Source organism: Vitis riparia, chromosome 16 (genome assembly GCF_004353265.1).
Source record: "Vitis riparia cultivar Riparia Gloire de Montpellier isolate 1030 chromosome 16, EGFV_Vit.rip_1.0, whole genome shotgun sequence".
In the NCBI taxonomy this organism is placed as follows: Eukaryota; Viridiplantae; Streptophyta; class Magnoliopsida; order Vitales; family Vitaceae; genus Vitis; species Vitis riparia.
This window is the reverse complement of record NC_048446.1, coordinates 17,746,816-18,035,173: the sequence shown is the minus strand read 5'-3', so window position 1 is coordinate 18,035,173 and position 288,358 is coordinate 17,746,816. Positions and strand designations below refer to the sequence as shown.

The 288,358-nt window shown below is 32.9% G+C and overlaps 26 protein-coding genes, 3 long non-coding RNA genes and 2 pseudogenes across 52 annotated transcripts in view; 13 read left to right on the top strand and 18 right to left on the bottom strand.

Annotated features, from left to right (window-relative positions):
* The window catches only part of LOC117933989, a 1,261-nt gene extending 391 nt beyond the window's left edge, over positions 1–870 (top strand). The window contains exons 2-3 of the mRNA XM_034855576.1: positions 1–257; positions 353–870. The exon at positions 1–257 is cut by the window's left edge and continues 70 nt beyond it. Coding sequence (XP_034711467.1) covers positions 1–257; positions 353–510 — 415 coding nt within the window. The 3' untranslated portion in view covers positions 511–870. The remainder of the gene's footprint in view (positions 258–352) is intronic.
* Positions 871–4,880: 4,010 nt separating this feature from the next.
* Positions 4,881–8,410, top strand: LOC117933910 (oxalate--CoA ligase-like). Its single transcript, XM_034855492.1, has 4 exons — positions 4,881–5,160; positions 5,451–6,510; positions 7,339–7,442; positions 7,997–8,410. The coding sequence occupies exons 1-4, from the start codon at positions 4,957–4,959 to the stop codon at positions 8,213–8,215; spliced, it is 1,587 nt and encodes a 528-aa protein (XP_034711383.1). The 5' UTR covers positions 4,881–4,956; the 3' UTR covers positions 8,216–8,410.
* A 496-nt stretch (positions 8,411–8,906) lies between these two features.
* On the bottom strand, positions 8,907–11,013 carry LOC117933718 (tubulin beta-1 chain). Its single transcript, XM_034855221.1, has 3 exons — positions 10,518–11,013; positions 9,878–10,147; positions 8,907–9,793 (listed from the first exon to the last, which is right to left on the bottom strand). Exons 1-3 carry the CDS (start codon positions 10,909–10,911, stop codon positions 9,108–9,110), a joined length of 1,350 nt encoding a protein of 449 aa, XP_034711112.1. The 5' UTR covers positions 10,912–11,013; the 3' UTR covers positions 8,907–9,107.
* Positions 11,014–16,445: 5,432 nt separating this feature from the next.
* Positions 16,446–19,463, top strand: LOC117933037 (receptor-like protein EIX2). The gene is made up of 2 exons (XM_034854383.1): positions 16,446–19,129; positions 19,237–19,463. The coding sequence occupies exons 1-2, from the start codon at positions 17,437–17,439 to the stop codon at positions 19,239–19,241; spliced, it is 1,698 nt and encodes a 565-aa protein (XP_034710274.1). The 5' UTR covers positions 16,446–17,436; the 3' UTR covers positions 19,242–19,463.
* An 854-nt stretch (positions 19,464–20,317) lies between these two features.
* LOC117933998 lies at positions 20,318–21,521 on the bottom strand (annotated as a pseudogene).
* A 15,306-nt stretch (positions 21,522–36,827) lies between these two features.
* LOC117933352 (anthocyanidin 5,3-O-glucosyltransferase-like) lies at positions 36,828–38,234 on the bottom strand. The gene has a single exon (XM_034854714.1). The coding sequence runs from the start codon at positions 38,232–38,234 to the stop codon at positions 36,828–36,830; it is 1,407 nt and encodes a 468-aa protein (XP_034710605.1).
* Positions 38,235–40,654: 2,420 nt separating this feature from the next.
* Positions 40,655–47,671, top strand: LOC117933351 (annotated as a pseudogene).
* A 13,001-nt stretch (positions 47,672–60,672) lies between these two features.
* LOC117933510 lies at positions 60,673–62,844 on the bottom strand. Of its 9 annotated transcripts, none has more exons than XM_034854895.1 (8): positions 62,768–62,844; positions 62,515–62,662; positions 62,122–62,368; positions 61,827–62,030; positions 61,575–61,667; positions 61,385–61,492; positions 61,182–61,270; positions 60,673–61,151 (listed from the first exon to the last, which is right to left on the bottom strand). In XM_034854895.1, exons 3-8 carry the CDS (start codon positions 62,221–62,223, stop codon positions 60,743–60,745), a joined length of 1,005 nt encoding a protein of 334 aa, XP_034710786.1. In that variant the 5' UTR covers positions 62,224–62,368; positions 62,515–62,662; positions 62,768–62,844; the 3' UTR covers positions 60,673–60,742. The 9 variants fall into 9 exon arrangements, with proteins under 9 accessions (XP_034710786.1, XP_034710788.1, XP_034710784.1 ...); XM_034854897.1 differs by having other exon boundaries at positions 60,673–61,147; positions 61,193–61,270; XM_034854893.1 differs by having other exon boundaries at positions 60,673–61,166; positions 61,197–61,270.
* A 519-nt stretch (positions 62,845–63,363) lies between these two features.
* LOC117933512 lies at positions 63,364–64,035 on the bottom strand. Its single transcript, XR_004654296.1, has 3 exons — positions 63,774–64,035; positions 63,579–63,675; positions 63,364–63,497 (listed from the first exon to the last, which is right to left on the bottom strand). It is a non-coding gene; the product is annotated as an uncharacterized LOC117933512 (long non-coding RNA).
* An 11,202-nt stretch (positions 64,036–75,237) lies between these two features.
* Positions 75,238–79,210, bottom strand: LOC117933350 (receptor-like protein EIX2). Its single transcript, XM_034854713.1, has 4 exons — positions 78,560–79,210; positions 75,610–76,256; positions 75,441–75,556; positions 75,238–75,302 (listed from the first exon to the last, which is right to left on the bottom strand). Exons 1-4 carry the CDS (start codon positions 79,208–79,210, stop codon positions 75,238–75,240), a joined length of 1,479 nt encoding a protein of 492 aa, XP_034710604.1.
* An 8,200-nt stretch (positions 79,211–87,410) lies between these two features.
* On the bottom strand, positions 87,411–90,799 carry LOC117932997 (receptor-like protein EIX2). The gene is made up of 3 exons (XM_034854344.1): positions 88,088–90,799; positions 87,826–87,910; positions 87,411–87,638 (listed from the first exon to the last, which is right to left on the bottom strand). The coding sequence occupies exons 1-2, from the start codon at positions 90,723–90,725 to the stop codon at positions 87,849–87,851; spliced, it is 2,700 nt and encodes an 899-aa protein (XP_034710235.1). The 5' UTR covers positions 90,726–90,799; the 3' UTR covers positions 87,411–87,638; positions 87,826–87,848.
* Positions 90,800–92,786: 1,987 nt separating this feature from the next.
* Positions 92,787–95,862, bottom strand: LOC117932927 (O-glucosyltransferase rumi homolog). The gene is made up of 6 exons (XM_034854249.1): positions 95,395–95,862; positions 94,142–94,713; positions 93,820–94,012; positions 93,651–93,715; positions 93,372–93,582; positions 92,787–93,274 (listed from the first exon to the last, which is right to left on the bottom strand). The coding sequence occupies exons 1-6, from the start codon at positions 95,566–95,568 to the stop codon at positions 92,918–92,920; spliced, it is 1,572 nt and encodes a 523-aa protein (XP_034710140.1). The 5' UTR covers positions 95,569–95,862; the 3' UTR covers positions 92,787–92,917.
* A 6,765-nt stretch (positions 95,863–102,627) lies between these two features.
* LOC117934108 (heavy metal-associated isoprenylated plant protein 31) lies at positions 102,628–104,857 on the top strand. The gene is made up of 3 exons (XM_034855724.1): positions 102,628–102,939; positions 103,020–103,098; positions 104,445–104,857. The coding sequence occupies exons 1-3, from the start codon at positions 102,934–102,936 to the stop codon at positions 104,771–104,773; spliced, it is 414 nt and encodes a 137-aa protein (XP_034711615.1). The 5' UTR covers positions 102,628–102,933; the 3' UTR covers positions 104,774–104,857.
* Positions 104,858–122,678: 17,821 nt separating this feature from the next.
* On the top strand, positions 122,679–123,417 carry LOC117933127 (heavy metal-associated isoprenylated plant protein 39; the record flags this gene model as incomplete). Its single annotated transcript, XM_034854520.1, has 3 exons — positions 122,679–122,787; positions 122,870–122,951; positions 123,197–123,417. Coding segments are annotated over exons 1-3 (312 nt in total), but the record flags the coding sequence as incomplete, so codon positions are not given.
* Positions 123,418–124,661: 1,244 nt separating this feature from the next.
* On the bottom strand, positions 124,662–128,967 carry LOC117934184 (pentatricopeptide repeat-containing protein At1g55630-like). 4 transcript variants are annotated; one of them, XM_034855817.1, is made up of 3 exons: positions 128,878–128,967; positions 126,907–128,747; positions 124,662–125,610 (listed from the first exon to the last, which is right to left on the bottom strand). In XM_034855817.1, the coding sequence occupies exon 2, from the start codon at positions 128,565–128,567 to the stop codon at positions 127,011–127,013; it is 1,557 nt and encodes a 518-aa protein (XP_034711708.1). In that variant the 5' UTR covers positions 128,568–128,747; positions 128,878–128,967; the 3' UTR covers positions 124,662–125,610; positions 126,907–127,010. The 4 variants fall into 4 exon arrangements, with proteins under 4 accessions (XP_034711708.1, XP_034711710.1, XP_034711712.1 ...); XM_034855819.1 differs by having other exon boundaries at positions 124,662–125,097; positions 125,522–125,610; positions 126,907–128,957; XM_034855821.1 differs by having other exon boundaries at positions 126,907–127,638; positions 127,819–128,957.
* A 5,833-nt stretch (positions 128,968–134,800) lies between these two features.
* On the bottom strand, positions 134,801–137,626 carry LOC117933493 (low-temperature-induced 65 kDa protein-like). Of its 4 annotated transcripts, none has more exons than XM_034854871.1 (5): positions 137,501–137,626; positions 137,209–137,400; positions 136,197–136,634; positions 135,255–136,106; positions 134,801–135,142 (listed from the first exon to the last, which is right to left on the bottom strand). In XM_034854871.1, exons 1-5 carry the CDS (start codon positions 137,574–137,576, stop codon positions 135,063–135,065), a joined length of 1,638 nt encoding a protein of 545 aa, XP_034710762.1. In that variant the 5' UTR covers positions 137,577–137,626; the 3' UTR covers positions 134,801–135,062. The 4 variants fall into 4 exon arrangements, with proteins under 4 accessions (XP_034710762.1, XP_034710763.1, XP_034710764.1 ...); XM_034854872.1 differs by having other exon boundaries at positions 134,801–135,139; XM_034854873.1 differs by having other exon boundaries at positions 136,197–136,589.
* A 2,777-nt stretch (positions 137,627–140,403) lies between these two features.
* On the top strand, positions 140,404–154,449 carry LOC117933537 (protein SHORTAGE IN CHIASMATA 1). Of its 6 annotated transcripts, none has more exons than XM_034854941.1 (10): positions 140,404–140,737; positions 141,921–142,007; positions 142,117–142,188; positions 143,049–145,057; positions 145,451–145,658; positions 146,844–147,329; positions 148,026–149,702; positions 149,784–149,939; positions 150,019–150,096; positions 154,357–154,449. In XM_034854941.1, exons 1-8 carry the CDS (start codon positions 140,405–140,407, stop codon positions 149,871–149,873), a joined length of 4,962 nt encoding a protein of 1,653 aa, XP_034710832.1. In that variant the 5' UTR covers position 140,404; the 3' UTR covers positions 149,874–149,939; positions 150,019–150,096; positions 154,357–154,449. The 6 variants fall into 6 exon arrangements, with proteins under 6 accessions (XP_034710832.1, XP_034710831.1, XP_034710830.1 ...); XM_034854940.1 differs by lacking the exon at positions 154,357–154,449 and adding an exon at positions 154,029–154,113; XM_034854939.1 differs by lacking the exon at positions 154,357–154,449 and having other exon boundaries at positions 150,019–150,346.
* On the bottom strand, positions 150,751–155,751 carry LOC117933539 (myosin-3-like). 3 transcript variants are annotated; one of them, XM_034854947.1, is made up of 9 exons: positions 155,736–155,751; positions 155,294–155,496; positions 154,891–155,091; positions 154,682–154,804; positions 154,529–154,566; positions 154,320–154,425; positions 152,002–154,218; positions 151,406–151,551; positions 150,751–151,292 (listed from the first exon to the last, which is right to left on the bottom strand). In XM_034854947.1, the coding sequence occupies exons 2-9, from the start codon at positions 155,369–155,371 to the stop codon at positions 151,046–151,048; spliced, it is 3,156 nt and encodes a 1,051-aa protein (XP_034710838.1). In that variant the 5' UTR covers positions 155,372–155,496; positions 155,736–155,751; the 3' UTR covers positions 150,751–151,045. The 3 variants fall into 3 exon arrangements, with proteins under 3 accessions (XP_034710838.1, XP_034710837.1, XP_034710836.1); XM_034854946.1 differs by lacking the exon at positions 155,736–155,751 and adding an exon at positions 155,593–155,722; XM_034854945.1 differs by lacking the exon at positions 155,736–155,751 and having other exon boundaries at positions 155,294–155,722.
* On the top strand, positions 154,456–157,928 carry LOC117933540. The gene is made up of 4 exons (XR_004654307.1): positions 154,456–154,603; positions 154,699–154,908; positions 154,991–155,127; positions 157,635–157,928. It is a non-coding gene; the product is annotated as an uncharacterized LOC117933540 (long non-coding RNA).
* A 2,282-nt stretch (positions 157,929–160,210) lies between these two features.
* LOC117934134 lies at positions 160,211–160,975 on the bottom strand. Its single transcript, XR_004654424.1, has 2 exons — positions 160,916–160,975; positions 160,211–160,449 (listed from the first exon to the last, which is right to left on the bottom strand). It is a non-coding gene; the product is annotated as an uncharacterized LOC117934134 (long non-coding RNA).
* An 80-nt stretch (positions 160,976–161,055) lies between these two features.
* LOC117934133 (transmembrane ascorbate ferrireductase 1) lies at positions 161,056–163,997 on the top strand. The gene is made up of 4 exons (XM_034855769.1): positions 161,056–161,281; positions 163,054–163,102; positions 163,186–163,385; positions 163,467–163,997. The coding sequence occupies exons 1-4, from the start codon at positions 161,138–161,140 to the stop codon at positions 163,764–163,766; spliced, it is 693 nt and encodes a 230-aa protein (XP_034711660.1). The 5' UTR covers positions 161,056–161,137; the 3' UTR covers positions 163,767–163,997.
* A 10,288-nt stretch (positions 163,998–174,285) lies between these two features.
* LOC117933830 (remorin-like) lies at positions 174,286–186,068 on the top strand. The gene is made up of 5 exons (XM_034855381.1): positions 174,286–174,551; positions 175,961–176,014; positions 176,125–176,212; positions 184,864–184,945; positions 185,624–186,068. Exons 1-5 carry the CDS (start codon positions 174,380–174,382, stop codon positions 185,816–185,818), a joined length of 591 nt encoding a protein of 196 aa, XP_034711272.1. The 5' UTR covers positions 174,286–174,379; the 3' UTR covers positions 185,819–186,068.
* A 96-nt stretch (positions 186,069–186,164) lies between these two features.
* On the bottom strand, positions 186,165–189,058 carry LOC117933829 (transcription factor MYB17-like). The gene is made up of 3 exons (XM_034855380.1): positions 188,379–189,058; positions 187,422–187,551; positions 186,165–187,135 (listed from the first exon to the last, which is right to left on the bottom strand). Exons 1-3 carry the CDS (start codon positions 188,509–188,511, stop codon positions 186,508–186,510), a joined length of 891 nt encoding a protein of 296 aa, XP_034711271.1. The 5' UTR covers positions 188,512–189,058; the 3' UTR covers positions 186,165–186,507.
* A 7,486-nt stretch (positions 189,059–196,544) lies between these two features.
* LOC117934197 (25.3 kDa vesicle transport protein) lies at positions 196,545–198,127 on the top strand. Of its 2 annotated transcripts, XM_034855837.1 has the most exons (5): positions 196,545–196,889; positions 197,029–197,189; positions 197,378–197,521; positions 197,620–197,687; positions 197,777–198,127. In XM_034855837.1, exons 1-5 carry the CDS (start codon positions 196,693–196,695, stop codon positions 197,885–197,887), a joined length of 681 nt encoding a protein of 226 aa, XP_034711728.1. In that variant the 5' UTR covers positions 196,545–196,692; the 3' UTR covers positions 197,888–198,127. The 2 variants fall into 2 exon arrangements, with proteins under 2 accessions (XP_034711728.1, XP_034711729.1); XM_034855838.1 differs by lacking the exon at positions 197,620–197,687.
* A 268-nt stretch (positions 198,128–198,395) lies between these two features.
* On the bottom strand, positions 198,396–200,374 carry LOC117934123 (transcription factor LAF1-like). Its single transcript, XM_034855744.1, has 3 exons — positions 200,053–200,374; positions 199,491–199,620; positions 198,396–199,114 (listed from the first exon to the last, which is right to left on the bottom strand). The coding sequence occupies exons 1-3, from the start codon at positions 200,192–200,194 to the stop codon at positions 198,490–198,492; spliced, it is 897 nt and encodes a 298-aa protein (XP_034711635.1). The 5' UTR covers positions 200,195–200,374; the 3' UTR covers positions 198,396–198,489.
* A 9,331-nt stretch (positions 200,375–209,705) lies between these two features.
* Positions 209,706–211,827, top strand: LOC117933584 (pentatricopeptide repeat-containing protein At3g29230-like). The gene has a single exon (XM_034855014.1). The coding sequence runs from the start codon at positions 209,866–209,868 to the stop codon at positions 211,549–211,551; it is 1,686 nt and encodes a 561-aa protein (XP_034710905.1). The 5' UTR covers positions 209,706–209,865; the 3' UTR covers positions 211,552–211,827.
* A 653-nt stretch (positions 211,828–212,480) lies between these two features.
* LOC117933585 (pre-mRNA cleavage factor Im 25 kDa subunit 2-like) lies at positions 212,481–225,394 on the bottom strand. Of its 2 annotated transcripts, XM_034855016.1 has the most exons (9): positions 225,141–225,232; positions 224,828–224,920; positions 224,087–224,132; positions 214,426–214,519; positions 214,214–214,287; positions 213,789–213,875; positions 213,555–213,665; positions 212,757–212,972; positions 212,481–212,643 (listed from the first exon to the last, which is right to left on the bottom strand). In XM_034855016.1, exons 2-8 carry the CDS (start codon positions 224,833–224,835, stop codon positions 212,901–212,903), a joined length of 492 nt encoding a protein of 163 aa, XP_034710907.1. In that variant the 5' UTR covers positions 224,836–224,920; positions 225,141–225,232; the 3' UTR covers positions 212,481–212,643; positions 212,757–212,900. The 2 variants fall into 2 exon arrangements, with proteins under 2 accessions (XP_034710907.1, XP_034710906.1); XM_034855015.1 differs by lacking the exon at positions 224,828–224,920 and having other exon boundaries at positions 225,141–225,394.
* Positions 225,395–231,166: 5,772 nt separating this feature from the next.
* LOC117933148 (WD repeat-containing protein RUP2-like) lies at positions 231,167–232,718 on the bottom strand. Its single transcript, XM_034854544.1, has one exon. It carries the CDS (start codon positions 232,571–232,573, stop codon positions 231,422–231,424), a length of 1,152 nt encoding a protein of 383 aa, XP_034710435.1. The 5' UTR covers positions 232,574–232,718; the 3' UTR covers positions 231,167–231,421.
* A 4,919-nt stretch (positions 232,719–237,637) lies between these two features.
* Positions 237,638–239,069, bottom strand: LOC117933142 (WD repeat-containing protein RUP2-like). The gene has a single exon (XM_034854539.1). The coding sequence runs from the start codon at positions 238,993–238,995 to the stop codon at positions 237,847–237,849; it is 1,149 nt and encodes a 382-aa protein (XP_034710430.1). The 5' UTR covers positions 238,996–239,069; the 3' UTR covers positions 237,638–237,846.
* A 19,138-nt stretch (positions 239,070–258,207) lies between these two features.
* LOC117933464 (rust resistance kinase Lr10-like) lies at positions 258,208–262,051 on the bottom strand. The gene is made up of 3 exons (XM_034854838.1): positions 261,294–262,051; positions 259,509–259,538; positions 258,208–259,419 (listed from the first exon to the last, which is right to left on the bottom strand). The coding sequence occupies exons 1-3, from the start codon at positions 261,988–261,990 to the stop codon at positions 258,329–258,331; spliced, it is 1,818 nt and encodes a 605-aa protein (XP_034710729.1). The 5' UTR covers positions 261,991–262,051; the 3' UTR covers positions 258,208–258,328.
* Positions 262,052–266,984: 4,933 nt separating this feature from the next.
* On the top strand, positions 266,985–270,409 carry LOC117933698 (PR5-like receptor kinase). Its single transcript, XM_034855189.1, has 6 exons — positions 266,985–267,800; positions 267,945–267,983; positions 268,117–268,152; positions 268,321–268,374; positions 268,520–268,543; positions 269,082–270,409. Exons 1-6 carry the CDS (start codon positions 267,005–267,007, stop codon positions 270,215–270,217), a joined length of 2,085 nt encoding a protein of 694 aa, XP_034711080.1. The 5' UTR covers positions 266,985–267,004; the 3' UTR covers positions 270,218–270,409.
* Positions 270,410–288,358: the final 17,949 nt, after the last annotated feature.

Here is a 288,358-nt window from a genome sequence, read left to right as displayed (position 1 = left end):
TGTGCTTGAGAAGCATGTGAGGAGGAGCGGAGAGGAAGCATATGTGTGCAGGACGTCGGAGATTGAGGCTGACAAGGTGAAGGACTGGGTGGAGAGCGACCAGTGCATTGAAGCCTGTGGGGTTGATAGGAAATCGCTCGGGATTTCATCGGATTCTCTCCTGGAGTGTGGGTTCACCCATAAGCTTTGCTCTTCTCAATGCTATAACAGCTGCCCCAACATTGTTGATCTCTACTTCAATCTCGCTGCCGGTGAAGGTAACCTACAAACCAACCCTAAACGCCCGGAGACTAACATGCATGCCTTATTCTTTTCTCACGTAAAGATAGCTAACATTTGTGATAAATTGCAGGTGTATTTCTTCCAACACTGTGTGAAGCACAAAGGAGAGATGCGAGGAGAGAAATGGCAGAGATCCGAAGTTCTGGTTTTGTGGCACCAGGGCCAGTATCAGGGGTCAATCCTGTGAAGTTCGGGGTTGCCCCTGCAGTGGCCCCTGCTTCATCATAGATTTTTATATGAAGTATACAGTTAGAAACTTAATACACATGAAGGATTGGAAGTCAGTTAGTTGCTGCCATAATAAAAGGTTTGAATCAAAGTATTAGATGCCGGGCTTGAAGGGGGCTATATATCACTTTGGTGTGTTCAACTCTCAAGTCATGTACTGAGTGCGCGTAGAACAGGATAGGTATACATTTCACGAAACCATTCTAGTCAATAAGGTGATCCTCGTACTTCATTCACCATGATTGAAACATGTTTTGTTATTCACACAAGGTTATTACTTATGGTTGGTACACTCTATGGATTGTAATGGTTTCGAGAGATGAAATAAAAATAAGTACTTGGATTGCATTTGTCACTCAATTCAGAACCTCTTTGATGTATCATAATCTTACTACAATTTAAGGACAACTGCAAGAAAGGAAACACGACAAGAGAGGATGATGGTGTCTTCACTTTCTCCTCTCTTTCTCATACGTGGGAAGTCAAAAACTTACTTCCATTGCCCAAAGAATCTACAGAGGATTGTCATCATCATATTACAATTCAAGGACAACTGCAAAAATGGAAAAACGACAGGAGGGGATGATGGTTTCTTCACTTTCTCTTATGTAAGAAGTCAAAGACTTACTTCCATTGCCCATAACATCTACAAAGGATTGTCATGATCATATTACAACTCAAGGGAAACTGCAAGAAATTAAGGAAAAACGACAGGAGGGGATGATGATCTCTTCACTTTCTCTCCTCTTTTCTCATACGTGGGATGTGTGTCTCTCTTTATATATATGAGGCCTTGACCCAATGGGCTACAGGCCCGGTCAAGGTTTAAAAGACGAAGCGTACGCACAAAATTCAACACAATATATGTTGACCCACAGTATTGAACGAAAGAACTCCATTCTAAATTCAATTGCCAAATAGGACTCACATGTTGAATCATACAAAGAAATTATATCAGACCCTTTTATAGGAAGGAACAAACCTGAGTCCATTTTTCGTATTGAATAGAATATGGATCTTCTAAGGTTATAGAGGGGAAATCACATTTTCTGTAATCTCTCTGGCGATAGGAAGCGGGAGAGAACGCGTTCTGTCTATTAAAAAATTATTCAAATTATTATGAATAAACACCAATCTTATGAATCCCTTATATATATGAATTCTTTATATCTTCTATGTATTAGGGACCATTCCCTTTGAATATTGGGTTATATGTGTCTTAGACCCATCATCTGAGACACATGGTATTGGGCTCTACACATGAGGTGGTCTATACTTTAAAATAAATAGGAATTAAATATGTATATGCCAATAGCTTAATTATAAACTATGCTTCATATGTGAGTACATAGTTATTCTAATATGAAAGACCTAATACTTCTTGACATCATATTCAAAATAGGTGTCTGTCGAACTTGTTTGGAAAATTTTGATTTTGGTAGCTTCTAGAGGTGAAGTTAATAACAGGGCCAAAAGGCAACTAATTAAAATAAGTAAATGTTTGATAAAAGAAGACAGGAGTCAGAAGTGCTGGTTAATCCCAAGTTTCCGGGAAAATCCCTGGATGGTTCGTGAGAAAACGTAAGCGCTTACGTGAAGCAGCGAGGTCTATGTCATGGTCCAACCAAGTCTCTAGACCCAGTTTTTTATGGGGTTTCTCAAATTATTTCATATTTAATGGTGGAGGTTTCTGTAATTAATTGAACTGACAAGAATTGTAACAGTCTATTTGACCGACAATGATGTGATCAACCAGCTAATTTAAAGAGAATCGGGAGTATTGTCTACTTCTTGGAGTTCTGTTTGGTCGTCAAGAAATTGAGAAGGAAAAGGAAAAGATAAGTCTCTTGTCTAGAGAAACAAAGTGAATAAATAAATGGTCCACAGGGCCATAGCCAATATGATGAATTCTTTAACCAAATCGCAAGGTTCCCCTGCTGGGCTGGGCTGTATTGCAGATGACAGGGAGGGTTTCCAGGGTCAATGTCGGCCCAAAGGCCTAAGAATATTGCCAATTGGAGTCCTAGAAGGGGTTGTCCACAAATTTAGAACCAGCAAAATACTAATCATCTGGCTGATTAATTGGTTTTTCGAGCTTAAATTAGACTGTCTTTGCTTCATCTCGAAGGCAAATTTTGGTGTAAGTTACAGGTTTATGGGATGAACTTGAGTGGTATTTGTTTTTTGGCTGAATAGAAAAAGGTAAAATATTTGGTTTTTTCTATTCAGTTAAACGTACTTTGTTCATATTAACCAACATAACTAAAATAAACTTGTTATTAAGTTTAGTTTAATTATGTTGATTGATGTCAATGAATTACTTTTAGCTGAATAGAAAAAATCAAATATTTTTGTTTTTTCTATTCAGCCAACAAACAAACACCACACTTGGTCTCTCCTCCATTTGTGGTGTCAGAGGTCTATTTATATAACTATTTACTTAATAAAACTACTTACCGTTGATTCGAAAACAATACGTTTCACATAAAGGAAATAAAGAATGTTTGAAAACAATTTTTAAAATAGTTTTTAAAAAGCATATTTTGAGCACAAATTTTAAAAATAATTTTACAACGTTTTCTAGAATTAAAGTTACAGAATTTTAAATATTCTCCGACATTTTTTTAAGCTTTAAAAATAAAATTTATTTGTAATTCTTTATTTTTTTAATTATTATTTATATTTGTACAATTATTTTTTAATCTAAAAAAATAAAAATAACTCAAATGTTTTTTTTTATTTTTAAAATGTCATTTTCAAAACAAAGTTTTTAAAATATGTTTTTTTAATTAAAAAACTATCAATTTCTAAGTCTAGAAAATGATTTTTCTGTTTTTAAACAACTAGGTTTTGAATCCAAATGTTTGTCCATTCTTCCTAAGTCTAAACCTAATTTTTCTACATTTTTACAAGTAGGGTGCATTCATTATTGACCCAAATTAATAATTATGTTACCTGTAGAGTTGAATGATAGGTTTGAAATTTTGAAATATTCTAATAAATCTTCTACAACACCGGAGCAATTCAAGGAAAACAAAATTTTCACAACAATCCCAACTAACTAAGTTTTCTATCTCAATCTCAACAAATTACCATAAAATTTGTGGTTGACGGTGTAAATAAAAAATCTAAAAGTTACATGATTCTCTCTTATAAGGAGAGATGTAGACACCGTCAACCTCTTACATCATCGTTATTATTTTATCTTTGTGTTGTAAAATTAATATTTTTTTATATTAAAGTTTTTTACTCACACAACAAACTCTGGTATAAGAACTTTCCCGGACATAATAAATATTTCATAACTTAACAATACTACTTTTACCATTTTTTTACACACTCAAATGTTATAAAAAGTGTTAAGAGTAAATACAATTCCGTTAAAATTGATATATAAGTTATTAAAAACTCTTTTTTTCTTTTCTAAATAGCATCAAATCCATAAAAGTTTTGATTGAATTTACTTTTGAGAAATCAAACTCTTCTTTTAAGCTCAATAAAATTATCATATAATCAATGTCTTCAACAAAAAGGCAAAAAAAAGAAATCGAAAGACATAAACATCTTAAGAAAAGGATTCCCTAAGATAATTCATATAAAACAAATTTATTCTCAATCATGGATTAAGGAATTTGATTTTGCTTTAAATATTATTATATTTTTAAAATCGCCAACTTTTGATTAACACGAGACCATGCTCTTTCTATTCAACAAATGTTCTAAGAACATATAGAAGAAGATTTCAAAATCAAAATTGAACTTTTCTGTCTCTTTTTAGTTAGGTTAGACCAAAGTTAGATTTGGTCAATAAATAGTTAGCTCACCATTCCTGTCCTGAAATGTCATATTAAATTACTTCAAGTTGTGACTCAAATCCTAATAATAATAATAATTAATTAATGAGTTATATTCAAAAATTCAATAAAGTATATGATAAAGCATATTAAATTACCATTCAAACCAAAAATTGTAACACTATAGAGAAACCTTACGGTCTCGAGATGGGTAATTTTGTTACCCAACCAACACGTGCCACGTAATCGACTGCCATCTACGTTGGCAAACGTAACCGAGTTCGCTTTCACCGGTCCTCACCACCGGTGGAGGGCAAGCATTCGCCCACGTCACGGCGTAACTAACAGCTAAACATACACGCGTCAGAAAAGCCAAACGGAGAAGTTCAGGATTTTCTGGAAGGAGCAGTCCCCGAGGATGGCACACTCATCACTGACCCTATATTTTAGCCACGTGGCATCCCTCCCTGATCTTGCCAGGTGGCCAGCCTTACCCACCTCTCGCCTCCACCGAAGCCACCGCTTATTTGTTCCTCTTTTTCTGCCCCCTTATATATAGAGAGATATTCATCACCTTATTCATCCTCATCTTTCTCTCTCTAAAATCTGCGTTTTGTGGTTTTATTGAAAAGCGATAAGATTCTTGTGTGGAATGATGGAAAGTCTAACTCTCACCGGATTGTTGAAACAGGTCGCCGGAGAATTCCCTTCCCGTCGAGCACTCTCCGTTTCCGGCAAGTTCGATCTCACCTACGCTCGCCTTCACCAACTTGTTGAAGGAGCGGCCTCTCTGATCCTCGCCGGTGGCATTAAGGCCGGAGACGTCGTCGCTCTCACCTTCCCAAACACCGTTGAGGTATCTTTATATGTTTTGTCTTGTTTGGTATCTCAGAAAATATTGGAATTCTATCTGTGTTTTGTCTTGTTTGGCTGCTCGGAAAATTACGGAAAGAAAATGAACTCGTGTTTTATAGTTTAATTTTAGAAAAGGGTGAACGTCCAGTGCCATCTGAACCACACTCAAGTCAGCTGGGACCCAGCATCTGTTATTACAATGCTGACGTGGATGGTCTGGATGCAAATTAACTATGATCAGGTAAAATTAAATGAAAATATGATCTGATAAATATGTTTTTGGTTCTACAGTTCGTGATTATGTTTTTGGCTGTAATACGAGTACGAGCCACGGCTGCGCCTTTGAACTCAGCTTACACAGCAGACGAGTTCGAGTTTTACTTATCCGACTCGGAATCGAAGCTTCTCCTAACATCGCAAGAAGGAAACGAGGCAGCACAAGCCGCGGCTTCCAAGCTCAAAATCACACACGCCACGGCTTCCCTTACCCAAGCCGAAGCCGAAGCCGAAGCAGAGGTAAATCTATCCTTGATTCACTCCGAGCCGGACCCTCACTCGGTAGCCAAACTCGTGAACGAGCCATCCGACGTGGCACTTTTCTTGCACACCTCCGGCACTACGAGTCGACCCAAAGGAGTGCCACTGAGTCAACTCAACTTGGCCTCATCGGTTCAGAATATCAAATCGGTGTACAAACTCACTGAGTCAGACTCCACCGTTATCGTGCTCCCTCTCTTCCACGTTCACGGCTTACTCGCAGGTTTACTGGGTTCACTAGGCGCAGGAGCCGCCGTGACCCTACCCGCCGCTGGCCGATTCTCGGCTTCAACATTCTGGTCCGACATGCTCAAATACAATGCCACGTGGTACACCGCCGTCCCCACGATCCACCAAATTATCCTGGATCGCCACCTTAGCAAACCCGAATCCGTTTACCCGAAGCTTCGATTCATCCGGAGTTGCAGCGCTTCTCTGGCACCAGCCATAATGGCTCGGCTCGAGGAGGCGTTTGGTGCACCGGTGTTGGAAGCATATGCTATGACCGAAGCGACCCATCTCATGGCTTCGAACCCTTTACCCGAAAACGGTCCGCATAAACCCGGGTCCGTTGGAAGACCAGTGGGCCAAGAGATGGCGATATTGGATGAAAATGGCGTCCAACAGGAGGCTAACGTGAGTGGGGAAGTGTGTATTAGGGGCCCTAATGTGACCAAGGGTTACAAAAACAACCCTGAGGCTAATAAATCGGCTTTTCAATTCGGGTGGTTTCACACAGGGGATCTCGGGTTCTTTGACCCGGATGGTTATTTGCATCTTGTTGGTCGAATCAAGGAACTCATCAACCGTGGAGGTAATGTTTCTTCTCCATATTTTTCTTTTATCTATATATGCATATATACTTAAGCTGGAGTTGTTTTGCGCTTAGAGAAGAAAGAGCATTATGGCATATAGTTACAGAATCAGGCATACTTAGACCATGCACTCCTTTATTCATCTCTTTAATTGTCAACCCCTACTATTTGAGAACAAATTGGAAGATTTTGTTGATAAAATCAATGAATTTTTCTACTTTTTCTATTGGGTAAAGTCAAATTAAGAGGAATGCCTTTATCTAGGTGTGCCCCATTGTTAGTATGGAAGTCTTTATCCTAGGAAAAGATAGTTATAGACTTTCAATTCCTAAGCGTGCTATAGTGACATCCACAAATGCTCTGCGAATATTCCTGAGGACAATGCCATATTAAGCTAGTTGTGGAGCCTCCAAGGCTCCAAAGCTAGTTGGTCATATATTATTTTTCATTTTTTATTTTTATTTTCCTTGCTTGGGAAAGTTGGCCTTCTCTTTCCGAATCCCGACCAACCACACAGCTTTTGAAATTGAGTGGCTGAGATGTGTTTTGAACTTTGCGTGTAAGATTCAGAACCACACATGCTTAAGATAACATGGTTGATGAGGTCAAAGAACCGTGTAGTTCTTTTTTATCCAAAAATAAAAGCTGGCGTCAGGCTTGCTGTATGAAATAATGCCAGATGGCTCGATTTTGTGGATCTTATTTCAAGAAATGGAGACCTTACAGTCTTACCGCAAAATTACCAAATATCCACACAATTCTTTTTAATTAGGTCACGCATTGGTTAAAAGCTTTCCAATAGTGGTAGTCCTTATCCATATTTTCAGGAGAGAAGATATCACCAATTGAAGTGGATGCTGTCCTTTTATCACATCCAGACGTTGCTCAAGCAGTTGCTTTTGGGGTTCCAGATGACAAATACGGCGAAGAGGTAAGAACCATAATTCCCCCAATTGTTTCATTGCTATCAACACCAATTTATTAGAAGGGATAACCAATGAGATGAAATCATCTCCACTTTGGACAAAGCATGAACCATAAGGATTTGGCTGGACTAGGGTATTTTGTAACCATTTTCTTCTTGTTCACTAACCAATTTTATATGACTTTGAAGAGAAATCTCAAGGATCATTATAGAGATCCTTGGATTTCTAATCACTTTTCTTACCACATAAGCTTCACTGGGCTTTTAGACAATTCTAAACTAGTTCCTAGGGTAGCTTTTCTATCCCTCTTCCATATCCCATGTGATCTGTTTACGTGCAACAGGGACCAGTCACCGCTGTTGTGCCTTTTACAGAGCTTTCCAGCTCGGTTTAAACTTTTGAGTGTCGTCCTTCACACTCACTACCCCACCTCGTGGTTATTGTTTGCTTGGTCTTCCTGGAAAATATAATTGTTTTTTTTTAGAAAAAAAAAAAAACTGTTTGTTGGTTTGTGAAATGAAATGTTGCTGAGGTGGTACATTCTGTCTTAAATGAATAGATAAACTGTGCCATCATTCCAAGAGAAGGATCAGACATTGATGAAGCAGAGGTAACGAGGTTTTGCAAGAAAAATCTTGCCGCTTTTAAGGTTCCCAAGAAGGTCTTCATCACTGATTCTCTCCCAAAGACGGCTACTGGGAAGATCCAGCGAAGAATTGTGGCTGAGCACTTCCTTGCCCAAATCTCTACTGCTAAAGTCCCAAAGTTTGGGGCATAGGAAAAAAATAAATCAATAAAGATAAGGCAATTCCTTAAATCCTTGGGCAAATCTCCAGGTATTTGTAAAACATTTTGCTCCCTTAGAATTCATTAGATGTATGTTCTTCCCATTTTTTCCTTATGCCCAATTTCAATGTCATCTGGTATCTCAGCATTGGAAAAATAAAATAAAAAATAAAAAATTCGTGAAGTAGTTTTTAATTATGCGTTCCTGTGGAGAGAATAGAATGCTTCGTAAGGTTGGTACATGCACATACAGATTGAAAAAATTGTTATTCAATATATATATAGATATTATAAATATTTTTAATCACATTTTACTATTAATTAAACTCTTATTTTGTTAAATAAATAATATAAAAAAGTAAAAGAAATTGATAAAAAAAATAAAAAATTCATGAGCATGTATATGTTACATCTTAATTTAGAATTATTGTGTTTCAAATAAAGAAAATATAAAAAAAATGATGAATAATATTTCATATTATTTATTTTTTATCTTATATTTATAAAATAAAATAAATAACAATAAAATTTATTATATCCTATTACCAATAAAACATATGATAAAATATATTAATATTATACCTTCTCTTACCATATCCAATCAACAAAATATGGTTTTATGGATAATATTTTCTCAGCAGCTAAACCAGTATCATGCTTTTATGTGGCACCCAACCATTCCCAGAAAAACTTCATCTAACAGTAATTCCATTGATATTTGAAAGCAAACATGTAGGTGAAAAAGGGTACTGTCTAAACTATAACATCAAATGAAACAACAGACGTTGGCACAATCCAAATCTTAAATGTTAAGGAACAAAAACAAGGATCCCAAAACATAGTTGCAAGCAAAACAACCCAAACCCAGGTCCTCCTATAACTCCTTAAGCCTCCTGAAGCTCCTCCTCCTCCTCCTCATCTTCATACTCATACCCGTCTTCATCCGCTGTTGCATCTTGGTATTGCTGGTATTCCGAGACCAGATCATTCATGTTGCTCTCTGCTTCTGTAAATTCCATCTCATCCATCCCCTCCCCAGTGTACCAATGCAAGAAAGCCTTTCTCCGGAACATGGCTGTGAACTGCTCACTAACCCTCCGGAACATCTCCTGGATTGAAGTTGAGTTTCCAATGAAGGTCGACGCCATTTTCAGACCAGTTGGAGGGATGTCACAAACCGTGGACTTCACGTTATTGGGAATCCACTCAACAAAGTAGGATGAGTTCTTGTTTTGTACATTAATCATCTGCTCATCAACTTCCTTGGTGCTCATCTTGCCCCGGAACATTGCTGAAGCAGTCAAGTACCTACCATGGCGAGGATCAGCAGCACACATCATGTTCTTTGCATCCCACATCTGTTGAGTGAGCTCCGGAACTGTAAGGGCACGGTATTGCTGGGACCCACGAGATGTAAGAGGAGCAAACCCGACCATGAAGAAGTGCAGGCGAGGGAATGGGATGAGGTTAACGGCAAGCTTCCGGAGATCGGAGTTGAGTTGACCGGGGAAGCGAAGGCAGCAAGTTACCCCACTCATGGTGGCGGAAATCAGGTGATTCAGGTCCCCAACTGATTAAAAACAGGCATTGATCAGTTTCAGAAGAAAGAAAAACACAAGTAAAAGTAGAATTAAGACACTATTAAGAGACTTACAGCTTGGAGTAGTGAGTTTCAGTGTTCGGAAGCAAATGTCATAAAGGGCTTCATTGTCAAGAACCATACACTCGTCTGCATTCTCAACAAGCTGGTGAACAGAGAGTGTGGCGTTGTAAGGCTCAACAACAGTGTCAGAGACCTTAGGAGAGGGGAATACAGAGAATGTGAGCATCATTCGATCCGGGTATTCTTCTCTGATCTTGGAAATGAGGAGTGTTCCCATGCCTGACCCAGTTCCACCTCCCAAAGAGTGGCAGACCTGAAATCCTGAGAGAATTCCAACCAAGTATGTGATTTGGAGCTCCGAAATCAGTAGGAAGAAGACAAAATGATAAAAGATACAACACTCAAATTGAAGCATAAACGCTATACGGTTCAACAGTTAGGCAGAAGCATCGAAACTATAATTAAAAACACTTTAAAACAGTAACAGTCGAGAATTTCTTTAGATCCGACGCAAAATGCCCAATACTACCCAAAAATACCCTACTAAAATCCCGGGAAATCCCTAATAAACACTCAGATCACTGACAAAAAAGACCCCAAAATCCAATTTCCCACAAAACAGACCTAAAATTTCCCAAATACGCTACCCAAAAACAGTAAAAGCAAACGAAACCCAAACATTTCCACATACCTTGCAAGCAATCACAATTCTCGGCCTCCTTCCTCACCACATCTAGAACCGAGTCAATCAGCTCCGCCCCCTCAGTGTAGTGACCTTTGGCCCAGTTGTTACCCGCACCCGACTGCCCAAAAACGAAATTATCGGGTCGGAAAATCTGGCCGTACGGTCCCGATCTGACGCTGTCCATGGTGCCCGGCTCCAGATCCATGAGCACTGCCCTGGGCACGAACCTCCCACAACTCGCCTCGTTGTAGTACACATTGACTCGCTCCAGTTGCAGCTCCGTGTCGCCTTGGTAGCGCCCTGTGGAGTCGATGCCGTGCTCAGCGCAGACCACCTCCCAGAACTTGGCTCCGATCTGGTTCCCACATTGCCCACCCTGAACGTGCAAGATTTCACGCATTTTTTAGAGAGAGAGAGTGGGCTCTAGAGCGAGAAAGATGGGGTTCTGGGGAGAAATGGGATTGGGTTGTGAAGAGAGAAAATGGTGGGATGGTTGAGGGATCAAAGAGGAAAGTTGGGCTTTTATAGGAGGGAAGGGCGGTAGTGGTCTTTGCCGTTGAATAAAACGGCGCCGTTTTATCCTGAGGGGCATTTGAATTTTGAAATGGAAAAACCCTAAATTTAAGGTGGGAGGAACGATAAAGGCCCACGCGCTGTTATGAGTGTTGTGGTTTACGGATTAGGCACGTGAAGACGATGTCGTGGGCACATGCAAATGGCAAAAAAAAAAAAAGCTTAGTAAAAACTCTTACAAAGAATGACTTTCAAAAATTATATTTCAAAATAATTTTTAAAAATATAAAATAATTATTTGTATAAGAGTTTTTATATATAAAAATAATAATAAAATTAAATATTTTTATTTTATTAAGTATAAAATAAAAAATGCATTTTGACTACAATTTAGTTATTAGATTGACTATAAAAAAAGCATAGATTTGTTGAATTAATAAGAAAGAAATTAATTTCTCACAAAAAATAAATAAAAATAATAGAAGAAGTGGTATCTTTAATAACACTTTTTCATGATGGAAGACAATGACAAATATGGAGTTTCTATTCTACTTCTAAAAATAAAATTGCTTTTATTAAAATTGAAAAAAGAAAAAAAAAATATATCGACTTTTTTCTATCTGACAAACCCTTATCATTTTGCTAACTCTAATGAAGTGAAACATGATAACTATTTTTGTGGGGTTGGAAATTGGAATGGGTATGGAGTATGGACCATGGACCATCCCAAGAACCCAATCTTAAGTTTCACTCAAGCCCCCACCACTTGGGATGGCCCCATGAGGAAACCAAGAGAAGAAGCCTTCAAAGTGGCCTAAAAAAGAAGCAAAGGAAAGCGGTCATCAAGAGAGGGACAAAACCCTTCCCACCCAAGATAAAATGGATTTTCAGTCTCAACCCAATGATGGATGGCCCCAATGCTCAACTCAACATTGTCATTCCAATCTACTTAATTTTGATCAAAGCAATCATTTGACCCACCATAGTCTTCCTCACAAATCATGTCTCCATTAATTGTCTTACCTTCTAATAAGGTTAAAATTTATTTCAAATAAAAATATTTCATGTCTCCATTAATTGTCTTACTTTCTAATAAGGATAAAATTTATTTCAAATAAAAATATTTTTGAAAATACATACCCTTTAGGAGGTTAGGGTTTCCAAATCTTGTCATTCTCTCTTTACAGTTCAAAAAAAGAACCCTAGCCTTCACTGTTGAGATCTTCACAATTTTAGTGTTTAGACACAAGGAAGAGTCATTGAGCGGAAGATCATGGTGTTTACAAGATCTATTACAACTTTGGAGTAATCTATATTGATTGGAATCGATTCGAGAACATCCATATCAAAGGTATGTGACTTTATTTTCTAGATCTATGTTTTTTTGCGATATCAATATTGCTTTTGAATACTTGGTTTTTTGTTGTGATAGATTTAGAGAATCCATGATAGATTTACATGCACCTTACAAGATCTAGGCATGAGAATGAAGTAATTTAGGATTCCCAACAGAACGACACATGAAAATCAAATCCTTTCCAAAAGAAAAATAAAATAAAATAAAATAAAATAAAACAGAACAATTGAAGTAAGATAGGTGTACAAGGCAAAGAAGAATGATTAATTTTGCTCAATTTTCCTTGAGATTTAAGCTAAATACACCCAACCCCATTAGTTTGAAATTTCGTCAAAAACTTCTCTTACCCTTCTTATTGGTTAATTTCATTCACCTCCTCTTAACTCAAAGTAAGAGAAGTTTTTGATAAAATTTCAAACCAATGGATGTTAGGTGTATATAGCCCAAATTTCATGGGAGGTGAATGAAATTAACCTTAAAGAAGAATGCAAAAGGAGAAGTAGAGAGAGATATAAAACAAGATTAGTGGCAAAGGGCTAAAAGCAATAATAAGGCATCGACTATGGTAGGGTATTTGCTCTCATTGCTCATTTAGAAACTATAAGATTAATCATATCTTTGGTCGCTTAAAATAATTGGAAGATTTTTCAAATGGATGTAAAATTTGTCTTTTTGAATAAACATATTGAAGAAGAAGTGTATTTAGAACAACCCATGGGTTATATGGAAAAAGGGTATGAGAACAAGATTCTAAAATTAAAAAGAGCATTGTATGGACTAAAACAAACACCGAGAGCATGGAATAATAGAATTGATAAATATTTTCAAGATAATAATTTTATTAAATGCCCTCATGAAAATGCTCTCTACATGAAAGTGAATGAAAAAGATGATATATTACTTGTATGTGGATGACTTAATCTTCATTGGAAACAAGCCAACCATGTTTTATGAGTTCAAAGAAATAATGACTTGATAGTTTGAGATGATTGACCTTGGTCTCATGTCATACTATCTTGGCATTGAAGTGAATCAAACAAAAAATGGTATTTTCATTTCTCAAGAAGGCTATGCAAAGGAAATTCTGAAGAAGTTTACATGAATATATGTGATCTAGTGAAACAAACCAATAAAATGTGAAGTTAAATTGTCATGATATGAAGAAGGAGACATGGTGGATCCAATATAATACAAAAGTTTATTTGGAAGCGTACGCTATTTGACTTGTATAAGGTTAGACATTCTTTTTGGAATTGAACTTATTAGGTTTTTTTTTTTAAAATCACTAATAGTGACTCGCATGAAGACTGCTAAACGAATTCTTCATTACATCAAATGTACACTTGATTATGGTTTATATTATTCATCTTCTAACAATTTTAAACTTATTGTATATAATGATAATGATTGAGGCGAAGACTTGGATGATCGAAAAAGTACTATTAGCTTTGTGTTTTTATTTTATAAGAGATACCATATTCACTTGGACTTTAAAGAAAGAATCTATTGTAACACTTTCAACTTGTAAAGTAGAATTTGTTTCAATAACATCATGTATATGTGATGCAATTTAGCTAAAAAAAAACTTGTTGAATGAGTTTAATTTGCCACAAAAGAACTAATAGAGATCTATGTGGACAACTTTTATCCTAAGGGTTCTCTTAATTGGGTTTTAATGATTAAAAAATAAGGTTAAGGACATTAATGATTCAAATGAAGTTAAGTGTTTTCAGGTTTATTTTTGAAAAAAAAAGAAGCTTAAACAAATATGGAAAAAGATCAATATTATGAAAACTTGAGACTTTTGAAGACTTGAAGTAACCAATGATATAATGTAAGATGGTATTTATCGATGCACTTAAGTTTAAGTTATTTTTCATACACTTAAAAGTTTATTTTCATCCTTTAGCTTAAAACAATATACATATTTTTTTTATCAAAGAAATAGATGAATCCTTGTTTTTGATTAACCATTCGATTAAGTTGCTTAATCGGTTAAGGCCTTTCTATGGCTTTTAGGATCCTCAAGCTAGAAAGCTACAAATTAGAGAGTTTTAAAGTATTTATTGATAAGAGAACATCCACATTCAATTGAAAAAACATTCTTTCTCTCATTAAAAGCTCTTCTTCAAGGTGCATTGATTTCTCACTTGCAATTCTTTTTGTCTACCTTCAAATCAATCCTAACTTCTACTTGCATTTTGAGCTTAACCTTAATCTACTAGGTTTGGAGTTTATTAATCTTTTCTTACCTTCTCCTTGTGAGAGAAAAGTTTTCAAATAGGTTGAGTAGTTGAAGAGTTTGTGAAGGTCAATTGGAACCTTAAAATCCAAATGTTAGAAGTATGAAGACTTTGGCTATAAAAGTCTTGAAGATACCCTCACTCGATTAGAAGTTTGACGAGAGTGGATGTAGGCGGCTTATCGAGTCACTATAAAAAAGTTTGCATTTCTCTTTTTATTATTCTTGTTTTGTTCTTCATTTCTCATCCTTTTAGCTTTTGGTCGATTGTTTTGAAAAAACTTCTAACATCAAATCCCCTTTTGGGTGATTTCTTCAATTTAATAAGTAGTTTTTTTTTTATTTAAAGACAACTATTTGGGAAAAGATTTTAATCTTGGATGAGAGAGTGATTTTTGGCAAATAGTTGTTTCCTTTGTCATTTAAAGGAAGAATCCATTAGTTACATCAATATTCATTATGTTAACACAAAGGCTTTATGACTTTTATTGTTTTTCTTATTTGACATATCTTGGGTGCTTCCCTCTTTGGCTAAAGAAACACTATTGGGATGACATAAGTCTTTCATGGGTAAAAAAAAATGGAAAACGAGTGGTGAATTACTCCTTTATATTTATTTTGGACAATTTGGAAGGAAAGAAACGGTAGATCATTAGAAAATCATAATGATCACTAAGATTTGTTGGGAATAAAGCAATGAAAGCAAAATGGGGAAACTAAGATGGTGGTGCTTTACCCCATTGCCATTGAAATGTTTATATAATTAGGACTTTGGAAGATCACAAGCTTTTCAAGGCAAAGGAAATCTCTTTCAGACATCAAACTATTGAATTACTAAAGAGAGATCTTCACAAGTCTTGAAAGTTTGTTTCCATGCGTTTGCCCCGTGGTCTAAGTCCTCATATTTGAATGCTAGTCAAGACTTTCAAATTAATTGATTAACTTTATTAATCTCTTCGAGTGACTGTTTGAATTTGGACATATGGAAAGGACTCTTAGCTTTTTTCTTTTCTCTCACATCCATCAATGTCATTGATATGAAGACCCAACCATTGACCTAGCCTCATGCAACTTCCAGGAAAACACTTGAAAAGTCATTTTTGGTATCTATCTATGACTCCTATATGATGGAATGAATGAACAAAATATTGGAGAAAAATCATTTTCCATGAAATTGCACATATTGGCAAACGTCGATTATACGACATTAAATTCTTGTATTTTGGATCTCAATTTCTTCCTTGACATAAGTCATCTTTATTGAGGCCTTGGGAAGTTTGTTTCCATGCCTTCACCGTGGACTAAAAGTCCTTATATTTAATAATAGTGAAGACTTTGGGTTCAATTCATTAACTTTAGACTAAGCTTGGATTTTGGAATATTTGAAGGAGAATGAGAGGGAAAGAAAATAGTAAGGAAAAATTGTCATTCTATGTTAGAAAACCATAACTTTCAAGTGATCAATTATATGAATTCAAAAGACTGCCTACTTGTTTTAAACATTGATTGTATGACATTAAATTCTTGAATTTTGGATCCTAGTTTCTCCCTTGGCATAAGTCATTTTTATGGACGTTGTGGAAAATGTGTCCCCATGCGTTTACTTGGACTATAAGTCTTTATAGTCCATAGCGTACCAAATTGGACCAATTTTGATTTAGCCACATAGAATAATTCACTCGTGGAACACATTTCAATCAATGAGAACACCTACCAAACTATATGTGTGGTCCATCACTTACTATACATGATTTTTGAGTTATATTTATATATATATATATATATATGCCTTTTCTTCTTTCAAGTACTCACACTCTCATTCTCGCTCTAGGTTGTAATTAAGCAACCATGAGAAACTCCAGACCCATCATTCTGTTTCCCTTGCTTTGCTTTCTCTCCTCCACCATCTCAATCTTATGCGACCCAAACCCTTTGGTTTGCAATGAAAAAGAGAAACATGCCCTTCTAAGATTCAAGAAAGCTCTCTCTGATCCTGGCAACCGGCTCTCGTCTTGGTCTGTCAATCAAGATTGTTGTAGATGGGAAGCAGTTCGCTGCAACAACGTTACAGGGCGAGTGGTTGGGCTCCATCTGAGTAATCCAGATGAATTCTACAGCAACTTCCAGTTGGGTGGTGAAATTAGCCCTGCCTTGCTTGAATTAGAATTTTTGAGTTACTTGAACTTGAGTCTGAATTATTTTGGAGGTAGTCCAATTCCAAGTTTCCTGGGTTCCATGGGGAGTTTGAGATATCTTGACCTCAACCATGCTGGATTTGATGGACTAGTCCCTCATCAGCTTGGAAATCTCTCGGGTCTTCGTCACCTGGATCTGGGAGATAACAATGGGCTGTACGTTGAGAATCTTGGTTGGATTTCTCATCTTGCTTTTTTGAAGTACCTAGACATGAATTGGGTCGACCTTCACAGGGAAGTCCATTGGCTTGAATCCGTGTCTATGCTCCCTTCTCTTTCAGAGCTGCACTTGTCCGATTGTGAACTTGATAGCAATATGACTTCATCTCTCGGTATGCCAATTTCACATCTCTCACATTTCTTGATCTTTCTTGGAACAATTTCAATCAAGAAATAACAAATTGGTTGTTTAATCTCAGTAGTCTTGTGTCTCTAAGTCTACCATTCAATCAATTCAAGGGGCAAATTTCAGAGTCTTTAGGACAACTCAAATATCTAAAATATCTGGATGTTTCTTCGAATTCCTTTCATGGCCCTATTCCTACATCCATAGGAAACTTATCATCCTTGAGGTATTTGGATCTTTCTAAAAATCCGTTGATTAATGGCACTCTTCCAATGAGTCTGGGGCTTCTATCCAATTTGGAGAAATTACATGTAGGAGGGACTTCCTTAACAGGGACCATATCAGAAGTGCATTTTACAGCACTCTCAAAATTGGAGGTCTTATCGATATCTGGAACATCTTTATCTTTCCATGTGAACTCCAGTTGGACTCCTCCATTCCAACTAGGGTATCTGAAGGCGGATTCCTGTAAAATGGGTCCAAAATTTCCTGCGTGGCTACAGACACAAAAGTCTCTTTCCTATCTAGACTTCTCCAGGTCTGGAATTGTGGACACAGCTCCAAACTGGTTCTGGAAGTTCGCTTCATACATCCAACAGATCCATCTCTCTAACAACCAGATATCTGGGGACTTATCCCAAGTTGTACTAAATAATACTATCATTGATTTGAGTTCTAATTGCTTCTCAGGTCGGTTGCCACGTCTGTCTCCGAACGTTCGTATGTTGAATATTGCTAACAATTCATTCTCGGGACAGATTTCCCCTTTCATGTGCCAAAAGATGAATGGAAGAAGTAAATTGGAGGTCCTTGACATATCAATTAATGCTTTATCAGGGGAACTTTCTGATTGTTGGATGCATTGGCCGTCTCTTACTCATGTAAGCCTGGGAAGGAACAATCTATCTGGTAAAATTCCTAATTCCATGGGTTCTTTGGTCGGACTTGAAGCATTGAGCTTGCACAACAATTCCTTCTATGGAGACATACCCTCATCACTAGAGAACTGCAAGGTTTTGGGGCTGATAAATCTAAGTGACAATAAATTTTCGGGGATTATACCCAGGTGGATTTTTGAGAGGACAACTCTAATTATTATCCACTTAAGATCCAATAAATTCATGGGCAAAATTCCTCCACAAATATGCCAACTTTCTTCTCTTATAGTGTTGGATCTTGCTGATAATAGTCTGTCAGGATCAATACCCAAATGCTTGAATAATATCAGTGCTATGACTGCAGGACCTATCCGGGGTACTGTGTATGATGCTTTGGAAGCAGATTATGATTATGAATCTTACATGGAAAGTCTTGTTTTAGATATAAAGGGGAGGGAAGCAGAGTACGAAGAGATTCTTCAATATGTAAGGATGATTGACCTTTCAAGTAACAATTTATCTGGATCAATCCCAATTGAAATCTCAAGTCTTTTTGGACTGCTATTTCTAAACTTATCTCGAAATCATTTAACGGGGAGGATACCAGAGAAAATTGGGGTGATGGCGTCATTAGAATCTTTAGATCTCTCGAGAAATCATCTTTCAGGGGAAATTCCTCAGAGCATGAGCAATTTAACATTTCTTGATCACCTGGACCTGTCATTCAACAACTTTTCTGGGAGAATTCCTTCAAGCACCCAGCTTCAAAGCTTGGATCCACTTTCTTTCTTTGGCAATCCTGAACTGTGTGGAGCCCCTCTTACGAAAAACTGCACAAAAGATGAAGAGACTCTAAATCCCACTGCTGTAGAAGAAAACAGAGAATTTCCTGAAATCCCATGGTTTTACATCGGCATGGGATCAGGATTCATTGTGGGGTTTTGGGGAGTTTGTGGAGCTCTCTTTTTCAAGAGAGCATGGAGGCATGCTTATTTCCAGTTTCTTTATGACATGAGAGACCGGGCCTATGTGGGTATAGCAATAAAATTGAAGTGGTTCCACCAAAAGCTGAGAAGATACCATGCTGGTAAGGAAAAGACATATGATTACCCTTCTGTGAAATTTTTTCAAATCATATATTGACATGTTTTCCAAATCTATTGCCTCTTACTCTTATTTTCAAATTCGTTTCAGGATGATCTACAAGGGAGTGTATCATACTCACATGTTTCAACAACTTCGATGGCATGGCCAAGAGCACTATATATTCAAAGTGGTAGTCTTGATGTCACGTTTCAGTAATTATCTTTTGTGTTGTAGTTTCTATATATGTTATTGTTGTTGTGTTATGATATTAATTAGTAATATCTTTTAGGCACTGATGCCATAAAAATGAATCCAGTGTTGATGCATTTGTAGTCCATTTTTTACAATCTTCTGTATATATACGTATGTATTTATATAACATGATAACACACCCGAATCTTCGACTGTGTCCGATGCATCTTTATACTCACATATTTTTCACCGATTTTTCGGCAATCTATCGATTCAAAAATCTGAAATAGGATTTAATGGACGGGCCCAACAGCTTCTTGCACACAACATCTTACTCTTTAAAGCCCAACCTAGCCCTCGAGGCGCATTTAACCGGAACCTCATGAGGCAATACTCATTTTCATTCTTGTTTGTGGCCGATGTGGGATTGCATCTCACTCTTAAAATGAAAATATGAACTGGACCAAAGGGAATTGATCCAGAACCCAGGCCAGCTATGCTGTTTGTATTAAGTTTACATGTGTTATATATATATATATACATCTATAGAGGATTCGTAATGTAAATGTCCTAAGTATATATATATTATAAATTAATTAGCAGTTGGGACTAAAGGAAGAGACAATTGCCATTGTTTACATCTCCAATGTAGCCATCATAAGAAAAAGCCAAAAAGAGGCAAGAGAGAAAAGGTCCATATGAAAAGCCAATTCACCACCCAAAAGAAATGCCCCCAAGTTGAAATTATTTAATATTAATTCCACGTGGCACAAACCTCAAACACATCACACTCATTTTGCCCTTCAGACTTGAAACCGTGTGGGCCCATTGCCCTCTTTTAAAAGACATGAAAATGGGAGTTTGCCCATTTTAATAACTGAAATAATATATTTAATAATTAGAAAATCATAAATAATTAATTTTATTTCTTTTACGAGGGAGATTTTGGGTATTATGTAAATAATTTTTTTATTTATTGTAATGTGATTAATATGAATTTAAAAGAAATCGATAATTATATATAAAGAGTCCAATAACCGAATTTATGTGAAATAAAAATAAAATAATTATTGAATAGATAAGAAAGAGAAAGGGTAAAGAGGTAAATTGAGGTGGGTCTTATCGTCTGGGTTGGAAGCCTACAGGGGTGCGTATATCACACCATCACCATGCTCTTGCAACGGTTAAATCTGCAACCCCACAAATTTTTTCTCTCTATTTCGTCTGAAACTTCCATTCATTGAAGCCTTCACCGATTCACTTCCAAGCTACTTCTTAATTCACAATCCTGAGAGGATTCCAACCAAGTATGTGATTTAGAGCTCCGAAATCAGTAGGAAGACAACAATATGATAAAAGATATAACAGTCAAATTGAAGCGTAAACGCTATACGGTTCAACAGTTCGGCAGAAGCATCGAAACTATAATTAAAAACACTGTTAAACTAAGAAACAGTCGAGAATTTCTTTTGATCCGACGCAAAATACCCAATACTACCCGAAAATACCCTACTAAAATCCCCGCAAATCCCTAATAAACACTCAGATCACTGACAAAAAAGACCCCAAAATCTAATTTCCCACAAAACAGACCCAAATTCCCAAACACGCTACCCAAAAACAGTAAAAGCAAACGAAACCCAAATATTTCCACATACCTTCCTCACCACATCTAGAACCCAAGCAATCACAATTCTCAGCCTCCTTCCTCACCACATCTAGAACCGAGTCAATCAGCTCCGCCCCCTCAGTGTAGTGACCTTTGGCCCAGTTGTTGCCCGCACCCGACTGCCCAAAAACGAAATTGTCGGGTAGGAAAATCTGGTCGTACGGTCCCGATCAGACGCTGTCCATGGTGCCCGGCTCCAGATCCATGAGCACCGCCCTGGGCACGAACCTCCCACAACACGCCTCGTTGTAGTACACATTGACTCGCTCCAGTTGCAGCTCCGTGTCGCTTTTGTAGCGCCCGGTGGAGTCGATGCAGTGCTCAGCGCAGACCACCTCCCAGAACTTGGCTCAGATCTGGTTCCCACATTGCCCACCCTGAACGTGCAAGATTTCACGCATTTTTTAGAGAGAGAGAGAGTGGGTTCTAGAGTGAGAAAGATGGGGTTCCGGAGAGAGAAGTGGGATTGGGTTGTGAAGAGAGAACATGGCGGGATAGTTAAGGAGTCAAAGAGGAAAGTTAGGCTTTTATAGGAGGGGAGGGCGGTAGTGGTATTTGCCGTTGAATAAAATGGCGCCGTTTGATCCTGAGGGAGAATTTGAATTTTGAAATGGAAAAACCCTAAATTTAAGGTGGGAGGAACGATAAAGGCCCACGCGCTCTTATGATTGTTGTGGTTTACGGGTTAGGCACGTGAAGACGATGTCCTGGGCATGCAAATGGCCAAAAAAATAAAAATAAAAAACTTTGGTTAGAATAAAACTTGGTAAAAACTCTTACAAAGAATGACTTTTAAAAATTATTAAAAAGCATATTTCAAAATAATTTTTAAAAATATAAAATAATTATTTGTATAAGAGTTTTTATATATCAAAATTAAATATTTTTATTTTTTAAGTATAAAATAAAAAATGCATTTTGATTGCAATTTAGTTATTAGATTGACTATAAAAAAAGCATGGATTTGTTAAATTAATAAAAAATAAATTAATTTCTCACAAAAAATAAATGAAAATAATAGAAGAAGTGGTATCTTTAATAACACTTTTTCATTGATAGAAGACAATGACAAATATGGAGTTTCCTATTCTACTTCTAAAAATAAAATTGCTTTTATTAAAATTGAAAAAAGAAAAAAGAAAAAAGAAAAAAAAATATTGACTTTTTTCTATCTGACAAACCCTTATCATTTTGCTAACCCTAATGAAGTGAAACATGATAACTATTTATGGGGTTGGAAATTGGAATGGGCATGGACCATGGACTATCCCAAGAACCCGATCTTAAGTTTCACTCAAGCCCTCACCACTTGGGATGGCCCCGTGAAGAAACCAAGAGAAGAAGCCTTCAAAGTGCCTAAAAAAGAAGCAAAGGAAAGCAGTCATCAAGAGAGGGACAAAACCCTTCCCACCCAAGATAAAATGGATTTTCAATCTCAACCCAATGATGGATGGCCCAATGCTCAACTCAACATTGTCATTTCCAATCTACTTAATTATGGTTAAAGCAATCATTTGACCCACCATAGTCTTCCTCATAAATCATGTCTCCATTAATTGTCTTACCTTCTAATAAGGTTAAAATTTATTTCAAATAAAAATATTTCATGTCTCCATTAATTGTCTTACCTCCTAATAAGGATAAAATTTATTTCAAATAAAAATATGGGAGAATTATGTTTTAGGGGTAGATGGGCCCCCAAATTAACAAAAGGTCCATATAACTCTTCAAATTGAGTTGAAGGATATGAAATAGTAACGGACAAATATACCCTTTAAGAACACATATAAAATATTTTATAAAATTAAGTTAAATAATTTTTTTTCAATAATTTTTTTTTCAAAAATACTAAATTAAATAAAAGTGGTTTTCAAAAATATTAAATTAAAATTTTTTTTCAAAAATATTAAATTAAATAATTTTTTTTCAAAAATATTAAATTAAATAAAACTATTTTAAAAAAATATTAAATTAAATATTTTTTAAATATTAAATTAAATAAAAGTATTTAAAAAAATATTAAATTAAATAAAAGTATTTAAAAAATATTAAATTACATAAAAGTATTTTTTTAAAAATATTAAATTAAATCAAAAATATTTTTAAAAAATATTAAATTAAATAAAAGTATTTTTAAAAAATATTAATTTTTTTCTCAAAATCAACAAAGGGCATTTTTGGAAATACTGAAAGATAATATCCTTCAACTCAATTTTCATACTTTCATTGAGTCTTGGGCTCAATTTGAAGAGTTACACGGACCTTTTGTTAATTTGGGGGCCCATCTACCCCTAAAACATAATTCTCCCTAAAAATATTTCATATCTCCATTAATTGTTTGACCTTCTAACAAAGATAAAATTTATTTCAAATAAAAATATTTTTGAAAATACATACCCTTTAGGGGGTTAGGGTTTCCAAATTTTGTCATTCTCTCTTTACAGTTCAAAAAAAGAACCCTACCCTTCACTCTTGACATCTTCACAATTTTAGTGTTTAGACACAAGGAAGAGTCATTGGGCGGAAGGTCATGGTGTTTACGAGATCTATTACAACTTTGAAGTAATCTATATTGATTTGAATCGATCCGAGAACATCCATATCAAAGGTATGTGACTTTATTTTCTAGATCTATGTTTTTTTGCGATATTAATATTGCTTTTGAATACCTAGTTTTTTGTTGTGATAGATTTAGAGAACCCATGATAGATTTACATGCACCCTACAAGATCTAGGCATGGGAACAAAGTAATTCAGGATTCCCAACAGAACGACACATGAAAATCAAATCCTTTCCAAAAGAAAAAAGAAAAAACAAACAAAACAAAACAATTGAAGTAAGATAGGTGTACAAGGCAAAGAAGAATGATTAATTTTGCTCAATTTTCCTTGAGATTTAAGCTAAATACACCTATCCCATTAGTTTGAAATTTTGTCAAAAACTTCCCTTACCCCTCTTATTCGTTTATTTCATTCACTTCCTCTTTAACTCAAAGTAAGAGAAGTTTTTGATAAAATTTCAAACCAATGGGTGTTAGGTGTATATAGCCCAAATTTCATGGGAGGTGAATGAAATTAACCTTAAAGAAGAATGCAAAAGGGAGAAGTAGAGAGAGATATAAAACAAGATTGGTGGCAAAGGGTTAAAAGCAATAATAAGGCATCGACTATGGTGGGGTATTTGCTCTCATTGCTCATTTAGAAACTATAAGATTAATCATATCTTTGGTCGCTTAAAATAATTGGAAGATTTTTCAAATGGATGTAAAATTTGTCTTTTTGAATAAACATATTGAAGAAGTGTATTTAGAACAACCCATGGGTTATATGGCAAAAGGGCATGAGAACAAGATTCTAAAATTAAAAAGAGCATTGTATGGACTAAAACAAACACATAGAGCATGGAATAATAGAATTGATAAATATTTTCAAGATAATAATTTTATTAAACGCCCTCGTGAAAATGCTCTCTACATGAAAGTGAATGAAAAAGGTGATATATTACTTGTATGTGAATGACTTAATCTTCATTGGAAACAAGCCAACCATGTTTGATGAGTTCAAAGAAATAATGGCTCGATAGTTTGAGATGATTGACCTTGGTCTCATGTCATACTATCTTGACATAGAAGTGAATCAAACAAAAAATGGTATTTTTATTTCTCAAGAAGGCTATGCAAAGGAAATTTTGAAGAAGTTTACATGAATATATGTAATCTAGTGAAACAAACCAATAAAATGTTTAAACTGTCATGATATGAAGAAAGAGACATGGTGGATCCAATATAATACAAAAGTTTATTAGGAAGCATACGCTATTTGACTTGTATAAGGTTAGACATTCTTTTTGGAATTGAACTTATTAGGTTTTTTAAAAAAAAATCACTAATAGTGACTCGCATGAAGACTGCTAAACGAATTCTTCATTACATCAAATGAACACTTGATTATGGTTTATATTATTCATCTTCTAACAATTTTAAATTTATTGTATATAATGATAATAATGATTGAGGCGAAGACTTGGATGATTGAAAAAGTACCATTAGCTTTGTGTTTTTATTTTATAAGAGATACCATATTCACTTGGACTTTAAAGAAAGAATCTATTGTGACACTTTCAACTTGTGAAGTAGAATTTGTTTCAATAACATCATGTATATGTAATGCAATTTAGCTAAAAAAATACTTGTTGAATGAGTTTAATTTGCCACAAAAGGTACTATTAGAGATCTATGTGGACAACTGTTATCCTAAGGGTTCTCTTAATTGGGTTTTGATGATTACAAAATAAGGTTAAGGACATTAATGATTCAAATCAAGTTAAGTATTTTCAGGTTTATTTGTGAAAAAAAAAAAGCTCAAATAAATATGGAAAAATATCAATATTGTGAAAACTTGAGACTTTTGAAGACTTGAAGTAACCAATGATATATTGTAAGATGGTATTTGTCGATGCACTTAAGTTTAAGTTATTTTTCATACACTTAAAAGTTTATTTTCATCATTTAGCTTAAAACAATATTTTTTTTATCAAAGAAATAGATGAATCCTTGTTTTTTATTAACCATTCGATTAAGTTGCTTAACCGATTAAGGCCTTTCTATGGCTTTTGGGATCCTCAAGCTAGAAAGCTACAAATTAGAGAGTTTTAAAGTATTTATTGATAAGAGAACGTCCACATTCAATTGAAAAACATTTTTTCCCTCATTAACATTCTTTGTCTAACTTCAAATCCATCCACATTCTTTGTCTACCTTAATCTACTAGGTTTGGAGTTTGTTAATCTTTTCTTACCTTCTCCTTGTGAGAGAAAAGCTTTCAAATAGGTTGAGTACTTGAAGAGTTTGTGAAGGTCAATTGGAACCTTAAAATCCAAATGTTAGAAGTATGGAGACTTTTGCTATAAAAGTCTTGAAGATACGCTAACTCAATTAGAAGTTTGACGAGAGTGGATGTAGGCGGCTTATCGAGTCACTATAAAAAAGTTTGCATTTCTCTTTTTATTATTCTTGTTTTGTTCTTCATTTCTCATCCTTTTAGCTTTTGGTCGATTGTTTTGAAAAAACTTCCAACACCCAATTCAAATCCCCTTTTGGGTGATTTCTTCAATTTAATAAGTAGTTTTTTTTATTTAAAGACAACTATTTGGGAAAAGATTTTAACCTTGGATCATTTATAGAGGAGAGAGTGATTTTTGGCAAACAGTTGTTTCCTTTATCATTTAAAGGAAGAATCCATTAGTTACATCAATATTCATTATGTTAACACAAAGGCTTTATGACTTTTATTGTTTTTCTTATTTGACATATCTTGGGTGCTTCCCTCTTTGGCTAAAGAAACACTAATGGGATGACATAAGTCTTTCATGTGTAAAAAAAAATGGAAAAAAAAGTGGTGAATTGCTCCTTTATGTTTATTTTGGACAATTTGGAAGGAAAAAAATGGTAGATCATCAGAAAATCAAGAGCATTTTGTTTAAGGGTTGAAACACTTTTTTTTTTTTTTTGTAATCTATGGGATTGGCCTAAGTTGTTTATAATTTTTGGTACTCTTTGTATAATAGATTTTTTTGATTGATTGAACTGTGTGTGTGTGTGTGTGTGTGTGTGTGTGTGTGTGTGTGTGTGGGTGGGGGGTTACATCAATATTCATTATGTTAACACAAAGGCTTTATGACTTTTATTGTTTTTCTTATTTGACATATCTTGGGTGCTTCCCTCTTTGGCTAAAGAAACACTAATGGGATGACATAAGTCTTTCATGTGTAAAAAAAAATTAAAAAAAAAGTGGTGAATTGCTCCTTTATGTTTATTTTGGACAATTTGGAAGGAAAAAAATGGTAGATCATCAGAAAATCAAGAGCATTTTGTTTAAGGGTTGAAACACTTTTTTTTTTTTTTTTTGTAATCTATGGGATTGGCCTAAGTTGTTTATAATTTTTGGTACTCTTTGTATAATAGATTTTTTTGATTGATTGAACTGTGTGTGTGTGTGTGTGTGTGTGTGGGTGGGTGGGTGGGGGTTGGGGGGGGTGGGTCTTGTTTTTTGTTACCCCTCTTTCCTTTTGGTGGTGTTTTTAAGCATCCACGATATACTTCCTACATAATTTCAGGCACTCTATTGATGTTTCTTTTTTTTTTTTTTTTTTTTTTAATATTCTCTTGATTTAACCATACAAGAATAAAATAAAATGAGCTTTCAGAGCTTTTCATAGATATCATTTGCAGTTATTTTAACTTATAAAACAACCACTTAGAAGTTTTCAAATCATAATGATCACTTAGATTTGCTGGAAATAGAGTAATGAAAGCAAAATGGGGAAACTAAGATGGTGGCGCTTTAGCCTCATTGCCATTGAAATGTTTATATAATTGAGACTTTGGAAGATCACAAGCTTTTCAAGGCAAAGGAAATCTGTTTCAGACATCAAACTATTGAATTACTAAAGAGAGATCTTCACAAGTCTTGAAAGTTTGTTTCCATGCGTTTGCCCCGTGGTCTAAGTCCGCATATTTGAATGCTAGTCAAGACTTTCAAATTAATTGATTAACTTTATTAATCTCTTTGAGTGGCTGTCCGAATTTGGACATATGGAAAGAACTCTTAGGGTTTTTTTTTTTCTCTCACATGCATCAATGTCATTGATACGAAGACCCAACCATTAACTTAGCCTCATGCAACTTCCGGGAAAACACTTGAAAAGTCATTTTTGGTATCTATCTATGACTCCTATATGATGGAATGGATGAACAAAATATGAAAATGAATTGAGTATTGATGCATTTGTAGTCCATTTTCTACAATCTTCTGTATATATATATATATAAAACAAGATAACACCCCCGAAATTTCGACCATGTCCGATGCATCTTTATATTCACATATTTTTCACCGATTTTTCGGGAATATATCGATAAAAAACCGATTTTTTTAATTTGTAATTCAAAAATCTGAAATAGGCTTTAATGGACGGGCCCAACAGCTTCTTCCACACAGCAGCTTACTCTTTAAAGCCCAGCCCAGCCCTCGAGGCCCATTTAACCAGGACCTCATGAGGCAATACTCATTTTCATTCTTAAAATGAAAATATGAACTGGACCAAAGGGAATTGATGCAAGACCCAGGCCAGCTATGATGTTTGTAATTAGTTTATATGTGTTATATATATTTATACATTTATATTACAAACAAACATTATATAGAGGATTCATTAAATGTATATGTCCCAAGTATATATATATATATATATATATATATATATATATATTATAAATTAATTAAAATAAAATTATTGTATATAAATTAATTTTAAATATAGTATATTTTGTATAATAATTAAATATAAATTTATAAATGCAATTATCAATATTTTAAAATAAAAATAATACATCCAAATTGCATGAATCTCTATAAAATATATATTTAATTTATCATATATATATATATATATATATAAATTTTTTTAATAAAACAACTTTAAAATGTCTATTATTATTTTTTATATCATTTCTTAGAATTTTTTTCAACATTTTCATAAATTTTGATTAATTTATGTCTCATTGATATTTTGTGTCAAACATCAATCAATATTTCTTGATATATCTTGATATATATGCAAAATCATGTTACCGATATATCCGTAAAAATAATATTTTTATCTTGTTTCTAATTACCCATTCCAAAAAAATTACACATAAAAAGGGGTTTAAGCTATTAATATGATATATTAATAAAAGACATTTAATTTCTTCATTTCCAAACCGTACAAAACAAATATAAAGGAGTAATTTTTCATTCTTTTTTCCATTTCTCCTCAATGAAGAATTCTTACAATATAGAAAGGTCAAAGTTCTTCCGAAAGAATTTAGGATCCCTGCTATTCCAAACAAGGAGGAAACTAGCCGTGGGATTCTTAATTTGACACAAGGAAAGATGCAACACCACACTAAGCATCTTTCCAACGTTCCTACAAACACACATATGCATAATTAAATTTCATAAGGTTATGCATTTTTCCTTAGTTGTTTAATAAATTTCATTGATAAGATCATATGGTTTTTTTCCATCTATTTGAAAGGTTTTCTACACACATCCAATGTTATTTGCTCTTCAATGCATTGTAGTTGTTTTCAAGTATGTTGCCAAGCAATTTGGAACAAACAAGAACGAATCCTAGAGAAATCTTTCATAAAGGTACGTAATTAAGCATGGAGAGACAAATTCTTTTCCTACAACAAATAGTTCAAGTCAAGAAAGATATCACAAGTCTTAAAGCATAATGGACTCCAAGTCATTACATTTGGACTATAGCTAAGTCAACCATTAAGTGAGTGGATTTTGGTGTTTTTTTGGATCTCTATAAATGTCTAGTCTACCTCCCACTTTTTAGCTATCTTGATTACACTGCATAGCCCTAAGATCTTGTTACTTAGGACCACTATTTCTACTATAGAGTATTAGGCTCCAATTGGTTCTCAATACAAGAGAAAGGAAAAATGGGAAGAAAATAACAAAAGTTGTAAATGACTGTTATAGAAAATATTAAATAAAATAAAAACTAAACATTTTTTTTTGTATAAATTTATGTATTTTCAACTTTTTTTTAAAAAAAATTCGAATAAAATTTTAATATATATAGACATATATGAAGTTGGTATGCATGTATATATACATGTGGTTTTTGAAATATATATTCAAAATATCTATAAATAAAATTGAATGTGATATTGTGGCTCAATTGGGGAAACCAAACTTTACCATAACAATTCTTTTCAATTCAACAAGGGAAAAGTGGTGTTACAATTGAGTAACTTTGCTTGAAAGATTTTATCCAAAGAAATCAACTATGCCCAAATTAGGAGCCAATTGTGAAAAAAATTAGATAATAACTAACCTACACTAAATGTTATGTATCCCAAACAAACACACTACTAAAATGTTGAATGAACGAATAAATGATAACTAATATAAGTAAATTATTAATTTGAACCAATTTTCTCCTTAAAACATCACCAATTTTCCATCAATCAAGTTGTTCCATATGTAGCAAGTTGAGAAAAATCTCTTTCACACATAAGAAGTTGAGAGAAATATTCTTCACAAACCAAAATAATTGAAGTCAAGTGGGACATCTTGAGTCTTAAAAAGTTTGTCTGCATTTGTAGATAAATAGACTCTAGTCATTGTATTTGAAATTTTGGATGGTGGCCAAATCAACTTTGAAAAAATCAGCACATATTTCTATTGGAAGTGATTAAATAATATGGATCAAGTGTATTTAGAACAAATTATCATCCAAGGGGAATTTTGGATGGAGCAATTATCATCTCTAATATCTCAAGCTTTGCACCATTGAGCAATTTACTAGCTTAACATGATGGAACAACAACCATTTCCTTAGGTATTAGTTTGTCATACAAGGCGAATCCAAAAATGATTTTCCATACCATTGAGCTTCACATTCAATTTGGACTTGGAAAGGCTAACCCTAGTGATATTGCCCTATAACAATGAGGTCTAAGCGGACCTTTAAAACTCTACTAGTGTTAGCTGAGATATCATCTACTTGGGTAAATCCCCGTCGATTTTCTACTTTTTAATCCTTTATACTTCGAAGGACTCAATTCCATCATTGTCAATAGTACATATAGTGGAAATTTTCATTTACTTTGATGCTCACAAATTTATTTTCTTTCGCTACATTTGACAAGAGCATCAAATAAACTATATAGCAAGTCAAACTAAAACTTAATCAACTTTTTGAAAATTTACACTTCCGCATTGTCGAACCTTTGTCAATCATAACCAAAATAAGAATAGTAGCCTGGGAAAAAACAATTTATGTTAAAAACCTTTTCAATAGTTCTTATCCTTATGGAATTATTTGGACCTAGAAAATATTTGCACTATAGAAACCTAATCAACTACCATAAAATATAAAGAAGAATATTAACCCACAATTTAGGGCGGGGAAAAGACTAAATGCTAGCGAACTTTTTCAACTGGACAAGAGATACTTAAGGGCCAAAAGAGCAGTTGGTGCCTATGGGTAAGTGTAAGCAGCTAGGGTGAGTCGACTTGAGTTATTTGTCATGGTTGGCTGACTATGAATCTGTGGCACGTGAACTTTTCAACTCCTCCCAATTATGATCTTATTGCAAAAAATATTAATGGGACCATGAGCTTTAGTACAGGATTTGAAAATAACGGGAGAAAGAGATGAGGACAAACTCCCTTTAAATACTCGTGTATTAGTAGTGTCTCCCTGAATCAAACTTCTTTTCCTTCTGAATTTGAGCAGCCATGAGAAAATGCAATGCAATGATCATGGTGCTTTTTCTGTTAACAATCTTAAGCTTATGCAAAACAAGCACCTTGATTTGCCATGAAAAGGAGAAACAGGCCCTTCTAAGCATCAATCATGCCCTCACTGATCCTACAAATCGGCTTTCATCCTGGTCTGTCAATGAAGATTGTTGTGGATGGACAGGAGTCCATTGCGACAACGTGTCTGGTCGGGTAGTCGAGCTCCACCTCGGTAATTGGAATGATCCTAGCACAATCGGACCCTATGGCATATTGGGTGGTGAGATTAGTCCTGCCTTACTTGAATTACAGTTTTTGAGTCACTTAGACTTGAGCTACAATGATTTTGGAGGTACTCCTATTCCTAGTTTCCTTGGTTCCATGCAAAGTCTAACATTCCTTTACCTCTTCAATGCATCCTTTGGTGGAGTAATCCCTCATCAGCTTGGAAATCTTTCCAGCCTTCGTTATCTTGTTCTAGGATGTTATGCTGTCAGTTGTGAGCTTTATGTTGATAACTTTAGTTGGATTTCTCTTCTTTCTTCCCTTGAGACCTTGGGCCTCCAAGGAATTGATTTACACAAGGAAGTTCATTGGCTTGAATACTTGAGTGTTCTCCCTTTGCTTTCAGGGTTATCCTTGATCCATTGTCAACTAGATAACATGAGTCCATCTCTTGAATATGTCAATTTTATATCTCTCTCATACCTTTTTCTCCCTTCTAACAATTTCAATCATGAATTACCAAATTGGGTGTTTAATCTCGGTAGTAACCTTATGTATCTCGACCTAAGCAACAATTCTCTCCATGGTCAGATTCCAAGCACCATATCAAATCTTCGTAACTTAGTATATCTGAATTTCTCAAACAATCACCTAAAGGGGCAAATTCCAGAGTCCTTAGGGCAGCTCAACCACCTAAAGGAACTTAATCTTGATTACAATTACTTGGATGGTCAGGTTCCTTCGTCAATAGGAAATTTATCATCCTTGTCCACATTCTATCTTTATGGTAATCTATTAAATGGCGCTCTCCCAGAGAGCATTGGACTTCTTTCAGATTTGGAAGCTCTGGTTATAGGAAGAAACCCTTTGGCAGGAATTGTATCAGAAGTACATTTTACCAAACTCTCAAACTTGAAGTACTTAGAGATGTCTTGGACGTATCTAACTAATCTATCTGGTAAACTTCCCAACTCCGTAGGCTCTTTATTTGCTCTCAAAGCATTGCATTTGTACAATAATAGCTTCTTTAGAGAGATACCAGTATCACTGCAAAACTGCGCATTTTTGGGCCTTGTGGATTTAGCTTAAAATAAATTCTCAGGGAATATACCAAGTTGGATAGGGGAAACTTCCACTCTAATGGCTCTCTCTTTAAGATCCAATAAATTCATTGACAACATTCCTCCACAAATATGCCAACTTTCTTCTCTTATAGTGTTGGATCTTGCTGTAATACATTATCAGGAGCCATACCAAAGTGCATAAACAATTTTAGTACAATGGCAAGAATGGACACTGCAGTTGATGATAACTTCAAAGTTTTGTTTGATTACAATTACTTGAAGTACGAGGATCTTTCCTTAGTGGTTAAAGGGAGGAAATCAGAGTATGACAGTATTCTTGCACTGGTGAGGACAATAGACTTTTCGAGTAACAATTTGTCAGGATCAATCCCTGCTGAAATCTCGAGTCTCTCAGGATTGCGGTTTTTGAACTTGTCTCGAAATCATTTAATTGGAAGGATACCAGAGAAAGTTGGGAGCATGGAAACCTTGGAATCTTTGGATTTGTCAAGAAACCATCTTTCAGGTGCAATTCCTGAAAGCATGACAAATTTATCATTCCTTGATCATTTGGACCTGTCTTACAACAATTTATCAGGAACAATACCTTCAAGCACTCATCTTCATAGCTTTGATGCACTTAGCTTCATTGGCAATGATGAACTTTGTGGAGCTCCTCTTACAAAAAACTGCACAAAGAAGGAAGATTTTCAAGGTGTGAACCACATTGAAGAAAGCAGAGAACACTTTGAACTGCCATTGTTTTATATTGGTATGGCTACTGGATTCATCCTGAGCTTTTGGGGAGTATGTGGTGCTCTTTTATTCAGAAGGACATGAAGGCATGCTTATTTCAGGTTTCTTGATGACACGAGAGACAAGCTCTATGTGGCTACCGTGCTGAAGATGAACTGGTTGCGCAATCATTTGAGAGGACGCCATTTTGGTAAGTGAAATGCATCATCTTCTTTAATCACAGACTTAGATTTCTCTCTTCTTATTTGTCTCAAATGACATGGGATTTGGTTTTGATAGGTTCGAGATGTTTAAGGGGTTGCAGCCAAGAGAGAAGGGAGGAAAGGGAAGGTGGTGGATCGTAATTAAGAGACTTGAGGAAAACATTCCAGGTGGATTGCCTTCTTAGCACTTTTCAACTTGGTTATTTCTTATCATAATAAAGTGTTCCGAATACTTCTAAAATACATCTTATTAAATAGTTTATCAGTTATATGTTAGTACATCAACATCTATGAAATTTGAAAAAAGAAAAATAGAGAAGGTTGAAGAAAAGAACTTCCCATTCCGAACCTTGAACACTGCTATTACCATATGGTTTAAATTCCTGGTTAACAGATCTATTAGTTCGTACCCTTGTTTTGAATATGTTTCAGGGCACAAATGACCTCATAAGGGCAACATGTCTCCAACTTCTGTGGCATAGCCAAAGATCAGTCCTCAAGTGTGTAGTATTTGGAATTGTAGTAATTATCGACTCGTTAATGCTGTTCTTTATAGTATACTTTCTACTATGTCATTTGCTGTTATGTCATAAAAATAGGTGTTGCTGATTGTTGTTATATCATAATGAATTGAAGATTCATATGTTTTTGTGGATGTAATTTTCAGTCATTTCAGCTATTTTATTTGACACCAATTTTCAATTAATAAAAGAGCCAGTAACTGGAAGGATGTCTGACTGCTGATCATGAAACCATGTTAGTCTACTGTGGTGTCTCACAGTGAGTTATAGAATTATTGAGGTTTGAGGTGCCTGATTCCACAGGCCTGCGACCATCGAACTGTTCATACAATTGGAACTTGGGAGGACCGGAAGCTTTGCAAGTCTAAGAAAAATCTCTTTCAAATATCAAATTACTGAAGTCAAGTGAGATGTCACAAGTCTTGAAAGTTTCTGGATCGATGTGTTCATCATCAATGGACTAAGTCCATGTATTCAGATCGTAGTCTAGACTTTCAGGCCAGTTGTCTTAACTTCATTGATCTCTTTGAGCATGTAATTCAAAATTTTGCAAGCCAAGAAGAACATATATCTTTTTTCACAATTATGTCATGGACACATTCCAGAATTACCGATGTCCGGATGTGTTTATCAGTTGACCAAAGTCCACCCATTTGGATGGCAGTCAAGACTCTCCTACAAGTCTCTTTCACATTTTTTGCAACCACCTGGATTCCCACAACTTCAAGGCAGGGCAAGGTGATTCATTTTTCAAATCCATTGACTTCCAACATGATGAGATGAATTAACCCAATAGGAGCAGATCCTTTATCCATGAAAAAAAAACTCTAATTAAATACACTTGGGCAGCCATAAGGAATCATAAATCCATACATTTGTGCCTGGCTAGCTCAAACCTTTTTTTTTATCCTGTTCTTTGAACCCTCCTAGTTGGTAATTGAGAAACCATGAGAAAATCTACAGCAATCATTCTGTTTTTCCTTGCTTTGTTTTCTCTCCTCAATCATCTCAAGGTCATGTAGAGCAAACAACTTGGTTTGCAACGAGAAGGAGAAACAAGCCCTTCTAATGCGTTTCAAATAAGCTCTTACTATCCTGCAAGCCGGCTCTCATTGTGCTCTGATGAAGAAAACTGCTGTGGATGGACAGGAGTCAGCTGCCATACATTGCTGATAAAGTTGTTAAGCTCCACTTCAACGATCCATGCCTCCCAGATTCTGAGATATCCTGTTCCATGTTCAAATTAGTTGGTGAAAATAGTCATTCCTTGCTTGAATTGTAATTAAAGGATTACTTGGACTTGAGCTTCCATACCTTCAAAGGAGTTTTTGGAATTGAGTTTTATTAATTAATACTAATTGTATTGAGTTTTTGAAAGGTCAATTGTATTGACAACCTTTACCAAAAACAACTTACGTAATTCCTTTTCATGCTATATTGCTTTTGCCACTTGCATATCATAGTTTGATTTTTCCTTTCTGATACTCCATTTTGTTGAGGAGTATACAGAACGGAGAGCTATCTCTCAACGCTTTCATCCTCAGAAAACTTTTCAAATTGCCTAGAAATATATATATTTTTTTTCTTCTATCACTTCTCAAGTTCTTTATGTGCTAGCCACTTTGTATCTTAACCAAGCTTTTAAACTTCTTAAAAATGATGAACACTTCATATTTTTGTTTCATGAAAACACCTTAGTCATCCTTGTAAAGCCATCAATGAACAAAATGAAATACCTATTATTGCCCTTAAATGGGTGTAGACATTCATTGTGTATTAACTCAAGAGCTTTCTTTGTTCTCCAAGCAATTCCTTCTGGAAATGATTGTTTGTGATGCTTCCTAAGAGCACATCCATCACATCATTTTTCTCTTCAATCTGACTGGTTATTCCTTCCACCATATTCTTTTGGCAAATTAAGTAGCTTGAGATTATGGGAATTCAAATGCCTAAGCTTTTGATGCTATTACCAAGATTCATCAATAACTTCTAAATTTTAATGTCGCATCTTTTACGCATCTGAAAACAATTAATGGGTAAACTTCTATTTTTCTCCATCTTAATTTTCTTTACTATACTCCTTAACATTCCTTTCCCTTTATCATAGATGATGCACTCATTATCTTGAAAGTTGAGTTTGTACTCTAATTGTGCCTTTACCCTTCACTTGCACTGTCTCACTATTACGCATTTTTACTTGTTAGTTAATGGTAATGCCCATCTAAAGAAAAATATTTTAATTTGTAGCTAGTTATGTGATTTGTGCAGCCATTGTTAAGGAACCATACATCATTTTTATGCTTAGAAACACTTTGGCAAACATAAAACATGTTCACTTCACCTTTTTCTTCTGCACATCTAGCTTTCTAATTGTTTTTTAATCTGCATGTTTGCTTCTTTTGCATCAATTTTTCGATCTATATTCTTTTAGTTGTTCTTTTTGTGCTAGAGTTTCATTATTCTTGTGGTTCAGCTTATCCACAAAATCCCAATGTCTTGTGACAAAGACAAAATTGTCATTTTCACACTAGAAATCATAGTTGAGTACTTTCGCTTGTGTTACTTGAGCTAGCTTTGAAATTTCTTTGCAAGGCTTTCACCGGTACAAATTTTCTTCCATCCAAACACCCGCTCTGATACCAAATTGGTTGGTTGTTTTACTTTCACAATAAGATTATTAAACATGAACTTTTTCTGACATGGATGAGAACAAAAAACATTATTATGCATTACTAAGGGTCATATAACTGAGTGAAAGGTTTCAACTCAGTGGAGCTCGTTTAAATGACTCAACTAACTTGGACAATTCAACCCGATATGATCCGCCCTCTCTCATGGCCGCCTTAGCATCCTCTCTCATGGCTGTAACTCGGTCTCTCAAAGCCCTTCCTTTCTCGGAATTCATCAACTCGGTCAATCGGTTCTCCAACTCAGTTGCACTCACAAACTCGTTTTCAGACTGATTCACTGGCAAAGCTACCTTGAACTCCTTCACCAAAATTACCCTGTTAAACTTTTGCTCTGCGTACAGAGGCCATGCCACCATAGGCACTCCAGCACATATAGACTCCAGAATCGAATTCCACCCACAGTGAGTCACAAACCAGCCAACTGAGTCATGGCTCAGCACCGCCACCTGTGGTGCCCAAGAATTCACCAGATAACCTCTATCCTTTGTTCTCTCTAAGAACCCTTTTGGCAAGCATGAGTCCAAGCTTGCCTGAGGTGTTTCTCCTTTGCTCTCCTCCATCCGCACCACCCACAAGAACCTCACCCCACTTCTTTCAAGCCCAATTGCAATTTCCTTCAATTGCTCGGACGAGAACAACCCCATGCTTCCAAAACTAAGAAACACCACGCTTCGGCTCGGCTGCGTATTGAGCCAGCTCAGGCACTCATCTTCATCACCACCACCGCCAGGTCGCTTGGTGCTTGAGACCAATGGGCCAATGCAGAAAATTGGAGGAGTGGGTGCATCCGGAACGCAGAAACCCTCTGATATCGCTTTGATAGCTCTTGGTTCGAGCAATTTAAACGTGTTTATGATGATTCCAGACGATTTAGCCATCTGGTTTGCAGTGTCAAGGAAGTATTGATAGACTTTAGTACTGCGATCAAGCAACGCCAAGGGCATATCAGAAGCTACAAAGGATGGTGTTCCCGGGACATGGATATGGATGTTGAGATCATCTTTCAAGCTTTTTGTAATGTTTCTATCAATGGTGGAGAGGTAAAGGAACAACGCAAGCCCATTTGCCCCTGAAGTATAGAAATAGTAAGTAGGGATGTTAAGATTTGCAGAAATTTCATAAGAGGTATTGCAGAAGAAGTCGATGATGAAGGCTTTAATACTTGAGGTCTGGGACATGGACTCTAGGGTTTGACGGAGATTATTGTTGTTTAGGGTCATAAATTCAAAGAATAGAGCTGGAAAGCCGGACGGCTTGGGAAAAGAAACAGTGGGGAGGTGGTGGAAGTTGACGGACGGGGTAGTGGCAGCCACGGCGGCGATGTATGAGGCGGTGGAGGCTGTGTCGGAAGGTAGTGTGGCAACGAGGACGGTGATGGAGAAGGAAGGGTTGTGAGTGAGTAGGAGCTGTGCAAGCTCTACCATGGGAACAAGGTGGCTTATGCCTGAAGAAGGATACAGAACAATGGTGTCCTTCATCATTCAAAACTCGGAGAGTTTAGCTGCTGTGTGACTACTTTCTCATTTATATGACTCTTATCTATATCTAACAGTCAACAGCTTATAATTAATTCCGTGGAAGGGTTGATAATCCGCAGTCTCATTCTGGACTTTCTGTTGCTGGAAATGATCTGCTGAGATACTGCTGAGTCATAGCAGACAAAAAGGTACCACCACACTGCTTTTAGCTGTTCCCAGAGAGAAACACACTACCGGGTGATTATTCCTGGGCCCCATACTGTAAAGCACTTATCTAATAATGCAAACTAATTAGGAGCATAGATGACATGAACATTACTTTCACATAATTATAAAATCATGGAATGATATTAGTGTAATGGTTGCTGTAATCGGCAATTCAATCCAACATAAGAACCGGCCTTGGGTGCTGATCTCAACTTACCCAGAAGTCACTTGAGAGATCAAGAAATAGAGCTTCATCAAATTCATGGTTAATGGCAACAACAGAAGGGTTTATTTGTGAAAGGATTGGTTGTTACATAGACATGCCACATGATCGTATTTGGAAAGCTCGGATGGCTCCCTGGAGCCGTTCGCTGGCCAAATGGATTGATCATGTTGGGGACGATAAGATCCATGGCAATTTGCCTGGTGTATTATTAACCTGATCCATGAAACTTTCTTTATTTCTCAGGATTTAAATTGACCATGATCAGACAGACTTCTTTAAGCTTTGTTCATAAGTAAAATTTGTCAAAAAGAACTGAGATGCTTTTATTAAGGGAAAATATAAAAGAGGACAAAAGCAGGGCAGGATGTAGAATGGTAGTACGCAAATGATAAGAATCTACTCTAATTAATATTTTCATAAATAAAAAATAATCAAATATTATAATATTTTATTCTCCTAAATTAGGAAATAATAATGTTTATTTTAAATAAATAAAGAGCAATTTTATTTTCTTTAATTTTAGAATATTTATTGTTTCTTTCTTTCCATAATTCATAATGTATTCCTATATAAATTTCTAAGAAAAACAATAAAATTTATTACTTCCATTACGAAACTATCAAATTATTCATGATTTAGGTTAATTAATTAATTAAGATCCGTTTTATGTTATATTAAGTAACTCAAGTACTTAATGGACTTAGAGCCCAATGAAGAACCTTATAAATATCTTATTAAGAGTTAGAATTTCATAATTTTTTTTAGAGAGTTGTTTACCACCTTTAGAGAGAGAACTATAGTCTCCACCCTCTCTTCCATTTCCTTTGGAAGTGTGTAAAGACAAGATTCAAGTCATCGGGTGGAAAACTCCGGTTTGTGATACTTTTACAACTTCATTTTTCATTTTCATCACAAGGATTTGATTTGAGAACATCCGAATATAAGATATGTGTTTTGTTAGCATTTTTTCAATCCTTATAAATGATAAAAAAAAAAAAAAAAAAAAAACAATTTTTTCGTGTGTATAGAATTTAGAAAAAACTTAGGATTGTAAAAACATGTTCCTAACTTGATTCAGACTTAGGAAATGAAAATATCTGAGTTTCTCCCATTAGTATATTTTATGAAACTTCTAATATATCTAAGTCATGTACAATATAAGTAAAATAAACATGTATAATCAAATAACCAATTAATGTAAAAAAAGACATAAAGAGGGAATAAGAAACATAAATAATAAATTTATTAATGAATCTAAAAATGTTTTATTTCATGCTTTTTTTTAAGGCTCTATCTCAACAAAACCAATATTAAAGTTTTAAACATTTCAAGTCATTATAATACTATTGAGTTTGTTAATAGGGTGAAGTTTGGTTACAAATTTGTTTTTTTATTTAATATTTTTTAAAATGTAAAATATAAAATTAATTTAAAAATTACCATTGATAATCTAGTTGCCCCTTTTATTTTAAAATTTAATTATAAAATTAAAAAATATCATATTTTAAATTCTTTAATGTCAACATATTATTATTTATGAAATCATTGTGTGAATATAAGAAATTTGTTTACACTTGACGAGGGAGGAGGATTTTTTTTTTTTTTTTTTTTTTTTTTTTGTGGCAGCTCTTTTGAAAACTAATATTTTTATTTCATTTTTTATTCTTATTTTTATTAATTTATGCTCTTTTCCAATAAAAATAATAAAATTTAATTAAAAAATCATTAGAAAATCATGGGAGTACATTTAAAAAATTTTCTTGTTATATTAATTACCAAAAGGAACAAAATTAAAATTATTAAGATTCTTAATTTTTATAAAATACAATTAAAAACATATTTGAATTTTCTGTCTTTAAGAAATAAAAATAATAAAAACAGAGGTTTAAGTTAATCGATTTTTGATATTAAAAAAAGATTTTCTTTTACTTTCCGGACTACAAAATCGTCGAAATTTATAACTTATGATGGAGTCGATCGTATCCGATAATCCCTCCTCTCTGAACCCTCCTGCAACGAAGAGCCTCACAGCCTCAACCCGTTTGCCGTTTCCCTCCGCCGCTTTCCGCCGTTGTACCCAAGATGGTGAGCCAAAGGCAAAGGCTTGCTCGCAAAGTCTACAAAGAGGCGCACCCGGAACTGTTCCCAAAAGCCGAGCCAGCAGCCCCCAAAGACCCAACCAAGAAGAAGAAAAAGAAGAGCAAGTTGAAGCCCAAGAGAGCAGAGATGAAAGGACCCAAGTCCACAGAGAAATCAGATAAATCAAAGCTTAGAAAACACCCACTTAGAGTTCCAGGCATGAAACCTGGCGAGAGCTGTTTCATCTGCAAAGCTAAAGACCATATCGCCAAACATTGCCCCGAGAAAGCTCAGTGGGAAAGGCACAAGGTTTGATTTTTCTTTGCAATTCTATTTGCTTTTGAATTTTTTTTTTCTTCTGGGCATTCTTTTAATCGAAGAAAACATGTGTCAATAGCTGAATCTCGTTCCCTTGGTTTTTGCTTATTAAATGTTGCAATTGCCAAACAATGTGGACACGTTATATCTGTTTCTGGTTTTGGTTTAGTAGTATTTGAGTGGATGAGAAGAGACTTGTAGTTGAAGTTGATGAGCGTTTTTCCCTGGTAATGCTTTAGTGATAGAAGATCACATGGGCATATACGTAAATGTTATGTAGATTTTGCCTTGTTATTTGAAGAGATGAGTAACATTGAAATTCTTCTGGTAATAGGAAATTTTATTTTTCAGTGAGGAGTTAATTGACAGTTGAGGTCTTGTTTGTTTGCAGATATGTTTGCTTTGTCGACAACGTGGACACAGTCTCAAGAACTGCCCTGATAAGAGTGAGGAAAAGTTGGATAAAAAATTGTGTTATAACTGTGGGGAAACAGGGCACTCACTTGCTAATTGCCCCCAACCTCTTCAAGAAGGTAATTTCCATTTCAGTTGATTTTGGAGTGTAGTTAATTTGATTATGCTTTGGGCAATGTATCTAAATAATGATGATATTGTTAACTTTAGAGAAACTTCAATAAGAAATTTGCTGTAGTTTGGTTGTCTTGGTGCTCTTTTTTCTTTTCCTTGCATTTTTCCTCAAATTTTTCAAGAACTAGACATCACATAAGTAGTTGGGATCGAGGCATTTTCTAGTTAAGTTGATCAGAACATGCTATGTTGTTATATGAGTATTAATGGGACAATATTTGTTTGAGTCTTATAGTTACACGAGTTTATATAATGTTTTACTCAATGAGATTGTTTATACCTAATTAGAAAGAACTATTTGACTTATTCTAGAAAATCGATTAGATTAAAAATTGAGCATCCTTGGGAATGAATAAGCTTAAAACTTTAATTAAATCTCATATTAGAAAATATTGTACTTCATGGCTATAATCCATATGGGTTAATTTAGAGATTCTTGAGTGTACGCTGAGTTGAAGTTGGGAATTGAGGGGGAATCCAAAATAAATCATTTAAATGAAGTAATAACAATTTTCTGGGTTTTCAGTCTCATTTAAAACTCAAGTGTATTTGGTCAATAATCCTATATGGGTTTTTATATATGAATCAATACAAGGAATATTTCACGGTGTGCATAGATGAAGGATCTACGCCTCGAATTGATTTTGTAGATTGGTTGGGTTCCTATTGAGGGAGGGAGTAGTTTTTTTTCCCCTCTTTTTTGTTTTGCCTCTTGGCGCTTATTGTATACGTCTTGTGTACTCTTGTGCGCTTGTTCTTTTAGTGCTTTTAATATTTATTCTCTTATTTATCAAAAAGGAGAAGAAGAAGAAGAAGAAGATTGGCGCTTATTGTATACGTCTTGTGTACTCTTGTGCACTTGTTCTTTTAGTGCTTTTAATATTTATTCTCTTATTTATCAAAAAGAAGAAGAAGAAGAAGAAGAAGAAGAAGCAATTCACATGATAAAGTTGGTGTTTCTTGAAAAAACTTTATTGATCATGACTCATGAGAATCTCATTGAGATGCAGTTAGCTGGAAAGAAATCCTTTATCTTATCATAACTGGGGTTGATTTGAGATAAAAGTCAGGTGAGGATTTTAAAGTAAGCCATGAATCAGGATGCTCCTATTTTGAAGAGATTGTGCAGTAAAATCTTGATCATGCAAAAGCTATGTTATTAATTTCTGTTCAGATAGGATTCTGCTTTCCCCACCCCATTACCAAAGGTGCCATTTTGTAGGAACTTGAATTTAGGACTTTTGGATGAATATTCAAAGGATTGAGGAAATATGGAATGACTTCAGGAATCATGTGTATGACATGACTTTATGATAGGAACTCAAAAAATTACAGAAAGGTTATAAAAACTTTAGGTAGTAAACCATTCATCATGTTCTGCGGAGCAAATACTAACATTAATAACACAAACACAGTCTAAACTTTGTTTATACCATCCAGATGCCAAATGTGATACAAATAGTAAAGGATGTTTACTCATTTTTGATATATTGTACAGTGGTTGAATACAGTATTGTGACCATGGATAGAATCTATGCTTTTGCTGCTGTCATAGTTTGGAAAGAGATAATTACCTTGACATAGCCCTAAACTTAACAGATGCATAAAAAAATTGTCATCATTTTGTAAGGGTATATCCAAAACTTTATATTAACTCTGGGTGTAGTTAGCAGATGCTTGGATTTGGTGGGCATAACTGCCCTTGATCTTTTCCTATGGGGAACATTTCTTGGCTGTTCACTAGCATTAGCTTCAGTTGCAGTTTGGTCTGGAAGTGCAGGTTCCCTTCCAGGGCAACAATCATTGACCAAAATTAAGGGAAATAACCTGTGCCCTGCTACCGGGCACTTAAGCCATGACTAGGCATAGCATGCATCTGAGAAGCAACTGCTTGATTCTTTCTTTTAAATTCCCTGGACAAAAGGTTGGCAGGATTTGATAATTTGATTTGACTGGAAAGTGAATTTCACTCAAAACTGTTTTGGAGATCTTCCAATCATATGGAGGAATATGGTAAATTGACTGGTCCAAGCATCTTATATTGTGCTTGTGTGCATGGTGGAGGCAGGAGATAATTGGAAATTTTCCATTTAGATTTTGCATCAACATTAGAACATCAGTGTGTAAGTTTGTGCACATGCATGCATATGTATTTATTCTCACTGGCAATGGGAAAAAATTTGCTTGCACTACTCTGATTTAGAAGTATATGCTTGTGCTAACATACAAAATTGTTTACTAGATGATTTACTCTGATTTTAGAAAGTCTTTGCCCTTTTTTGGTTTATAATTCATATCGTGAGCTGTTTCTTTTTCTTTCTGGCTTGTGCTTTTCCTTTAATTATGTGGTTGGTTTTCATAATTGTATGAGGAGCTCAAGGTTTGGTGAAGGTTATTTCTCTAGATAGAGTTAAATAGTGAAAAGGGATTCATATAGCTGCTCAAGTAGCTGGAATTTAGGTTTTTGCCAGGTTGAGTAGTGGATGCATGGCTCAACTCAAATTTGAATATATGAAAGATGCTTTACATAAATTACAAGGAACTATAAGTTTTTGTTTTTCATTCTTTTGTGTTTTGGTTGTCAGGATGTGCATAACTGTCTCGTCTGAATCAAATTCTAGGTTTTCCAGTTGATTTTTGATATCATGGCTTCAATCAAACCGTCATAAGCTTGGGCCTTATATATCTGATGTAGTACAAGCCCAAAATGTGTGGGTTAAATCATCTTTTATGCACAACATAATGCAGGATAGAGCGAGTCTGATGACTTAGTTCAAATTTGTGCTTACCGTCATCTACCCTGTCCTGAATTGTGAATGTTTCTCTTTGGTAATGCAGGGGGAACGAAATTTGCCAGTTGCTTTATTTGTAATGAGCGTGGACATTTGAGTAAGAACTGCCCCAAAAATTCGCATGGGATCTATCCAAAGGTATATTTACTCTTGGTATTTGATGTTGGACTTTTTTGTAACAGTGAAAGTTGTATTGTAGGAATAATTCTCTTAGAACATAAATGCTCTCCGATTCCTGTTTTTGAGCCTTGCTGGTGCCTATTGATCCTTCATTTTTCTCAGCTTCTCTCTCAGAGATCTTAACATCTTTCATATGGTTTTTGTACAGGGCGGTTGTTGTAAAATATGTGGTGGGGTTACACATTTGGCCAAAGATTGTCCTAACAAAGGCTGCAACAACGGTCCAGTTGCTGCAATTGCTGGAGGTAACACATGCAAGTTTTTATGAATTAATGTTCTTAATTTCTTCCATTCCTATTTAATGTTAAATTCTCATGTGATATTTTGTTCCCAGGTATTGAACATGAAGAGAGGCCAAAGGTAACCAAGTTTGTGAGTGGAGACGATCTTGATGATGACTTTATGGTAGCTGACACATATACTGGCTATAAAGAGAAGTCTTCTGAGGCAAAAGTTCATCCAACTCCTGAGTCGAAAAACAGTCATGTAAAACCAAAAAAGAAGCAAGGTCCTAACATTGTGAATTTTGTAGGATGACGACTTTATGTCATTAGAATGACATGCAGAACCCAGAATTTTTTGGATAATCTTATACATCGAGGTTTTTTGTTTTTTGTTGTTACCACAAATTGGTTTTGTTTTTATTACTGGGTGGTGATTTCTCGACTGATTATCTTGCAACCTATTAGGTGTACTGGAATGCTTAGTAAAGAACAGAGAAGGGGATTGCTAAAATAATCAGGTGTTGGAAATTAGATTTCACAGCATTTGTCGCTGGACTTCCAATTTTCCATTTTTTTCTCCTGCATTTTCTTGGCAAGTTGGACACCAACCAGGGTGATGGAACCCTTTCTTTAATGTTTCTTGTGGATTGTGAGCAATGTTCTCCCCATGTTGGAACTTGAAATCAGTCTATTTTTCATGCCAACATTAATATGTCGGATTGGGATATGCCATAGAATTTTTTTTCTTCCGGAAAACTATGTTCTTTCCCCTATTTGGTTTGGCAGCTTCTCCCGGTGTTACTGAACATGAGTCCAAGTTTGGGTTGGATTGGTTTTATCAAAATGCTTGGGTAAAGGGTGGATAAAACTAGGTGTAAAAAGGCATCGCTTGAAAGAAAAAAAAAAGAAGAAAAAAAACATAAAAATACAGTCTAACCAACATCGTTGGTTAATGTTTTGGTATGATTTAGGTGATCGGTTAAATACAAGTTAATTTTTTTTTTTTTGTTTTTCAATTTTCGCTTACACCCCTTATTAGTACATGTTGAATTAGATCAAATCACCATGTCTCTTCCTTTCAAGTTGAGGGCATTGATGACTCCTTTTATTCTTCGAAATCTTACGTTGTAGAGTCATTCTTTGAAATCTTATGCTCTATTGACTAATTATAGCTATGTAATGAGAACCAACTAAAAACGAGTTCTACCTTCCAATGTTATTGCAAAACATAACTATTTAATCACTTATACATTTTTAAAGGTAATATAGGTGAAAATCCATTTAGATAGATCAAGTCATTTTCATGAAAAATGGGAGGAAAACAGAAAAAAAAAGAAAAAAAGAAAAAGAAAAAGGAAAACAGAAGAGGAGTCAACAATGGCCTAAAATTATATAACTTGGCCAAGAGAATTCCTAGCCTCAAAATTTTGTTATTCTCCTCAATTTTCTCTTCCTTCAAAAGCCTGCCTTTCATGTTTTCCCCATAATCAAGGATCTCCCTCTTCTCTTCTATACTCCCATTTCTCCCTTTTCATTTCTTCTCTTTCTCTTTTCACAAGGGCTCCCTGTCTCTAATTGGAGGACACCATGGTATGTTTGCTTTCATTTTCATGTTCTACTATCTTAACAAAACCATAAAGAAGAATAAAGCAAATATGATCAAACATTTGGTTTCAACAGAGTCATTATGTTTTGAGTGAATTTCATTGCATCTACAACCAAGCAAATGTTGTAGACTGATGGGATTTGAAGATTTCTTTCTTTCTTTTGTTTTTATTTTTTTTTGTCAATTATTTTGTTAGCTACAGACTGATTAATATTTTATTGATAACAAAATCTATAATCCTTGAACATTATGCAATTTTTTTTATTAAATAAAATCTGTTTTTTTAGTTTTAATCTTATATTTAATGTGGGAGCATTCCTTCAAGAAATGTCATTTTGTAATGTTATAATGTTAGGCTACCTCACAGATCATGGTTTGTATCAGGGGAAGAAAAGAAAAATGGAACCATAGATATTCAATCATTTAATGTCACATTTCATGGAAAACAAAAATTTTGTGATTTATGCCTTGATTTTTCCTGTGAAAACAATATGGGATAGGCAAATTCGGCATCTGGAATGGCGGTGAATGATGAGTGTAAGCTCAAGTTCTTGGAGCTAAAAGCAAAGAGGAACCACAGGTTCATTGTATTCAAGATTGAGGAGAAGATTCAGCAGGTGGTGGTTGAGAAGCTTGGAAGCCCAGACGAAAGCTATGATGCTTTCACCTCCTCTCTCCTGCTAATGAATGTCGCTATGCTGTCTTTGATTTGATTTTACCACTGATGAGAACTGCCAGAAAAGCAAGATTTTCTTCATTGCATGGTAATGTACTTGTAGTACAATTCATCTTTGAATGAACAAATATGCTTCCATATATATATATATAAATGAATGAAAATGGATGGATATTTGTAGGGCACCGGATACATCGAGGGTGAGAAGTAAGATGCTGTATGCGAGCTCCAAGGATAGATTCAAGAGGGAATTGGATGGAATTCAAGTCGAGTTGCAAGCAACGGATCCAAGTGAAATGAGCCTTGACATTGTAAAATCACGGGCACTGTAAACACTCATCTTGCTCCTCTTCTCCTGCATCCATCTCTGCTGCCTCTCCCCAGTACTGTTACGTTTTGTGAGCATTATTTATATATATATCTTTTTGTTTTCTGGTTCATGGGTTTATACTAAACCATGCAGTGTAATGTAATACTATGAATGCTTCTGCCTTTTTAGTACTCTTCTTGTTTTGTGACAAACTATATATTTTTTAGCACATACCGAATATCATGTTTTCACATATATATATATGAGTTATTCAATTACGTACATGTAAGTCCTAGATTATTTAGTGCGGTGGATGCATTTTAGCAGCTAAACCTCGTACAAGATTCATTTATATATGCGCTGTCTGGCCTTCACAGTAACTAATCTGAAGTTGGCAGTGCACCTTTCGCTCTCTATCTAAGTAAATTAAGCAGCTGGGATCTGAAAATTAGTGAAGGGTACATCTTTATCTTCCATTTTTACTTCAATTTGAACTTTGGAAACTTGAGTGTACTGGAACTTGTCTTGCAAGTGATCATTTCATGCTAAATTTGGTTCTTATTTCTTGGTAGGAACGGAAAAGATAAGAATGAATGAAAATGGAAACAAAGAATGAAAGAAAAATAAAATAATAGTAACTTAAACTTAATAATTTTTTTGGCATGATTCTCTAAATTTATTTTTCTCTCTTTTTTCTCTATTAAAAAAATGAAAATGTGTAAGTTTTGAAATAATATTTATCATATTATTTTGGCTTCTCTTTTACCATTTTTTTTTCTTTCTCTATTACTTTCTATGATTTAATTGTTCATAATAAAGGGTTAACTCCCTTGAGGATCTCCTAATGCCATTGACCACAACCAAAGTGAAAGAGGATGTTAATTGCAGAATTTAGGTTTGGAAAGGTGGGTTATTCTTTTCTTAGTACCCTTTTCGTTTTGTAAGCATCATCATTTTTCACTTTCCGTTGCCCAATTTTTGAAATGCTTGGTACAACTTCTTGATGGTCTGGAAACTAAATGTTTTGTAGAAGGGGTTCACAATATTATGCTACGAATTTAAATAAAAATTGTTCAAGGTGATATCAATTTTCCTTAATGAGATGAGTAAGATGCTTTTACCAAAAAAAAAAAAGTTCTAAAATTTAAAATTATATATCGCACATAAATTTTTTCTTTAGTGTTGCAAGTTCAGTCTATGTTCGAAGTTGCTGCAAATGGCTACTTAGTCGTTTAAGAAGTGGAAATTCGACTAGTGTAGCACTCTTAGGCCCTCGTGTCACTAATGATATGACACAATTTGTGTGAAGAAGTTCTACGAAGACTTCAACATAAAGAAATTCTACTTTATTCTGCGGTTATGGCAACGGCTAAGTGGAAGCAACGAACAAGACGCTACTACATGCCTTCAAGAAACAACTTCAATGGTCTAAGTGTAGATGGGTGGAAGAGCTGCTAAGGTCTTATGTGTGGGACCTCATAGTCGTCTAGACGCTAGCTGTGTAGAGAGGCATGCGGGTGACATCCTGATTTACTGCATGCAATAAATGTCAAGAAATTTTGTTATTGAATAAATAACTTACTGGCTTATAAATAGTCTTACAAAGATAACTCAAATAGAACTGACGTTTAACAGTCCTAGAAACATGGTCTATGACTAAAGAATAGATCAAACTAAACAACACATCCCTTATCAATAAGGAATACAAACAAATCAATAACAAACTATCTAAAACAAATCCTTTAACATCCTACCTTAAATTGAATGCTTTAGCAATCAGTTTACTCCAAGATCCAAACAAACACCCAACAAATTATGTATTTTCAAGAATGCATCAAGCTTTAGAGGTTTAGTCATTATATTAGCAAGTTGCTTCTATGTATGACAATGAACCATCTCTACAATTCCATCTTTTGTAAGCTCACGAAGAAAATGAAAACAAACATCAATGTCTTTGCAATGGCCATGCATCACTAGATTCTTAGAAAGCTTGATTGTTGAACTGTTATCACAATAAACTGTACTAGAATCATGTTGAGCATGATTGAGACCTTCCAATATTCTTCTTAACCATATTGCTTGACAGGCACATGAAGTTGTAGCAGTCAACTCAGCTTCAATGGTGGACAAGGAGACCATAGGTTGTTTCTTTGAGGACCAAGACATTGCTCCTGAGCTCAACATAAACACATAACTTGAAGTGCTTTTCCTATCGTCTAAATCCCCAACACAATCACTATCTGTGTAGGCAATCAGTTCCTAATTTCCTTCATTCTTATAGAACACACCAAAATCAGTGGTACCTTTCAAGTACCTTAGTATCCTCTTTGCTGATTGCAAATGAAGTTTGGTAGGGCAGTCCATGAATTTGCTGATGAGACTCACCACAAACATAACATTCGGTCGAGTGGCAGTCAAATACATAAGACTTCCCACAATCTTCTTATAGAAGGTACTGTCAATCCTCACTTCATCTCCATTTTTCGTAAGCTTAAATCTAGGAACCATAGGGTTGTGAACTGGTTTGCACTTGTCCATGCTAAACCTTTCAAACACCTCCTATGTGTGTTTCTTTTGACTAATAAAGATGCCATTTGATCTTTGCATCACCTCGATGTCAAGAAAGTATCTCATTTTTCCAAGATCAATCATATCAAACTCAAACATCATGGATTTCTTATTCTCAGTGATCATAATTTCATCATTCCCAGTAAATATAAGATCATCCACATAGAGACACACAATCAAGATCTTACCTCATTTTCCAGTCTTGATGAACAAAGTATCTTCATAGTGACATTTCTTAAATCATTTCTTCATAAAATAGGACTCTATACGACTATACCAAGCTCGCGAAGCTTGTTTAAGTCTATACAAAGCCTTTTTCAGTTTGTACACCTTCTACTCATTATCCTTATGGTCATAGCCAAGAGGCTGTTCTACAAAGACTTCTTCACTTAGTTCACCATGTAAGAAGGTTGACTTTACGTCTAACTGGTAGATTGTCCACTCCTTCATAGTTGTAAGAGAAATTATCACTCGAATTGTATCTAATCGAGCTACAGGTGCAAAAAATTGATGGGATAAACACAAAGAATGCACAACCACATTTTATCCCCTCTTGTGAGAACCTAATAGGAATCAATCAAATAGAGCAACAAAAATTCACCCAATCAACAAGTATATGAACACCAATAATTTTAGCGTGAAAATCCTTCTCCAATATGAGAAGTAAAAACCACAGGACCCTTAGGCCACTTAAAAAACTCCACTAATATAATTAATGGGTTACACAATTCTCTCTACATAAAACTAGAGGCATACATCAACCATATCTCAAAATCAATTAATCTTGGCAATTTCAACAACTTTGGATCAAAATAATGGAGAGATCTCACCAAATACACCACTGTTCTCGGACTGAAATATAATTGTTCTGAACTCCAAATCCAATCTTCACCATTAAGAATGAATATCAATAAGTCACAAACGTGCTCTCCAAAAAGCGGCTCAATCGAACCACGGATTAATCTTGATCGGAGCTTATGATCAAAACTGTCCGGATAGAAAACGCATCAAAACATAGGCTCTGTTATTGGACTGAAAGATGACCATCTGGATCTGCAAATCTGATCTCCACCGTTCAGATTAAAGATCAATGAGTTACGAACCTCTCCTCCAAATTTCAGGTTGATCGGCCCACAGACAAAGCGAGATCGTATCTTTGATGAAATCTGGGCAATGAAGAAAATCTGTATTTTTCTCTTCAAAAATGGTGGTTCTCCCATTCTCTCTCTTTTCTCATTCTCTCTCTTTTTCTTCTACCTTCGGTGGCTACAAAAAAATTGGAAGAAGAAGAAGAAAAAAGGATTCTTCTTCTAACCCTTTTATATAAAGGCCTAAGAGGCCTTAAATTTTGGGCTCTCAATTTTGGGCTTTCCATATGAGGAAAAACCCAACAAAAACCTCAGTATAATCCACCCCATGTTCTTGAGTGTAACCCTTTCCTACCAACCGGGCCTTGTACTTATCCACTTCTCCATTCTCATTGAGCTTTGTCTTGTAAACCCATTTTACCCCAACTTTCTTTACTTTAGTAGGTAAATATGCCAATTCCCATGTATGATTCCTCATTATGGCTTCTATCTCTACATCCATTATTTTTCTCCATTTCATACTTTTCACAACATCACCAAATGAGACTAGATCATTGTCGACAAAAAAAGCTTGGTATGTAGTGTCTTCTTCCTTAGATAGACCTTTTCCACTTTCGCAATCTCTCATCTAAGCTAGTGGCCTTCTGATTCTTCCTTCATTAGGATTAAGTGGAATTTCTTCATTTGACTCATCTGAATCATTACATTCCATATTTTCAATTGTATTGTCATGGTGATCAGCTTCAATATTTCCTCTATTGATATCAACTGGGACTACTTCTTTGTCACTTTCTCCCTAGTCTAGATCAACTATAATGGCTTCTTCATGACTCTTGTTCCAATCTCAATTGTTTTCTTCTTCAAACTTCACATTTCTACTTACTATTATCTTATGAGAAATTGGATCATACAATCAATATGTCTTTGACTTCTCACTAACTCCGAGTAGAACACATCTCACACTCTTGTCATCAAGCTTAGTCCTCTTCCTATAAGGAATATGAACATGTGATATGCAGTCAAACACCCTAAAGTGATCAACTGATGGTTTAGATCCACTACAAGCTTCTTTTGGAGTCATGTCTTTTACCACCAGAGTTGGACTTCTATTCAGAACATAGACAGTCCAATTGATTGCTTTTGGCCAGAGAGTTTTCAGAATTTTTCTTCCTGAAAGCATGCTTCGCACCATATTCATAATAGTTTGGTTCTTTCTCTCAAAAAAACCATTCTATTGTGGAGTATATGGAGTTGTTAATTGTTTACGTATGCCATTTTCCTACAAAAATTTGTGAACTCGTATGATGTGAATTCTCCTCCACGATCAATGCGAAGACATCTTATATATGAAAAAGTTTCTTTCTCAACACAACTCTTATAATTCTTGAAAGTGATGAACCCTTCTGACTTCTCTACCAAGAAATAAACCCAAGTTTTGCAGCTAAAATCGTCAATAAAAATGATCAAGTACCTTTCCTTGCTATTTGAAGTGGGGTTGATTGGCCCACAGATGTTGGCATACACCAGTTGAAGAATTTGAGAAGCCCTCCATGTGTTTTCTTTTGGAAATGGATTTTTTCATTGTTTTCCTACCAAGCGATTTTCACACACTTTCAAAGGAGCTTGAAATTGTGGCAGTCCATTTACCAATCTTTTCTGTTGAAGAGTCTTCAAGCCATTAAAGCTTAAATGTCCATATCTAAGGTGTCAATGCCGAGCTTGATCCTCTATAAGAGAAGAAAAACAGATTTCTTCTTTTAGCAGTTTCTGAGCAACTAAGATAAACATTCTATTTGAGGACATTGCAGTCTCCATGATTAATCCTCTCTCTGGGTGATAAATCTTACATTTCCCATGTTATATGAGAATTGCAAGCCCCTTCTTTTGTAGTTGTCCCACACTTAGCAAATTATTCTTCAATCCTATGACATAAAACACCTCATTGATGACCTACACAATTCCATTTACAAGCGTTTGTGTATTTCCTTTTCCTATCATAGCCATGCTTGAATTGTCTTCCAACTTTACAAAAGTGTTGAAACTCTCATCAAGCCTAAAGGAAAGCTCTTTCTTGCCACACATATGGTTGTTGCAACCTAAGTCAAGAAACCATAACTCCTCTTTGGTAGCTTCCTTGACATCCGCATGTGCCATTAACAATATTTCTCCACTAGTTTATGCATAGTGTGCTTTTGTCTCTGTCTCCTTGTTTAGACATTCATATTGAAAATGTCCAAGCTTATGGCAACTGTAGCACTCAATGGTAGACTTGTCAAAGCTTTGTCTATCTCTACATTTTTCTCTTCCTCTAAATCCACCACAACCTCGTCCTCTTCCTCTTGATTGATTTTCATAAGTAACCGTTAATGCTTGTGTTTCCACAAAATGACCATTCATGCATTGTTCATGCACCAAAAGACTGCTTTGTAGCACATCAATGGATAAGGTGTCTAGATCATTAGACTCCTCGATAGAGCACACAACATAGTCGAATTTAGGAGTCATAAATCTCATAATCTTTTCAATGACCACAATATCTCCCATCTTCTCACCGTGAACCCTCATCTTGTAGGCTATAGTAAGGGTTCAAGCAAAGTACTCATTCACAGATTCCCTTACCTTCATATTGAGCATCTCAAATTCCTTTCAAAGAGCTTGTTGTTGTGCACACTGCACTTGTGTCGTCCCCTAATATTTTTGCTTCAAAAAGTCCCAAATGCTCTTTGTTATATCCTTGTTCAGAATGGTCTCTAGGACTGATTGATCAATGGCTTGGAAAAGATAATTTTTAACCTTCAAATCCTTCAGTTTTGAATCTTCAATCATCTTATTTTGTCTTTCACTGAGTTCTACCCCTGCTTCTACTATAGGGATCCCTTGTTCTATCAAGTTCCAATATTCCTTCGAGCACATAAAATTCTCCATGAGCATACACCAGTGATCATAATGTCCATCAAGTTTTGGAATTGTTGGTTGTACAGAGTTACTTTTAGTTACCATCCTTACTGCCACACTCTAGAAGACTCCTACTTTTTAAGTTTTGATCAGGCTCGGTGATATGGCTTTGATACCAAATGTTAAAAAATTTTGTTATTGAATAAATAACTTACTGACTTATAAATAGCCTTACAAAGATAACTCAAATAGAACTGAAAGTAATCCATGTTTAACAATCCTAAAAAAGTGGTCTATGACTAAAGAATAGATCAAACTAAACAACACATCCCTTATCAATAGGGAATACAAATAAATCAATAACAAACTACATAAAACAAATCTTTTAACAATAAAGACCTGGAAACATCACACAAGAATTAACTCCAACAAATAATTGTCCATGAACTGTTCATCTTTAGGCTAAGAACCATTACCCTTTAATGAGCCAATTATTAACAACTATGATATTAATGAAGCATAAAAAACGTTGAAAACCACATCATTATAAAAGGCCATCAAACAATCATAGCAAGGTACACTTGACAGTTCCATACTAAACCTCTACTCACTTTTCCAAGGATTGACACAAGCTTTGAAGGGGCATGAATGGAAAACCCATTCGGACACTTCTTATTGTAAGAACATTTGATACTCAAATTTAGACACTCCTTATTGCAAGAACGATTACCACTCGGATTTGCGAAGGCAATTGAATGAGAAAATTGTTAGCCTTGTACCATATAGAACCACCTAAAAAAAGCTAACAAGGGAAACACCGTTCTTTGTGACAAATGGTGTGGAAGCTATAATCCCAATAGAGATAGGGATGAGCACTCTTCTGACTACATTTTTTATAAACCCAAACATGAAGATACCAACTTGTAACACTTGATTGGGCAAATGAAACCTAAGAAACTACAAATATCTAGTTGACAACTTATTGTCACAAGTTATGATGAAATATGAAAAGAGGGCAAAAGCTAGGTGCTTCCAATGGGAGGGAGCAGAAGCCTCAAATCAACATTGAATTGCTCGAGCAAAGTACATCTCACTTGCTAAGGAATTGGTCATAGAATCCAACTCCTAGGGTTCTATTGGGGACCAAACACCCATGTTGTTTTGGATAGAATATATCAACTTGAATTCGGACACAATTGCCTCATCCCTAAATTCCCCAAGTATATTGGGTTCTCTTCTCTTAGATGTTTGTGTCTGCTAGAAGATCCTATCTCACTCAACTCTCTCTTATATAATGAAAGCAAGAAAGCTCAATAGGAACGTGTCACTTCTTGGGACCAACAAAACATAGGAGTCAGATACTCGTACCTGGTCCTAAGATGACCACATGCCCAAGCCTATTTAGGCAATTAAAAAAACTCTACCTAGGACACTCCTTTGTCACTCAACCATAAGTAGCATGGCGCACCAAAGGCCACTTTATGTCAAATTTTGAAGAAAAAGAAAGGATAAACCATGAAAGGTATAAGAAACATATGTTAAGATATGTAGAGTCTAATTATCATCCTAATAGTAAGGGTATTTTAAGTTAGGGTATTTTGGAGATTTTACACATGTGATTTGGTTACCCTATTTATATTATATTTAGGGTAGCAAACTTTTAGAGAGAGTTTTTTTTTTTTTTTTTTGGTATTGAGAGAGATAAAAAAATATAGAGAAAAAAACCTAGAGGGTAAGGCGTTTTGGGATTCTCTTGTACTTTTTTTTTTTTATCATGGTGAAAATTTGTAGTGGATACAAGTAAATGTAACTCTCACATTGTTCAAGACTTCTTTCCTTTCAGTAAAAAACATGCAACAAGAAATAGTACTAGGAACCCCCTTCTTAATGCTACTTTATCCTTTTAAAGTAGATAAAAAAGCAATCAAAACATAACATAATGAACAATCAATATGCTTTGAATTTATTAGTCCAATCCAATAAAAAGAAATCAATATGATCCAAAACAATGAAGAAATCAAACAACTAGATTTAATTCAAAAGAAGAAGCGAAGCAACACATTAAATATCTAGAAAAGGAAATCCATCATAAAATAATAGAAGAAAAATTTCTTCAAAAAGAAATACAAGATAAAAATAAGTAATGTTAAAAATCAAATAGAAGAAGAATTATGTTACTCTATACCCAATGTCTTTTGGGATAGGAAAGAACATAAAGTCTCCTTTCTATATATAGAAGGATTCAATGAAAATCAAATCCCTACTACGGCAAGACCGATTCAAATGAACCAAGAAATGTTAGAATATTGTAAAAATATATATACAAGATCTCTAAAAACTTAATTAGAGAAAACCACTATCCTTGGAATTGTGCTGCTTTTTATGTTAAAAAACCCTCCTAGATTGAAAGAGGTGACTTGTTATCAATTATAAGCCTTTAAATAAGGTTCTCAAATGGATTAGGTACCCCATACCTAATAAAAGAGACCTTATTGGACACCCACATAATGCTTCAATCTTTTCAAAATTTGATATGAAGTTAAGATTTTAGCAAATCCAACTTCATAAAAAAGACAAGTATAAAACTTTTTTTACTATTCCATTTGGATATTATAAATGGAATGTGATACCATTTGGTTTGAAGAATGCTTCTTTAGAATTTCAAAATATAATGAACAAAATCTTCAATCCTTAAATTAGTTTTACTAGTATATATTGATGATGTGCTTATATTTTCAAATTATATTGAGCATCACTTCAAACACTTAACTATTTTTCAAAAGATTATTAAGGAAAATGGATTGGTTGTATCGGCCCCTAAGATTAAATTGTTTCAACCTAAGAAAAGATTCTTAGGATTTGAGATATATCAAGGGATGATCAAGCTGATTTAAAGATCAATTGAATTTGCAAACAAGTTTCCTAATGAAATCAAAGATAAAAATCAACTTCAAAGATTTTTAAGAAGTTTAACTTATGTATCAAACTTCTATCCTAACCTTAGAACAATCATCACACATGATCAAATTTGAAAGACGCCTCACACTCATAGGAAGAGTGCCATTAATCAACGGATTATCATAAAGATTTAACATACTCAAGGAGGATAAGTTTCCTATGGATGAAGGAATGTTGCCATGAAGGGAATTGATAGAAAGATCAAGAGATTCTAGATATTTGAATTGCCCCAAGGACTTTGGAATTTGCCCCTTGAATTGATAGAAAGATCAAGATATTCTAGATATTTGAAAACGCAAGACTATTGAGATTAAACAACCAATTTGGCAATTATTGATTGGTATTGTTGTAAGACAAATCAAGGACTGTGAGTGATGAGAAATTAACACATCCGAGAGATGAAGTCATATTGCTATCAAGTTGACAATCTGACAAGTGCAATTGTAAAAGGGAAAGGAGCATACCTATGGGTTCAAGCCAGTGGCGTCCCCTATGAAGGTTAGTCCCATCCATGTCTAACTATTTCAATGAAGAAAGATGAGAAATCCAACTCAAGTTTTCAATATAAAGCCCATTACCTCCCAGATTCAGGTGACGAAGGTTGGATATATTTCACTAGTCCACCAAAACAGGCAAATGAGAGGTCCAGGAATCTTATACTCCCCATGGAACCCAAAAAACTTGGAATGTTCAAGTCCAAGTGAGCCAAAAACTCTAGTTTGAGCAAAGCAGAACTAATCTCACCTCCCAAACTCAAATCAGCAAGTTTGAGCTTGAGAACTCAAAAACTGGCATTGCTGCAGTAGACTCATCGCCATCCACAATGTAGGGAATTAAACAGAATTCCTAACATGTGAGAAACAAAAATAGAGAAAACACACACCAAAGAAAAACAATCACACGCATAAGACAGTATTTACATGATTCGGCAATATGCCTACGTCCACGGAGTTGCAGGGATATCACTATTATCGAGGAAGAATATAGAGTACAACCATTGCAGTTACAATATTTTCTCTCTATATATAACACAACAACCACACAACACTAAAAAACTCTAATTACAAAATGTGGTTCCACAATGGGCTAAATGGGCCCAACAGGACTCAATAAATCTCCCATTAAAAAGCCATGCAATATTATTCGGGTTGGGTCGTCAAACCGGATAAAACAAAACTAGACTCCACAAAGCCCAACAAATCTCCCACTTGGAGACTAGTTCAATCACCAACATCAAACCGCTATCCTCCAAGAAACAATCCCTCATCCCTGTAACTCATCCTCCTGTCTTCAAGCTAGAAGACCAATTGAAGTTGCGCACAGCTTCAACTTCTCAATAGTGACACCCTTAGTCAACATGTCTGCCGAGTTCTTAGATCCGCAAATCTTTTCAAGTATTACCAGTTTATCTTTAACAAGGTAATAGATAAAGTGGTATTTTGTTTGTATATGCTTCGACTTTGAATGAAAAACCGAATTTTTAGCAAGAAAAAATGCACTCTGACTGTCACTATGTAGAATGCCCATCTTCTGCTTCTTACCCAATTCATCTAAGAAACCATGCAGTCAAATCATCTCCTTTCCAGCTTCAGTTGCTGCAACATACTTAGCTTTTGTAGTAGACAAAGTAATAATCTTCTGTAGATTTGAAGCCCATGATATAGTTGTACCACCTAGAGTAAAAACAAACTCAATAGTACTCTTTCTACTATCAATATCACCAGCAAAATCAGTATCTACATAACCCTGCAGTTTCAAACTTGCACCTATGAAGCAAAGACATGTATCTAATGAACCCCTCAGATATCTTAGAATCCACTTGACTGCCTCCCAATGCTGCTTTCCAAGCCTACTCATGAATCTGCTCACAACTCCCATTGCATGTGCAATGTCTGGTCTTGTACACACCATAGCATACATCAAGCTGCCAATAGCTGAGGCATAGGGCACCTTGCTCATATGGTCCATTTCTTCTTCTGTCTTCGGTGACTTTTCTTTGCTTAGTTCGAAATGCCTACCCAAGGGTGTGCTCACTGGTTTAGCTTCATTCATGTTGAACCTGCTAAGAACTTTCTTCACATACTCTGACTGTGAAAGCTTCAATGTACCATTAGCCTTGTCCCTAATGATTCTCATAACAAGGATTTGCTTTGCAGCTCCCAAATCCTTCATTGCAAACTGTTTGGACAATTGTTTCTTCAGATTATTAATCTTCTCAATGTCAGACCCTGCAATAAGCATATCATCCACATACAACAGTAATATGATGTAAGAATTGTCAAAAGATTTAACATAACAATAGTGATCAGCTTCACATCTCTTGAACCCAATTCTATGCATAAAACTGTCAAACTTCTTGTACCACTGTTTAGGAGCTTGTTTAAGGCCATACAAGCTTTTTCTCGGTTTGTAGACTAGATTCTCTTGTCCCTGAACAATGAACCCTTCTGGCTGAATCATGTAAAGGTCTTCCTCTAAGTCGCCATGAAAGAATGTTGTCTTCACATCTAACTGCTCAAGATGTAAGTTTTCTGTAGCCACCATTCCTAGTACAAGTCTGATTGTTGACATCTTCACAATTGGAGAAAATATATCTATGTAATCAATGCCCTCCTTCTGTTGGGACCCTTTAACAATTAATCTGGCCTTGTAACGCTTGCTACCACACTACAAGAAATAGGACTTTTGGTGACGGTCGCCAACCGTCACCAAATCGTATATATCCGTGACCAAAACCTATTGTCACGGTCTTATGAAACCGTGACCGAGCGTCACAGTATGAGGCGTAGCTAAAGGTATTGGTCACGGTCAGGTAATAAACCGTGACTATATATTTAACCTTTAGTCACGGTCAAATAATGAACGTGACTAAATGTACACTTATAGTCACGGGTAAAATTTATCGACCGTGACTAAATGTCAACTTTTGGTCACGGTCAACGCCCCTAACCGTGACTAAAGGTATGTCTATAGTCACGGTTAATAAAATGACCGTGACTAAATGCCAACTTTTGGTCACGGGCAATGCCCCTAACCGTGACTAAATTGATGTCTATAGTCACGGGTAATAAAATGACCGTGACTAAATGTCGACTTTTGGTCACGGTCAATGCCCCTAACCGTGACTAAATGGATGTCTATAGTCACGGGTAATAAAATGACCGTGACTAAATGTCGACTTTTGGTCACGGTCAATGCCCCTAACCGTGACTAAATATAGGTATATGGTCACGGTAATTAAGTGACCGTGACTAAACATTAAGTCTATTATGGCCACTATCCCTAACTTTTGGTGACGATTCATTTTAAGCGTGACTAAAAGCACACTTATGGTCACAATTTTTTAGTGGCCGTGACTAAAATATGTTATATTTTGGACATTGGTTTTTTATAAATTAAAAATTCCCAAACCTGTTATAAACCCAAACAAACCCATTTTAGACCTGTATATGCAATTAAACAATTAAACCAATTTCAATATATTACAATCAATTATTCCAAGCTAGTTAAAAACTTAAATATCAATATAAGTCATTAAATAAAAAAAAAAACATAATATAACAAAAAAAAAAAACCAAACAAACAAAAAACAAAGAGATTCAAATTTAGTTTCACATTCTAACATAATATAACAAATCAACCAACCAAACATCACATAATAGTCATAGAAAGCAAAAAAAGTTAGGAGAATCTATCATAATCTTCAAAGTTAGGAGAATATAAATAAGTAGCATAATCTTCAAAAAAGTTAAGAGAATCTATCATATAAAGATGTAGCAAAATCTTCAAATGTCTACTGCTTTTGCTGAAATTGTTGCATCATTTGCATCATCTGTTCTTGAATTTGTGCTTGCATTTGTGTTTGCATTTTTCTTTGCATTTCCATCATTTTTTCTTCAAACTCTTCTTTCACTTCTTCACGTGTCTTCTTTTGAACTTCTATCAACCTCTCTTCAAATGTTTCTTTCACATGTGAGAGTTCATCTTTCACATTTGAGAGTTCTTCAGTTGCAGTTGTAAACTTTTGTTCTGCAGCTATTAGCATCTCTTGGGCATTTTCAAGTTGTGTTGAAAGAATAACTCCTGATCGTCTTCTACTAGTAGAACCAAAGATTGAGGTAGGAGTAGGACCAAATCCATACCCTCGAACACGACCATGCCTCTCTGGACCCATGACTTGAGTATATATCTCATCTACATATGTAGATGCTACAGATGTAGATGCTACAGATGTAGATGATACAGATGTAGATGCTCCAGATGATGCAGAAGTAGAAGAAGATGTCCCCTCAGGTTGAGATAGTAATTGTTGAAATTGATCCTGGAATTATAAAAAATAAAAAAATAAAAAAATAAAAATTGTTAGACTTTTAAAATAATTTAGCATGAGGCTATGATTGAAATACAAGTATATAAAATTTATTTACTTCATTACCATAATCTCCTTAGAATGATCATCAACAGGTGTCCCATCTTTTCTTGTGTGTGTCAGGGCAAACATCTCAATTCTATTGGGCTCACTTCGATCCTCCTTCTTTTGTGCCTATTCTTATAAGTAAAACAATTGAGTTATTTATGATGAATTATTTATGTACAAACAAATCATATTAATAATAAATTTCAACCTGTTCATATCGAATTTGAGCATAACTTTTTGATCCCGATGTATGCTTTATCACTTGTTTTGCCCTATTTGCCTTGTTTTTTTCTGAGATATCCTACATCAATTAAAAAATAGCAAGTCACCTATATAGGTAATAGAAACATAATAAAAGTTATATACATGAAGTATTAGGTTAGATATAACTAATAAATATCATTTTATGTGAATATGAGTATCATAAGATACATTATCAAGAAAAGATCATTATCTTTACCTTGGCCTCAGGTGTACCCCAAAAGTGGATGAGCCACCTCCAATCATCATCCGATAAGTGTGGAGGTCGATGGCACAATCTCTCCTCATCTGTATTATAGGGGTTATAATACTTGGCCTTCATTTTATTTCTATAGCTTCTAAACAAATTTCCACAACATTGAAGAATGTAGCTCTTACATGTTTCTTCTAGTTCATATTTTTCCTGTATTGCATTAAAATGTCATGTTTAAATAAGAGGTATCATTTTTAAAAAATAACATTACAATTTAGATTGAATAGTAACTAGCATATACCAATACTAAGGCCCAAATCTTTTCCTTCACATCTTCACTAACATGATTCCAATCTTGAACTTGGATGGGTACATTGTGTTGAGATCGCACCAATGTTCCCATATAGCTTGACAATCTTTCCCCTTTTCCATCATAAACAACTTGCCCTCTGGTATTGAATCGTGTAGTTTTTTTTCCCCGGGTTTCATACTAAGTAAATCTAAGTTACGTGTTAGGCCACGTGTCCTCTTTTTGCTAGAGGATGAACCTATTAAGAGTAATAATGAAATTAAAAGAAACATAATTTACTTATCTTATATAAAATTAAACATTAAAAACCTATCATTCAAGAAATTAAATATATGTAAACACATTTATCATATGTAAAGTTAAACATAATCTTCTTAATCATACCAACAACAGAAGGATCTGAAGAATCAGAAGGATCAGAACTACTAGGAGTAGTAGTTGCAGCAGGTTGTATGTCTAAGAGTTGTTGTAGATTGTCCAACTCATCTTCTGGAGACACTATTTGTACTCTTCCTCTTCGATGTGACATTTCCTACATAATAAAGTAAATTAGAAAAAGTAATACAAAGTAAGTTACATAAATAATTGAAATAAATTACAATTTGTATATCTGGTAAGTATATATTTATGTACTTACCAATACTATTAGCTACACATCATCTATATCATCATCATGAATGAATTCATTATCTCTTTCAACAATGTTTTTTTGTCGTGATAGTAGAACATCTGTTTGGATAGTTTCTCCTGCAATATCATTTCTATCCCAATTGATTAAATCATTCTCGATCAACTCATGCACGTCACGTTGACTATGAAGTGTTATAAGCTGTTGATATGGCTCTGGATCATTAGTAGATACTTTCTGATTCATATCATAAACCCCTCGAGTTTGTATCTCTACAACGGTGTGCCAATTTTCCTCATTTGAATTTTGAACATAGAAGACTTGTTTTGCTTGAGATGCAAGCACAAATGGTTCATCTGTGCATATGGTACGTTCAAAATTCAACACGTGAACCATATTCATCCTTCTTCATTCCCTTCACTATTAATTACATCCCACCAGTCACACTGAATAAATAACTCTATTTCCACCAAGGTAATGTAATCAATACATCAGTTAGCAACCATAGTAAGAAACATGACAGGAATTGGGTTCTTATCTCTTGCACTTGCAAAGCTTGATACCTCTGCGGTCACAACAACTCCACTATTTGAGTTTTTTTTCCCTTTTCTCGTTCTCTTGTGTGAAATCTGAACCCATTAATGATGTATCCTCTATAACATGTAACTGATGTACTTGGTCCACGAGACAATGATAGTATGTGTTCAGAAATTGGACCTTCATGTCGCATTTGTATAATCTATATATTCAAATATAAGATGTTAATACATACATGTGTATTATTAGATAATAGAACAATTTATGTAGTGCATGAACTTACACGTTCTTCAAACCAACTAATGAATTCTCTTCTGTGAATCAAATCTACATCTCGTGCACGAATACGAGGCTTAACCCTTATAGATTGCTTATGCTCTCTGGTAAAAATGAAAAAATTAATTATAATGCTCACAAAGACCAAAATTAAATTTTTGTATGAGAATTAATATAAAGTTTATTCAAATAAGTGTCTTACTCAATAAATGACGTCACTTCCTCACAATTAGTCAACACATATAAATGTGCTTGGGACCATTCTTCTGTGCTAAGAACACGAGATGTTGACTTTCCTATTGTACGTCCCATGCATTTGAAAATGGTTAACCCTCCACCATTTGTTATGTTATTTTCAATGACATAATTTCTTTCTTCACGGTCATGCTTCGTTTCAACATCATGCAAATATCTTGAACAAAAGGTTGTACATTCTTCTGCTATGTACCCCTCTGCAATAGAACCTTCTGACGACTCTTATTACGGACATAAGACTTTAATGTACGTAAATACCTGTCATTCCATAACATGATAGATTGTTTCATGAACAATATGAAACCTAATATACATAAGATTAATTGAATGGAACATACCGCTCAATAGGATACATCCATCGATATTGCACTGGTCCAGCGATCTTTGCCTCACTTGCAAGATGAATAGGTAAATGCACCATAACATCAAAGAAGGATGGAGGAAATATTCTTTCTAATTTGCAAAGTGTGACTATTATGTCATTCTCAAGGTGCTCTAATTGATCAGTCCTTTAACACTTTAGAACACAACTGTTTGAAGAAACTACATAGTTCAACTATAACAGCACAAACATTCTTATGTAGAACTCCTCGAATTGCAAGTGGAAGGAGTTGTTGCATGAGAACATGACAATCATGAGACTTCAACCCAAATATCTTTCTTTCATTCACTTGTACACACCGAGAGATGTTAGAAGCATAACCATCTGGAACCTTTACTTCTTTCAAAAATTTACAGAATTCCTTTTTTTCATTTGAAGTTAGTGAATAGCATGCCAGCAGGCAACATAACCCTATTCCCTCTTTGTATGGGGTGAAGTTGATCTTTGATACCCATAGCTTGCAAGTCAAGACGACTATTGAAGTTATCCTTCGATTTACCATCGATACTCAACAAGGTGCCAACTATACTGTCACATATATTCTTTTCAATATGCATTACATCCAATTGTGACGTAAATGAGGGTTTTCCAATATGGCAATTGGAAAAAAATGCTTTTTTTTTTTCCAATTGTGCTCAAGTTCACATGTTCTCTTTTTCTTTTGCTAACATCTTATTTTTTGATGTCTTCCCTAAAGTAATATGTTCCATTCCATCTAATGATGTAGAACATCTTCCCCAGACAAATGTTTAGGTGCTGCTCTATGCTCTTCATTTCCATCAAAGGACTTTTTATCACGTCGAAATCTATGATCAATCGGCAAAAATCGACGATGACCCATGTAACACCATTTCCGTCCATTTTGTAATCGATATGAAGAACAATCCTTATTACAAATAGGACAAGCAAATTTCCTTTAGTACTCCAACCCGAAAGATTGCATATGCAGGAAAATCATTGATGGTCCATAATATAGCTGCACGCATACAAAAATTTTGTTTGTTGAAGCATCATATGTTTCAACTCCAACCTCCCATAAGTCATTCAACTCATCTATCAATGGTTGTAAGTATATGTCAATGTCATTCCCAGGTGCAGTTGGACCAGGAATAAGTAGTGACAACATGAAGAATGTCTGTTTCATACACATCCAAGGTGGTAAGTTATATGGAATAAGAACCACCGGCCACATACTATATGAAATTGACATATTCCCAAAAGGATGAACCCATCACTGCTAAACCGAGCCTAACATTTCGAGGTTCTAGTGCAAATGAAGGGTGTACATTATCAAAATTTTTCCAAGCCAAAGAGTCCACTGGATGCCCTCATCATCTCACCTTCCATGCGACCATCAACATGCCATTTCATGTGAGAAGCTGTCTTAGATGACATATATACCTTTAAGCCTGGTTTTAAGGGAAAATAACGCAAGACCTTAGCAGGAATTTCTTTTCTTTACTGACTTAGTGAAACTCATCTGTAGAATGATCATCGCTCGATTCCATCTGGAGACACCACAAACAACACACTCATTTGCATTTGCATGCTCTTTTGAATACAACATGCAATCTGAGGGCATGCATCAATTTTGATATAATGAAGGCCAAGGTCACGAAGCATTTTTTGCTTCATAATAGTTGCTTGCAATGTCTCACCCTCAGGAAGTGCTTCCTTCAACAATTCAGCAACATTGTAAAGGACTTATTGCTCCATCCATTAAGACACTTCATATGAAATAATCTTATGATAAAGACAACTTTGTGAATTTTTTACACCTGGATATAGTTCGTATCTGCTTCTCTTAACAAATTATAAATTTGTTTGCATCTTATCGTTTTTCAAACTCCTCATGCACATGTGGACTTCGTTCAGATTCCTCATTTGGCATTGACATTCCAAATGCATCATTAACATTTCTTCCATCTCATGCATAGCAGACTCATTAGTGCTAGTATTCGCAGGTTCACAAAACTCATATTCCCCATGCATTAACCATCGCACATAATTTCTAGCTATCCCATTGTCCAACAAATGGTCATACATGATTTCTCGCTTCTGCATAACACAATTATTGCAACGAATGCAAGACATGGGAGCATTTCTTTTCCAGGTGCATTGGTAAAGGCAAATCTAAGAACTCCAAAACTCCTTTATGATATTCACTACTTACTCTTGACTTCTGCATCCAACTCTTATCTATGGCATTTTTCTCGTACTTTCGCAAATTAAACCCTTCAATCACTAACAATGATCTTCGTATCAACTTAGAATGAATGTGATATGTTTTTTAGCATCTCAAACTCCTATATTTGTAGTGGTTCCTATCCATTTAGAAATAATAATCCCTATGAATCAATCACTAACATGCTTAGTTTCATTTGATAAAATTTCGGCAGCATTTCCTCATAGTTCTCCAAGTACACGAATTGGCTAAGGTATAAACATACTATAGTTAGCTTAACTAAGCTGCTAACAATATGTCACCTTGTCAAATATGCACCAGAGAACAAGGGGAACCACTGTCAAATCTTATCAATATGTTAAAGCATAAGCGTGTGATTTCATAATATTATGTATTTCCAAACTGTCCAAACGGACAATTCAAGCATCATTTGCAGACAATTCTACCAATCATATACAAAACATATAGGTTGAAAACTTGAATATGACTACAATAAATAATCATATCCACATGTCTACAACTTATATGTTTTAATATATGATAAAGAGACATTTGTCAAGCAAGGATACTTGAACGGGAATTCTAGGTTTTCCAATATGAAAATGAGTTAAATAATAAAATTAATGACAAATAATATTAGAAAAACATAGATAAAAACACACAATGAGACTAACACATTCGATAATTATATAAATGAATTACTAATATTTCTATAACATAAAATCACGAGGGTTAGTTCACAGGTAATAATAATAAATAAAATCATAGATAAAGGCCTCACAATAGATGCAACATATGCATATCTTATATCATGAAGTAACGAAAGGGTAAGGTAAATAAGATGAAACAAAACAAAAATTTTCTTAATTTTCTAATTTGGGTGCAAAACAAAAATTTTCTAAATATTCCTATTCTTTTCTAGAATAGGTTTGATATTATTTTATTTATTTATTTTAATAAAAAATGGTTTTGTTGATAAGTTTTTTGGAAGTAGGATATTATTTGAGAGTATATTTAATTAAAATATTATATAAGTTTACTATCTTTAAACTTTAAAAACTAATTACTTTATTTTAAATAAATAAAAAAGACACAACTTATAAATTAATATAAAAGAAATATATAAATTTGAGAATAGATTTATTTGTATCACTTTTAAAATTTTAATTTTTAATTTTTTACTTTTCACAATAATTAAAATGTAAATATTTCACAAAGTCAAGCATGGTTTAATTAATAGTTCTTAATTATATTTGGGAATTCAAGATTAAAAAATTATTTTCTCCATCTATTTTCCATGAAGGTACATGTATATAATTAATAGTTCTTAAATTATAATTTTCTTTATATCCATTTCTATGTTTTTTATCTACTTAAAATATCATGAATTTATATATAATATATATGCAGATTCATATATAACCCAATTTTATAAATAATTCATTTAAAAATATTGTGAAATGCATTTTTTCATAAGTCACATAATTATTTCCTTAAAATATCATGAATTTAGATTATAATATGTATACAGATTCAGGGCTATATCCAACTCAGCATTAGTGGTTGTAACGTGTAGCTCATGTGGATTGGGGGTTTGGTTGATTGCAACTCAAACTCTATCCAAAAAAATAAAATTATATATATGTATATATTAAAGGAATTTGGATCAATGAAAATTAAATGTATTGGTCAAATTTTAATAAATCACGTATAGGAAGTTTTATCTAATCTAATTTATTACCTAAATTCAATTCAAATCTTTTTTTCTTTTTTTAAGAAAAGTGGGTTTTGACTCATTATTTTTAAAAATATATAAAAATAAAAAATAATATTTGTATATATAAATAAAATATCTACTTGTATCTCTTATTGTATCTTGACGCCTATATAATAGTTGCCAATTAAGGTAATCAATAATCCATCCTTTATTATTTTATTTATTTCATAATTCTAATTTATAAAATTTCTTAATCATGTAAGTTTGGATGCATTGAGGGATTTATTTTAACTTTAATTAATCCACCATTGCAATCTAGTTTGCACCACCATTGTAAATTTCTTTATTTATTTTAGGATGGAAATGATTTGACTATGACATGATGTCATGCCACATGGAAAATCATTAAATTTTAGGGGACTTATGGTGGAGCTATTACATACTTAAGTTTCATTTATATTTAATTGTATAATGAATTTATTTAAAAGAATTATGATTCAAAAATTTTAATAGCATGTTTGATAATTATTTTTAAAAGAGTTTATAAAGAGTTTTAATAAAACAAAAAATATTAAAATTTAAAATATTTTTAAAATAAATTTTATATATAATATTTTTTTATATATTTATATAATTATTTTTAAAACAGTTATTTGTATAAAAACTTTTCCATAATTATTTGTATCTCTTATTATATAATTAATAGATCTTAAATTATAATTTTTTTTATCTATTTCTATTTTTTTTTATCTACTTAAATATCATGGATTTTAGATAGTTGTAATATGAGTTCTCAAAGCTAAAAAAATATTATTGAAAAGGCAATTTAAAATACTTAAAAAAAAGAAGATAATTTAAATTTAAATTTAAATTTGTCTTTTAAAAATATTTTAATATTTAATTGAAAAGGCAATTTCCTAATACACTTAATGGGTATCATAAAATTTAAAATAATTTTTAGGACTATCTTAAAAAATTTTGTTTAAATTACATAGTTAACTAAAGGTGACATATGGTATAAAAATCTATCTACATGGGAAAATAATATTCATAAAAGTGATGTGTATAAATTGTATGACTATTTGAATATACAAATAAAATATTTAAAATTTTGTAAAATATTATTGTTTGTGAGACTCATAAATAGGACAAAAAACAAAGAAATAAAGCTACAGAAAGTGGAGTGTGGAATATATGGTTTAATCCATATCATTTGTTCACAAACTCAAAGCTACCAAAACAAAGAAAAAACAATATTGTTGAAACTAATCAAATTTTCAAACACATTAATTAAACCCAATGGAATTGACAATTGAAGAGAATGCAACAAACAAAAGAAAATTGCTTTCATTACACAGGAACAATGAAATAAACCCAATAACAATCAAATCAGAATTAAATCATAGAAAAAATAGAGAGAGAAACTAGAGAGAAATTGTACCTTAGAAATAATTAAGTGTGGTTTTTCCAAAAGCACCAAAACCTATAACAATGGAAATAAACCAATAAAATGAAAATAAACCCAATAATAATGGAATCTCAAACCTAATCACAACTTTCAAAATACCAATTAACAAACTCAAAAAAAAAAAAAATCCCAAAACTCACCAAAACCTAGAGAGAAACGATTTTTACGGGAGTTTTTTGGAGGTGGCTTTGCTTTACGGACCACAGCTTCCATGGGGCTTCTTCGGCATGGCTTCCATAAGCTTTTTCCGGCAATGGCTTCCTCCAAGCAATGGGGGCTGTGGGTAGGTTTTGTGGGTTTTATGGCCGTGGGTTTTGGAGAGGAAGAGGAAGAGAAAATGGGTTTTGTTGGCAGAAGAGAGAGGCTTTTATATTGGAAATAATGTTTGCAGGAAGGGTTTTATTCAATGGTTAAAATGGGTTAAAACGTGCCTGTGTCTTTTATATTGGAAAGTCAATGGTTAAGGCCCACATAGTTAAGATATTGTATTGGAAAGTGATATATTATATTGGAAAATGATGTGAGACTTTTTCTTCATGGCTTTATATATGGTTATTATCAAATCTCATTTTAACATTTTATGGGTTAAAATGTTGGCCGTGGTTATTATCAATTATTTTAAAATTTTAAATTTACAATTATTTTAAAATTTTAAATTAATTTTGAAAGTTCAATGTTTTACTCAAAGTGTTGTTTTAAAATTTTTATTAAGTTTTATAAAGTTTTTCAATTTTTAAAATTATCAAGTTTAAAATTTAAAAATTTTATATTAGAAATTTATCAAGTATTATATTTAAATTTTTTTATCAAGTTTAAAATTTTAAATTTTACAATTATGTATGAGAAAATTATCAAGTTTTATATTTTAAAATTGTTATTTTCAACGTTTTATCAAGCTTATCAAGTTTTAAAATTTTAAAATTTTATATTAGAAATTTATCAAGTTCTATATTTTAAAATTTTAATAGTTAAACATATTTAGTAAATTTAAGTTTACTAAAAAGAAATAACTGCTCTTAATGATGTTAATATTAATGATGATAAAATTTAATAAAATCTTCTAATAATAACTTATCTTATTATAAAACCTATTATTTATCATATATAAAATGTTCTTTTTCTAAAATAATTCAAAGGTATAGGCAGTGTTTGCTAAGGAGCTTTTAATTATAACAGTTTTTTTATTCTTAATAATAAATAAATAAATAAATAAATAAATAAGTAAACCATAGAGGGGAAACAATTTTTTGTTCTTAAAAACAAAAAATAAGATATTTTAAAAAAATATTAATATTTTTAGTTATCTTAAATTGTTTTCACTTATTAGAGTAAAAGATATTTTAAAAAATAATTATATAAATACAAAGAATAATTAAAAATAAAATATAACATATAAAAGTTATTTTTAAACATATTTAAAAACATAAAAAATATATTGAGCATATTATAGGTTTCTAAATCGACTTTTATTTTAAAATACATCCACAAACAAATTTTTAAAAATGTTTTAAAAAACTGTTTTTGTATAACTGTTTATGAAAATGTCAAAATACTTCACAAATAAAACTATAATTTATTAGTATTTTTGTGGGCCTTAGGTGCTAGGAAATGTTACATGTGCATTCTACTCTTACTCTGTCTTCATTATTTTCAGTCACGTGTCCCTTTATATCTTATACCAATCTATTATTATTTTATCATATGGTATCATTTTTTCATATTTAATGATATTAATTTCTACCTTATCCCATATGCTTGTAGCTTAATTTCATCATACATTTGGACAACAGAATTTCAGACTTCCATTTGGTACTAAATATAATAAACATAAACAAAGAATGGTACGTTTAAGAATATTTTTCCATGAATTTTAACTTTATAAATTTGTTAATTTTACAAATTTAAGAATTATAAAAGTTTAGAACTTTTATTTTTAATCATAAACAAAGAATGTTATTTTTGTAGTTATAAACTATTTCTGTATTGCAAAAATCATAAAGATTAAAAAATATTTTATGATTGAAAATTAAATAAAACTATAAACAATTTTACTAGTAATTGTTCATAGTAAAATTTAGTTATCACGACTATTGATACTTTAAATATAATAAGAATTATTTATCATATATAAAATCAAAATTGTTTTTAATTTGCTAACTCACTTGCATTTAAACTTTTTATCAAATAATATCAAATTGAACCATCATATTTTTAAGCTAACATATTAAACTTTATTTTGCTTCTTATTAAAACATTAATCATAACAAGGAAATTAAATAATTTTAACTAAAGAAAAATAGGTAACACACTAATTTGTTTTTAACTTAAAAAAAATATAGTAATATAACTTTAAACTTTTTATAATTAATAAGAATTATTATTTTACTATTAATGATAATTTCTATTTATAATATATATATATATTATATTATATATATATATATATATATTATATTATATATATATATATATATATATATATAATTTTCTAAAAATTATAATAGATAACCCAAAAAATGGTTTAAAATAAATAATAAACTTTTGGTCACGATTATGTGAACCCGTGACCATAGGTTCAAATGTTTAAAATAAACCTCTATACATTTGGTCACGGTCATGAGAAATTCGTGACTATAGGTTCCCCTACAGTCACGGTCAATCAATGGCGTGACTAAAAGTCACAATATATATATATGGTCACGGTTTTACAAAAAACCGTGACTAAAACATCTTTTCGTTACACTTTTTGTCATGGATGATAAAATGACCGTGACTAAAATTATTGGCGCCAAAATTTCCCTCCATAAATTTACAAATAGTCACGGTTTCAAAAAAATCCGTGACTAAAATACCCTCTCATCAATACTTTTGGTGACGGTTGATAAAATAACCGTGACTAAACATGTTTTTTTTCCACATTAACACATATAGTCACAACTTTATCCTGGCCGTGACAAAATAACATCTTTGGTCACTATATTTGTGGCCGTGACCAAAGATTCGTCATTAAAAACCTTTTTTTTTGTAGTGCCATCATGCTCCTTCTTTATTCTGTATACCCACTTGTTGTGCAAAGCCTTATTACCTACTAGCAATTCAGTCAGTTCCCATGTCTGATTCCCCAACAAGGAATCCATCTCATCCTTCATGGCTAACTCCCACTTGCTTGAATTCTCATCTTGCAAGGCTTCATCATAACACTCTAGCTCACCACCATCAGTCAACAGGAGATAATTTAAAACAGGTGAATAACGCTGCGGAGGTCTAATGTTCCTGAAAGATCTAAACTTCAGCTACAGTTGTACTAAGATCTACCTGTGAATTTACAATCTCCTTATCTTCTTCACCCTATTTTTGGACAGTACTTTCAGTCAATTCGTCTAAGTTGACAAACTTAGATTTCTTTTTATCTGTCTCTGTAACATCTGACACTACAGTTGACCTGTCCTTGTATATAATCTGTTCATTAAATATCACATTTCTACTTCTGATGATTTTCCTGTTTTGTTCATCCCAAAACCTATAGCCAAATTTCTCATCACCATAGCCAATGAAAAAACATATTTTTGACTTTGCATCAAGTTTACTACGAACATCAGAATCAATATGAACATAAGAAACACAACCAAAAACTTTTAAATGTGAAAACTTCACCTCTTTACCACTCCAAACCTCCTCAGGAAGTCTGAACTCCATGGGAATTGATGGTCCTCGGTTTATCAGGTAAGCTACAGTGCTAACAGCATCAGCCCAAAAAGTTTTTGGTAGTCCAACATGCAACCTCATACTTCTAGCACGCTCATTGAGAGTTCAGTGAAAATTTCTTTTGTTTTCATCTTATGTGCTCTGTGATATTTTACTCTTCTAGAAATCTTCAACCCAAGCTCTGATACCAGTTGTTGTGACAACGAAAGCTTTGATGCCAACAATGTTAGTTCAAGAACACAAGGATAAAACAATCACACATACGGTACAAGAGGTTTTAACGTGGTTCGACCAACCATGCCTACGTCCACGAAGAATATACAATAGAGAGAATATTATAGAGGACGGAACCAGATACAACTATTGGGTTCCCGAAACATCCCATGTTTCCCCACTCCTTGTATCCATACCTTACTACGAGCCCTCTTGCTCCACCGGGTACCTCCCGTTCTTCCTAATATCTCTATCCACCTCGTATAGTGCAACTCTAAAAGAGAAGAAACATAGACATGGATTCAAGCCAATGGACTTCCTTGTGAAGGTCAACCTTTACCATGTCAAGGTACTTCAAAAAAGAAAGATGAGAAATCTAAAGAAAATGTTAAAGAAAATGATTTTCTCCTATTCAAATATCCTATGAAAAAATATTAAAGAAAATTAAATATAGTTCAAATTCATTAAAAATTTATTTATTTTTTAAATTATTTAATCTTTGTATCAAAGAGTTAAAATAAGAGAAAAAAAATTTAAAATAGTATATAAAAATAATTTATTCATTTTAAAAAAAAATTATTTTATTTTTCTTTACCTTTTCTCTTTATTTTTTTCTTCACATTTTCTTTCAAATTTATTGGGAACTCAACATAGCCTAAAAGTTTCTAAAGATATATTACATTATTATCTTTTAATCAATGTGCGGGCAAAGGAAAAACAACTTTGAGTCTCGTAGGTTGAATCTCGGAGCCAATTCCAAACAATGTGTATAACTAGTCTCTCCACTACATATCGATATGTCTTTATTTTTAAAGATAAATTTATATTATGAAATTGTGAATGTGTAACTTTATTTTGTTCATATTTTAAAATGTTTTGTCTTTATTTGTATTTAGTTGAATATATATAATTCTATATATTCAAAATGATACATTGCTAATTTTAATGATGACAAATTAAGAAAAATTAAAAAAGAAAAAAGAAAAAAGAATCCATCCAAATGGAACCTAAAGACAAAATAAGAGAAATAAAATGTTATTGCCCCTGGGTCTTAGCTTCACCTCACATTAAAATGGCAAGCAACTGACATTATGGTTGAACACAACTACTGAAGGGTCTTTTATTAATTGAAGGGCTAGAATTGCAAGTTTAATAAGGTATGAAGTTGGTACCTTAGAATATTACGTTAAAACACACACACTGTTGACTTTATTATGATACAACAACCCATGACCAAGTAGCAGTGATTAGGATACAACAGGAAATAAAAGAGTAGCAACTACATCATGATGAACAAGAACATCAATAAAGTTGATAAATTACAGCAATTCCAAGTACATTCCGCTTGAGTACATATCTTTCCACCACGCCATTGAAGTATGTCCTGCACCCTGAAACATCTTTGGAACAAGCTTAAACAACTATAATATGTAGAGCATGTCTATTATATGATTGACATTCTTAGGGATGAGCCATGATGAATGTTCAGAAGAAAATATTCCAAGTGGTTACACCGATTCCATCATATATATTATTATATATATATAGTTCTTCTCCATGATCTTTCACCTATCCCCTCCTATTCTGTGAGCATTATCCTTTTGCATATGCTGATGAAAAATACCTGTAAGTCATAGATCATTTAGTGAGCTTAAAATCTTTGGAAGACTACTATATATAACAAGCAAGTGGCAGGTCTAGATTAAGAGCTAAGAAGGCACTTCACCTGGACATGTTTTTCTTAAGATTCACCACTACCTCTTTCCTCCATTCTTTGCTGTTTGCAGATCCTTGGACATCTCAAACCTGTCAAAATCGAATTCCATTTTATTCCTGAAATTTGGTCATAGTAGGTTAGTGTTTGTATTTGAGAACAAAGTACTCTGCTGAAGCATTTGAATAAATGAATGAGAGGAAGATGGAAAATCTATATCTTTCACTTACTGATGCGGTATCTTCTGAAATGGTAGCGGAGCCAGCTCAATTTTAGCACTGTTGCCACATAAACCCGGTCTTTGATGTTGTCAAGGAACTTGAAGTAAGCATGCCTCCAAGCTCTCCTGCATAGAAGAGCACCAGAGACTCCCCAAAAGCTCACTATGAATCCAGTTGCCATACCAATATAAAACCATGATCTTTCGAAGCCGTCTCCATTTTCATCACTGGGATTCGGATTTTCATTCTCTGTGCAGTTTTCAAGAGAGGAGCTCCACAAAGTTCAGGGTTGCCAATGAAATCAAGAGCATCAAAGCTCTGGAGCTGTGTGCTTGAAGGAATTCTTCCAGAGAAATTGTTGTATGACAAGTCCAAGTGACTAAGAAATGTCAAATTAATGATGCTTTGAGGAACTTCACCCGAAAGATGGTTGTTCGAGAGATCTAGAGACTCTAAATATCCAATAACCCCGATTTTCTCTGGTATCCTTCCCATTAAATTATTTCGAGACAAGTTCAAAGACTGCAATCCAAAAAGACTAGAGATTTCAGAAGGGATTCCTCCTGACAAATTGTTACTTGAAAGGTCGACTATCCTCACTAATGGAAGGATACTACAGTATCTTGATTCCCTGCCTTTAATGACCAACAAAATATTCTCTGTGTATGGAATGTAAATTATATGATATTTTAAAGCATTAAATTTATCATCAATTGGACTGGGACTTGTAGCCATTGCACTGATATTTTTCAAGCACTTCGGTATGAATCCAGATAACCTGTTATCAGCAAGATCCAGTACTATAAGAGAAGAAAGTCGGCATATCTGTGGAGGAATATCCCCAAAGAATTCATTGGATCTTAACCGTAGAACCATTAGATGTGTTCTTCTCCTATCCAGCTAGGTATGTTTCCGGTAAGTTTATTTCCAGCAAAATCTATGAGGCCCAAAAATGTGCAGTTTCTGAGTGACAATGGTATACCTCCTGAAAAGCTATTATTGTCCAAATGCAATGCCTTGAGAGAAAATAAAGAGCCAATCAATTCAGGAATTTTACCTGATAGATTGTTGCTTCCCAAGTTTAAATGAGTCAAAGATTGCCACTGCAGCAAACAATGAGGAAGTTCCCCTGACAAAGCGTTATATGGTATGTTGAGTATCTCCAGTTTGCTTCTTGCATTCATCTTTTGGCACAAGAAAGAGGAAATCTGTCCGGATAATGAATTATTGGACATACGCAACGCAACAACATTTGGTGACTGTTGAGATATTAGGAATGCTTTCCTTATATCATTCTTTCCTTATATCATTTAGAGTTGAGATATTATGAATATTGAAATATTAGAAATATTAAGATATTAGGAATATTGAGATATTAGGAAAGCTGAGATATTAGGATATTAGTTGTGATTTCCTTATATTATTCTTTCCTTGTATCATCCTTTCCCATTCTTAGAATGGTGATTACCCTCTATATATACTCTGTACATGAACGAAAGAAAGTATGAATGAAAAACTGTCATTCATCAATTTGAAGATGGTATCAGAGCCAGGGAACTGAAATCCTGGATATTTTGCCGTAAGGCTAACAATTGTCCCTCCTTTGTGAGAGAGGAAAAAAAAATGAGTGAAAAAAAGTACTATTGTTTTTCAATCTGAAGGTACTTTCAATCCAGGAATTATTTTGACTGAATCAAACTATGACGTTTGGTCACAACTCGTGGAGATGCATATTGCCGAACGGGAAAAACTTTCCTACATCCAAGTGTGCAAGAAGCCTTAGTTGATCCAAGGTGGAAAGCAAGATTGGTTAGCCGATATCCTCACCAAAGTTGTCTCAAGTCAAGTATTCTCAAAATTTTTAGACAAGTTGGGCATGTGTGACATCTATGCACCAACTTGAGGGGGAGTGTTGAGATATTAGGAATGCTTTCCTTATATCATTCTTTCCTTATATCATTTAGAGTTGAGATATTATGAATATTGAAATATTAGAAATATTAAGATATTAGGAATATTGAGATATTAGGAAAGCTGAGATATTAGGATATTAGTTGTGATTTCCTTATATTATTCTTTCCTTGTATCATCCTTTCCCATTCTTAGAATGGTGATTACCCTCTATATATACTCTGTACATGAACGAAAGAAAGTATGAATGAAAAACTGTCATTCATCAATTTGAAGAGTGACAAATGTGGTAATTGACCCGTGAAGCAATTAGACTGTACAGAGAATACAGTACTATTTAGCAGAACTTGGGATAAATCTCCACTTATCTGGTTATGATCAAGATAGATAATTCGAATATGTGAAGCCCACTTCCAGAACCACTTTGGAGCTGTGTCCACAATTCCTGCCTCGTACAAATCTAAAATCTGAAGGGATCTTTGTGTTTGTAGCCATAGAGGAAACCTGGGACCCATCTTGCAAAAACGCATTCCTAAGTATTTAAGCTGAAAAGGAGGAATCCAGTCGCGGCTCACATTGAATACAACAGATGTCATAGACGCGTATAAGTACTTCAACTTGGAGAGTTTGGCAAAATGTACTTCCGATACTGTTCCTTCTATGGAGTTGTTTCCGATGTAAAGTACCACCAAATTTGAAAGAAGTCCCAGATTCCTTGGAACAGTGCCATTTAACTTATTACTATAAAGAAATAAGTAAGACAAGGATGATAGGTTTCCCAACGAGGAAGGAATAGAGCCATCTAACTTATTTTGATGAAGATATAGCCGAGACAAGGATGATAGGTTTCCCAACCGTGAAGGAATAGGGCCACATAAGAAATTAGAAAAAAGTGAAACAAGTGTTAGATGTTTGAGCTGCCCTGAAGAGTCTGGAATTTGCCCTGTTAACATATTGACCGATAAATTTAGATAGTGTATGTTCTGAAGATTTGATATGGTGCTCGGAATCTGACCCTGTAGAGAATTGTCACTCAGGTCCAGAGACCTAAGACTACTGAGATTAAACAACCAACTTGGCATGTTGTGATTGAAGTTGTTAGAAGGAAGATACAGGACTGTGAGAGATGTAAAATTGACATACCCAAGTGATGAAATCATGTTATTAAGTTGACAATTGGACAAGATTAGCTCTGAAAGGGAAGCGAGCAGACTTACAGAATCAAGCCAATGAGCATCCCTGTGAAGGTCAATCCAAGTCATGTCCAAGGATACCAAGGAAGAAAGAAGAGAAATCCAACTAAAATTCTCAACATAAAGCCCAGAATTTCCTCCTAGGTGGAGGTGGCGAAGGCTTGAGAGATTTCCAAGCTGATGAGGTATTAGGCCACCAAATGAAGCACCCCAGAGGTCAAGATGTCTTAGACTCCTCATAGAGCCAAGGAAACTAGGAATGGGAGCACCTCCAAAATCATTTGTGCTCAAATCCAAGAAATTCAAATGTTCCAACTCTAGCAAAGCAGGACTAATCTCACCTCTCAAAGCAGACCTGCCATTGAATTTAACAGCATAAGGGTCGTATGTATTACCGAGATGGAGCTCAACTACGCGACCAGACACGTTGTTGCAGCGGACACCTGCCCATCCACAACAGTCTTCAGTGAGAGACCAAGAAGAGAGGCTGTTTGCAGGATCGGTGAGAGCTTGTTTGAAGCGGAGAAGGGCCTGTTTCTCCTTTTCATTGCAGGCCAAGGAGTTTGGTTTGCATAAGCTTAAGATGGCTAACAAGAGAAACACCATGATTGAATTGGAGTTTCTCATGATTGCAGAAGTAGAAGCAGAGCACAGGCAAGGAAAAGCAAGGGTCATACTACCTACTCTCATGTGGGAGTATTTAAAGGGCGTTTGGCCTCATGTCTAGTCCCATATTCTGCAAATGTTATATTAAAACTATGTCATCGCTTAAAAAAAGCATCTTAAATGTTTAAAATAAATAAAAATAAAAAATCCTCAGCCAATTTGAGCAATAAATTGTTAAATACTTTGGTTATGTTTATTCACAGAAAATTTATGAGGAAAATGTAAGGAAATAGATAGAAGGAAAATAAAATATATATTTAAAGTTAATAAATTATTTTTATATGTTTCTTAAATTTATTTTACTTATTTTTCCTCTTCTATCCAAAGATTAAATAATTTGAAACTAATTTAAAATTTCTTTTTATACTTTTTAGTGAAACCAAATATGAAAACATTATTTTTCTTTTTCTTTTTTTTCCTTTTTTTTAGTACTTTTCTAATCCAAACATAATAATAAATTTTTTAAAATAATTTGTTGATATTCATTTTTTTTTAAAAAAAAAATCTTATATTAGATTTGGGGTATGATGTAGTAGTTTGGATACAACTTATACCACTTTGAGCGTGTGAAAATTTCCATATCATATGAGTCAACCATAGCATAAACTTACTTAGAAAGTTGAATCACTTAAATCATTTTTTCTATCCTATGTTTGATTTTTAGAAAAGTACTATAAAAAAATAAGGAAAATGTTTTCTTATCTTTGGATTACTATAAAAACATAGTAAATAAAATCAAATATAATTCAAATTAATTAAAAGTTTATGTATTTTCATATCATTTGATCTTTATATATAATAGTTAAAATAAGTTAAATAAATTGGAAATATATAGCTAATAAAAATAATTTACTTACTTTAAATTAAATTTTCTATTTTCTTTATTTTTTATTTCCTTCTACTTTTCCTCTTTATTTATTTTTCTTTTAATTTACTTCAATTTTTTTTCGAGAACCAAGTAGAACTTAGTTTCTTTTTTTTTTTTTTTTTTTTCCTTAGTATTCTTTTAGAACCAAGCATAGCATTAAAATCATTGGAAGCCAATTCAATGGTGGAGTTAACATTCAGGAGTTTGAATAAACATTAGAAAATATACTAGTTTTTAAACATTTTTTAATTTCTCATCTTTTGTATCTTCCTTCACAAAGTAAACATAAAATCATGAATTTGTTTGTTTGTCTTCCCAATTCCTAGTATTGTCTAATATATAACAAAAATATGAAAACAAAATTATTTTTCATTAATATGTATAATTTAAAAGAGACAATAATGCTCAAAAAAACATTATTAGTGTAGTATTATATGTATACAAAGCAATAATAATAATAAAAAAATAAATAATAAATCAATAAAATTTAATTTAGGTGAAAATCTAATAAATGAAATGTACAAAATTATTGTCACTAATGCCTTCTCAAAAAATTATTGTGGAAGAAGCAAAATGTTTTTGAGAAAACTTGATTATTAGTTATTTATATGACCTCCAAAATCTTCCTTCTCATCCCGCAAAATAGATCCAAATAGATCCAAAAAAATTAATTGTAGAAACCTAGAGAGGCAGTGTTTTATGCTTTTGGAATCAAACAAGAAGTTGGATAATGACTTTGAAGCCTGCAAAGTCATTAATGGAATATATGGGTAAAGTAAAGGAATTCTTAAATTTATTTTAAAAAATATGTTAAAAAAATGATATTTTCTAAAAATAAGGGTGCTTTACAATTATTTTTAAAACCATTTTTCAAAGGATAAAAAAAAAAACAAAAACCTCATTTCAATAAATATATTTTAATCTTTTTGGAACAAGTCACCAATAGATCCAAGATTCCATTTGCGTGTTTACGCTTTTAGAATCTAATTCAAACGTCAAGTAGGGAATTGGGAAATGACTTTGAAGTGTTCAAATATGTAGGTAAAGAAAAAGTAAACCATTTTTTCTATCTTAAATAAAAATTATTCTTATGGATAAAAAAAAAACCCATTTTTTTCCAAAACAATTTTTATTTTGATTTTATTATTAAAATAAAAAATAGGTTTGTAACTATTAATAAATTTAAAAATAAATCATTTTTAGTAAAATATGAATATTAATTTAATAATAAACTCATAACTTAGTTTTTTTGTTAAATCATGTTTGATTTCTAATATATTTTATTAGTGAAAATTTTGAAAAAATATAATCATGTATGAAAAAAATAACAAAGTGATTGATATTCTATAATTTTCTTAGTATTAATTGGATTATTTTTTTGTTTCAAATTATTTTTAAAAATTAGTAAATATTATGTATAAGAGTTGCTTGATTTGAAATTTTTTGCTAATGAAAAAACATTTAAAAAGTTAAAGAAAATTCAAAAAAAGATGTGTAATTTAGAAAGTTTATATTAGAAGATTTCAATATTGGTTATGAAGAAAATAAAAAGGGAAAAAATTGTATTCTACTTATTTGCTTTTTGTACTTTTTAAATTAGTTTTTTTCTATATTTTGGTTTGTTTTTAGAATAAATGAATACAACAACTTCTACTTGTCTAAAAATCATTCCTTATTTTTAAAAATTGTTCAAGAAAACAATGAACAAACAATATATTTAATTATTTTAATTATAAACTATTTTATATTTTTAATTGAAAACCAACACATCAACGAGAAAATCAAGCATAAGACCGTTGAAACCAACTAGCCTTTTGACTATCCCTTAATTATCTCCTTGTAGTTCAATTTCCTAAAATCATGGTATGATTTTCAACTCAGAATCATATCATTTCCTTAATTATCTCCTTATAGTTTCAATTCCTAAAATCATGGGTATGATTTTAACTCAAGAATCATATCCTTCCTTCCTTTTCACTTTCTATCCATTGCATTTTGGTATATAAAAAATATGTAGAAACTTGAATAAAATAACAAGCAACAATAATTCTTGCATTCATTTTTCAAATCTCCAAAATTCATTATGTTATCAAAGCTTGCTCTTCAAAGGCCTATCTATTGAAGGACACAAAACTCTCCATTCAATCATTTCATCAATGCTCTAGCCTAATTTCCATCCCGTTGTCCACCATAAACTTTCTCCTCTAGAAGGCTTAAATTTTGCCATCGATTCAAAGTCTCGTCCTAGAACATCATATCAAAAATCATTCACAATTCGTTGATGAAGTCCTTGATTCTGAATGGATAGTGTTAAAAAATCCAAATAAGGAACAATGGATTAATTTTTTAGTTTTAAATTATTCTTAAAAATTAGTAAATCTTATGTAGAAGAGTTGCTTGATTTGAAATATTTTGTTAATGAAAAAATATTTAAAAAAGTTAAGGAAAAAAAATGTGTAATTTAGAAAGATTATATTGGAAGATTTTCAATGGTGAAAAGAAAATAAAATATCCAAGAAATGGATAAAGATGACGCTCAAATGGGATTTAAGCCTAATAGCTCCAAATTATTTTAGAATTTTTTTCTAAAACAAAATAGCTAATTTTGTTGCAAATCAATTTTATAATTTTTGAATTTTATATAGCTAATTAATTTCCCACAAAAGAAAATCTTTTTACAAAATCCTTTACCTCTATCATGCAATATAGATTTACAATGATGCATAAAGCTCATGATATAGATCTACTTTTTAGTTATATTAGAGAGAAAATAAGGAAAAAAAAAAGGAAAAGAAAATGAAATAACATTTAAAATCAATAAATTATTTTTAAATGTTGTATGATATGTATATTGAGTCTAAATCCTTTAAATTTAAGCTTTTAGAAAATTTAATAGTTTAATATGGTAGTATAGTTTGATTTGAAGAAAAATTTACAATTTTTGGTACTTCTTCCCCCCAATTTGTAATTCTTTTTAAATATTGGTACACTTATTCTAACTTTTTTATATAAAGAGTATATAATTTTAAAATACCAAAATCTCTAACTAATTTTAATTATATTTTATCTTCTTTACTATTTTTTTAATAACAAAATGAAAACCCACCTCCAAATTGACTATTAGAAAGCTATAATTTTCTCCATTTCCACATCAAAACTATCTCCTTTAAAAACACTCTTAACAATTGACATTTTGTTGAGATATTAGGAATGCTTTCCTTATATCATTCTTTCCTTGTATCATTTAGTATTGAAATATTAGGAATGTTTAGATATTAGGAATATTGAGATATTAGGATATTAGTTGTTATTTCCTTATATCATTCTTTCCCATTCTTAGAATGGTGATTACCCTCTATATATATTCTATACATGAACGAATGAAAGAATAAATGAAAAAACTACCATTTATCAATTTGAAGATGGTATCAGAGCCATAGAATTGAAATCCTGGATATTTTGTCACTATGGTAGTCCGACAGCGATCAATCATCCTAAGACAAGCCCTAATATTGATAAGTCAACCTCAAATGCACTCACTGCAATAAAACTAATCTTACCAGTCTGGATATCCCACAATTTCAAAGCAATGACTCTTGGTATGACTAGGAAAACAATGAGGGAACCAAGGGTTCGAACCATGGACCTTTAGATCATGTTAGGCTATCACCACTTTGTTATTATTGATAATAATCATGATCAACGGAATAAGGATTCCAAGAAAACCTAGATTGTAACTGTTGCCGAAATAAAAACAAAGGCTAATGTTGCTAAAAAGCCTCTGCATTGGTAGCCGCTACAAATCATGGTGGTAAGTTTTTAAATACTTTTACACCTGTTATTAATAGTGCATTGATAATTGATTCTGATACTACAGATCATATGACTTTTGATTTCTAAACAGGTTTCACCCCTTAGACCTTCCTCACAAAAAATTGTTTCCACAGCCAATGGTAACACAACCCCAGTCATTGGGGAAGGATCCTTAACTCTTACTGATACTTTGAATTTGGATTCTGTTTTAGTTGTTCCATCTCTAGATTACAATCTTTTATTAGTTTCTCAAATCACTGCAGTCTTATCTTGTATTGTCATTTTTTTGCCTGAATTTTGTGTGATTAAGGACATCCAAACAAGATAGACAATTGGTTGTGGTATTAAGCGGGGAAAACTCTATTACTTGGACTTGCATTCAAAGGATTCAAATAAGTTACAACAAGCCTTGATGGCAGATGGATTTGAGGAGGAGAAGAAAAAGTCTGAAATTTGGTTGTGGCATCGACGTCTGGGACATGCTTCCTTTGGTTATTTAAAAAAATTGTTTCCTAGTTTGTTTGCAAAGAGTGATATTTCTGGTTCCGTTATGATATTTGTGAATTGGCTAAAAACCATCGTGCTTCGTTTCCGTTAATTTTGAATAAAAGTCCGCTTCCTTTTATGGTTATACATTCTAATGTTTAGGCCCATCCAAAGTCCCAACTTTGAGTGGCTCACGTTGATTTGTTACTTTTATTGATGATTGTACCAGAATGACATGGTTATGCTTGATGAAGACCAAAGATGAAGTGAACTTGTTGTTTCAAAATTTTCATAAAATGATTGAAACTCAGTACAATGCAAAGGTTCGGGATTTGCGTAGTGATAATGGTGGAGAATATCAAAGTTCTGATCTTCAAAAGTATTTGGAAGAACATGGCATCATTCATCAGACTACTTGTTCCAATACACCCTAGCAAAATGGAGTCGCTGAATGGAAAAATCGGCACTTGTTAAAGGTTGTTCGTGCTTCCTTGATAGGAGCAAAAATATTAAGGAAACTAATTTTTGTATTTAGTTTTACGATGAAAAAATAAAAGAAAATCATTTGACCCCATTGGTTTGAATTTTATCAAATACTTCTCTTATTTTCAATAAAAGATGAGGTGAATAAAAATAATAAATGAAAAAAATATAAGAGGTATTTGATGAAATTTTAAACCAATAAGGGTTAGATGTTCCATCCAAAACCATAGAGAAGATGAATGAAATTAACTTTCTAAAATAATTAATTGGTTTCAATTTTTTTTTTCACTTTTTCTTTCCTTATATTTTCCTCTTTATTTTCTTTCCTTCACATTCTCCCTTAAATTTTACAAAAACCAAACTTAGCCTAAAGGTAATCAATTGCCCCCCAAAATCTTCACTATTATCCAAATACAAGGACTTATAGTCCATGTAAATGCATCAAGACAAATTTTACAAGACCTCAAAAAAGATGACTCATGCCAAGGGAGAAACTGGGATCCAAAATGCAAGAATTTAATGACATACAATCAATGTTTAAAACAAGTAGAGGGGCCTTTTGAGTTCATATAATTGATTACTTAAAAGTTGTGGTTTGCTAACGTAAAATGACAATTTTTCCTCACTAATTTCTTTCCCTTCCATTCTCCCTCAAATTTTTCAAAAACCAAACTTAGCCTAAAGTTAATCAACTGAACGCCAAGTCTTCACTATTATCAAATGCAAGGACTTATAGTTCATGGTAAATGCATAGAGACCAACTGCCCAAGACCTCCATAAAGATGACTTATGCCAAGGAAGAAATTGTGATCCAAAATATAATATTTTAATGCCACACAATACATGTTTAAAACAAGTGGAGGGGCCTTTAAGTTCATATAGTTGATTACTTCAAAGCTATGGGTTTTCTAATGCAAATTTCTAGGTTTAGAATGACAATTTTTTTTCTTTGTATTTATTTCCAATGCCCTCTCAAGTTTTCCAAAAACCATACCTAACCTAAAGTTAATCAACTAATCCAAAAGTCTTCACAATTATCAAATACAAGGACTTGTAGTTCATGGTAAACACATGAAGACAAACTTCCTAAGACTTCCATAAAGATGACGCAAAATGACAATTCCCCTCACTATTTTATTTCCCTCCCATTCTCCCTCAAATTTTCCAAAAATCAAACTTAACCTTAAAGTCATTCAAACTGATCCCAAAAGTCTTTACTATAATAAAATACAACGATTTATAGTTCACGATAAACGCATGGAGACAAACTTCCTAAGACCTCCACAAAGATGACTTATGCCAAGCAATCCAAAATGCAAGAATTTAATGCCATATAATTGATGTTTAAAACAAGTGGAGGGGCCCTTTGAGTTCATATAGTTGATTACTTGAAAGCTATGGGTTTGCTAATGCAGATTTCTGGGTTTAGAATGACAATTTTTTCCCCTTATATTTATTTCCTATGCATTACCTCTCAAATTTTCCAAAAACCAAACCTAGCATAAAGTTAATCAACTAACCCCAAAGTCTTCACTACTATCAAATACAAGGACTTATGGTTCATGGTAAACACATGGAGACAAACTTACCAAGACCTCCATAAATATGACTTTTACCAAGGGAGAAATTGTGCTCCAAAATGCAAGAATTTAATGTCATATAATCAATGTTTAAAACAAGTGGGGGGCCGTTGAGTTCATATAATTGATTACTTAAGAGTTATGGTTTGATAAGGTATATTTTTGGGCATAGAATTATAATTTTTTCCTCTTTATTTTCTTTCCCTCACATTTTCCCTCAAAATTTTCAAAAACTAGATTTAACCTAAAGTTAATCAACTGACCCCAAAAGAAGCATAGGCATATATAGAATATAATTCAAGGGCTCCTTATGGTTACAAGCTCATGTTTTCTGCAATCAAAACCCCACAGGTAACATAAAAAATCTGTTTTTTCTTTTTACCAATATATACTATTTCATGGAAAATGATTTTCCTCCTATATTTTGTTAATCCAATATGTACTTTTTTAAGTGTTTTGCCTCCAAGTTGCAAGACATTGGGTCAATGGCTGGGTTTTCATATCAATGACTTTGATGCATTTTCTGCGTTCTCCACGACATAAATGTTAAAAAAAAAATTAATAAAAAAAGGCACTTAAGGCTCCTTTGGATTTGTCCAAATGTTGGACTGCCGCTCAAAGAGAACAATAAAGTCAATCAACTGATCTCGAAAGTCTTTGAGTACCATTCAAATTTGTGGACTTAGACCATCGGGTAAACGCTAGGAAACAAACTATCAAGACTTGTGAAGATCTCTCTTTACTTCAATAATTTAATATCTGAAAAAGATTTCCTTGGCTTTGAAAATTAAGCTTGTGCTTCCCCCAAATCCCAATTCTATTAACATTTCAATGGGGATGGAGCTAAAGCACCACCATCTTAGTTTCCTCATTTTGCTCTTTGTTACTCTATTTCTAGCAAAACTGATTCATTATGATTTGGAAACTTCTAAGTGGCTGTTTTATTAGCTGAAATACCTGCAAATGATATCTATGAAAATATCTGAATGCTCATCTTATGATGATATATAACAAGAAGTAACTTAGCTAGTATAACGTACATAACAGCAAATAACATAGAATAAAGTATAATATCCATAACAACACCACCAAGTTGATAATTAGAAGAGCAATTCTAAATGCTGCAGACTTGAGAACAAAATCTTTAGGCGTCTCAGTACTGAAGTTGTGGAAACATGTCAACTTGATGAGGTTATGCAGGTGCTCCCTGCAAATATTTAAAACCAGGTTATAATGAACTAATAGAAAGGTTTAGTTTGGCAATGGAATAATACAAATTTTGAAATGACAAGTTACTTCTCTTCTTCAATCTTCTCCTCTTCTTTCATTTTAGAGGCATCGGAACACTAGTACAATAAGAAAATATCGGGTTAGAGGGTTAAGAAGACATCCACCTGGAATGTTTTCCCCGGTTTCTTCAAGTTCCACCACCATCCATTACCTTCTCTCTTTCGCTGCGACCCCTTAAACATCGTAAATCTGTCAAAAACAAAATTCATGTCATCTGAGACAAATACATTCAATTAAGTACACGATGAAACAGGGATAAAATGGCAGAACCTACAGCATCAACAAGAACAAATGAGTGTTTAGAGAAAAATTGAATTTGATGCAAAACTTTACATGAGGTAATGAAAATATGTTTTTTTCCCTTACCGAGAAAGTATCTTCTCAGGTTGTTTTGCAACCATTTCAACCTTAATGCTATAACCACATAGACCCTGTCTTTCATGTCATCAAGAACCCGAAAATAAGCATGCCTCCAAGCTCTTTTGAAAATGAGAGCTCCACAAACTCCCCAGAACCCCACAACAAATCCCGTTCCCATGCCAATGTAAAACCATGCGATTTCAGGATGTTCTCCACTTTCTTCATCGGTGTTTGTATCTTGAGGCTCTTCATCTTTTGTGCAGTTTTTGGTAAGAGGGGCTCCACACAGTTCAGCATTGCCAAAGAAAGAAAGCGGATCCAAGCTTTGAAGCTGGGTGCTTGAAGGAATTCTTCCAGAAAAATTGTTGTACGACACGTTCAGATGACTAAGAAATGTTAAATTGGCAATGCTTTGAGGAATTTCACCTGAAAGACGGTTTCTAGAGAGATCCAAAGATTCTAAGTATTCCATGCCTCCAATTTTCGCTGATATCATTCCCCTTAAATGATTGCAAGATAAGTTTAGAAATTGCAATCCGGAGAGACTAAAGATTTCAACTGGGATTGATCCTGATAAATTGTTACTTGAAAGGTCGATGGCCCTAACATATTTAAGAATCTCTTTATACTCTGATTCCCTCCCCTTTATATCTAAAACAAGACTTACCATGTAAGATTCATAATCGTAGTCTGCTTCCAAAGCATCATACCAAATATCATACTGACCCCGGATAGGTCCTTCAGCCATAGCACTGAAATTATTCAAGCACTTCGGTATCTCTCCTGATAGATTATTATCAGCGAAATTCAATACTATAAGAGAAGAAAGTTGGCATATTTGTGGAGGAATAATGCCGTTGAATTTATTGGATCTTAAATGGATAACCATTAGAGTTGTCCTCTCAACAATCCACCTGGGTATAATCCCTGAAAATTTATTGTCACTTAGATTTATCAGCCCCAAAACCTTGCAGTTCTCTAGTGATGAAGGTACATCTCCATAGAAGGAATTGTTGTGCAAGCTCAATGCTTTAAGTCCAACCAAAGAACCCATGGAATTGGGGATTTTACCAGATAGATTGTTGCTTCCCAGGCTTACATGAGTAAGAGACGGCCAATGCATCCAACAATCAGAAAGTTCCCCTGATAAAGCATTAATTGATACGTCAAGGACCTCCAATTTACTTCTTCCATTCATCTTTTGGCACATGAAAGGGGAAATCTGTCCCGAGAATGAATTGTTAGCAATATTCAACACAACAACATTCGGAGAGAGACGTGGCAACCGACCTGAGAAGCAATTAGAACTCAAATCGATGATAGTATTGTTTAGTACAACTTGGGGTAAGTCCCCAGATATCCGGTTATTAGAGAGATGGATCTGATCGATGTATGAAGCGAATTTCCAGAACCAGTTCGGAGCTGTGTCCTCAATTCCTGACCCAGAAAAGTCTAGATAGGAAAGAGACTTTTGGGTCTGTAGCCATGCCGGAAACTTGGGACCTATCTTGCAGGAAGAAATTAACAGAAATTGAAGCTGAAAAGGAGGAGTCCAGTTGGATTTCACATTGAAAAAGAAGGATGTCTCTGATATCTGTACTACCTTCAATTTTGAAAGTGTTGTAAAATGTGCTTCTGATACAGCACCGGTCAAGGAGTCATATCCCAGAGCCAAGGACATCAAATTTGAAAGACGCCCCATACTCGTAGGAAGAGAACCATTTAACCCATTAGCATAAAGATTTAATGCCCTTAAGGAGGATAAGTTTCCTATGGATGTAGGAATAGGGCCATGAAAGGAATTAGAAAAAAGATCAAGATCTTCTAGATATTTAAAGTGGCCCAAGGACTCTGGAATTTGCCCCTTGAATTGATTTTCTGATAGAATTAAAAAAGCAAGACTACTGAGATTAAACAACCAATTTGGCATTTCTTGATTGATTTTGTTCTCAGAAAGATCGAGGACTGTGAGAGATGTGAAATTGTCATACCCGAGAGATGAAGTCATATTGCTATCAAGTTCACAATCGGACAAGTGCAGCTCTGAAAGAGAAGGGAACATAGACACAGATTCAAGCCAATGGACTTCCCTGTGAAGGTCGACCCGATCCATGCCTAGGTACTTCAAAAAAACAAGATGAGAAATCCAACCAAGATTCTCAACGTACAGCCTATTGTAACCTCCCAGATCCAGGTGACGAAGAGTCGAGAGATTTCCAAGCTGATGAGGGACTAGTCCACCAAATCCAGCATAGGAGAGGTCAAGATATCTCAAACTCCCCATGGAACCCAGGAAACTTGGAATTGGAGAACCTTTAAAATCATTCGAGCTCAAGTCTAAGTGATCCAAAAATTCTAATTTGAGCAAAGCAGGACTAATCTCACCTCCCAAATTCATATCAGCAAGTTCGAGCTTGAGAACTCGAGCAGTGACATTGCTGCAGTGGACTCCTCGCCATCCACAACAGTCTTCTTTAATAGACCAAGAAGACAGCTGGTTTGCAGGGTCAAGAAGAGCGTGTTTGAAGCTCAGAAGGGCTTGTTTCTCCTTTTCATTACAAACCAAGTTGTTTGCCCTGCATGACCTTAAAATTGTTGAGCACAGAAACCAAAGCAAAAGAACACCTAGAATTGCTTTTCTCATGACTTCTGAACAACCCAGTAGAGGAAGAGTTCAAAGAAGAAATACGTACATTGCTGCGCCAGCGGATATAAAGCAATCCAAAAGTTAGATTCCTTCCACTGTATTACAAAAAAATATTAGGGATGTCAAAACCAAATGCAGTTTATTTCTCCCCTACGTGTCTCCCATACATCCTCTCATTTTTTATGCACTGGGTACGATATTTACGGTTCATCTTTATTTCATAACTTTTTCTTTTCATAATCTAAAATATTAATAAATATATTGTTAACATTTTTATTTATTTTATATTAAAATCTAATATTACAGTGAGATATGGGTATAAAAAAATATTTTTTACAAAAAAAATATTTATGCAAAGTAGAAATTTGAAACATCTTTCAACAAATAACAATCATTGCAAGGGCTCTCATGTTTTGTGCAGTCAAAATTCCACAGATAACACAAAGATCAGTTTTTTCTTTTAACCAATATTTTATTATTTCACGGAAGATGATTTTCCTCCGATATCAATGACTTTGATGCATTTTCTGCATCCTCCATGACAAAAATGTAAGACAAAAACGTAAGGCTCCTTTGAATTTGTCCAAATGGACTGCCACTCGAAGGAAACAATAAAGTAAAGCAATTAATTGAACACCATTCAAACATGTGGTCTTAGTTGGACACCGTCCAAACATGTGGACTTAGACCAGGGGGTAAACGCATGGAAACAAGCTTTCAAGACTTGTGATCAAGATCTCTCTTTACTTCGATTATTAATTATCTGAAAAAGATTTCCTTTGCTTTGAAAAGCTTGTGCTCCTCCCAAGTGCCGGCCACTTGTATAAATACTTCAATGGTGATGGGGATAAAGCACCACCATCCATCCTAGCTATATATATATATATATATATATATATATATATATTCACAGCAACAAAAGAAAATCTTGTTATCTCTACTATGCAATATAAATTTGCAAGGATGCATTATAAGTTCATGATACACATCTACTTTTATGTTAAGTTTGAGAGAAAAATTCATGAAAAAATTAGGGAGCAAAGATTGCAAGAAAAAAAGGTAAAAGAAAAAAAAATGATATTTAAGGATCAATAAATTATTTTTGTATGATATTTCAAATTTATTTCATTTATTCTAACTCTTCCATATAAAGAGTAAATTATAAAATATATGTATCTAATTAATTTAATTATACATTAAAATAAAAATGATATTTAAAATTAATAAATTATTTTTATATGATATTTCAAATTTATTTCATTTATTTTAATTCTTCTATATAAAGAGTAATTTAAAATAAAAATGATATTTAAAATCAATAAATTATTTTTGTATGATATTTCAAATTTATTTCATTTATTCTAACTCTTCTATATAAAGAATAAATTATAAAATATGTCTCTAATTAATTTAATTATATATTATTTTTTTACTAGGTTTTATAATAAATTAAAAACCATTTTCCTTGATGGTTTTTGCTTTCATTATTGGTTTTGGAGCACCTCAAACAAAATTAACCATCAGAAAGCTAGAGCTTTCTCGATCTCAGGGCCAAAACCATCTCTTTTAAGATGCTCCTAATATACGCATGGAGACAAATTTCTGAGGACTGATGACTTAATGGCTAATTCTTAATTTTGCACCCATCATTTAACTTAAATTTGAAAGATAAATTAAGGATTTTCTTCGATATTGTCACATGCAAATTATTTTTTAGTAGTCATTTAGTTCACTGATTTGGAAATTCTAGTTTGAGTTCATTAGGTATTTGTATCATATAAATACCATATTAAAAACAGTTTTAAGTTTTTGTCTTCCCGCTTCCAAAACTCTCAAAACTTGGCTTTTCAATTGTTGGATTGAGAAGAAGATCAGCATCCCCTAGCCATTGAGGATAGGCGTCCAAGACCAGCAGCCAAACAAGGCCTTATTCTTATGCATTGAGATTTCTCCTATGCAAGCTGTAGGCAGTGGAACAAGGGCAGAGTCATCTTTCGGATTTCTCCAACCATGGCCGTGGGAAACAACAACAGATCTAAATGGTGAATTAAAAAAAAAAAAACAAAACAAAATAAAAATGTTGTATTGACCAGGGGATCATTCCATCGAGGCTAAATACATTTGTCTCATATATATCATAAACATTATATATGTTGATCGTGATTATGAGAAAAATTAAGAGAAAATGTCTATGTATTTTGATTCTCCCAAAATTTCTTCTCCCAGGCCTCCACTTGTTTTATTGAATTTACTTTTCTGTTGAGAAAAGTTTGAAGCTCTAGAGGACTGAAGGGGGGAGGCATGGTGCATGGGCTTGCATCCATGGGATACTTCACCATGGATTCCATCATAAACTTCTTCTTTAATCCTTCTGCACCACAACCCATTCTCTCTGAACATAACTCCACACCTTTTTCAGGCACAGTGGGCTTGAACTTCAACAGCTTGGCATATTCATTTAAAAGATGAAACATGTAGTCATACACGTTGTCCATCTTCAAGTCCTCTTGGATGAAATCACTGGCTGCCTTCCCAATGGACTGTGCCTATTATAAATCAATAACAAAATTAATGTAAGATATCAGTGGATGAAAAGTGTTATACCCTAGATTATTTCATACAATGATTGAAGCTTCTGCATACCTTCTGCTTATGGCGGTTGCCCCAGTCAACAGCAAACTTAATTGATCTGCACTTGTCATCCTCTCTTATGGGCCAATAGTGGTGCACCGGCATCAAACTCCTCGTGAAGAAATCGTAGTAATGAGGCTTTACTAGTAAGGTAACAGAATCGCAGGCAAGAATGTACTTTTGGCTTACAGACCATGCAGATCCTTCAATATAAATTTTATACCTATACAAACAGTGGAACATGTGTTAAAACTATAAAATAAGATTAATGAAGAAAGAAAGATGTTTTACCTATGAATGCATTGGCTTGCTAAATCCGATTGTTTGTAACCTTCTTGTGATTCTCGAATCCAATCCTACATAAGATGCAAAACCGAAAACTGATTTTTGCTTTTATGCAGTCTAGTTGGTGATGCAGTCTTTATCAAAGGTGAAACTAACGATAAACATAAGTGGCTACCTGCGTATAAACTCGGGCATTCCAGTCCTGTTTATCTGAAACATTACATTTGAGGAGGTCTAGCCTGGTTGCAGCAACAGCTGGATTTCCCTTCCAGTAAGCATAGGGTTCCCTTTCCATCCACCTGCTCCTCTTGTTGCCTTCTTTTAGGTCCTTCAACAATGATTCCCATGGCTTTATATTGATTTCTGGCCTATAATCCAATTCATGAGTGTATCTATAAGTACTGAACCATGTAGCTAAAAAGAAATTTTCCTGAGTACCCAATCAATACCTACATCCTTGAATTGTGGAAAAAAATATTAAAAATTAAAACCCTTACCAGCCCCAGAATGACCAATCAGGAAAGACGATATCCAACGTGGCGTCATCCCCACAATACCGAAACAACGGCGGTGGAGCGGTGGCGTTGGGCCCACGATACTCCTTCGATTGAATGACCGGCCAGTCAACGCAATCAAACATCAACTCCAAATCAGGCACTTTCCCAGGGTACCTCCTTAACAACTGTAGGATCCCCCACAGCGTGAAGACATCTCTCGTCTGAAACGCCCTCTGATATTTCTCCACGTAAGCCCTTCCATTCAAAATCACCAATTTGAAAGTAGCAGTCCTTTTGGCCCTCTCCACCATCTCCCTTGTGATCCCGCTCTTCATCCATGGCCGTAGATCCCCGTAAATCCAACGGAAGTAGTGTGGACATTCTGGCGGTGATGGACGGTCAGGATCTTCTGGGGAAACGGCTGTGGGGTAGTTTCGCGGGCAGGTCCGTGTGAGATTACCGGCCGAGCAGTTTAAAGGATATTCAATTTTCACTGGGGGCTTTTTCGGGATTTTCAAGGGCTTTTGAGCTGTCCCGGTCGGTAGGATGGGCTTTGACGTGGTAGGAAGGGACTGCAAGTAATATAAACCGCGAAGTGACGTGTCAGTAACGGTGAATACCATAACGGTACAAACGCCAATTCATGGATTGGTAAAAAATCAAATTTACTGCATTTAATAAAAAATAATTAAAAATGTTATATATTATTTTATCTTAAATGATTTTCAGTTTCTATTTCTTTAAATTATGTGTTTGAATTATTGTATACTCACTAAATATTTTAACTAAAAAAATAATTTTTTTCATATTTAATTTGAATATAAAAAATCTGAAAAATAATAAATAAGAAATTTATATATTTATAAATTATTTAATCAGTGAAATAAATTTAGATTTATATTAAAGTATTGATTCATCAAAGAAAAATATTTACATAAATTTAATAATAATCAATTGAAAAAGGTGGTGGGAAAAGTCTAAATTTCCCACGAGTATACGACACCACCAAAAGCCAAGGATGGACATGCAATGTCTCACCTACCGCCACGTGTTCAAGTAATTACAAAAAAGGAAAAAGAAAAACACGGGTAACCGACACTCATGCCTTATGTGCTACGACTTTGGACCTACAATTTCCGCATCAACAGCCTACGCTAAAACGACGTCGTTTACCATGTCAAACGCCGACCTTCCACCGTCGTTTCACTCCAGTGGACTACAATTTGGAATTGAGTGATGATAGTAGCACTCACCGTGGCGGAGTCGAGGAGGCGCGTGGAGAGAAACGCGCCAATTAAGAGGAAGAGGAAAAAAAAGAGGATAGCAGAGGATCTTGCAGGAGCTTTCATAAATGGCCGCCATATGGTGTCGGAGAAATGCCGAAAGTAGCCGGATCCGTGCAGAAAATACCTCTGACATTTCAGCATACTCGTTCTGGCCTCCGCAACCACCGTACCGTCTCTCTCAACTGCAGCATGCAGCAACGGTAGTACTGGTGGGAGTTTAGGAGTTTAGGCTTCTTAATTACGGAAAGCTTAGGAATAAGATCGGCGGAGAAGGTGGAAAAAGGCGATCAGAAAAGTGACGAAAAGAGAGTGATAACTGATACGGAGGTGAGAGTCAGAGAGGAGAGTGAAGGGAGGGAGAGAGAGAGCAAAGGTGGAATCTCGTGAAGGTGCGGTTCCTTTTTTCCCTTTGTTTTAAGTGAAGGTGGAGGGGACATGAGGAGTTGTCGCATGACAACTAGATCGAGTGTTTCCACTGTTTCTCATCTTTTGATAGTCCACAGTTACGGCCTTTTTTTCATTTAAATAATATGACATTTAAAAAGTAATATTACTTTATAAATATTTTGATTTTTATATTTAAAATAAAATAATTTTTAAATAAAATTTTAGTATGAATATAATTTATTAGTATGTACCGAAATCATCTTTATAAAAGATAATTTTAACATGAATGAAAAGTACCTTTCTCATTAGCCAAACAATAAAATTATGAAAATAAAAATAGAATAAATTTGAAAGTGGAGTTTAATATCATGTTTGATCATTGTTTTAAAAAATAATTATAAAAAATAATTTTTGAGAACTTTTTTCTTTTATGTTTTGTAAAAAAAAAATTTATTTGAGAACATGAAAAGTTTATAACCTATTTTTAATATTTTAAAATGTGTTTTAAAAATAATGTTTTATTTTTAATTATTTCATATATTTGTATAATTATTTTTTAAAACAGTTCTTAGAAAATAAATTAAAACACCTAAAAATTTTAAAAAACACTCTATTTTTATTTTTAAGAATGAAAAACATAAAATAGAAAACAGTTTTTATTATCAAATTTGTTTTTATCGTTTTTTTATTCTAAAAAACACTGAAATGTTTTCAAACAAGCCCTAACTATTTCATTACATTTATGAAACTAATGGATAACCATCCCAATTAAAATCATCTAAATTCTTACAAGCATATTTTGTTTTACGTAGTTTAACACAGTATTAGAGTTTAGTTTGACAAGAAACAAAGAGGTTTTGTATATTCAAGTCACCTCTGCAATTTATATTTCCTTTTCAAACTATCCAAATTTTATTTAGCTTGATATAATATTGAGCTCAAATCTTGCAAACTTCAATAAATATAAAATTTAACCTTTTTTTTTTTTTTTTTTGAAGATGATCATGATTTGCTTTATAATCTACTATCAATTTTAATATTATAATAATAATAATAATAATTTATTTTATCAATAATATTTTTAATGTTTTAACTAATTAGTTTAAGCAAACTATTGGGCCAACCTTGCAATCTAGACTTCTAGAGGTGGCCTTCAACTTAGATAATGTTTTAAAGGGCAAATCTCTACAAGTAAAATATATCATAAGCCGAAGGTAGGTAAACGAACTTTCCTAATTAAACAACTTCCAAGGAAGAACTCTATTGTAATTAGGAGGATAAGTTCTCTTATATTAAGTTTTAATTCAAGTCTTATTTTGGCGAACCTAAAAAGTTCTTGAGTTACAAGTTAATGGTCAATGTCATTGTAGTTAGGAAAATAAAGTTCTTGAGTTACAAGTCAATGGTCGGTGTCACTGCATTTAGGAAAATAGGTTCTCTTACATTAAATTAAATTATTCTTAAATTATTAATTTAAAACTTATTACTTATTTTTTATTTAAAGTATTAACGTTGTTTGGTAAAATTAACTTAAATTTTATTAAAATAATCAAATTAATATATTTATCCTCATTAATTTTAACATCAATTGATATTTTTACTAATTTTAATTTATTTATTTATTTATTAAAAATTCATATGTAAAGTATGGTAGAAATATAAGATAATTACAAAAGTATTTATTATAAAAGATGAGTGATAGTTGTAAAATATATTTAGATAAAGAAGTAAAAGATATTCAAAATTAAGAACAAGTTAACTATCTTAATTTAATACTCAAATTTATTTTTGATTCTAAGTTATGATATTATGTTATTTTACCAAATATGTTTAATTTATTTAATAACTTTAATTATATCATTAAGTCATTAAATTGATTTACCAAACACTTCCTCAATTTAGATTTTAGATTAAATTGGAATTCAATTTGATTTGGGTTTAAGTGTTGCTTGTTGCTTCTCATAACTTGGGCCTAGAGATGACAATGGAATAGGTGTATCCACCCTTCATCCATTCATCTTCTTCTCAAGCCCCATCAATCATGGAAGGGGCAGAACGGACACCAAAAAAATCCATCATCCCTAGTCGGGCCTTAGTTTGGACAAGGTCAATTGAGGATTTGAACAAATTGATCCCATATCAAATATACCATCGTGTTGATGTGATAATTTGATGGCATATGGACAGTAGATGGAGGGGATGAAAGACATGCATCAAGGTATTTTGTCCCCAGAAAATACAATACATACATGGGTATAAGTTGTGTAGGTTTAGGACAAACATAAGACCAAAAGAATGCAATGACAATGGGTACCTAGTCCTTGAAACCATACCACAATAATTAATCCTATAAGCCCCATCTATCCCAAAATTACATGAATTGTATGACAATTAATGGTCCGTAAGATGTTAAGGTTCGATTACAATACATAAATTAATTTCATTTATTTATATTTTATACCTTAATTTTATTCGTTTATACCTTTATTGGACGTCTACGATTTGACAATGGATATTCAATTGTCCGAAGTTACTTTTGTGCTTTTAACATTCTTTATATGCCTATGATATAAAACAAAATCAATCGATAAGTTATTTTACTTTCTAATAATTAATGATGGATGTGATAGAGTTACAAATTAAGCTGGTTAGGAGCTCCAACAAAGATAATTTCAAACTATGTTATACTTGTTGCTTTCAAACTACCTTGCAAAGGAGTTTGATAATTTCAAACTCCTTTCCATTTATTTTTATTTTGTTTAAAAAAAAAAATTATATGGGTCAAAATGTAAAAAAAATCTCATATACACCCCTAGTTTATTTTTTGATTTTTTTTCCTTTTTTTTTTTTTACTATTAAATTTTAAAATTATATTAAAATGAATAAATATTATAAATATTTATAACTTATACTTATAAAAAGTAATATTTTACATATTTTAATAAATCAAAAAATGAAAAAAGTAATAATTAAAATAATTTTTTATACATATGGAATGAGTGGGATAAAGTCATACTTGAGTTTACAAAATTTCTCAAACTCACTTATATTTATTTCAAACTCGTCAAATTAGGAGCAAAGAAACACTAATTTAATTATCATTACTACATTTAGTCATTAAATACATTGATTACTAACTTATATTCAAGAATGGATTTCCAATACCCACAAAAATAGGAGACAAACACCACTTAAGTCTAAAAACAACATACTTTGCAATCAATCCTCCTAAGTAGCACATACCTATAAGATTTTATTCAAAATTATAAAGTTTAAAAGTTCCTTTTACAGGAATGGAAGAGGTTGAATTCTTGGTATTATATCTTTTATTATTGTATACGTAAAAGACAATAAATGACTTTTATTTTTGTAATATGTGATTTTATGAATTTTATTGTTATTTATGAGATTTTATGATGTTGATCACGATAACCAATACTCAAACAACTCTCAATTTTTTATTCCTTTAAAGCCTTTTCATTTTTATAAAAAGAAATGCACTAATAAAATATTATGAATATTTTCTTCTTAAAGTTTTCTTTCGAACGGACTTAATATCTTGAAACAGCTATCACTCGTTAACACCGCATATAAGGAAGCGATAATAACTTCACATTATTATGGAAAAAAAAAGTATTTTTTTATATTATTTCTATTCCTTTCTCTTAAATTCTGCTTAATTGGCAAGGCATGTACATTCCAATATGACAATGATTAAACACAACTTTAGGTATTAGGCATATTTGGATCTCTTGGATTTTTTTGTCCTTTTCTTTTTCATCCAAAAAAAAATGCCACATATAATGTCATGTGGACTATCTGGTTGCTTAATTAGCAAGAATATAAAGTGGCAATCCACTTCCGCAAATAAGTGAATTTTATATACGGCATATTACAGTTTGAAGAATTGTTAGGATGATTCGTGTGATAACATGATGAGCTAAGGTAACTTTGAAATATGATATTTTCCATTATTCAATTGCATGTGTAATGACGACATTCTTCCCATGACCCACTTTTCAATATGAAAAGCAAACATTTTTGCCATGTTTGCTTACTTAGAAAATGTGGGGGAAAATCCGATAAAAAGAAAACATTGATAAAAAGTGAAGAAAAATAAAAAAAAAATAAATTTAAGTTATATTTAAGGTATAAGTTAAATTAAGATAAGAAGACTAAATTTATATAAATAGATGACGTTATAATTGATGTCACTTTTCAATGCCAATATGAATCGGGGAAGGGAGGGAGAGATCCTCAATCTTAAATTAAAATCTACCTAGTAAAGGAACACAAAGGTAATCAAGAGAATTTTTTTCTTTTGTTTTTCTGAGCTGGACCCATAAAATCATGTCCGGTACTTTTTTTTCCTCCCTGACATGATTTTCTGGCTGTATGGCCTAAAAAAGAGGGGAAAATAAGTAAAAGAAAGAAATCGCCCTTTTGTAGTTGACTGACAAGCCATTCAGATGGGGCCACGACACAGCCTTTCATTGAAAGAAAACCAACTTTTATAATTTTACATGATAAAATAATATGATTAAGTTTCTATTTATTCCCTGGCCATTTATTCCTGCCGTGGTGCCACCTAATATCACCACTTATTGTCTGAATTTTCAAATCAAGTGTAATTATGAGGCCCACTCCTTTGATTTTTCTTCCAAGTGTTTCCAAGATTTGTAATATTACTATTTTCACCCAATCTAATTGTTTATTTCTTTCTAATTTATTTTTCATGTTTTTAAATATGTAGAAAGTGAGGTTTTTGGAATATAAGGGCATGTTTGGTCATGTTTTTAACATATTATTTTTTATTTTTTAACTTAAAAATAGATTTTAAAATTTTTTTTAGAAAATATGATTAAACAAACCCATATTTTTCTTTAAAAAAAAAAAACAAATGAAAACAACTCTTACTTATTTTTTAAAAATAGACTTTTATTTCACTTTTCATTTAAAAATTATTTCCAAAAAATAATCATCAAACAATATTATAAATTTTTAAAAATAGTTTCTTGTTTTTAAAAATAAAAAATTATTTTTAAATCACACAATATGATATTCATATCAATGTTAGACTTTCTTCTTTTTTTTCTTTTTATCATACAATGAGTAAGATATGTTTGAAAATATTTTTTAAAAACAATTATAAAAAAACAATTCTTTAATATTTTTAGAATAAAAGCCTATTTGGATTGGAATATTCTTTAACTTGTTTGTGTGTTTCTAAATATTTTTTAAAAATAATTTTTATTTGTAGTATTTTATTTTCAATCATGCTATATATTAATATGATTATATTTTTAAAAAAAACTAAAGTACAAATGATAAAAAAATATAAAAAAAATTAAAATATATTCTAAAAAATACTCAATTTTCATAACAAATTTTCAAAAAATATCAATTATATTTTTAATTATGAAAAACAGTTTTCTACTTTCAAGAATAAAAAACTATTTCTAAAAACAATTCCCAAATAAATTATAGAATTCCTTTGTATTTCTTTTTTATTTTTATTTAAAGTGTTTTCCAACATAATGTATATTATTACTATCATTAGTAATTTTTTATGGGTTTAAACTTTTTAAACCAATAATAATTTAATAAAATTATGAGTTTGAAAGTGTGTTTAGTTCATTTTATTGAGACAAAATCACAAAAAATCTCTTTTAAAAGCCTGAAGGTATTTACCTCAGCTATAGAATTTAAAAAGTTAGTGGACTCAATTTTGACCATTGACTTTCTTGACTCAATTCCTTTTAAGGCTATATTTGATTCTCAAAAGAAATAGAGAGGGAAAGTAGATTAAAAAGAAAAGTAAAAAAAATAAAAAATAAATTCAAAGTTAATAATTATTTTTAAATATTTCTTCAAGTTCATTTAACTTATTTTATTCCATTATATAAATATTGAATAATTTTAAAATACATTAATCTTTAATTAATTTTAATTATATTTACTTTTATTTCTTTTTTTTTTTATAATAAAATCGAATATAAGAAAACTATTTTTCTTAATATTTTTTTTCTTTGCTTAATATGGAACCAAACATGGTCTAAAAATCTCATTCATTTTCCATTAATCACACATTTGGATAAAATTAACCTTTTTTTCTTAATTTTCTTCTCATTCTAATTTCAATTTCATTTCTACTCCAATTCTATTCTTAGTTAATTTTCTAACAGTATCAAACTTTTGGTACTAAATTTGAGATCCAAACAAAGCCTAAGTGGTGGATGGTTCAAAATCATGAGCAAGGACCCCGCCCCCCCTGATATTCTCTTCCTGTCTATATAGTAAGTCCAATATTAAGATGTGGAAACATTGGCCCTGCAACCCATTATGCCTCTGTTCATTATGCTCCCCAAACAGGTCCTTCCAAATCATGAGCATATTTTCTTTACTAATTCCTGAAGGGACACAACAGAATCATATTTACTTTCCTTTGCTCTTTTTCTTTCATCCTTTTTGTCAATCTTCTGTATTTCTTCTCTTTTGCAGCCTTCCAAGAGAATATAAATCATTTGCTCTGTTTTTCCAAATCAGGCCCACCTCCATTGTCATGGAAGCCAGTTCTTCATACCCACATACCTTTAACTTTTCCTTCACCTTCACTAAGGATTATAGGATACCCTACTCTCTGATCAGCTGTGGAGCAGACCACCCAACATCCCATGTCCCCTCCCCCATCAAAAACAACAATATTCAGTCTGAAATGGAAAAAATTTGATAAAAAAACATAGCATTAATTAGTTACTGATTTCCCAGCTTTTGTCATGGAAATATCTTTGTTTTTCTGAGAAAATTTTTCTGCAGTGACAAAGCCTGATTCAGCTTTTCTGTAGAGAAAGGGAGATTAGCTTTGGGTTTTGGGGATGGTTTGTAAAAGTCACGCTTTCCCATTCCACGCGTGATGGATAACTCTCTCTTTGCTTTTTTGAATTTCAAACCCCAACGCTCCTCTAAGCGTTTTAAAGGCTTAAACCCTCAGGCACCCTCTTTCTGCGTCCGTGTATATATATTATACACATACAGGCCAAAGTCCTAAGACCCACCACACACAGGCCATCAATATATATTCCATCTCTCTATATTCCCAAGAAGCTTGCTAAGAGCACTATGTCTGTGAGTCTCTATTTCTCTTATCTCAATCTGGGTATGTGGTGGGAGTGGAGATTCTTATCATATGAATGTGGGTTTTGCAGATGGTGGAGGTAAGAGTTCCAAACTTGGACTGTGAGGGATGTGCTTCCAAGCTAAAGAAAGCTCTCTTCAAGCTCAAAGGTATATATTTATATACTTTACACGTTCTTTATAATGGAATAGTGGTTGGTTTTGCCATCCATCAAGCCTAGGTTTTCGCCTTGCAAGGCTGAAGCCATGTTCTTCTGCCTGATTTGCCTGCATTTTTCTATGATAAGATTGTCTTTGGGAAATTGGTTTATGAGGAATTTAATGTATTCTCATTTGTCAAAAACCCCAAGCTTTCCCAAGAATATGCATGTTTTAGTTTATGAAAATCTTTAATAAAATTGTCTATGTAATTTTTTAACATGTGTATGCAGTGAAATATTATATAAAATAAAGGATATTTATGTCTCATATAATTTATTTGACAAACTAACTAGTTAATATGTTCTTTTATATATATATATATATATATATATATATATATATATATATATATATATATATATATATAAAGAAATTGAAAAATAAAGTATCTATAAATTCAATTAAAAGACGAGTCACACTAATCTTCAAAACGAATCATAATAATCTTCAAAACCATATTTTGTTATATTTCGAAGAAATCTGACCACCTCCAAATAATATATCGTATATTATACAAAATTTTCTTAGTTAAACAATCTGCTATTATATTTACTTCTTTATGAATATAACCATAATTATAAATATTATTTGTTGAATAAAAAAAAATTAAATACTTTTATTTTTTTTCATTTAGTTAAAAGTAATCTATCAACCAATATAATTAAATGAGATCTATTGATAATAAATTTACTTTACTTATATTGATTGATATCAACGAGTTACTTTTATTTGAATGGAAAAAATTAAAATATTTGATTTTTTTATTTAACTAAAAAACAAACACCGCCTAACATATGCCTAATAGTGGTGTCCTTCAATGAAAGAGAGATCTCTTGTTTGAGCCTCTCGAGTAGTTATGTGGTCCATATGGTTTGGGTCTTGTTTAGTTGTTCGGTGGCATCCAATAAAAGAAGTGGGCCTTGAGGTCCACCTCCAGCAAGTGTCTGACTGGGCTTGGTTTAGGGTGGGCCTAAAGCTCACAATAGCAATATTACCAAGTCCAAAGGACAGACTGAAAGATCAAATTTTTGGTCTTTCACTTTTCCCCCTTTACAAGATCAAAACATTAATATTTAATTGTTAATAACTTAAAATAACTTCTTTAAGTTGACTTACTAAAGTCTTTTTTAACTTTAAGTAACAACATTAAATTACTTTTCCAAACATACTTAATAACTTAAATTAAGTCATTAATTATATTAAGTGAATAAATTGCTTTGTAAAACATTCTCCAAGTCTACAAGTCTCTCTAAGGTTTGCTCTGACGAGGGAAACCGATTTTCAATTTTTTTCAGGAGTAGAGGAAGTTGACATAGAAATGGAGATGCAGAAAATCACAGTAAGAGGCTACTTAGTAGAGGAAAAGAAGGTGCTAAAGGCCATTAAACGCGCCGGGAAAGCGGTGGAGCCGTGGCCATTTCCGGGATACTCGCACTTTGCCTCATTCTACAAGTACCCAAGTCACATTGTGAACCATTACTACGAGACATCCGGTAATGGAGTTAATTCAAATGTACATACATTCTTCCAAACCCCTGCCATTTACTCGGTCGCCGTGGCCTCCGATGAGGCCGTCGCTTCCCTTTTTAGCGACGAAAATGTGCATGCTTGCACCATCATGTGAACACGGATTTTCGTTTTTGATTCCATCATTCCACCACTTTTTGACTTTGAGCTTATTGTGATTTTTTATTTTTTATTTGGTGCCTCTTGAGTTAAGCATCGTATGATTTGTTATTTATTGGATGATCCATGGTTTGTGGTTTTAATTTTTTTAGTTTTGGGGTGGTTTATAATTTATGTAATTTATGAAAATTTCTAATAATTCGATATCATATTGAACTTTTCGAACTTAACTTTAGTATATATAAATAAAATTTTAAGCACTTGAATAAACATTGAGATATAGTTTGATATAACGACTAGGAACTTCTGAATCACAATCTTAGTCCATTTTATTTGTCTCTTGACTCATTATTATTGTAGAGCATGATATACAATGTAAGCCAAATTTAATAGACTATGTTTGACTCTTAGAAAATTTGAAATAAAGAAAAAAAAATGAAAGAAAATAAAATTTGAATTTAAAGTAAATAAATTATTTTTATATGCTATTTTAAATTTATTTAATTTATTTTAATTATTCCATATAAAAATTAAATAATTTGAAAATATATAAATTTCTAACTAATTTGAGTTATGTTTTATTTCCTTTCTTTTATTTTTTTCATAATAAAAACAAACATGAAAATTATTTTATATGATATATTTTTCTTAACAATTCCCTTAAATCAAATACAAACAATGAGTTTGAGTTTTTAAAAAAAATTAGTTATCCAACATAATATTAGACCAGTAAGTCTCAACCCAAAAAAAAAAGTAGTTTCACATGTGCGAAAGTATTGGAGATAACTTTGTATAACATCCAAATTAATCTTCCAAGGGTGCAATTCCTACAAATTTAAACTTTAAGAAAATTGATTGTCCAACTTTATAACTTTTCATCAATAGAAAAATATTAAGGTTATGCTTGGTTGGCTTTACATTGCATGAGATAAAATAAGAAATAAAATTACATATTCTATCTCATATTAAATCAAACTTCGAATAGAATAAATAGTAGATTATATTATTCAATCTTTTTTTTATATCTCTTGTGGTATAACAATCTTAAACTAAGATGCAAGATATACATATCCCATTAATTATAAATTTATTCCATTTATCTATTTTCTTTGTTTTTATATTACTCATTGTATAAAACAAATTTTTTTATTAAAAATTGTAGTTTAAAAAAGGAAAAAACTTTTAAAAGTACATATAAAATACAACATAAAATAATATTAATATATGATACTTTAATATACAAAATATTTTTATATATTTAACAACATAATATAATATTTTTTATTTATAAATTTTAAATGTCATGGATATCATGACAATAAAATAAATTTTACTTATTAAATTATAACTTGTAGAAGAATTGGCTAATAACGCTAAATATGAGAAAATACATTTTTCAATATAATATTCAAAGATATCATATCCTAAAATTAAATGAAAATCCTAATATATATATATATATATATATATATATATATATATTACATCTTCTTTTTAATCCAAACCTTGGTTTAACAAATATACTAATTTTATCAAAGTGATACCAAATGATATATTATTAATATGCCAAAAATATACCAAGTGTTAGAAAAAAAAATGATTTTGCAAATTAAGCTTTAAAAGGGATACCATTACCAATATTGTCAATGCATTTCTTCCAAGGTAAGCATATCCTCCTTCTTGCATGGATCCCTACAAAACAAATTTAGTAACCTTTGGTACCTATATTCTTTTGGGTCCTAGAGGGTTAGTCTTTCTTCCCCTTGAAATCCAAAATAATTTAGAGCTTTAAAGAACATGAGGAGATTTTCTTTAAGGGACAAATATTACTAATGTGAACTCATTTTTCAAAAAAATTGCAAATAGTTGAAGGTAAAAAAAAAACTAGAGGCTTCCTTTTAAAAAAAAATGATTTTTGAAAACCTTATAGGCAGCTTTTTATCAAAAATGCATTTTTGATTTGTCAAAATCATATCAAAAGTCTTTTGGCTATTTGAGAATTTTTAACTCCTCATTTTCTTTTTCAAAAGATATTTTTGCCTTCTCAATATTTTCAAAATTTTCATTATGCTCATTGAGCTCATTTTGAAAACAAGAATTCTTTTTCTCAAGAAAAATATTTTTGAAAACAAGTTTTTCAAGATCAAAATATAATTATTGAAGTGCATCTTGAAATTCAAAATGGTTAGAGTTGGAGTTTACCTCATCTTGATGTTCTTCCACAGCCATAAAGCATATGTTGGCATCCTCATTTGTGCATTCTTCTTCCATGGAGTCTTCATCACTTTCACTTTCACTTTCTTCCTCTTCATCATCATTTGTTAAAGCCATGAAGGCTATACTTTTGTTATTTTCTTCAACCCTTTGATGATTGTACAATTCTATCTCATAAGTCATGAGTGACCTAATGAGTTCTTCAAGTGAAAGTTTGGTGAGATCTTTTGCTTCTTGAATAGCCGTCACTTTTGTTTCCCATTTCTTTGGTAGAGACCTTAAGATCTTCATGACTTTCTCTACTTCGGTGTAGGTCTTTCCCAAGGCTTCAAGTTCATTCACAATCACAAGAAACCTAGAAAACATCTCAACAATAGATTCAAAATCCTTTATAGAAAATAATTCATAATCATGCACAAGGATATTGATTCTAGACTCTTTAACTTGGTTGTTTCCCTCATAAGTGTTTTCTAATAGTCTCCAAATTTCTTTAGCCGACTTACAATGCCAAATACGATTAAATTCATTTCTATCAATAGCACAATGTAAGATAAAAACGACTTTGGCATTTAATTGAACTTTCTTTCTATCAAGTTCATCCCATTCATGCTTAGGTTTTGGAACCATCACTCCATTTTCTAATTTTGAAGGAATGTGGGGACCATCTTCAATGACATCCCATAAATCAAGATTAATAGATTGGAGAAACCAAGTCATTTTGGTTTTCCAATAGGAATAATCGTTCCCGTAAAAAGTGGAGGTCGGGTGGTGAAAAACTTTCAATATGGGATGAGCTTGATGGATTAGCCATTACTTCTTAGACGGTTAAGTCTTAAATAAGAAGCCCTACTCTGATACCAATTGTTAGAATTTTTAGGCTAATCCAACCTATGGTAATTACCCTAGAAGGGGGAGGGAGGGTTGAATAGGGTGATGGTCTCTTTTCGCAAATTTAAACAAGTAAATGCAAGATACAATTATATGCAAGTATATAATAATCAATATATAGACAATTGCATATAAATTAAAGAGTAGGGAAAAGAAAATGCAAGCACAAGAGTTTATAGTGGTTCAGCGCAACCCGACCTACATCCACTCTCCTCTAGCTTCAATCCCGAGCTTGAGGTTCCACTAATCCAAGGCTTCCAAACCAAGCCTTCAAGCAATACAATTGGATTATGGTTCCAATTCACCCTCTTGGACTTTTGGCTCCAAGCACCCTTACACTTCTCAAGAGATATCCATCTCTTGAACAACTTCCTCTCAAGGATTTACAAATAAAAGATCTCACAAAAATCCTAGCACAAGAACTTTAAGCTCAAATGATACAAGAAAAATTAGGATTGAATGGTGCACTAAAAATATGCAAGTTTTGAAATAATGGTGCACTAAAAAATACTCTTCCAGGGCTCAAATATAATCAAGAAAGATTTGGGAAGGTTAAGTTTTTTAAACAATGAAGATTGGAGCCTTTTTATAGAATAGAAAAACCAAACTAGCCGTTTGGGGGTTCGAACAGTCGAGCTAGGGGTCGATCGGTTGACTAGCTGTTAGCATTAAATGCTTGGCAGGTGACCGTTAGCCTTAATCGGACCTCGACCGGTAAGAGAATCACCTCGACCGGGAAGAGAAGGCCACTAGGAGAGAGAGAAACCTTTTGGCCTCCCTCGACCGGTACTCGACCGGACGAGTACAACCGATCGATCGGTTCCTCAACTGGTTGAACCGGCTGAGCCATTTTTTGGCTCAACACCCAACCTTTTTCAACTTAAAACCTTTTAACACAAGTTTGAAAATCATTTAACACAAGGTTTTAGTTGAAAACATGAAATCATCCAATTCTAAAGATATTTAAAACAATATTACTCTTGGATGATTTTGATGCATAAATAAAGAATGAAATGCATGAAAGTCCTAGTGCACTAACAACCTTACAAAGAGATCTTATGAAGCTTGGGTCTTGAAAAACTCTTCTCTTTGAAGTGGTCTTCTTCTTCATGATTTCTCCTTGACATGATTTGTCTTTGTGATTGCCACTTTGGAAATCATCTTGCCTAATCACACTTGAAATATGATCATTAGTTCTAAACCTTGTTTTATTATCATCAAAATCAAGATTAACCAAACCTTGGTTTCACAATATGCATGGGCACGAAACAGGTATGGCGAGCGTGAAGGGTGGAAGGATGGCATGAGGATTCAAAAACGGGGTAAAATGAAGGTGGTCGTGTGCATTAAAGTGGGTTAGAGTGAGGTCGACTGTTAATGGTGGGTTTAGAAAATGGGTATGAGATTGGTAGAAGAGATAATGGAGAAATGGAATAGGTTTGTAGGAGTTGAATGGAGTTGTGGGTAGTAAGAGAATGGGTTTTGTGGGTGTTGAGAAATGAATGGGTAGGAAATGGAGGTGAGCACGGTGTGGGTATGGGATTAGTGAGATATGAAGTTGGAGATGAGTATGGGAGTTGAAGATGGCGTTAGATGGAGGCGGCCATGTGCATGGGATGGGTGTGAAACATAGCCACGGGTAGTGAGAGAAAAATGGGTATTAAAAGTGGCCATGTTTGCATGGCTCCCATGCACGCGTGGAGCTTTATGCAAACATGGGGAATGACGGAAATGAACGAATGGGGGATGCATGGGAGGTTATGAAAAATGAGGTGGGTGGCACAAACACGGGTATGGTGATGGGAATAGGATTCCTGTGTGCACGAGTGGAAAATGGGTATGAATGTTTGGAAATGTACAACCACAAACTATCAGCAGGAATGCAAAAACCACAACCACAGGTACAGCTCCACTCGTTTTTCACCAAACCCCATATCATACAATCCACCCACCACAACAAAAATATAAGGATGGCAGCAAAGACAGTAACCAAAGTGAATGATGAGGATTAAGCAAACACAAGAACATGAAACACATGATGATATGGAGCCCCATTACAGGTGATGCCCATAAGCTTAAAACGAGTGAGATTAACAAAAAAAATAAACAAGGGTCTCATATATCAAGCTTCAGAAACAAACTCATGCATTAATCTTATATAGAGAAGGGCAAATGAACCCAAAAAATAGAGCATGTACACGGAAGAATAAATTCGACTAAGACAAACAAATGGTTCTTTCTATCCATACCGAAACAGGAAGTTGATGCCCAAAAAAAAAAAAAAAAAAAACAGTTGAAAATGAGAATAAAAAGCCTTGTGGAAGTGAGAAAACAAGGAACTATATTAGTCAAACCTGGAATATCCTCCTCAAGCAAAAATTTGCTCGTTTTCGAGCTCCCCTCCCCTGAGAATGATCTCCTCTTATTAAAGGTAATCGTAGGTGTCAACCAAGATTACCTCCTGTAGAATGTCAATCTCTCCTTGTAATTACCATTTACCTTACTTAGCCTAGCCATCTGTAGAATGTCAATCTCTCCTTATAATTACCATTTACCTTACTTAGCCTAGCTATTTTACCTTATTTAGCTTAGCTAATTTTGTACATATACAGTGGTAATGCTTATTACCAATATGACAGAATAATATGCTTATTCATTAAATTTAACATGGTATCAGAGTTGTACGGTTGAAGCAATTCTGAAAACTTACCATGACTGAAAAACAGTTTGCTCTTGATGTCACCAAGGCTCTCATAGATGCCTCGTCGCCATACTTCCCTACACTCCTCCGATCAGCCCAACCACTCCCTCATTGACACACCCTTGAATGGTGACAATTACACTGTCTGGCGGTGTGCCATATCTTGTGCTCTCAATGCCAAGAACAAGTTGGGTTTTGTCACCGGATCTCTTTCCAAACCCAAAGATGACATCGTTGCTACCCTCTAGAGTCGATGTTGCGACATGGTTATGTCACGGCTCCTTCACTCCATTGACAAACAACTTGTTAACAGTCTGGTTTATTGTGTTACCTTCATTGACCTCTTGATCGAATTGGAAACAAGATTCCAACAAAGCAATTGGACACAGATTTTCTGCATCAAGCAAGATTTCACAACCTTGACCCAAGACAACCTCTCGATCACCCAATATTATGGTCGACTAAAGACCCTCTTGGAGGAATTGGCTTCTCTTCAATTTATCAACCCGTGCACCTACGCAACCACAACCAAATACTCAGAAATCCAATCTGTCGATCAGGTATATCAATTCTTAATGGGTCTTAATGAAACTTACCATCAACTACGTTCACAGATCTTGGCCATCGACCCACTGCCACCTTTGGCCCGTTGCTACTCCATCATACACCAAGAAGAAACCCAATGCTTGGTGAGTGTCCCCACTACCAAAATCAACGCCATGACTTTCCTTTCTCGAGCGCTCAGTCACAAATCCACCTCGCAGCAACGATCGAAGAGAGTCTAGCCTCCAGGCTCGCCGATCTGCTTCGGTTGTAAGAAACTGGGACATACCCGTGATCGTTGCTTCGTGGAGATCGGCTATCCCGAATGGTAGCAGACCAAACCCAAGGAACCGCCTACAAGCTCGACTCCGACGGTGCATAATGTGACAGTTAGCTCGACGGTCCCCTCTACGAGTGTCGTCCCTAGGCTCTCACCTGAGCAATAAGATTTTCTACTTGAATTTCTATAGCCCCCTACGCTTGTCTTCTCAGGTTTATCACCGTGTCCACTTTGACCAATTACATCTCTCCCTTGGATAATAGATAGTGGGGCCACCCACCATATTACCACGTCCAATTTTATTTCAACTTTACACCATATTGTTCACCCTCTCTCTGTCAGTGTTCCTATAGGAAATACAGTTAATGTCACTTCCACGGGTGATGTTAAATTGTCCTCCTCTTTAATCTTACATAATATCGTTTCTGTTCCCGAGTTCAAATTCAATTTAATGTCTATTAGTTAATTGACTAAATCATTAAATTGTGTTGTTTTCTTTTATCCTAAGTTTTGTTTTTTTCAGGACCTAACCATGAAGACGCTGATTGGAATGGCTAAAGAGCGTGATGGTCTCTACTGCTTCAAACCTGTCACAACCACTTCTTTACAAACTTTAGGGTCCGTTTCTTTTTAGGTGTATCATAGACGCCTTGGTCACCCCTTCATTCATAATGTTCCTAATTTTATTTCTCACCCTAAAACCTTAAATATTTGTGATAGTTGTGCTCATGGGAAGCATACTCGTTTATCTTTTAAATTGGTTTTAAATAAAAGTTCTATGCCTTTTGAATGATTATATTGTGATATTTGGGGTGGATACCATATTGCTTCTTTATGTGGTGCACATTATTTTTTGACAATTGTGGATGAATATTCTAGGGTTACTTGGATTTACCTAATGTGTTTCAAATCAGAAACCTTGGCTTGTCTTAAATCTTTTGTTGCTATGGTTCAAACCCAATTTAATGAAAAAATTTTCCACATTCGCACAGATAATGGTCAGAAGTTCCTTGCACACTCCACACAAATTTTTTTTTTTTCCGAACATGGCATTTTACATGAACGTACTTGTGTGAAGACACCTCAACAATATGGTGTAGCTGAACGAAAACATCGACACATCCTCAATGTGGCTCGTTGTCTTCATTTTCAAGCTCATCTACCTTTAGAATTTTGGGGTGACTGTGTGCTCACTGCTACTTATCTGATTAATCGGATCCCTTCTTCTTCATTTCAAAACCAAACTCCTTTTGAACGTCTTTTTAACCAAACCCCTCGATACGATCACTTGCGAGTTTTTGGTTGTCTCTGTTATGCTCAAACAATAACTTCACATCGAGATAAATTTCAACCACGTGCTGATCCATGCATATTTTTGGGCTACCCTCCCAATCATCATGGTTACTGTCTTTATAATCTTAAACACAAAAACATTATTATTTATCGTAATGTGACTTTTGTTTAGCATATTTTTCCTTTCCAATCACATACACCACCTACTCATCCTTCACTCATCTTACATCTCCTTATTTCAGATACAATCTCATCCTCTTACCCTCATATTACTTCCGAACTTGACCTACCACATTCCACATCACCACCACCTCTCACTCGTTTTCGTCGTACCATAAACAGACCCTCTCACTTACATGATTACTTTTGTCCTACCTTACCCTCATCCATTGCACTCTCTACTCATTCTGACACATCTTCTGGTACGGCTCATTCTTCATCTCATTTTGTTTTCTATTCTAAATTTTCACCTGCTCATTATATTTTTGTTATCCATGTTATCATAATCGATTTATCCATCTAGTTATTCTCAAGTTGTCAAGCATTCACATTGGCGTGATGCTATGCAGACTGAAATCCAAGCCCTTGAGGCTACTAACACATGGACTCTTACTTTTCTTCCCATTGGAAAGAAACCTATTGGTTGCAAATGGGTGTTCAAAACAAACTTCATGCAGATGGTTCAATCGAACGCCATAAAGCTCGATTAGTTGCCAAGGGATACACTCAAGTTGAGGGCCTCGACTATCATGACACTTTCGCCCTCGTTGCCAAGCTTGTTATGGTCCATTGTGTTCTTGCCATTATTGTAGCTTGTCACTGGCACCTTCATCAACTCGATGTCAACAATGCTTTCCTCCATGGTGACTTGGATAAGGAAGTCTACATGACCTTACCACCTGGATATGGTCGAAAGGAGGAGTCCCGTGTGTGTCGCTTACTTAAGTCTTTATATGGACTTAAGCAAGCCTCACGCAATTGGTACTCCACATTATCATCTGTGCTCCTTTTGGTTGGTTACTCTCAATCTGATGCTAATCATTCTCTATTTACACGGACTCAGGGTTCCTCATTCACTGCAGTTTTGGTATATGTTGATAATATTTTAATTACAAGAAATGATCTTACTGTTATCACTAACCTTAAGACTTTTCTAGTTGACCGGTTCAAGCTGAAAGATTTGGGGACCCTCAAATACTTTCTTGGTCTTGAGGTGGCACGTTCTCCTTCTGGGATCTTTCTCTCTTAACGCAAATATGCTTTGGACATCATAGCCGACTCCGGTATGTTGGGCTCTCGTCCAGCATTTTTTCCAATGGAACAGCACCTAAAGCTCACTCCGGAAGATGAGGTCTTACTCTCTAATCCTATCCCTTACCGACGATTGGTGGGTCGTCTTATTTATTTGACCATCACTCGCTCGGACATATCTTTTTCTGTTAACTTATTAAGTCAGTTCATGCAAGCTCCACGAGAACCGCATTATCAGGCTACCTTACATGTGCTTCGCTATCTGAAGAGCTCGCCAGGCCATGGACTATTTTTTCCATCCACTTGTGACTTTCAGCTTTCTACATACTCTGACTCTGATTGGGCCAGTTGTCCTACCACTCGCCGCTCTACTGCAGGCTTTTTCATCACACTTGGGACCAGCCTTCTTTCTTGGTGAATAAAGAAACAAACAACTGTCTCTCGTTCTTCCATAGAAGCCGAATATCGTGCTATGGCTACAACTACATGTGAACTTGTTTGGCTCAAGACTCTACTCTCTGATCTCATGGTATTACATCCCAAGCGCATCATCCTTTATTGTGATAATCAAACTGCACTCCACATTACATGCAATCCAATTTTCCATGAGCGTACAAAACATATAGAGATTGATTGTCATTATGTACGTGAAAAATTATATTCCAACCTTCTTATGTCGATTCATATCTCCACTCAACACCAGATCGCCGACATCTTCACTAAAGCCCTTGGGAAAGACCTATTTCATCATTTTGTTTGCAAGTTGGGTATTACGGACCTTCATGCTCCAACTTGAGATGGAGTATTAAAGGTAATCTTAGGTGTCAACCAAGATTACCTCCTGTAGAATGTCAATCTCTCCTTGTAATTACCATTTACCTTACTTAGCCTAGCCATCTGTAGAATGTTAATCTTTCCTTGTAATTACCATTTACCTTACTTAACTTAGCTATTTTACCTTATTTAGCTTAGCTAATTTTGTACATATACGGTGGTAATGTTTATTACCAATATGACATAATAATATGCTTATTCATTAAATTTAATACCTCTTTCACTTAGTTGCTTGTTTGCCCCAACTCCCTTCTTTCTCAAGTTTCTTTCTAAGGCTCCTCACTGGTTCACTCTCAAGTTCTCTCAAATTCTCATCCTATGCTCCCAGTTGGTATCCTCTCAAATTGTCCCTTTGTAACTCCAAAAAAATCTTTTTTTTTTTCTTTTTTTTTCTCTGTCACCTCCCTCAAGCAACTTGAAAAATACCTCTTAAACGATGCAGCCCCCCTTGGTTTCTCTCCAACCACCAAAAGAAAAAATCCACCACCCTTTGCTAGCTTCTACTCCAAGCTATCTATCTCCCTGTCACAGCCCACGAAAATGTCTTTTTTGTCATGTAGCCCCTTTTTCTGTTCAGTTTGGTCTCCTCCCTTCATACGGCTATGTTTCCCCTTTTTGAAACAACTCACCATCAGCTGCTTTTCTTCCTGTTTTCCATCATATTTGGCTGCCCAAGAACAACTCACCCATCAGTTGCCTTTCTTTCACTTCCAGTTGTCGTCCTCTTGGCTGCTCAACAACAGCTCATTCTCGGGTTGATGAAGAAGAAGAAAAGAAAAAATAATAATAAAGAAAAAAAAAATGCCCCCAACTGAGGGGGTCTACAGACCTATTTGGCATGGTTTCAAAATCAGGTCTCAAAACTGTTTGCAACATCAAACTTCTATTTAGGATTCAAATATTAAAAAATATATATATATATATTTTACTTATTATCATGCCTAATGTAAAAGTTTCAATGTCTTATTTATCTTTTCAATTATTGCTTAGACCTAAAAAAATAACTTTAAAACATCTTATATTTATTTTTTTTTAAGGAAAAAAAACTCTTTTTATGGAAAAAAATTTTAAATTATCAAACATGTATTTTATAAATTAGAAAATTATTTTCTATTTTCACCCATTAAAAACTATCTTTAAGAATACTACATACCTAAAATCTGCTGTGAGGTGATCCAAATTCTCATGAATTAGTGGTGATCCAAATTCTCATGAATTAGTTTTACAGTTGGATGACAAGAAACATTCCATTCACAAAAACCGTGTTGAATAGTCATGGAGTTTTGTCAAATCTTCCATTTAAGTAAACTCATCATCTTCTGTTGAAGTCTATCTCACACATACCACTATTTTGTATATTGTAATTACCTTCTCTTTACTCTCTCATAATTGAGATACTGGAGAAAACTAAAATATCATATTCCCTTATTACCTGAGCAGAGATTGAAGAAAATAAAGAATGTGGAGAAGTTAAAGAAAAATGCAGTGTTTGAAAAATCGTGATTTTTCATTGAAATATCGAATAAAAATCACTTATCAATGACATGATTAGTCCGACTCTTTTGCTGACTTGGTTGCCACTAGACCAAATTCTTCCATGTTAATATATGATGATAATAAATATCTTAAAATTCATTATTTAAAAGCACAAATTAATTTATTTTAATTATTTTATTTTAAAATTGATTTATAATTAATAAATGTAAAAAAAAAAATCATCATTATAATTTTCTTAACAAATATTTTTCAATATCAATTATATGATAATTAACTATTAAAAAGTCATATATGCATTATAATTTATTTTAAATTATTGAATACATTTGAATTAAATAAATTATAGTTTTAATATTAAATGTATCATCATTTATCTCATTAATCATATTTTAAAAAATTACTATAACTTTACTTTTAAATTTTTTTATATTTATTGTTTTAATTTTGAATGTTTTTATTTTAAAATATTAAAAATATAAATTTATTCAAAAACAAATAAAATATAAAAATAATAATAATAATAATAATGAAGTTCTAATATTTTATAAATTAAAATTAATTTAATTAGATAAATAATAAATTATTAACCAATATATCATTGCTTATCGATATTTTTCTCTTTGATCATACCTATGTCAATTACACTTAAAAAATAACTTTAACACGTGTACTTTTATTTATTTTTATTATTATTTTTGGAGTTCTTCTAAATATTTCCATGAATTTTGAATAATTTTCACCTTATGTGAAAATATCCACCAATATTTTCGGAATATTTATGATATATCCATAAAATTCAAGTATGATATATACGGATATTTCAAACCATGGAAAAATAAAGAAGGATGAGGAAAGTTGTGGATCACATTTTTCATACTAGTTTTTTATTTGTGAAAATATGATTTTTTTTTAAAAAAAATCACTTGGACTTGTCACTTATTTTAGTTTATTTTTAAAAAAAAGGAAAATAAAATAATAAAAAAAACCTTATGTGACTCTTTATTTGAAAATGACATGTCTGTAGAAATCGAGTCTAAATTTAGGTTATCTATCGGAAAGTTACGGTGATGAGTCATAACACTTCTTTAAGGTCGTATACTTACGGTCTTTACTAAATAAATGGAGGGAATTGACACAATTAATTAATTATTTTATTAAAAGCACAAATCAATATATAAGAAAATAATGATAAAAATAAATTACAAAAATATACAAAGTAAATGACATGAGAATTATGTAAATTGATTTATTTAGCTTATTAAAAAAAAAGATATTTTAAAAATTAGTCTTTCCAAAAATTTCAAAAAAGTTCATTAAAAACAATTTCAAATTAACGATTTCAATTTATTTATTTACAAAAAAATTCAAGAAAAAATATTTACACTCATTGTTATTAAAAGAATTTATTATAAAATTTTCAATTTAACAATAAAAATGATTTTTACATGCTTTTACGAGAAAAAGAATAAATTTAAAATGTAAAATAAAATAAAATAATAAAAATAAAATGCAAAACACAAAATAATAAAAATCAAAATTTAAAATGTAAAAGTGGGTTAAAACATTTAAATGTTAATCACGTTTGAAATATAAGAATAAAATTGACTTAAAAAATAATGTAAAAATAAATTTAAAAATTGACTTATAAAATAATGTAAAAATAAATTTAAAACAAATTTTAAGGTCTACGTAGATAACATTCTTTTAATTGAAATTTTGAAGAGAACTAAAAAATGATGATGATGATGCACTAGTAGTTGAAGTATTGAAGATAATTAAAAAAAAAAAAGATAGAGAGTAACCAATATGAAATATTTATCTTTTATATTTAAAGATAATATGAAAAAAAAAATATGAAAAGAATTATTTTATGAGTTAAGATAAGCATTATTTAATTCTCTCCATAAGTCAAATATATAACACCAATTAAAATTGTTTTCTTCCATTTCCTTCACCTTCTATATGTGAAATACTCCTTGGACATAACATAAGAATGGAAAAATGGAATGAATACCTTGCTTTCATTCCAATTATTTTTTGAATAGGAATGAATTCCTTGATTTTAATTCTTATATTTGGTTACACTTGGAAGTTAAATGTTAAAATGATTATTTGTTTTCATTTTTATATTTAATAACAATGGAAATGAGAATGAAAAAGAACATGAATGGGGAATAATACCATAATTTTTTTTTTCATTTTAAAAAACACATCTTATAATTATTATTATTTTTAAATAATGAAACTAAGAAAAAAAAAATAATATTTACTCAATTAAAAATAACCATAAAAAGTCATACAAATTTAATGAAAATAAAGAGGGTAAAATATTAATTTAAACATATTTTATATCATTTGAGGGGTCAAAATACTTTCTTTTTTTTTAGATTACCTGAAATTCCATTTATGGTGACATGTTTTGTAATTTAAGTTATCTATGGATGAAAAATATGAATAAATGAGACATACATTTTCATTCCTCGTTCCCTTATATTGAGCATGATCTTAGTTATTTTTAAGTATCCATAACCATTTTCTAGTCTAAATAATTAAAATGGAAATACAAAATGAGATAATATCTTACTGTGTGTATATTTTGAATTGTAAATACTTTAGATAAATCTCCTATATTTTATTAATAATTATATAATTATTTTTAAGTTCCTAAACCAATAAAAAAATTAATTTAATTAGAGAAGATAAATATTGATGGGATAAACACAAACAATGCACAATCAGATTTTATCTCCTCCCCTCTTGTGAGAACCTAATAGGAATCAATCAAATAGAGCAACAAGAATTCACCCAATCAACAAGTATATGAACTCCAATCATTTTTATAGTGGAAAACTTTCTCCAATATGAGAAGTAAAAACCACGAAACCCTTAGACCACTTAAAAACTCCACTAATATAATCAATGGGTTACACAATTCTCTATAGATAAAACTAGAGGCATGCATCAACCATATCTCAAGACAAATTAATCTTGACAATTTCAACAACTTTGTATAAAGACAATGGAGAAATCTCACCAAACACAACCACTGTTCTCGGACTGAAATATAATTGTTTCAAACTCTAAATCCAATCTCCACCGTCCAGAATGAAGATCAATAAGTTCTGAACGTGCTCACCAAAAATCAGCTCAATCAAACCACAGATTAATCTTGATCGGAGCTCATGATCAAAACTATCCGGATAGAAAACTCACCAAAATTTAATTTCTTTCAAAATTTAATTTCCAAAGTCCTGATTTTCCTGTTTTAATTTTTTAAAATCCCAAACTCTCAAATAATTTGCAAAATTCCAATTTCTTTCAAATTTAATTTCTAAAATTCTCATTCTTACATTTAATTTATAAAAATCCAATTTTCAAATAATCTCTAAAACTCCAATTTTCTAATAACCTCTAAGACTCCAATTTTCAAATAAATTTCAAAAATCCAGTTTTCCCTCAAATAGTTTTAATTTCTGTTTGATGATGCATGTGATATGTTTTGTGCTCTTTATTGTATACTGACCCCATTTTTATGATAGCGCATTGCTCGTTCGTGGCCCGGGTACGCATCCACTCCCATTCTGGTCATTCTCTATGCATGTTTTGATTCTCATATGTGCATGATCGATTTGAGTATCTATTGATTTTCCTATTGATTGTCACGTCAGCTTCATTTTATTAGTAGAGACCCGACTTTAGGGACTTAGAGGGGTGCTACGGTCTTTACTGTACCTTCTCAATAAGTAACCTAGCCCGAGCTCGATCCTATTTTTCACAAACCACCTTTTACAAAATAAGAAATCACACTTAGGGTTTTCTTTCAAATTTTGTTTACCATTTTAAAAATAAAACAAAAATAAATGGCGACTCCAAGTCATTTTTTTTAATGAATAAAATTTTTTTCAAATAGAAATCGAGCTTGCCATCGAATGGAAAACGCATTTGTCGAAATGTAGGGTCCACAACACCACACCTTGGAAACAACTTATTTAATATTGTATTATTATATATTTTATTATTTTTTTAAGTTTTTTTCTAACATTTTCATGTATGAATTTTGATCAATTTATTTTTTTCAAAGTTTATGTTTGATATTTTCAATATTTTTGTAAAATCGATATTTCATAAATTTAAAATATTTTCATCATTACTCATAAATCATAAATGTTTCCCTAGTAAAGTCTTGGACTATTTTTCATAATAAGGGTCAAAAAAGTAATTTATACTTTCGGAAAATTTAGATTTATCCATAATACACCGGGATAACTTCTAATATTTGAAAAAAAATTAATACCTAACAAAGCTTGATAAAGATTCATGGGTCTTTTTATTACAACAATTTTTAGAAATACTTCTTAAAAGTAATGCTCGGCATCTTCTTCCTATTATAAAAGTTAAGTAAAAAATGAAAATATCTCAAATTAAGAATCTAGATGAAGAAAATAGAGAAAGTTTTGAAATATTATAACCTTATTTGATAACTATTTTTGAGAATTTTGTTCAATGTATTGGACAGTGAGAAAACGTAAAATAAAGTATTCTAAAAGAATATATTGCTTTTATTTTTCTGTTAGGGTTATTTTAAAAAACAACAATATCTTAATTAGTCATTTTTAGATTTTCTTTTTCACAGGCGGTGCTATAATGTTCAATTATCTTATAAAATTGATATATATATATATATATATATATATATATAATGGGAAAATGTTGTCGAAATTACAATCTTAATTTTTGGAAGTATAAAATAAAATGTGCATTATTGAATAAGAATATAAATATATGAAATCAAGGTAAAACAAATAAAAACAAAGACAAAAGAATGAGATGAAAGTACAAAAAAAAAAAAAAAATTGTGATACAAACCAATGAAATGCCCATAAAGCTTAAGATCCATTCATGCCAACAATATGATGGAATGATCTAGGAAAGAGTGTCTAAATTTCTACGATGCCCATACCAATGCTAAACAAGTCTTATCCATGCGAGTTGTACTTTTTTTTCATATTCGATCAGTGACTTGCTGATTTATGATCAACTTCTCGTTCTTCCCTATATCGTCATACTGGACCAAAACAAAACCACTCCAATAATGTTGTCTGTTGTAGAGGGATAGAGTAGAAATGGTCGACCTAGCACTGGTGGGACCAATATAGGTGGATTGAACAAGTACTTCATTCCGTTAAATGCAACTTGACATTCATTATCCCCTCTCGGATAAAAAGCTGATCTATAATCAGCCTACTTAAAATCTACAACCAACCTCCTTTCAAGAGTTTGTAGACATTGGATGATGATACAAATGTATACAATCAAGTAACAAAAGAACAGGACTAAAATATAAAAGATTAAGACCAAAATATAAAATGAATAGGATGCAAGTGGATTACAAAGTAATGAGAACAAATTATATATATAATATATTTTTATAAATATCGATCTGATATTTAATGTGGGTCAAAAAAGCCGTTGGAAAGGAAAATGACATTACTCTTTCAATAGAGCACTTGATTTGCTTGATGGGTTCAACTAGTTAATAAACACCCCTACATCTCAACTTTTCGGTTAACAGAATCTAATTATCATTGTCATCGCCATTACTATTACCCCAAATTCCCAATACCATCAATATTTTCTCGGCCCCCACCCCTACATGTATCACATCCACCACCTTCCCACCATTATTGCAATGAATCAGAATTCCTTTTTGCGTCAGATACCAACAAACATTTTACCTCAACCAAGGGTTGCAATCACTTTCTTAATGAAGCTGGTGTGGGCACACAACCCATGACCGGTTAAGCCTTTTTGAAGGAGAGAATCTTGAAAAGGGCACAAGAGGCCGCCCTTTTCCAATGGATGACTCAGCCGACTAGACCACACCTGTAATTATCCGTTGGATGCTTTTGATTTGAGCCGTTCAAATAATACTTAGGACCCACGCAAGGACCTTGCCGGCATTGGTACCTCGTAGGTGTCCATCATCGCGGGGTCCCACCTATATCATCTACAGGGAATCCACCGTCAATGACTTTGGGATCATCAACTATCAAGTAATGGTGCATTCAGGCAAATGTTGCTAATTTTAGAAAAGAATTTATCTGAAAATACTTGATCCAAGCATTGAAATAATAAAATTAAATCAAATTAAATTATATACGTGACATGTTATGATCGGAATGAATATGTGATATATTGTGATCGGGTATTATTTTCCTTAGTGTATAAAAATTTTTAATAAAAAAAAATGATAGGGTGGGGTCCACATGAGAAAAACTTTGAAGTGTATGCATCATGTTGGGAATTAGAATCAACATAGCCCCTACCAATCAAGTGGCTGAATTTTGTCAACATTGGGACTGGGGACTTTCACACAAGCCATCTGTGATGATGCATGCCATTGAATCCTCTGCATCTCGCCATTTAAAAGGGCCACCACTTTCAATGCCTGCATTCATTCTTTCCTTTGTTCAAAGCTCACGGTTTCTTGACCCCTCCTCCCATGGCTCAGGTACCATTTTTCATCCATTACTCATCACCGATTCGACATTAATTTTTTCTAGTTTCTGATATTCTCTGTTTGGAATCTGCAGCAGAAGGTGGTGTTGAAGGTCATGACCATGAGTGATGACAAGACGAAGCAGAAAGCCATGGAAGCTGCAGCTGATATTTATGGTATTTTTAATACGAATATTTCACTTTTCTCCCTTAAATTCTCGAGGAAAAATCAAAATCTTATGCATGCAATTGTTTTCTCTGGTTCCTTTTTATTTCAATTTTTGTCAGAACTGTGAAAAATGAAAAATCTTTTGGGAAGATGAAGATTGTGAACTCTCACATATTTAAAAGAAAAAAAAAATTATCTTTTTGTGTCTCTCTCTTGATTTTTGCTCTGAATTTGTAGTGATTTGACTGAACAGGAGTTGATTCAATTGCTGCTGATACGAAGGAGCAGAAGCTAACTGTAATTGGAGTGATGGATGCAGTTGCAGTGGTGAAGAAACTGAAGAAAGTAGGCAAAGTCGACATAATATCAGTTGGGCCAGCCAAAGAGGAGAAGAAAGAGGAGAAGAAAGAAGAGAAGAAGGAAGAGAAAAAGGAAGAAAAGAAAGAGGAAAAGAAAGAAGACAAGAAAGAAGACAAAAAGGATGAGAAAAAATAAAACCAATTTTCAAAAAAAACAAGAATTTCTTCTTCCTTTTTCCCCCCAAGTAAGTATATATATATATATACAGTATATTCCTGGCACAAGGTACAAGCTGCAAAGAAGCCAGATGGGAAAGAGCCATTTTTGCATAGAAATTTTCCTTCAAATTTTCTCATTGTACCCACTATTACTACTATAATCTTAGTAGAATAAACAGATGTGATCTAGGCCTATTTTTGCAGTGTAAAACGTTCATAGTATTTTGTTGAATATCACCCACCTTTGTCTTTTGTTGAACTCGAACCCCACATGGCTGCGTGGGCGTCACGAGTTTCCTCTTCTATAATTCCATTACTTAAATGGGTCATTATCTGTCAACCACAAATGCCAGCCAAAAACCAACGGCACTTTATGGCCTTGCGTGTGGAAAATGACTCGCGCATGATAATGCACGACAACATGACTTCATACCCCCTCATTGATCTTGATATACATGTTACTTTATTCACTCTACATAGTGCGCGCTTCGTGTGCCAACTGATTTAGATATGTTTCTCAATCAGGATCGATTACGTGAAAGAATTAGTGTTTATAGTGTTCGAGACAGGTCATGGCTCGGGTCAATTCTTAGCTGCCGCCGCAGCCACATGACCTTTTTTTGTAAAATAATGAAGGATTTATTAGTTTGTTTAATGGAAGGTGCTCTGGCCCGTCATCTGTTACGTTAATTTGACTTTGATTGAAGTTAGAGAATTATTTATTCATTCGAGTGTGATTTCCACTAATCCAAAAGGCCAAGACCCTGTTTAGAAAGTGTTTTCAAAAACAATTTTATACAACAGTAGTTTGTTAACAAACTTCTTCAAATGCCTCAACTTGTTTTCTATATTTTTTAATTATGTTTTGAAAATGACTTTATTTTTAATCATTTTTGTATCATTATTTTCTAAAACAACCCTTAAAAGATAAGTGAAAACAATTTCAATATTTTCTCTACAAAAATCTTATTTTTTGTTTTTTTAGACTATCAAAAGTGCTATCCAGTTTTTTGTTATAAACAAAAAATTGCTTCCAAAAAACAATTATCAAAAGGCCTTGGTTTTTTTAGGGTTTCTTTCTATGGGGAATAGACAGGTGGGGTATTGGTATTTCAAGTGTCTACTCTGCTGTGTTGTTTATTGGATTTATAATAAAAATATTAAAACACTAGTGTTAAAACCTAGCCTGGCACCGAAAGGTGGAAACATGACTCAACATTTCATTCCATCCTGGGAGAATCTATCCAGCAATCAATCACTTGTTACAAAAGGAAAAGTATAATATGAATATGCCAACTTTAGAGCAAAGCATATAACATGGGTTGTCTATAGGGGCATGAAATAGGACAAGTGCTGCAAGCCAAAAGATCCCTCTTTACAACACAACTTCTCCAGGGATGGTCTGTTCTACTTTTCTCTACATTCCAGCACTAGTCATGATCAATAAGATGAGTAAAGACGGCACCAGAGTTGGTTATTTGAAAAATGGTACCAAGGTGGTTATACATTCTTCCCACCCAAAGAGGCTGCCAACTGGTCAAAGATCAATACTAGTGTACAGGAAGGTAGAAATTTGAGAGTCCGGCTTTGCTAGGTTTCTTGCATGACATGTAGTTGCTGACTTCCTCCTCTCATGCTGCAAGCACAAGAACAACAAATGGGGAGAATTCAGGGGAGGGAGTTGAAAGCTGAGTCAGATAAGCATCTTCAAATAGACGATGGTAGGACAAAGGTACTTGGATTTGGTTCACACTCAAGATGACTGAAAGAACTATGACATTCTCCATTTTCATTTGGGATAATTCTGAACAAAATCAGGTCCTTGATTTTCAGGGAGAAATATAATGACCATGAAATAGAGATCGAGTAAAATGGGTAAAATAACTATGTACTGCCTCGATTATATGCAGATGATGAAATGGTTGACCTTCATGAGCAGAGGGCAAATTAAACGGGTCAGCTTTATGGATGGTAACGGGCCCAGGAAGGCGGCTCTATCTAGAATTTCAGGGGTACATATTGAAATCCAAAAGGAAGACTGCTTATATCAGAACACATACCATAACATAGTCAAAGCAACTGACACATGGGTAGAAAATCTTATCCATAGCTTTCAGTTTACTTTAACATGACCCAAAGGGGCTGCCATCTGCAAAGAAAGAGGTAAGAAACACAAAAATTAGTTTTTTTTTCCTACTTTTGCTTTCCTGTTCTTAACCTTGCTTTCACTTTAACAGGAAAAGCAAGCACACATATATAAATATACATATACAAAAAATTACACATTCAAACATATAAACACACTCGTAAAACATATCCACACAAGCATATGAGAGTTTTCCTGCAGCTACTTAACAAAGGCACAAACACAGTTAGTATTTGACAATGAAACCTCGTGTCAAATTGAAATGTATGACTAAGATAGGACATCAACCATAAATCTAAGGTTCTAAGGTTATGTATAACAAACTATAAATTTTCTTCTCTTTTTCCTTGTTGAATACTCTTGTCAGGTGCACTTCTGCCGATAGGCATGTCAAGCATTTCATACCCAAAACCCTTGTCATGCCATGTCGAAGTTGGGTGCTTCACATATTCTAAAGTGTCTACGGAACATAAACCTATAGAGTCAACTCAGGAAGTTTTATAAGAATCTCAATAAAGTTATTACACATTGAAGACAGACTGCATGCAATTTTCATTCGATGATGTTGTGCAACAATCTCCAAAACAGAGGCAAGTTTACTAACTTCTTAGTTTATTAATTTCATACTTGCAAAGGATGTAAGGATTTGCAAATTATTAATAGGTGAACTAAACTTGTAAACATCAAAGTTTCTTTCCCTTGTAATCTCTTACTCTCCTTTCTTCTGTTTTATTTACCAATTTATATATGATTGACATTGTTCTTTTAATCCAAAAGCATATGCAATCCTTCCAAAAAAAAAAAAAAAAGCTTTTTTAGAAACCTTGGTGGATATAATTCCATGAATCACATGATGACAACCAGATTTCAAGCCATAGTATTATACTAAGCACAAACCTCCTTCACCTCTTGAAAAATATTCAGGTATTAAGCATAGGAGGCTTCAAGCCATAATGAAAAGAAATTGGAATAAAAAATAAGCATCTATGAAATGTCAGATTCGAAAGCAAAGCAGCATAATAGGTTCTTGAGTCATGCCCAAAAAATAAAAAATAAAAAGGAAAAAAAAAAAAAAGAGGAAGAAGAAGAAAAGAACCCTCTACTGATAACGATGCCTTTAAAACAGGAAATAGAATCCATAAAAATAAAACCAATTAATAAATGGATATGAAAATAAAAGATTAAGAGAGCATTGGCAGTATTGGCCTTCTTTCGTTTGTCAACATGCTTCAAGAAAATGATTACCATGCATATTTTAGGAAAAATGATGATTGAATTAATGATACCGTTTAAACTTACACAATGTTTGAAACAAGCAGCAGGCACACTGTCTCAAGGGAGCTGATCCATCAGAGCTATCATCATAAAGTTACAACTGAACAATCTTCATTTTCACAACCACCTCAGCATCTCCTATATCCCTTGAACTTTGAAAGCAGATGGACATATTGACCCTTATCCACCATATGTCTTATTACTTCATGAGCCTCTTTAAGCTTTCCAGCATTTCGCAGATTACCAACTAGGGTATTGTACACAAGAAAATTCGGATTACAACCTCTAGATTCCATTTCTTTTAGCATGGAGCGTGCCTCCTCAAACTTCTCTGCCATACATAGCCCACGGATCATAGAATTGTATGTAAATACATTTGGTAATTGTCCTTTCACAGTCATCTCTTCAAACAATCCCTGAGCCATCTCAAGTTCCCCAGCCACAATATATCCTGTGATCATAACAGTATAGCAAACAACATCAGGCATACATCCAAGCTTAATCATCTCATCAAAAAAATACTTGCAGGCATCCAAGTTCCCAGCCCGACTCAGTCCATCTATCAATGTGGTGAAGTGAAGAACGCTTGGATCAAAACCAACTTCTTTCATATGATTCAAAAGATCCAGTGCTGCAAGCGGCTTGTTCCCTTTTCCAAGAAGATGGAGAAGGATATTAAATGTATGAAAATCTGGGGAAAACCCATTTGTACCCAATTCTTCAAGCAATCTATGGAATTGATCCAATTTCCCCAACCTATATTTTGTACACATAACTATGTTATAAGTTAAAATATCAGGAGAATAATCCTCAAGTAACATCTGTTGATAAACCCATTCTACCAATTTGTACTGCTTTAAACAAAGAAGGCAATGTAGAATTGCATTATATGAATGCTTAAATGGCCTATAATTAAAATTTTTCGACTTTACAAACCTCTCCACAGCTCTCCTTGCCAATCCCGCCTCACCACAAGTACATATCAAAATCTGGAATGTTCTCGCTGTAACTGGAAACCCTTGCTCAATCATCTCATCAACCAATCTCCACATGGCTTTAAACTCATCAGATTCTGCAAAAATCTTCATTATCAGATGGTATGCATTCACAGTATGCCTATAATTTTCCTGCTGACCAGACCACATGAAGAACTTGTACCCCAATTTGGCACACCGTTCCTTATTTGTGTAATTCACCGTTTTCAATATCTCTAACAGAACTTCTCTCACAAGACCACCTGAAACCCTTATTTGCAACTCATCGAGAGCTGCTTTTGTACTGAATCCCGGGCAATCTTGTTGAAGAATTTCAAGAACCCTACTAGCATCAAGCCTCATATTGTCAAAATAACCTTTCCCCGCCAAGAATTCAGCAGGGGAAGAGCTTCCAATGCCATTATCTGAATCAGGGTTTTCATCTGAAACAGGATCAAAATTAGAAACCCCCCAAGCTTCACTCAATGGTTTCTCTATCCTCATGAATCCATCATCCATTTCGCCCCCATTCTCTATCCTCATGAATTTATCATCCATTTCGCCGCCATTCTTTACCCTCATGAATCCATCATCCATTTCGCCGCCGTCAGAGTTCTTAGTGGAAAATGACCGAGAAGAACGGCAAAAACAGGGAAATATCCGAAACAATCTTGGGCCAAATAGAGCAATAGAATTCATTGTAAGAATCATTCAAGCATTTCCCAATACCCATTATTTCTGTAACTTTACTGTAAACCATGAATCACTGATATATCCAAAGACAGAAAACTTCGAAGAAAGCATTCTTTGAGTAAATTGAGAGAAACCCAGAAAGCTAAAAACCCCAAATACCATGCGTCAAAAATACTCTCTTTTTCATGCCAATTGAATCTAGGTTTCGTGATCAAAACACAAAAAGTAGTGAACAAAAAATCAATTAGGGTTTCAGGAAAAAAAAAATTAAAAGGTTAATGGCGGGCATTCTAGAAGGCGTATGACGAGAATGAGACGAAGAGCTAACCTCGGGTTAATCCGATCTTGCTGGAGTTGGATTTTGCCCTAGATTTCGCCTTTGTGAGAGAGTAAGGAGATGTCCGGCAATGGAAGGATGTACGCCAAGAGGGAGCGTTATGTTTCTATTATTTATTAAATTCTAAGAATATTTTGAATTAAAAATAAGTTTAAATTTGCAAATATAAACCTTTTGTTATAAAATATGAGATTTTATACCACTATGGTAATGATCATTCATAAATATTTTGTGTAACTCCCTATAAAAGGGAGAGACCCCTAATAAATTTTAAGTGAGTTTTTTCTCTTGCATTATATTCTCTTCCTGTAATTTTACAACATGTTATTAGCACGAATAGTTTCTATAAAAGAAATATAAAAATTTTTCTCTATTTAGAGAAATAAGAAAGACGTTCTTCTCTTTAAAAAAATAAAAAAAAAAAACGTTATTCTCTTTAGAGAAATATAAAAACGTTCTTCCCTTCAGAGAAATAGAAAGATTTTTCTCTTTTGTTTCTCATAAAAAGGTATGTGATAAACTTATATTATGATTTTATATTTTATTACCCTTTGACTCTTTATTTTCACTTATTTTTATTGAAGTGCATAAATATGTACAATCCCTTTAACCAGAAGTTATGAGATAAATTATAAATTATGGAATAAATTTATAATCAGAAGTTATAAAAAAATATACGCAATCCCTATAACCAAAAGTTATGGGGAAAATTATAAAATTACAAATACATGACCAAAAGTTATGTATATGGTCCCTAATTATTTATTTTTAATTATATGATATAACTAAAAGTTATACCAAACAATATTATAGTCAGAAGCTATAAAGTAAATAAATAAATAAATGTTCATAGCTTGAAGCTATGTACAAATCTACATAATGAAAGTTCATAGCCCGAAGCTATGCACAAATCTACCTAATGAATCGTTCATAGCCTGAAGCTATATACAAATTATATATAAACAGTTCATAACCTAAAGCTATGTACAAATTTAAACATTTTTTTTTCTGACAAAATAATCATGGTCTGAAGCTATGAAATATATTAACTTTTAATTTCTTTTAATTACATTGTGTAACTAGAAGTTATACATAAATAGTTCATAGTCTGAAGCTATGTACAAATTTAAATATTTTCTTGTTTTGATAAAATAATCATGGCCTGAAGCTATGAAAGATATTAACTTTTAATTTCTTTTAATTATATTGTGTAACTAGAAGTTATACATAAATAGTTCATAGCCTAAAGCTATATACAAATTTAAATATTTTCTTGTTTTGACAAAATAATCATAACTCAAAGTTATGAAAAATATTGGCTTATAATTTTCATTCCGTACTCATTTATTTTTCACAATAGGAATTATGGAAAACAATTTTTATTAACAATTGTTTTATAGTCAGAAGCTATGCATACAATTTCTAATTCTCTTGTATAACCAGAAGTTATTCAAAACAAAATTGTTAATGAATCTTGGAGTTATGATCAAAGAAGGAAATCAAGCATCCTTGTAGGATCGCGCAAAAACACTGATTTTCCTTCGTCATCATCTCCATGAAGGTTTAACATAAATGAGCTTTTGATGAGAAATCACCAGTCTCGTCCAACTAGATCTGAATCATTCCCTGAAGTGAATGTAATATTGTCCCAAACTCGTGGACGATGACGAGGACGTGGTCGTGGAAGAAATCCTTGATACCATGATTTTTATAGTAATAATTCACCAAATTCTCATAAAAGGAAAGCCTCATTGCACCACCAAAAGTGAAATAATACTGAGGTAAAACAAGAAAATGGGAAGTGTTTACAAGATAAACCTCCTAAGAACCATGAGAATAAGTGTTATAGATGTGGTATGGAGGGGCATTGGTCGCGTACCTGTTGTACACCCAAACATGTGGTCGACCTTTACCAAGCATCAATAAAAGGAAATGAAGTTGAAATGAACTTCATTGATAGTGATGGCCAAGTAGATCTAACCCATTTAGATGTTTCAGATTTCTTTGAGAATCCTAATGGGAAAATTGACCATCTAATTGGTGATGAAAATGTTTGTTATGATTAAACGTTATGTTTTTATTTAGTTCTTTGCAAATAGGTTTATTTTGTTATCATATTTGAACACATTGTTTATTGTTCATCTTTTATAGTTTATTTCATATTTTATTATTTATCATTTAAATTCTTTTCTTTATTTATACTTGAAGATACATGGATCTCTCTTATACCTTGATCCATCACTACAATTAGTTTGATTAATGAAATACTTCATAGTTATTTCATGTATAAATTGTTCCACACTTACAAAATCAAATGTGTGAGATACTTACGAAATATATAACTTTAAATTATCTTTTCATATTTGTTTTATTGTGTTATATATGCTCTCATTGCTTTTACACAACTTATTAAGTTAAGTTATCATTGATGACTAATATTTTTCCATTGATTTTAACTTTTTCTCTATGATAATATTTATTCAACTCTATAAAGATGAAGTCTTTGTGACAATGTCTTATGACTTGTTACTTTGATGAAACTCTTGTCTCATTAATTGCACAACATTGATGACAAACAATGTTAATACTACATAAGGTGATAGAAACCTAATTAAAAGCTCCAGAAGAGCTTATACTATGTCACTAGTAGTATTTGATTCCATGTGAATGACACTTTATATGATGATAGATCTAAAAGAATCTCGCAAGACCAACTTGGTCCCCCGGAGTAAAAGGTCATATGAATGTATATTACAAAACCAGAAGTTTTTAATTAGTGACTAGTCTACCTATACACTTAAAAAGTAGAATGACATGTTGTGCAGATTATCATTTTAATGAGACAATTTTCTCGTTGTTAAGGAAAGAAGAGCCAGTTCTAGAAGAACGACATGAAATTATTTGGAATGCATTGACTTTGACTCATCTTGATCCTCATACAAATCAATGTGAACTAGAAGTTCAAAGGATTATTCATTTGCAAAATCTTGCAAATCAATTACAAGATGCATTCATTGATACAAAGAAAGTGACAAAGTCATATATCTCAACTGCAAATACTCCAGCACGGATTGATGTCCTTGTAGGGCAGTTAACAAATTAATCTAAGATACACCTAAAGTGTGATAGACCTGTCGGCTCAAAGGATGTAACTCCCCGGAAGAGGAGAACCCAAGAAAAACTTGGCACTCTAAAAAATGTCATAAAAAATATATGATCAGTTTAAAATTGATAAATTTATGGCCTTAGAAGAGGCACAAATAATACAAGAAGCCCCTGAAGAGGCACATATATTGAACAAGAAGCCCTTGAAGAGGCACATATTGAATGAGAAGCCCTTGAAGAGGCACAGGTACCTAAAAATTATGATATCTCAGTAAGTTATGTATACATGGGAGAAAAATGGGATTAAAATAATATTATTTTCACTTTCCAAGTGGCCTCCATAAGAAATTATGAAGATCTTGAACCACGAAATGTGGAAGAATGCTGACATAAAAATGATTGGCCAAAAATGAAAAGAAGTTATACAGACAAAGTTAAACTTATTAACAAAATGAGAAGTTTTTTTACCTGTAGTCCAAACACCTGAAGATGTAAAGTCTGTTGGGTACAAATGGGTATTTGTACAAAAATGCAATGAGAATAATGAGATCATAAGATATAAAGTGTGATTAGTAACACAAGGTTTCTCGTAGAAATCTGGTATTGACTATGAGGAAACATTCTCTCCCGTCATGGACGCAATCACATATAATTTCTTAATTAGTTTGGCAGTCCCAGAAGAACTAGATATGCGTCTCATGAATGTTATTACAATATATTTATATGGATTTATGGATATATATATATATGAAAATCCCTGAAGGATTTAAATTGTCTGAAACAAATTGTACAAAGCCTCGTAGCATGTACTCAATCAAGTTACAAGCAATCTCGACGCATGTGGTACAATTGCCTTAGTGAATACTTGCTAAAAGAAGGGTATATGAATAATCTTATATGCCCATGCATCTTCATTAAGAAATCAGAAATTACTTGGTCCTTGCGAAAAAGAATAAAGAATTACTTGGTCTTAAAGTATCATATCTTAGTTCTATTGGTACACTTATATATCTTGCCAATTGTATACGTCCAAACATTGTTTTTTCTGTTAATTTATTAGCAAGATATAGTTACACTCTAACTCGAAGACATTGGAATGGTATCAAACATATATTGCGTTATCTTTGCGGAACTACTAATATGAGTCTATTTTACTCAAGAGAATCAAAACAACAATTGCTTGGATATGCAGATGCAGAATATCTTTCAGATCCATATAAAGGTAAGTCACAAACATGGTATGTGTTTAATTACAATGGTACTGCTATTTTATGGAGATCTATCAAACAAACAATTGTGGCTACATCATCAAATCATTCAGAAATACTAGCAACTCATGAAGCAAGTCGTGAATGTATACGACTAAGGTCAATGATCCAACATATTCAAGAAACATGTGGACTACCTTCCATCAGAGGCAATGCAACCAAGTTACTTGAAGATAATGCTGCTTGTATTGCACAAATTAAAGGAGGATTCATAAAAGGTAACAGAACTAAGTATATCTCCCTTAAATTCTTCTATACTCATGAGCTCCAAAAGAATTGTGAGATCGATGTTCAACAGATTCAATCATGCAATAATCTAACACATCTAATAACAAAGACGTTACCTTTGACCACATTGAAAAAGTTAAGGTATGACTTTGGGATACGAAGATTAAGAGATCTATCATTTGAAATGTTGAAGAAATCATAATCATGTTTACATGAGTGGAAGAATGATAATATGGACACTCTTTTTTCCTTCATCCAGGTTTTGTCCCAATGGGTTTTACTGACAAGGTTTTTAACGAGGCATTTATAGTAATCCAAAAGAATATTGTATTTTTTTTTCCTTCACTAAGGTTTTTCCCATAAGGTTTTTCTTAGTAAGGTTTTAATGAGACATATTCTTATGATCATCCAAAGGGGAGTGTTATAAAATATGATATTATGTACCACTATGGTAACTTGTGGATGATCGTCCATAAATATCTTGTGTAACTCCCTATAAAAGGGAGAAACCCCTAATGAATTTTAAGTGAGTTTTTTTGTGCATTCCATTCTCTTCCTACATTCTAATTTCTCTTTCTTGTTTTCTTCTCATTTCACTTTATAATTTTACAATACCTTTTAATAATTCAGAATATTTTATTTTTGACAATTTATAAATACAAACTATGGTTGACTTTATAAAATAATATTAATGGTCTCATCTTTACCAAAAAAAAATTAAAAATTCTTAATAGCTTTAAAAAAAAACACATGTTAAAGTCACTATTTACAATCGACTTCAAAAAATCATATTATTTAGGAAGTGTTATCCAAAAATGATTTTCAAAAATGTTTTATAATATAAACAAAAATTTGTTTGTAAATAAAAATCTATTTTTTATATTTTTAAACATATTTTAAAAATAGTTTTTATATATAATACTTTATTTTTAATCAATTCTAACAAAATATAAAAATAATAAAAAAAATAATTAAAAACATTATCTACAAATCCCCTATCCTACCTACCCCATTTATAGGTATAAATGAATAATAAATTAATTTAATTTAATTTTTTTCCCTTTTTTAATGCATATAATTTGCAAGACTTATTTATTACAAAAAAAAAATTATAATATTTCATTATTTCTAAATTATATTTATCTTGAAATTAATTATTCCCATTCACTTTAATTTAAATTTTTTTAGGACAACATAAAAATAGGTTTAAATAATGTATAGGATTACGATTTGAAAGCCTTCAAAACCTTTCATAACATTCTTTTAAGCTGCCGTTGTTGAAACTCACTTAAAAATTATTAAATTATTGAAGGGGCACACTAAACATCCCTTTTGACTTAATTAATAATTACACATACTGTAGTGACAAACCCACAAATTACTCGTCCCCATTACATCTTCTCCTCGTAAAACTCAGATTTTCATGACAGACTACATATTACATCTCATCCACATGAAGAGTCTACTTATACACATGAATAGTGTCTATTCACTTATTTACCATGAAAAAACAGAGCACACAACATGGACGCTAACACAGTCGCTTCATTTCCAATGAAGCTTAAGTTCTTTTATCTAAGTTCTTTTATCCTTTGCAACGTCATTTCCTTGCCTTTCTCCCCCATTGCCAGAAGTGGAAAAACCTTCATTGCCTGCTAAAACTCCCAAAGAAAGAAGGGAAAAAAAGTCACATCTGCAAGCTGAAAAAGTCCCAAAAAAAAATTTAAAAAAAAAGAAGAAGAAGTAAATAGTGGCATAATCCATTACCAATGGGCTGTGGGCGTGTCTGTGAGTCTCCTCCTTTACCAAGCCATGAATTAACTGCCCCTCTAAGCTTATCCACCACACCAGACCCAGAGTTCACATTGCTTGAAGAATCAAATTTCACGTCTCCAGAATCAGAGCCTTCCCCTGAAGGCTTATTTTCGGTGCTCAGCCTCCTCGCCACCTCCTCCGACTCTGTCACCTTCCCCATTGGCTTAGACTTGGTCTCATGCTCAGGCTCTTGCTTCCTCTTCTGCAACGCATCCGAAATAACCTCAGAAAGGGCCCTGTCTTCATCGCTGGGCTTCAACTTCTCAGCCAAATAGGCCTTCATTGGGACTCCTTTATCTGGTGCTCTGCAGCCCTCCGGTTCAGAACCCTTGTCATGCTCTTTAGGCCCTTCTCTTTCCGAACCAGTGCCTTGCACCTTGGACTTCACTGCACTTCCTGCTTCTGCCACCTTCCCATACACAGGCGAAAGCGTTTCAGTCAATGTGTTTGCAATTTTCTTACCATATTCAGTTACGGAGGAAGTTTTTTTAGCAGTTTGGTCGCCTCCTTCATGCGTTTCCTCTCCTTTGTCGGTCCCTCCATATCCAAGCTTTGAAGCTACAGTGTTCTTTGCAGATATTGCTGCAGTTGAGATCTTTTCGGTGTATGTTTTCTCGTTGGATGGCTTCTCAGCATTGTTGGTATCCTGGGGATCTTCTGTGGTTTTGGTCTCGGCGGGAAGGGGCTCTGGAGAGAACTGGTCATGGCTTCCTGTCCTAGTAGCACACGGTTGTTCTGGCTTATCCTGTACACTCATTTTATCAAAAGAACTAATAATGGGAGTGATTCCCACTTCTTCACCACCTGTTAATATCGTAATTAAAAAAAAAATCTCAGAACAAAATGATGTTTTCTAAAAAGAAACTCCTAGATTCCTAGACACGATGTTCTTACCATCACCAGTTGGATCAGCGACCTTGGTCTGATAGTTGGGAGGATCAACTGCTTCTGGCCTATCCTTCGGCGCGTGAGGATCCTCCTCTAAACCCATTGATGCTCCTAAATTGACTCTAGATTTCTCCGGGTTACCCTCTTTCGGATGCTCATCAAGCCTCGTAGTTGAATATGGCTCAACAGAAAAGGTTTGGAGTGTGTTATCCGGGGCATAAGGGTGATCCTCCATTGCCGTTGGCCTTCCCAGATTGTCCCCATACTGCCTTGAAGTGTCCTCTTTCCCAGGAGTCTGGCTTGGAAATGGAGTAGTTGTCGCGTCTTTTGGAACAAGAGGGTCCTCTTTCATGGCTGTTGTTCTTTCCAAAGTTGGCCCACTTTGCCCTGCATATAATTCTTCCATTGGGATGGTTCTGCTTTTAATAACAGTTGACTCATATTCTGCATGGATTCGTAAATTCATCGGGGTAATGTTTGGTTCGGGAAAATACTAAGAAAATATATTTTTTTTTTTTATGTTTGATTGTAACATGAAAAATATAAAAAAAATTAAATTTAATTAAAATTAAGTTAAAAACTTATGTATTTTTAAATTATTTAATTTTTATATTAATCCATTAAAATAAATAAAATGAGTTTGAAGTAAAAAAAAAATTACCAATTTTTATTTTTATTTTTATTTCTTTTTTTTTTCTTTATATTTTCTTTTTCTTGCATTTTTCTTGAAATTTTATGAAAACCAAACATGCCTTAGTACCAACGACTATGTAAGAAACTAAAAGGCCTATGCCCCTTAACTTATCCCAAAATCATTAGAAAATAGAAAAATAAGAAATTTATTTTACTTGCATGTATCCCATCCATGCTTCCATTCTTGAGATAGGAAACAGGAAAACAACCCAATTTCTTACCATTTGACTTTTTTTCTTTTTATAAATTTTGTAGTGCGTACAAATATAGAAGAAAAATGCAAAAACAAAATCAACATCATAGACTGTTTGGTAAGGAAACATACTCTGTCCACCCTGAACTACTGGTTCTTCCGCCATTTCTTCATCCTCATCATCCTCTTCATCAAACTCCTGACCATGTTCATCGTGATGCTGGCCATGGCCATGCTTTGTAATGGTGTCCTTTATCTTCTTGGCCTTGTCCTTCACCTTCTTCAGAACCGACTTCTTCTCATGGTGATCCTCACCTTCCGTCGCTGAGACAGAGAAACTCATATTAGAACAAACTGAGAAAAAGCAAACAATACCATTACTTGCAGTTTCCAACACTACCCTTACAGAAACAGAGGCTCTCACCAGAATGTAGCCCAACGCTGTGGGGGTCTTCCTCGTAATGATGGCCATGAGGATGTCCTGTTTGGGGATAATCCATGGAGGTTTCAGTTTTCACACTAAAAAGAGTGCCTTGTGTTGTGCTGTGCGTTTTGAATGCAGAAAACGGAGAATATTGACAGGACAAGATAGGGTTGAGAAGGTATATAGGGATAGGGCATGCTTGCATGGGTGTGCCACATCCTCATGCGGTGGCGATCGCAGAGATGGACACGTATGCGTGCAGGGACACGTATATGGTCGATGACGCCTTGTGTTGTGGTTGATGTCCATGTGGCATGATAGTCGTGGCTGGGCGGTTTTGTAATGAGGCGAAGTGGAGGAGATACGTGTTACCTGCAGTTTCGAAATTTTTTGAACCACTGCGAGGGAACGAACATCCACGTGGCATAACCAGCGGTTTTCGCGGAAATCGCTTGAGCCCGATTCAGACAGCGCGGTGACTCTGGTCTGCCATGGTTGACATATATGACAGGCAAGCAATACTCGATTATAATAAGTAATAACACATATATACCATGGGATAAATAAAACAATATGATATATCACTAGATACTAAGGGGTGTTTGGTACGTCGGAATAGGGAATAGAAATAATATTTTGTTTTCTTTCCTATTTCTTAGTGGAATGGAATGAATTTGATGATTTCATTTCTAGCATTTGGATGAACTTAGGAATGTAAGATTGGAATGATTATTTGTTTCTATTCCAATGTTTGATAATAATAGGAATGGAAATGAAAAAGAAATAAATTTACAATAATATTCTTACATATAATTTAAAATATTTTTTTATTTTTACTTTTATTTTAAAAAAATAAAATTTGAGAGGTTTTTTGTTATTAAATAATAAGACTAAAAAATATATATATATACTCAATAAATAAAAAATTAACCATAAAAAATCGTATAAACCTAATACACAAATATTCAATTATTATTTTTATTAAAAATTTGAATAATTTGTCATGCTTAAGTAGTTATAAAATTATATTTTTCAAAAAAAAATTATTTATTATAATATTTAAATTCTCAAAGCTAGCAAATGTTTTTCCTATTTTCAAAAGAGGAAATAAAATAATTCAAATTTATTCTAATTTTCAACAAGTATCATATCCGATAAAATCCATAACCTTAAAAAATTTTAAATATTGTAAACACGTGAAATCGAAAAATCTTTTTCCAACCATTTCAATTTTTCTCTCCAGTTTCCATTAATACAAGATAAAGAAACATCAAAGATTCCAAACAAAAATTAATAAAAAAAAAATTAATCGATTTATAGAGAAGAAGAAACACATATAAAGAAGTAGAAGAAAAAAAAGAAAATAAGGTAAACCTGATTGAAGATGTAGAAGGGAGTTTTTAGAACCTAGTTGCAACAAACAATGACGAATCCTAGATCCAACAATCAAAATGAACATCCAAAACCCTATAAATTAGAAATTGATTTTTATTTTTATTTTAAATATCGTGGAAGGTTTAATTGATTCAATTTGGAAGAATCACTTGTTGCAGAGAATTAGATGATGAGTGGGTCTCTAGCTTTGCAAAGAAAATAAGAAGTGAATGATGAATGGATCTCTACCTTTACAAAGAAGATAAACATCGGGTTTGAAGAACAAGATAAGAGGGTAAAATAGTAATTTATGTTATTTTATGTTATCAAATAGGTTTAATGAATCAGAATACCACCTACTTTTAATGAATGCAAATCCGACTCATAAGTTGGATTTGATTTCTGTCGGAATAATTTTTTATTTCATTTCCGCCTTCTTAACATTTATCCAAACATAGGAATAAGGGAGAAAATGAATGAAATGTCTATTCCCACTCCTTATTCCCGTGTACCAAACACCCCCTAAATATTAAATGTTAAATATTACTATGAGAATGATTAAATCCCATTATAAACTATAGGATAAGTAAAGAGTATGGGATGAATATGTTCTGAGCCAAACAATCCCCATTGTAAGTCTTTGGACGGTTGAGCCTTTGTAGGATGAGTATAAATAGAATCATATAAAGAAGATGAATTTATTTTTACTAACAATTTATTAATTATTAATTTTTTTTTTGAAATTTTAGAAAGTTTGTTTGTTTGTTTTTTTAATTTATTGTTTATTTCTTAAACTTTTTATTGAATAGAAAAAAAAATCAAAATATATAATTTTTTTAATGGTAAAAATAATCTATTAAAATTTTCTTTATTTTTAAATATTTAATAAAATTAAAATGTTTAAAAATAAATAATTTAATATATAATACTAAGTAGTATTTAATTTATAATTAAAAAAAAAAACAAACATCTCCTATATTTGAACATGTTTTTAACAAACATTTCTAACATAAAAAAAACATGATCAATAAATTTTGAAAATAATTTTTAGATAATAATTAAAAAAAAAAAAAGCGCAAACGTCAAACGTGACAGAAAATCACTGGCAGATGGGGTCCAGATATCATATGGGTGCTGTACTGTCATTGCCATGAGTCCCATGTACCGCTCGCATAGAAGAAAGAAGGGTTATGATATGGTACCGAAAAGCACTTTTCATTTTTTTATTTTTTTTTCTTTTGAATGGTTGAGATTTAATATCTTTCATCCAACGGCTACAAAAAATCTGAGGAATGGTACCTCCCTCAGCACCATAGAATTTTCCAAGAAAGAATCATAGCAATCAGGGTCAAGAGGAGTCAGTCAGGTCGTAGAAAAATATCACTGTATTTGCTTTTCGTCTCCAGAAATTCAAAAAAACCGTGGGACCCTACAACCCCCGCGCACTCTAGCACATGCGACTCCCTCCAGGTCCTATAAATAGAAACCAATCCAAATCCGCCTACTCATTTCCTCCACTGAATACATGCCATGCGAACTCGATTCCTCACCACCAACTATTTCACTCCCTCTGCTTCATCATCCTCGTCGTCATCCAGAGCCCCAGAAACCCTAACTTTCCTCCACCTCCCAGTTTCGCATCCTCCTCCTCCCACTCTCTGCAACTTTGAAGACATCCTCTGCTCATCCTTCCACTCCGTCCTCTCCTTCTCTCTCGCAATCGACAGGTTGCCGATCGACGCTGCCCTTTCTAGACTTTTTTCGGATGTTCTTCCTCAGATCATTGAGGGCGGAGTCTCAGGTTTCACTTATGATGAGCGGAGGAGTTTCATGGCCGGAGGTGCTGAGATTCGGTCTTTGGAGGTACAATAAAAGGAGTGAGACTCCGTTCGGGTGCTGAGAAACGGAGGAGAGGAAAAGAAACTGAAATTTTAAATAATATGTGAATTTTATGTTTGATGTCATCGAATAATGTTCTGAAAGTAGTATTTTGCCTCTTGCGTCTTAATTAGTTTTCGTCAAACCTGTTAATGCTTACTCTGAGATTTTGGTCAATACTGAAATCAAATGCGACAATGGCGCTCCTTGTGTTTTCTTTGAAAAATGTAGAAAAAGAAGAGAAACAAAAAAAATTGAAACTCGATGGGTTTGATCAAATACAGGTTTCAGTTGCTTCTTTCCTTTTCTTTTTAATCATCCTTCTAAATCTTTAGTTAATTGTGTCTTCATGTTTGACAACATGACTAATTGTATCTTGATATTCGACAACATGACTAAATATGTATCAAAAATTTATTGAAGTATTTGAAATGAAAATTTCTCTAGCATTTGGTTTGATATGTTGAAAGATTCTTTAGATAAGAAATGGAGTTTCACTTCTAGAAGCATTGGAATTCAAATTTCTGAGGCAACTATATTTCCTGTTTAGTGCTATATAGTTGTGAACCGGATTTCCATTTTGCTTTTGTTCTTAGACGTAATTTTTTTTTCCTTACGAAATTTCAGTTGATTATGCTAAGATTTGAAAATGGCAAAAAATTATGGATAGGAATTTACAGTTGTGAAAGTATTGGATACAATGCTCAAAGATAAGACTGGAAGGAGCGTTGTTTTCTTTTCCTTCTTTTCTCAGCAATCAAATAGGGGACTACTGATCCCATCTACGTTTCTCTTTCTTCCTGATTCCTGGAAGTCTCTCCTTGAGTATGTATTTGCTAACATTAGCTAAAAGTTTACTGCAATAGGAAATTTCTTGCTAGTGCTTGATCTGATTCTTCAAGGATTGAAGTTCTGCTGGAAAGGGAATTTTTAGATGAAGGATTCTGAACAGCTCTGATTTTGCTCATTGGATTTTCTTTTGCTGTTTTTTGCAATTTCTAGAAAGAAGCTGACGCCTCTGATGAGGAAAGGGAGGTGGAGAGTCACAGAAAGTTGGGATCCAAAATCCTGGAGATTGAATTTCCAGGAGTGGAATACCTACATTAAATGATAGATTTTTTTCTTTGTTTTATTCTTCATCTTTACAGACCATTCAATGTCATTGCAGGAGGGAAATAAAATCACCATTGATGATGGGGATGAAAACAAGTTTCAAATAGTACAATTTGACACACCAGAGCTAGATATGTTGTTGGTAAAGTTCTTGTTATATTTAAACAAGGATGTGCACACAAACTTCTTCTGTATATTTTTTGAAAAACATGTGCTCTGTGTTATATCTTGTTTGTTATTTCATTGTGCAGGAAAATGCTTGGTTATTTGAAAATGAGGAGATGCAAATTCCCCTTGAAGTTCCAGACATTGAAAATAATCTGGTCAAAATCTAAAAACCCTTTATATTATATAAATTATATGTTACTAAAAGATATATTTAAATCCATTTTTTTTTTCAACTGACACATAGCAACAAGAATTTTATTTTCTAATTTTTTTTTTGCTTTGAGAATGGGGGTTAGTCTCTGTTTTAATTTTGGTGTTCCAAAAAGTTGAATTTAGCTGGAAAATAGAACCACATTTAGCAGTTGAGGGAAGCACTTTTGTGGCAGACCCCACTTATAGGCTTTGTGTTTGTTTGTCTGTGCATTTATTGCAATCTGGCTTTAAATTGTCTTCGAAAAGTTGGTAATGAGTTTTTCATAGGACTTTCATGAATCAGAACCATTGAGAAACTCTACTTGTATCCTTCAAGGTAAAATTTTCAGTTATCATTGTGCCATTTATTGCCTTTACATTTTAAATATGGTATGAGAACCAAAGATAAAAAATACCTTCTTATATTTAACAAATCACAGCCAAAACTTCAATTCCTATTATTAGTATTATTATTGTTATTTTGGTTTTGTCCCCCATGATGGCCTTTTTTTGTAAGTATCCTACTTGCACAGAAGGCTGGAGATAACTGGATGGATGACAAGAAAATAAAAAAATGGGTAATATTTTTATAAGAACTATTGTTCAAGTACTTTCAGGAGTTAGCTTTTTTTTTTTTTTTTTTTTGTTCCTTTAAAAAAATGTGTAATTGGATTGTTGTTGCTAGATCCCATGGTCCATTTGTCACATTTTAAAACAACACAGTTCTTACAGGTCTTTTAGTTGCCCTTTTCCTTGTATCCTTATGATCTTAAAAGTTATAAGCTGTTATTGGTTTGATAACAAGCATAGGTCTTTCTTTCAGGATATGCTCAAACCAGGGCTTAAAATGCAATATCCTCATGTAGTTCTAGAATCAGTTTATTCAGTTGAAGATATTACTGTGAATTACCCTATGGATCAAAAGACTTATATGTTGGAAGATGCCAGTTCTATTCAGGAGCAAATTCACTGTTGTCATAGCACATTTCCTCTTTTAGAAGTGGATGAGACAAATTTGGGAATTTCAACAACTCTTTCGGTGGATGATGAACTTCTTTTACATTTTGAAAACATTAAATCCCATTGTTGGACTCAAAAAGAAGACCTGATGGTTGATGGCAAGGAGCTTTTGGGTTCTATGGAAATTATGCTAGAATATTTTTCAGGTCATTGTTCATCAAAGCAGTGCCTCAAATATGAGTTGACTAGCCAAAATTTGTTCCTAGAAATGGATATTTTTATGAGCACTTTGGAGAATTCACATTTTGAAGGGAACTCAGAATTTCTTCCCAGGATATCAGATAACTTTTCTTTCTCATCACTAAGCCCAATTCATTTTCAGGAATTCCAGATCCTTGATACGGATTCATCTCAGTTTTTGGAAGTTTTTTCCATGTTACAAACAGACGATGAACCAGGAGCATGTGGACAGTTGTTCATGGAACATATGAATGTAAAGAATTTTCATGAATTGATTGTTAGTCATGAGCTAGCTCTTGTTGATGACACATTCAAGGCACTTCCTGTACCTGGTTTTGCTGATCATGAAAAGATAATGTCAGTCCATGCCATTGTTGAGGAAATACTAGCAGAGCTAAAGTCGCAGCCTTTATCGGCATCTGATGGGATATATTTGGATTGGCATCTTTTGGAGGAAGATAAATGCAACTCTGTTATTTATTCCACTTATCGGAAGATGTTTGAGGGGATAGATAGTTACAGTATTGATTCAGATCTGAAAACTGTTGATTGTGGGATGCTTGTATTTGATTTTGTCTTCTCAGGTGACACCTCAAATATGGAAGATATAGAAGAAAGCAAGGAATCACTCAACATGCTCTCTGGTGGAAACTCAATGCTTAATGGGCATCTCATTGGAGGCACTTCAAGTAAGTTGTTGGATATTGGACGTCGAAAAGCCGGGGATGAAGAACTATCTTCTCACACTACTGCAGAGAAAGTTTCATCATTATTCAAATCTTTGTATCAGTTCAGTGATCTTGAGTTTTTCTTAAATCCTCAGAAAGCTACTGGTAGAGCAAATATTGAACCTGCCATCAAGGACATTGATAACAAGGCTGCAATTCCCATGGTTTCATCCAGTGACCAAATTGCAGTATGTGCTTCCACTGAAGTACAATTTCAGAAGTGGGATATTAAGTTTTACCAGGTTAAGTTGTCTGACAATATTGTGGCCATCATTAGTATCTTGCAAAAGAACTATCTAACCATATTGGAGAATAATACAGAGCTGAAAAAGATGCTTGATTTATTTCTAGATGCAGACAGTTATCAATTGCTCAGGCTTCCAAAAGAGAGGTTGATGGACTGCATTAAGAAACTATGTTCACAGCAAAGCCCTTTGGCTCATGGAGATGAAAGCATAATGACATTGGTCACATTGTATGCAATTAAGCAGATGGCTTGGTACTTGTGTTTCTATGGCATCCACACAACTCATCTATATTTAGACAAGTTATATCAAAACCTGGAATATTTGAAATGTAGATTAAGCTTGCTTCAGTCATTGATTGAAGATGCACATGAGAAGGCTGACAAAGAAATAACTAGATCACACCCCTCACTATCTGTCATCCAGGGAATTTTGCAGTCGAATGCTGCTACAGGAAATTTGAAAGTATTGATTGTGGCTGAGCAAGTTTTCTGGTTGTCTTTGAAGAAGTTGTTGACTTCCATGAGAATATCATTCAATGAGCTACAAAATTTTCACATGCATAATAAGAATCATCCAGATGCCTGTGAGAGTAATGAATTCACAGATGGTAAAATAGATGATCTGTTGCATTCAGATTGCTTAATAGCAAGCCAAGAGTAAGTTCTGGTCTCATATGGTATGCTTTCTCTTGGAATTCTACCAGCAAGAAACGCATATTATCTGCCTAATGCAATTTCTACTCTTTTTCTCTTGACCAAGAAATGCCAATCACAAAACCAAAACCTACATGTACAATTCAAACTCTGTGAAATTACCTGCCAAAACTGGATACAAAATCCTTTTCATAGTGATCATGGATTTAACAGGACACTCAATGACATTCAGTGAGATATAGGGTTTCTTTAGTCTAGAATATCAATTTCTTATATCATTATTCATCAGTTTTGCTATCATCACCAAACTGTCCACGGTTGCTTCAGGGGAACATTTTAGGTTCTAGTCATTATAAACCGTAAACAAAAATTTCTAACTATTCCTTTATCCTGAAGGCACATATCTGCATCATTTCCATTTAACAAATTCGGCATCATCTTGGAGTATGGAGGTTCTCATGTCTCATCTAGAATATCCACTATTTCGCCAAAGTTAGCTGGTTTGCCTTGTCTTTACCGTTTAAAGATGGATCTGGAGGACTTCAGTATTCCCAAAGCACTTTGTGAGGGGTTTGATATGCCTCAGAATGTTGGAATTACAATGGTCAGTAACAGTCTCTTTCCTAAATGTTTAAGTGCAACTGTTCCTGATAGATTACATGCTTGCCTTAGTCGATTGGTTTTAAATTATTAGTAGTTCATCTTTATTCATAATCTTGATGCACAAAATTGGGTGTAATTGTCATCATAACAGACAGATATATAATGCTTTTCTAGTTGAACCCAGATAGATATCCTGGCATCAGCAGCATGTTTCATTTATTTCCTGGTGATAATCATTTTTTCCAAAATTTGGTGGGTTTAATAGGCCTGTCTGTGTGCACCTATCTGTTAAAAAATGGTGAATCCAAAAAAAGAGTTTATTAATGCTAGACAAATTAAATAAAAGGAAGAAAATACTAAGTAAACCAGGGAAAGTTTATCGCACTTGGAATTCATTGGTTTTAATGACATGCCTATTGCCTCACATGTGTGCTACCTTGGTAAGGGGAAAAATTAATCAAGTATACACTGATGTAGAATATGTTTGCAAGTACAATGCTTATGCCTTTTCCTATGGCTTAATTTTGATGTGGGAGGGAGTTGTCAGATCATCACTATTCAGTCCTCTCTCCCAATATCCTCCCTTTTCACTGAAGCTACCAATCAAGTTGCCCTTGTAATAATTGTTTTTCTTTATGTAGCATTACAAAACTATTGTTTATAACATAGGATTGGAATTTTATTGCAAGTAGAAAACCCTTGCAATTGAATAATAGCATTTAATAGCAGTTTATAAGAGATTGAAGAGGGGAAAACTTTCCTTCAGGTATGCCACGTTGGAGGTAGAAGGTCACTGTTTAAGAAACAAGTTGTGTCTTGTGAGCTTCTTACTTCTTACAAGAGAGGCTGAAGAAACTTGCTTCAGGCAGTTTTGTTGGGAGGGGGAAGTGCGACTCTTCCAATAACAAGAGAAGAAGTTAGCTTGAGACAAGGACTGGCATGACATTTAAATCTAATGGTTTTGTTGAGTATACAAAAAATTACAGATTTATTCTGTTAGGTTCCTAGTGGTTGAAACTATTCTGTAAGCTTGATTTTCTATCTCTTCATTCATGATGGTTCATGGTTGTAAATTAGTTGTCTATATTTATTTCATAGCTTGTCGCTGTTCATTTTTGTTTCCTTATCAGTTTGCAAGCATATTATAGAATCCCTAACTATCATGCTGGCATTTATGATATTCTAGGAAGGTATGATCCAATCCATTGGGGCCCTGCATGGACATATCAATGACCAGAAATCTAAGAATAAAGTAGAAGATCTTGTAGCTGTAAATGAAGTAGATGCTTGGTGTATGCCTCTGCCTGTTTCTCGTGAGCAATCTATTATGGAATTTCTGCATAGTCAGCCAAGCATGCCATCTTTTCCTGGCACAGTCATTGTTGTGAACACTCAAAATTTTGACAAGGAAATGTTGATATCCAGGAGAAGCACTTACCAAAGAATTCTTGCCATGGAGAAAGAAGGAACACAAGTTGTGGAACGTGATTCAAGTCTGCCTGTAGATGTTATAATTAGTGCTGATATTTGCTTAGTGTGGTATGATTGCAGCAACATTGGGAAGAAAGCTACTACTCTAGATGAAGCTTCTTCATGCTTGCCTTTGTGTGTTGAGGATATTGCAACAAACGTATTGACATTGCTGAGTTTTACTTTCAGCGGCTGCATTCTGGTAAATGCATGACCTATGCCACCAAAAATGTACTGCATTACTTTGTGTCTCAAGCAATTATATAGAGAGAACAATGCAATCTTAGAAAAGAAAAAAATCCAAATTCCTTGCATTAGTTATGAGGTTCTTGTGATGCTTTGAATCAACAAGCTCTCAGCTGTGGCAAAAGAATCCTTGCATTTAATCTTGTTGATATGCTGGGGCAAAATATATGTTACCACTGTTAAAATTTTTCGTAATTAGTCAAATATGAATCACAATGCTAAATCTACTGTCTTCTTTATGTATAAGAGTACTTCTAGTAATTGATCCAGGACAGTTTTTGGGCACAAACTGAAAATGGTTCAAGAAGTGGGACCTCATGGTTCTAAGTTGCATGCAAAAGGCATTGGCTCTTACTGGCCTTTACTGGTCATGTTTTTCTTTCGTGCAGTCTTCTTGAGTTATAACAGGTTCATTTGGATTTTAAAGTTTGTTATGATTGACAGTATAGTTGACTATGGGAGAAGAATCCAACTTATACTGAAATCAGTTTTGATTAATTTCATCTGTTTCTGAATACTTGATGATTTGTCAGGTTTTGATAGGAAAGAATTTCTGATTTTGGTGGAAGTATTTAATTTTTGTGCTAGCTTGCAGGAGAGCGGAGACTTATTTATGAATTTGGTGAGTGAATTTTTTTTTTTTCATAATCAGGTTTTTGAGGGAGAAATCAACTTCCTTGCTGCCATAATGGAATCATCAGATGGACTCTATGCTGCTGCGGCCAGTCTGGGAATTGATCTACAGCTCTTCTGTTCCTATTCATCTGAATTGACTGATGAAATCATATTGAGCTGTGTCGGATATGCCACTGAGTTAACTAGATGCCTATATACTAAAATGCCTGAATCAGAAACCCTTGCAGAGTCATTTCTTACTAAATTCCCTTCAATTAATCCTCTCACAGCTCATGCAATACTGTCTTCTGGTGGCATGCTTGTTGAGTTCCTAGAATGGTCACATGAGCGTCGGATCCAAGCAATCCAGAAATATCGTGTTCCTGATGAAAGTGTTACTTTATTAAGTGCTCTATGCAGATATGGAGAGAGGGAGGATTCTAAATCTGGAATTACAGAGTGCTCATCTTCAGTATCTTCCGCTCCTGACTCGGAAAATTTTCACTATAAGATAGAGTCCGAAAGAAAGAAACTGAAGTGCATTGGGAGTCCTTCCAAAAATGATATACTCAGGGATGGCTTCTTGAACTTTGAGTCACTAAACCAATTTACAAATTTCACAGATTTTGGTTTAAATACTTCTCGGGTTTCCAAGCAGTATGGAGATTCTTGGATGTCAAATGGTCCAGAGATGTTAGATGGCATAAAACATTCCAGTTCATCTTTGAACAATAAATGGTTTGGCCCAAAACAGGGATTAGAAATGGCTACAATGAAGAATCCTTCCACATTACTCAAGCCGAATGATTCTCAGGTGTTAAAAGGTAGTGAGATGCTATATGAGGTTAAAAAGCCTGGCTTATCCTTAAATGATAAGCTGTTGGGTGAAAGACGAGGATCAGATGCAGCTACAAGGGACTGGCATAACAATAATAACCCAGAGGATCTTCACAAGGACTTTAAGGGTGAAGTTATTGACCTCAATGATAGTTTCTTAATTGGTGAGGACTTTTCTTCTATTGCTAAGTCTTTAAGGTTTTCACCTTTGGTTCTTGAGCTGGAAGAAGATCCTGCAGCAGGAAAATCAAAAACTTCGAGAAGATTGTCATTTAGCAACAGCAGTCATCCTACATTTCCTACAGCTGCTGAGATAAACTCTAATTCTGATATCTGGACTACTCTTAAAGATCAAAAGCAAAGTTTGGGGAAAGGGATTGTTGAATTTGAAGATACAGAGTTTGGCAAGGGTGACCTGCCTATGAAACACCAAAAACAACTCTTAGAGGGTTCAATGCATAGATCTGCAAAAGATTTCTGTGGGCCATCATTCCAAGAGAAGGACACACATTATGGTGGAACACCACTCTCTAATGCTCTTAATTCAGTTCATCTGCAACAGGGATCACCCTGGACCATAGAATTTCTTAATAGAGTCAGGGAGAAAAGCAAATTGCGTCAGCAGTCCCTTCCTTGTGATAGATCTGGCCCTTGTTTTGAGTATTCTGATAACATATCAAAAGTTTCAAAGAGAAAAAGTCCATCTATTCTTGAATTTTACAAGTACCAAGGGGGCAGCAGCCGCAGCACATCCAAGAAAGTATCAGAACAAAAGGGGCAGAAGAGGCCTTTTCAACCATCTCGCTCATACAAGAAAGGAAATGCTTCAGCCTCCTCATGTCCAACATGGACTCCCATTGATAAGAGAGCCAGACAGGTGTGTGTTAATTAAACTCCCATTTAGTCTTATATGACAATTCTTTTTATACTTGAATTCTTAACACTTAGTCAACTGCAGACTCTATCTTTTGCAACAAATGGAAGTGGAAGACAAACTAAGCTGGTCTGGGTTGATGGAAATGCTCAGTGTCTGAACAAGAGATTTTGAGATCAAAAAAGGGCATGAAGTATTGGTGGAACACATAGAGTTTAGGATCATTGAATGAAGTCACAGGTGGGTTCTAAAGTTTTATACATGAATGGGATCTGATTAAGTATTGAAAATTGAATTAACTTGGGCTTACTTTATGCAGCTGAGAGAGACATTTGGTAGAGACATGGATTTTATGCAACCTTTATCTCAAGCTTGAATATTTACTTGGGTTTTGTTGGTAAGTTCCAATAGATATGTATCCTATGTTTGGATCCCTAATGCTCTACTTGGACAAAAATATTGTTTGTGGCCAAGCTGCTAACACCTATAAATGGAAGTAATCAAGCTTGAGTTTAATATCTTGATTGGACATTATATTGCACACACTCTGTTTGCGTGTATGTACATGTGTGTTATGATGTGGTGAAGGTTTACCTTAGTTTTGAGATCCATTCATTGAGAAAGTGTCAAAGATTTAAGGACCAAAAGCTGAGATTTTCATTTGGCATTGATATCATCAGAACTTTATACTGTATTTACATTTTTGTTTTAAAGGCAAAACAGATTTCTGAAATCAGATAATCTTTTTGATATCCAACCTACACAATGTTGCCCATGGGCTATGGTTGATGAAGATGTAAACATCATTAAGAATGCCTTATAGAGTAAGAAACCATTTTGGAGCTGATTCTCAGTTGAAGGCCTTTGCAAATTTTGAAAGTTTTTCACTTGTGTTTTCAATCCATTTCAAGATTTGGTTTTTCAGCATTTTAAACAATTTGTTACTTGCGCATTTTGACAAAATTCCAAATCTAGTGTTTTGCTTATTTTTTTCAGTCTAAAGTTGATATTAAAAGCCAAAACATAAAAACAAGAAAGAAAATACTAAGGCTTGCATGAATGGAACACAATATCTTGATAATAAGCATAATACATTTTTCATGTTAAGCTTCATTGGCTTGAGAAACTTGGATCCACTATCTATGGAAGCACATTCAACTTGATTAATTATTTTGCTGCCTCCTAAAGGGGAGATGAAAAACAAAATCACAATGAAAGAATTGATATTATGTACATGCTATATTTTTTTTGGACCAAATCCAATTATTAGGTTACACATGGATCTGCTGCCATGCAAATCCATCTGCTTCACATATGTGTGTTGCTGTTCTTGGCCTGGAGCATTTTTAGCTTTTCTTACCATTCTTGAGGTTCCGTACAGTCATCACAAGCTGTTGCCTTTCACCTTCAACTTCTGCAAATTTGAGACTTATCTCTGAGTATCTCTCTCGCATTTCTTTAAGCTCCCCTTCCATGGATTTGTTCCTTTCCTTAAGCAATGCCACTTCAGCTAACAATTCAGTGAGATTACTCTCATCATTGGTATGGAAAATGGAGACGGTCATCTCTTTCTCTGAGTAAGTTTCTACATGTCTGTGAAAACACAATGAAACAAATAAGTCAAGAGGTGTGGATTTAAATTCAAATTTTTGTGAAGGTACAATAAAATGATATAAAGTAGGAACTTGTAATTCATGTAACCTTACCTTTGAACTGATGTTGTGCCCATTTCATTTTGGACTGACAGGCATACCATTGATTTCATCCCGGGATTTAACAAATCTTCCCCTGTATTTTCTCCTTCTTCATGCTGACTAGCAAGCGCTGTAACATTCCCAGCTTCTCTGGCCTCCTGTGACTCAAACACAAAAAATTAGAGAAATTTTTGTTTGCTATTGGAGTCTGGACAGGATTGAAAGTAAATCTTAGAAATGGTTAAATGAAGATCCAGATTGCACCATTTGACCTTAAACTTTAGGGAGTTCTCTTTAGGGTTTAACGTAACAATGACCTATTAGTTATGATAAATTTTTATGAGTTATACAAATATCTTTATGCTCATCCAAGTATGAAAAGAGGCGTTTTAATCTTTGATTTCGACCTTAAAAATATTAAGGTTAGTAGGCTGATGATATATTCAGAGATAATTTCTTTCTATTGATAAATCTGTTAATACATATTGAAAGATTGTTCATAGTTCGTCTGTGTGGAGGAATCAAAATAATAGTTTTATCAAGTGCCTGAGAGGCTGGTATATCTATATTAGTTGATGCAAGATGAATATTATCAATAAGTTACTAACCTTTTGAAATTGTTCTTCACAAATTGTTGTCCTATGATTGAGTTGTTCCATTGTGGTGGCAGTCGCTTGTGTTCCATCTGATAATGTAGCTTGTCCATTGTTATCCTTGCCTATATTCTCTGTAACAGCAACAACCTCTTCTTTCTTCTCTAGGTCACCCTTCAATTGAAATACTTGTTGCATGAGGTTTTCCTTCTCTAGCACTTCTTGAAACAAGAGGTTTTTCAACTCACTGTACTGAGGTTTAAGGTTGTCTAGTTCTGATTGCAAGCTCCCAATCAATGTCTCATTGTCATCCTTCATACAAGTCATTGTATGTAAATCCTCCTGTACTTTCTCTGCTTCCTTCATCACCGAAGCAAATTTTCTTTCCAATTCTGCTTTTTCTTCATCCTGTCTTTTTATCAGTCTTTCTGTTTCACCAATTGCTGTCTTCATTTGTTCCATCTCATCTCTAAACTTTTCTTTCTCTTCCACCTGTTCTGAGAGGGTTTTCTTCTCACTTGTGATCCTTTCTATCTCAGCTCTGAGCATTTGGATCTCTGCAAAGGAAGCCTCATGTTTTTCTCCCTCCTGTTTTTCTGCATATTCAAGTTGCTTGGGCTTCTCGTCAAGATCCAATGTCATCTTCTCTATTTGTTTTGTTTTCAAATCTACTTCGTTTGACAGCTCTTGCAGTTTTACATCATACTGATCTTTAATTAATCCAATCTCCTCATTGGCTTTCTGGAGCATCTCTTCCAGAATTCTTTTCTGCACACGCAAATCATTAGCTTCTGTCACTGCTTTCATGGCCACCTTCTCGTTCTCATCAAACTTAGATGTCATTTCCACAGAAATCCTTCTAAATTCCTCTTGAAGCCTCTCAGCTGATTGAGCATTATTCCACCTTGTCTTTCTCAAGGTCTCCTCTGCTCGGATAGCCCTCTGTTCCTGTTCAATTTTGGCACGTGTCATGGCTTCCAAATCATCTTCAAAACCCTGTGCCTGCTTCTCCAATTCTTTCTCCAAGCTCTTAACCTGCATCTGAAGTTCATTAACAGCATTGGAAGATTCTGAGAGTTCTTGTGCCTGCTTCTTGATTTCTTTCTCTAGTCTCTCCACCTGGGATTCAAGTTCTTTAATGGTAGCCAATGAAGCTGAGAGTTCATTTTGTATCTTCATTAGTTCTTGCTTCTGGTATTGCTCCAAAGTTGAGATATTTTGCTTTTCCTGTTTTAGAATTTCATTGTCCAATGCAAGCTGTGCCATACACATCTCTAGCTCTTCCCTGTCTTTCCTGTGCTCCTCTATTTCACCGTGCAGGTCTGTCATCTTTTTCTGTAAGACGTCAACTTCCTTGGCATTGATATGCTCCTCAACCAGCTCCTCCAGTGCCTCTTGGTCTTCATTCTTGTTCATTTTCAGTATGGAAATTTTTGCCTCAACATCATCACTTTTCTCTCTGTTTTCTATATCACCGAAAAGCTGAAATATTTCCTTATTCCTTGGTTCCAACATTTCCTCAAGGTCTCTCACAGCAATAATCAACTCAGAGTTTGAGTCTTGAGTCTTCTGCAGTTGTAACCGAAGATTCCTATTTAAATCCTTTTCATAGTCCAGCTCTTTCCTCATTTCTTCCAGAAGGACCCTTGAAGCTTCCCTCTCAAATGTTAACCTGTCTGAGAGTTCTTCATCATTGATACATTTCTTCATGGATTTGAGTTGTTCACATTCTTCTTCAAGTGCATCTCTCTCCTCTTTTAGACCAACAATTTTTCTTGTTAGATCTTGTCCCCTTTTACACTCCTTCGCAATCTGTTTCCGAAGAGACTGCAATTCCAGTTCTGATAATTCTGCTTGCCTCAACAAGTTAAAATTTTCACTTTTGAGTTTTTCAGTAGTACTGTCCGAATCCTCTTTGAAACCTCCTGGAAAGTTGTCTTCTGCACTGTTTGTCGAGTCGTTCATGCTGCCATCTGAAGCAGAACCAACAGAAAAATCTGTATTTGATCTCCAATGCATACGATCTTTTCTTGTGGTGGCAGCAATTGTTCCCTCTTGAGGCCTGGAGCTCTGTCTGAGTGGTGATAGAAGGCTGTTAGGATTCCGATGAGTAGTAGCATTCTTCAATCCAAGATCTTGTGCTGTTGGAGTTAATGTAGCATAAGAGCCACAATTTACTCTGAAGTTTTTGTTTTCACCATTCTGAGACGTGATTCTATCAAGGTCCTCATCCTGTGGTGCAATCAAGAATCAGTTCGATGATTGCTTCGTAGGAAAACCAAAACAGGTAAATAGAACTATGGCCGCTTAGTTTCTAAAATTTGAAACCTTACGTCAGTTAAATTATATTGGTTTCTGTCTGTTTTGCAGTTGACAATTTGGCTCTGGGATCTCCTATGTTGGGATTTAGTTGCTTGACTTCCTTTTTCTTCAACACCTCTGCAGTGCTCTCGCAAAAAAAAAACAGGCAAGTTCACATTATTTTGTTATAGAAAGGGAAAAAAGTGAATAGATGGAACCAAACATCAATGCTAATACTCACCTTTGATTAGCAACTCCTTGCGTATTCTGGATTGTGACCTGACTCGATAGTTTCATATACGAAGAATCTCATCAGGTGATTGTGTTGAAATTAATTAATTTTTGAAATTGAAAAATGAGATATTTATTTTCAAGGTATTGAGAGAGAACTTACATGTAAAATTGCACCAGAGTTGAGAGTCTGAAGGGGCAGAGACACAGTCAGCGGTTCAGTAGCCTCTTCATAGTCTGCAAAGTTAATTGAAGCTTCTCCCAGAATACCTGTTTTGGATGATCCCTGCCAGAGGATAAAATTTGGAAACAGCTCAACAGAAATCCAATCAAAAAATGAAGAACAGAGTGAGAAGTTGGGATAATTCTTACAGTTGAAACAATGAAACGGTAAATTTTCTCATGGATTATCCCTGTTTTCTTCTCCTTGATTAACTTCACCGTTTCATAGATTGGATTTTCCCATGTACAGGTTCCTTCCCTGACTGCAGCTTTCTCCAACCTCACAGTTGGCTTCCCAACATCCTCTGGAATCAAAGATATCATCAAGAGATTTCCTCGTGACTCTGGCACCTGAAAATGATGCAAGGTATTCAGGTATAAAACCAGGTGAGTTTGTCTCCATAGATCTTGAATTACTCACTAACATTGTCTACTTTTTCATGAGAATTTCTTAGTGCAATTGTTTGCTGGTTTAAGCTGAACTAGAACAAACCCATTACAAATATAGAAGGAAAAGTGATAATTTGCTTATACTTTATGAAAACACTACTACCTGTGTAGCCTGAAACTGCAATTTGAATACAGCTTTGATCTTGATCTTTTCGCTTCTCCATCTCGCTGACTTAAACATCTCTGCTGCTCAACTTGAACCTTTTCTGTTGTCACAAAATCTGCATCTTAAGTCCCAATCACCTCACTGGAACCTTGGCAAATAATGCCGGAAATTTGGATTTGCTCAATGACAGATTTAGTGTTCTAGCAGTTGGAATAAAAACAAAAAAAACAAAAAAAATAGTTTCTTCACAACTGTGATGCAGAATAATCCAAAGGCAAGGAAAAGCTCTGTTAAACCTCACTGCTAGGTGTAGAGAAGATGTTGGGGTTTCAATGAGAAGTGATGATGTCTAACTTTAGGTGAAAAAATAAATCGATGAACCATATGCGGCAAGAAAAAAATAAAGAAGCTTCAGTACTAGTTTAATAGAAATCTGTACATTAGGAGGCAAGTACTGCCGAGCTTTAAATTATGTAAGAAACCTCAGTACCCAACATAAATGTAATCTTTACTTCATCGCCCAAAACAGTGCTTTTGTTTTTAGGTCAAAATCCTTGGGTCCTGTGACAAGTCCCTCCTTTTCCCTGGAAAGAACGAATTCATCATTGCCTCTTATCCATACTATATAAGTTCATCATGTAGACAAGTAAGATTAGGTAGTGTGCTTGCACATTATGTATGGAGTATACTTCGGTCTTAAGAGCATAGTTTACAAGATATGCTAACTAATCATTCATTGATAAAGAAACATGCCAGCGGAGATGGAAAAAGGATATGAAAAGTAGTATTGTAAAGGCTGGGTTTTGGTTGGTTGCATTTAATTCATTGGTGTCAGTTGAGTGGGATAGTGGGCCAAGGGGCATGTAACTTCCACAAATTTGCCTAGCTAATTACAGCTTCATCGTGTCCCTTCTGATAGTGCAATATACACATGGGTATTACTTTCTGTCCATGATTGGGATGCCTTTCTGGCAATCAAAGCACCCAGCAAAAGTGCTCTGTAAATGAGCCCCCTTTCTCCATCCTTTTAACAACCTTGTTCTTTTCTTTTCAATGCCCTCAAAACTTAGCTGATTTCCAATTCCTTGTTTTTTTCTTCTCCGAAGAATGAGGAAGAAGATATACTTTGTGTCATTTAGAATCCTACTTACATAATTAGGTTTCTTTGGGAGTAATTCTAGTTAAAACCTTTTCTTTGACACACTTTTGTTAGTAGCATTTTCATTAGAATTGCTTTAAAGAGAATCATTTTATAACGAAATACTTTTATATGTTCGAAAGTATTTCTAATTTTTCTAACTTTAGGCTGCATTTTCATATTATGAAAAAAAATAGAGGAAAAAGGAAAAGACAGAAGAGTGATTCCCACGTGACATGGCCCTCTAGAAATCCAACATGGAAAAAAAAGGTCTCAATTCTTATAATAATTTTTCAATTGCATACAAATGCTTATTTTTTTGTTACTTATAGCAACTTGGAAGAAGGCTCTCCACTTGATTTTTTGCTCACCAAAGTCCTCAGGGGAATCATTTAAAATTATATGACATTGGTTAAAAATGGTGGTTCAAGAAATTGGATTCCAACCACATTTCACAAGCTTGTTAGGTGTCATCCTTCAAATATACATATTAATCACGTGCCCTTGTCAGTCGCCACATTGGTGTTCGCGTGACTCTATAATGTTTTTCTATCTTTAGGTTCAAAACTAGAAGTCTAGAACGACCTCACACTTCTCAAAATTGTAGAGCCTTTGGTTGACTTAAAACTTTTCATCACCTCACTAGCCCCGAAATCTTTTCATCACCTCACTTGACCCGAAATTTATGGGTGTTTGTTTTTTTGATTGGGTAGATAAAACTAAAATATTTGATTTTTATTATTTAATTAAAATTAATTTGTCGTGAACATAATTAAAATGAATATATTAATAATAAATTCACTTTAATTATATTAGATAATATTAATAAATTATTTTTAATTAAATATAAAAAGTCAAATATTTTATTTTTTCTGTTCAGTCAGAAAATAAACACTACCTAACTAATTTGATATTCATGAATGATTTTTAAATATTTCATTTCTTTTTTATTCTCCATTTTTAAGTACATGATCCCTTTTTCAGAATAAAAAATGGTTGTGAAATTTTTTTTTCAAAAGAATATTTGGTGGACTCTCGCATTATTTATTCTACAAGTCTGTCTTTATTTTTTAAATGTTTTTTAATTATAAAAACAGTACTGAACCTTCCTTTCATTTGTTGCAATTAATCATATGATCTTTGAGATCTGGCTCCAATATCTCTGTAATTAATTCATTATGATCTTCTGCCTCCTTCCAGGCTACTTACTGATGGAGAAATTTTGGACCCACTGCACGGAAATGGGCCACTCATGGACCCTGAATTTGGCCCATTACATTCAGTAGTCCCACCTACTGTTGGACGCTTTAATTTGGGACCACAACACAAGCGGCCCATCATCGTTTGCGGCCTTGATAGTACAAAAGTGAGTGGTTCTGCAATCTACACATTTACAAGTATCCGGGGTTAAGGCTCATTTGGATAGCTTTTGTTTTTCCTTCACCTATGCCCAAACTCATCATTTTCAAATAAGCAAAATTTGATTTTTTTTTTTAATTTTCTTAAACATGAAACAATTTTGCACATAAGCCCAAAAAAACACCTCTGTGGAAAGCAATATTTTCCTAACTTTTAATAAAATTATTCAAATTTGTTTTTATTAAAATTAAAAAGAAATTTTGAATTCTTAAAAACAGATCCAAACAAAGCAGAAATTTCCTTATCAAATAAAGGTTTAAATTTAGAGTAGGTTGAGTAACAGCTATTATCATAAAGAAGACGTACAATTTTCCTCTATGGATACAAAAATAATAATTAATAAGAATGAAAAGCTTTAATTCGTGCTCGATATTTTTTAGAATTTTTTTTTCTCGTTATTAATTAAATACTTCAGAATTAATTATCATGTGCAAACATTATTCGTTTTAAGTTTTTTTAATATTTATTTATTTTTTAAAACACGTTGGCCTATTTTGGAAATACAATTGATTTCATCATCAATATTTTTGAGAATTTTTTTCTCCTTATCAATTGAATACTTTAGAATCAATTATCATACGCAGATATTATTTACCATGCATTCTTTAATATTTTTATTTTTTAAAACATGTTGACATATTTTTTAAATACAAACTTCTTGCTACTTCTTTTTAATTGAGGTGAGATACTACTTATTTACGTTTAAGTGGTGTTTGTTTTTTAAATTTAGTTTTTTTTATTTAACTAAAAGTAATATTTTAATATTAATCGATATAATTAAATTAAATTTATTAATAATAATTTTACTTTAATTATATTGGTTAAAATTAATAGATTACTTTTAAATTAAAAAAATAAATAATTTACCTTTTTTTATTCAACTAAAAAACAAATTGAGAAAGTGGGGAAACTTATGGTAGAAACATGACTGAAAACCGAGAGACTCACGAGATGGAGCCCCCACTCGAGTTCACATACTCCGATGGGATTCATTCTACAACAATCTCCCAACCCCTTAACAACCCCTCCAATTTTGAAAGAAAAAAAAAAGCAGCATGCTAACAATTGTGATACTCATTATGATATGACGCACAATACTTAAAATTATTATATAAATTTAACAATTCTCAAGATAATAATAAAAAGTAATTTATAGAATATTGAAAAATGAGATGAAAGAGACAAAAAGATCTAATGACACAAGATGGGGAAAAATAGGCAATGGAAAGAAACTTATTTGATAAGCTGACAAAGGAAAGCTGATCTTCATCCAACTTTCTATTTGAATGAATCCTAAATCATCTCAGTTTTTTTCCTTCCATAAAAAATTGAAAATTCTAAAAACCAATCTCCAATTAATTCCCTGTATGAGTTTCCTTCTCTGTTAATATAAATTACTTATTTTAGTACTATTCTTTCTCTTCCAAATCCATTCTTTGTAACATAAAGTTGACAAAACGAAACATAGGATCACATTTAATGTTTTCTTTTTCTATTTTCGCCAACTTTTCCATCTATTCCTAGGTGATGATTGGACCCACCTTTCAATTTCCTAAACATCTCCTTTTTGTTTGACTTTAAACAGAAGAATTCATCAATTTTTAATAGAAAATATTATCTCATTTTAGAAAATGCTTATCCATTAATAATTCCCGAATTTTCATGTTTGGGTTTTTGAGAGACGCTTACAAGTTCAATTTTCCCAACGTTATCAAGCCAAGAATTCTTTTTTATGTTTGGTTCCGAAAAATACTAAAGAAAGAAAAATAATTTTAAAAAAAATAATTTTTTTACGTTTGATTGTTTTATAAAAAAAAAATCAAATATAATTAAAATTAATTAAAAATTTATATATTTTTAAATTATTTAATTTTTAAATTGATGAGTTAAAATAAATAAAATGAGTTTGAAGTAACAAAAAAATAATTTATCAACTTTTAACCTATTTTTTTAATTTTTCTTCACTTTTTTTTTTCTTCTACTTTTCTTTTATATTTTATTTTCCTTACATTTTCTTTCTAATTTTCTAAAACCAAACATAGAGTTAAAGTTAGTATAGAATATATATTTTTTTCATGAATTTTAATAGAAATATATTTCCATATCATTTTTCTTTCTTTTCTCCACTAAAAATATTTTGAAAACTTTAATTATATTAAAAAAAAAGATGTATTTTAAAAATAAATAAATATTCTAATTTTGTATAGTTTATTTCATTGAAAAATACCTTTTTTTCTTATTATTTACACGTGTTAAAATAAAAATTAAAAAAATTTAAATTATGCTACTTTTATTTTAACTATGGATACAGTCGAGACAAAATAAGATGATACCCGAGTGAATTTTAGTCCACAGACTCCATAATTTTAAGTTGAAATTTCAACCTCCGGTCAAAAGGTAACATCGAGCTGTGAGAGGGAATGCACGGTAACCCCCCAGTGATTCTAACTTTCTAAGATCCACAACGTGGTATCACACGTGACATCACCCGTAACTCTACACCCCCCATTCAATTTCTCTTCATCAACCTCGGAAACGACGTCGTATTATTACCTACTTCCCTCAGTTTTTGCTTCTGATTGAGTCCGAAAATTGCCTGTAAAAATTAATTTTTAATTTAGTACAAAATATAAAAAATCAAATATAATTAAGATTAATTAAAAATTCATATACTTTAAAATTATTCAACTTTTATAAAGAAAAACATAAATTTAAAGAAATGTATAGTAATAATAATTTATTAATTCTAAAACTATTTTTTAATTTTTAATTTTTTTTTCTTTTTTTTGTTCTATTTTTTATTTTTTGTATTTTTAAAAAAATTTCAAAAACACATCGGAGAAATAACAAATCACGTTTTAATTTACAAAATAAGTGACATGGAAAATAAGATACACATGGAAATTTGGATTTCAACTTATTAATATTATTACTATGTTTAACTTTTAAGTCACCAATTATATTATTTAATTCCTCGTGACTGAATTAAATTAAAGGGAAGCGTAAATTAGGTAGAGGAAGACACGCGACGCGGGTAGTACCACGTGGCTAAGAAAACCCACCATATCATTCGGCGCCACGTGGCGCAGACCCAGTTGAGATCGGAATCTCAGATCAACGGTCCAGATGGCAAAGAATGGCAAGTCGGGTTAGAAACGCATAAAATATAAATCCAAAACAAAAATCTTGATTTCATTCTCATTAGATCCTCTATCTCCCTCTCCCCCTGCTTCCTTCCTTCCTTCCAAAGCTTTCGACAGAAACGGTAGGAAAAAAAGAGAGAGATGGCCATCGGAGGAAAGGCAGTGCCCTTAAGCTTTGTGGCACATGCCCTAGCGGTTGCAGGAGCGGTTATGGTGCTGGTCTGGTGCATCTACTTCCTGGGCGGCCTCGCCTGGGAAGCCACCAACAAGGCTCTCATCTTCAACGTAAGAGCCTCCTTCCTTCTCTTCCCAATATATTCTTATCAGATTTGATTTAGGTTTTTCAATGGTTTTCCTGTGCTCTCATGGCTGCTAGCTAGGGCTTTGCTAATATCCTCCGCCTTATGACCTATTTACATCGATTCTGTCGGCCCTTTTTTGCCCTTTCCTTTTCAAAAGTCCCTTCGAGTTGGTCTTTGTAACTTTCTTTATTCCCTCTTTGTTTTCACTTTATTTGACGGTGAGGTTGGCACTCATAGCCATTACCAAATAGTAGTTCTAGGAAGGCTATAATCCTAAGTGGGTGGGGTTAAAAACTGATGGATGTTGCCTGGCTTGATCCTTCCGATGCTCCGCCACTAGTCTTTCCACGTCTACCACCACACGTCTCCCACCACCTACCCTTCTCTTTTCCAGACAAATAAATAAAAGAAAAAAAAAGTCTTTTTCTTTCTAGGGTTTTGAAAAATTGCCTCGTCTTTTTCGAAATATCATGACCTTTTTCCCTATGCTTTGATATTTGAGGTTACTTAGAAATTAGTCTTAGGAGTTGATATTCATTTCACATGCACCGGTAACATGATGTTGTGTCCGTACGAGAGAAATGTTAGAATATTGATTTATTTAATTATAATTTTCAAATGTTTACTTGAATAATTTATTTTTAAATTTATTTTTAATTTTTTTTAACACTTAAAAAATAGACTAAAAATATTTTTCTCTTCTAGTTGTAATGTAGGAATTTTATTTTTTAAATTTAGAAAGAAATGTAGGAAAAATTAGTCAAACTATCTTATCTTATCGTACAAAGAGGAAAATTGTTAGGAAAAAAGCAGGGTGCAGGCAGGACATGTAAGCTTATCTATTTTGGAGTCATCCGAGTTGAATATGTGGTGTGAAATGAGAGGGAGGAGACGTATATTGTTGTCTTGATCATTTTTGTTTTCGTCCTCATAAAAATGCCTTTTCCCTTTCATGTCCAAGTTGCTTTTGTCCTTTTATTCGTTTCCATTTGCTTAAAATATTTCACTCTCCATGTATCTAAAATCTTTATCTACTCTTTAGTGAAAATGTCTACAATAAATTTCTATTATTTGAAACAAATTTAAAATATTTTCAAGTGTTTTGAGAAACAATTATAAACATAAAAAATTAAATTATTTATAAAATCTCTTATGCTAAAATATATTTGGTTTACGGATCGGTATAAGAAAAAGAATAACAAATCATGTTTTATTTATGTTCGATCAAATGTGGGATGTGATAATATTAAAATATTTTTAAAATATGTATTTCCTATTTAATGAAATATGATAACATTCATAACTCTGAGGGGATACTTCGATTGGTTTGGCTTTGAGTTTGCTCTTCAATAGTCACCAGTTTGAGTCTTTTTAAAGCCATCGGAAGGTTTATCCGATTGCGTGGACATCCACAGTTATCCAAAAAAAAAAAAAAAATGATAACATTCATATTTTATTGTATTCTACCTTGTGCCAAAAACATGGCCTACAAGATTTGGAGTTTTTCAAGTTTATCTATCACCCCCTTTAAAGGGGAGGGCTGGCTACAACCCTTTCTTTTGGGCCAGGCTGATCTTATTGGGCTCTTATACCCAAATACATGATTGAGGTCTTATCGAGGTGGGCTTTAATATGCCAAATTGGGCCTTCAATTAGGTTGGATTGGGGTGGATCAAGCCCATTGCATGACAACATTCAAATTCTTTGCTCCCAGGCTATTATGAAAATCTAATTTTTTTTTTTTTTCTCACACAGCTTCATCCAGTTCTGATGCTAATTGGCTTAGTTATCATAGGAGGCCAAGGTAATCAAACTATATATAATTTCATCAATAAACTGAAAAATTACTACAAAATCTGAACTCAGTTTTTCTTTTTCAAACTGAAGCTATCATGAGTTATAAATCCCTTCCATTGAGAAAAGAGGTGAAGAAGGTCATACATCTCGTCCTCCATGCCATCGCATTGATCCTCGGGATCATCGGTATCTATGCTGCCTTCAAAAACCATAACGAGAGTGGTATCGCCAATCTATACAGCCTCCACTCCTGGCTTGGAATCGTCCTTATCTCCCTCTATGGCATTCAGGTACAACCCCTACACTACATCACTTCACTTGGTGGCTGTTTATCATTGAGTCTCTAAGCTTTTTTGGTATGTAATTTGCAGTGGATATACGGGTTTTTAGTATTCTTCTACCCAGGAGGCACGCTTGGTCTGAGAAGTGCGTCGTTGCCATGGCACGTACTGTTTGGGCTACTGGTGTATGTGCTGGTAGTTGGTAACGCTGAGCTAGGGTTTTTAGAGAAGCTGACGTTCCTTGAGAGTTCGGGTCTGGCTAAGTATGGGGCAGAGGCCTTGCTGGTGAACTTCACTGCTATTGTTACCATATTGTATGGTGTTTTTGTAGTGATGACTGCTCTTTCTCAGCCGCCGCCGGAAGAGGACTACGGTTACTCGGCTATATAGGGTAGCTGGTGGTCGGAGAAAGTATGATGTACTGGTCTCTATGATTTGTATTTGACAATTTGTAACGTGGGAGTAAGATTTGTGTATGTGATTATTTTTAATGGTAGCAAAAAATGTAGTGATTGGCCTGCTGCTTGGGGAAAACAGACTATTATGTTTAGCATAAAAGCGAGTAAGGGCATGTTTGGAATATTGGACTAGAATGAAAATGAGCATCATTTTCCTTCATTATTCTAGGTGGATTGTTTTTTCAAAATGTTAATAGCACTACTAATAGGACTTAAAAATTTGTTGAAATGGAAATGTTTTTGATTTTTCGCACTAAAAACATTCTCTAAGTCGGTCCATTAAGGCAATTGAGCTGCAAGTGGTGCCTGGGCTTCGTCCTGTCAGTTTGATTGGGGTGACTTTAGATGGGTTTCATCCCGCCTTGCAACTTAACTTTGGTAATATTGGGCTTGGATTGTGGGCCCGTTAACTCTGTCCTGCCTGAAACCATAAGGCCCAATTTGGTTTGTGAGCTCAGGTTCTCGGATGAGCCTGGCAAGGAGTGTTGGTGGGCGGCATAGCTGCGTTGTGAACAAAAGCAAGCGCAATGCTAACGGCCCACTAAGATGAGTTCAAAAACAAAATGCTCTTAAAGAATACATTAATCGATTGTAATATTTATGAGGCCCCAAACGGCATCCATTTAATACATATCTAAGCTAATAGCTTGAGCGTGTTGATTGGATGAGGGAAGTTGGTGAGGTTGGCCACCTTCTACGGTTCCACCCCAAGGTGTATTTAAAGACATAAAATAGCTAGTGTGGGGACCCTCCATGTGTTAGTCTAGGTGTCACTTCCAACCGAGCACTGTTCGGATTCTTTCATCCAGACTAGGACCAATTCATTTGGTCACAGATTGGAAGGGGCCTTCCCCTACGTAGATAGACAACAAGTAAGATTGGACTCCTCGAACAGACGAAACCACCAATCAGCCTTCAAGGCCTACTGCTTTGCGTAATCATTCACATCTGGCATGGGAATGATCGATTGGACCTTTCTCAACCTTCAAGTCCATGTCAATTAATTACCGCACACAACCTCATACCTCAAGCAAATTGAAGGGACATGCAATTGCACGGTTAAACATCATAACATATCTTCTGACGGCACCTAAAACTATAATGATTGCTCTGCCACCTACATGATAGTTATTATTACAAAGAAGATCAAAATACTTAATTAACACTACAATGGCTTTCTCATGAACACTATAAAAACCCTCCTCAAGCACAAACAAGGCACGCATGCATAAGCTTACTTATTCTTTCCTTGAAAAAGTTTAAACTATCTTTGCATAACTTAAGCTTTGGAGATGTGTGCCCGGAACATATGTTCGAACATCTTTGTGTAGGGAAGAAACTCACCCAATCTCCTCAATGATGGACTAGAGTTCTAAGAGGCACAACGTAGGGAGGAAGGCTATCTATACCCTGTTAATTTAGACTTGACTCTAGTTGACCTTGCATCAACCGCTAGAGCAGAAGAGCAAACCATACATGTAAATAAAGACTCCTTCCTATTAGCTAGTATGGCTCCTTTAGGTGAAGGACTCATAATTTTCTAGAAAAATGAGATGTGTTTTTGGGACCAAACATAACCTAAGGTTTTGTTTGGTTTCGAAAAGTTTTAAGGAAATAAATAAAAAAATGTTAAGCAAAAATAATTTTTTTTTATAGTTGGTTTCATTATAAAAAGATATAAAATAAAATATAATTAAAATTAGTTAGGAATTTATGTATTTTAAAATTATTTAATTTTTATATAATTTTAAAAAATAAGTAAAATAAATTTTAAAAACATATAAAAATAATTTATAAACTTTTAATCTATTTTTTATTTTTCTTTCACTTTTCCTTTTTAATTTTTTTCTTTTATATTTTTCGCTAACCAAACATGGTGTAATGATTTTCCTATTTTATAAAAAAATTAATTACAAATATATTTTATATTATATTATTTTAATGAAAAAATATACAACAAATGTCAATGTTTTTTTCCTAAAATTTGTAACATTCCACGTGACACGTTGCTCCAGACTCGTACACACAAAACGAAGGATGAATCCAGAATGTGGAGGACCCCAAAATTTACTCTCTTCCAGGGTTGCACCCTCCTTTCCAATTTGGTATCCAAGACGAAGCAAAAAAAAAAGGAGGACGCCTTGACAGCTGGTAGTGTAGATTCCACAAATTTACTTTAAATTCGGTGTGGTCCAATGATCACGTCACACAACGCCGCAGAATCTTGTATCTGAAGAAACGAAAAAAATAGCGGCGGTCCACATCCTGCCCTTGTTTCTTTGGCGCTCTCAGAGCGGCCGACAATCCCTACAATTCTTGTCGGCCGAGTTTTATGTAAACTAGGCGATTACAATTCCTGACTCGCCACGTAATTCGACGATTACATGAAGTCATGAGGTAATCAAGCTCGGCCATTTGTCCGTTCTTAAACAAAAACGCCCTTACAAAATATTTTGTATTTTTTTTTCCTTAAAATACTACTCCAAAGTCCAACCTATTTTAATACAAAGAAGTAGATTTTAAGGCTGAATCAACATGAGTAAGGTGGCATTAGGATGCCTTTATTTTAATACATTTTAATTTTTTTTACAAATAATAAATATTTATAATAAAATACTGATTTTTAAAATTTGTCTTAAAAAAAAAACGTGTTAAAAAATTGCGCTTTCTTAAATTTAATTTTTTTTATTTTAGTTTTTAGTGATATAAGGAAAATTTTTACTTTTTTTTTTCTTTTCATAAAAATTATTATTATTTTTTATTTTTAAAATCAAAATATTGGAAGTGTTATTAATTCAAAATTTCTTAAATCCATTTTGATGATAATAAAATAAAGAATTTGCATTTCTATTTTTTTTCCTTAAAATTTTGGAGAGATTTAATTGAATTGTTTTTAAAAATTCTTAAGGAGAAGGTTCATTGCAAAGAAAACGAAAAAAAATAAAAATAAAAAATAAAAGTGCAAGAGAAGACATTTTAAAGATGGGTATAGAATGGGTTTTCTTGTAAGGTTTAGTAAAAGTTTAATTAATGAGAATAAATATACTTTAAAATTTTATTATTTTCAACAAAGAAGAACCAAATATTTAAAAAGACCTTTTAAAGAACTCATTATATATTATTGATGAATTTTTATGGAAAAGAAGTTTTAATTCATACAATGTGAAAATAACATATTTTAACACGTATTTTTATTGTTAAAATGAACTTTTCAATTTTAAGTTTTCATTTTGAACCAACCCGAGCCATTAAAGAGCACTTGTATAGTTTTTTTTTTTTTTTTGGTGAAACCAACACAAATAGTCTACAGAATAGTTGACTAGGCAATTGATCAAGCCAATCGATTCATCATTGTGGCTTGACTCTCATTTCTAGTGCATTGTTGAGCAAGTGGTTGCCTAGACAATTGATAGAGCATTTTAAGTTTTAATGTTCACCTATAAGTGCAATTAGTATACGACGACTAGTTGGTTTAGTTGGTGGAGTGGCGATCAATTCATAAAAAAGAAAATGTATCTAATAACTCTATTTAGCAAAAATATCATAAATAAGACTTTTGAACCTTGTTTGTAAATATGGTACTATATGCAAACCATCCAATCCTCAAGTCTTTAATATATTTTAAGTATAATTACACTAAAATTTGCGAACTTCAATTTCTATACTTTGAGACGGTTAATATTTCTATTTGTAATAGATTGCAAAGCTAATCTTGTTCTTTCTTCAAGCTATATTTATTTCTCGTATTAGAAAGAGTTATTGCTTGCTAGTCCAATTATGATATTGTAAAGGTGCATGTTGTTTAGAAGCTAAGTCTATGGTGAAGGATATTTTTTTTTTGGATCTGAAGGATCTTTGATATAGTGGAATAGCTCAAAGATTTGATTAGAACTTGAAGCTATGGACATAGGTAAGCTTGTGTCCATCTAAGTTAAAATGACTTTTTATTGTTACTTACTCTTGCTATTGAGTATTACTTCTTACTGTTGTTTTTGTAAGATATTTTATAATTTGGGGAAAACTTTAAAAGTCATGATCACCTAAGCATCCCCTTATATGATTACATTAGGATTAGGTGGACTTCACAATGGTGATTGCGGGGCTTGAAATAAAGGGCTTGAACCTCGACCTCCTCCAAAACAACAACAAAGCTTTACCACTAAGTAAACTTTGACTTTATATTAGTAGTGCAACAAAAATCTATGACCTTAGTTTATCTTCTCTAAAATGTTAATTTTTTATCTATTACTAAGTGTGAGATCACTTAAGGAACTTAGAGAGAATGTTCATTGGAAGTATAATGTAAAGGGAATAACTTGGAGACTTTTGTTTTAAGAGTCTTGTTATAGAGGGTCTTTTAAAACTATAACCTAAGTATAAAGGATTTGGAGGTTTTGGATTTAAAAGTCTTGATTTAGTGGAACTCTTACGTGGTTAAAATTTTAAGGAAAGTGGATGTAGACCATATTATGCCAAATTACCATAAAAATCTAATATTTCATATTCTCTTCCCTTCTTTATTTACTTTTAGAAGCATATTGTTCTTTTATTATCACTTACTATCATTTATAACTATTACTTGTATTATGAATTGTAAAATTTGTAAAAAGTGACCATTGCTTGAGTCAACTCCCTTTTCGAAGGTTACCTTAGGATGATTAGCGGATAAATCTAACACATATCATGTTTGGGCTAGTGCATTAACATCGTTTAATAGCATGCAGTGTTGTGCATAGCCCATGCCACAAGGTGTGGTGTTGTGTCTAACACTCATACCTTGCTACTATGCACAACTTGCTCATGCTGTTGCACATGGGTTGAAGCTTGTGTCTTCCTCAATGATGTTGTGTTCTTATAAAAAAAAATCAATAAAGGGTTTGACTTTTCCTCAATTGATGAACCTTTAATGAATATCTTTCTATGTGTGTTGGATATGGTGCTAATAGATCATTTTTTTTGTATATATATATATATATATAAGAAAAATAATCCTAATGCTCTTTTATAGAGCTTACAAGCGATCTATGAAAAAATAATCTTTCACATGAGGATCAAAGTCTATACTCCATAAAGAGTATACAACACATCTACTAATATTAAAAATTAAAACCATCCATTCAAGCATTCAAGCATTCAAATATCACATTCATTCAATCCTAAAGGCTATGGGATAAGATAAAATCAGCATAAAACAAAGGTTAGCACACCAAAAATGATTTCTATCCCACCATGCATCCTAGCTTGCTCTGATATCAATTACTAGTACATAAACTAGAGCATAAACATAATGGAAACATTAAAAGTTGCAACCCCTTAAATGAAGGATTAAAAATCATACCTTTCTTTCTTGGTGAAGGAGAAAAAAACTTTAATGACCAAGTAATCTTTCACTTCAATTCTAATTTTATGAGCACTAGGTTGTGTGGGCAACCAACTTGAGCAAAGGCTAAGAACCAAAGGTAAGGAGAGATTACTAGGGTTGCAAGAGTAGTAGTTGTATTCCACAACCACAAAGCATAAGGGTGTTTTATATGTAACTTAGGGTTAAGGTAAAATTACCACCTTATCCTTAATGAACCTAGTTTGGCCTTAACCCTCATGCTGAATTTAAGACCATATAGTGCATCTTAATTTCTCAGTTGCTTATTTGATTAATTATACACAAAATTAGATAGCTCAAATGGAGACTACTAGAACTCATAAAATAATTATCTCTTATAGAATTAATCGAACATAAATCTATGATTAATTTTCACTCCATTAAAAAAGATGAATTACACTCCAACATCTTATGTAAATTAAATTAAAGCAAATAAATAATAATTACCTTGTCCTTGACCTAAACCTACTACACAGTCACACATACTTGTCATGAACTTACATTCAGAATTTATTTACAAACTCATTTTATATATATATATAATAAGTCAATATCTCTATATCATTCGGAATAAATATTAAATTTCAATTTAATGGAATTGCTATATCCATGGGTTGAGCTGGATCATTAATCTTATAATTATTCAAGGAAATATGATTATCCCGTGTGAGATATAATGATGTCTCTATTAAGTGTCCATCTTGTTACATTTTAAATCAAATAATCACCTATATAATACTTTAGGATCTCATTCATGTATAACTCAAAGTAACTACCAACACAAATATACTAACTTGATGATTTCTCAATATCGAGAACACATGGAATAGAGTAGTTAAAAGATAATGCATGTCCATTTGATAGTATATATAACATGCATCTTCATAGGTTTTGTTCAATTTATAACATATGTACATTATCACATCCAATTCAAAGACTCATTTTGATAACTAAGACAGGTCATCCTATTTACATAGAAAGTAAAGTTATACATCTTCTATTGGATTGTCCAAATTTATTAACTACTACAGGTACACTTATTAAGCCATACAACGTCCCATAATCCATGTCTTTTATATATCCATATACACCCATATCATGTATAATGTATTTGATTCAATTTAAACACAAAAAAAATTGAATTAAACAATCAATTTTATTTATTTTGCCTTGAAGTGACCTCTCATTACCGACCCTAATATGTTATGATGATTTCTTTCATGGATAATACAAAGTTAATACTTTTACCTAACAAAACCATAATGCATGACATTTAATGCAGACAAACATTCATAACATAGATACCTACTTAAAGATAAAAATTTATACTAATTTGTCACATCACCTTCTTACGAGGCCACGACCTTAAACAATAGTCAAGAGAGACAAAAATATGACCCTAAAAGGTTTTGTTTCAAGAAAACTACAAATATTCAATATATATATATATATATATATATATATATATATATATATCCATTCCCAACAAAGTTTTTTAATTCAATCCTATCCCAAAAAACTAACCTCTTCCCTTTTCCACATTTAGAATCAATTCTTGACTTCACAGCTAGTCATGCTTATAACCACTTCATTCACTTGTTTTATAACAATCAAACTTATACATGGGGTCATAAGACTATCATTAAAGCTTTTATGAAATTAATGTTCTCAATACTTGTAAGATTCAAATGGTACAAATGGAAAGGGAGAGCTTGAGTCCAAACAGAGTTGATGCAAAGACGACCACAGATGGAACAAGATATTTAGTTGGGGGGTTGGGGAGAGAAGGGAGGCTGGGGGGCATAACATCAATTGCTTTAGAAGTGGGTCATGGAGGGTTTCTTCATCAAAGTAGGGTAATATCAGCTTGTCACATATGTGGTTGTCAAGTGGCTGTCAAGTAACTTTCATGACCCAACACGACAGCGCATATTTGAAGGCATTCTATGACTGATTGGTATGGAGAAAGTGATCATCATATGTCCCCTACTGCCTCTATCACATTAAACATTTATTTCTTCCTACCACAAATTTTCATCTATGATAAGGACAAAAACCATTCCACAATCATTAATTTATTATTGGGATAAATTGTAAAAATTACCATCTACTTTTAGTGCTTTCTTAATTTAACTTGTAAACATTTTTTTAAGTATAATATCAATCTTAAATTATATCTAAATATTTATATATTTTCATAAAAAAATGATCAAAATAACCCTTATTAACCCATGAAAATTAGTAGGAACCCGAGTTATCCAAGGGCTTGGCTTGGGTTAGGGAATTTTTTATCTCACCTTCCATTGAAATTGATACGAGTTGAAAATATTAGTAGACGGGTTTGACATAGCTTATCCTCCTAACCTCATTATCCCTTGCAAATTACATCCACAAATGCAAATCTTTTAGATTTCTTCTCCCTCTTGCCCCCTTTGCAAGTAAAGGTCTAAAAATGGACACCCACGTGAGATCTAAAAACTCATAACTAAACAATAGGACAACTTAATTGCCCTTCAAGATATCATATTAAAAAAAATCTTTTATTTAGCCTTATGAATTTAATAGTAGAAAAGAAATCAAAATTATGTTGAAATTTCAAAAACAAAATTTGGTTACCGTTTGGGTGCATTAAAGTGAAGAATGATAGAGATTTTGGGTGCTTGCAATTATGAGCCACATCAATCTTAACCTCCGTATAAAAAGTAAAACAAGCTCGTGAGTAGATTGGATAAGGTATCTATCTGCATGTTTGAAAAGGTAGAGTACATACCTTTTTCGATATAATGTAAATGTACTTTTTTTTTAATGAGTTGGAGTGACGGAGAGTTGAATGTTAATGAATTGTACCAACAAAACTATTCTACTATTTATAAAATATTTTATTCATCGCTTAATCGAAATAATACTTCAAGGTGATCCATATGGCTTGTCTGTATTGAGGGACAATCTATTTCTTTATTGAAAAATTTTAAATATTATTTTAAAAGAATATTATTAAAAAAAAGTTATTTAAAAAATAAATACAAAAGCATGTGATTAGGTTAATTTTTTTTTAAAATATCTTATAATAAAATAAAACTTTATGCTCGGAGTAAGGTCCCCATGGCCCATGTCTTTTGAACTTTTTCAACAATTAATTTGAAAGTGGTCTCCTCGTCAAACAGCCACCAACACATTATAACACCACCTTAAAAAAATAAAAAGTAACATGCTACACATTATACAAATCTTGCCATATCAAAAACCCTCCCAAACTAGTCCTTGTTCTTATAATTTTATCATATTATAAAATTTAATCCATGCTTTTTAGCCTTCATCTAATTTATATAGGTTCTTAATCAATAATTAATGCTATGTTTGACTCTAAAAAATTATTAAAAAATAATATAAAATTGATTTTCTAAATTTTAATTTTATGATAAAAATATGAAAAAAAAAAATCAAATATAATTTAAAATAAGTTAAATTGATTATTAATTTTAAATATACGTTTTAATTTTTTCATTTTATTTTATATTTTAATTTTTTGAGAATCAAACATTAAAAATATTTTTAAAGTTAATAAAAATAAAAAAATATTTATTTTATTAAAACATATTTTTTTTTCCATAAAAGGAAAATGGAGAAAAAAATTTCAAGCAATCAATCATTTTCTTTTTCTTTAAGGTGAGGTCAGGCATGTATGACTCATAAAAACGATGTGAGAAAAACTTAAAAAAACTGGGAGTGGGGTTTGGAGCGTTGATATGATAAAGACAACGGTAAACTCGCCGATTTTGAGGATCTGAACTGAATTGATTGCGAAATGGAAAATAATCGCCTTTACAGCCTAACCCACAACGACGCCGTCCCCAACAAGATATTACAACAAGGAATCTTATATTATATTTCACCAACATATTTCAAAACAAGCAGTAAATGGTTGGTGCTCACATCCCTCCAAATCGGCGTCCGATTTCATCATATCATATCAGCTTTATCTTTTTCCCATTTTATCCTTAAATCAAAATCTCAACTTTCAATTATTTTAAATTAATTAATGATAGTCCATACTAGTGATTTTAATCCATAAATTAAAATAAAATATATTAAAATAAGAATAAAAAATCAATCATTATAAAATTCCATCATACAGATTATTTACATGAGAATTACGATGCAATTCTATAAAATATGAAGCATGACGCTAAAACTAACTTATCATCCGTTACCTTGAAATGAATCCATAATTTAATATTCACAAATTTGTGTTCATGATATCATATTTATGATCCCACAATCTTAATCAAAGAATTATAAAATCAATCTATAAAAACTATTTTCTCGTATCAATAACTTTGAGTGTTTTAATATTAATTTTATTTTTCATTTATCATTTCTTATAAAGCAAACCAAAAAACAAAAAATCACTCTCATCGTAATTTTGATTTTTCTTACGTTGATATTAATTCGTGCTTATTATTACATGTTAAATTTGACCTTAATTTGAGTTTAAAGTTATCGAGATGATTAAAAACATTATTTACATTCCAAGTATTAAAAGAGAATAATTGGAGCAAAAAATGATCATAATGCCAAAATCATTTTTGATTTTTATACGCCAAGGTGTATAAAAGCCTTTGTGCGACAAAATTCCAATGACAACAATGCCATCTATATCAAGTTTGAGGACAAAACTAAAAGCCACCTGCCTTCAAAATCATTAAAAAAAATCTTTATTATTATTATCAAAAGAGGATGTTGTTTGATTAGAAAAATAAAAATATCTTGGGTTTTTTTTTAATAAATATTTTAGGAAGAATAAGTCGAAAATTTTTGTTTAGAAAAATTATTTTTATTTGAAAATTAAAAAAAAAAAAAATTGAATAAAATCATGGTAGGGCCGGAGCTAGGACTCTATGCTATCCCTAAAATCCTAAAATGTTATCAACAAGGAATTTAATAATGATAATTGTATACATTCCACATCTCCCTATGCGACACGTGGCACACGACAATTGGGGAGCTATACCTACCATGAATGCCAGGCTTTCCAGCAACAGTATAAGTTACCTGTCTCTTGTCTTTTCCAACCTCACAGACTCTCTCCATTTCTTTTGTTTCGTCTCTGCGCTTGTCTTCTCAGCTTCTGAATTTGGAAAATTCTTGTTGAAATTTGAGACCAAATGTCTGCGGAGGAACCTAAGACCGTCGCAGAATCGGAGGCCCCGACGGATCCTCCTCCGCCTGAACCAACCGAAGCTCCCAAGGATGTGACCGAGGAGAAAGCCGTAATTCCGCCAGCTCCTCCTCCTGAAGAGAAGCCTGATGAAACCAAAGCACTCGCCATCGTCGAAAGTATTCTCTTTTTCTCTTCTCTCTTCTTTTTGCCTTTTTTTTCCCAACTTTTTGAAGTTTTTAGCAACTCTGTTTGGTTGGTGAGAAAAGGAAGGAAATTTTTTTGTTCCTATTTTTGCCGTTGCTTTGTTTTTGTCTCCTTTATAAGAGAAAACAGCTTAAATAAGCTAAATAGATGTATACTTTTTAGTTCTTTTCCTGTCTTTTTTTCTCACGAACCTGACGGAATTACTGGAAAATTTTTGCTTCGGTTTTCTTTTTCTTTTTCGATTTGTTATTATTGAATTATTTGTGTGTTTTGGTTGAGGTTAAGATGAATTTGTGGAAAATTTAAGATTAATTGATATGATTGAGTTTGAGTACTGTCTTCTATGCTCTCTGTATAGTAGATCGGTTTCAAAGATTTGGATGTCTTGTATGATGATATTTGTTTCTTAGTTGGAGTGAACATCAAATTGGAGCTTGACATTTTTATCCTATCAGAGGTCTTCTATATTTGAATTTATTCTTCTTGTTGATACTTCTTCTTAAGGACATCCTTTGTCCTGGATTCAATTTTTCTACATGGTGAATTTACTAATCACAACAACTTTTTGTTTAGGAATCTTATGATGAAGCGTGTCTTCCTTTTGTTTATGTTTCCCCTTTTTATTTTTTTTACTTTATTATTTTATTTCATTGTGTAAAGAGGCATCTTAGCCATCTAAGTTCTTTAGTGGGTGTTTCTTCTTTTGAGGAAAGATTTAGTGGTTGCCGCAAAATCAGCTATGGATAGTGCTGCCATTTAAGGTGGTGTATCCATGCTATTCAAGTCAAATATGATTTAATTCTCTGTTTTCTGATGAGTTCTGTTTGTACTTTTCTATGCTGTTTTTGAAATGGAAACTTTTGGTTCTTGTAAAAGACACCGATCAAAAATTTTATTTGAAAGGTGTGAATATGGATTCCTCATGCTCTAGGATCCCATCTCAGTCAAGTACTTTCCAGGATTATTGGGACCCATTAACTAGAAATGGTTTGAGTCTTGTTGGGATAAAGATAGTTTTTCTGCTTAAAAAGAGGTTTTCCCCTTGCAATTTCAATCACTTCATGGTACTTACTGATGGTTAGTGAGGATATGATGCTGTTTCCGGCATATCTTTATCAGGGATTAAATAATCCACGGACTGTTGCAAGCTTTGGATCTTATTTGACTGCTCTTTACCTGCCATTTCTGTCTTTAGCAGAATCTCACCAGAAAATTGAATCATTAATTGGATGACATCACATGCATATTCATCTTCTGTGATCTGCATTAGGTTTCAAAGAAGCATGATATTAGTTTTGTTGCTCATATACTGCCCAATTTTTTAACTTCAAACCTAACAAAAACATCTTTAAATTGGACCTTTTTTTTTAATTCAATCCAGAGGTTCCAGAACCCATTGAAGAGAAAGGCTCTGAGGGTGGTTCTGTCAACAGAGGTAATATTGAATTTATCATAAATGATCCTTTTCTTGTTTTAAATTTTCCTTTTATTGCTCACCTTCTGTAGCTTTGATGAATATGAATAATAGTAACTTCCTTTTTTCAGACGCTGTGCTTGCACGAGTTGCAACAGAGAAGAGGCTATCACTAATCAGAGCATGGGAAGAAAGTGAAAAGTGTAAAGCAGAGAACAAGTAAGAGCTTCATGAGTATTAGATATTCCTTCAAACATATGTAGTGTTTCTGTATTACTGAATTCTGTTTCAAGATTGATTTTTCATGAAGGTTATGTTTGGTTCTCATAAAGTACTTAGGAAAGAAAAAAAATATTAAAGAAAATGGTTTTCTCATATTTGATTTCAATATGGAAAATACAAAATAAAATCAAATATAATTAAAATTAGTTAAAAATTTACGTATTTTTAAATTATTTAGTCTTTATAATAATTGAGGAAAATAAGTGAAATATGTTGAAGAAGCATATAAAAATAATTTATTAACTTTAAATCTATTTTTTATTTTCCTTCATATTTTCTTTCCTTCTACTTTTCCTCTCTATTTTCTTTCCCTTACACTTTTCCTCAAATTTTCCGAGAACCATAGGGAAGTGATCATGACAATTTCCTGCATTTGCAATTCTTAATTGTGATCACTTGCTCTTTTCATACCTTGTCCTAAAGTACAAAGACCCCTTTCTTTCTTTAACATTTCATGGCTGCATTCAAACATATATGGAGGAAGACTTCTCTATATTTCTATGAGATTACTAATGCTTGTTGTTTAATTTCCTTGGCTTGTACCAATTCATTTTACATTTGGATGAAATTTTCTTTTGCATATTTCAACCATCAAGTCATTATTTCATGGTTGTCCTTTATCAGTTCTTTGCATCATGTTCACATCATATATGTTGCTTCCAAATGAACCCTGTTACTTGAAGCTGAGAAAATGTGAAATCTACTTTGATAGCTGATTGAAAGGATCATAAGTTATTGAGTCCCTTCAGGACATTATTGGATCCAATTTTTTGCTGCTAATTTGTGTAAATATCTTGGAGCAAACTATTTGTTTTTCTTTCATCATTTATGTTAAGAGAGAGAGAGAAGAAAACCTTGATTCTTATTCATTGTGTCTACTTACAATTGAGAAAATATATATATACAAGGCTAGGAGTCCTAACTACCATACATGTGACCTATATTAAAAAGGAAAGATTGTACACTATAAATTCATTATATTCAACACTCCTCCTCAAGCTAGAGCATATACGTCATATGCACCAAGCTTGTTACAAATGTATTTAATCCTAGGACCTCTGAGAGATTTAGTGAATATGTCTGCTAGTTGATCATTTGAATTAACAAAACTTATAGCAACACATCCTGATGCGATCTCTCTAATGAAGTGACAGTCAACTTCAATATGTTTGGTCCTTTCATGAAAGACTGAATTGGATGCAATATGTAATGCGACCTGATTATCACAGATGAGTTTCATCTGTTCATCCTTTCCAAATCTCAACTCTCACAGAAGATGTCTCAACCATATGAGTTCACATGTTGCCAAAGCCATAACTCGATACTCAGCTTCAACACTAGATCTGGCCACTACATCTTGTTTCTTACTCTTCCAAGATATTAGATTACCTCCAATAAAAACACAGTACCCTGAAGTGGAACGTCTATCTGTGGGTGAGCCAGCCCAATCTGCACCTGTGTAACCAATAACCTGAGTATGACCTCTGTTCTCGTACAACACACCTTGGCCTAGTGTACTTTTGATATATCGAAGAATGCGGATTACGGCATCCTAATGGCTATCACATAGTGACTGTAGGAATTGACTAGCAACACTCACAGGAAAATAAATGTCTGGACGAGTAATGATGAGATAGTTCAATTTACCTACGAGCCGTCGATATCTCCCAGGATCTCCTAAAGGCTCCCCCTGTCCTGTTACAAGTTTGACATTTGGATCCATAGGTGTGTCTATCGGTTTACAGTCTAACATACCAGTTTCTTCCAGGATGTCTAAAGCATACTTCCTTTGGGAAATGACCACACCGGAACTGGATTGAGCTATCTCAATTCCCAAGAAATACTTGAGTTTCCCCAAGTCTTTGGTCTGAAAGTGGGTAAAAAGATGTTGCTTTAGTTTCTGAATACCATCCTGATCACTGCCTGTAATGATGATGTCGTCCACATAAACAACCAGATAAATACACTACCCCAAGGAGTTATGATGATAGAAAACTGAATGGTCTGTTGTACTGCAAAGCATGCCAAACTCTTGAACAACAGAACTAAAACGGCCAAACCATGCTCGAGGAGATTGTTTCAAGCCATATAGAGAATGGCGTAACCTGCACACTAAACCAGACTCCCCCTGAACAACAAAACCAGGAGGTTGCTCCATATAAACTTCCTCAGCAAGATCACCATGAAGGAAGACATTTTTAATATCCAACTGATAAAGAGGCCAAGAACACATAGCAGCCATGGAGAGAAGCAAGCGGACAGAAGCAATCTTGGCAACAGGGGAGAATGTGTCACCATAATCAAAACCATAAACCTGAGTATAGCCTTTAGCAACTAAGCGGGCCTTAAGGCGATCAACCTGACCATCAGGACCAACCTTAACTGCATAGACCCAACGACAGCCAACTGTAGATTTACCAGAGGGTAAAACAATAAGATCCCAAGTGTCATTAGAGTGCAGAGCATCCATTTCATCCACCATTGCCTGTCGCCAGCCTGGATGGGAAAGAGCTTCATCGGTGCTCTTTGGAAGAGAAACAGAGGATATAGCAGAAACAAAAGCAGAATAGGGTGAAGATAATCGATGATAACTCAAAAAATTGTAAATAGGATGAAGATTACGAGTAGAGCGAGTACCTTTCCGAATAGCAATGGGTAAATCATCAGGAGAAGGCAGAGCCGGGGCAGGAGAAGCTGAAGGGATAGGAAGTGAGTTAGCAAGTGCCTCAGCAAAAGGGAGAAGAGCAGCGACACGAGGGCGACGATGATAAACCTGAAGTGGTCGAGGAGGCACAACATCAGATGGGGAGACAATGGGAAGGGGCAAGACTTCAGAAACAGGAAGAGACTCAGAAGTGGTGGAAAAGAATGGTGAGTCCTCAAAGAAAGTGACATCAGCGGAGATAAAGTATCGATGAGTCTCAAGGGAATAACAGCGATAACCCTTCTGAAGTCTGGAATATCCCAAGAAGAGGCACTTCATGGCTTTGGCGGAAAGCTTGTCCTGTCCAAGAGTGAGAATATGAACAAAACAAGTACAACCAAAGACACGAGGAGGAAGAAAATAAAGTGGTTGGTCAGGGAAGAGAAGGAAATGAGGAATCTGATCATGTAAAACAGAGGAGGGCATACGATTAATTAAATAACAAGCGGTAAGAATAGCGTCCCCCCAAAAACGAAAAGGAACATTACTATGGAGGAGGATAGTACGAGTTGTCTCAACAAGATGTCGATTCTTGCGTTCAGCTACCCCATTTTGTTGAGGAATATGAGCACAAGAAGACTGATGAAGAATCCCATTATGAGACATAAAGGAAGTAAATGGAACTGAAAAATATTCCTTGGCATTATCACTGCGTAACACACGAATAGAAATATTGAACTGGGTCTGGATTTCAGCATAAAATTTCTGGAAAATAGAGAATAACTCAGCTCGATTTTTCATTAAAAATAACCAAGTATATCGAGAATAGTCATCAATGAAAGTGACAAAATACTAAAATCTTAAAGTAGACGTAGTCCGACAAGGACCCCAAACATCAGTGTGGACAAGCTTAAAAGGAGACTTTGCCCGATTATTCAAACGTTTTGGGAATGAGACACAAGTATGTTTCCCAAGCTGACATGACTCACACGAAAGCGACGACAAAGTGGAAAAACGAGGGACCATCTTCTGGAACTTGGAGAGACTAGGGTGGCCCAAACGACTGTGAATGAGGAGAGGAGTATTAGTGGAAATGCAAACTGTAGGAGATGAATCCGAGGTGAGGTGATAGAGGCCTTGAGACTCACGTCCTATGCCAATCGTCTTCCCCGTACTCCGGTCCTGCAAGGTCACAAATTTATCAGAAAAGGTAATAGAGCAATTAAGAGTACGAGTGATTTTGCTGATGGAAATAAGATTAAAAGGACATTCAGGAGTATAAAGGACAGAAGTGAGAGGTAAAGAAGGCAGAGGAAGGGCCAAACCAATACCTTTAGTTACAGTTTGAGAACCATTAGCTAAGGTAACAGTAGGTAAATCAGAGGTAGTAGTAATAGAGGAAAAAAGATCCTTATTACCAGATAGGTGATCAGAAGCTCCAGAATCTAGAATCCAGGGTCTAAGAGAAGATGTGTGGGTAAGGCAGGCAGAAGCATTACCAGGCTGGGCAACAGAGGCAACAGAAGCCTGAGATGCCTGAGATGCAGAGGAGCTCGGAGGCTGAGGCAGCTGAGAATCAGAGGACTGGGCCACATGGGCAGTGCGAGGAGGCCGTCCATGTAACTGATAGCAACGATCGCGAGTGTGGCCAAGTTTATTGCAATAGGTGCAATGAGGACGTTGGTCTCTACCTCGGTTACCACTGCGTCCTCCTCGAGAGGTAGTGTGAGAAACTAACACAGAAGAATCTGAAATGCTATCAGATGGCAAAGTCTGAGTGGACGAGATACGAAGGAGGCGAGCAAACACATCATCCAAGGACGGAACCGATGAACTACCAAGAATTTGATCATGGACAGGCTCAAGATCCGGATGGAGGCCAATAAGAGTAAGAACTATGAAGAACTTATCAAGTTGTGTTTGTTGAGCCCCAACATCAGGAGTAAGAGGCATCACAGTCAAGAACTCCTCCTTAAGAGAGGTAATCTGGCCAATATAAGTAGATAGATCCAAGTCCTGTTGGCTAATATGGACAATAGCAGAAGCCACCTTATAAAGACGCTGGATATCATTCGTGTATAATCTTTTGGCCTGAGTCCAAAATTTAAAACAAGTTTTGTAGGCCCGAAGATGAAGAAGGATCTTGGGATCAACGGATTGCCATAATACACTACATAACTGGGCATCTATCTTTCTCCACTGTATGCGCTCAACCTCAGGGATATCTGCCTCCTGTGTAACCAAGTGATCCTCATATCCTTGTCCCATAAACCAAAGTTCAACAGAGGCAGATGATTCATGCCTAATTGGTGTCTCAGCTGATGTATGTCCAGCTGGTGCTCCTTGATGTCGGGTGTAATCAACAATATTTATAACCTATAACACCATGAACTAGGGTAGCAAATACAAAGCTACTATAGCATAGTGGCTCTAGGATCGTTCCACTGGGAAGGGTACTCAAGTTGAAAATGATACCAATTCAAAGTGAATTGGTGTTGTTTCATTTCAAGGTTAGCTTAAGAAATAAAACACAAACTTTAGTTGAAAAAGGTATGGACTTAAATTAACAACACAACAAGTGATGAAAATAACTTAAGAAGAAAAGCATTCCTTGGAGATTCAGGTATACAGGGGAGGTTCCTCATGCAAAATCATAGCTCCGGTCAGTTGGTTCATTTCCTCATATTAGAGAATTAACATAAAGTCAATTCTCTAACAGGTGCTGCATAAATGCATCCCTCAATTGGATTTCAGCTTTAATTCTCTCACTGATGCAACTTGCAATGGTTTGAGCCTCTCACTAGCCTTTACCATTCAAGGTGATCTTTAACCTTGGATTACTCGTCAAAAGCTCGCAAGAGGTAACTAATGGATGTCTCCTAAGAGTCCAAAAGCTTACCAAGTGTTGGCAATTCTAGAAAATCCTACCTTCAAGTCACCTACCAGAGGCTCGCAAGGGGTAAACTAGTGCATCTCCATGGTTAGAGATCACTTGCCTTACCAAGTGTTGGCCCAGGTGACTCCAAGGCATTTTAAGTTAACTAAAAACATTAGAAACCATTCACGGGACACACTTACTCTTCATTCATAGCTGAAACCACAAAGCTTCTGATTCTTGCACTTGGAACCTTTCCCGGCAACCTTAACTCCAAGGAACTAAAAAAGCTTAGCTACTCATTCTCTGGGGAAAGCTCCTCAGAGAGTGCATAACTTGGTAAAAATATTAAAATACAAAGTGAGAAGGTAAGGTAGAAAAGAGCTAAAGCTCTCTGTATTTCTTTCTTTTGAAACTTACAAAAGGTTCAACAACCAGAACCCTCAGAACAGGCTCCTCGGGCTCTCTTTTAAACCAAAATTACAATGACAGCTATTCTATGATATTTTGCCAAATTCCTAACTTAAAAGCTAAGGAAATCTATCATTGGTGACTTACAAGGAGAATTTGGCCATTTGGGCAACAAAAATCTAATGAAAAATATCTCCAAGTGTCGGTTACAAATATCGGGGAGCACTCAGGACCACTTCGCAGGTGACAAGTGAGGTCTGCGAAATTTCGCAGGTGCACAAGAAGGGTTGCGAAATTTCTTCATAGCAACCAGCTGCTTCAACACCTTCACAAAGTTGACTTCCATCTTGTGGTGCTTGGCTTCCATCGCGGCGTGAAGCTTCAGGGGGAGTCCATAGCACTGTGCTAAAGTGCTGCGAAATATCTTGCAACATAAGGCTGATTCCGCAGCACTACTCTGAAGCCTCCTTCAGCTTGGAGCAGTTGTCTTCCAAAGGCTGTAACTTCCTCATTTCAGCTCCAAATTGCACACGGTTTAAAGCATTGGATTGTTGACTTCCTAAGCTTTCAAATGACATATTGTATGTATAATTTGGACTTCAGGAAGTGCTCCAAAATTGGCTGCAGTGACTGTCATCAAGAATGCTCCATGACTGATTTCTCTTTTGCTTTTCCTTGCATTCCCACTTTGCTTATGGCAAAAGTGCTTCAAAGCTTGGCTTCTTTATTCCTCTTAGCTTCCCATTGCTTGCCAAGGATTCCATATAACTCTCCTCAATTACATAATGCTTTGGTGGTCAAAATGCTATCAAAACACCAAAACTTAAGGCAATTTGATTATAATTGATTGCAAGGAGCCTTAACATGCTAATTGGGTTAAAAGACTCTAACTACTACTCAAAAGTGTTTAAAAGGATTAATTATAAGCTATCAAATAGCACTTTTTGAGTAGTAATCAGCAGATCAAGAAAGATAATTTTTATTGCCAACCAATTTCTTCGAAGTAATCATAGGAGATCCAGATATGACAGAGGAAAAAATGGAAGTTTTAGTAGCCATATCCACTTATCTGGAGAATGAAGTATATTTGGATCGAAGAGAGCCCTAATACGGCTTCAGATGCAGCTGAAGAAGGAAAAACCGAAGAATCGCCCGTGTGAGAGACCAAATGGAAAAGAAAAACAACTGTGGCACCACCGGAAAGGTAGAAGAACACTTCCCAAGGCACGTGCAGGGATTGGGGTTGAGAAAAAATAGCCGGAGGACGCCGGAAAAACTGTTCGGAGGGTCGGCGGAGGCAAAAGAACCCCAAAAGAGGCACGTGCAGGGCTCGGATGGCAGAAACAGGTATGAAGGGTGGCTAGTCGGCGTCAGGCGAGGCTGGAGGAGAAAGCGCGTCGCCGGAAAGTGGCTCACGCGCCGGCGCATGAGATGCAGTCGTCGGCCGGAAAAACGCGCGTGGCCGGCACGTGGGTGGTTTTCTAGCTCCGGTGCTTTGGGAAAAATTGGAGATCTCCTCCAGGCGCTCTTTGCCGTGTGGGAAAAAGACGTCGCCGGAAAAGTCGCCGGCGGTGAATGTTTTCTGACGACGATTCAACCGACCAGAAAGCTTAGGGGTCTGGGGAAGGTGACCGGAATGAAACACGGTCACAGGAAGGTTTCCTGGAATTGATGACACGGGGAAACTGGAAAGAATTAGGTTTTCTCCCTTGGCTCTGATACCATGTTAAGAGAGAGAGAGAAGAAAACCTTGATTCTCATTCATTGTGTCTACTTACAATTGAGAAAATATATATATACAAGGCTAGGAGTCCTAACTACCATACATGTGACCTATATTAAAAAGGAAAGATTGTACACTATAAATTCATTATATTCAACAATTTATTTTCCCTTTCAGTAGGTTTGCATCATGGAAAAATTTATGCCATAATTGAGAAGTTGTTTAAGAGAAGACAGCATGGCTTGACTAGAATGTTTAAGGAGAAGAAGCTATTAAAATAGAATGTCTTTCTAATAGGCTTGCTCCTCCAACCTATGAAATTAAACTATAAGAGACTGAATGTAGAATAAAGTTATATAAGATAGACTAACAGAGAGTTCTCACTCAGATTTTGCTCCTTTAATGCTTTCCCTACCACAATTTTGGTTCAAATATTGTAGATCCTTTCACAGTGGCAAGTATATTGAAGGACGCATTGTCTGAGCCAACAAAACAATTCAATCAGGAAGTGGGTATTAGATGTAAGGATTAACTTGTAACTTGTACATGCTTTAAACCTGATACTAGCTAGTATATAATAGGCCCAATCATTTTGCCATTCAAACTACATCTATGTATACACGAGTTTTACCTTTCAGTTTGATTTTTATATTCAGAAAACATGGCAACAATCTGTGGGATTTTACAATCTCACTACTTTGGGATTAAGGCTAACTCTGATTGTTGCAGCTTCCCAAAGGTTTCACCATCCATTTATACCATTTGAGAAGCTGAAAGTGTTCCTGTTCAATTCGTTGGGTTGATTTTTAGAACTGAAAGTCATTTTTTGAGTCAAATACAAACTTACCTTTTTAACATTAATCAATAAGGAAAATGTAGTGAATTTTCTTTCCAATTGTGCATACTGAATTTTTCATACTGAAACTATTGAACAGAGCTCAGAAAAAGCTATCTGCCACTGAAGCATGGGAGAACAGCCAAAAAGCATCTGTGGAAGCTGAGCTGAAAAAGATTGAGGTAGGAATTCTTTATTCATTTTGTAGAAGGGCACTTAATATGAGTTGAATAGCTGTATCCACCTTTTTTAATGCTAGGAATTTCAGCCCTACAATCATTTTCTTAGAATTCATATTGTTATTTCCATTTTCTGTGAAAACAGGGGAGAAAAAAATAAGTATGACTTAGAGAACGTGACTATTCCTACATTCTGGTTTCCAATACTTTGTTTTCTCTTTCTGAATTATCAGTTACATGAAACCTAAATCATACTTCCCCACTTCAATCGACTGTATGTCTTGTGTTTGCTCCAGAATCTGATTCTGGTCTTTATAATGAATCAAGGTATTAGCAGTAGAGCCATTAACTAGTAAACTTCATTGCGTAAAGATGATAAATGAGTGGCACCTTGATTTGAGTTCAAAGGTTTCATATTCGACAACACTAGTGCAATTAAATTTGCTCTTCATAGACTAAATAAATTATAGACACTAGTGAAATTAAGTTTGCTCTTCATAGACTAACTTTGGGATTAAGGATCTCAGTAATATCGGTTAAGGATGATAAGATATGAAGGGTTGGATAATTGCCTCAGAGTTTCAATATTTATCTCTATAATTAAGAAATCACTTAACAATGAGGATTCATATTTGTACAAAAAAAATACTTCAAACTTGTGATCTTATGCTTGTATTTCAGGAAAATTTGGAGAGGAAGAAGGCAGAATATGTGGAGAAGATGAAAAACAAGATAGCGATAATCCACAAGGAAGCGGAAGAGAAAAGGGCAATGATTGAAGCCAGACGTGGGGAAGATCTTCTCAAGGCAGAGGAGATGGCTGCAAAATACCGTGCTACTGGAAGTGCTCCAAAGAAGTTACTGGGATGCTTCTGATGCTCAAATTCTCAGGTCTGATTGAATATCTATTTGTATATTTCCTTTTATGTTTCTCTATTGATTTTTAGATGTGTTGTGTGGTTATTTGCTGGAAATTTGTTGCTCATTATAAATTTATTATGTCTGTGTGCATAGTTGTGTATTTGTGTGTATATACCTTGAGGGCAAAACTAACTTAAATCAACTCTGTGTCTTCCAAGTTATGAAGGTGATTGAAACCTTGGTGTTGGCAATTATTATTATTATTATTGAAAAATTTGTATTAAATTACTTACAAGTTGTATTTGTGTATCATCTCTTGTGGGGAACTGAAAAGAAAGGAAAAAATATGTACAGATCCTCATGTATTCTATTGAAAACATATCATATGTACTATTATAAAACAGTAGGGGATACATCTCTAGCTGTATTTATCTACCCTCCTAAAAACTGTTTCCTCTTTTTACCCTATGTTTTCTCCTGTTGAGTCATATTTGATTTCTGGGAAGAAGTATAGGATGAAATGAAAACCAGGAGGACTTAAACCTTTTACCCTAAATTTCCATTTCTTTCCCTTTCTCTTCTTAGCAATCAAACAGACCATTACAGATGAATATGAGGAAACCTGCTTGGCTGAATACAAGTAGGAAAACCAGGAACTAAAATATGCTTGAACTCCACAAAACACATGGACGGACAAATGATGATCATCCAGCAAGTCCTTGTAGGAATCCCATGTCGTTGTCCCCTTGAAAATCTAGCAGCAGTCTGAATGAGATGTCTGAAGAATAACCCAATTCATAAGAGCTTGAGGAGTCTGAACCGGTCATCATGTCTTGTGCATATGCAGTGTGGCTCTTGGGCTCCATGTTTTTTTGTTTACTGGTTATGGTAGTTGATGTAGATGTGCTGGTCCCTGCTGGTCCTCTCTGCATTGTGAGGCTTGAACCTGACCTGAATTTTGTGGACAGTGGGGAAATGGGGCTTTGACATGCTACTCCATATTGTCCATTCGTCTTTCTGAATGAGTCTCCAACTTCAGAATTCCATATCCTGAGGAAGTAATCAGAGTCATTTTTACTCATTGATGCTGGCCTCAGTAGTAACGATTCCATTGACAGCCGAGCTTCTGCCTCGACCCTAGCGCTCTCCCACTGGGCCATGTGCCGGGTTGAAGGGGACTTGGATTGCGCATTGCTTGGCTCCAAAACAGAGGACCACTGGGTCTGCTGGTTTTGGTGGCTGCCCAGGAGGCGCTTCTTTAGATGGGTGTTCCAGAAGTTCTTGATCTCATTGTCCGTTCTACCAGGTATTTTTGAAGCGATCGCAGCCCACCTGAAATATCCTACATTCAGTTCACATATGAAAACAAAAAATGCGGAAGGTCCATATCGACCTCGAAATATAGGAGGATGGGACAGCATCAACAGGGTCCTTTAGAACCAAGAAACAGAGGATAAATATAAATCCAAGAAATGACACTAAGAAAACCGTGAAGAGGCCTATGATCTCCACATTACTGGTCATGATACCTGGAACAAATCTAGTAAAATAAGGATTGAAAAATTCAGCAAATACAAGGGAGAAGCATGAAAAACATAAAAATGAAGAAATGCATTACCTGTTACCCAGCATGCTGTGGAGCTGGATGATGGCAGTCTCTTCTTCCGGAGTAAAGGGCCCCCGCTTAATGTCTGGGCGAAGATAGTTCGTCCACCGCAGCCGACAGCTCTTTCCACATCGAAGCAGACCTAAGTTTAAACGGTGGTTCAATCGTCAAAGTTTTCAATCATAAAATCCCAGGCGTCGAACATTTACAAGTTGCCAAGGATCAATCTTTAGAGACTTAACCATTAATCTAGCTTAGGTTTGGTGGCGTCTGGAGTGAAACAACACCACTCTTAAACCTGGGATGACTCACTCAAGACGATGGTCGGAATCCGTAAAAAGGTTCGTCTATCCTCACTGAACACAAGTGGTTGGTTGTGAGAATATTGAAAATCTTGAGAGTCGCATGCACCTGAAACCAACTCAATTTAAGACCCAGACGACGTCGTTTTCGTCGCAGCAAGGTAACCATGCAAGGATGAAACGACGCCATTTTTTTTTTTTTGGCTGCTTTCACCGTATCAGAACCCTTAAAACACGATCTCTGTCCTCACTCCTCACAAACCTTTTTGTTCTTAAGAGTATCAACTTGCTTTTCTTGCTTTTTGAAGCAAAAACTTCGCTTTCGGAAAGCAATAAAAGCAAGTTGAAGATTTGGTCACCGACTACTGAAGTACAAAGAATTAAACAAAGTGTTTGAATGTAAAAGGACAAAGCAAAAACCTTCACTAACTAGCTGAGCTTCACGAAAAAATTCGTTTTGTTTTCTTTTTCTTTCCTCTATTTTCTTGGCTACTACACAATACTGGGAAAACCGAAAACCTTGCTTAAAACACGAGAAAGAGGTTGAAAACCTTCATTTGGCTGAGCTTCATAAATTTTACATTTTGCCTCCCTTTTCTCACCAACCAAACAGAGCTAGTAAACAACGTGAAAGAAAAAAGAAAGAAAGAAAGAAAGAAAGAAAAACCTGCGTGCTTGGGGAGAGACCGCCATCTTCCATGACCGTTTTTTTTTATGTAATCAATCAAGATCTCATCTTCCTCGGGAGTCCAAGCTCCTCTCTTCACTCCATGCTTGTCGCAGCAAGGTTTTCTTCCCATTTTGCCCTTTCCTCATTCACACGGTCACCATAAACGACCCACCCATGAAGAGCTTTAGACCCAGAGAAGAAGAAGAAAAGAGAGAAAGAGAGAGAAGCGTAAGAATTGAGCGGCGAATCGATTAATAAGACAGATCAGTGGAATACTGGAATATGGAAGATGTAAATGCTTCTGATCTCAAATGTGCACAAGTCGAAGCTATTACTGAAGACCAGGGCTCTGGCTTGCATTTACTTCATCAATTGTACTTTCGGACTGCATGGTTTCAAAGCAGTGATGAACACCAGAGATGGCGAAAGATGAGTCGGTGGAAGTAGAACTAGAACTGGAACGCCTTGTTTCCGTTTGTTTACGGGGAAAATACATCTATATATCTATATATGCATAAGCTATAAAATACTTTTGATTAAGCATTTTTCTTTCTGAATTTTCTGGGTTATGGGGAAGCAGACAAGAGGATAAGCATCGATCGTCCTACTCCTATGGGATTAAGGAGTGGAATGAGGGTTTCTTTAGGAACAAGTTAGGGTTTTATGAAAAGTGTAAATGTAGAGATCATGGGTTTATGGGGTCTTCAAGGTCTGTTGCTGCCTCAGATTGACTGCGCTCTGTGAGCAAATACGTAATTAATGAAAGAAACTTAAATTGTTAGTCTTACAGCAGACTTCACCGCAATTTCCAGTTAATGGGGTTCCTTCAAACTTTACCGATTATGGTGCATTTTTTTTTCTTTTTTTTCAAATACTAAATTTGAATTAAATTGAAAATGGTATTGAGGGTGATTATTGTTTTTATTTTATTTATTTATATATCATATAAAGTTAAAATAATAAATTATATTCCAACAAATGAGATTATTTACTTTTATTTCTTAATAATTTAGATTTTGTCTTAATTTGATAATTATTTTTTGGAACAATTTTTATTTTTTTTATGAAAAAACAACTGTATTTGATTATTGTAAAACAATCTTTTGTTATTAAAAATAAAAATAAATTCTTATTATTAAAATTAAAAATATAATAATTTTTAAAAATATTTTTTAAATTGTTTTCACTTATTTTGTCCTAATTTAAAAAATAATTATATAGATATAGAATATAATTAAAAATAAAACACTTATTTTTATAATACATTTAAAAAATATAGAAATTTAATATTTGTATACTAATTTTATTATAACACCATTTTCAAAAGTCATTTTTCAGAACTGTTTTGAGAAACACTTTTCAAACAACATCAAATAAATAACTTAAAGACAATCTTAATTTGTGGATGATCATGAGTATAAGAAATCTTTAATATTTATTTTTTTTCATTTATAGGAAGAAAAAACTTAGGATAAAGAATTTGCTCCAAGTCAAAGAGGTTGCTAAGGAATTTTACATGAACATGGAGTCCATTTATTTTCTTATTGGCATCTAATACATGGAGGTAACTTAATTTATAAGCTTGGTCCACTAAACACTTATTAGGCAATAAAAATAGAAAGAGTGGAGTATTGTTTTCCTGCAAGTTATGCTTGTTCTCTACAAGTATTAATAAAAGAGAAAAATTAATGAAAGAGAATAATTTTTTTTTTTTGTGTATATATTATGAAAAAATATGAAAAAAATTATAATTAAAATTAGTAAATAATTTATATATTTTAAAATTATTTACTCTTTATATAAAATAAATAAATAAGATGGGTTTTAAGAAATAGGTAAATATATATTTTTTGGAGGAAGTAATTAATCATATTTCAAATTTAATGGCTAAACTTGCAACTAATCAATTAATGAAACTTCCAACGTGTTCATCCGAGAACAAGTTACTCATGATCCTCGATTGATTTTCGAAATCTAAAAAACTATTTTCATCTTATTTCAAGTTATGATCAAGGTGAAAGAGTTAAAGGAAAATATTCTTTGTAAAAAAAATATTGCAGTAAAAATTGTATTCCCATAATTATTTAATTTTAATAAGAAAAAAATTGTATTTGCGATTATATTTCCTATTTTTTTTACTTCTATTACAAGGCTTTTATGAAATTTGTACATACAATAAGTATTCCAAAAAACTTCAGTAACAAGGTATTAGTTATATGAAACAAAATTAATTATGATTAAAATTAGTAAATAATATATATATATATATATATATATATATATATATATATATATATATATATATAAGCTATTGAATTTTTAAATAAAAAAGAAAAGAATAAATGTAAATATATTTTTTTCTTTTTAATTTCCACTGTATTTTCTTCAAAATTTTCGCCATAAATAGGGAGGAAGTAATTAATAAAATTTCAAATTTAGTGCCTCAACTTGCAACTAATCAATTAATGAACCACTTCAGAATTGGACGAGTACTTTTGTATTAAAAAAAAGGCAGTGAATCGAGATAATTATAACTATATATTAATTAATTTTGAAAAAAAAAAAAAAAAAAAAAAAAGAGGGAGAATTAGCCCATGCGGTGAGGTGGGCTGAAATAATTACTCATCGAGTGGGCTGAAAAAATTATCGAAAAGGGTGACATCTTCTAATAATTTTAGGGGACCACTTTAATAAACTTAAATATTAAAATTGCTCTTCAATTAAAACTTTTAAAATTCAAAATATTTAAAGCACTTCACATGATTTGTTAATACATGTTGGTGTGTGGGTCCCATATTTATTGTAATTATTAACGTTTAAATTTTTAATCAAAATTTTAAGTTTAACCCTAACAATTATATATAATTTGTTATTTAAATTTACTATTTAAAACAAAAATACTTATAAAAAATATTTTCAAAATATCATTTATTGTTTTTTTACTTTTTTATTCTAATTTTAATTTTATTAAGAAAAAAATAAGTATTATAATTATATAATAAAAAGATGATATATATAATTTTAAATTGATAAATTATGTTTTTGTATTAAATTCAAAGAAGATAAAATGTTTAATTTTTTTATTTAGATTATCTAAAAAGAGTAAGAAAATGATAAAGGATATTTAATCATTTTTTATTTTTTAGAATATTTTTTTTAAAATTTTATATGATTTTTTTCCCTTTGCATAATCTTTTTTTTCTTAATTTTCATATATAATTTTTTTTCTCAATGCATTGAGTGGATGTTGTTAATACATTTAATATGTTGAATATTAATGAAGTATAAAAAGTAATCTTCAAGATTATTACTTTTATTATAAAATACAGGTATAACAAAAATATGTTATAATTACAATATAAATACACTTACATTACAATATATTACAATAAAACCTACTTAGTAAAATTTTGAAATTTTTTATAAAAATGATAATTTTGTATGATGATACCATATTTCATAATATACTTATATCATAAATAATTTCTTAAACAAAATAAAACACTAATTTGAATTCACAAGACTTGTAGTTTTTTTTTTTAATATATATATATAAATTATTAAATAATTTCAATGCATTAGATGAATGTTGTTAATATATTGATACGATGTGTTAATACCAATTGGGTATGAATAAACATTTTTAGAATTATTACTTTTGTAATGAAATATAGGTACGATATAAATACATTATATTTATAATACGAATATACTATCATAACAATATATTACAAGATAATTTAATTTATTTTTGTTTAATTTTTTCAGTTGCTATATTATCCAATGAATCATTATGTGTTATTTCATTTAATAGTTGTGTGTTAGTTAATTGAATATTTATATATTATTTAATTGATGAGTACTCGTAAAAAATAATTATTCATTCTATTATGGTAACAAATGTTTTAATTGTATGTTTCATATATAAAACGATATAATAACCTTAGAATATGATTTTTATTTATGAGATATTGAAAATTATTTTTTTTACAAGGTTCATTAAAAAATCTCAAATTTTTTTTTTGAAAAAGAAAAAGAAAAAATAGCAAAATTTTAAACAGTCACTTGATTGTTAAAAAGTGAACAATAATTTGTTCAGACCTTAGAAATGTACTGTTGATTACATGTACTTATTATCATGTATGGGCCGGGTAAAATTGTCCTCTAAAAATCATTGAGACTAGTGACCTTCTTAGTAATTATTTCATCCAACCTCCCTAAAAATAAAAATAAAAAGTAAAAAAAAAATGTTTTGGTGATGAGGTGTCCTATAGATGTGGAGTAGGGTGAAACATGTGTGAAACCAGCAGTTAACGTAGTGTTCCTCCCGATTGGGACACAGATATCTCGTCAACGTGACGTCTAACTTAGTATTACGACGACACTACTTTTATTATTCCCAAAAGGTCCTTTTCCTTTTCCTTTTCCTTTTCCTCGTAAATTATATTTTTAAAAATAAAAATTTATTAAAAATTTAAAATATTCTTGATTTATTTTTTATATTTTTAAAATTAAATAAATAAAAAGATTCAAAATAATTAAAATACATTTTAAAAAGCACCTAGTAAGACTTTAAAAAAATTATTTTTTATAAATAAAACAATTATCAGACACTCTTAAGCTTTCTTTGAACTTTTATCAGAAAATATAGTCCGTAAATTTTTAATAAAAAATAATTTTTTGAAAAAAATTGGTTTTTAAATAAAGTTTTATTCATAATTATTTTCAAAAATATATTATAAGGCTGAAAATTAGAAATATTTTGGGATGTAGGGATTTAATATAGTGAGATGTGGGGAGACAGTTATTAAGAAGAATTAGTGAATGAGGTTTTAGAAGCATTAAAAGTTTGGTGAATTTAAATAGAAATATGTACAAACTAGTAAAAGCACTGTTTCAGATACCATAATAAAATAATAATAGTATTTACTGCACCTTTTTAATTAATATCGTACCATCATTCACCTCTGAGCTCTTCTTATTTACTTATTCTGAGTTCCATTTTGTCTTCTTTCTTTCAATTTTCGGTGCCACCCAACCATATTGTACTTCCGCTTTAAGAGTTTGTGTTTTAAAATAATTTTTAACCCATTTTAATTTTTTAAAATATTTTTTTAAAACCAAACATAACCTAAATATAATCAATATTATATTTTAATATTATTGTTAACCTATATTTTGACTTGACCATGAGACTTGTACTTTATAAAAAATTTTATTTTATTTTTAAATGATTATTTATTTATGATATTAATTATAAATTTATTTATTTTAAGTAATTATTTTATTTTATTTATTTATTTATTTTAAATAAAATAAAAGGTGATAAAAAGATGGACTCTAGTTTTTGTATGTTGTTTTGGAATAGAAATGTGGATGGCTATTTCAACTGACAAGATTAAATATTATCATCATAGTTCAAGTATTTTGATTTATTGTAAACTGAAAATATTTTAAAATTTTACTGTCTCATTAACAGGTGGGTCAGTGTTTTTTTTTTTTTTTTTTTTTTTACCATTTTTGCGAGTTGAAAAAATTGGTGGGCACAATAGACAAATGGGGGAAGCCCAGTACTTCCTTATTGAATGTCGATATAGGTAAAGCCCAGTTAATGAAAATCAATTTGGCTGTACGGCCAGCCTATTAAAAGTCAAGGGGAAGGAATCTCTAGAGAAATGAAGGTTGAATTTGGGGGCCCATAGACATTTTGGGCAAGCCCATTGATTCGTTATTGGGAGATGTACACCGGGAGGAATTGGACCCACATAGGTGGGAAGGCCCATTAGTAGAAATTGAACCCACTTCAACACTGAGCTGGTAATGGGCCATGTAGTAAATTCGTTATTGGGAGATGTACATCGGGAGGAATTGATATGGGCCCATTAATGGAATAAACAACAAAGATATTAGAATTGAAAGTCTAAGAAGTTCATGCTTCTTTTAATAATAATAAATGAAGTGAATTGAAAAGTGTCGTAACCTCATGTACATCCATTTTTTAAATACTTCATTTATAACACTTTTCCTCAAATGTCTGCCATATTAAAGAGTTAGTTGACTGGATAAAAGCTTGGCTTAGATAGGATTTTTTTTTTCATCTTATCATATGATGATGTTTGGTTCTGTAACAGGGTAGGAATATATATATATATATACTCTCGCCACTTATTTTCAAGGACGTAATTATGAAAGAACATCTCATATTTTATATATGAAAAGTAAAATAATGACATTTGATATTTTTTTAGTGGAATTTAATATACGCTTTTATTGTATAATAGAGTGTATCAGTTGATAACATAATAAGTGAATTTTAGATTCTCGAGTGATAGAGGTAATTTTGAGAGGTTGATAGTTTTTGTATGTAGTGGATAATAGGTCATAAATATAAGAAATTGATTAAATAAGATTTAATAAATTTTCATCTTAATGTAATGCTAATTGTAAAGTTTAGCTAACATAACCTAGCTTTACACCCAAGAAGGGAAGTGAGTCAGGTGTCGGTCAATTCTTGCACAAGATTGAATAGTTGATAAAATTAGAGCTTAATATCAATTTAGTGCAACATTTTAAATAAGTTGCGAGTAAGAGATAATTAAATTAAAGAAAGTGCGTACAACGATTTTATAATGGTTTTATAATTGCCTATGTCCACTCTCTTTAGCTTCTTCTTAAGCTTGAAGGTATTTTCTCTAATCCAAGAGCTCTTCCTAAACTGAAATTCTTCAATGTAAAGATACAAGATTTATCTTTAAAAAAAAATGGTTCCTTCTTTTTTTTTTTTCTGATAAAAGAGTGGTTTTGCATTATGGTCGATCTTCCTAACATACATTTAATTAATGAATAATCAAATTTAATAATTTTTTTTCTCGTGATCAAAATTCGAACCTTATGCTAAAAAACATATCAATAATTTTTTTTCCCATTTGCTTTTGGTTATGAATATATCATTCAAATGAGTGTAAGCTATGTATTAATATGAATAGTTTCTTCATGTCTTTATGGCTATAAGAAAATATGAATTTACACATCTTGCAATATGTATTATCCACGTATTGGAGGATGCTTTTTATGAGCTTACTAGAGAATTGAAACTCTTCAGAAATTAATGCTCCTTTTAATAGAACTAAAGAAGTAAAATGAAAAGGATGTGCAAGGTGTCCATTCTTTAAATGCTCCATTTATAACATGGATGAGTACTTTCCTTTCATGCTACTATTTCCTACCAGCAAGACATCTTAAATATATTTTTCTATAGAAAAAGGGGTTTTTTCTTTTTTCTTTTTTATTAAATTATTATTTTTTTAAATAAAATCTTCTTTGATAGTATAGAAAAATGTAATTTTTGAAACTAGTTTTAATTAAGCTGCATCAAATGGAAAAGAAAGGAAAAAACATCTCACTCCATTAAATTCTATCAAAATATGCACTTGTATATTCTCAATTATACCATTTATGGAAATGAGAAACCAATTTGAAATTTCTTTTAATATTAGTATTCAAATATTAGTGGGAACTAGTTTAGTATTTAATTGGTACTAAGAGAAAAAAAAATTGTTTTTTGAAGAGACTCATGCTCCTTTTGTTAAGTAATGGTAAATGGTTTGTTCGAGATTTTCTAACAATTTAATTATCTAATTTTTTTAGGTTTTCAGTTTCATTCATTTTTTGATCATTTGATCATGTTTGATTCCTAAAAAGTATTAAGGAAAGAAAAATGTGTTAGGAAAAATTATTTTTTCTTACTTGACTGTAATATAAAAAATAAGAAAAAAATCAAATATATTTAAAATTAATTAGAAATTGATGTATTTTTAAATCATTTAATCTTTATCTTGAATAAATATATTAAATAAAATGAGTTTAAAATAATATATAAACATGGAAATGTTAGGGTGCTTTTCCTTGAAGATAGAATGAATAAAATATCTTTCATTTTATTGTGCACATGTTTATATATAAATATGCTATTGAATGTATTGAAGAAGCCATTTGACATGTCATTTTCAAAAATCAATTATTTACCTTCCTGAATGATACTTTCGCAGACAAACCTGAACAAGGTAAAAGCAGGAGATGAAAAAGTAAAGGAGAAAGGAAATGGAAGCTCTCTGATCTAGTGCCTTAACTAATTTTGCCACCTTCTTAACAATTTAGGGGTTTTCTTCCCCACCCACGTTCTCTTTTGCACACCCAAGGAATAACTTCATCTCCAAGTTCCCTCACTTTTTCCCTATAAAGGCCTTTCCCTTTCAAACTCTCAACCCACCAAAAACCCTACTTGATAGCCATTGATTTTGTCCATTTTGGAATGGTTAAGCTAACAATAGTTGGAAGGGTAAGCGATGGGCTTCCTCTAGCTCAAGGTCTTAGGTACCAAAATGATGAGGAGAATGAGAATTTCTTATGTTACAAGCAACAAGCAGAGTTCATCCTCAAAGAAATCTCAAGAGGAGCCTTGTCACCTTCAAAGATGACCATCCACATTGATCATTACCATTGTTTCAAGTAACCCTTTTTTTTTTTTATATACTTTTCCATTACTCTCCAATAGATAGTAATTCAATTTTCTCACTGATTTATGCCTTCAAATGTTTATATATATATATATTTTTTTTTTTCTTTTACTTGTTTAATTGGTATTAAGCTACTTGGTTGAGAATGGACATTGCTTCATCACATTATGCGATTCTTCATATCCAAGAAAACTAGCTTTCCACTATCTGCAAGATTTGCAAAAGGAGTTTGAGAAGTTTGATATTGGCCTCATGGAGAAAATTACAAAACCATACAGCTTTGTTAGATTTGGTAATCTCCAGTAACTATGACATTGATCTCTTGCATTCACTTGTAATGTTTGGCTGCTGAGAAAATGAATTAAAAAGATAAAAAAGAAGAGAATTCCATATTCCTCTATTGTCCTTCATCTTCATGGCAGCTGAATAAAAATGCTTCTGAGAGGTTGAATTTTTTGGTGTGGCTGCTTTGGCTTGCAGATGGCATTATTGGGAATATTAGAAAGCAATATATAGATACAAGAACGCAGGCCAATCTGTCGAAGCTAAATGCTAATCGTGGACAAGATCTTGATATCATTGCAAAACACATGTCTGAAATCATACAAAAAGGACCAAAATCAGGTGAGTTCCATCTCCAATGCTGGGTATGCTTCTGTTGATTTTGCTTGTTAATTTTTGAGTATGCAAAAAATCCGTAAATTTTTTCGGAAAATGATCAGAAATCTCAGAAAGAATGTCTGTGACTCCACGAACAGTTTCACCAATATGGAGTTCACCATTTCTTAAGGTGCGTATGTGTAGGCCTAGAAAATGGACATAAATTTTCTTCTGTCCTTCCCACAATTCTTCAGCTATTTTCTTTTTCTTTTTATGCAGGTCATTGCTTTGAAATGGACAGCTATCACCCTCATTGTAGTTGTTGCTGTTATTCTATTATGGGGCAGCTTAATCCTTACAGAGAACTTCAGTTACGAGTTCATAAAATAGCTGAAACCTTAGGATTTACAACAACAAAATACGATACAACGATCTGCCATGGGGCTTGTTTGTGAAGAAAGCTTCATTTTCACATTCACATAATCATGATCTGCATGTTCATCTATCAAACAGATTTATCTTGCATTCGAACTTTCTTGTATTTGGTGTAGAGCAGGTAAAGCCTGGACATGGTCATACCGTATTGATATCAAAATTTCAATGGTTTGAATATATCAAGTATAAGGTCAATGCAGCTATATAGAAATTTTAGACCAAAGTTCGCTTGTTTTCTTTTTGAATTGATCATCTTGATATGTAGAAATTAATTCAATGCAGTGGCCTTAATTTCACTCAAGGAAAATAATATATAAATCTAAGGCAAGGAGCAAGTAGGTGAATCAAAATGGATTCTGAGAAAGAAATTACAGAAGAAAAAAGACATTTCTGTTAACTTCTCCAAAGAATCATCAGATCAAAGACAGCAATATTTAGGAAAGCTACTTCGAAGTATAGAACATTGTAAGAAGCATACCATATGGATGCAAGTTTTATTAATCACAGTGATTAGAAGTCATTCTTCCTTGAAGTTGCTTTTAAAAAATGACCCTTCATCAGTACATTACATGGCCGTTCATGTTGAAATCACTGCATATTTCATCCCCATACACAAAATCACATATCCCACTTCCCGGAGTCTGGCTCTCGAACTTAAATTGCGGCGAAAACATGTCACTGGACGAATCATTGCTTAGGCCACGGTGCAATTCACCTCCATATGACTCCTCGTTCGGTAGGAAACCATGCGTGAAATTGTCTTGAAAGGTTGGATCATGCTGATCAAGAGTATCCTTGGAAATAACTGACTCGCCCGAATTAACAAAGAGCTGGCCATAAATATGGTCAAGAGAAAGCCACTCTGCGAATAAAATCTTCGGCAAGGGGCTTTCCTGCGTGTCCACTCTAGGACAGTCCAACATCTGTGGAATGGACTGATCAGTATCTGTTGAAGATGATCCTTTCATGTTTTCAAACGATTCGAAACCCGGAAATTGGATTGATGGCTTTTCTTGTGAAGTTGAAGAATCAATGCTCTGTGAGTTAGAGTTGATGCATTGGGAGTTCATATGAACTTCCATTTCCTGAGCTTTCACCACTTTCTTCTTGAGACATGAATGCCAGTAGTTCTTAATCTCATTATCAGTTCTTCCAGGAAAATTCTGCGCTATCTGAGACCACCTGATCAATGAAAATATTGATAAATTCAATCATTTCAATACAAAATAAGGAACATCCACAACCAAGAATTGAGTTTCTCATGGAAAACAGTTTCTGTCCCTCAACAAAATTTGTGAAAGATATAAGGAACATTGGGAATGGTTCTTTCATCCTCAAAATTAAAACCTAGTGGGCCTCTAACCGGGGCCATTAATTCTCTAGCTGGTTGTAATTTAACTATCATATCATTGACTAAAACTTCACCCAAAAATCAACCTTGCCTTTCTTAAATTTCAACTATTGACCCCAGTAGGATGAGTTAATTCTAGAACACTCATGGTTCTCCTACAAGCAGGCACATGCTTATACCATGCATCTTTGAGTATTAGTCCCTTACTTGTTGCCTAACAAGCGATGAAGGGCCATGATCGTCTCTTCCTCCTCGATCGTAAACATCCCGCGTTTTAATCCTGGTCTTAAGTAGTTAATCCACCTTAATCTGCAGCTCTTTCCATTCCTTTGCAAACCTGCAATGCACCACAAGGTCAATGAATCAAGGCATATTAGTGCTAGACCAACATGTGATCATATGGTATGTAACATGCAACAATGGCACTAAAAGAACATATGAGTGGCATGATACCCGCCGTTAGATCGATTACTGTGATAAATATCAAAATATTAGGGTTAGTTTGAATGCATTCAAGAAAAGAAAAAGAGCTTCTATGAAAGCTTGGTTAGGATTAAAAAAAAGGGCCCTACTGGTAAGAATTTTCAGGGAAAAACTCAGAAGAAAATTTACATGATTTATGAGTGCATTTTATTCCATAAAGCAGTGGGAAAATTATGCCAAAACATATGATTTTCCAAGAAGCTATGATGCGCAATATCTACAACATAGAGGGTTGTCGGCAATGGCAATATGGGCTGTTCATACGATGGTGGCCCAGTTGACTCACCGGCGTTAACAGGGACGGAGCTCCAGCAGCCATGGCCATATTTGAGGACATAGTTTCTGAGCCTAGCATCTTCTTCCGGTGACCATAACCCCTTTCGGTGTTTGGGCTTTATCTTCGACTTCTCCAATGAATTACACCCCATTCAATTCAGAGATATGAGAAGTAACCCTTAAGCTTAATTTGCAGCTTATGAGTTATAAGAATGTAAGAAATTTGACAGAAGAGAAAAAGAGAGTATGTCTGATGAGGGTATGAAGAGGAGAGCAATGGACAGCCGACCATAAAGGCTATAGATTTAAAGGAAAGGGCAGCTGAGGTCTGAGCCTTGAGAAAAGATTATGAAAGTTGCAAAGGTAATTGACCTTTTTGTTACCTAATTTAAGACGTGGTTTGGGGTTTTTATAGACCCATTAGGCCATCCATACCAATGGGATTCAGGCAGTCTGTACTAGCAAGAGATTATTCAATGATTAGTTGGATCAGTTATCTACAATATTGGCTCATTGACCACTAATTTTACTATGAATAAAAGTTTTTTTTTAATCATAAATTAAAATGTTCTCTTAGAAGACTTTTGTTTGATCAATCACAGAAAAGCTTAAAGGAGAAGATGGAACTGCACAATGTCTCTCTTGGCCATTAATCACTAGACTAACCCTATTTTATACATCTTCATAATATAACATAAGATATCAATTAATTATTCATTGAAAAATATTAGAAAATTTTGTTTCCCACTAGACTAAGTAAGTTACATCACAAACTATACAAAATTTACAAATTTCTCTAAATTATTAACCATAATGGACAGTTCCCTTTCTTGTAATTTTAATTGGCATTTTTAAATTTGCTTGTTCGAAAATAAAAAAGTATAAGCACGAGATGTGAAGAAAGTCAAATCAAATTTATATATCTTGTCTTTCTGTTTTTTTTGTCTTTCCTCTCTTTTCTTCGTCGGAAAGCTCTCTTTTCTAATCAAAGGCTCCTTTGAAAAGTCCAGTAAAATTTCAACACCAATTAAAGATGTAGAAAAAAAATCTTACCAGATGTCATTACCAGCCGCACATTTTCTTTGATTTTTCTTTTCCTAATTTCTTGTGAACTTTAATTCGTTTATTTTTCTACTCTTTTTTATAACTTATTATAAAAATTTTACTAAATAAAAAAATAAAAATATTTAAGTGGTTTTTAATTTTATTTTTTTACTTAATTTTAAATCAAACTTAAAAATAATAGTATTTAATAATATTAAGTATTAAGTTGTTTGTTTTTGTATATTTTTATTAAGAAATAAAAAGTAAAAAAAATCAATATATTATTTTTTTATTTAGAAAAAATTAAATATTTTAGTTTTTTTTAACCAGTCAAATATTTATATTAAGTTATAAAAAAGTAGAAAAACAAATAACTTAAAGTTTAAAAACAAATTGATTTGAGTAAAAAGTTAAAAAAAAAAAAAAAAAAAACACTTTGTAAATTTTTCTAAATGAAAAAAATAGCATATATATATATATATATATATATATATATATATATATATATATATATATATATATATATATATTAACTTTTTAATGCTTAATAAAAGTAAAATATTACAAAAATAAATAATTTAATACTTAATACTATTAAATATTATTTAGTTTTAAATTCTATTTAGAATTAAGTAAAAAAAAAACATTTAGGAAGTGATGTAATTTACTATGATTTCGTTTTTTATAATTAAGTATCTGATTAATTATAACAAAATAGCATTTCCACTAATCATCATTTAATAAATCTCATTAAATATTTTATTTTAATTATCAAATTGTTAATGAAAAATGTAGAAAATCATGATGGGAAAATGCACAACACCACCCAAATTGAATACTTTTCATGTTTTTTTTTTCCCAATCTTTATTTGCCAAATATCATTGCTATGATTGAAAAAATCTCTTTATTTTGATTGCAATAAAATGAATTAATGTTTTAATAAAGCCAACAACAACACAATCATTCACCAATCCTTGATATCTCCACTTCAATAATTCATATAAACAGGAGAATCAATGGACAAGGTAAAAATAAAATAAAATAAAATAAAATTAAAACCCTTGACAGATTGTATTTGTAATTAAAAATTAATAAAAATTATAAAAATTATTAAAAAATGTCACGCATGGCTCCTGCAATTAGAATATTAAAAGGCTTTGTAGACTGAATAAACTAATATCATCATGTCAACCCCATTCTCCCATTCGCCAAGGGAGAATTATCAAAGCCCATCACTAGCCCCATCAAAAATATTTTTCACATTTTCAAATTAAGAATAAATTAAATAAATCCCACCTGACCTATTTTTCATACTCCACGTGTCAAAAAGTAGGTTTACATTTGTTAGTCAAACACATGTTTATAGACTTTTAAGCCATGGAAAATTTTTTATGCTCCTGCTTGCACTCAAGTTTGTAATATTTGATTTTTGTAAGTAAGATTCCATCTTAAATTCAATGGGGTTGTGACTAAAATATGGTAAAAGAAGCAACCGACACTTTTCTTTAACTAGAACAAAATTATTATGCCTTCCACAATCAACCCAACCTTTTCCAACCAGGAAAGCTAATGCTAAAGTTATTACTCTAATCAGATTTTGGTATTAATCATATTTTTAGAAATTAATGGACTAACCAACATAATTATCAATTTTTGACTTTTATTAAAAACATGAATTTTTGAATGGTATTTAATTTTTTTTATTGATTTTTATTCATATTTTAAATAAATTCACATATTTTCAAACTTCAACGCTATGTTTCATTTTGAAAAATTTGAGATAAAATGTAATAAAAAATGTAAAGAAAGAAAAATAAAAAAACAAAAACAAATTACTTTTAAATGTTATTACAGACCCATTTCACTTATGTTTTTTTTTTTTTTTTTTTTTTATCATTATATAAAAATAAAATAATTTTAAAATACATAAAATTTTAATTTTTACTTTTCATGATAAAATTAAATATAAAAAATTATTTTTTTAATATTTTTTTCTTTCCCTAAATACTTTTCTTATGGAACTAAATGTAGTCTAAAAAAAAAAAAAACAAACAAATTATAGTTATATTATATGGGTAAATGGTATGATTTTTAGACTGGAATTTTAGTGCTTGGTGCAGGTAGGACTAGGAAGGGTTAGGTTTAAATGTTGAACCCTTCAATGATTTCTATTTTATTTCTTTGCCTTTAGTAGTTACGACTAGTTGAATTGTGAAATGAGTCCAATAAAAACATACCTTTAGATGAAAATGCGTTACTCATAGCTTAAATTATGAAAACGTGAACCAACCCTAATTAATTAATACTCCCATTTACAATGACTCTCCCAAAAGAATCTCACTTTAAGGAGCATGACTTCTATATTCACATTAGAAATCCAAAAAGCCCAATATTTTGGTGCAACAATCCCTCTCACATTAAAGAAAGAATCAATCAAAGACTTAGACCTTGGGTAAACTATATTATAAGACCATTGCTGATGGTGTCCCTCATTTGATACTTCTTTCTAAGAAGACCTTGATTTGCTCCCCTGCCAGAGTACATGTATCGAATGGTATATATGTTGTAGAAGCTTGTTTATATATTATTAACTTACTTTCTGATATGATTAAAGATATTAGATGCGATAATGACCCAATAATAAATTTTTAGGCCCCAAGCCAGCTGTTCATTAGTATGGTCGGTATTGAAGTGTAGGAAACTTCCATTGGATTTTTAGGTATTGACTTTGGTGATGTTGTTACTAAATATGTAAGTAGGTGATGTTGTTTTAATAAGTCAAATGACCTTAAAATTGTCACATAAATGAGTAATTATGATGCACACTTTACGTCATTAGGTAATGTAACACACTAATGGTTGTGCATTTCTTTGAATTATTTAATATAATTCCATGTCTCTTAGATGATTGAAGTTCCATTAAATATATATAAGTTTATTTATTTATTTATTTATTATTATTATTATCTATTTTTTTATAACTATATTTGGTTCTTAAAAAGTATTAAGGTTATGTTTGGTTTCTGAAAAATTTGAGAAAAAATGTAAAGGAGAAAAAATAGAGAGGAAAGGTGGGAGGAAAGAAAAAATAAGAGAAAAATTAAAATAAATCCAAAGTTAATAAATTATTTTAAATAATAAAATACATAAACTTCTAATTAACTTTAATTATATTTTATTTTCTTTTTTATTTTTCATTGTGAAATCAAATATGAAAAAAATATTTTTTTTTAATATTTTTTTTCTTAGTACTTTTCGATAACCAAACACAATCCAAAGAAACAAATAATATTAAGAAAAATGGTTTTTTATGTCTGATTTTATTATGAAATATATAAAAGAAAATCAAATATAATTAAAATTAATTAAAAATTATATATTTTAAAATTATATAACCTTTTTTTAATAGAGGAAAATAAGTTAAATAAATTTTAAAAAATATATATAAATAATTTATTGATTTTGAATCTATTTTTTTTTTCTTTGTTTTTTCTTTCCTTTTATCTTTTTTTTTTTTTTTTTTTTTCACATTTTCTCTCAAAATTTTCAGAAATCAAACATGGCCCATATGCCTATTTTTTATATAACGGAAAATAAGTGAAATAGACTAAAAAAGAACATATAAAAATAATTTGTTGACTTAATTTTTTTTTTAAAATTATTTTCCATTTGTTCTCTCCATTTTCTTTTAAAATTTGAAGGAACTAATCATAGCCCTTACGAAGGGCAAAGGTGTACATAGATCCCTCAAGCCAAAAAGTTTATACTTGTCACATATCTTGATGTCGCTTACCTTATGTCTTTTGCAAGTGACTATGCAACACAAAAATATATTAATAAGATTCTGAGTTCAATGAAGTAATGGACGGAATTATTGTATTGAGTTGAAGGACCACCATCTATAAAAGCCCTCAATGTCAACCCATGTTCTATAAATCAACAATCAATCATCACAACACATTGATCGAGACTAATACAAAGTTTTTTATATGGAAAGTGATAGTGTATGCCCTCGTATGATAGTATAAAGTCTAGATTCATCCACGTATATATGTCTTTTCTTGAGCCACAAATATACATACATTCTTACGCCATTGCATGAAGAATTAGTTTGCTTCTGCTCTTTGAGTGAATAAACCCATCTTCACACTGCATCAAAGCCCTTCTTTTGATTTAAATATGAAGTTTTTTTTTTTTTTTTGTTTAATTTGAGCTTATGGTCATTTTTCTTGACAACACAATGAAATTTTAATTTTGCATGATGATGAAAATTGAAATGAGAAGAGCTTTTTTGAGTTGGATTTGCTATGTGCATATTCCTCTCATATTTTTAATATGTATAAGCTTGATTATGTGGCATGTTAGATAGGATGAGTTTGTTAGATTAAATACTTCTAGATTCCAATTTTCGGGAGCTTTTAGATTCCATTTTTGTGGATCTAGTTGGGGACTCAATCTTTTACCTGTATTTGAATTCATTTATATTTTTCCTCCATTCCTATTTTCTCGACACCCAAACATGGTTTGAGGGTAGGAATTCTATGTTATGATTGACTAATCAACTTTCATTCAGATGAAAGATCAATGAAGATGTGAAATATTCACATAAGCATATTGGTGATAAATTTCTCACCAATTATTTGTTTTAAGTTCTAGATCTTTTGATTTATTTTTTCTATATATGCTCTTAATTAACTGTCAATGCTTATTTGATTTTATTAATACTTGATCATCTATTCTTGATTTTATTGATATTTGATCGTCCATTCTCATTGAATTAAAGAACAAAGGATTTGGATAATTTGAATATATTTTAAGATATAAAACTAAGTATTGAATTCAAATTCTGCATTCAAATATGTCATTTGATTGAATTTATTCTTGGATTGGCTTTGATGCAAAAAATGAAGATTAATTTTATCATCTCTCAATGATTTTGAAATTTGAATTAATCCCACCTTAGGGATTCTCTAATTCTATAAATCCAATCAAAATATAAGGCTTACTTCAATGAATATGTCATCCTTTTGAAAAACATGCAAGGCTTCAATTAGAAAATAAACCCAATGTGAATAAAAAAATAATTCTAATAATAATAAAAATATATATTATGGTAAGTCGTTGAAGCCAGTAAATATAAATAATTTATTTTCTTATATGATTCAACACTAATATTGTGATTGATTTTCAATGAAAAGGACAAAGAGATTGAGAGTGATAACGACCCACTAATAAATTTAATTTTAACCCCCACGCCAGCCGCTCAATTGACCCGTGCTGAAGTGTTACAAACTCCATTAGATATTTAGGTACTGGCCTTGGTGATATTATAACTAATTAAATTTAAGTATATGGTATTTGTTTAATATGTCGAGTCACCTTGGAATTAATTTGTACAAAAATTAATAATTATGACACACCAAATACGTAATATTCTTCTTCTTCCTTTTTTTTTTTTTTTTGGAAATGTAATTTTAATTGTTTAGTATACCATTAGATGTTATTTGATATCCCACATCGAATAGGAGAAAAAGTTTTTGACGCATATAAGTATGAATTTCTTTTATTCTTATAAATATATTTTAAAGTCGTAAGAAACCTTTTAGATTATGAGGATCTATACTTAAAAATTGCACTCCCAAACCTAATAGTTTTGAGTTTCAAATTTTATTTTGTCATTTACCTTATGTATTTTTTCAAAGAAATTGATTCTAAGTAAGATTCTTTGGTTGAATGGAATAAATAATAATGGTATTATAGTTAATTGAAGGACCACCATATATCTAAATATAGGATGTCAACGCATATTTTATAAACTAAGAATCAATCATTGCCATACATTAATAAGAGCTAGCTAATATAAATTTTCTATATGAAAAGTGATGGTATATGCCTTGTATGATAGTATAAAATCTAGATTGATCTACGTATCCATGTTTTGTTACATACATAAAGACATTCTTACATACGTATGAAATATTAATTTATTGTTGTTTTTGTGTTTCGAGGTTGTGTTTGTTTATTCGTTTATCTAAAATTGGCTTAAATTTGAATGTTTTTTTAAGTGTTATGTTGTTTCTTTTCATCGATATTTGAAATACTATTAATGTTAAATCTATTTATTTTTACATATAAAAAACGTATATAACATAATTATTTTATCTTCTTATTTCAATTTAAAAATTAATAATTTGAAAAAAAAAAAAATTTTGTATGTTTTTGAATATCCGAAAAAAATAGAATTTATCACTATAATAAAACTTTAGAGTTATTAATTATGTGATTAATAGAAAATTAGTAATTACATTGTGGTTGGTTGGTAAAAAAATATTAGAAATTTTCTAAGTTAATACTCGGTTTTTATGTAGTGTATATTAATCATATTCATGAATTTGTATATGGAAATATGTATTCTATTATTGCGATTAATTTTTAAATTTTTTAATTTTGAAAAGAGTACCAAATATTAACCTTTTATTTTTCAAAATTAATTAAAATTATTGATTTTAGTAGATATTTAGGCGGATATGAGTTATGTTTTGGAGTTCTAATTAAAAGGACTTTTATTGAAGTTGATTTTTTTTTAAATATATATGGCAAATCCATCTCTAATTTAAATTTTATTATTTTTGATGTTTTTTGTTTTCATTTTCAAATAAGTTAATTAAAATTTTCAAATCCCATTTTTATTTTTAGTTTCATTTGAATGAAAAGTCAATGATTCTTGCTTCATTCATCAAGCAAACTTTTGTAACATTCAAATATAGACCTCATTAGAGGTGTAAAAAGATTCAGTTTAATTTTAAATGTTGATGACCTATTTGTCAAAGTCCATTTGGACCAATCACGATATACCAGGTGTCCAACAATGATATATAAACTCTACTATGACATGATCAATCATAGAGCACCACATGTCTTGATGTATAGGACTGCATGCTCAAGACTACTACTCTCCCCTTACATGACACATCTTGCGTTTGATCTTCAATGCAAAGGTAGATTCATGCTTTTCCTAATAGCTCTTATGCCATGGTGCTCCAAATATATTTACAGGTTACTCATGCCCATTAAACATGGATGCCTTCCTAATATGGTAGATATATACTAAGGGGATCTTTCCTACTTTACCTGCTAGTAAAGATGAACTACGTGCGCTTGAGAGGATTGACTGTTCCACTCTTGTCACAGTTGACACAATGCTCTGATATCAATACATCTTCCCAAGTTGGAAGTAATGCTCAAGGGGTTTGAAATGGATGAGACCCATTTAAGTGGTGGAGTTAGCCTTCCCACCATTGAGCACTTTGGGAATGGTTTAAGGGTCTTGGCTTGACTGTAATTAGAGTTGAAGAATCCCCAAGATAGGATTAGCAAACATCAAATCCGTCTCAGTTGAAACAAGAGGGAGGGGGCGCCATTGTGTCTTTATGGCATATGTCATCTTCTAAAGCTTTTCATATCATCATCGATCCAGTAATGTGGGAGTTACTATTTGGAGTACTACAAAAAGATTCACCTTCCTTCCAAACGAAAGAAAAACGAATTTCCTTCTCTCTTGGGTTTTTTGAGAAATAACTTCATGCTCTCTTGAATTCATTACATGATGTCACTCTCATTCTCTTCTAGTCTCTCTTGCCTCTCACCCTACTCTACTCTCTCCTCAAACTATTAACATTTAGAAATGATAATGAGACGACTTTTTTCGAGTACTCGTCTCATCCTACTCCTAATGAAAAGGGTTTGAGACAAGCTTGGAAAGCTTTTAAAATCCCAAGATTGGTTCAGATATGACTTGTCCCACCTTACCACGCCTTGATTATATATTATTTGAGTTTATTTCTTTTTTATTTTTCAAAATTTTTTAATATAATTAAAATATTACTTTTCATAAAAATAAATTATAAAATAATCATTTTTTTTTTATAAATCATATTTTTTTTAACAAAATTTATTTTTAAAAAAAATTAAATGAAGAAAGATAGGATGGGTATGAGAATTTCCTATACTGGTTCATTTCATTTATTTATTTATCTATTTAAAAAAAAATTTAAGAGGATGAGAATAGATATAAATAAATGGGATAGGCTTAAAATGGAGGTAACTCGTCTTAAACCCATCCTGTTGTCAACCCTATTAACACTCTACCATCTGATTGACCTTCTAACGATAAGAACTTTACACAAACAAAATTAAATAATATGTAAGTCATTTATTAAATTGATTTATTGAAATCATTTTGAACTTTAAACTTTGATATTCAACTACTTTACTAAGCATTCTTAATGTTTTTCATAACTTGAATTAAGTTATTAAAATTGATTTATCAATAAATAAATATTTAGTTCCACAATCTTTGATTCCAACAACGACTAATATATATATAAAATATACTCTAATGAACATAGAAAGGCTTTCTTACCAAATTACTCTCTCATACATAGAGAAACATCATCTCATTCTGAGGAGACCTGGACCCCTTGTGAAGTTGTATCATTGAATCGCACCAATGTACGGTCACAATTGGAAACATTGGGCTAAAGCATTGACCCATAAGGTCTATTTGGTCGATTTCAAGGTTTAAGGGCCCACTAGAATCAGGCCGGTCCATGCTAGCCTGAGCAGGCCTAGGCCGGCGACCTAACCCATTAGACTGGGGCTTGACCAGCCGAACTTTGTATCAAATTTTCAAGGCTCCATTCACTCGTACTGGATATGAGACTTGAGGCAAAATGGTTTGTTAGCTAAGTTCGTTAATCATCTCCTACATGGATATAGATGCTTTGCCCCTTAGAACAAAGAATCCCATATCTGTTGCAGCAATGCACATTCAACCAGTTGAAACAAATCCATGCCTTCATTCTCACAACCTCCCTTCTCCACGACATCCAAATTTCCTCAAAATTTCTCCGCAGAAGCACCGAATTCGGAGCTATGGAGTATCCCAGTCTTGTTTTCTCTCAACTTGGAGGCGTTTTCAATACAGATATCATGATTTGGAATGGTATGATGAGAGGGTATGCTTACAATGGTCCCGTCCATAGATGCATCTCAATGTTCGACGAAATGCTTCAAAGAGGACTTAAACCCAATAACTTCACATACCCATATGTGTTGAGCTCATGTTCTGAGATGGGTTGTTTTGGAAGAGGCAGGAAAGTGCATGCCCATATCATGAAGTCCGGATTTGAGTTGAATTTCACTGTTGCTGATTCATTGTTGAATATGTATATAAAGATGTCAGATTCTTTTGAATTGGGAGGTTTCAGAAATGCGAAATTGAATGATGCTCGTATGATGTTCAATGGAATTTGTGTCAAACCAGTTGAATTGTGGAACAGGATGATCTCTAAGTATGTAAGTACCGGTGATGTAGAGTCTGCAAGGCAGCTGTTTGACAATATGCCCGAAAGAGATGTCATTTCTTGGAATTCAATGATTTCGGGTTATGCCAGAATTGGGGATGTGGCTAATGCAAGATATTTATTTGAGCAGATGCCGGAGAAGAACGTGGTGACTTGGACTTCGTTGATTGGGGCATATGGTGGTTCAGGGGACCTTGAGACTGCAGCATGTCTTTTTGAGAAAATGCCATGCAGGAATGCGGTTTCTTGGAATGCTATGATTTCAAGCTACACCCAGAATGGGAAGTATGAAAAATCGTTGGATCTCTTTGTGAAAATGCAGTTGGAAGGTGTGGATTCAGATGGGTTCACCTTTGTTTCTGTTTTGTCAGCTTGTTCCAACTTAGGTGCTCTAGAGTTTGGGAAGTGGGTACACTCTCTGATAAAAGATTGGTCTCAGTTGGGAGTTATAGTAGGGACTGCCCTCATGGAAATGTATGCTAAATGTGGAGATGTAAATAGAGCTTTTACGGTCTTTATCAAAATTGGGAACAAGGATGTTTTTTGCTGGAATGTTATGATCAAATCACTAGCCATCCATGGAAGAACAGAAGATGCAGTAAAACTTTTCTTCTTGATGCAAAAGATAGGATTGAAGCCTAATGGCTACACATTCAGTAGTGCATTATTTGCTTGCAGTCATGGAGGTTTGGTAGAAGTCGGTCGTGAAATCTTTTATAGTATGGAAAGAGATTTTGGGGTTTGTCCAAAGCTTGAGCACTTTGGATGTTTGATTGACTTGCTTAGCAGAAATGGCCGGCTTGAGGAAGCTGAGGCTCTAGTGAGGGAGATGCCCTTTGAGCCAGATATTGCTATTTGGGGAGCTCTGCTTGGAGGTTGCAGAGTGAAGAGTGACTTGAAGTTGGCAGAGGAAGTGGTGGAGAGGGCTGGTGGATTAGAAGCAAATGAATCAGGAGTTTATGTGCTTTTGTCTAATATTTATGCATCTGCAGGTCAATGGCCGGAGGCTTTAAGTGCAAGAGAGAAGATGGAAGAGAAGAAAGTGTGGAAGAAAGCAGGGTGCAGTAGTGTTATTCATGATATTCATGTGGATGTCTGATGCTCATAGAGATATACAACTTGCAGGAAAGATTCAGATGAAATCATATCATATAAATGCAGTTGTGAATGATGAAGATTCAGAATTCATTACAAAGATTCAGGTGAAATGTCAATGAAAATGATAATCATTAAAGAAGTTAACCCACTGGTTCGAATAGAAGATCACTTCCTTGTACAAAGTCAATGAAAGTATTGAACTTATATGATCTCGTTGACATTGATTTGTTGAGCTTTTTTATTTTAAGCTGGTATGAAATTCCCAACCGTTTGATTTGCAAACTTTCACAGTTTCTTTGCTTTTAACGCTTTAAACAAAAATCCAAGCGCAATAATAATGGAACAATGCTTCTTTCCAAACTCTTATCAATCACTTGACAATAGAAAAGGGTTTGAACTATAGTACCATATGGGTATACCCAAAAACACATGACCAATCAGGTGTTGTCATGCATATATTTTGACATGACAGATCCAATGAAAGAACTGAGGGAGGACTATGTATGAGCCTTAGTTCAAGGGCAAAATGAGACAATAGTGCTCTTATAGCCTAATGGTAATCATGTATATTTTGCATAATCCTAGGTCTGGATCAAAACCCATTACTTGAACCCATTGCTTTGTACCTCAATGCATTTTTTTATACCTTAATTCCATTGTTTGTATCATTATTTTTATCGCGCGCTTTCAATAGTCAAAATGCAAAAATTTTTACCTACAGAATTGGTGCCTTAGTTTTTTGATAAAGAAAATTAGGATGCAAGGAAACCAAGAAATTTTGAGGAAATAGAGGACACTGAGGTCATCCAAATTGGATGGTACTATATAATTGCCAGTAACTCCTTTGATTGGATGGAATTGTTGAAATCTATGGCAATTCTAGAAGCAGAGTCGGCAACATCCCACCAAATACTCATTCACACTCTGGAATTCAAGAGAAAATGAAGAAAATAAATAGAATCTTGCACAGTATGCTCCCAAAATGTTAAACAGCTTGCCCTGGAATAAAAAGGACAATGCCCAGTGCACAATGTATACCTCTCATTTTTTTTTACCCCCATGTCAATTCATCAAATTACATTGGCAGCATTATCTGTTGAGAAAATTTTGCGCAGAACTGTGTCAGCAAAATCACAACCCATCCTCATCCTACCACAAAAAAAAAAAAAAAAAAAAGGGATTCCAAGAAGGACATGAAAAGCAGACCATCTTTGGAAAAAGACCCGACTCATGCATTTTATTTGATAACCAAGGTTGATGAATAGAGCATAAGGTAGTTTACTTCAAAGCTGTGCATGGTGTGACTTCTATACTTGCAAATTCAAAATACTCATCTGAACCATGCAAAAGTCATGCAGCGATCATGTTGAACTGGAACCTAGACAGGTGCAGTGGAATAGTGGATATAACTGGTCCATATCTCTGCCACCAAAAAAGGTAGAATATTACATGTGTAGATGCAAATATATAATAGAACATTATTAAGATGTTATTTGTCATAAAACTGAAGAAAGATTGGAGGAACAAGATGATATTCTTCATAAAACCAACAAAGGTAATGAAGAGAATGACATGCTCTGGAAACATCTTGAGGTCACAGAGAAAACAATGCAAGCAGAGTTAATGCCTGTGTGATTAAATGTTATATTAGAAAAAGACCATTTAATGCCTACCATGCATCCAACATTTCCCATGTATCGATTAAGGCCAGCCATGTATCAATTAAGATAAATACAGAATATTTGACTTCTAGCTATTGGTCTTTGTTAGACAAACAGCCCACACACAAATCACAGGAAACAAATGCAGGGTGAGGTTCAAACTTATGACCTCCCACTAAACAAAGATTTGATATTGTTTTGGACAACTAATTTTCCTAAAAGCTTAAATTATTGGTATTTAGACCCACAATGTATATCATGTTCTCGAATAATCTTGAAAGCTTTAAGATGATTGACTTCAAATTACTTCAGAGAATAATATAATGAACTATGGTTGCCATACCTGAACATTATCATAGAGTTCAAACAATGGAACAGCAAGAAGTTTCAAATTTTTAGGCACGGCAAAGTACTCTCTTTCAGATAAATGAACAATAAAAAGCTTCTTGCACTCCTGTGTCACCAAGACAAGACAAAAAACGAGAATGAAAACAAAAATTTTAAAACAGCCAAAAAATAGAGGGCTCAAGTATAACCCAATAATATAACAGGATTCAGTGCACTGAAAAGGATTTACCTTTGGTTTTGTTATGTGGGGAGGGCAGTATGGGTACATTACAGTTTCAAAATTTGGCCTCCACCAGATAGCCACACATTCACCTATCTGCAAGTTGCAAGAGGATGCCAAAAGTGACAAGAATAAGAATCTAACAAAACAATAATATATTCTAAACACGTTACTCCTTTCATACTCATACAAAGGCTGTCCCAATAGAACTGATATCCCAGGGAGCAGAAGTAGTACTGCTTCTCATAAATCATGAAACAAACATAAATGCAGACAAATTGCAAAGAAGAGCATGGAGAAGGCATAATAGGTTTGGCAGTCACATGTCCCAGCAAATGTAGCATTTTACTGTGTCCCAATTCCCACACCCATCTCTCAGAACAATTTTCTCAAGCCTATGCTCAAACACTCAAAACACAGAGGGAAAAAAATACCTGCCAATCTGGTTGAAGACCAGGTGAATTAGCAGCAAGTTTGCTAGACAGCTTTCTTTTCAAACCCTCAATTTCTGTAGAAGTAAGAAAAAGGGAATCAAACCTAGGACTAGTGTCAAACTCCTCATTGAAGTGCAATTCCTTCTGAGAACAAAAAAGAGAATAAATAGTAATAACAATAAGACAGTAAATATGAGAAGAAAACATCATACCATTCTCTCCTGGCTTGAGGCGTCCACCAGGAAGTTTACAGAATGTGTTTCCAATTTGAAGAAGAAGGATGTGGGGATGAGTATGTTCCTGCACCTGCAAGGTCATTCTGTGGATTGATCTCTCAAGAAAGGAAAGATGTAGTCATGTTAAATAATGAATATAACTTAACTACTTAAGTCCATTTCTTGTCTACCCTTGGAAAGCCATGCACCAGAATTTAGATAACTGCAGCATGTCAAGCATAGGGAAACAAGAATAGTAAAAAACATGAACTAATAATGGCAAGTGACAGCTAATGCCAACATTCAAGTATTTTTCAAGCCTTTATATTGACCATGAAATGAAAACGAAAAATTATTTCCATGCCAAGAAAAGCATCATTTACAACAGCTTGTGAATGAATGCACTAACCTCATCCACCATCTAGGTAAATATTGGACCATAATAAGTTCATATTTCAAGGACTGCATTAAATATTTTAGTGAACCGCAGTTCAAAACAAATTTGAAGTTAATTGCAAGTTGACATGAAATAAAGCATGTTTTGGCCAGATCAGAAGCTACCCAACCATAATCTTCCCACTTATAATCAGGTTAAACCATTTAATAGGAAGTCAACCCTATCCAATTGGTTAAAACACTAACACCAGTATTTAAAATTTCATTATTTTGAGTGGAACAGTCCAGAAGTCCAACTCAAACCCGAAACATAGCTCAAGAATTTATTGGTCCATTTGGGAACTGTTCTTGAAAATAGTTTTATGTTCTTTAAAACAGAAAACAATTGTATAACTTAAAAAAAAATCATTTTTGACTGAAAACACGTTTTTGAGAATTTGTTTTGAAAGAAGGTTGTTTTTTAAAACAAACTTGAGGTGTTTCCAGGTGTTTTTTGAAAAACGATTGAAAATATGGAGAATTCTTTGGGAACATTTGCATTGTAAATAAGTGTACAATGCCTCTACAAAGAAATAGTTGAGAAAAAAATGTTTTTCATATTTGAGTTTCCAAACATAATATTGTTTCTGAAAATAATTGAGAATTGCTTTTAGTTGTTCCTAAAAACTGTTTTTTGAAAACTATTTTCGAAAACATTTTTTTCGATAAGTAAACACAAATATTAGCAAAAGGCAAAACGCCGCATAGCATACAGGGAATATACGAGGCGACGAGGGCCTCTCAACAAAAAGACAAAAGGAACAAAAAACCCACCGACCCTTAACTGGAGCCTAACCACTCCAAGAAACCTATAAGGGAGCGAGACTCCGCACCACTATACAATTTTGCCCACCCCCACACATTACAAACAAAAGAATTCTTAATTTTCTGAATAGCTAACTCCCCCCCCTGAATGCTAATTTATTCCTCTCCTTCCAAACCGTCCAAAAAATAAATAACGGAATGGATCTCCAAATTTTCTCCCTCTTTTTACCCACGAAAGAACCCTTCCAGCTAAGAACCACCTCCTTTACAGATTCTGGAAAGACCCACAGGGCACCAAACAAACCAAGAATAATCCCCTACAACACTCTAGCCACTGTACAATGAATAAGTAGATGATTTACATTTTCCTCATCACTACCACATAAATAACAACGATTAGGAAGCTACCATCCTCTCTTTTGAAACCTATCAAGGGTAAGAACCCTCCCCCAAGTAGCTTCCCACACAAAGAGCGCTAACTTAGAAGGAACGTTCTCCACCCAAATGCCCTTTTTGGGAAACATGGAGACACTAGGGTTGATCATCAATCCATACGCTTCCTTAACGCCAAACTTCCCATTTTTTCCTCCCTTCCAAAAGGTCGAGTCCTCCTCCAAGGTGATTCTTTGACTCCTTAAGATTTGGAGTAATTCGCCTACCATGTCCAGCTCCCAATCATTGAAGCCTCTAATAAACCTTAGATTCCAACCTCCTTGACCAGAATTCTGGTCCCACATATCCCCCATTGTGGCGTTCCTTTGGGCAGCCGCAGCGAAGAGTTGAGGGAACCTCCAAGACAGCTCCACATCCCCACACCAAGGATCCTTCCAAAACCTAATTCTGGTGCATTTTCCCACCTTAAAAGTCATATTATCCCAACACCAATCAGCTTCTTTCAAGATCTCCTTCCAAACCCCAACACCAAACGCCCCATTTGCCTTTTTAGTCCTCCACCCAAATTCCTCTTGCCCATATTTTGCCACAAGAACTTGCTTCCACATCTCGTCTTTGGCCCGAGCGAATCTCCACACCCATTTTCCAAGCAAAGCTTTGTTCAAGGGGACTAACTTCCTCAAACCAAGCCCCCCCTTCTCCTTACCCACACACACCCTCTCCCAATTGACTAGGTGGGCTTTTCTTTCCGTACTTCCCCCTCCCCACAAGAAATCTCTTTGCAACTTTTCTAGCCTTATTGCCACTGTCCTAGGCATACGGAAAAGGGACAATTGATATAAAGGCATGCTAGCCAAAGTACTCTTTATGAGGGTGATTCTTCCGCCCTTGGAGATGTATTACAGTTTCCAAATGGTCAATTTCCACCTCATCCTTTCTTCCACCCCATCCCACATGCAAGAGGCTTTATTAGATGCACCCAAGGGCAGCCCCAGGTAAGTTGATGGCAGCTGACCTACCTTGCATCCCAACTCCACAGCCATCTCAAGGATCTCTTCCACCTCCCCTACTAGAATAATTTCGCTTTTAGCTAGATTTATCCTCAACCCTGAGACGGCTTCAAACCAACATAAAATCCAGCTCAAGTAGGTCATGTCTTCTTTTCTAGCCTCACAGAAAACTATTGCGTCATCCACAAAGAGAAGATGAGAAATATTAACAACTTGCCCATTGCCCTTCCGAATTTTGCACCCAGAAATGCAGCCCCCCTCCACAGCCCTCCGAATGAGGGCACTCAGCACCTCCATTCCCATGACAAACAGATATGAGGATATAGGGTCACCTTGCCGTAGCCCCTTTGAGCTAGAAAAAAACCCAACTAGCTCTCCATTGACTAATACTGAAAATTTAGCAGTTGAGATGCAGCTCCATATCCAATCCCTCCACTTAGTCCCAAACCCCATTTTTTGCAGAACCCTCATCAAGAACTGCCAATTAACGTTGTCATACGCCTTTTCAATATCTAATTCGCAGATTAGGCCTTTCTCTCCTCTTTTTTCCCATGAGTCGATCACCTCATTTGCAATTAGAGATGCATCCAAAATCTGCCTTCCCATGACGAAAGCATTCTGATCTGAGGAGACCACTCTACCAATCACATTTTTAATCCTATTGGCCAGCACCTTGGCCAAAAGTTTATACAGCCCACCCAGGAGGCTAATAGGCCTGAAATCCCCCAGCTCCGCCCCTCCTTTTTTTGGTAAAAGAACCAGAAACATGTTATTGAGGCTCTTGAGAAAGGCATTTTGCTCATGGAACTCCTTGAACATCTCTAATACCTCCTTTTTCACAAACTCCCAACAGTACTGCCAAAAAGCCACCATGAAGCCATCCGGACTTGGAGCCTTGTCCCCATTCATGTCCATTAGGGCCGAATGGACTTCCTCCTCCATGAAGGGAAGCTCCAAAGTATCCGCTTCTTGCTGACTAATCTGATTCAAATTTAACCCCCCTATATCCGCCTTCCACTCCGAGTCTTCCGTTAGTAACTGTTGAAATGCGTCTACTGTCCTTACTTCTTGCTCCTCTGATAGCCAAACCCCACTGACTTTTATTCTATCCATGGTATGCCTCCTTCGGTGTGCGTTTGTCATTCGATGAAAATAACCCGTATTTCTATCTCATTCTCTTAGCCAAAGCTCCCTTGATAACTGTCTCCAATGTATCTCCTCCAAATTAACCCACTTAGCATATCCTTCTTTTGCTTCTTTTTTAATGGAGATTTCCTCCTCTGTCAGTCTCCTCTCGCTTTCTACTTGATCCCAGTATTCCACTTGTTGTAAAGCAGCCAATTTATTACTCTCCAAGTTCCCAAACACCTCCCCATTCCAGAATTTTAAATTCCGTTTAATCACCTTCAACTTTGTAGCCAGCTTATAGCTAGCCCTTCCACTAACCGACATCCCCTGCCACCAACTCCGCATGAGGTCTTTAAACCCTTCCACTTTCAGCCACATGTTCTCGAACCTGAAAGGTGAAGGACCTCTTCTTCTGCCATCCCCCTCAATTAGAATTGGAAAATGATCTGAAATAGGCCGAGGTAGTCTCTTCTGGGTCACATTGCTAAATTGATCAAGCCAACTGGGAGAAACCATAAATCTGTCCAACCTATCCCAGGCTTGATTATGAAGCCCTCCACCCCAAGTAAAGAATCCTCCTTGTAGGGGAAGGTCAACAAGCTCAAGGTCATCCATAACCTGAGCAAACCTCCTCATAGCTGAGGTAACCCTCCCTTGCCTGCTTCTTTCCCCTTGGGATAGGATAACATTAAAATCTCCCCCTATACACCAGGGTTCTCCCCAAATTCCTCTGATTGCCCCAAATTCGTCCCAAAGACACTCCCTATCCTCTTTGGTGAAAGGGCCATAAACACCCAGACTACCCCATTTTCCACATTTCTGAATTTACAAGAAATTGAAAATTGGCCCTCCTCCCACTCCAATATTTCCAAGGACCCTTTGTCCCAACAAATCAGCACACCTGCAGCTGCTCCAACAGCTTCAAGAGCTCTCCAGTCTAAAAATCTCCCCACCCCTAAACTTTTCACCACCCCTTCAGTCATTAACTGAATTTTTGTCTCCTGGAAACAAAGCAAGTCCACCTTCTATTTTCTAACAACAGACTTAATTATCCTCCTTTTATTAATGTCGTTTGCACCCCTCACATTCCAACTCAAAAGCTTGAGATTCATTAAACAATCATTAATTGGCCCCCTCTACCCTTTAGATGACTATTCTTCTTGACACTCCCCTTGTATTTGACTAAACACTCCAACCTCTTGAGCTCCCTCTCGAATTTTGATTTCTCCAACATCCCTTTGCTATGTATCATTTCCCGCCTTTTTCTAATCTTGGACAAAAAGCCCAGGATTTCCTTCTCCAGGCCTTCTATTAAAAATCCCAATAGCTTGCTAAATTTGGCCAGGCTACTCTCCTCCCAATTAATCTCCTTCTCACCCCTGAGGTCCTGGGACCCAGCCTGAACTGGATTCTATTTCGGATTTTGAACCTCTATTGCGGCGCAATTGACCTCAACCAAGTCCCAGCAGCCCTCTCCACTCACTGTAGACCCCCCTGCAGTTGCCAACTTCATCATGTTTCCTTCCTGAAGGTTCGCCCTTATCTCCACAGAGTGGTCGTAAAACTCCCTCTCCGGAGTCCGACCAAAAAGAATAGAAGAGGAATAAGAGGACCCCGCAACCCTTAAATCCCACAAGTTTGAGTTAGACCCATACCTTAAGGCTTCTTCCAGTATCGCACACTCTGCCATTGAACACTGAAGTACCGGCTGCTACTTCCCTCTTACCTCCTTCTCTCGGCACTTTATAAATTCCATCTCCAGCTTAAGGCCCAGACAAGCTGCATTGCCTATGTCAAGGAGTTGGGCCTGAGAAGGCCCTGGACAACCCCCAAGCATAATAGCAGGCCCATGAGACAAGAGCTCCAACCCATCGGAAGCCCGCCCCTCAGACGGCCCACACACTGGCCCTATTGCAACCAGCTCAGCCCCCTTAGAAAGAGACGGGCCTTGCCTAGTTGGCCCAAAGTCCCGCTTCAAGCCCACGGGGCCAACACCCGGGCCAAACAAACTCGGCCCATCACCCGCGGATCCTGAACTATGCCAGGTCACCTACCCGAGATGGGCCCAATTTTCAAACTCATCTCTACCCTCACCTCCCACCTGCTCTCCCATCACATCATCTGTCCGGCGCTGCACCTTGGGCCAAACGCCCGACATTTCTCCCACACGCAACCCCGCGCATGTATCTCCATCACCCCTAACCTCCCCTTTCTGCCGCCCATACTCGTCTCAGTCATCCCCCTGTTTCTTCCTCAGCGACGGGGAAATCTCCCACCACAAAGACAAGGCGTATGCCTCTCCCTCCACCCCGATCTCCAACGTGCTCGGCAAATCCTCCCCATTCAATTTTATCAGAACCCTGGCCCACTCCAATTCCTCCTTCCTTTCCTTTAGGGAGTCGATGCCTAAGAACCCGCCGCACGCTTCCCCCACTCTCCTCAAAATCAACGGCACCCATAACGAAATTGGAAGGCCCAAAATCCTCACCCAAGCTTCTTTCCTATCTTCACCCTCTGAAGAACATCCAAATTTCGGGCTCCACATCTCCAATCCCAGCTGAATCCCTCCCACTGATCTCTCCCCGAGGCTAGAACCCTCTTAGCTTCCTCCACAATCTCAAATTCCATAAGAGCACAACCCTTACCCAGTCTAGCCATACCTAATTTACCTTTCAAACCCCACGCTCTTGCCACTGACCACCCCAATCTCTCCAAATCCTCTTCTCGTGCTGATCTAGGGTTCCATTTTCCTACCAAGCAATGCTCCAATCTACTCACGTTTCTCCTTATTTCCTCTTCCTTTATCTCCACTCTGACCCTTGTGGCATCCCTGCACTCCGGGCCCTTGACCACTGCCACATACGACCTGCCTGAGACCCTTACTTCTTGGTCGGTTTCCTTCTTTTCGAACCAAAGTCCCACATTCCGTAAGGTCTCCACCATAGAAGCCCATCCCCCCTTCTCCCCCTACCTTTTGGAATACAAATACCAAATCTCCTCTTCTCCATATCGGTCACCCCTAGACGGATGAAACACCCAGCCCTGTTGACCTCTCTCACTAGAGAGTAGTTCCTCCCTTTTTCCTTCCAACCCTTCTCCCATTTTCCTTCTTTCCCATCCCTTATGCACTGAATCAACCCTTCTGTGAACAGCCCCACACTCGCCGGCCCCAGGCGGACCCAAGACAATAACTCTCCCTTGCTTTCCGAGATAATAACTTGGATCTTACCTTTTCTCTCCTCAGCTTCTACCTCGAACACCTTCGATTCCACCACAAATCTACTTCCCTTCCTCTTCCTACGATTCTCCGCCCGGCTTTCCCCCTCCTCACCTTCGCTCGCATGTTCACTCTCGCTCTCTCTCATGGGTCCAGTTCTTCAAGGCAAAAGCAACCTATTAAGCAAACACTAACAGTACTTCAAATGCCATTAACTATTTCCGAAAACATTGACGAACAGCCCCTACATCATTTTGCTCAACACTCTACCACATAGATTGACCAAAGCCCATTTAGATGGGTTGGCTTAACAAGACTGGGAAGGCTTGCCACCTATAATTGCAGAATTTTGGACACCACTAGAACAAGATGGAATGTCACTTTTAGCAATATTATACACAAAGATAAGTAGACAAGTAAGCCACAATTAATATTGTCTTCCCTCCAGAATTAAAGGGAAAGACAGTTGAAAGAACCATGGCTCAAAGTGCTTTAGCTCATGATAATGTTGAGTCCTAATGGAAGAATGTCACATCAGCATGACTGTCCATGCACACATACACATTCATTAACATATCTTGTCTACGTAAAGAAAATGAAAGTGCTACACACAAATAAGTAATCCTCATGTTCAGACACAGCATTACTAAGTGAAAATGCCCCTTCAAAATTCCAAGAGAAAATGGATATTAAAAACAAGATGGCCATCCAATCTCATGTGGACATTTTTTCTTCATCATGAAAAGTAATGTAAAGCTTTTGACTTAACAGCATTACTTGAATAGTTACAGGAGAAGCAAAGATTGCATGATTTAGAAAATTAGAAGTTTAGAAAAGAGGAGGTAATGACTTCAGAAAATTCACACAGCAATAAATTTTTTCCCCTTGCAAAGATGATTCCATGTTTGAGACACAATCTGTGTGGCCTTTCATTCTAGGCTCACACAATGTTATAGATGAAGGCAATTAACATAAAAAACATAGCTCAATTTTGTTTAGCTCAATTAAATATCAAATGATAAAAAATGAATATCTAATCAGCACTAGAGTATCCTTAAGCGTGACTATATGGACTCTTCTATTGCATGCACAAGAGGATGAAAATGCTATATCTGTCAAGCTATCTGCCTGATCAAAGCAAGCACTAGATAGAAGATGAGAACATCCTCTTTGGAAATCAAGGCGAAAGAAAAGGATGTTAAGGACAAGATTCCTATACAAGCTAGATAGCTCCAATAAATTCTGAAAAATTCAACATGGTGTTTTACTATCATTTTAACTTGGTGGAAGCTAAGAGTTGTATTGTATTTCCTCCACAATATGATAATAATAGGAGAGAGTTGATAGAAAACAATGTTAAGTTGGTTTAGCTTATGATGATGCCGAACACTAATGGAGGCAGATCTAATCATCCCTAGGCCATTCATAAGAACAAATACATTTGCTAAGGACATGTTCGATAACCAACATAAGTGCTGAAAAGAAAATATTCAAGTAGTTTGACCCAGTTAGTGGGTTAGTACTTAGTAAAACAATGTTTAGCAGTTAGCAAAATGATTAACTTGAAAGGGCCCAGAATATGCAGTTAGGACTAGGGAAGACCCAAACTCAAAAAGAAATATGAAATAAATTCCTTGAAGGGCTTTACATTTTATTATAAAGATAATAAAACCAAATCCCTTCTTCAAACCAAAATTCCCAGCTGATGACTCCTCTTCCTCTGCCAGCTGACTTTCCCCTCTCTCTCATATACCTAACTGAAAAAGATAGATACCTTAAAACAGACAGAAAAACTTCACAGTTTATAATCCAGATTGTCATCAATTACTATTGATAATCATCTTGAAGATGAATATTTCTACCACTTTTTCTAAAATGGTCAATTTCCAAAACTCCTTTTCCCAAGAATCAAACTCAATAAATTCCTCATGGAAGAATCCCAATCATTTTTGCAACCAAAATACAAAAAATAAAGGGAAAGTACCTTGGTTTCCTAATATGCCATTATTTCAAAGCCAAAGCAACGTTGCTGGAATAAAAAACCAGCAAGTAACATATCTCTACTTTCTTCTTATTTTTCCCTTTTTCATTCACCAAAGAGAAAGAGCAGTTTATCCCAGCTAAAGAAGAAGAATAAATATCTATAGGATCTCCATATTGCTCTTTCATCATACTAAAGATCTCATTTGTATGCAAGAGGGAACTAATGCCAAAATCAATTTAGAGATTTTGATCCTCAAAAGCAAAACCCATATTGAAGGAAGAAACATTCAAAATGTGTCAATGTTTACATCCAGATTGGCAAGGTTTTTTTTTTTTAAATCATTTGTTTTTCAGTTTAGATTTTGTTCGAATCAATGCACTGTAATTAAATAGTTCTACTATACAGCCCAGTAGCTCATCTAAACTCTATCACTAATTTACTCAATTCTACACCAAAAAACAAGTGCAGTATCATCCTTGATGTCAAAACTTAAATCCAACCATGATACAATAACACATTCCATTTTTTTAAACATCATTTTGGCAGAAAAGGCAAGGCAAGGAATGAGGAAAAAATATTTATTGAACACACAACATATATTTACATTATCCCTACCCTGGAAAGAGAGATTTGGGGGCAGGAAATTGACAACACCGTATAAATAAGTAGTCGACAACTCCACCTGGACAAAGTAAATAGCTTTGACATGAAAGCAAACGGACATACCAGTAAAATTGCATCGACAGTTGTCCTCATCCCCTCTTTCATATAACTGTAAGTCAAAATCAAAAGCAACAATCACATTCTACAGAATAGATAGGGAAATCAATAAAAATTTCCTTGGCGTTGGTTTCAAACTCACATTGTTTGAACAATACAATTCTTTTGTAATGATTCAACCCATTTGGTTGGAGGGGAAATAGTAGGAAAAGGCAATTGAATCTCATAAGTTATATTGTATTGTACTCCAAAAGATAAACAAAGCAGAATCTTTGGCTATGAACAAGGATAGCAACAAGGCTGGTATACCATCTAGGGGAAGGAATCAAAACCTGATTCATCCTATCTGATTGTTTTCTTTTTTTTTTATGTGGGGGGTAGTATGGAATCAAGGCCATTTATACTCTTCATTCATAAAAGCAAATTGAAGAAGCTGTTAGGATTAAAATCTTTGCTCATAATTAAACTTTTAAAATTTCAAAATTTCAATTTCTTTTCTTTTTCCCACATTAACTAAGCGATCATCAGGGGTGAAAAACAGAAAGTGCTTAAGAAAATCAACAATGCCTAACCATTTCCTGTAAACAAGTACATGACTCTGAATACAAAACCCTACAGGGTTAGCGTGATCCAGGACTTTTGTTTGGACGGACCCACGCCAGAAACAAATAGAAGTTTATGCTCAGTTTGCTGCTGAGGGAAAATTCAGGGTTTATTTCGCAAAGATCAAATCCTAAAAAGATATACCATAACATGCTGATAGCGTCTTACGGTATCCTGCAAAGAAAACGCAACGCCAAAAGAAAGAAAACTTGATCTTCAACCTCCTCCACTTGATCGCTCAGAAAACGCAAGAAAATAGTGGAAAAAACGTAAACACGATAATTTTCCTGAGAAAAATAAACACCTCTGCCCCACTGAATCAAACAAAACTATTTGTCATAATAGAATAATATATGCTTTCCTTTCTTGCATTATGTTTTGTCGGTAGTCAATTTTCTGAGCAAACAAACAGGGAGGCTTTAGATAAAACGCAGAAATTTAGGGAAATAGAGAATACTTGACTCTCATGCGAGCGAGGCGATCGGCAACGGAAGTGTCCTTCTCCATCTTGGGCTCCTTCGTTCCGAAGGTGTAGCTCGACAGAGGGTACGTGTTCACCACCGGCGACGTCAACATCTCTTTCGTTCTCCCTCTCTCGAAATTGCAGCGGTGGGTGGTGGAGGAGAGGGGCGGCGATGACCAAACCTCGCCGGTATGTTTGGTTTCAATTGTGCTTTTCAATTTTTGTTATTGAAGAAATCTTAAAAGGGTTACTGGGATAGGTAACTAAAAAAAAATTGGAAAAATCGCCACATCCACCGCCCTTTTTCCTCTCCGGGACCTGACCGCATTTGGACATTTTCACCCCTGTTCATCTTCCAAAAACAAAAGGGCATGATTGGAAACATTTAAAAAAATAATAATAATGTTTTTTGTTTTTAAACAAAAGTCCAACTTGAAATATTCTTTTTTTATATATATTTAGCATATATTAAAATATTTTTGAAAAATAATTTTATCCATGGCTTTTTCAATTGTATAATTATTTTTTAAAACTATTTGAAAATGACTAAAAATAGTTAAAATAAGAATAATTATGTTTTAGGGTTTCTAATAACATACAATTGGAGCAAAGGATGTCAAAGATGCATAATTAGTATTCATGGTATCTATTAGACCACGAGGGTGCATGTATTGAATCTTCGTAGAGATCTAAATCTTAGCACAATGAAAGTTTTCACTAAGAGAACCTTTGGTCTAGGTGCTAATAAAATCATACTTTGAATTCGGATGTTCTCAGATCCTACTATAATTAATATAGGGATCTAAAAAATCTCATGATGTTCCACCCAATGTCTCTTTCTTAAACCTTGGCACTTAAGAAGGTGGAGTTCTTTTTTTTTTTTTTTTTTTTGTGGGGATTTAGGCTAGGGTAATCTCTTCTAGAAGATGGAATGAACATTGTGTTTACCCATAAATCCCTAAGATGATTTATATGAACTTTCTTGTGAGTTTAAGTAACTTAAACCTATATTGGGTTTGGGTCATTTAATCTAACTCACGGATTTCAATCAATTAATTAGCTCAATCCAAAAAAACAATTCATAAGCTCTAATGTGTCTAACCTTAGAGGATTTATATGGACTTCCTTGTGGGCTTAAGTGATCCTTAAACTTATCTTGGATTTGAGTCACTTAATTTAGTCCACTAATTCCAATTAATTAATTAACTCAATAATAAAAAAATAAAAACATTCATAAGCTCTTGTGCAACCTTACGTATTTACGAAAATACCTTTTGTTTAACCCAAATATCCTTAAATAATGTGTCACCAAGAAATATGAGTTTGAGCAAGGAGCATTGAGATCCACAAGAAAATATCGGCTTTTTCATAACCTAATTCTGAAATTGACTTAACATCTTGTTATAGAGAGTCAATTACACTCTAGTATCTTATGATATTAAATCGAGATACAAAACTCAAGTTTATGACCTACTAATCGCTGCATGCAAGCTCTTCATGAGTTGGTTTTCGTAATCTAATGAGGTATATATATGTCATCATTCTGTCAAGATTATCTCTATCATTCTTGAGTTTCATATTTTCTTATCGCGATCAACTGATACACTAAGAGTATGTGTCAAATTCCACTAAATTAATTACTATAATTATTGATTTCATGATCACAATTTCTTAGGATCACCTAAGGGAATACTGTCTCAAACCCATGAGATATCATATACCTATCTTAAAAATACTTGTTGTCACCTGTCTTAATCAATAATGACCTAATCTATAGAAAATATATGACCATCTTAGAGTCTCAACTATAGGTTAGCTACTAAAGACTTCAACATTAACTTAATATTCTATTAAAGTTGAGAGCTCATGGAACATAGTAGTTTGGTGAAATCATGACTACCCAATAGCTAATGTCATAAGTAATCATAGGTCTTGTCTAATGTAAAACTATATATATTAGTGTACTCACCATGGTAAACTCATCCCGATAATTAAGATAAGTCATTCCTCTAATTAGGAGACAATGCACTATAGCTTCATATGGATTATACAAGTTCATGAACTGGTTGCAAACATCTTATCAAGTTGCAAGAAACCCATGACTTGAATTTTCTGCACAACTCCTAATGCACTCAAGTCATGTACAATGCAAGTAATGCAAACCTAAATATTCAAATAAATCATAATGCATAAACAAGATAGTAAATGGAAACTAAAATCATAACATAGTATAAAATCATTTATTGCTACATCATGTAATGCTTTTAAAAACTTTATTCAAACAATTCAAGATTGATAAGGAAATTGATGGAGACCCAATATTCATCCATGATAGTAGACATTTGAGTGATTTTGATGATGAAGACAAAATAAGGTTGAGTTACAATCAAGTTAGTTGTTTTGTAAGTCATGAGTTGAACATGAAGAAGGATGGTGAAGATGATGGGATGAATGAACCCTATTGAGGATGACTAAGTGACCCAAATTGATTTAGGTAAAATTATGTTTAGGAGAGCCATAAACGATTATTATTATTATTTTTTTTAAAAAAAACTTACTTTTATAAACTTATCAAAATAATATTCTTTCCAATTGAATTAAAAAGAAAGAGGGGGAGGGAGAGAGAGACTTTTTCTGTCTTTTTTAAAAAATGTTGAATTACCCTTAATAAAAACATCTTCAATTTGTTTAATAATGAAATTTCATATTTTGAAGACTCTAAGTTCTTTTACAATGAAAATGAAATAGTAAGTTTCAATTTCCATAATGGCTAAGGAGAAACAATTTTGACAACCTTTATTAAAGAAAATGTTAGAAACTTTGAATACTCCTTATTATGATTTTTAACTACATTGGGAGGAGATTTATTTGGTTGAATATCTCGATTAGAAAAATGGGTATGAAAAAAAATTGTGAATGTTTCACTTTTGTCTGCATAAAAATGAAGAATGTCGTTAAAATGAGATTATAAGTAAATGTAGGTGCACTCATTGAGAAAGCTTGAGGATTCTTTTAGATTCGAAAAGGAGGTTAAGGTAATGGTTTTGCGTTTTTATCACATACGAAGATTTAGAGAACAAGAAAAATGAGGGAAAGTATAGGGCTTTGCCCAACACTCTTTTTCAACTTTTTTTTTTTATATATATTTTAATTTACAATATTTTTTTCTTTAGTTTAAGGATAAGTTTATCCAACTCTTTAATGATTTTTCGTTTTTTTTAGGAAATTTTTTTAAGATTTATTTTTATTTAATATATATATATATATATATATATATATATATATATATATATATATATATATATATATATATATATATATAATTTTAATTTAACCGTAAAAGTAAATAAGAAATCTCATCCATAAAAGAAATATAAGACATTTTCATATAGGGGAATTTTGGTATTTTGAAAAAAAAGATGAGAGTTTTTTTTATTATTATTATTCAAAGAGAATCTTATTTTAATGAGTCTATAAAATTAAGGTCCTTTTTTTATAACTGTTTTCAAAAATAATTTTTTGTTCTACAAAATAAATAAATAAGTTGATAATTAGAAAATAAAAAATAATTTTCTATTCTTGAAAACAGAAAATAAAATGTTTTTACAAAACATATTTTAATTGTTTTTAATTATTTCATTTGTTTTTTTAGAACTATTTTAAAAAATAATTATATAAACATGAAAAATAATTAAAAATAAAGCCCTACATATAAAATTTATTTTTAAAACATATTTAAAAATATAAAAAACTTGTTAAAAATATTTCAAATTTCCAAATAGACTTTTGTTTTATAAAACATTAAAGAATAATTTTTAAAAACTGTTCTCAAAAATTATTTTCGAAATAGTTACTAAACAAGGCCATGGTACTTTCAAACAACATTTTTTAGTTGTTTTTGATTGCTTTAATTTGTTTTCTAAGAGTTGTTTTGAAAAATAATTATATAAATGTGGAAAATGATTAAAAATAAAACATTGTATATAATACTTATTTTTAAAATATATTTAAAAATATAGAAAACAAGTTAAAAATATTTCACATTCCCAAAAAGACATTTGTTTTGCAAAATTGTTTTTGAATACTAATTTTTAAAACAATTATCAAACATGTCCTAAGTTTTTTTTTTTTTTAAATAAAATAAAATAAATCTTGCATACCCTCATAAACACCCTTTGATTTAATGGAAGAAATGATCATGAAATATCAAACTAATGCAAAACAAAACTTAAAACAACAATCTATAGTTGGTGTTAGTGACATTTGCAACAACAATATGAATGCGGACCAAATATACCCCAACAAAAAGGAATTGTTAACCAAACTTTTATAAATTTTATATAGAAATAATTATTTAAAAAATAATAATTTTGGATGCATAATACAAAATAAATAGAAGTACTAAAATAATGATCATATTCTTATCTTAATCTGTGATATCAATAACACTTTTGAAGTGAGATTGAGTTACTTTGTGAATTGTATTATCAAGATCTTTAACTCACTACTCTCATATAATGGATGGGTCACTTGTGTGGTATATGTTGTTAAAAATAAACCAACAAAAGGATATAAAAATGAGAGTGTAACTTGAGACCTTAACTTATAAAAATTGTACATCTCTTAGTCTTTCCATCAAAGATTACATGAGAGTTATACTCATTATTTACACCTATTATGTATAAATTAATGTGTAATGGTGAGTTATTAACTTGAATGCATCTCTATAATTGCATAAGTCATACTTTTCTATTTTCCCCATTACTCATAAACATAATGTACCAAATAAAGTTGTAACACCACATTCATATAAATTAAATTTTCTAACTCCCTATTTATTATTTGAGTCTTCCATACATAAGACTCTTGGATGCCCAATCAATTGATTCACCTACCTATCAATTGATACCCTTAAATAACATTTACACAAATGTAATTATATATGACCACACGTTAAAAAAAAGCTAATAGGAATTGCATGATTGATTTTTTTAGAAAATAAAATTTTAAGTCAACATTGAAATCTTCAACTAAGTTGTTACATGTTAAATGTGTTAATAAAGAATGCAAATATCGACTTTGTGCAATCGTGGGAAAATTGATGTATTTGAAATAAGAAAATATCATTTGACTCACATACAACTCAGACAGGATATCTCATAATCATGGCCATGCAAGGAGTAGATTTATTAATAAAAACATAAGAGAAATACGCTAGAGAGTTGATTGTCGATAACAACCAAAAAGCATTGTAACTAATACTTGAACAAATATGGGGTTGGGATCAACTATAACAAGACACAAAGCACAAGAAATTTGTTCTAAGTTCTATTAGAGGTTCAACACAGGAGTCCTATATTATTTTACCCATGATTTAATTTTAATATGAAACTAATATTAAATTAAATTACTAATTCAATCAATTATTTAAATTTATTGAAATTATACCAATTAAATAATTCAAATTCAACATATATATATATATATATATATATATATAACTTAACTTCAATATAAAAGTAATATTAGAATTAAAATAATAATACGCAATTTAGTGAAATTTGGCCATTGGATCATGCATAGAGCCAATGGAAAGGATTCTCAACCGTTGAATCAAGTTATAATTTAAGTCTGGTCGTTGGATCATTAATATTATCGAAAGGTTAAGAAGATACATTTTTATAGGCAAGCATGGGAATCATTATGCATACATAAAGATAATTTTATTAAAACCCATAAATCCTAATGGTCAAAACATGCATTTAAGGTTATTACAAAAGTACCTGTTAAATTAGGATTTCATAATTTTAAGAATTTTTTACTTAATCCAATTAATTTATATAGTATATTTATTCTATTCTTAAATAAGGGAAGTTTTAAACTTTTAAACACATCAAATTCCTAACAAAGGTTGGGCGTTGACCAGACATAAATCGCTGTACCAGTTTCAACTCTCCCATACACTAATATTTCAAAGATCCAATTAACATTTGTTAATAACTTGTTCTCTCTCGTGCAGATATTATTAACTAAATATATAAATTTATGATGATGGAGAAGGTCATGCAAAGTTGGGATATGGTGGTAGGCTTGATTCAACTAGTAGCAGACGCCAAATACCAGAACAGGCAACGCCAATACTTGTAAAGTATAACACATCCACAAAGGAAAAACTTTGTTAGCATTCCAACAAAAAAAAAAAAAAACATAGAGACCAAAACAAATGGCCCTTTCTTTGTTAGCATTCCTCTTTCACTATAGTATTTCTCCTATCATCAAAATGCTCTCTTCTTCCCCACAATCACCTCCAAAATCCCATCCGACCCACCAGCCACAAGGGTGCACCCATCCTCACCGCCCACTTGCCTCCAACACACACTGCTCACAAAATTCGGGTCACGCCCATCTCGACTCCCGACCCCAAATTCATGCACCCATATGGGCTCACCCCACCTCTTGTCGTACACAAATACATGGTTATTTTCCGACCCGCATCCCAGTAACCCGCCTGTTCTCCACACTGACAACCCCACAAAGCTCCGAGTGTTCATATGCCCCATGTACACCCGAATCATTCGGGCGTCATGCATACTCCAAAGCCTTAAGCAGCCATCCGTCCCTGACGTCACCATCGTATGCTGATCCAGAAACCTCACGTAGGTCACGGTCTTTTGGTGCCCGTCAAATATTAGTACCGGGTCGACCATCTTCCTTACGTCATAGCCATAGGCTCTTCGGTCCGCACACCCGACAGCGATCAATGGACCACCGAAGGGGTTGAACTCCACACAACACACCGCGCTACCACCCCCGCTGGGTCTTACTTTGGCCACATTCTTTATACCCTCGCAACGTGGATCCCACATTTGCATGGTGCCATCGTCAGAGCCCGACGCGCCAACAAACGGATCCCAATGTGAGTAGTCCACGCTCCAGATTCTGCGTCCACCGTGCTCGTCACGTTCGAAAATGGGGATTTTTTGGTCGAGGTCGTACTCTGTGACCACCCCATCGTAGTCACCGGAGCCTAGTACTCGGCCGGCGGAGCCAGGTTTCCACCTTAGGCTACTGAGCTTGGCTGGGGTACATATATAGTAGTCACATGCATCATTATGTTGTAACCATGTAACGTTGCGCTCACCATGGCTATGATTTTCGCCGGACAAGAAGGATTTTATACTATAAACCCTAATTTTCCTAGCGATTCCTCCGGTGACCACGAGGTTATCAGAGGGGTCGAACTCTATGATGCCGATGGTGTCGGTGCTGGCTCCGTCAGAGCTCGAAGAAACAACAGTGGAGAGACTGAATTCCCAGTCGCGCCTAGCTCTTTCTTCTTCGATGTGTTGCTCTCTCTTTTCTTCTTCTATGTTTGGGTTCTCCACTTCTGAGCCTTGAGGATTGAATCGCGTTGAGAAGTTTTTCATTTCCCATTCATAAGAAGTGACGGCGGTGGTGGAATCTTTTGCCTTTTGGACCAATGAAAGGGTGGGGAAGTAATTGAAAAAATTGATATATCAAGTGGATGAGAGGCAAAGGCAATGGTGGACGGCTTTGTACCTCAATTCGAGAACTGAATTATGTGGACAGACGCTGCTTTCAGACTCTGTATTACGTGGTCCAAGGCAAGCCTTTTGTCTCACCACTTATTATTATATTTGTGGGATACATACTACCATGAATTTCTTCACATTCAATGAGATATATAAAAGGGCTTCATTAATGCCCTCTCACCACTTGCTACTCCATTAAAGAGTAAAGGCTCAAGTGAAGTAAATGCAATTTTGTGGATTTTTATCAGCCAGCCATGCCTAGAGTACGAGGGTGGTTTCCTTTCTCTCTCACTTTATCTTTTCTGCTTGCAGATTTGAGATTTTTTTCCCCCCTTTTCTGGTTGTGTGTGGGTCTCGGTGGATTTTCATGAATGGCATATTTGGCTGTTTCTATTACGGATTTAGACGTGAATGCAATGGAAAAAAAAAATCTTGGGTTTCATGTTAACGGTAGCCACAGTTCCTGAAGGATGTGGAAATCTGAAAATTTGTGGCCATCAATTAATAATTTTGCCTTTTGGGTTGTGATATTTTGGGAGATGGTGGTCCATGGGTCCATCCTGGTTGCCAACCTAATAGGCAATACACGTGGAAAAATAATTTTTCATGAACATTAATATATTCCATAACATAATTATTATATAATATTTTTATAAAATTGGATCTTCTTAAAGAGCACATCCAAACAATTACCCACTGTGAAAAAAAAAATTAAGTATTTTCAATCCACTTAAATTTCAAAGATTTTGTGTTTTAAAGCATCATATAATATAAAAATTTTGAAACCTAAAAGGCTTTTTTTTTTTTTTTTTACCTTGTTAGCATCATATAATATAAAAATTTTATAATATTTTTATAAAATTGAGAATGTCTCTACATTGGATCTTCTTAAAGAGCACATCCAAACAATTACCCACTGTGAAAAAAAAATTAAGTATTTTCAATCCACTTAAATTTCAAAGATTTTGTGTTTTAAAGCATCATATGATGCATCAAAGCATCATATAATATAAAATTTTGAAACCTAAATGGCCTTTTTTTTTTTACCTTGTTAGCGCACGTTTATATTGTTGGAAAAGAGGTCTCGAGAGATTATAAAAATATGTCAAATCTGCTCATGAGTTTGTGTTTTCAAAGTAGTAGGTATGGTTTGGTGAAAGAGATGGTAAATGCATGCACATGCATGAGAGTCGAGAGTCGGATCATAAAGTGGAGAGACCATCTAATCAAAGAAAACCAACTTGTATTTATGCAATAATTTCCATAATGGTATGTTGGCCCACTTGACATATGTAGAAGATAATATGGTATAAGCAGGTTTTATATATTAATTAGCTTGCATGTAAGAGAAGTAGAAGCTAGAGGTAATTGCAGTGTGATTTTATATTTTAAAAATACCTTATTAGAATAAATAATTTTTTTTGGTGATTTTAAGCTTTAATTAAATAAAAATATACTTTGTTCATATTTGAGAAAAAAAAAACATGTCTTTCCAATTTTTTTTTTTCTTTTCAAAATATGAATAAGTTATATTAAACCGTGACACTTATACTTAAAATTTATCTTAAGTATTCCTAAAAATTGCATGTCTTTGAAATATTATTATTAATATTTAAGAAGTTTGTGAAACCAAAGTTTGATTAATTTTAGTTTTGATGATAATAAAATAAAATTTGAAATTAATAATTTATTTTAAGCGTGTTTAAGTAAAGAAGATTTTCAAAGAAGCAATCAAATATAACATATCAAAAAGGGAAATTAAGAAGATTAAAAAGACCTTAAAGAGAAGACCGATTGAGACCTGTTCTCTAAGAGCTCTTTATAAGATTGTTGATGCACTAGGATCATGTATTTTATTTTTAGTTTAATACCTAAAATCATCTAAGTATTTAAATCAATTTTGTTTTTTTTATTATAAATTAGATGAATAATTGTTCTAAATGAAAACCACATTTATTTGATGTTATTTATAATTTAAAAAGTTTTTAAAATGACAAGGAGTTATCTAGCCGAGTTTCAATAAGGATTTAATGTTAAAGATGTAAAAGTTGCAAAAAGTTCATTTTATACCTCTTTGAATTATTTTTATAAAAATTGAGATTGATTGTTTAAAAAATAAAAACCAATGTTTGGACATGCATTTTATCATTAAAAAGGATTTTTAAATCTTAAGCTTTCACATTGAAACAATTTGAATAGTGAAAGGTCATTTGTGCATCATTCTCTCTCTCTCTCTCTCTCTCTCTCTCTCTCTCTCTCTCTCTTTTCTTTTATTTTTTATTTTTTTGGATCAATGGCTAACCAATTGGACCAAGCGGTAACCAATTTAGCAAAATTTTTAAGTGGTAGAAGCTTGTTTCAATAAGTTGAGGTGTAACCTCGACTAGTTGATGTACTAGTTCAGCTCTAGTTGCTTGCCCAATTGAGCTCTTGTGACCTAACGATCACTTTCTATACATTTTATCACCCAACAATTAGTAATCGATTTGATCGATTGATCAACCAGTTGATCATAAACTATGTCTAACGATTAGTTTAAGTTTTCAACTTTTATTTAAAAAGTTCAAAACCTCTTGTATTGATTGGGGAAGAGTTCTAAATCATTCCTCAATATTAGTTGAGCCTTAAGAGAGTGTTTTTTATAATGCACTTGCATTTCATTAGAGTACCATCCAACCCTAGTTTTCTAATGTTTCATTGAGCCAAATTGTAAATTATGAGTTATATTCTTATTAAACATTTTCATTTATACTTTGTGAGGCGGGCTTAAGTGTTAGATATCACTTGAAGGAAAAATTTAAGTGTGAGGTATTACATATGTATGAAGAAATGTAAGACATTAAAAAAGATAAATACATCTCAACATGCTTTTAACTTATTTTATTAAAAAAAATTGATTTATATATATATTTGGGGTCACTTGTGATCACTTAGAGTTATACATTATTTAAAAGAGTTTTGTTAGAATTCTACTTCTATCAATCTAAGGCGATCATTCTAGAGGTTGGGAGAGGGGGAGAAATAAGGTGAGAGCCACTTTTTACGAATTTGAACTTAGAAAATACAAATAATAATTGTATGCAATTACATAGCAAATATATATAAAAGAATAAGTTGCATATAAAATAAAGATAATAGGGACGAGAAATTACAAACACTAATTTTTAAAGTGGTTTGACACAATCTGACCTATGCCCACTCTTCTCAAGCTCTTAACTAAGTGAGAGTTCTATTAACAAGGTTTTCAACCAAAATCTTCAAGTTTTACAGTTATATTAGAATAGATACTTATAATTTTCTTCAAGAGATGCCTCACTTTGAATTCCCCAAATAATTTACTAAAGTATAATTGGATTTTATTTTTACAATTATATTTGTTGTACCAATGGAAGCTTTAATGTGAACATATTAATTCATTAAAAATAAAATAAAACAATCCACATAAGATTTTAACATAGTTGGTCTAATCATGTTTATATTGACGGATGAGAGATAATTGTTTCACCATACCATAAAAATTATTATAGATGATAGAACTCACGAGCCCCTCATTCCATTAGGTATTCATATTCTTAGTTATATTTTTATCTACCATGTATAGTTTTTATAAGTTCATCTTCATTTTATAACATTTCCCCTTATGACCTAAAATATTTATGGAGATATTCTTAAAATTTTAATATTACAATCACATATAAAAATATGAAATATTCTTCATAATATTTTTAATCAAAAGGAATTTATATTAATTAGAAATTTAAGATACTTTCCAACAATATTTGAAAAAAAAAATCTTTAAACTAAGAATATTTTAGCTTTAAAACACTTGTTTCCTGCATAAGAAGAAAAACCCGAATCTCTCTATTTGTCTAAAATACAATGAAATCATGGGAAAATATTAGATTCTCAAACATCCCTCAAAGTTGAAATTGTGGCTAATTTTGGAATGTTATTTTTGACACTTAAGAAACTCTTTTTAATGGGGTTTTAATTAAAAGTATCATGACATATTTGTTTACTTTGAACATAAACAAAATTTCTTTCCAACAGTGAGAGAATGAATAATTCAATATATATATATATATATATATATATTATATGTTTGGGAAGTATTTCCAAAAATAGTTTATTTTTGAAAATTATTCTTTAATATTTTATAAAACAAAAATTTGTTTGAAAATTTGAAATGTTATTTATTTATTTATTTATTTTTAAATGTATTTTAAAAATAAATTTTATTCATAGTGCTCTATTTTATGATGTTTTATAGAATAAGTTTGATTGAAAACTTGAAATGTTTTCATATTTATATAATTAATTTTTAAAACAATATTTAGAAAATAAGGAAAAACAATCAAAAGTTATTCTCAACAAATGGTTTTTGTTTTCAAGAACAAAAATTATTTTCTCTTTTTTAATTGTTAAACATATATATTTTGTGTTTTTATTTTCTAAAAACAAAAAACTTATTTCCAAAATAATTAACAAAAAAACCCTAAATATTAAGAATAATAGCATTTTTTTATTGTCTTTGAGCACAATTGACATACCAACCTTAAATACCTAGAATGATAGCATATCTTTTGAAACAGTAAAGGTTGGTTACCATTTTGCTTTTGTTTTCTGACAAATATATTTGAAAAAAAAAAATGTACCAAACACTCCTTTCATGTAAGCTAGTTTGCTAAAGGCAAAAGGAGATTCTACTGTGCAACCATGCAACCCTATAAATTATGTTCTTATTTCATCGATCATCATCTTACATTTATATTTTTAGTGACCACCATAAAAAAATTATAATTATTAAATTAAAATAATTAAAACTATATTGACTTTTTAACTAGATTCAAGTGTTGTGTCATAGAATAAAGTCAACTAAGAGATATTTTTAGAACATAATATTCATTTCAAAAACAAAATAATAAGCAATTTTCCATTTTTTTTATTTTTTTTTTCATAGAAGGAATTACCAACTTCCCAATGTTTTCTTCATTGTATTTTTAAACATGGAACAAGTAGTCATTAGTTAACATCAAAGAAAAAAGACACGAACAACCAAACAAATCATCATCTATTTCTCTCTTCTCCTTCCTTTTTGTAATAGATACTAGTCTTTAATTTCCTGTTTCACTAAATTTCTCCTACCATCAAAATGCCCTCCTCTTCCCCACAATCACCTGCAGACTCCCATCCGACCCACCAGCCACAAGGGTGCACCCATCCTCGCCCACTTGCCTCCAACACACGCTGCTCACAAATTTCGGGTCACACCCATCTCTACTCCCTCCCCCGAATTCATGCACCCATATGGGCTCACCCCACCTCTTGTCATACACGAATACATGGTTATTTTCCGACCCGCATCCCAGTAACCCGCCTGTCCTCCACACTGACAACCCAACAAAGTTCCGAGTATTCATATGCCCCATGTACACCCGAATCATTCGGGCATCATGCATACTCCAAAGCCTCAAGCACCCATCCGTCCCTGACGTTACCATCATATGCTCATCCAGGAACCGCACGTAGGTCACCGGTTTTTGGTGTCCGTCGAATATTAGTACCGGGTCGACCATCTTCCTCACGTCATAGCCGTAGGCTCTTCGGTCCGCACACCCGACGGCGACCAATGGACCGCCGAAGGGGTTGAACTCCACACAACACACGGCGCCTCCGCCCGCACTGGGTCGTACTTTCGCTACATTCGTTGTTCCTTCGCAACGTGGATCCCACATTTGTATGGTGCCATCGTCAGACCCCGACGCACCCACAAACGGATTCCAATGTGAGTAGTCCACGCTCCATATTCGACGTCCACCGTGCTCGTCTCGCTCGAAAATGGGGATTTTCCGGTCGAGGTCGTACTCGGTGACCACCCCATCGTAGTCGCCGGAGCCGAGTACTCGGCCGGAGGAGCCCGGTTTCCACCTTAGGCTACTGAGCTTAGCCGGGGTCCATATATAGTAGTCACATGCATTATTGTGTTGTAACAATTTAACGTTGTGCTCACCATGGCTATGATTTTCGCCGGGCAACAAGGATTTTACACTATAAACTCTAATTTTCCGAGCGATTCCTCCAGTGGCCACGAGGTTATCGGAGGGGTCGAACTCTATGACGCCGATGGTGTCGGTGCTGGCTCCGGCGGAGCTCGAGGTAACAACAGTGGAGAGATTGAATTCCCAGTCGCACCTAGCTCTTTCTTCTTCTATGTGTTGTTCTGCCTTTTCTTCTTGTATGTTTGGGTTTTCTACTTCTGGGCTTTGAGGATTGAATTGCGTTGAGAAGTTTTTCATTTCCCATTCATAAGTGATGACAGTGGTGGAATCTCTTGTCTTTCCGACCAATGAAAGACTCCCATTCAACCTTATCTTGCCCGGATAATGGAGAACAATTCAACTTTATTCCTTTTTCAGTTTTTCAAAATTTATATCCATTCCTCTTTCATTCAACAACCCTCAAAATTACACCTAATTACAATAATGCCATTTTCCCAATCCCCTAAAATTCATGCATGGAGTAGGGATTGTGGGTGCAATTTCATGCTGCCAAGATGGGCATTTTGGGTATTTTGTAACAAACCCTATAAATAGAAAGGGTTATAAACTATAATCTAAAATTGATATATTTTAGAGATGGGAAATAAATGAAAAAAAAAATGATATATCAAGTGGATGAAAGGCAAAGGAAATGGTGGATGGTTTTGTGCCTCAATTCCAGAACTGGATGCTGTGGACAGAGGCTCCTTTAAGACTCTGCGTTACGTGGTCCAAGGCAAGCCTTTTGTCTAGTCACTTATTCATCTAGATATAATATATGATAAAAGGCCCCTATGCCCCCACACCAACTGCTACTCCATTAAAGAGTAAAGGCTCAAGTGAAGTAAATGCAAATTTGTGGATTTTTATCAGCCAGCCATGGGCCCATGGCCAAAGGACAAAGGGTGGTTTCCTTTCTCTCTCACCTTAGCTTTTCGGTTTGCAGATTTCAGATTTTTTTTTTTGCTTTTGGGTAGGGTGTGGGTCTGTGGATTCTCATGAGTGACACATGGCAGTAGAAGGGGTTTTGATTATTGATTCAGACATAAATGCAGAAAAATCTTGGTTTCCATGCTAACACGGTATCCTCAGTTTCTACGCAAAATTTGCATCAAGGATTTTTGTGTCGATTAATTAATTTTGTTCAGTTTCTGATCCCTTGGGAGATGTTGTCGTCCATCCTGGTTGCTGTACATGTCACAGGATTAATTCAGAACACGCCTTGGGCCATGTGGCCCAAGTTGCCGCCACATATGCCCGCTTTTCGAAAATTTAAAAATACAGTAATTTTAAAAAATATTTATTAAAGAATAACATGGGTGAAATTATTTTCGCATTTATGATATTTTTTATAATAATAATTAAAAGTTTTTTTTTAAAAAAAAAACTACAATTTTAAAAATATGCAACATTTAATAAATATTTTTTAAAACTTTAATTTTTTATTTTTTATTTTCAAAATCCCCACATATAATAAAATATTTTTTGTTTTACTCTCTATTTGATTCTTGAAAATACTAAAAAAAGAGAGAAAAAAAATTAAGAAAAGTGATTTTTTTACATTTAATTGTACTATAAAAAATATCATAAAAAAACAAATATAACTAAAATGAGATAGAAATTTATGTTTTTTTTTTTATGAAAAATTAAAATAAATAAAATGAGTTTGAAATAATATATAAAAAATAATTTATTAATTTTAAATTTATTTATTCATTTTTTACTTTTTCTTTCCTGTTTTTTTTATTTTTATTTTTTATTTTTTATTTTCATTTCATTACATTTTTCCCCAAAAAATTTTAAAATCAAACATAGCATTAAAGTCAATTTGGCTGAGTTTACAATAATTTTTTTTCATCAATATAGCATGTAAACTTCTTCAGTCATTACAGGCTTCACACTTGAAAAGCTGAAATCTTGATTCTAACCATGTTTATAGAGGCCAAGCTGGCAACCTAGAAATTAAGTTTTAAGTCCTCTATAGATTGAAAAGTTAAAATTAAAAGATTATGTTTGGTTTCTAGAAAATTTATGAAAAAATATGATTCAAAAGAAAATGGAAAGAAAAAAAAAATTAATGAAAAAAAATGTAAATTCAAAGTTAATAAATTATTTTTATATATTACTTTAAAGAATCAAACTCATTTAATTTATTTTAACTTTAATATATAAAGATTAAATAATTTAAAAATAAATAAATTTTTTAAAATTAATTATATTTATTTTTTTATAGGACTACCAAATATATAAAAATTGTTTTTTTTTTTAATATTTTTTTCTTTTGATGATACTCTTTCTGAACCAAAAGCCGAACATTACTTAGTTGCATTTATAAAGTGATGAACATTTGAATTGCAAATGAGGGAAAACTGCCATAAAAGTAATAATGCTCTTTTTTGAATTCTCCTCTATAAAGTTTCATATTAAAATATGTCACTAGCACGTAATGATTAAAATATCACGATATTTCGACGATATATTGTTGAAATATCGAATTTCAGTGGAGCTCAACACGATATATAAAGAAAAAATGAGTACCTCGTTATTTCAGTAAATTATCAATATTTTCATCGATTTTTCGCTATATGTTGGGACGATGAACGCAGTCAAACCCCAATCAAAAGGTTCTTCATGCATTGCGCTAATTGGTGGGGTAAGTTTGCTCCTTATTATATAAATTGCAGCAAATATATATAAATATAAATTCATCATATAAACATAATATTAAAAAAATGTTTTAAAGAATAAATTAATTATAGTTATTTTATAATTAAATGAAAAAATTTCATCTATTTGAATACCAAAAATATAAAAATTATGATGATAATTTTCTTCATAATGTTTTTAATATCATTAATATATTAATTAAATATTACAAATTATATATATATATATATATATATATATATATATATATATATATATCATTATTTATTTTATATCATTTAATACAATTGAATTAAATGAATTATAATTTTAATATTAAATATATTTTTAAATTAGATTTATTATAATCAAATATCACAATATTGTTATCAAATAATATTTGATATAATTTAATAATAAATGTATAGTTATGAAATTCATATTTTTTTCTCAACGCATATAATATTATTATCAAATATGATAATATATATATATATATATATATATATATATATATATCAATTTTTGAACAAAACAACTTTAAAATATCTATTATACTTCTAATTGTTATAAAGTATGAGAATTTATTGGATTATGGGAACTTATGGATGATAATCCATATTGATGTATATTTCTTTGTGACTCCCTATAAAAGGGAGGATACCTCTAATGAAAATCGATTCTATTCTTTTCCTACATTTTAATTTCTCTTCCTTGTTTCTTTTCCTTTCACTTTATAATTTTATAATACGTTATCAGCACGAATAGTCTCTACAAAAGAAATATAAAGATTTTTCTCTATTTAGAGAAGTAAGAAAGACGTTATTCTCTTTAGAGAAATAAGAAAGACGTTCTTCTCTTTAGAGAAATAGAAACACATTCTTCCCTTCAGAGAAATAGAAAGATTTTTCTCTTTTCTTTCTCACAAAAAGGTATGTGATAAACTTATATCATGATTTTCTATTTTATTACCCTTTGACTCTCTATTTTTACTTATTTTTATTTGAGTGCATAAATATGTACAATCCCTTTAACCAGAAGTTATGAAAAAATATGTACAATCCCTATAACCAGAAGTTATGGGATAAATTATAAATTATGGGATAAATTCATAACCAAAAGTTATGAAAAAATATGTGCAATCCCTATAACCAAAATTTATAAGGAAAATTACAAAATTACAAATACATGACCAGAAGTTATGTATATGATCCCTAATTATTTATTTTTAATTATACGGTATAACTGGAAGTTATACCAAACAATATTATAGCCAGAAGTTATAAAATAAATAAATAAATGTTCATAGTCTAAAGTTATGTACAAATCTACATAATGAAAGTTCATAACCCAAAGTTATGCACAAATCTACCCAATGAATAGTTCATAGCCTGGAGCTATACACAAATTTATATAAAAAACAGTTCATAGCCTAAAGTTATGTACAAATTTGAATATTTTTTTGTTTTGACAAAATAATCATGGTTTGAAGCTATGAAAGATATTAACTTTGAATTTCTTTAATTTATTTTAATTATATTGTGTAACTATAAGTTATACATAAATAGTTCATAACATGAAGCTATGTACAAATTTGAATATTCTCTTATTTTGACAAAATAATCAGAATTCAAAGTTATGAAAAATATTGGCTTTTAATTTTTATTTCGTACTCACTTATTTTTCACAACAGGAATTATGGAAAACAATTTTTATTAACAATAGTTTCATAGCCAGAAGCTATGCATACAATTTCTAATTCTCTTGTATAACTAGAAGTTATTCAAAACAAAATTGTCAATGAATCTTGGAGCTATGATCAAAGAAGGAAATCAAGCATCCCTGCAGGATCATGCAAAAACACTGATTTTCCTTCGTCATCATTTCCATGAAGGTTTAAAAAAAATGAGCTTTTGATGAGAAATCATCAGTCTTGTCCAACTAGATCTGAATCATTCCCTGAAGTGAATGCAATATTTTCCCATCCTCGTGGATGATGACGAGGACGTGGTCGTGGTCGTGGAAGAAATCCCCGATATCATGGTTCTTATAGTAATAATTCACTAAATTCTCATAAAAGGAAAACCTCATTGCACCACCAGAAGTGGAATAATACTGAGGTAAAACAAGAAAATGGGAAGTGTTTACAAGACAAACCTCCTAAGAACCATGAGAATAAGTGTTATAGATGTGGTATGAAGGGGTATTGGTCGTGTACCTATCGTACGCCTAAACATGTGGTTGACCTTTACCAAACATCAATAAAAGGAAATGAAGTTGAAATGAACTTCATTGATAGTGATGGCCAAGTAGATCTAACCCATTTAGAGGTTTCAGATTTCTTTGAGAATCCTAATGGGAAAATTGACCATCTAATTGGTGATAAAAATGTTTGTTATGATTAAACATTATGTTTTTATTTAGTTCTTTGCAAATAGGTTAATTTTGTTATCATATTTGAACACATTGTTTATTGTTCATCTTTTATAGTTTATTTCACATTTTATTATTTATCATTTAAATTCTTTTCTTTATTTAAACTTAAAGATACATGGATCTCTCTCATACCTTGATCCATCATTACAATTAGTTTGATTATCGAAATACTTCCTAGTTATTTCGTGTATAAATTGCTTCACACTTACAAAATCAAATATGTGAGATATTTAAGAAATGTATAACTTTAAATAATATTTTTCCATTTGTTTTATTGTGTTATATATGCTCTCATTACTTTTACACAACTTATTAAGTTAAGTTATCATCGATGACTAATATTTTTCATTGATTTTAACTTTTTCTCTATGATAATATTTCTTCAACTCTATAAAGGCAAGGTCTTGATGACAATGTTTTATGACTTGTTATTTTGATGAAACTCTTGTCTCATTAATTGCACAACATTGATGACAAACAATGTTAATACTATATCAAGTGATAGAAACCTGATTAATGGCTCTACAAGAGCTTATACTATGTCACTAGTAGTATTTGATTCCATGTGAATGACACTTTATATGATGATGGATCCAGAAGAATCTTTTAAGATCAACTTAGTCCCCCAGGGTAAAAGGTCATATGGATATACATTACAAAACCAGAAATTTTTAATTAGTGACTATTCTACCTATACACTTAAAAGGTAGAATGACATGTTGTGTAGATTATCATTTTAATGAGACAATTTTCTCGCCGTTAGGGGGAAAAGAGCCAGTTCCAAAAGAACGGCGTGAAATTATTTGGAATGCATTGACTTTGACTCATTTTGATCCTCATACAAATCAATGTGAACTAGAAGTTCAAAGGAGCACTCATTTTCAAACTCTTGCAAATCAATTACAAGATGCATTCATTGATACAAAGAAAGTGACAAAGTCATATATCCCGGCTGCAAATATTCCAGCACGAATTGATGTTCCTGTAGGATAGTTAACAAATTAATCTAAGATACGCCTGAAGCGTGGTAGACCTGTCGGCTCAAAGGATGTAACTCCCTGGAAGAGGAGTGTCCAAGAAAAAGTTGGCACTCTAAAAGAGGCCATAAAAAATAACTGATTAGTTTAAAATTGATAAATCTATAGCCCCAGAAGAGGCACAAATAATGTAGAAAGCCCCTGAAGAGGCAAATATTGAACAAGAAGCCCCTGAAGAGGCACAAGTACCTGAAAATTGTGAGATCTCAATAAGTTATGTATACACGGGAGAAAAATGAGATCAAAATAATATTATTATTAACAATATTTTCACTTTCCAAGTGGCCTCCGATATCATAAGAAATGATGAAGATCTTGAACCACGAAATGTGGAAGAATGACGACATAGAAATGATTGGCCAAAATGGAAAGAAGCTATATAGGCAAAGTTAAACTCATTAACAAAATGAGAAGTTTTTGGACCTGTAGTCCAAACACCTAAAGATGTAAAACCTGTTGGGTAAAAATGGGTATTTGTATGAAAAATGCAATGAGAATAATGAGATCATAAGATATAAAGGGCGATTAGTAGCATAAGGTTTCTCGCAGAAACTTGATATTGACTACGAGGAAACATTCTCTCCTGTCATGGACGCAATCACATTTCGTTTCTTAATTAATTTGGTAGTCCCAAAATGACTAGATATGCGTCTCATGAATGTTATTACAACATATTTATATGAATCTACGTATAATGATATATACATGAAAATCCATGAAGGATTTAAATTGCCTTAAGCAAATTGTACAAAGTCTCGTAGCATGTACTCAATCAAGTTACAACTATCCTTGTATGGATTAAAGCAACCTGGATGCATGTGGTACAATCGCCTTAGCGAATACTTGCTAAAAGAAGGGTATATAAATAATCCTATATGCCTATGCATCTTAATTAAGAAATCAGAAATCGGATTTGCAATTATTGTAGTGTATGTTGATGACTTAAATCCATTTGGAACTCCTGAAAAGCTCACAAGAACAACAAATTACTTGAAAAATAAAATTTGAGATGAAAAATCTTATAAAAAAAAGATTTTTTCTCGACCTACAGATCAAACATTTTTCAAATGGAGTTTTAGTACATCAATCAACACACATTAAGAAAGTTTTGAAGCGTTTTTATATGGATAAAACGCATCCTTTAAGTTCTCAAATGGTTGTCAAATCACTTGATATGAAAAGGGACCCATTTCGTCCTTGCGAAAAAAGATGAAGAATTACTTGGTCCTGAAGTACTATATCTTAGTGCTATTGGTACACTTATATATCTTGCCAATTGTATACGTCCAAACATTGTTTTTTTTGTCAATTTATTAGCAAGATATAGTTCCGCTCCAACTCAAAGACATTGGAATGGTATCAAACATATATTGTATTATATTTGCGGAACTACTAGTATGGGTCTATTTTACTCAAGGTAATCAAAGCAACAATTGCTTGGATATGCAGATGCAGAATATCTTTCAGATTCATATAAAGGTAAGTCACAAACATGGTATGTGTTTAATTACAATGGTACTGTTATCTCATGGAGATCTATAAAAGAAACAATAGTGGTCACATCATCAAATCATTCAGAAATTCTTGCAATTCATGAAGCAAGTCGTGAATGTGTATGGGTAAGGTTAATGATCCAACATATACAAGAAACATGTGGACTACCTTCCATCAGAGGCAATGCAATCGTGTTACATGAAGATAATGCTGCTTGTATTGCACAAATTAAAGAAGGATTCATAAAAGGTGATAGAACTAATCATATCTCCCTAAAGTCTTCTATACTCATGAGCCCAAAAGAAAGGTGAGATCGATGTTCAACAGATTCGGTCATGCAATAATTTAGCATATCTATTCACAAAGGCGTTACCTTTGACCACATTGAAAAAGTTAAGGTATGATTTTGGAATACGAAGATTGAGAGTTCTACCATTTGAAATGTTGAAGAAATCATAATCATGTTTACATGAGGGGGAGAATGATAATATGGATATACTGCACTCTTTTTTCCTTCGTCCAGGTTTTGTCCCATTGGGTTTTATTGACAATGTTTTTAACGAGGCAATTATAGTAATCCAAAAGAATATTGTACTATTTTTCCTTCACTAAGGTTTTTTTCCCATGGGGTTTTTTCTAATAAGGTTTTAATGAGGCATATTCTTATGATCATCTAAGGGGGAGTGTTATAAAATATGAGAATTTATCGGATTATGGGAACTTGTGGATGATCATCCATATTGATGTATATCTCTTTGTGACTCCCTATAAAAGAGAGATACCTCTAATGAAAATTGATTCTATTCTCTTCCTACATTTTAATTTATCTTCCTTGTTTTCTTCTCATTTCACTTTATAATTTTACAACACTAATTTTATTTTTAAGAGTTTTTTCTTTTATTTTTATAATTTTCGATTAATTTTAGGTTTACCGATATTTTGTGTTAAAATATCCGTAGATATATGTTCGATATATCCAATATATTAATGGAAGTACGGATATATTCGTAATTACTGATATTTTCATCTTTATCCACATTATGGTATTTAATTTCTCAATATTTGTATGCCTTTCTAGACTTTCTTTCTTGTCCCCCCTATGTTTTTCCTTGGCAAAAATCACAAATTCCCTGCATATGAAGTCACCAAGAGCAAAAAAAACTGGAGATCAACAGTTCCTTAAAACGAAACCCTTTATTTTTGCTCATGTTGATGACATTTTTTGTAGATCGGGTTGGAAAGCATCAAATTAAGCATATTTATTATTCTTTTCTTTATATACTTCATAATATATTCTTGTTCGGGACCCTAATAATTGCCTTCTAAGGTAGCTTGGAAACATCAATTTAGTCGTCTCTCCTTTTCAGTTCAAACTTGAATACGACTTCACCTTCTTCAAATGTTCCTCGGATAAAACAAAATCATATGATTTTCAGCCCATGCCTTGCCTTTCTATCCTTGGAAACCCAGTTTATGCTGCTTTTATTCAATCTCTAGTCTCCAATTTTCTTGACCTATCCTCATGTCGCAGGCTTTACAACGTTTCGGAGCCATAGTGAAAATCATTTTTCTCTCAAGTGGTCACTATCAATATGTGGAAGCTGCCAAGCTGAAGGAAAAATATATATATGCAGACTAAAGAAAGGTAATAGCAAACAACCAGGAACCGAATTTATTGCCCGGCCACGAGGCCCAAATGGGGGTATTTTGTGTGTGGGCTCCACTTTGCCGCCCATGAGGCCCAAGTGGGGCATATTTCCTTGTTGATTGGACGGCATGGTCATTGGAACCAATTTATTGACCCAATATATGAGCACAAGCACCACCGAGAGGGGCGGTACATGGGTAGAATTTTAGGGGGGAAAAGAAATTTAAAAAATATGATGTTTTTTAGTTGCTTTTATTTTTATTTATTTATTTTTAAATAATTATATAAATACAAAGAAGAAGAATTAAAAATAAAGCATCGTATGTAAAAGTTATTTTTAAATATAAAAAAACATGTTAAAAATATTTTAGATTCTCACACAATTTTTTTTTTTTTTTTTTTTTACAAAATATCAAACAATAATTTTTAAAAATTGTTTTCAAAAACTATTTTTCAAAATTATTTTTGAAAATAATTATCAAATAGGGCTTAAGTTTTCTTTATTTCTGAAATGTGGTTTTAAATATACAAATACTCCATTTTGGAATGAAACATGAGCTGATAAATTCTGCTGATTAAGTTTATAGCTTATGGGAGGGAAAGTAAAATATTGGATGAAATTTATGTTTCATTGGGATGTTCAAAATATGTAGGCTAAAAAAAAGTATTAATTTTCTATTTGATTAATATTGATAAAATAATCTCTAAATCTAAAAAAATAACCTTCATATTTTAAATAGAAACTAGAGATATGATTTTTTCAAACAAAGATATGTCTTTCCATTTTCTTAAACACATCCCATATCAAACCACTATTGGGAAAAAATTACAAGAAGTATTTATATCCGATAGAAGTTATATTGAATTATTATTTACATGAGAAATATTTTTTTAAGGTAATTATCATTTTGTTCCTTTGCCCAAATATTTCTATTTGTTATGAGATCATAATTCAAATAATACTTGGTGAAAATAATTTTATAAGATTAATGAACTAGCATACTAAAAGACTTTGGAATGGAATTGGAGAACTAGACTTCTTGAAAAAATTCTTTTGCCAAGCACACTTGAGTTTTTACCCTTTATTGCTTTTATGTTGACCTATCAAATCAACTCTTATGATGTTTAACAAATCATCTAATTCTTAATAACTTTTCTAACTTCTTAAGATGCTTTAACTAATATTAGTTAGGATACTTGAATCTTCAATTATCTTTTTGCATCTTCAATTATCTTCTTACTGTCTATCATTCCCCCGCAAGCTCATGGGTCTTGGAACGATGCCGAGCTTTATTCTAAAACTGAAGAACTAAGAGTTTGGTAAATGTTTGGTGAAAATATTGATAACTTGATTAGAAGACAGGATGTAGTGAATGATGAGATCTTTCTCCAAGACGTTATCTCGAATGAAGTGAAGGTTAAGCTCAATATGTTTTGAATGAGCATGAGAAACCGAGTTGGTAACTAAATGAGCTACACTCTTATTATCACACCAAATTAGGAGAGAAGCAGATTGAGAAATAGAAAGTTCTTTCAGAATGGATTAGACCAGATGATCTTAGCTGTAATAGAGGCTAAGCCATGGTATTCAAATTCGACACTACTTGGAGAGACAACTTGATGTTTGATAGATGACCAAGAGATTAAATTTGGACCAAAGAAGATACAATACCTACTGGTACTCTTGTGATCATCTAGGTAGGAGTCTCAATCAACATTGGTATATCCTTGAATATCCAACGAAGGAGATTATTGTATTTGTAAGCCATGAAATGGGGAGTATTCTTTTCATTGCAAGCCAATGAATTGGTGGGGTTGGACATGAACTGGCAAGCCTTGTTAACAAGAAAGGAGATATTGGGTCGTGTGGTGGTTAGGTATTAGAGAACACCAATAGTGCTGCAACACAAGGTTTTATCCATGAGTATTTCGTCATCATGTTGAGATAAGGTATAGCCTTTAGGTGTGTAGGTAGGCTTGGAGTCTAGCATTTTGGTGCGAGTCATGACGTGTTGGATGTATTTGTGTCAATTGAGATGTGATGTAGTGTCAACATGAAGAACCTCCATACCAAGAAAGTAATTCAGATGTCCAAGATCACAAAGTGCAAAATAGGAATTGAGATAGGAGATAAATGAGAAAACTTGAGAGGAATTGTTGTCGATTACTAATATATTATCAACATAAATATGGATAATCAAAACATCATTAGGAAGATCCAACCCAACCCTTTTCTCGTCATTGAGAATGCTACCTTAAACTTTCAAAATATTTAGGATTATATGATTGACTCCTATCTTCAAATCGAAGGACGGAATGTCCCACGAATGGTTGAAAAATGAATTTATTGAATTCCTATGATTAATGGAAGATTCAAATTAAATTTTGATGGTTCAAGGATGGAGAATAAAAGTACTTCAGGATGGGTTATTAGAGACTCTAATGGAACTATAAAAATAGTTGCAAGTAGGCATATAAGTAATACTTCAATAATTATTGTAGAATGTATGACTTTAAGAGATGACATATTAGTTGCCAAAAACAATGAGTTTTTAAACCTAGAGATTGAAGATAACTAAAAAATAGTTACAGATTATTATAATAAAAAGAGTAATATTCCTAATTCTATTATATTATTAATGGAGGATATTTGAATATTATCTTAAGACCTAAATATTTACTATTATCATCATATTTATAGGGAAGCAAATAAAACAACAAATTGTTTAACTAAGAAGGTATTTGTAATTTAGAATCAATCATTGGTAGTTAAATTTTTCTAAAGATGTTACAAAGTTTAGTTTTGAAGATTATTGTGACTCATATTTCAATCAAATTTGTAGGTATTTTGCTTTGTAGTCTCCTTTTATAATAAATACAAAATAAAAGAAGTGATGAATAGATATGGAACTGTTAGCCCTAGATGATTGGAAACCCTAATCGAGAAGGGTGTTGCTAAGTTTAGTAAACCATGCATGTGGGGTCTATTTAAGGCCATATAATGTTTGTTTAGTTTGCAGACATGAGAAGGAAATTGTTTATTACCAAACCTAAGAGGTTGGCTTATAAACACTTATTCTTTAGGATCACTTTTGAGAAATGCATTCTAAACAACGAGTTGACGAATCGACCATTGAAAAGAAAGAGCAATGGCAAGCACTATGCGAATTGTTGAAGCTTTTACAATCGGGTTGAATGTTTCAAAATAATAGAGACCTAGAGTTTGGTTGAATCCTTTTGCGACCAAATGAGCTTTGTATCGATCAATAGCCCCATCAGGTTTGTATTTAAGTTTGTAAACCCATTTATAGTCGATGATATTATTATTAGGAGTAGGGACAAGGTGCCATGTATTGTTCTTTATTAGGGCAGTGAATTCTTTTTCCATGGCAAGTAGTCAATTCAAATCTTTTGCTGCTTGTATAAAGGTATGAGGTTCGACAACTTTGTGAACCATGGGCACCTTCTTCTTGAAAATGTCGTCATTTGCACGTGTGACCATTGGATGGTGATTTATGGGTTAAGGGTAAGAACTAGCAATGTTAGTTGCGGAATCAACAAAGAGAATTGGAATAATGGTTGATATTGAAGATGTTGGTGAATATGAAGGTGAAAGACCATTAGATGAGTAGGCTGTAGTGTGTGGTAAAGCTAATGAACTAGGATGATAGACACAAGTAGAAGCAGGATCTCAGTTAGTAGAAACGATCGACTATGGAGTGAGGAAATGAGATGTGGGTAAAACTGTTGGGGTATAAGCAGACTGAATGGAGGAAGAAGACAACAAAGAGGTGGAAGGAACAGTGAAGTGTTGGAATGGAAATATTGTTTCATCAAAGTTAACATGTCAAGTTATATACATTCGGTTTGAAATGTGGTCAAAGCACACATATCCTTTGTGAATTGGGCTATAGATAAGGAATATACTACGGATTGAACGATATGAGAGTTTGTGTTTATTGTAGGAGTGAATATAAGGATTGAACAAACATCCAAAAATTTTGAAGTGATGATAATTCAGGGTTTTTCCAAAGAGAACTTGGAATAGGGACTAAAGTTGAAGTATCTTAGTGGGCATACGATTGATAAGCAATATGGTTGTATGGAACACATAGCCAAAACTTTAAAGGTAAAAAGGCATTAGCTAAAAGTGTCAGACCAATTTCCCTTTTTCTTTTCTTTTCTTTCTTTTTTCTTTACCATTTTTTATTGGACTAAAAAAGTAAGAATAATTAGTTATGTATGATTGAAATTGATTCTTAAGCTAGACCATATTACCTAATAAATAGATAAAGCATATAATGTTTTACTTTGCACTAAAAAACAAGTGTATCCAAACAAATAATTTAATTTGTGATATAAGACTTGGCCTTTAATTTGTGACTACAATTTTAGAAATTTAAACTTAATTCTTAGTCAACCTTTTCCTACAAAGCAAGTGGTTTTACCTTTAGAAATGTCCCATTTGGGTCCGAACATCGAAGACAATATTAATTAATATTGAAAACCGAAGATGGTTATATAAACTATCTCACAATGCTTGACATTCAACTTTAGCAACTTTACAATCAATCAAAATATGATATCGTATATCGCATAGAGAAATAAGTTTTTTGATATTTTATATATATATGAACTTTTCTTAATCATGTAAACGTGTTTTAAAGTTGTAAGATTTCATTAAACCTAGAGCATATAATGTCTGCATGAGAGGGAATAAGTCATTACACAAAAAATCAAAAAATTAATTAACATATATGATTGTATATATAATCCTAGTTAAAAGCTTCTTTCTAGCCCACAACAGTTTTCTGATGGCAAAGGAATCATGTCCTCAAAAGGCTAGATAAACCTCCCTTTAGTGCTAAGAAAATTTATTTAGTGGTTATTTAAAATGTCATATTTGACCAATACTGATGACAATGACGACGACGATGACGATGATGATGGATATTTTAACCCAAAGAGGAGAAAATAAAGAGATAATTTGTTATAATAATTATTTGCTATTTGAAAAGAATGAAAAGCCCATTGGTTTTGGGCCTTGGTGCAAACAAGGTTGTCTTCCAATCGGCTTGTTTCAATTTAAGTTTAAAATTAACTCCATTGAGGCCATAACATTTAATTAGTGGAGCGGTCCAAGCTATTTAGGCCCAACAATAGGCTCGTTAGTGAGCTGCTGGGCCAAGTCCAGTGGAAGGTTCATAGGCAGCTTATGGGAGGGCATGAGCATGAATGGCTTGGGCCACGCTGGGATCATGTGCTATTTGAATTGGGTCAGGCCCGATATGGAGTTTGATGCCAGAAGCCAGCCTTGTACTAGTATCCGACAACAAAGTTAATTCTGGTAGCCCACTAAGGGCTGACTCAAGGCCCACAATAACATTTATGCCGAACCACATAAGCCCAAGTCCGCTTAACATGAAATATGCGTATTAAAAATATTAAACTTTATTTGTTTTTGAATAAAATATTATTAATTATTATTATTATTATTATTATTATTATTATTATTATTATTATTTAACAAAAAGATTTAATTATATTTTTTATGAAGATGTTGATATCCATAGTTTTATAATACATAGTAAAATAGTTTTATTTTTATAAAAAATAATCTATGATTTTTTTTATAATATTAGTATTCATATTTTATTAAAAACAATTTATTTTTTACTTTATTTATAAATAAAAATATTTTTATTTTTAATAAGACTTGAATTAAATTTAATATATTATATAAATTTAACTTACAATTTTTTTTTTTGTAAAATCAAAATAAAAAGTATTTTTAAAAACAACTCATTCAAGCCGGTTTTTTTAAATGTTAAAAAAAAAATTAAATAATTTTAAAATACAAGGATAAGAAAACATGGTGAAATGGGTCATTCTTGTTTTCCATGAAATAGTGGGTGGCTGTTTTGATGGGAGTGCCAAGGTGTCGACATAGAAGCATGGAACATTGTAAGGCAGTTGATGGATCCAGAAATGATAGAAATAATGGTAGTCATTTAAACTTGACTTACTTTCCATGAAAAACAGGTATTCAAGGCTTGTTGGAGAATGTTTTCAAAATATTTATTTAATAATGTTTTTCTTAACTAAAAATTTGTTTAGAATATAAAACATTCTCTAACCTATTTTCTACATTTTCAAATATTTTTAAAAATAACTTTTATTTTTATTACTTTATTTTTTGCTCATTTTTCTTATATTTAGATAATTATTTTTTTAAATATTCCTCAAACAAATCATCAAAAATAGTTGAAAACAATTATTATATATTTTACACCTTATCAATTTCCACCGACAAGCCTTTAAGAAATATTAGAAAAAAGGGTTTGAATGATTCTTTAAGTGATATTAGTTTGTTGTCTTCAATGAAAAAATGGTTGCCATTGCTTTCATAACACCTAAGAGTAGGAGGGTGTGAACAAAAACATTAAAACACTGTGGGGTAGTTGATGTAAGGGCTTACCTAATTCCTTAGGTGGTCCTTATTATTAATCTTCCAAGGAAAAACATGCACAAAGAAGTTTTCCACAAAATTTATAAAAGAGGAATAACGTCTATGATGTACCAATCAGAAGGACTAAACAATGAAAAGTAAGTTTTTGCAAAATAATTATTGGGGTGAACCATTTGGAAAAGCGTCAAGTAGAAACATTAAATATTATAATGTAGTTGATGTCTGTAACAAGGATATGATTGAAAAGCTAGACTAATTCCTTTGGTAATTTCTTATTTGCCATGGAGAAATAGGCATAAAAAAATTTTCCAAAAAAAATTATGGGCTAGATAATGTCCAAAAATGCCAATTAGAAAAACTAAACACTAGGAATCTATGACCAATATCTTTTTGTCTTTTGTGAGAAAATGGGTGCAACTATTTTCAAAAGAATTATTGGGAATTAAGAATCGTCTGGGAAAGTGTCAGCATTGAAAAACATTGTGGGGTTGTTGATGTATCTAACAAAGATTGAAGGGTAGAATGCTTGACCAATTCCTTGTTTGGTTTCTTTGTCATGGAAAAATAGGCATTGAAAACCGGATATTATTGATTTCAAAAGAATTAATTGGAATAACATAAACATACATACCAATGGTGACCATCAATGAAGAAATGAGAAAAAAGTTTAGAGCATTTGTTTTAAATGATGGAAAAACTTATTTTTGACAATAAAAAAACTAGCTTGGAAGTTGATGTATCTAACAAGAATTGAAGGGTAGAATGCTTGACCAACTTCTTTAATGGTTTCTTTTTGCTGTGGAAAAACAAGCACTGAAATATGGATGTTATTGTTTTCAAAAGAATTGATTTTAATGACATAAAAATATATATCAATAATGACGGTCAATGTAGAAATGAGAAAAAAGTTAAGACCATTTGTCTAATAAAATGATGGAGAAATGCATCTTCGACGACCAAAAAGCTGGACTTGGAAGTTGATGTATCTAACAAGGATTGAAGGGTAGAATGTTTAACCAATTCCTTTAATGGTTTCTTTTTGCCATGGAAAAATAAGTACCAAAAAGTATATTTAATTGGATTGTTATTTTAGAATGAGAATAAAAATAAAAAATTCATTGTTATGGAAGTTAAATCTTACTCTTGTGAGAATATTGATTCCTAAATTCTATATCATAATATGATTCACTTGCTTTCCTATCTTATTTACATTCCTATTCCTAGTTACCAAAAACACACTTTCTTTTATATGATAATAACCCCCTCAGGAGTAGTTTATTAGCTTCACAGCTCACTTTCTAAAGAACAAAAATCCTCAAAATTGCTTAATGTCTAATTGACCATCACAACTCACTGTCTAATTAAATGATGGAGAAACGCGTCTTTGACTACCAAAAAGCTAGACTTGGAAGTTGATGGTATCTAATAAGGATTGAAGAGTAGAATACATGACTAATTCCTTTAATGGTTTCTTTTTGCCATGGAAAACAAGCATTGAAAAATGGGTGTTATTGTTTTCAAAATAATTAATTGAAATGACATAAAAATATATACCGATGGTGATGGTCAATGTAGAAATGAGAAAAAAGTTAAGAGCATTTGTCTAATTAAATGATGGAGAAACGCGTCTTTGACAACCAAAAAGCTAGACTCGGAAGTTGATGTATCTAACAAGAATTGAAGGGTAGAATGCTTGACCAATTCCTTTAATGGTATTTTTTTTTTTGCCATGGAAAAACAAACATTAAAAAATGGATGTTATTTTTTTCAAAATAATTAATTGGGTTGGTGACATAAAAATATATACCGATGGTGACGGTCAATGTAGAATTGAGAAAAAAGTTAAGGGCATTTGTCTCAAATGATGGAAATGCGTCTTCGGCGACCAAAAAGCTAGACTTGGAAGTTAATGTATCTAACAAGAATTTAAGGGTAAAATGCTTGACCAATTCCTTTAATGGTTTCTTTTTGCCATGAAAAAATAGGCACCAAAAATTGGATGTTATTGGTTTCAAAAGAATTAATTGGAATAACATAAAAATATATACTAATGGTGACTATCAATGAAGAAATGAGAAAAAAAATTTAGAGCATTTGTTTTAAATGATGGAAAAACGCGTATTAAACGACTAAAAAGCTAGCTTGGAAGTTGATGTATCTAACAAGGATTGAATGGTAAAATGCTTGGCCAACTCCTTTAATGGTTTCTTTTTGCCGTGGAAAACAAGCACTGAAATATGACTGTTATTGTTTTCAAAAGAATTGATTTTAATAACATAAAAATATATATCAATGGTGACAGTCAATGTGGAAATGAGACGAAAGTTAAGAGCATTTGTCTAATAAAATAATGGAGAAACACGTCTTTGACAACCAAAAAGCTGAACTTTGAAGTTGATGTATCTAGTAGGATTGAAGGGTAGAATGTTTGACCAATTCCTTTAATGGTTTCTTTTTGTCATGGAAAAACAAGCACTGTAAAATGGATGCTATTGTTTTCAATAGAATTAATTGGAATGACATAAAAATATATACCGATGGTGATGATCAATGTAGAAATGAGAAAAAATTTAAAAACATTTGTCTTAAATGATGGAGAAACGCGTCTTCAACGACCGAAAAGCTAGCTTGGAAGTTGATATATCTAACAAGGATTCAAGGGTAGAATGCTTGACCAATTCCTTTAATGGTTTTTTTTTCCATGAAAAACAAGCATTAAAAAATGGATGTTATTGTTTTCAAAAGAATTAATTGGGTTTGTGACATAAAAATATATAACAATGGTGACGGTTAATGTTGAAATGAGAAAAAAGTTAAGAGCATTTGTCTTAAATGATGGAGAAACGCATATTCGATTACCAAAAAGTTAGACTTGGAAGTTGATGTATCTAACAAAGATTGAAGGGTAGAATATTTGACCAATTCCTTTAATGGTTTCTTTTTGCCATGGAAAAATAGACACCAAAAATTGGATGTTATTGGTTTCAAAAGAATTAATTGGAATAATATAAAAATATATATCGACGATGACCATTAATGAAGAAATGAGAAAAAAGTTTAAGCATTTGTTTTAAATGATGGAAAAACACGTCTTTGACGATTGAAAGGCTATCTTGGAAGTTGATGTATCTAACAATGATTGAAGGGTAGAATGCTTGACCAACTCTTTTAATGGTTTCTTTTTATCTTAGAAAAACAAGCACTAAAATATGGATGTTATTGTTTTTAAAAGAATTGATTTTAACGACAAAAATGTATATATCAATGGTCATGATCAATGTAGAATGAGAAAAAAAGTTAGAAGCATTTGTCTAATTAAATGGTGGAGAAACGTGTCTCTGACAACCAAAAAGCTAGACTTGGAAATTGATGTATCTAACAAGGATTGAAGGGTAGAATGTTTGACCAATTCCTTTAATGGTTTCTTTTTGCCATTGAAAAATAAGTACCAATATTTAATTGGATTGTTCTTTTAGAATGAGAATAAAAATAAAAAATTCATTGTTATGGAAGTTAAATCTTACTCTTGTGAGAATTTTGATTCCTAAATTCTATATCATAATATGATTCACTTGCTTTCCTATCTTATTTACATTCCAATTCCTAGTTACCAAAAGCACACTTTCTTTTACATGATAATAACCCCTTTCTGGAGTAGTTTATTAGCTTCACACCCCATGTTCTAAAGAACAAAAATCCTCAAAACTGCTTATATTTTGAATAATATTTAGGGAAGCTTCTTAGACTTAACTTGTTGCCAAATATCATAGAGTTTAATGCCATTAAACACAAAGGTTACATTGATAAACTATTACAACATGCTCATAATACACTAAAATAGAAACAAAACCAAATATCTTTTTACTCTATTTCTGAGATGACTGCCAACTCTTGTTGATGCATGTTTGGACTTGTTCTTGTTGGGCCCATGGAAGTAAATGGGTTTGGAGGCATACTTAAATTGTTTCCTTCTCCTTCTAACATCTGAATAATAAATTTCATGGAAGGACGGTTAGTTGGGCACCATTGAATGCACCAAAGTCCCACAATTAATAGTTTCTTTGCTATTTCACCATCATTTTCTTCCTCAATCGGAATGTGCAACTCTTCCCTTTTATCCAGACGATTATAAACCCATTCTGGAAAATATACTTGGCTAGTGTTCTTTACTGTAGTGTCTATATTTTTCCTTCCTCCTACCATTTCAATCAATAACATTCCAAAACTATAAACATCTGACTTGTAGGAAACATTGCCAAAATTCCTAGATATCATTTCCGGTGCAATATAACCCATGGTCCCCCTAATTACACTCATAGAAACTGCACTTTGCTCCTTAGAACACAATTTGGCTAGACCAAAATCAGATATCTTTGGATTAAAATTATGATCTAGCAAAATATTGTGAGGTTTGATGTCGAAATGGAGGATTCTTTGATCACATCCTTGATGAAGATACTCAATTCCTTTGGCTATGCTTATAGCAATATCTTGAAGCTTTTTCCAACCAAGTGAATGGTTTGAAAATATGAATTTTTCTAGCGACTCATTTGATAAAAACTCATAGATAAGAGCTCTTCGATACCCATCAGAACAGAAGCCAATCAAGCGAACAACATTGATATGGTGGATTCTACCTATTGTTCCCACTTCATTAATAAACTCTTCCCCATTTCCATTAGAATAATTCAAGATCTTCACGGCAACAAGAATTTCATTAGAAAGCTTTCCTTTATAGACAGTTCCATAACCTCCTTCACCTAATTTTTCCTTGAACCCATCTGTAATCCTCTTAATATCATTGTAAGAGTATCTTGAGGGCTTGAGGGCTCTGTAATCTTCCAAGAACTTTATAACCTTTATTTTGTGTTGTCTTTTCAATTCATTTGAGCTATAAACTCGGTAGAGTGCAAAGACAAGTGTCACAAGAAAAAGGGAACCAAGGATTTCACCTGCATATGGAAAAAAAAATAATAAAAATGGTCAAGATTGATTTTCCTTTTAGTGATTGAAGGAAAAGCAACAAGTTACTGCAAATTACCTATAACAATTAACTTTTTTTTTGTTGCACCTGTAAAAGGAAATAAAATTATTAGTTTGTCAGGCTGATTAAATAAACAAAAATCACTGACATTGTATATGTATACTGCATCTTGATTTTCAGCCTTGTCTCTAATTTGTGACCCTTATGCCTCTCTAGTTTCATTTTTGAGGTCAATTAATTTTAGTTGTGCCAGGTCTTTGATAAAGAACTTTCCCTAGGCTTGAAGTACTAAAATTGGCACCAGATCATTAATCCCCATTTTGTCACATATATAGTTGTCTTGGGTGGACAGTCTTCATCAACTGATCACATTGGTTCAATCTATTTTGTGGCAGAAAAATATAAAAGCTAAACCCTATATTAATATACATCCTAACCAACACTTTGCAGCAATTACTCATATAGGAGGAAGTTGTTCTTCTTGGTTAAAAGGAAAAATGAATCCAAATTCACAGATTGCAGCCATTTTTAATGAGGAACAATCAAATTTTAAGTACATATTTAGAAAAGAATAATGTGACAATGCAGTTTAATAGAGATCATCTGCATTAAAGATAAAAAGTTGAACACACATACATCATTCCATGACTCTGCATCAATTTCCTAACAAATTTGTTTTCACTTTCTTTACAATTATATTGAAGTGTCTTCACATACAAAAGCATGATATCTTGGGGTATTATATCAAATATGATATATTATATTACACTTATATTTAATTTAAAAGAATAAAAGATAAAATGAAAAACATATTTATGATTGTTATATTAAGTAATACATATATTTGTATTATTTTATGATATTATATATATATATATATATATATATATATATATATATATATATATATATATATATATATATATATATATATATATATTAGTCCTTTCTTTAATTATAAATTAAAATTTTTTAATCACAATTACTTGTGTTATAAATGAATAATATAGAAAATTGAAAAAAAATGAAGAAAATTGATAAGAAGCATAAAATACTAATTTCATAGACATGTACATGACATTCCTCAATTTGAGATTATTATACCATGGATAGGGAATTAAGGAATATAAAAAGCGGTGAAATGATATATCTTATTACTTATCCAATACAACCAAATATGGAATATGATATATTATTCAATGTTTTATCTCGTGTCATATTATATTTGAACAATCAAACTTAGAGTTCGTTTGGTAATATTTTTAAAAATCACTTCTAGTCTACAAAGTATTTTTGAAAAAAATTCATGGATTTGGTAAAATTTGAAAAACATAAAAAACTAAAAAAAAAAATCATGTTTAATGTTTTTTGTTAAGTTATTATCTTAAAAATACTGTTAAAAAAAACACTATATTAAAAGCATTTTGAAGAAAAACATTACCAATATCACACTTTTGGGAAATATTTGATTTTTTTTAACTTAATTCTAAATAGAAGCTAAGATTAAATAGTATTTAGTCGTGTTAAGTATTAAGTTATTTGTTTTTATTAATATTTTATTTCTATCAAATTTTAAATAGTAAAACAAAATCACGTTTACTTTAGTTATTATGATTTAATTTTAGTATTTAGAAGAAGACGGAAAATATTTTAGTTATTTTTATTCAGTCAAAAAATTTAAAAAATAAGTAATAAATCAACGAAACAATAAAAACAAATGATGTAAAGTCTCAAAGCAAGTTATATTCTAGGTTAAAAAAACAAACACCATCTTTAACAAAACTACTTTTGATTTGAGATAGTATATCAACAGTTAATTTCCAGTAGGGCTGCATGTCTTACCTTCTGCTTCGCAGTGTGGCAACTTGGTCCATTTCAGCCGAGTAGCATTTTCCACTGGGTCGATAAAGTAAGAAGGAGCTGCTCTGACGTTGTACATCTTGCTGCAAGATGGTAGGTACACGTCACTGGGGTTTGCCGATGAATAAACAGCATAAACTTGGAAGCCAGGCCCTCCAAGGCAAGAGATGGGTAACACCCAGTATCCATCATAATATATAGTACTGTTTCTTGAAGGGCAGTTGAAGAAGGTGAGGTCCTCTACGTCATCATCCAAGAACTGGAAGGGAGAGGAAGTTAAATTGAGATTACGAAACTGCCTTGGGAAGCAATTATCAGGGTCCTGAACAAGGATTTCCTTAGATCTGTAATTTACTTCCTTCACCAAGAGGTTTACTGAGTCTGGCAGCTCTAGAATCGTCTGATTCCTCTCTGTGCAGGAGAGCTCAAACAAAGAGCAGCCACAGTGGTCTGGATACTGGTGGCCTTTAAGCCGGAATGGGAAATGGATGGGGGGGCCCTGGAGGCTGCAACTATGTGACACCATGCACTCATCTTGGCTCACTCCAGTCTCTGCAAAACTACTAATTATTACAGTCAAGCAGCAACACAGATAGAGGAATACCATTTTCAAGGAAATGCTCATCTGATAGTCTCCTCTGCAGTACTGCAAGCTACTGATGAGCCCCTCAATGGACATTAGATTTGGAATTTTTGCAAAGGAGTGAGGAACAAGCTCTACTCTTTCTTTTGCATCTTCTTAATAAATGGAGCGTTTTATTTATTTATTTTAATCTCTGACACAAAACTATTCAATACTTAGGTACTTGGAGTCAAAGTTTGTGACCTTGCGGATTGGAAAGATTGTATGACTACGGAAAGTAACAAAGAAGAAAAAATAATAAGAATTTTTTTTTAAAGAAAATCAAACATAATTAAAATTTATATATTTTAAAATTATTTAATTTTACATAAAATAAATAAATAAGTTAAATGAGTTTGAAGTAGTTTACTGAAATAATTTATTGATTTTAAATCTATTTTTTATTTTTTCTATTTTTCCTCTTAATTTTCTTTTTTGTTACATTTTTTTTTCAACAAACAAACTCTAAATCCAGTGAAACTTATAATGTTAGACTCATTAAAAAGATAAGTAACTTTACACCAAAAGAATTAAAAATATTATCTTGTTTTTAATAAAAATATTACAATAACATCTAGGAAGGTGTCAATTAAAAATATTAGGTGGGGTTTTTGGGGCAATGTCCACCGGCAAGACTTTAAGAAATATTCAAAAAATAGCTTGAGTGATTCTTTATTCAGGATTTTTTTTTTCAATGAAAAATGGTTGTTATTTTTTCATAAGACTTAAGAGTAGGAAGGTGTGAACATAGAAATGTCAAAACAAAACATTGTGGGGTAGTTGATGCATCCAACAAGGATAGAGATGAGGGTAGAAAGGCTTGCCTAATTCTTAGGTGGTTGTCATTACTAATTTTCCATGGAAAAAGATGCACCAAAATTTTTTCCACAAGATATGCCAAAGAGGAATAACGTCTATGGTGTATCAATGAGAAGGACCAAACAATGAAAAGTGAGTTTTTGCAAAAGAATTATTGGGAATTAAGGATCTTCCAAGAAGGTGTATGTTTGACCAATTCCTTTCATGGTTTTTTTTTTTTTTGTCATAGAAAAATAAGCACTAAAAATTGGATGTTACTGAGAAAAAGGTTTGGATGTCCATATTGGTTTAAAACATTTGTCTTAAATGATGGGATAACATTGTTGTCTTTGATGACCAAAAAAACAACTTACAAGACATAACTCAAGATATTTGGCTAGAGTTTTGGCAATTGTGTATTTTTTATTGAAAAAATAAATTTCAAATCAATCAAACACTTGATATATGCAATCAACTAATTTTTTAAATACTAAAAACTCAACAAAATGGATTCAATTATTACTAAGTCATGAAACTAGAAATTGATCTAATTAATATTAAAAATTCACATACCAAATTTATTATGAATGAGTTAGCTAGTTTCTTCTTTACACATAACTTTACGTTTTATTCATTTCTAAAATAATTTGAAATTCAAAATGGATCAAATTAGTTCTAAAGTTCATTATGAATATGTTTGCTATTTTTTTTTCTTTACGCATCACTAATTTTGTGATTTGACTAGGCAAACAAATTTCAAATCCAGCAAACAATTTTCAAATCCAACAAATTTACGACATTGGATTCATTAAAAAGTTTAGTAATTTTTAAAAACAATTTGAAACTCGAATAATAACCCAATTAATATAAGAAATTATAAACAAAAATTAGTCTATAATAACACTTTTATTTCTCCTCTACATATAACTATATTTTTATGAATTTTCTTACTATAAAAATAGACTTCAAATAAAGAAAGATTTAATTTATCGGATTTGTTGATGAATTTAATAATTTTAAACTACTAAAAATTAATAAACCAAAACTAATATATGATATGTTGGACTTTACTCTTGTTCTTATGTGCACAACTATGCTTTTTAAATTTTCTTATTAAGTAAATATATTCTAAACAAGTGAAACTTGTTATTTTAAATTCTTTAATGAATCTTTAATTATTAGGAATTATTTGGATTTTAAAAATTGGCTCAATTAATTGTAAAGTAAAAAAACTGTCAATGTATAAACATTCGGTAGTTGATGATGTCTATAACAAGGATATACATATTCCTTCTATGGTTTCTTGTTTTCATTGAAAAACAGGTACCAAAAAATTTTACACAATTTATGGGCCGAGGATAATGTCCAAATATACCAATTTAAAAAACTAAACATTAGGGATCTATGACTAATAATCTTTGTTTTTCATGAGAAGATGGGTGCAACTATATTTAAAAGCATTATTGGGAAGGATAGTCTAGAAAGGTATCCACGTTGAAATTTCAAACATTGTGGACTCTTTGGAGGTGTCAACTTTCAACATTCAATGTAGTGGGGTAGTTGATGTTGTCAACAAGGAGTGAAATAAGGGTTTTAAATCTTGGTAGTTGATGAGTAATGTCTTATTTAAATTTTCTTTCTCATTTTCTTTTAATAAATTAAGTATAACATAATTTTCTTTCTCATTCTCTCTACCAACCATTAGAAAAAATATTTAGATATAATATTTCTTAATTATAGATATTTTTTAGAATTTTCTTTTAATTTCTTTAAAAAATATTATTAGATAAATAAATTCCAAAATAAATAAACACTTGATATACACGATTTATTCATTTCTAAAATAATTTGAAATTCAAAATAGATCAAATTAGTACTAACGTTCATTATGAATATGTTTGCTATTTTTTTTTCTTTACGCATCACTAATTTTGTGATTTGACTAGGCAAACAAATTTCAAATCCAGCAAACAATTTTCAAATCCAACAAAATTTACGACATTGGATTCATTAAAAAGTTTAGTAATTTTTAAAAACAATTTGAAACTCGAATAATAACCCAATTAATATAAGAAATTATAAACAAAAATTATTCTATAATAACACTTTTATTTCTCCTCTACATATAACTATATTTTTATGAATTTTCTTACTATAAAATAGACTTCAAATAAAGAAAGATTTAATTTATCGGATTTGTTGATGAATTTAATAATTTTTAAACTACTAAAAATTAATAAACCAAAACTAATATATGATATGTTGGACCTTACTCTTGTTCTTATGTGCACAACTATGCTTTTAAATTTTCTTATTAAGTAAATATATTCTAAACAAGTGAAACTTGTTATTTTAAATTCTTTAATGAATCTTTAATTATTAGGAATTATTTGGATTTTAAAAATTGGCTCAATTAATTGTAAAGTAAAAAAACTGTCAATGTATAAACATTCGGTAGTCGATAATGTCTATAACAAGGATATACATATTCCTTCTATGGTTTCTTGTTTTCATTGAAAAACAGGTACCAAAAGATTTTACACAATTTATGGGTCGGGGATAATGTCCAAATATACCAATTAAAAAAACTAAACATTAGGGATCTATGACTAATAATCTTTGTTTTTCATGAGAAGATGGGTGCAACTATATTTAAAAGCATTATTGGGAAGGATAGTCTAGAAAGGTATCCACGTTGAAATTTCAAACATTGTGGACTCTTTGGAGGTGTCAACTTTCAACATTCAATGTAGTGGGGTAGTTGATGTTGTCAACAAGGAGTGAAATAAGGGTTTTAAATCTTGGTAGTTGATGAGTAATGTCTTATTTAAATTTTCTTTCTCATTTTCTTTTAATAAATTAAGTATAACATAATTTTCTTTCTCATTCTCTCTACCAACCACTAGAAAAAATATTTAGATATAATATTTCTTAATTACAGATATTTTTTAGAATTTTCTTTTAATTTCTTTAAAAAAATATTATTAGATAAATAAATTCCAAAATAAATAAACACTTGATATACACGATTTATTCATTTCTAAAATAATTTGAAATTCAAAATATATCAAATTAGTACTAAAGTTCATTATGAATATGTTTGCTATTTTTTTTCTTTACGCATCACTAATTTTGTGATTTGACTAGGCAAACAAATTTCAAATCCAGCAAACAATTTTCAAATCCAACAAAATTTACGACATTGGATTCATTAAAAAGTTTAGTAATTTTTAAAAACAATTTGAAACTCGAATAATAACCCAATTAATATAAGAAATTATAAACAAAAATTAGTCTATAATAACACTTTTATTTCTCCTCTACATATAACTATATTTTTATGAATTTTCTTACTATAAAAATAGACTTCAAATAAAGAAAGATTTAATTTATCGGATTTGTTGATGAATTTAATAATTTTTAAACTACTAAAAATTAATAAACCAAAACTAATATATGATATGTTGGACTTTACTCTTGTTCTTATGTGCACAACTATGCTTTTTAAATTTTCTTATTAAGTAAATATATTCTAAACAAGTGAAACTTGTTATTTTAAATTCTTTAATGAATCTTTAATTATTAGGAATTATTTGGATTTTAAAAATTGGCTCAATTAATTGTAAAGTAAAAAAGGTGTCAATGTATAAACATTCGGAAGTTGATGTCTATAACAAGGATATACATATTCCTTCTATGGTTTCTTATTTTCATTGAAAAACAGGTACCAAAAAATTTTACACAATTTATGGGCTGGGGATAATGTCCAAATATACCAATTAAAAAAATTAAACACTAGGGATCTATGACTAATAATCTTTGTTTTTCATGAGAAGATGGGTGCAACTATATTTAAAAGCATTATTGGGAAGGATAGTCTAGAAAGGTATCTACGTTGAAATTTCAAACATTGTGGAGTCATTGATGTATCTAGTAAGGATTGAATGGTAGAATGTTTGACCAATTCCTTTAATGGTTTATTTTTGTCATGAATGTTATTATTTTCAAAAGAATTAATTGGAATGACATAAAATCATATACATTGATGTTGACTGTCAATGTGAAAATGAGAAAAAAAATTTGGACGTCTAAATTGGTTTAGCATTTGTCTTACATGATGGAGAAACACAATGACCGAAAAAACTAGTTTGGAAGACATGAGTCAAGATAGTTGAGTTGGGTTAGGGTAATTGTGTATTTAATTATCACTACAATATGCAACTTCAAAAACAAAGTAATAGCTCTCTCTCTCTCTCTCTCTCTCTCTAAGTTTATGATGTTGAGGGAAGAAAATCTTGTGGGAGTAGGGCTTCTAACAATCCTCCATGTGTGCTTCCTTTCTGTTTGCGTTGCTGATAAAAATCAGACCTTCAAATCTTCTTGCGGAGATATGAACATCAGTGACCCTTTCTATTTGGAAGATGATTACGACCACGGTTATCCTTACTTGGGATTGATCTGTGAAAATAATCGTACTATGGTAAACCTCAATTACGGCAGAAAGTACCATGTTGCAGACATCAACTACAGTAGCTATACCATTCGGGTAGTGGATCCGGGCCTAAAGAAAAAGGGCATGGGAAACTGTTTCTCCTATCCTCTCTATTACTTGAGTGATGATTCAGTTGGATATGACTTTCCTACAAATTCTAGTTCTGTAGTTTTCATTACATGCCCATGGCTGATCACTGGTGACAAGATTCATAATAAGTATATTCCTATCATTCCATGCAACACGAATCGCAGCTCCCCTTTCTCGCAACCATACGCGTATGCAATAGTTGGAGATTTGGAGTTCGGAGATATTCCCGATTCATGCATCTTGGACGGGAATATTGTCACTCAGTCAAAGGCCGTTGCGGAGGGAAGACATTTATCAATGTCAGATTTGCAAGAAGAGCAACTCATGGGGTTTGAACTTTCATTTCTGTATTCCATCTGCTACATGGAATGCAGTGTGAAAGGGCTATACTGTGATCCGAATTTGATCAGCAATACTTTCAAATGCCACAACTCCAGCAACTCCAGCGCCGTAGGATGTTGGTATTGCGTCTGCTTCAAGCCAAAATGTGAGTAAGATTATCATTGAAGCCTCGTAAAGGAGGCTTGGAGTTATGAATTAAATGTGATTCATGCATGACGAAAACTTTGAAGTCAATTTTGAACCGCCCCATGAATAAATAATGTGTATATATGAATATATAATCATGCAGGGATCCAGACATTGATTAACTCTCTGCTTGACGTAACTTGTAAGGCCTCCGAGTTTCTTATCTTTTTGTCCTTATTTCTCGATAATTTTCTTTTTGGTTTCAGTGATAATAATGGTGATATTTTCACTTATATCTTTCTTATTTTGAATTCAATATCCTCTCTTATTCACAGACTACTTAGTGGATTCCTCAAATTTTAAAAGGAAAGGTGAGGCTTAGTAGTTTCGATTAGATAATTTGACTTAGAGCTCTCTCTTCATATTAACTCAATTACTTGAAATTCCTACTTTCGTTTCTTCTTCCAATTATAAAGAATTGTTTTGCATTCGATTATGCTTGCAAAAGCTCATATTACTTGCTTGATTCAATCATGTAGCACTTAAACGATATTATTGGGACTACTACTTTGACAATGACATTGAGTTCATTGGTAAGTTTGAGGGAGTTCCGTTACATTTTACCAACTTTATTTTGCGTAGTCATCATAAGGATGATTTGACGATTATAATTATAACTTAATTTAATTCATGTTCTTCTCTGAATTTAATTTCTGTTATTCTTAATTTTCTTATCAGGAGCCTGGATATTACACAAGATTGGTGAGACTTCCCGTTCCCAACTATTAATTCTTTGTGCAATAATATGTATAATGTAGTTTTTTTATATGAACACCTTAGAATTTTTTATCCAACCAAGACCTCGATCATTTATAAAATCAAAAGCCAGAGGAATTAAAAATAATAATAATAATAATAATAATAATTGTTATTATTATTAGTAGTAGTAGTAGTAGCTTAGGGGATTTGGAATGCATATACTCTTATCTAAATTCAGTTTCAAGTCCACTTGTATACAAAAAGTCAAAACAGTGGGATTGGAACTGAGGCCTCCAAATCCAAAGCCCCAATTTTTTCTTTACTACTGATCAGCATATTACTTCCATAGAGAGCCCCTAAGCAGCACAGTTCAAGACTCAATCCAATCTCAAAAAGTTTCACAATACCTTTATTTTTAGATTAATGAGAAAGGCAACTGCCTAATGGTTTACTTGGTGGATTTAATATTAATGGAATGCATATGATCATAAACATTTTCTAATATATTTCATATTTTTTGTGTTGCTTTATGTATGTTCAGTCATGATAAACATTGGAGTACGAATTGTACTTGGGATGTTCATGTTTGCCTATTTAATCTACAAGTTTCGACGAAGACACTTATCATTAGATGATAATATTGAAGAATTCCTGCAAAATCACAAAAGTCTTCAACTCATAAAGTACTCTTATTATGATATAAAGAAGATGACCAACAGTTTCAAGGATAAATTAGGACAAGGAGGCTTTGGCTCTGTTTATAAAGGAAAGCTCAAGAGTGGTCGAGTTGTTGCAGTAAAAGTACTGGTTATGTCTAAAGCTGATGGGCAAGATTTTATCAATGAAGTGGCTACAATTGGAAGGATCCATCATATTAATGTGGTGAAACTTGTTGGATTTTGCATAGAAGGTTCAAAATGGGCTCTTATATATGACTTCATGCCTAATGGATCTCTTGATAAGTTTATTTTTCCAAAACATGAAAACAATACCCCCTTAAGTTGGGAGAGGTTGTATAAGATTGCACTTGGAGTAGGGCGTGGGATTGAATACTTACATCAAGGTTGTGATATGAAAATTCTACATTTTGATATCAAACCACACAATATTCTTCTCGATGAAGACTTCACTCCAAAAGTTTCAGATTTCGGCCTTGCAAAGTTGTATTCAACAGATGAAAGTATTGTTTCTCTCACAAAAGCAAGAGGAACAATGGGATACATTGCTCCAGAATTGTTCTACAAAAACATTGGATGCATATCAAACAAGGCCGATGTTTATAGTTTTGGAATGTTGTTGATGGAAATGGTGGGTAAAAGGAAGAATTTGAATGCATTAGTAGATCACTCAAGTCAAATATACTTCCCATCATGGATCTATGATAAATTTTACCAAGGGGAGGACATTGAAATGGGAGATGCCACAGATAATGAAAAAATATCTGTAAAAAAAATGGTGATAGTTGCATTATGGTGTATACAGATGAAGCCCACAGACCGTCCTTCCATGAGCAAAGCATTGAAGATGCTAGAAGGTGAGATTGAACTCTTGCAAATGCCTCCTAAGCCTTCTCTATATTATGATGTATTGAAGGTAGAGGATCAGGTGAGCAATCAAGTAGGAGTACCGGTTTCATCACTTAATGCCATGGATACAATCACCTTAACCGGAAGGTAGTGCCACATTGTATCTACTTGCATGCTTTGTCCCTTGATAATGTTTTCTTGGCTTAGATGTAAGGATTGTTGCTTTTCATGTATCAAATGTATTTGTCCTAAAGCACTGGCTTGGTTCCTAGAAGGTCTCCATACATGAGTCGTCTTCTCCAAGGCCTTTGAAATTCTTAAATAAAGTTTTGTTTCCTTTCAAGCAAGTTTCGTTCATTTTTTAATATTCTGAAGTAAAAATATTTATGGTTGCAGAGTAGTGATTAAAGACTTGTGACAAACCATATTACAATCATCTTGATTCATGGAGCTGAAGTTTTATTTCAATATATAGAATTTAACATTTTTTTTCAGCAAGTGTTGTATTAGAGCTAAAAATTCGTAGGTAGCAGCTTCGCAAACTGTACCACCAAGTGCAGCAGCTTCGACTACCACTAGGTAGCATGCTTCCTACAAACAAAGGAAAGTTCCATATGGGGGTTGGTTTGGCATATCCCTATTTAATGGTAAGTTAGCACTCTGGTGGCAACAAAATGGAGAGAAAAGGAACAGAAGACAGAGTGTCCTTGGCAAAACTTAGGTGGGCTTAAGTGAAGGGTTAGGTGAAGGGTCTATCAATCCCTCATGGGGCTTAGCTTAGGTGGGCTTAATCAAACACAAAAAAAATTGAACTATCCAAAAGTGCTGGTCCAATCTAAAAGTGTAGGCCCAAGCGTTTTTAAAATTTTTAATGTTTACTCATTTTCAGTTGTTTTTATTTTTATTTTTTTGGTTCACATCGTCCCAAAATAAACCTCTACAAATAAATTAATTGCAACATTCATACTACTTTTTATATTTCATGTATATAGAATAATGGTAAAAAAAATATAAATTTTTTTAAAAAAAACCCAGAAAAAACAATAAAAATAGAACAACATGAAAAAGAAATAAAAAATAAATTAATTTACATTAAAAAAAAAAAAAACTATTAGAAAAAGATAGAAGAGGGGGAACAAAAAAAAACTAAAAAGTGTCTTTAATACACAACTTCTTGATAAAATACTAAAATCATGTCTTCATCACAACTTCATAATACTTTACTAATAATGTAATGAAATCATGGGTTGGGTCCCAAGTAATTATCATTCCCACTCTAATAAAAACATTTAAACAAGGTGAGGCGGGTTCCACCCCGTGTAATTTCTTTTAATTTTCAATTTTTTTAAACAATTAATTTTAACTTTTTTTTATTATTAAAAATATATATTAAAAATAAATAAAATATTATAATTTTTTTATAATTTATGTTATTGAAAAATAATTTGTGTTAAAAATTGGAATATAAAAAATTAAATTAAATTATATTTTAAAATTGGCTATATATAATTGGGGCATAGAGGGATAAGGTAATGCCTCGAATCTCAAACCTACTCTTAACCTATTTATTTTAATTTCAAATTCATTTCATTAAGGATAAGGTAGAGCGGATACCTTAAAAAATTTGTTTCATTATCATCCCTTTTCAATACATTACTTCATAATGATATACTAAAATTGTGTCTTGAAAACATGATTTTAAGACAAAGAACTATATGACCTTTTTTTAAAAAAAAAACCTTATGTGATACAAAATGTCATAATTTTATCAATAATTAAACTATCAATTTTTTACAAATGATTCTTTTAATTTATCAAAAATCAAGGCAAACAACCACTTTTGAAAAGGAACTTTTTTTCAAGGGGCTTTGAAAAAGAAAAAAAAAAATTTTAAAAATATTTATTAAAATATAATACTTTTGAAACTATTCGCAAATCAATTGCATAATTAAGGAATTGAATTGAATTGAAAGTTATCTTCTGAATAGATAATTTCAATTAAATTTTAAAATTATTTTTAAAAAAATCATATTTAATTTTTTTTCAAAAGATAATTGCAAACCCACATTTTTTAAGTACATCCCCACTCGAAACAACGAGACTCTCTTTTTTTATTTGTGAAAATTTGATTTTTAAAAAAAAAATTAAAGTTGCCGCTTATTTTAATTTATTTTTAAAAGGAAAAATAAAATGAGAAAAAAAATTCTATTTGACTCATTTTTTTGGAAAAAGACATATTTACAAAAACTAAATCTAAATTTGAGGGTTGCGTTACCTATTTGGTTTCTAGTAAGTGAATTGAGGGAATTATGAAAATTAATTAATTAATTAATTAATTAATTAATTAATTATGGCTCGTATACCTACATTTCTAGTAAGTGAATTGAGAGAATTATGATAATTAATTAATTAATCATGAATAGTAAGATTAATAACACAAATCAATATACAAAAAAATAATCATAAAAGTAAATTATAATAGTATACAAGGTAAATGACAAGATAATTAATCAAATTGATTTATTAATCTAATTAAAAAAAGAATATTTTAAATTAAAAACAATTTCAAATGAATGGTTTCAATTTATTTATTTATAAAAATGTTCCAATTCATTTCCAATAAATGGTTTAATTCAATTTTATTTGTGTTCAATTTTCAAAAAAAGTATCAAAAAAATTTATTACAAAATTTTCAATTTTGCAATAAAAAGATTTTTACTTTTACCAGAAAAAGAATGAAATTTTAAAACTTTATTTGCAAAAGTATTTCAATTTGATTTTATTTACAAAGGAATTAATTTCTTTACAAACTTTATTTACAAAAATATTTTCAACCCAACTTTATCAAGAAAAATGATTTCTACAACTTTAATTTGCAAAAGACTCTCATCCTAATCTCATAAAAAAATTTATTTAAAATCTCTATTTATAAAAAATACTTTTAATCTCATTCTAATTCTAATGAAGGAAACATAATTTATTTAAAAATCACTTTTTGGGACAATTTTTATTTACAAAACAATTTTTAGACAAATTTTATTAAACAAAATAAATTTCCAAACAATAGTTGGTAAAAATAATTTTTTGAATTTTATTAAAAATAATTTTCTGGATTTTCCTAAAAACATTTTTTTTGAATTTTTATTAGAAAAAAAAAACTTTCTTTTATTAAAAAAATATTTTCTAAACTATTGTTTTTATTAAAACGTAATTGCTAATTATTCGTTTTATTAAAACAAAAATTTTAAGTTATCAACTATTCAATTCTGCATACACCTATATATATAAAAACATTTACATGAACTAATAGAAATGAAATTAAATAGAAATAAGGAAATAAAATATGTACCTAGACAAGCCTACAACAAGCTTAATGCCCCATTTACAACTTTCGTAAACCTCATTTTCTTCTATGAAATTTGATTCTCCACATGTCATAAATCCGTGTAGTCCATGCAAAACAAAAATGAGCCCAGATGTAAATATCCAGAAATATACAGAGTCCAAAATAATTATTCAAGCTCAAGTTCAAATTTCAAATTGGTCCAATAAATTTTACCAATAAAAATAAATCCAAATTAATTAATATACCCAACAAAAATATCTCTCATATCAATATCCGTATCCAATAACCCCGCAATTTAGTCAAGCCCGAAATATCATAAAACAAAATAAATTTAATTCAACCTAAATTTAATACCACATAATCCAAACCTAATTTAATATGCGAATCCAAATCCAAAATCCAATTATTACTAAATCCAAATAAAACATACATTAACAAACAATACCCGAATCAAAATACAAGGTTTAAAATATATCCAAATTATTTAAACTTAACCCAAAGCTTAGAAATAATATCCCCGGTAAATGCAAACCCAAAAATAATATAAATTAGCTCAAACAAACAATCTTAATAATCAATAATAAATTACTGTAAAAATTAAATAGAAATAATAATAAAAATAAAATAAAAAAATAAACTTACATAAATTTGAAGAAAATGGGGAAATGTGAGATGGGTGGAAGGGGGGTTGCCAGCCGGCAGTGGCGTCGACGGTGCTACAGGCGGCGGTGAGATTGGATGGGTTTTTGGGTGAGGGAAGAAATGGGTGTGGGGAAGAGGAAAAGAAGAAACAAAAGAAAAAAAAAAGAGAGGGAAAATGAAGAGGGGAAAGGGGTGTGGTCCTGTGGCAGTCTGAGCTGGGGATGGGAAGAGAGGGTAGGGGAGGAAAATGGAAAGGAAGACAAAACAAAACTAAAAAAATAAAAGAGGTGGAGAAAAAGAAAATGAAAAGGAAGGATAGAAGGATGGGGGTGGGGGAGAATGGGGTGGAGAGAAAGTTGTAGTGGGAAGAGAGAGGAGAAAAGAAAAAAATAAAAATCCAAACAACTTAAAAAGGTGTGAGTGGATAAAAAATTCAGATATAAACGATATTTAAATTTAAAGACAAAATTGAACTCAAAACTAAGTATAAAAATAAATTATAGACAAATTTTAGGGTTTATAATAATTTTTAATTAATGTTATAAAAAGTGTGATAAATTCAAAAATTATTTTAAAAATGTCATGCTTTAATAAATAGTTTTATGAAAAAATTATGTGAAATTTGTCTTCAAAACCTCGTATCAGGGCTCATGCCTACATGGAGCATGAAATGACACCCTTCAAACCCATATATAGGCGCTTCATAAAAATTAAAATAAAACAAAACAAAAATTGGAAAGCAAAAACAAAAACCCCTATGGTTTGAAATAAAAGACTCCTTAAGGTAATAAAATTAACAAGCTATTTAAGCCATCCAATAATATGTTATAAGAAAGCCCTATAAGGCTGTTTATAGCCTAAAAACTGTTAAAGAAAGTAAAAATAAATAAATAAATAAATAAAAATATTTCCAAATCTTATTATTTGATTTATCCCAAGTCAAAAACTACTTTGAAACTTTGAAAACTCATTAATTTTAAATTATAAAAAAGTTACATATTTAAAAGAAAAAAACTTTCCCAATGTGATCCATAGTATGCATAGTCGATATGTTAGATTTAATTATTTTTAAGTAATAAGTATTGTTTACGAAAGGTTTGGGTTCTATTTGTGACTATTTTCGAAAATAGTTATTGAGTATATTTTTTTAAAAAAACCGTTTTATAATGTTTTATATGATAAAAGTCTATTTTAAAATTTAAAATATTTTAAACATATTTTTAATGTTTTTGAATATGTTTTAAAAATAATTTATATATTTGATGTTTTATTTTTAATTATTTTACATGTTTATATAATTATTTTTTTAAATAGTCTTCAAAAAACAACTAAACATAATTAAAAGTTATTACATGAAAAATATTATATTACCTTTAACTTGAATATTTAATATTTTTTTTAATATTTTATCATTTATATCTTTTAATCCCAATTTTAATATTTGATTTCCACTTTCTGTAGGCAAAATAGATGATTTCAATAAGATACAAATAAATATAAGGAAAATTTGAAACTTATATTTGAATCATATTACACAAAAGAGAAAGTTAGAAAGGATTTATATGTGTCATTTTCTAATTTCTACATTCAGTACGATACAATATCATTTGAAACTTAATTTCTACATCTAATTTCTAATTTGAAACTTAATTTCTACATAGAAAATTAAGCCATACCTGATTTTGGTCCGTCAGTGTCTCCTTATAACATTTCAGCAGCAACCACCCATAGACCGTGCTCTACTTGAGTGACCATACAACTTCCTTAGCCGGTACATCTTCTGGTATAAGACAACCAAAATGTCATTACTTGGATTTCAGAGGTGTACTTTAGAAATACCTTTGATCTACCCTTTGCTTTTTCTTATTATTTATTGTATTTGGTGCATTCCATCTTTGCTTTATTATCTGTTTGGAAACCCTCTTCAATAATAATGGTGGTGATGTCCTTTATGCCATTTAGAAACAAAAATATTATTTAAAACCATTTCTTCATGCTCACGTCCTATAAAATGATTGCATCCAATTCTGATATTTGGCTACTTAAATTTGCATTGATCTGACTATATGATGGTTTATTCCTAGTTGCTATTAGCCTATGCTGGACCTGCATCAAATGGTCGTGTGGAGCGTACCTCAAGAGATTGCTTCAGTGATGGTGGAGCACTTGCTGAAGTTATGTCTTTATATGAGAACTTAAGTGAAGATAGTAGAGCTGATCATCAAGTGGACAACACAGAAGTGATGGAACAGGAAAATCATTGCCTGGCAATTGAGGTATTAGTGTTTGTTGACTTTCTCGTCTCAGGAACGAAACAGTATGAATTGCTGCTTCTTTGGACATATATTTTCATTTTAGCCACCAACCACCTCTTATGTGAAATTTGTAAGTGCTCATTATGGTTCTAGTATAGCCTTGGTTTCATGAATTGCTTAATCATCGGGTGGTCAATGTGGGGGCCTTCCCCGATAACCACTTTCTCTGGTCATTGTTGGTTTGTGATTTTTGTCGACGATTGCAACCGCATGACATGGCTCTACCAAATGAAGACCAAAGTCGAAGTTTTCATGATTTTTCAAGCATTTCATGCCATGGTCCAGACACAATTCTCAGCCAAGATTCAAATCCTTCGTTTGGATAATGGCGAAGAATTTATCAATCATGAATTTCAAACTTATTTCCAACATCATGGCCTCGTCCATGAGACATCGTGCTCTTAGACACCATAACAAAATGGCGTCGTCAAGAGAAAAAATCGACATATCTTAAAAACAGCTCGTGCTTTACTTCTTGGAAAGCTTATGTGCCTAGTCGCCATTGGGGGGATACGGTGACTACTGTTGTGTATCTACTGAACTGTATGCCTTCCAAGGTCTTAGATTTCAAGACTCCCCTACAGGTTCTTTCTACTCATGTTTCTCTACGTTGATGCTTCCTCCTCGCATTTTTGGGTGTGTTGCCTTTGTCCATCTCCACAAAAATCAACATACTAAACTGGACCCATGTGCAGTTAGGTGCTTGTTCTTGGGCTATGGGTTACATAAAAAAGGCTATCAGTGCCACGATCCCCTTGCCAACTGTACCTATATAACCATGGATGTTACATTCCTTGAATCCGAAATATTTTATTCATCATTAGTACCCAATTCTCCTCTTCAAGGAGAGACTCAGGTTGAAGAGCTGAATTGGATGATGGCTTCAAGAGGTGAGATGACTTCAAGAGGTGAGATGACTTCAAGACTTGAGATTGAAAATGGAGAAATTGAATCTCAAATGCATAATGCATATAACCGTGTAGAACTTAGAAATGAAGGAAATGAAGCACCAAAAAATGGAGAGGTTGAAAATGAAGAACTCGTAAATGATGAACCTAAAACTACAAACCTCCTCACTTCCAAGTGCCCGAAGACTCTCATCCTGGGAATATTTCAGAGGTAAGCACTCCCACCACATCTTTACAAACTAATGTTTTGGAGACACCTGTAGGTTATGCTTTGCCTTTCAAACATAACCGTGGCAAACCACCAAATAGATACTTTCCCGACGAGGAAGAAAGAAGGTCCAAGTACCCAATTACAAATTATGTGTCCACTTAAAACCTCTCATGACATTTACTTAGACGTTGTCCTACTGCCATATTCCCAGGAGTGTTGAAGAGGCCTTACTCAATCCAAAATGGACAGAAGTTGTATGGGAAGAACTAGAAGCTTTAAAGAAGAACAATACTTGGAAGTTAGTCTCACTGCCGGAAAGGGAAGAAAATAGTGGGGTGCAAATGGGTGTTCTCTATAAAATATAAAGCTAATGGATCTGTCGACCGATACAAGGCCAGACTTATGGAGAAAGAATTTACACAAACGTATGATATAGATCATTTGGAAACTTTCTCACTAGTGGCCAAACTAAATACTGTTAGAGTTCTATTGTCTCTTGCAGCAAATTTAGACTGGCCACTACACCAGCTCAACGTAAAGAACGCCTTTCTCCATGGCGACCTTGAAGAGGAAGTATACATGGACATTTTTCCTGGATATGGAACATCTTTCGAGACCAAGATTGTTTGCAAATTGGAACGAGTGTTGTATGGGTTGAAACAGTCACCTCGGGTGTGGTTTAGCAAATTTAGTTCTACTATGCGAAAGTATGGTTATCATCAAAGCAATTCTGACCATACTCTCTTCCAAAAACACCGACAAGGCAAGGTGACAACTCTAATAGTCTATGTAGATGACATGATTATCACAAGGGACGATGTAGAAGAGATCTCGAGGCTACAAGAACACTTAGCTACTGAATTTGAAATGAAGAACCTGGGAGCTAAAGTATTTTCTGGGAATAGAGGTGGTAAGATCACAAAAAGACATATTCCTATCTCAAAGGAAATATGTATTGGATCTACTATCAGAGGTGGGACTATTGGAGTGCAAACTGGTGGATACTCCAATTGCTTAGAATCATAGGCTCGGGGAATACTTAGATCAAGTGCTAGATGATAAAGAGAGGTACCAAAGATTAGTGGGTAAGCTCATCTACTTATCTCACACTCGCCTAGACATTGCTTACGCCATAAGTGTAGTGAGCCAATTCATGCATTGTCCTAGTGAAGTCTATATGAGTGCAGTAACTCGAATCCTTCACTATTTAAAGTCCTCACCAGGGAAAAGGTTGATGTTCTCCAAGAATAATCATCTGAATATTGAAGGGTACACGAATACGGATTGGGCAAGGAATATCTTGGACATGAAATCTACTTTGGGTTATTTTACATTTGTGAGTGGCAATTTAGTTACATGGAGAAGCAAGAAGCAAGAAGCAAAAGGTAGTGGCACTGTCCAGCGCAGAGGCTAAGTTCCGAGGCATGGCAAAAGGACTCTATGAGCTCCTTTAGCTTCGACAGTTACTAACAGAGGTTGGTTTTGCCCCTAGTTTTGCAATGAATTTGTTATGCGATAACAAAGCTGCCATTGACATAGCCCACAATCCAGTTCAACACGATCGTACGAAGCACATAGAGTTGGACTAACATTTCATCAAACAGAATCTTGAGGATAAGATTATTCAGTTTCCATTCGTCAAATCGAAATATCAGTTGGCAGACATACTTACAAAGGCAATTTCTAGAAAAAACTTCTGTAACTCCCTTGACAAGTTGGGTGTTAGAGATATCAACGCACCAACTTGAGGGGAAGTGTAAGTGTGGGTCATTAGATCAGCAGGTTTATAGAAACACTAGCCATAGACCTTGTATAGGCAAAGAATAGCTTCCTAAAATCCCGTTCTTGTATTTATATATCTTGTACCCATTCAATGGAAAAAATATACAAGAAATGAATATTGTGTGACAAATTGAAAAGTTAAAATCATTACTTTTAAGATTATGTTTAGTTTCTAGGAAATTTATGAAAAAATATGATTCAAAAGAAAATGGAAAGGAAAAATAAAAGAAAAATAATGAAAAAAAAAGTAAATTCAAATTCAATAAATTATTTTTATATATTACTTTAAAGAATCAAACTCATTTCACTTATTTTAACTTTAATATATAAAGATTAAATAATTTAAAATTAAATATTTTTTTAAAAAAATTAATTATATTTATTTTTTATAGGACAACCAAATATAAAAAAATTGTTTTTTTAATTATTTTTTCTTTTGATGATACTCTTTCTAAACCAAAAGCCAAATTCCATTACTTTGTATTTATAAAGTGATGAACATTTGAATTGCAAATGGGGGAGAACTGCCATAAAAGTAGTAATGCTCATTTTTGAATTCTCCTCTATAAAGTTTCATACTAAAATATGTCACTACATGTAGTGATTAAAATATTGTGATATTTTGACAATATATTGTCGAAATATCAAGTTTCAATGCACCTTGACACAATATATAGGAGAGAAATATCACTACCTTGTTATTTTAGTAAATTATCAATATTTTTGTCAATTTTTTGGTATTTATCGGCATTTTACTGATTTTTCGCCTATATTTTGTGATATTTTGGGACGACCAACAAAGTCAAACCCCAACCAAAAGGTTCTTCATCCATTGCGCTAACTGTTGCGGCAAGTTTGCCCCTTGTTATATAAGTTGCAGCAAATATATATATATATATATACTCAAATTCATCATATAAACATAATATTAAAAAAATGTTTTAAAGAACAAATTAATTATAATTATTTTATAATTAAATGAAATTTTTTTATTTATTTGAATACCAAAAATATAAAAATTATTGTGATAATTTTCTTCATAATGTTTTTAATATCATTAATATATTAATTAAATATTAAAATATATATATCATCATTTATTTTATATCATTTAATATAATTGCATTAAATAAATTATAATTTTAATATTAAATATATTTTTAAATTAGACATATTATAATCAAATATCACAATATTGTTATCCAATAATATTTGATATAATTTAATAATAAATGTATAGTTATGAAATTCATATTTTTTTATCAACGTATATAATATTATTATCAAATATGATAAATTATAACGTGTGTGTATATATATATATAAATTTCTTGAACAAAACAACTTTAAAATATCTATTATACTTCTAATTTTATTTTTAAGAGTTTTTTTATTATATTTTTATAATTTTAGATTAATTTTAGGTTCATCAATATTTTGCATTAAAATATCCGGACGTAATTACCGATATTTTCATCTTTACCTACATGATGGTCTTTAATTTCTCAATATTTGTATGCCCTTCTAGACCTTCTTTCTTGTCCCCCATATGTTTTTTCTTGGCAAAAATCACAAATTCCCTGCATATGAAGTCACCAAGAGCATAAAAAACTAGAGATCAAAAGTTCCTTAAAATGAATCCCTCTAGTTTTGTTTATGTTGATGACATTTTTTGTAGAGGTTAGAAGGCATCGAATTAAGCATATTTATTATTCTTTTCTTTATATACTTCATAATATATTCTTGTCCGGGACCCTGATAATTGTCTTCCAAGGTAGCTTGGAAACATCAATTTAGCTGCCTCCCCTTTTCAGTTCAAACTTGAATACAACTTCACCTTCTTCAAATGTTCCTCGGATAAAACAAAATCATATGATTTTCAGCCCATGTCTTAACCCGCTCTTAACCTATTTATTTTAATTTCAAACCCATCTCATTAAGGATAAGGTAGAGTGGATAACCTAAAAAATTTGTTTCATTATCATCCCTATTCAAGACATTACTTCATAATGATATACTAAAATTATGTCTTGAAAACATGATTTTAACACAAAGAACTATATGAATTTTTATTTTTATTTTTTATTATTATTATTATTATTTAAGCTTATGTGACACAAAATGTCATAATTTTATCAATAATTAAACTATCACTTTTTTACGCCCACTTTTGAAAAGAAATATCTTTTCAGGGGCTTTGAAAAAAAAATAAAAACATTTTTAAAATACTTATTAAAAAATAAATCTTTTGAAACTATTCACAAATCTATTGCATTATTAAGGAATTTAATTGAATTGAAAGTTATCTTTTAATGGATAATTTTAATTAAATTTTATTTTTTTTAAAAAAAATCATATTAAAATTTTTTTTTCAAAAGATAATTATGGACCCACATTTTTCACGTGCGAGACACAATGACTTTTTTTTTATGAAAAATTATTTTTTGTATAAAATTGGAGTTATCACTTATTTTTATTTATTTTTAAAAGGGAAAACAAAATAAAAAAGAAAACTCTACGTGACTCTTTTTTTTTTGGAAAGGACATGTTTGCAAAAACCAAATCTAGATTCGAGGATCAGGTTACCTATCGGAAAGATACGATAAACTCATATACCTACTATCTCTACTAAGCGAATTGATGGAATTATGGTAATTAATGAATCAATCATAGATACCAAAATTAAGAACACAAATAAAAAAAAAAATCATAAAAGTATATTACAACATTATACAAGGTAAATGATAAGAGAATTAAGCAAATTGATTTATTAATCTGATTAAAAAAAGAATATTTTAAATTAAAAACAATTTCAAATGAATGATTTCAATTTATTTATTTATAGAAAAGTTTCAATTCATTTCCAATAAGTGATTTGATTCAATTTTATTTGTGTTCAATTTTCAATAAAGTATCAAAAGAATTTATTACAAAAATTTCAATTTGACAATAAAATATTTTTACTTTTACCAGAAAAAAAATGAAATTTTAAAACTTTATTTGCAAAAGTATTTCAATTTGATTTTATTTACAAATGAATTAATTTCTTTACAAACTTTATTTACAAAAATATTTTCAACCCAACTTTATTAAAAAAAATGATTTCTATAACTTCAATTTGACAAAAGACTCTCATCCAAATCTCATAAAAAAATTATTTAAAACCTCTATTTATAAAAATACTTTTAATCTCATTCTAATTCTAATTAAGGAAACATAATTTATTTAAAAATCACTTTTTGGGACAATTTTTTGAACAATAGTTGTTAAAAACAATTTTTTTGAATTTTATTAAAAACAATTTTCTGGATTAAAAATATTTTTTGAACTATTATTTTTATTAAAATGTAATTCCTGAACTATTCATTTTATTAAAACAAAATTTTTGAGTTATCAACCGTTAAATTTTGTATACACCCATCAAATATATATAAAAAAAATATTTATGAACTAATAGAAATGAATGTAAACAGAAATAAAATAAGTACTCAAACATTTACAACGAGATCGTACTCGGTGACCACCCCATCGTAGTCGCCGGAGCCGAGTACTCGGCCGGAGGAGCCCGGTTTCCACCTTAGGCTACTGAGCTTAGCCGGTTTCCACCTAGCTCTTTCTTCTTCTATGTGTTGTTCTGCCTTTTCTTCTTGTATGTTTGGGTTTTCTACTTCTGGGCTTTGAGGATTGAATTGCGTTGAGAAGTTTTTCATTTCCCATTCATAAGTGATGACAGTGGTGGAATCTCTTGTCTTTCCGACCAATGAAAGACTCCCATTCAACCTTATCTTGCCCGGATAATGGAGAACAATTCAACTTTATTCCTTTTTCAGTTTTTCAAAATTTATATCCATTCCTCTTTCATTTAACAACCCTCAATATTACACCTAATTACAATAATGCCATTTTCCCAATCCCCTAAAATTCATGCATGGAGTAGGGATTGTGGGTGCAATTTCATGCTGCCAAGATGGGCATTTTGGGTATTTTGTAACAAACCCTATAAATAGAAAGGGTTATAAACTATAATCTAAAATTGATATATTTTAGAGATGGGAAATAAATGAAAAAAAAATGATATATCAAGTGGATGAAAGGCAAAGGAAATGGTGGATGGTTTTGTGCCTCAATTCCAGAACTGGATGCTGTGGACAGAGGCTCCTTTAAGACTCTGCGTTACGTGGTCCAAGGCAAGCCTTTTGTCTAGTCACTCATTCATCTAGATATAATATATGATAAAAGGCCCCTATGCCCCCACACCAACTGCTACTCCATTAAAGAGTAAAGGCTCAAGTGGAGTAAATGCAAATTTGTGGATTTTTATCAGCCGGGCATGGGCCCATGGCCAAAGGGCAAAGGGTGGTTTCCTTTCTCTCTCACCTTAGCTTTTCGGTTTGCAGATTTCAGATTTTTTTTTTTTGCTTTTGGGTAGGGTGTGGGTCTGTGGATTCTCATGAGTGACACATGGCAGTGGAAGGGATTTTGATTATTGATTCAGACATAAATGCAGAAAAATCTTGGTTTCCATGCTAACACGGTATCCTCAGTTTCTACGCAAAATTTGCATCAAGGATTTTTGTGTCGATTAATTAATTTTGTTCAGTTTCTGATCCCTTGGGAGATGTTGTCGTCCATCCTGGTTGCTGTACATGTCACAGGATTAATTCAGAACACGCCTTGGGCCATGTGGCCCAAGTTGCCGCCACATATGCCCGCTTTTCGAAAATAAAAAAATACAGTAATTTTAAAAAGTATTTATTAAAGAATGACATGGGTGAAATTATTTTCGAATTTATGATATTTTTTATAATAATAATTAAAAGTTTCTTTTTTTGAAAAAATAACTACAATTTAAAAAATATACAACATTTAATAAATATTTTTTTAAACTTTAATTTTTTATTTTTTATTTTCAAAATCCCCACATATAATAAAATATTTTTTGTTTTACACTCTATTTGATTCTTGAAAATACTAAAAAAAGAAAGAAAAAAAATTAAGAAAAGTGATTTTTTTACATTTAATTGTACTATAAAAAATATCATAAAAAAACAAATATAACTAAAATGAGATAGAAATTTATGTTTTTTTTATATGAAAAATTAAAATAAATAAAATGAGTTTGAAGTAATATATAAAAAATAATTTATTGATTTTAATTTTTTTTTACTTTTTCTTACTTTCTTTTTTTTCATTTCATTACATTTTTCCCCAAATTTTTTAAAAATCAAACATAGTCTTGAAGTCAATTTGGCTGAGTTTACAATAATTTTTTTCATCAATATAGCATGTAAACGTCTACAGTCATTACAGGCTTCTCATTTGAAAAGCTGAAATCTTGATTCTAACCATGTTTATAAAGGCCAAATTGGCAACCTAGAAATTAAGTTTTAAGCCTTCTATAGATTGAAAAGTTAAAATCATGACTTTTAAGATTATGTTTGTGTGGACCCCGCATTTCGGCTCATGCGTTTCCCACTCGATGGCGAGCTCGATTTTAAAATTTGAAAAATTGGTTTGTTGATTAAAAATGACTTGGAGTCGCCACTTATTTTTGTTTTATTTTTAAAAGGGTAAACAAAATAAGAAAGAAAAACCCTAAGTGTGACTCCTTGTTTCAGAAAAGGTGGTCTGTGAAAAACCGGATCGGGTTCGGGAGTCAGGTTACTTATCGGGAAGGTACGGTAGAGACCGTAGCACCCCTCTAAGTCCCTAAAATCGGGTCTCTACTAATAAAATGAAACTGACGTGGCAATCAACGAGAAAGTCAATGGATACCCACCTAAATCATGCACAATATGAGAATCAAAACACGCGATAGAGATTGACTAGAATGGGAGTGGATGCGTACCTTGGCCTTGAGCCATAATGCGCTATCAAGAAACAGAATTAGTGCACAATTGATGAATACAAAATATAGCTCATGCATATCGGGGCACAAAACGAAACTCAAGCAAAATACACTAAGCACAACAGTTGACAAATCGAAAGAGATCGAACATAGGGCCCCCACCAAAGCCCAATTTATTACTCATGAACTAGCCTCACAAATTCCGTGTTTTAGGATTAAGAAGAATTCACTATTGCCTATGTAAAATCAAGAAGAACAGAAGATTAGTTAGGAATCAAAATGGAATTAAAACTATTCGAGTGAAAATTGGATTTTTGGAGCTTATTGGAAAATTGGATTTTTGGGAATTAAATTTAAAAGATTAGAGCTTCGATAATTAAAATGAAATTTGCCAAAGAAAATGAGTAATGAACTTTAGGGAATTAAACTGGAAAGATATAGATTTTGAAAATTGAATTAGTAATAATAATAATAACAAGGAATGAACTTTGGGAAATTGAACTGCGAGAATATAGATTTTTAATAACAATAAGAAATGAACTTTAGGAAATTAAATTGTGAGGATATAGATTTTTAATGATAACAATAATAATAATAATAATAATAATAATAATAGGAAATTGAACTGAGAGAGAGTATAGATTTTTAATAATAATACTAATAATAATAATAATGATAATAATAATAATAACAATAATAATAATAATAAGAATTGAACTTTAAGAAATTGAACGACTGTAGTATAGATTTTTAATAATAATAATAATAGTATAATGAACTTTAGGAAATTAAATTAGGAGGATATAGATTTTTAATGATAATAATAATAACAATAATTATAATAATAATAACAAATGAACTTCAGGTAATTAAACGGCTAGAGTATAGATTTTTAATAACGATAATAATAATATGGATAAACGAAAGGGATTAAAAGGGCTTTGGAACTAGAAGGGCCTAGGGTGAATTAGAAGGGCTTAGGGTGTGGACGATGATGATGATGATGATCATAATAATAATACTAACAATAATAAGGTTTTGAAATAATGATAATAATAATAATAATAAGATTTTAAAAGTCGAATTGATAATGACAATAATAATAAGATTTTAAAAGTTGAGTTGATAATAATAATAATAAGATTTTAAAAGTTGAATTAATAATGGTAATAATAATAACAAGATTTTAAAAGTTGAATTGATAATGGTAATAATAACAATAAAATTTTAAAAGTTGAATTGATAATAATAATAATAATAAGATTTTAAAAGTTGAATTAATAAGGATGATAATAATAATAATAGTAATAATAACGATGGGATTATGAAAGTTGAATAAAAAATAATGATAATAGTAAGATTTTAAAAATTGAATTAGTAATAATAAATACAATAATAATAAAGTTTAATTAACAATAATAATAATAATGTCCGTTAATAATAATAATAATAATAATATCTGTTAATAATAATAATAATGATAATCCGTTAATAATAATAATAATAATAATATAATAATATTTTGAAATAATAATAATAGGAATTAAAATAATAACAATAATATTTGCTAATAACAACAATAATAATGTCCGTTAATAATAATAGTAATAATAATATCTGTTAATAATAATAATAATATAATAATAATAATATTTTGAAATAATAATAATAGTAGTAATAATAATAATAATAATAATAATTAATAAGGTTTTGAAACAATAATGATAACAAAATTTTAAAAGTTGAATTAATAGCAATAATAATGATAATAATAGTGATAGTAATAATAGGATAATAGTTAATAATAATAATAATAATAATAGGATAAGACTTAATAATAATAATAATAATAATAGTGAACCCAAGTCCTTAAGCCTAAGCCCATGCCCTCCTTAAGCCCAAGCCCAAATCCAAAAACCAAACAACACAAAATTGGGCCTTGCCTTATCCCAAGCCCAAACCAAATCCATCTTCTTCCTAGCTGGTTCCCCCCCCCCCGCGCGCGCGCGCGCGCCTGGCTTTAACACCTGCAGCCACCTCCTCGCGGCGGCAGCGGCGACACCACCGCGTCGGAACAGCTGCCAGAGAGTGGAAGCTGACGCGCGTCCCCTTCCCGGCGTATCCGCGTGCTCCTTCCTCGCTTCGGGCGGAGACGACGGAGAAGACGGAGACGAGAGGCGTCGCCGGACTGGTCCAAGCTGCAGCTGCTTCGCCATTCCTCCACCACGCCGCGTCGGACAATGCGCCTCCACTACCTGCAGCGCCACGGGTCTCAACCAGCCACCTCTCATCGATCTCTTCGTTCGAGTTCGCCGGAAACGGCGACGGGACTTTGACGTCTTGGCGGCTGGTGCGGCGGAGACGTGGATGAGCTTCTTGACGGCACCACCTCCATGACAAATCCGCTCCAGTCTATGGCGATAGGGTCGAGGTTTGGACGCCGAAAGGAGGGGAAAACAGGGAGATAGAAACAGAGAGAGATAGAGAGAAGGTGGTGGCTGGTTCGTGGGGTGTGTTGGGTGTAGGATGCGTGCATGGGATTCACGGGATGGGTAGTGAGCTGGTTGGATGAGTAATAATAGTGGCCATGGCGAGAGTGATACGATAGTCGGCAATATCAACGATCAACAACAAGAAAAGAATTCGGAAAACCCATGAAATATAACATGAAATCCAATCCAAACTGATAACCAATGCCAAGTAAACCCAAAATGAGGAACAAACGAGAAGAAAATGAGTCAAACGGGGTAACAGACCTACCTCAAGCTCGCCTGCAGCGCCTTTTTTTTTCCTCCGTGTTCCTCCTCGTAATCAGACTGCAACCACCAGAGACCTCCAGCAACTCACTCTCCTGCCCCTGCCTTGTTCTCCCCCCCCTCTCGCTTTTTTTTTCCCCTCCTCGACAGCCCAAAAAAAATCCCAAAAAGATCTCTCCTCCTCTCTGACAGCTTCTCCTCCAAGCCACCTCCCTGGCCGCCAGCCGCAGCTCCTCTCCCATCCTATGGCCGCCAAAAGCAGCCCCCAGCTCATTCTCGGGTTCTGAAGCCCAGAGAGAGAAAGCCCAAAAGCAAAAGAAAAAGAGCATAAAATGATAAACTAAAAAAAGAAGAAGAAAAAAAAAAACTCTGCCGCTGAAGGGGGTCTACAAATATGCCCCTCTTCGGTAGAGTTTACGAGTGCAAGCAATATGAATACTGGAATGAAAAGAAAGTGTGAATAGTGAGTGTAATGAAGTGAACT

Excerpts from the sequence above, each read along its gene's own strand:
- LOC117933142 (XM_034854539.1), bottom strand. The coding sequence starts at position 238,995 with ATGAAAAACTTCTCAACGCAATTCAATCCTCAAAGCCCAGAAGTAGAA.
- LOC117933352 (XM_034854714.1), bottom strand. The coding sequence starts at position 38,234 with ATGAAGGACACCATTGTTCTGTATCCTTCTTCAGGCATAAGCCACCTT.
- LOC117934184 (XM_034855817.1), bottom strand. The coding sequence starts at position 128,567 with ATGATTCTTACAATGAATTCTATTGCTCTATTTGGCCCAAGATTGTTT.
- LOC117933148 (XM_034854544.1), bottom strand. The coding sequence starts at position 232,573 with ATGAAAAACTTCTCAACGCGATTCAATCCTCAAGGCTCAGAAGTGGAG.
- LOC117934123 (XM_034855744.1), bottom strand. The coding sequence starts at position 200,194 with ATGGGGTGTAATTCATTGGAGAAGTCGAAGATAAAGCCCAAACACCGA. Across the intron at positions 199,621-200,052 it reads CTCCGTCCCTGTTAACGCCG|GTTTGCAAAGGAATGGAAAG; the intron begins GTGAGTCAACTG and ends GGTGCATTGCAG. Across the intron at positions 199,115-199,490 it reads CATCGCTTGTTAGGCAACAA|GTGGTCTCAGATAGCGCAGA; the intron begins GTAAGGGACTAA and ends TTCATTGATCAG.
- LOC117933537 (XM_034854941.1), top strand. The coding sequence starts at position 140,405 with ATGCGAACTCGATTCCTCACCACCAACTATTTCACTCCCTCTGCTTCA. Across the intron at positions 145,058-145,450 it reads TGCTTAATAGCAAGCCAAGA|GCACATATCTGCATCATTTC; the intron begins GTAAGTTCTGGT and ends TTTATCCTGAAG. Across the intron at positions 147,330-148,025 it reads CTTTCAGCGGCTGCATTCTG|GTTTTTGAGGGAGAAATCAA; the intron begins GTAAATGCATGA and ends TTTCATAATCAG.
- LOC117933830 (XM_034855381.1), top strand. The coding sequence starts at position 174,380 with ATGTCTGCGGAGGAACCTAAGACCGTCGCAGAATCGGAGGCCCCGACG. Across the intron at positions 174,552-175,960 it reads AGCACTCGCCATCGTCGAAA|AGGTTCCAGAACCCATTGAA; the intron begins GTATTCTCTTTT and ends AATTCAATCCAG. Across the intron at positions 184,946-185,623 it reads CTGAGCTGAAAAAGATTGAG|GAAAATTTGGAGAGGAAGAA; the intron begins GTAGGAATTCTT and ends CTTGTATTTCAG.
- LOC117933585 (XM_034855015.1), bottom strand. The coding sequence starts at position 225,259 with ATGTTGACGTCGCCGGTGGTGAACACGTACCCTCTGTCGAGCTACACC. Across the intron at positions 214,288-214,425 it reads CCTCAAGCCAGGAGAGAATG|AAATTGAGGGTTTGAAAAGA; the intron begins GTATGATGTTTT and ends TTACTTCTACAG. Across the intron at positions 213,666-213,788 it reads CCCACATAACAAAACCAAAG|GAGTGCAAGAAGCTTTTTAT; the intron begins GTAAATCCTTTT and ends TTGGTGACACAG.
- LOC117932927 (XM_034854249.1), bottom strand. The coding sequence starts at position 95,568 with ATGCTGAAATGTCAGAGGTATTTTCTGCACGGATCCGGCTACTTTCGG. Across the intron at positions 94,013-94,141 it reads GATTGGTCATTCTGGGGCTG|GCCAGAAATCAATATAAAGC; the intron begins GTAAGGGTTTTA and ends ATTGGATTATAG. Across the intron at positions 93,583-93,650 it reads GCAAGCCAATGCATTCATAG|GTATAAAATTTATATTGAAG; the intron begins GTAAAACATCTT and ends CTGTTTGTATAG.
- LOC117932997 (XM_034854344.1), bottom strand. The coding sequence starts at position 90,725 with ATGAGAAAAGCAATTCTAGGTGTTCTTTTGCTTTGGTTTCTGTGCTCA. Across the intron at positions 87,911-88,087 it reads CCTGAGAAGATACTTTCTCG|ATTTACGATGTTTAAGGGGT; the intron begins GTAAGGGAAAAA and ends TGTTTTTGACAG.
- LOC117933829 (XM_034855380.1), bottom strand. The coding sequence starts at position 188,511 with ATGGGAAGAAAACCTTGCTGCGACAAGCATGGAGTGAAGAGAGGAGCT. Across the intron at positions 187,552-188,378 it reads GTCTCTCCCCAAGCACGCAG|GTCTGCTTCGATGTGGAAAG; the intron begins GTTTTTCTTTCT and ends GTTTAAACTTAG. Across the intron at positions 187,136-187,421 it reads CACAGCATGCTGGGTAACAG|GTGGGCTGCGATCGCTTCAA; the intron begins GTAATGCATTTC and ends AGGATATTTCAG.
- LOC117933910 (XM_034855492.1), top strand. The coding sequence starts at position 4,957 with ATGATGGAAAGTCTAACTCTCACCGGATTGTTGAAACAGGTCGCCGGA. Across the intron at positions 5,161-5,450 it reads CCTTCCCAAACACCGTTGAG|TTCGTGATTATGTTTTTGGC; the intron begins GTATCTTTATAT and ends TTGGTTCTACAG. Across the intron at positions 7,443-7,996 it reads ATGACAAATACGGCGAAGAG|ATAAACTGTGCCATCATTCC; the intron begins GTAAGAACCATA and ends TTAAATGAATAG.
- LOC117933718 (XM_034855221.1), bottom strand. The coding sequence starts at position 10,911 with ATGCGTGAAATCTTGCACGTTCAGGGTGGGCAATGTGGGAACCAGATC. Across the intron at positions 10,148-10,517 it reads GAATTGTGATTGCTTGCAAG|GATTTCAGGTCTGCCACTCT; the intron begins GTATGTGGAAAT and ends GAATTCTCTCAG. Across the intron at positions 9,794-9,877 it reads GAAACTCACTACTCCAAGCT|TTGGGGACCTGAATCACCTG; the intron begins GTAAGTCTCTTA and ends GTTTTTAATCAG.
- LOC117933493 (XM_034854871.1), bottom strand. The coding sequence starts at position 137,576 with ATGGATTATCCCCAAACAGGACATCCTCATGGCCATCATTACGAGGAA. Across the intron at positions 136,107-136,196 it reads CGCTGATCCAACTGGTGATG|GTGGTGAAGAAGTGGGAATC; the intron begins GTAAGAACATCG and ends CGATATTAACAG. Across the intron at positions 135,143-135,254 it reads GACACGCCCACAGCCCATTG|CAGGCAATGAAGGTTTTTCC; the intron begins GTAATGGATTAT and ends TGGGAGTTTTAG.
- LOC117934197 (XM_034855837.1), top strand. The coding sequence starts at position 196,693 with ATGGTTAAGCTAACAATAGTTGGAAGGGTAAGCGATGGGCTTCCTCTA. Across the intron at positions 197,190-197,377 it reads ATACAGCTTTGTTAGATTTG|ATGGCATTATTGGGAATATT; the intron begins GTAATCTCCAGT and ends TTTGGCTTGCAG. Across the intron at positions 197,688-197,776 it reads GGAGTTCACCATTTCTTAAG|GTCATTGCTTTGAAATGGAC; the intron begins GTGCGTATGTGT and ends CTTTTTATGCAG.
- LOC117934108 (XM_034855724.1), top strand. Across the intron at positions 103,099-104,444 it reads AGCTCTCTTCAAGCTCAAAG|GAGTAGAGGAAGTTGACATA; the intron begins GTATATATTTAT and ends AATTTTTTTCAG.
- LOC117933350 (XM_034854713.1), bottom strand. The coding sequence starts at position 79,210 with ATGACCCTTGCTTTTCCTTGCCTGTGCTCTGCTTCTACTTCTGCAATC. Across the intron at positions 76,257-78,559 it reads ATGCTCATTGGCTTGATTCT|ATATGCCGACTTTCTTCTCT; the intron begins GTAAGTCTGCTC and ends ATTCCTCCACAG. Across the intron at positions 75,303-75,440 it reads TTTCAGAAGATACCGCATCA|GTTTGAGATGTCCAAGGATC; the intron begins GTAAGTGAAAGA and ends CGATTTTGACAG.
- LOC117933539 (XM_034854947.1), bottom strand. The coding sequence starts at position 155,371 with ATGTTTAAGTCAGCGAGATGGAGAAGCGAAAAGATCAAGATCAAAGCT. Across the intron at positions 155,092-155,293 it reads TGCAGTTTCAGGCTACACAG|GTGCCAGAGTCACGAGGAAA; the intron begins GTAGTAGTGTTT and ends CATCATTTTCAG. Across the intron at positions 154,219-154,319 it reads ACCAATATAATTTAACTGAC|GATGAGGACCTTGATAGAAT; the intron begins GTAAGGTTTCAA and ends ATTGCACCACAG.
- LOC117934133 (XM_034855769.1), top strand. The coding sequence starts at position 161,138 with ATGGCCATCGGAGGAAAGGCAGTGCCCTTAAGCTTTGTGGCACATGCC. Across the intron at positions 161,282-163,053 it reads ACAAGGCTCTCATCTTCAAC|CTTCATCCAGTTCTGATGCT; the intron begins GTAAGAGCCTCC and ends TTTCTCACACAG. Across the intron at positions 163,386-163,466 it reads TCTCCCTCTATGGCATTCAG|TGGATATACGGGTTTTTAGT; the intron begins GTACAACCCCTA and ends TGTAATTTGCAG.
- LOC117933464 (XM_034854838.1), bottom strand. The coding sequence starts at position 261,990 with ATGTCCATTGAGGGGCTCATCAGTAGCTTGCAGTACTGCAGAGGAGAC. Across the intron at positions 259,539-261,293 it reads GCCACACTGCGAAGCAGAAG|GTGCAACAAAAAAAAAGTTA; the intron begins GTAAGACATGCA and ends TTCCTTTTACAG. Across the intron at positions 259,420-259,508 it reads AAAAAAGTTAATTGTTATAG|GTGAAATCCTTGGTTCCCTT; the intron begins GTAATTTGCAGT and ends TTCCATATGCAG.
- LOC117933037 (XM_034854383.1), top strand. The coding sequence starts at position 17,437 with ATGAGTCTGGGGCTTCTATCCAATTTGGAGAAATTACATGTAGGAGGG.
- LOC117933584 (XM_034855014.1), top strand. The coding sequence starts at position 209,866 with ATGCTTTGCCCCTTAGAACAAAGAATCCCATATCTGTTGCAGCAATGC.
- LOC117933698 (XM_034855189.1), top strand. The coding sequence starts at position 267,005 with ATGATGTTGAGGGAAGAAAATCTTGTGGGAGTAGGGCTTCTAACAATC. Across the intron at positions 268,375-268,519 it reads CAATGACATTGAGTTCATTG|GAGCCTGGATATTACACAAG; the intron begins GTAAGTTTGAGG and ends TTTTCTTATCAG. Across the intron at positions 268,544-269,081 it reads CTGGATATTACACAAGATTG|TCATGATAAACATTGGAGTA; the intron begins GTGAGACTTCCC and ends ATGTATGTTCAG.
- LOC117933510 (XM_034854892.1), bottom strand. The coding sequence starts at position 62,223 with ATGGGAACATTGGTGCGATCTCAACACAATGTACCCATCCAAGTTCAA. Across the intron at positions 62,031-62,121 it reads AGATTTGGGCCTTAGTATTG|GAAAAATATGAACTAGAAGA; the intron begins GTATATGCTAGT and ends AATGCAATACAG. Across the intron at positions 61,668-61,826 it reads GGGGTACACCTGAGGCCAAG|GATATCTCAGAAAAAAACAA; the intron begins GTAAAGATAATG and ends TAATTGATGTAG.